The sequence below is a fragment of the Leptidea sinapis genome, chromosome 31, assembly GCF_905404315.1.
Source record: "Leptidea sinapis chromosome 31, ilLepSina1.1, whole genome shotgun sequence".
Taxonomy (NCBI): domain Eukaryota; kingdom Metazoa; phylum Arthropoda; class Insecta; order Lepidoptera; family Pieridae; genus Leptidea; species Leptidea sinapis.
Window position 1 is genome coordinate 3,685,350 of NC_066295.1, and position 288,079 is coordinate 3,973,428.

General features: G+C 35.8%; 13 protein-coding genes and 2 long non-coding RNA genes across 26 annotated transcripts; 6 read left to right on the forward strand and 9 right to left on the reverse strand.

Moving 5' to 3' along the window:
• Positions 1-3,484: 3,484 nt before the first annotated feature.
• Positions 3,485-83,697, reverse strand: LOC126974032 (uncharacterized). 3 transcript variants are annotated; one of them, XM_050821404.1, is made up of 10 exons: positions 83,524-83,697; positions 76,997-77,072; positions 73,438-73,496; positions 63,526-63,687; positions 56,929-57,072; positions 55,063-55,128; positions 53,545-53,656; positions 52,457-52,520; positions 7,315-7,398; positions 3,485-4,763 (listed from the first exon to the last, which is right to left on the reverse strand). In XM_050821404.1, the coding sequence occupies exons 3-10, from the start codon at positions 73,476-73,478 to the stop codon at positions 4,324-4,326; spliced, it is 1,113 nt and encodes a 370-aa protein (XP_050677361.1). In that variant the 5' UTR covers positions 73,479-73,496; positions 76,997-77,072; positions 83,524-83,697; the 3' UTR covers positions 3,485-4,323. The 3 variants fall into 3 exon arrangements, 1 of the variants encoding a protein (XP_050677361.1); XR_007731464.1 differs by lacking the exons at positions 52,457-52,520; positions 53,545-53,656; positions 55,063-55,128; ... (3 more) ...; positions 76,997-77,072; positions 83,524-83,697 and adding exons at positions 12,595-12,706; positions 13,860-13,922; positions 16,628-16,826 and having other exon boundaries at positions 4,699-4,763; positions 7,315-7,462; XR_007731463.1 differs by lacking the exons at positions 3,485-4,763; positions 7,315-7,398; positions 55,063-55,128; ... (3 more) ...; positions 76,997-77,072; positions 83,524-83,697 and adding an exon at positions 47,899-49,546 and having other exon boundaries at positions 52,373-52,520; positions 53,545-53,625.
• A 2,086-nt stretch (positions 83,698-85,783) lies between these two features.
• On the reverse strand, positions 85,784-88,119 carry LOC126974042 (uncharacterized). The gene is made up of 2 exons (XR_007731467.1): positions 86,664-88,119; positions 85,784-86,549 (listed from the first exon to the last, which is right to left on the reverse strand). It is a non-coding gene; the product is annotated as an uncharacterized LOC126974042 (long non-coding RNA).
• An 8,910-nt stretch (positions 88,120-97,029) lies between these two features.
• LOC126974037 (protein unc-119 homolog) lies at positions 97,030-110,330 on the reverse strand. Its single transcript, XM_050821409.1, has 4 exons — positions 109,804-110,330; positions 109,279-109,451; positions 103,283-103,410; positions 97,030-97,294 (listed from the first exon to the last, which is right to left on the reverse strand). Exons 1-3 carry the CDS (start codon positions 110,151-110,153, stop codon positions 103,292-103,294), a joined length of 642 nt encoding a protein of 213 aa, XP_050677366.1. The 5' UTR covers positions 110,154-110,330; the 3' UTR covers positions 97,030-97,294; positions 103,283-103,291.
• Positions 110,331-111,894: 1,564 nt separating this feature from the next.
• On the forward strand, positions 111,895-123,589 carry LOC126974033 (N-acetylglucosaminyl-phosphatidylinositol de-N-acetylase). Of its 2 annotated transcripts, none has more exons than XM_050821405.1 (5): positions 111,895-112,346; positions 112,778-112,887; positions 114,350-114,530; positions 117,594-117,687; positions 118,819-123,589. In XM_050821405.1, exons 1-5 carry the CDS (start codon positions 112,040-112,042, stop codon positions 118,991-118,993), a joined length of 867 nt encoding a protein of 288 aa, XP_050677362.1. In that variant the 5' UTR covers positions 111,895-112,039; the 3' UTR covers positions 118,994-123,589. The 2 variants fall into 2 exon arrangements, with proteins under 2 accessions (XP_050677362.1, XP_050677363.1); XM_050821406.1 differs by having other exon boundaries at positions 111,895-112,052.
• Positions 123,590-124,576: 987 nt separating this feature from the next.
• On the reverse strand, positions 124,577-159,097 carry LOC126974035 (phosphatidylinositol transfer protein alpha isoform). Its single transcript, XM_050821408.1, has 8 exons — positions 158,914-159,097; positions 158,634-158,664; positions 152,303-152,414; positions 147,665-147,816; positions 141,857-141,934; positions 128,572-128,802; positions 126,781-126,839; positions 124,577-125,499 (listed from the first exon to the last, which is right to left on the reverse strand). The coding sequence occupies exons 1-8, from the start codon at positions 158,928-158,930 to the stop codon at positions 125,361-125,363; spliced, it is 819 nt and encodes a 272-aa protein (XP_050677365.1). The 5' UTR covers positions 158,931-159,097; the 3' UTR covers positions 124,577-125,360.
• A 10,688-nt stretch (positions 159,098-169,785) lies between these two features.
• On the forward strand, positions 169,786-170,610 carry LOC126974039 (ATP synthase subunit C lysine N-methyltransferase). The gene has a single exon (XM_050821411.1). It carries the CDS (start codon positions 169,955-169,957, stop codon positions 170,546-170,548), a length of 594 nt encoding a protein of 197 aa, XP_050677368.1. The 5' UTR covers positions 169,786-169,954; the 3' UTR covers positions 170,549-170,610.
• On the reverse strand, positions 170,552-173,505 carry LOC126974034 (probable 18S rRNA (guanine-N(7))-methyltransferase). Its single transcript, XM_050821407.1, has 6 exons — positions 173,338-173,505; positions 173,233-173,270; positions 172,972-173,150; positions 172,311-172,504; positions 171,531-171,720; positions 170,552-170,794 (listed from the first exon to the last, which is right to left on the reverse strand). The coding sequence occupies exons 1-6, from the start codon at positions 173,374-173,376 to the stop codon at positions 170,601-170,603; spliced, it is 834 nt and encodes a 277-aa protein (XP_050677364.1). The 5' UTR covers positions 173,377-173,505; the 3' UTR covers positions 170,552-170,600.
• LOC126974025 (DNA replication ATP-dependent helicase/nuclease DNA2) lies at positions 173,497-202,184 on the forward strand. Of its 2 annotated transcripts, XM_050821392.1 has the most exons (23): positions 173,515-174,083; positions 174,149-174,590; positions 174,790-174,881; positions 175,120-175,256; positions 176,645-176,855; positions 177,875-178,096; positions 178,756-178,888; positions 179,421-179,580; positions 182,117-182,232; positions 183,468-183,588; positions 185,969-186,157; positions 187,609-187,703; positions 188,320-188,452; positions 189,598-189,732; positions 190,860-191,026; positions 192,572-192,677; positions 194,216-194,351; positions 195,318-195,407; positions 196,773-196,876; positions 197,994-198,177; positions 198,826-198,996; positions 199,690-199,869; positions 200,523-202,184. In XM_050821392.1, the coding sequence occupies exons 1-23, from the start codon at positions 173,952-173,954 to the stop codon at positions 200,721-200,723; spliced, it is 3,657 nt and encodes a 1,218-aa protein (XP_050677349.1). In that variant the 5' UTR covers positions 173,515-173,951; the 3' UTR covers positions 200,724-202,184. The 2 variants fall into 2 exon arrangements, with proteins under 2 accessions (XP_050677350.1, XP_050677349.1); XM_050821393.1 differs by lacking the exons at positions 178,756-178,888; positions 182,117-182,232; positions 183,468-183,588; ... (11 more) ...; positions 199,690-199,869; positions 200,523-202,184 and having other exon boundaries at positions 173,497-174,083; positions 179,421-179,574.
• A 4,372-nt stretch (positions 202,185-206,556) lies between these two features.
• Positions 206,557-231,144, forward strand: LOC126974029 (gephyrin). The gene is made up of 10 exons (XM_050821397.1): positions 206,557-206,779; positions 207,480-208,239; positions 208,719-208,879; positions 211,940-212,081; positions 220,357-220,436; positions 220,882-220,988; positions 222,514-222,673; positions 224,976-225,087; positions 227,582-227,787; positions 228,476-231,144. The coding sequence occupies exons 2-10, from the start codon at positions 207,489-207,491 to the stop codon at positions 228,614-228,616; spliced, it is 1,860 nt and encodes a 619-aa protein (XP_050677354.1). The 5' UTR covers positions 206,557-206,779; positions 207,480-207,488; the 3' UTR covers positions 228,617-231,144.
• LOC126974038 (transmembrane emp24 domain-containing protein 2) lies at positions 231,132-241,328 on the reverse strand. Its single transcript, XM_050821410.1, has 4 exons — positions 241,058-241,328; positions 240,792-240,973; positions 240,387-240,536; positions 231,132-231,553 (listed from the first exon to the last, which is right to left on the reverse strand). The coding sequence occupies exons 1-4, from the start codon at positions 241,197-241,199 to the stop codon at positions 231,404-231,406; spliced, it is 624 nt and encodes a 207-aa protein (XP_050677367.1). The 5' UTR covers positions 241,200-241,328; the 3' UTR covers positions 231,132-231,403.
• A 6,260-nt stretch (positions 241,329-247,588) lies between these two features.
• On the reverse strand, positions 247,589-262,640 carry LOC126973974 (subtilisin-like protease 2). Of its 6 annotated transcripts, XM_050821317.1 has the most exons (13): positions 262,488-262,640; positions 262,231-262,418; positions 261,626-262,160; positions 260,511-260,595; positions 260,351-260,422; positions 259,313-260,264; positions 252,652-252,728; positions 252,488-252,582; positions 252,003-252,139; positions 250,917-250,957; positions 249,877-250,571; positions 249,504-249,778; positions 247,589-247,813 (listed from the first exon to the last, which is right to left on the reverse strand). In XM_050821317.1, the coding sequence occupies exons 1-13, from the start codon at positions 262,510-262,512 to the stop codon at positions 247,670-247,672; spliced, it is 3,321 nt and encodes a 1,106-aa protein (XP_050677274.1). In that variant the 5' UTR covers positions 262,513-262,640; the 3' UTR covers positions 247,589-247,669. The 6 variants fall into 6 exon arrangements, with proteins under 6 accessions (XP_050677274.1, XP_050677278.1, XP_050677275.1 ...); XM_050821320.1 differs by lacking the exons at positions 247,589-247,813; positions 249,504-249,778; positions 250,917-250,957 and adding an exon at positions 250,685-250,724 and having other exon boundaries at positions 250,438-250,571; XM_050821319.1 differs by lacking the exons at positions 247,589-247,813; positions 249,504-249,778; positions 250,917-250,957 and adding an exon at positions 250,653-250,724 and having other exon boundaries at positions 250,447-250,571.
• Positions 262,641-265,077: 2,437 nt separating this feature from the next.
• Positions 265,078-268,754, forward strand: LOC126974239 (uncharacterized). Its single transcript, XR_007731494.1, has 2 exons — positions 265,078-265,193; positions 268,657-268,754. It is a non-coding gene; the product is annotated as an uncharacterized LOC126974239 (long non-coding RNA).
• A 5,205-nt stretch (positions 268,755-273,959) lies between these two features.
• LOC126974240 (uncharacterized) lies at positions 273,960-277,466 on the forward strand. Its single transcript, XM_050821697.1, has 2 exons — positions 273,960-274,252; positions 275,946-277,466. The coding sequence occupies exons 1-2, from the start codon at positions 273,960-273,962 to the stop codon at positions 276,862-276,864; spliced, it is 1,212 nt and encodes a 403-aa protein (XP_050677654.1). The 3' UTR covers positions 276,865-277,466.
• LOC126974241 (uncharacterized) lies at positions 274,247-278,401 on the reverse strand. Its single transcript, XM_050821698.1, has 2 exons — positions 277,967-278,401; positions 274,247-275,909 (listed from the first exon to the last, which is right to left on the reverse strand). The coding sequence occupies exons 1-2, from the start codon at positions 278,142-278,144 to the stop codon at positions 275,314-275,316; spliced, it is 774 nt and encodes a 257-aa protein (XP_050677655.1). The 5' UTR covers positions 278,145-278,401; the 3' UTR covers positions 274,247-275,313.
• A 1,392-nt stretch (positions 278,402-279,793) lies between these two features.
• On the reverse strand, positions 279,794-285,721 carry LOC126974002 (myosin regulatory light chain sqh). 3 transcript variants are annotated; one of them, XM_050821359.1, is made up of 4 exons: positions 285,538-285,721; positions 284,940-285,144; positions 283,249-283,387; positions 279,794-280,786 (listed from the first exon to the last, which is right to left on the reverse strand). In XM_050821359.1, the coding sequence occupies exons 2-4, from the start codon at positions 285,127-285,129 to the stop codon at positions 280,591-280,593; spliced, it is 525 nt and encodes a 174-aa protein (XP_050677316.1). In that variant the 5' UTR covers positions 285,130-285,144; positions 285,538-285,721; the 3' UTR covers positions 279,794-280,590. The 3 variants fall into 3 exon arrangements, with proteins under 3 accessions (XP_050677316.1, XP_050677317.1, XP_050677318.1); XM_050821360.1 differs by having other exon boundaries at positions 285,653-285,702; XM_050821361.1 differs by lacking the exon at positions 285,538-285,721 and adding an exon at positions 285,414-285,432.
• Positions 285,722-288,079: the final 2,358 nt, after the last annotated feature.

Sequence of the window (288,079 nt, forward strand, 5' to 3'; positions counted from 1 at the left end):
CAGTATATATTATATCAACGTAAGTGTACCATTATTAGTGGAAAATGTTTCTAAGTAATTGACATGTTGTTTGTATTACTGTTTTATTTTACCTATAAATTAAGAGAAAAATATTTGCTTGCTTGATAGGCAAAGCTTCCATTTTGAGGTTATTATAATTTAGCAAAAACATTTGTAATTGGGCAAAACGGGTGGTAAGTACCTACCTGGATCTTTTTTTACGGTAGGTATGATAGGTAAACAACTATAAACGGAAATCTGAACGAGCGTCCTGGAATGAAGCTACTATGCAACTGGTAATGAAAGAAGCTAAGACTACTTCGGTTTCTGCAACCGCAAAAAAGTATGGCCTTATGCTGTATAGCGTTTACCTTACAGCGATATATAAAAAAGGGTCTTCGGAGAAGAAGCTTGGAAGATATCCGCCGAATGATGTACTTTCCGTATCGTAATTAGCTCAACGATAGTCTTCGTCCTGTAATCATTTAACGACACACACCCATCACAGGAACGCGAACATAAGCTTATAATGCCTACTACTCGGCTAAGTCGAGTTAGCAAGTCTTTTGTGGGGCGATCTATATGCTTTTACAACAGGATCCCAGAACATGTTCAAAACAAAAGTACCTATTACCTTATTCAAAAGAATTGTTAAAAAAGGTTTGTGTGGTAAAGGTTACTATCACATAAATTACTTTCTTAATTATACCAGAGATTGGAAATGGAGCGACCGCCCTCAGGCTATTAAATGATTAGTTTAAATGTACAATGTTACATTGTAAATGTTACTTTAATTGTAAAACATATTTTTGATGAAAAAAAAGCCCGCTGAGTTTATTGCGCCCATTCTTCTCAGCCCTGAGGCATTCATTTTGGAATGGGTGGTAATTTTTTGACTTTGAATAAGTGATATCACATCCTATTTTGAATAAAAATATTTGAATTTGAAACAAATTACAAACCTCCAATACACTACACACAAATACTCACACACCTATACACACATAATCTCAAACACATAGATATATATCACCGCACTCGCCGGCGAGTTCGAAGTCTCTTCCAATTTTTCCAACGTCCATTTGTACTAACAGATATATTAGGTCGTTGTTGATCTTTCTATCCAGCCTAGTGAGCAGCCGGTCCAAGCTTCGAGTCTCCTTCCGAGACGCCCCGCACCAGTGAGCTACATTTTTGGCCTCCAAGGCCCGGCTTCGCTGAAAAAGCCTTTAGGGCTATCAGCACTGAGGAGGTTTTTAGTCGGTAATAAAAGTCACCGAGCCCGACATATGGGCCCCGTTTCGGGGTCTAAATACGTAAATGTGTTTTTCTCCTCTCCAAACAAAAAATCCTGTGAATCCTCTGGTGATACCTACAACAGAATGTCGGGGGCGATGATCACTTAACATATAAACGAAGTAAAAATTATGAATGCTGTGGTATCTTATAAGTGAATTAACTCTTATTCATATTATTATTATATTTTACGTTACGTTACCCGTACGAAATTTTGTCCTTGTCTTTCATAAAAAAATACCATACTTATTATAGTTATAATTATCTACTATCGTCTGTATTTATACCAAAATTAGTGGTTAAAAAAGTGGTTTGCACTTTGCCCTAGTCTTACCTGTTATGCCCAAAGTAAGTACCCAAGTAATAAATATTTGATTAACAACTTACTAGGTAGGTACCATAAGTGATATTTATTTTCAAAATTTCCATGAATATAAATCACGCTATCTTATATATTACAACGTTTTATTAAGTCATGAAATGAAATCAATCAATGAAATTTGCGCGGGCCATGGCTTATTTTCCTTTAAGATAAATTCTGTCTGATTTGCCTGCATTATTGACCTTCATTTATTTCTCAAATTATTGGTGGCTGTCTAGCTCCTTATATTCATCAAGATGAATTTTCTTCATATTTGAGCTATTTAATATTATTTGAGAGTAATGTTCAATTCATATTAATAGTATCGGAATTGTAATATCGGAACTCACTGAAATTCCGATATTGTGATTCATGCCCTAATACCATCCCATACCTTATGCTGATGATGATGATGGTGTAAGTAGACAATTAGTTCCCAAAGTGGTTCAGATGGTGCGAATGGTAGGTGACAAGCATTAAATTTACCTTACAATGCTTCCGGCCGCGTCGTTGCAATCAGATTAAACAGCTTACTCTACAGAACTTTCCCTAGATATGTAAACGCAAAATTACGCAACGCCTGAGCGCAACATCTTAGGATCTAACCTTTCGTCTACGAGATTACGAAATTAGAGTAGCTAATATGACGGTGCACTAGACCAGAGATGGCGTTTCGATGCGAAAGCCATAAATAGTACAGTGCGTTCATAGTTATTCTACTTCTTAGCTAACCTAAGCGCTATGTTGCCATCAATGACGTTCATCATTAGACAATTCACGTTATACAAAAGCAAAGAAATATGGCATATGCAACAAATAACACCATAATAAATCTATATATTGCTGCATTTACTCCAGTTGCTTAAAATATTATGTTGAATTTAGAACCCTTTGGACAGTCACATCAGTGGAGTAGCAGTAAGGTATTTTTTTAAACCCTAACAAGAAGAGGGTTGGTATAAGTTTCACGTTTGTCAGCCTGTTTTCAGATCAAGATCCAGGTAGGGGGTCCAGGGGAGAATCGACGGGTATCTACGTCGGTGTGACAAAAAATGGAGGTTCACTATTGTATTGGGGTCTACGAAAATTTATCTGCTTTCGATAGTGAAGAACTAAGTGTTTGTTTGACTTCACCTATGTAGGCAGATAATATTTTAAGAAGCTCAGAATTTTAACTATCACTTTTTTGATTTGCCAGTTTTCTTTTTTTTTACATCCACTGACAGGCCACAGCACAATCAAGTAGGTAATAAAAACCAACCAATTTTTAATTTATTTTCGAAAACTATTAATTCGTGGTTTGAACTCCGTCGCAAAGAAAATTTCGCTAGTTAGCTCTATTCTTCACATTTTTAATCGAGTTTTGTGAATATGGTAGAAATGTAGCTGCAGTAACGCTACACCGGAACTTGCGTAATTTTGAAAATGGACTATGAGAAAAAAAAAATTTGGGATATATTTGTGAGTTTAGTCATCCTGGCGTCAATATTATAAAAATGTCATGACAGTATCCTAAGTATTGTAATATTGTAGTTAGTATTTTGATACTGAGTGTGTGCGCATGCTTGTGTATTTCTCCGTTCTTGCGTGCGAACGACTGGTAATCGCGGTCGAACTGCTAATACTGCTATATTCGACGACGAGTGACGACCCTTTCAAGTTTCAAGCCTTCCACTAGAGCGACAGATATGATCGTATAGCGACAGGCATAGGTAAATAAGACGAATAGATAGATTACAAGGAAAAAGGGTAATTGTGGCGCGAACTCTGAATAAAATGCCAGTATTATATAAACAATGAATATAATAATAAAAATAAAGACAAAAGTATTAGGCAAAATCTTTATTGTTCATTGTAATTTAATTAAGTAAATACTAAAAAATATAATTAAAGTATTAGACATTTAAAATCGTAAATAATTAGGAAAAACGAATATTTATTTTTAATAAAATTAATCATTTCTCAGATTGACCTTGCCAAACTAAAATATTTTGGGCCCTCAAAAGCCCTTTTTTACATTTAGGGTTAATGTAACGCCATTATTGAAGATAATGTGTGATTGATATAAATTAACAATTATTGAATGCGTTAGATTCTGTGCCCGGATGGATGTCGAATGTTTAGCTACAATAAGCTTCGATTAATAATATTATTAAATCTTAACAACATAAATATGATTTTTATTGAACAAGATAAGTTAAACTTAACTATTTAAAATTCTAGTTTGTGAAGAAAATAACCATTTTAGCACTTAACTATAAATATTTTAAAATAGAAAAATAATATTTAAACATGAGAAAGGAACATATAAAAAATAATGAAAAATAAAAATCCACAAGAAAGTTTTGAGTTTAGGTAATTTGAGGTAGTACAATACATTACTACTATTGTCTATGTCACTTAACTAGCGTTTTACTATTTCATAGTAAAACATATATTTACCTGTAAATAGGTATATTCCGATCAGTACAACGAAGTTATAAGTAGCCGTCTTTTCGGATTTGGCTTTGCATGAAAATAATATTCCAATTAAAAATTATAATGGAAGTGATTATCAGATCATATTTTATTAATAGTAGGAGCTATACCTAACTGCAAGGCTTATAAGAAGCAAAGAAGAAAATAATTGGATATTTAAGAACTTTCAATGTCTTCGTTATAAGACGTTATGTCTTAACATTAACGAAGGCGCGATATAATGAAACTCTGTAATTCAAAATATCATTCGTTGTAAATGTTTTCGCGTAATCTAAACATATTGAAACAGTTTTGTTTTCAACACACAACTTGGAAAAAGATTCTTTGTCAGATGGGCAAACACCTTTGAAGTTATATCTTCTGTTAGGTTCCTCTTTATTATAAATATCTACTTCGTAAGTCCATTTAGAAGCGCTTACTTCTGTACCAATCATCTGAGGTACAATATCAATTTTATTTTTTGGAATGTCAATCTTAATATTTAAAAGAAACTTAAAAGGTCCGACCACAACTAGGGACATAATCATACAATTTACTCCAACGTGTAAGGTCTCCTCTCTGTTAACTCCAGTCTTCCGATATTCTGGGTGGACGAGGTCGAAATGCTTAACCATAGAATTAACATTTCCTGAAATAACAAAACATAAGTAACATCCATCGCTATCAACGTGTATCGAATATGTTTTCGAAATGATTCATCTTTATATTTAACATTATTACTAGCAAATTAGAAATTTAATTTCAAAAGAACACGTAAGTAGTTGGATAGGGTGTTAAACTGATGGGCAAACAGAAGCTTATTTAAAGATATCGCACTCTGAAAACAAAACTGGCGTTATATAAAAACAGGAGTTTTTCAGTATGGCCATTTAAAAGTTTTAATCTAATACTGTGATCACTATTGAATGCAAATAACTGGAATAAAACACGGTACTTAGTTTTACCTAACATTTAACTATCTGACTTTTAGTTAATTATGGAAAATATGCGAGTAATTAAGGTAGTTATTTAAAAAAAACAGTTTTAAAAAAAATATCCGTATATTGCCACTTTTGATTTTTGTATTTGTTTCCGTTTTAGATTAAACACCCAAGTTATAGCTTATCTTATGGTAATAGGTAAAAGAAACATGACACATTCAACTTAAAGCAATAATGTCGGTTCTTCGTCTGAAGCTGTTGGGTAGAGAAAGTCAAAAAGGAAAATCCACTCGGTGCGGTTTTCTACGGTATAAAACATATTATATCTTTCAAAAGAATAACCACATACAACGGACCGAACAGGAAGCCAAAATTCCAAAGTGACAGCTGGAACCACCAGTTCCATGGCATCTTCTCACAGCAGTAACTGAATCTTATATAACACACTAATCTCTTTGGGCACACACAGTCTTTTCATGTGAGTGAGTAGCCATAAAGGAACAAACGCGATACTAAGATGGAAAGTACATGGATATAATATCCGAATTATATCCCATAGTATGGCGGTACTAACTGCGCTGAAGAGCAATACAAACAACTGAGCGATAATTTATTAAAGTAGGCGTAACTTTGCGGAAATCCATAATTATATAATTAATGATTTGAGTTTTCTTTAGTGTTAATTCCGCCAATATATTTCTTTAAATAAGTGCTATTCCCGCCTCATGTTGCCACCCCGTATAACATAAACTAGCAGCCTTCCGCTGCTATGTTCACAGATTAATGTCAGTCCCACTGTCCCGTGACAATTTCGCGAAAGAACTTAATACAATATACCAAATTGCGGTTTCCAACGGCTATACAAAATAGTCAGTGACCAAATTAATTAAAAATAGACAAATACATTTAATTAATTCAGAACTTTATCCCGTCCCACCACAATCAAATACCAAATATGTGGGTAGTTTGACATAATATATTGGTCCAATATCAGATAAAATAGCTAAAATATTTAGGAAAAATAATATTAATATGTGCTTCCGAACCAATCACAATGTCAATCGAATATTATGTAATGGCAAGGATCGATTAAATTATTCCGAAAAATCCGGCGTTTATAAACTAAGTTGTGACACTTGTAACGGGGTATATATAGGTCAAAAAGATCTTAATTTCGAAATTAGATTAAAGGAACATATTACCACATTTAGGAATAATCATCCCAAAAAATTACCCTTCGCGAAACATTTCATTGATACCGGTCACTCACTCGGAAACAATAATAATTTTAATATTTAACATACATGTGAAAAAGGATTTCGTTTGAATGTGTTAGAGCAATTAGAAATAATAAAACACAAAAACAACATGTTTACATTGTTGAATGAACAAACAAATTTAGTCCCTTCACCTTTGTTACGTACCTCTTCCGGGGGTAATACGTCACAACAGCCGACCAATCACAGCGCGTCATTTCATGGGACGAGGGTATAAAACAGCAGTTTCCGGCTCATTTGATTCAGTCTCGTGCCAGTTTTTGGCAAGACAACATGTCCTGAGGATGCCTCGTGTAGAGGCGAAACACGTGTCGAATTGTTTAAAGACATATATTGGCGGAATTAACACTAAAGAAAACTCAAATCATTTGTATAACTCAGCGATTATAGGTATACTATACGAGTGTCATTAAAACCAGGAACGAGTTGCCTTGGTAACTCTGCAATATATCAAGAGAAACAGCAGTTTTTTGGGGACTGATAGAGCGGATGAACTTACAAAGCGGGGATCAGTGATCCAAGTTGTTGTTATGCCAAATGCGTTCATGGATACGCTCTTTAACCAACAACCGGTGGATAAATGTCTCAAGCTGTAGACAGTTAAAAGCAGCGATTCCTGCACAATCGCCCAAACTGACAATTCGACTTAACAGCCTAAACAGACACGATATCCGAATCAAGGTGGGCACCAAACGGAACCACATCACTACATAAGGATCTTTTCACAATCAGCCCTAAGTGCGGGGAATTCTGGTTGAGGACTAATAATCAGGAAAATAAGTCGTCCTGGAATGTGAACGAGTGGCCAATCAAGGGGCAAAAACCTTAGTAAATACGAGGTCGCTCCTAGAAGTCTGTGAACACCCCAAGAGTGTTCTCAACTTCTGGGAGGAGATAGGCTGGTTGAAGTAGCTGGAGAACATTCTTATGATAAAATAAACGTTACTCTATTTTCTGTCCTATATAAAAATATTAAACTTACCTTTCCAAATACAACTACCACCAACAGCTAGAGATGGACAACATTGTTCTCTAAAGCAACACTCCTTTAAATGGTTGTTGTAACCTTCATTTATTTTGTTAGATCTGAATGTGCAGCCCTCTTTCTGGTTAGGGCATCTATGTAAGCCCTGCAATCATTATAATAAACCATTAACCATCTACATGGCACATAGATTGTAAATACCAAGTTGCAAGATTTAACAGTTCTATAGATAACTAGGTATATTTAAATTTTTTCGATTTTATTTAGGTGTAATTTATGTTCTAGTTCACAAAATATATATAAGTTTGCCAAATGCCAAAACAAAAGATAAAGGATAGACACAATGTATACCTAGTCTTGCCATAAATACTGAAACAAAGAATAAAAAAAAATGGCTGTCACTCCTTCATAGCTAATACTGAACGTAGTGTTTAAATTCTCTTTGCCTAATACCCCAAACCATCACTGACGTCGGATAGTGCCCACGTTGCATTCTGTTGATTGTTGCTAATTGGAAAGCTTCCTTAGGCCAGTTATCAATAGAAGCCTATTGATCTATTGAGCTGGCCTCTTCGTTTAAAGGACTATATTGCAGCCAATGGACACCACTTCGAATAAGTTTTTATATTTTAAATTGTTTCATATTTATGTATAAAACTAACACAATGTAAAGGTAATAAATGTTATTTGCAATAGATTTTTTTTGTCTTAGTATTTATGGCAACACTAGGTATGTTGCAATGAATGCTGAAATGTCAATAATGAAGGGATATAATTTGTAAAATAAATGAGAATTCGGAAAAGTATGTGTCGTGTCTTTGCTCGGTGACATTATTTTTTTCAGTTCCCAGTGATCTCAGACGAGATGGTAAATGAGAACGGCAGCTGGTGTACCGCCCTATTAAAAGAATGTTTTGGGTTTATATTTTCCCAACTTTAGTATTTCGCAACTGGCTCTTTCTTCAGTTTTTCAAATATTTTTTTAAAGTAGGGGTAAGAAAGTAATTAAATAAAACTCAATTTACAAAGAGAAACGGAACGCCATTATTTAAATTATTTTACAACCTTTTTCGGGGATGCCCATCGATTGTTTTAAATCTTGAATGCCAAAAAAAGAACAACTGTCATGTCAAAGTGAAAATCAGGGTATTTGAATTTCACATTTACAAAAACGTGAAACTCTATTTACTAGCTGTTTTATGTCGTGTACTGTGTGTTTTTTTAAACATTGGCTTATTTATTACTACATCTTTTCCCAACGACGTTGAGTTGAATTTGTGCTCCTTCATCCAAAAAACTGTACAGTTTGCGAAAGGCCGCTTATAACGTTGTTTTGATTTTGCGAAAAGGACGCTGTGTTGTGTTAATACGTCTTATTTTGTGTTGTGATTGTGGAGTCTAATCTGAACTATTGCAGCAAAAATGCCGATCGCGCGTGTGGCAGATAGCAAGTGGCCACAAAAAAATTCAATTGTTGCAGATGGTACTCTTGGGGACCCTGATCTTCCGTCAGAGCAAAAACCAGCCATTACAATCGCAGACGCAACATACTTATACACTCAGAAGAGTTCCAATTATTTGCTTCAAACTATGGCCGACTTGATTCTTTTTGCTTGTGGTATCAAATAAAGCAGGCGCGTTCATATGTCGGTGAACATTTCAGGTTTCACGGTATTTACACATTAGAAGTGAGCCGTGACCAAATACCTGGATTGCAGGGAATAAATCCAATGCTGCTTCGGGAAAATATAAAGTCTCGCCACTCTTCAGGAAAAACATACTTTGTTTTTATTGTCACTGAAGTAGGTAATCGCAAACACATCTTTGTCCTTTTTATTGACTTCTCGCGCGCATTTGACACTCTAAATCATGAATGCTTGATTTTGAAACTTGGAAACTCTGGAATCAGGGGCCCGACCCTAAATTGGTGTGAGGATTATCTCAAAAATAGGTCATTTTATGTTAAAATAGAAGATGCCAAGAGTGATGTTCTATCAGTTACTGAAGGAACAGCACAGGGATCAGTGCTCGGCCCAATACACTTTATCGCGTATGTCAATGATATAAATAATATACTGAAGCATTGTACATCATATCAATACGCTGATGACATTTGTCTTGTAATCGCTGATAGAAACATTGAACAAGCACTTGAGAACCTTCAGTTTGACTTCGACCGCCTTAACAAATGGTGCCACGACAATAGGCTTGTCCTCAATGCCGATAAAACGAAATTGATGCATATTCGATCACCATATCTTAAAAGTAATTATGACACAATCAAGAAGCTTAAGGCGCATTGCCATATGTGTTTTCATCAAAAGCTGCAAATATGTAGCTGTTCCACTATTGAAACTGTTGAAAATCATATGTACTTGGGTTTAGTTATCGATTGTTGTTTTAACTGGCTCCCCCATATCAATTTAATTTTAATAAAGGGTAAAATACCATATAAAATATTATTATTATTATATAACTCACTAGCCGATTCCATTATAAGTTATGGTATTACCAGCTATGGCAGAACATTTAAGACCTACCTAGATAAAATACAAAACATGCAAATTAGGATACTTAAAGAAATAGTCTCCCCAGTAGTAAAAGAGCAACATAAAGCGAATGAATATAACGATCTCTTCAGGCACTGTAAAATCTTACCAATACACACAAAATTTAATTATTCAATCATGAAATTCAAAGTAAAATTTGCCATAAAATAACCACTAGGAAAACCACAAATAATCACTTAAAAACATTAAAGTCCAATAACATTTATGGTTCGCGCACAACACAATATTTGGTTCCTCGGCTATTAAATGATATTGATCCATCTGTAAAAATTAGCATCACCAGAAAAAATTTTAGAGATAAGTTAAAATTAAAATTTTTGAACATCCTGTAGCTTACATTCTAAGTGGGACAAACATCGGGTTCTTTGTCACCGCCCACAGGCCGAGCGAATAGACATATCGCTGTGCGTGTGCGACGGAATAGCGCGATCGAAAGATAGCGGTGTCCTGTTTTCGCATAGAGATATGAATCAGCGATGACCGGTTGAATGCGAACCTGATCTAATGATGCTTTGTTTGTAAACCTTGTGTATGTACTTACTTAAGTTTTTTTTTCTGTTCTTATTTTAATTATCATTACGAACTCAACTCATGTTAGCAATCCGGACAAATCTTTGTGATTTTTGGTTTGCTGTTTTATTTATATAAATTTGTAACGTTTTAAAAAAATATATTTAAAAAAAAATCGTGGCAGAGATGCAATAATAAGTTATTATTGCAACTGCATTGTAGGGCTGAGAACTGTGGGGTGTTGCTCTTATGTGATGAGTATCATCTGGTACCTGGGCTATGGCTCGCCATGAGGGAGTGACGCGACCAGCTAACTTCTTGGATGAAGTTATTTTAAGAGTGTAGTTGATTGAAAACGCGCCGCTATCCATACGTTTCTATACTACATGTAGATACGATATGTCTCAATAAAGACCATTTAATGAAAAATTGTTTTTGTTATTCAAAATATGCAAGTAGTATATTATGTAGTAGTAGTAGACTGCCTGGTGGGAGTTCTAAAGTATCCTAGAACATGAGAAATTTGTGGTTTTACACGAAGAAAACCGCTGTTGCTAGTTGAGCAGTGGGTAGCATTTAACGGACTTCAAAAAAGGTTTTTTTTTATGGAATAGGAGGACAAACGAGCGTACGGGTCACCTGGTGTTAAGTGATCACCGCCGCCCACATTCTCTTGCAACACCAGAAGAATCACAAGAGCGTTGCTGGCTTTTAAAGAAGGTGTACGCGCGTTTTTTGAAGGTACCCATGTCGTATCGTCCCGGAAACATCGCACAAGGAAGCTTCTCAATTCGACGCGTATATATATATTTTGGTTCAGTTATGTTTCTTGCTTTTTTATCTGACCGTTTATTTATACATATACATATGTATGTACGTGTGTATATTAGAATGGTTTTGTTTCAATTATTTGTGTAGGTATTGATCTCTAAAAGTCAAGCAAACGGGGTCGTATAACCCCAAAACTTCTTAAAAAAACAAACTTAACTTATGACTCCCAACTTTATAAAAAAAAAAGAAAATTAATACCACATATTCTTATAAAATGATCTATTAAATGTAAATATTTGTTTCACCACGACCTTTTTTTGGTGTACGAGACTTCCACTAAAACCTGCCATTCGCCTTTATTGATATTATACCTAAGTTATCAATTATAAGCAGAAGTTAATTGATTCAGATCTCGTAATATAAAAATAAAAGATAAACATATGTTTTCATTTTTTTTTAAATTAAATAACTTATTATTGTATTTAGGTAGGTAGATCAAAATGTTATAACAGCCAACCATCACACGCACTTCAAACGCCATTTTGGCGGTAGTGGATTATAATAAATAATGTATGCTTAGAATATACGACTGTACTATGACGAATATTATAAATACGTGTCATTCATATTTACGAAAGGATTACGCTTATCTCTAACCAATGTCGTTGCTTTTCAAATAATTCAATTACGTACCCGAAAATTTTGCATTTATTAAAAACTATTATTAGCTTTCTCAGAATAGCTTCCTTCAAGGCCGGCAACGCTCCTGTGATTCCTCTGGTGTTGCAAGAGAATGTGGGCGGCGGTGATCACTTAACACCAGGTGACCCGTACGCTCGATTGTCCTCCTTTTCCATAAAAAAAGAATAATTACAAATAAAAATTATCGACGTGGGCGTTATTCTATTGGAAGAAAGTTAATTATAAACTATTTGTCTTTTATTTAAATCACACGAATAAAAAGTGTATTATGTGTAAGAGCTGATTCGATTGCACCGTTGCACGGGACCTACGGAATGTTTTATTTATTAACATTTAATATTCAATTCAAATTCAATGTAGGATATTTGTATCACTTATTGAAAGTAAAAAAAGAAACAGAAACTACCACCTATTCGAAGTTTTGTCTAGTTAGACAACTTACTTATAAAATACAACTGTATTTTATACGTTTTCCGGTATCCTACTGTAAACGCATACCTATACTTCGCTCAACAAAAGAATAATTACTAACTCGCCCAGGCGAGTAGTAGGCATAATAAGTTTGTATTAATATTATTATTACTATTAGAAGCATATTTTGTGAGCCAATTTTTTGTATTATTTCTCTTAATTATTAGATCTAGAAAGTAATAAATAGGTAGCGTAATAAATTCTGCAGCACATGAATTGTATTAATATCGGTTGCATTGCAAAAAAAACTAACCAATCTCAATTTCTTCTCGTCATTTGAAAAAGCCGTTGTCGTTCTATTTTTTTCATTGTAACATTTCTTTCCAAGCACTTGCACATCACGTCTCCTTGCATTAGAACCGTATCTGAAAAAGTTATACAAAAGAAAAGAATATACAGAATGACAAATGAAATAGTAGATTGTTAACCGAGGGTCGAAAGAATTAATTCCCGAGGTATTTAGATTTATTCCCGGCTATAGTCCGAGTAGGAATTGAATCTTTTACCCGTGTTAAACACTTTACTTTTCATTACGATTATGAGGAACATAAAACTAGAAGTACCTATTTAAAATAAATTGTCAAATTAGGACAATTTATGTCGACTTTTTAAATTTTAAATATGGAACTCACCGCATAATTGATGCGGCTTATTCCTCTCAAAGAAGTTTGCGCTAAGTTCACACTGGCTGTGTAGAAAGTCACATACCGCAGCATTTTTTTTTAATTAGTTGTTTGCATGAGATTTTGGCGAGACAACACGTCCTGAGGATGCCTCGTGTAGAGGCGAAACACGTGTCGAATTGTTTAAAGACAAATATTGGCGAAATTAACACTAAAGAAAACTCAAATCATATTTTGTATGTTTTTATCTTACCAATTTTTTAAAGTTTACCTTAACTGATTTGCTGTACAAATTGATGAACATTGTTATGAATACGTAGCTGGATACCAGGTCAAGGATTGAACTGCATTCAGGATCACAATATTATATCCGGTGACTTCGCTGACCATGGCACAAGACCATACAATTCAATCAGATTTTTCGTAATGGTTTCTAAAGTCAGTATCTCCTTGAAGGCACTATTAATATTACTGTTTTAAGCTACTTAATAATTTTATTTTAGAATTTTAAGTAACTTTCTTTAACTATATACATTTATACATGACAGTGTAATGTAACACGTGGTTAGCAGTACGGGCACAATTACTTTTAACTTATTATTAATACTATTATATTATAAGTATCTATTGGGAACGCTGTTTGTTGACCCTAATACATAATAAAGAAAAAAAATAATATAACAGCGTTCACCGAAAAGCTGCCAGCGATTGGTTTTCCAGTAGCCCTATTAAGGCGCGAAGATAGTACTTAGTACATTTTCCACACCACTGAACCCCACGGGCCAAGTGTCTCGGCAACAAATGGCACAAACATGTAAGACACACTGTGACCTATTTGCGACGCTACTAGATAGAGGAGCTATATTTTATTATACTTTAAAGAGGAAAATCTTACCGTGTGCTCGCTTCTGGTCTTTTTCTTTCGGACTCCATAGACTGCGCTGTTGGTTGCGACATTCTACGAAAAATAATATAAACGAAGATTAGTGGAATTAATGTATCCTTAAATAAACAAACTATGGAAACGTAAAAGGAGCAGAAAGAACTTCCTTAAGGGCCGGCAACGCTCCTGTTATTCCTCTGGTTTTTTGCAAGAGCATGTGGGCGGCGGTAACCACTTAACACCGCGTTGTCGCTCGTTCGTCCTACTTTTAAATAAAATACAGAAAAAGATTTCAAAACGACGCCGCTTATCACTATTTCTCACTAATGCTATCTACAAACTTATACACGTGGCAGTACTGAGTGCAAAAAACAGGAAAACAATTACACCATTAAGTGAAATGTGGGTTCTCCTTGCATCATCTATCGCATAATTATATCACGGGGAGTGCTTATGCATCGTCTACCCCATACAGTGGCGTGCATTGGTTTTCTAGCACTGTAGATCTAACTCGTCGCAGCGTTAGCAACTTGAAATGGACTGACTATCGTACCAGGGGAGTAAAAATTATCGTACATGGATCGAAATTATCGTATTTTTTTGGATAATGTCTATTATAGATAAATAAATCATGTAAATTGTAATATTGATATGCATGCAAGTACTTCTTTCTTCACTTAATTTGAATAATTCCGTTTGTCAGAGCGAATACAGACATATAATCGTAATAATATAACGAAATAACTGCCAACTTTTCTACACGAAAATATACGATACATATGAAGTGTGAACATAATCGAAATATCGAACTTATATTCTCTTGTTCGCATTGGTAGATGCTATACTAACCAATAAGAAAGCGTGTACAGCAGGCGCTGGATAAAGTTACAGTATCGGCAGTGGTGAAACTTAGTAGAGCGGATCGTAAGGACCAATAGGAATAGAGAACTTGTATTTCCCGGTATTTTCCCAAGATTTTATTGGACAAAATAAAATCATGCTACTGCGATTTAGACTATCAACGCATGAGTGAAATAATATAAATTCTCAAATTTTGCATCATGATAGAAATTATCGTACAATCTGCGTACGATAATAATATGCTATCGTACATCGTACGTAGGCACAAAATTATCGTATGTGTACGATAATTATCGTACGGTTCCGAACGCTGTCTCGTCGTAGAACCACGCTCTAGACCGACAGCACTAGGTTTTGAAATCTACATACTACAATCTACATAGGTACATCAACATAGTTGTTTGTGTTTCGCATGTAGTTTCCGTACCATAATATGGTCAACCTAATATTTTAGTTTGTGTCATTCGAGGAACAAGTATACCTTAAACTGTTTTCTTATTTTATTTCAATAGCCTAAGCATGCGTGTTTATTTAACAAAAATTTCATTTTTACCGCCATCTAGCAGTAAACACCCATACTGCAATAATTTACTGTCATAAATTTCACGCGTTTATGATAATATTTATACCTTTAATTATTATTGACAACTCTAAGTAAAGTAATATTTTTTTCGAAACGTTTGTGGCTTCGAAAAAGAACTTTAAACCCAAATCACAGAGGACCTTTGTATAAAGACTCAAATTATATTTTTTTTTGTACTTATGACCTCAAAATAGCACAGCGCTGTCGGCTTCATACATATTATAATTTTAATCTATCCTTTAGCTTTTCTAGATAATATTATTATACCTACTTATGGCTTAAAGGTCTCGTTACCAGGCCATAAAATCCAAAAAAAAATTATACCTACTTGTTTTATATATAATATATATTCACTCTTACCACTTCTTATGCCACAATAACATTAGTTATGGGCCGGTCGAACAGTAATTTTTCACCAACACAAATATCTCAAAAATGCATGAACATTACTTGTAAAAGTATAAGTAGATGATCTATTAAAAGAAACAATTTTTATTTTATTTATTATTGAAACCAGCTGTACCTATAACATAGCCGGCACACTAATTTAATTTCTCTATTACTTAGGTATATCTTTAAAACTCAATACCTATTTTAAACAGAAATCACACAACAACTTTTTATCACAGTTAAAACTTAACACGGGTCACGAATGACGGAATGAACTATAATAAAAATAAAATACTATTTATTAATCAATGAATATACCTATTTACTCTAATGATACTCATGAAGACAAAAAACCGAAATAGCCATAAACTCCTAATATCGAGGGAGTGAAACAGATGTCGGGTAATCGGTTTATCTCGCTACAAATCTAGCCGCCCATATATTGCTGAATATCGTTCAACTATGACCAATACTTTTCTAAATAAGATCTAAAAAATATTATGAAATAATCGTTGCGTCGTATAGGCATTGTTGGGACTGCCTACCGCACGAATGTAGTATGTAGGTATCTAGCGTAAGGAAATATTGAATGAGTCGGTGTTCACTAGAAGTTTGGATATAGAATAACGGAAGCAAGTTAAACTTAATCAACTTTATTATTAAATGTGTTATTTTTATTGTATATTGAGTAACTGTATTTATTTATTTTATTTAATACTTTCATAACGAGGTAGGCAGTGCCTAAGGCATATATGGAATGCACGCCCCTGACCCCATAATTATATCATGGGGAGTGCTTATGCATCCTTTAACGTATAATTATATCACGGGGTGTGCTCCTGCATCCTCTACCGCAAAATTTTATCACGGGGAGTAATTTGTAACTTAAATTCACACGTCTCGAGAAAAATCTATTTATACAATCGTAATAATGTGTATTACGTACCCAGCTATTGTTATTACAGATTATCCTACCAAAAAACACAAAATTTTCACACTTTAAACTCACTCACTGGATTATCGTCAACAACAATAATAGGCTACAGTCTAAGACTACGGTCAAGCCAAAAATCATGAAACAGAATGCTGGATTGAACTTGGCAGTTGGCAGCGTCGGACCGGAAGATAATTTATCGCGTCAGAACGACGGTAGCGCCCCCGTTTGAGTGGCCAGTGGCAAGGGCAACTTATACATGACGCGATGTACTGTGTAGTGATTACCGACTAAGGCCTATCACAGAGGACTCACGACACACTTTTTGTGCTATCGAGTCTGCGGCACACAAAATGTTTGCATTGCGCGCAAAATGTCTTTGGCAGAAATTTCACAGACTCAGCGCATACGACGTACATTTTCCGTTTTGTCGGCAGAACTGTAGGGATTGCTGATTGCGGTGTATTATTTCGTACTTGAGATACAAAAAAAGAAGAAGAAATAGCGAATTTTGGGTTATCGTATTCTTTCAGAAAGATTATTAAAGGGACTGTTTCATATTAAACATTCAATTATAAAACTAGGTATATCCAAATAAGTTTTTAAAATATTATAAAATGTCTGGTTGCTACATTTAACGAGCTGCTAATTATTTTTAAATCTAGTTTAAAATGCTTAAGTATAGAGCATTGGGAAATTTCACTTTATCATGAAATATATAATAAATATGGAATAAAAATAAATTTTACCATTAAGAGTACATTTATTATAGTATGTTCCATATTTCTTGTAAAATTAATTTTGTACTTACATTATAAATGCAAACAAAAATTCGATTACTTATAAATTGATCTTTTAGACCTTAGATTTTTTGTGAATCGATACGTCAGCTAACGATTTGAATTGATTAAAAAAAATCGATCTTTTTCGGAAAGAATCGCCATCCCTAATAGAGTGAGCGTCGTCTGCGTTTGCGCGTTTAGACCAAGGCCGACGCCTTCAAAATTGGTAAAATATGAAACAAAATTACAGTAGGATGAAACCCATTAGAAAAGGAGAGGAATATGTTAAAAATGAAAGGAATAATAAGTTACGGTCGTTCCGAGTTTGGGAAGTGGGAGGGGGTAAAAAATGTTTTTTCTTGAATTCCGGCAAAACTACAAGCCCCATGGAAAAAAGTTACATGGCAAAGTTGTAGGTAATAAAAAGATCTACAACTTTTGTACTTACAATTTTTCCACATAACCTCAAAATTTAGGTGAAAAATTCAAGTAAGTAACCAAGTTTTTGGTTACTTACTTGAATTTAGTTATCTTTTAAAAAAAATCTACGAAATTTGGTGAAAACTAACCTCATTATGTCCCAAATACACTGTAATTTATTTGATTTAAAATATTTATTTTTTCGCCTTATTTTCACTTAATATCAAAAAAGCACCCTAATTTTCAATCGAAAATTGTCGCGGCAAAATATCATCTTTTTTCAAATGTCTGAAGGCTTTTTGTTCGTTGAAATCTCTACGTTCTGATGGTGTACATAAAATTTACATTACTATTAAATGTTCTCAGAAAATGCAAAAAATTTAAATAATCTCATATTTGAAATTTTTTTTTTAATCAAAAAATTGTGATGAATTAAATTATAAGGCTACTGGTAATTTTTCTAAAGGCAGTGCAGTCAGTCTGCTCACGTCCATGTAACATGTGCCTTTATACCTAACAATTGCACTGTGCAACAATGTATTTGCTACTACATCCAATGAATAGGTATATTATGTATGAGAACACATCCACCCGACCACACCCAATCATTATAAAAAAAAAACTATATACATACACGGACTATTAAAAAAAGAAGGACTCCGCGCCGTGATATTTAGCAAGTGAAGCACCTTTATGCTAGTGTGTGTGCGGTTACGGGGTATACCAGTTACACAAACCTCAAAGTTACCTAAATTTTGAGGTTATGTGAAAAAATTGTAAATACAAAAGTTATAGATCTTTTTATTACCCACAACTTTTCCATTTAACTTTTTTCCATAGGACTTGTAGTTTTTCGGAAATCAAGATAAACAATTTTTTTTCCCATTTGAAACTCACCCCCTCCCACTTCCCGAACTCGGAACAACCGTAATTTATTTTTCCATTAATTTTTATCATATTCCGCTCCTTTTCTAATGGGTTTCATCCTACTGTAATGTTTTTTGGTTTCAAAAATTATCGACCCTGGTCTAGTGTAGACGCGAACGTTTTTGGCGCACTTTTTATAGAGCGCGGTGTGGCGCGGTCTGTCAGATCTAGTAGCATATTTTGAGTGTCCGGATTTTACGCGTCGTATGCGTTACTGCTTATAATTCTATAGGTCTTATTATCACAAACTAAAAAGTGTGTCTCGGATAGTCTGTCGTCTGTGATAGACCTTATGGTGTTTCTTGATATAAACAATAGATTGATATATGAGCACTTGGTATTGATTGTTATGGAGATTCAGCAATGATGAACGTGAGTCGGTATTCAGAGCCGGATGTACATTCTGCAAACTGTAATAATATACCACATACGTATATAATTAAGTTTTAAGTCCGAAAGTAAGACTCCAACTGTGCTATTTATAAACGCGGAGTAAAGTTGTTCCAAATTTAAACCTTTGTCACTACAGAATTACATTTACAATTTACACAAGACAGGGAGAAGTAATTCTAAACTTTGAGTAACTTTACACTGCGTTTGTTATTATGACAGCAAGGGTATTTTCGTTACGTCACTGGCGGCACAAAAAACTGAGTCAAGCTCACAGTTCCTTAAACCATTATTTATTAAACAATTGTCAGGCCCTTAGTATATACTAAACTAAGCATAAAATATCATATAATATCAAACTAAGCATAGCCTAAATATATATTTAGGCTATGCTTAGTTTGACGCTGCGTCGATTATAAATATATATAATATACAGGGTGTCCCAAAGTTATGGGACATGAAGGAAAAGTACCTTAAATATCGAAGATAGGCTACTTTACTGAAAGAAGACTTTATGTTATTTTTAAAAGTTAGTAATTCTGCATTCAAAGATTTTCTAAAAATTACTTGCCTCGTCTGGGAATCGAACCGACTTAAATGTAAAAAAAGAAAACACCCCTACTTTACTATGATGCCAATCGAAAGAATGGCCAAAAACTAATAACTCTTCTTGAGTAAAATAGTATTTTAAAAGAAAGTAGTCAATTAAGTGGATATTTTTTTGTAAATTAATTAATTAAATGCTCAACATGTATCTCTCTTGTCTTACGCAAATCGCCAATGTTTTAATGAGTCCGCTGCCTGTTGATTTTCTTATCATTTTATGGTGAATACTCGATATGATATGGCACAATTCTGTTTGTAACTCGCCCACGTTCTCGTATCGCTTTTTGTATAGTATTTCTTTCACATATCCCCAAAAGAAGATATCTAATGGTGTAAGGTCCGGGGATCTGGCCGGCCATCTAATCGGTCCATTCGTACCAATCCAAGTAGGAAAACATTCATTTTACGTTGTTCCTTTCTTTTAAAATACTATGATACTTAAGAAGAGTTATTAGTTATTGGCCATTCTTTCGATTGGCATCATAAAAGTAGGCGTTTTTTTTTTACATTTAAGTCGGTTCGATTCCCAGACGAGGCAAGTAATTTTTAGAAAATCTTTGAATGCAGAATTACTACCTTTTAAAAATAACATAAAGTCTTCTTTCAGTAAAATAGCCTATCTTCAATATTTAAGGTACTTTCCCTTCATGTCCCATAACTTTGGGACATTCTGTATATACAACGTGAATCAAAAAGGGTATAACATCGCTTCAATGCTAAGTTATATAAGTCATATGCAATAGTATTGTGATGTTTCAATTTGAATAAATAAAATAAATAAGAATAAAAAAAGCCCCTACAAAATAAAAATATTATTTTTCAATTTCTTTTCTCAGACAACCCTAACTTTTAAAAAGACCGCCGTTTAATATGGGCGGAGCCGTTGTTTGTAAACAAAATTAGGTAACCTACCTATCGACTTAAACATTGAGTATTCGATAATAATAGTACATACCAATCTTGCTGCGCAGCTTTTTAACACTCCTTGAGTTTCACAATAAATACACAGAAAACACCACATCACGTCATGTTGATTATGTTTTAGGTAGTTAGGTACCTAAGTAGATACCTAGTTATTTCATCACTAGTACATTCAAAACAGCCCAGGTACATCACACATGATACAGTTATAAGGAGGTACGTAGGTTTTGCAGCAACACCACTAGAGGTAAGGTTCAATGTTCCTTCCTTCCCTTTCAATACATAATTCGGCCCGGCGAACTACTAATCTGGTACCGATGGTGGTACAATTCGCGAGCTGCGACCAGATTGTTATTTGTCACCGCACCAACACACAATATCATGTCGTAATATTCATTGTTCCCATAATCTGCCATGATTATCATAACTAACAAACATGAATGTCGGAACATAACTAAAGTATAATAATTTTTAAATAAAATGTCCATTGAATATGGTATTATGAATTATGATTAAGGGGTATGCACACTCACCGAAATAACACGTACCTTTTATTTTTTATGGAAAGGGAAGACAAACGAACGTACGGGTCACCTGTTGTTAAGTGATCACCGCCGCTCACATTCTCTTGCAACACCAGAGGAATCACAGGAGCGTTGCCGGCCTTTAATTAAGGTTTATTTAATTAAGGAAGTTCATTCATAAGAAAGCTCTTTGAAAACTGCACTGTGGAGGACCGAATTCGGCGGCAGAAATCAGGTGAAACAGCTCTTCGGAACACTCCCCATGATAAATGCGGTAGAAGACACACAATTAGGCGATGTCTCTACGCAACGCCAAGTGATCCAGTCGTTCACAGAGCACTGGGTCCCCGACAATTCGAGCTGCTCTGCGTTGCGCGCGGTCAAATTGATCGAGCTTATACTGGGGTGCGCCAGACCAGAGATGATAGCCAATTTAGCTTTGGTCTCCAGATGGCCTCGAAATTGGCAATCACTCAAGATTTCGAGACCCAGTATTCCGATACTAGGCGAGGATGTAAAGGAAGTGTTGTCAAAGAGCGGTGATACGACAAATGGGGTTTTATTAGTGGTATACGCGCAAACTTGAGTCTTCTGGGAGTTAAATTGGACAAGGTTCATATTTACCCACATAATAGGGGCAAGCCTCCACATTTCTAAACTCTGGGCTGCTACTCAGAAATTTCTTACTAAAAACCCAACGCTTTGCAAATGCCCGGCCCGGGAATGAAATACCTACCTATCTATTATTAAAACATTTTTGACTTAAGTTATCCGTGAAGAACAATTTCTTAATAGGAGCCTATTAGAATTATCTTTATTGGATAATACATTTTTTGTGTTAAGAAGGGACAAGACGAGCTGGACATTCAGCGAATGGGAATTGATACGCCCTGCCCATTACAATGCAGTGCCGATCAAGGAATAAGAAAAACCCAAAAACGCGTGTGGAACTACAATTGCGCTCGTCACCTTGAGACATCAATAATTCAAATAATCCTACATTCAAGTGCTTAGGTAATAACTTATCAAATATGAGAACTCTTTTAATTTCCAACACATCAAAAGAATCTTGAATTAAAAATGGTCCGGTGTGTAGGTTCCTTTACAATCGGCAATCCCTTTGATTTTACAAACACATAAACATTCTCCAATCACAGAGCAGTAAATATTTGAATCATGATATTCACATTCACACAATTCAAAGAGTAAAAATGCCGATAGGCCGAACCTTTTAACCTAAAAATATGCATACAGAGTTTCATAATTGGATTAGAATTACGTATCTTTATTGGTAATTAAAGTAAATACAAATTTAGAATGATTTTCAATGTCAGCTAAAGAAAATGCACAAACAAAATAACTTCGTCTTCATGGCAAAATGAGATTATAATTTTCCTCACAGGTGCTATGAGCAGGATTATTTTTATTCATTTTACTATTATCTGATATTATGTCACATCTACGTTATTCATCTGTTTTAGGTCAAATAGAGTTCAGAAAAACAGCTGATAAGGGTTGCGGGATGCATAGTTTTTGTGAAAACTGTGGACTTTAAATATTGTATTCAAATATAACGCTAATTCATTTCTGACTTCACATAGTCATTAGAGATGACCTAAGGAATGTCGGGTTCAAAGCATAGTATACCCTTTTTGATTCACGTTGTATATATACTAGCTGACTCGACAGACGTTGTTCTGTACATAATAAATAAAATACTGATTTTTTATGAATTTGTCAAAATTATTTCATAACAACAAGAATTATATCGTATAACATGCTTCCTGTTGTTATAATGAAATTGTATCACAGCAGAACTGTCAAACCGTGCGTCAATAAATTCTCTCACAGAAAATATGTCCATACAAAACAAATATTGTAATTACAAATAATGATGGGTCTCAAATCGAAATAAAAATTTTTCCTATTTCTCAAGTTGGACTAAACTACATTCGATGAAGTAATCCCCATTAAAATCCGTTCATTAATTTAAGAGTCCATCGCGGACAAACAACGTGTCACATAATTTACATATATTAAGATATATATATATATATCTTATACCAAATAAATCTTCAAGCTGGTGACAAGTACAACGATCGGGATATGGGAGAATGGGAAGGTACTAGGTGGTTTTCATTGTTTAGGGTTTCAGGTATAAGTGTCAGAGTATATCCAATAAGCATTAGGTGTAGTTCCATGTCATCACATTTTCATAGGTCACTCATCTATCTCCAGCGCCTCTACCAGAATGTAGGTACAACGAAACTCCAGTGCAGTTCTTCGAAAAATAAATAAGCGTTTGTTCACGCTGTCAAGTGCTTAATTGAGATCTATACTTACTTAGTTCTAAAGAACACTACACTAAAATAAGTGTTCTCGTAATTTTAGCGTTTCAATTGGCGCCAACTTCAAAATTGTGAAGAAAGTTTTGAGTAATTTATTAAAATTTAAACACAATGTTTAAAAATATAGGTTATTTAATTGGTTGAAGTGGTTTATTTTTACTGAAAATGTTTTGCAATCCTGATGAAACGTTATTAGGTATTTTGAAAAATCTTTTTAAATGTTTTTTATTTATTATTCCCATTAAATAATAATAATTATAAGTAATTGGTACTCACTTGGGATTATAACAAATACTTGGAGTGATGATTGCTGCCGGTGGCATGGAAGACATAATGCATTGAAGGTCTCTGTTGCATATGCGAATGATGTTGTTGAGGTGGGAGGTGTGGGTATGTGTTGCTTGGGCAGTTGGGTTATTGGTCATCTCCAATCTTAAGCAGAAGAAGAATTAATTGTGAAAATCGGCACCAAAACTCATACAAGAGCTATCCATGCATCCAACCGATTTAACAGGTGACCCAAGATCTGGTACGTACCTCTGTCAAAGGATAAGTTTGGCTATAAACGTAGGTAACGTTGCCAACTTCATGGGCACCTTACCTGCCGATAGCGTTCCTAATGATATTTTCTATTCGTAATTAATTAATTTTGGTAGATTATTAAAGTTTTATTTAATTATTTTTTATATTAATAGCGTTATTAAGTCATTGTGAAAATATTTTTATTAAATTTAACACTCCATAGAATAGAATCACAATATCAACCGTCAATCGATATTGATACTGGATTTCAATATGTCAATCTTTATTGCTAAATCCATATTAAGAGCGGCCAACCCGTCATATTTTTCATAGAAACGTTGGTACGTAATTATGGCATTTTATTAAAAAGGTATATTGTGCATTGAATCGAGGTTTCTATAGAAGTATAGGCATTATAAGCTAAACTTAAATTATAAAATTATTTATTAGAATAGGGACATTTTTATGGAGTGAAAAGAAAGGGAAATGCCTACAATTCGTTTCTGGAACTCTCCGGCCGCTGCACGTTACGCTCGGTACGTGCGTTGTTTTAACCGTTTTAACATAACATAACCTAACCTTTAGTGTAACCTAAAGTTGATAGAGCTTTGGTCCACGATTATAGTGCTACTAATCTTATTATATGGTAGTACACAGTTTTCAAGAAACAACAATTCTGGGTATAGCCATTTTAGTCAAAAATCGTTATTGATGAAGCCGTTAAGCCTGCCCCAGACTATTTTTTACGTTTCATTTTACAGTTTTTCATTTATAATTGACAGTTATTAGCAAGTTTTTAGCCACCGACCGCCATGCCAGCGCAAATGTACTTTTTTATTTACGTTTTTTACCCGTTATAGGTTAGATTTTTTTTTCGTTATTTTCTTGAAAACGGTGCGTCAACTTGTAATAAGAGTGGTATCATTTTAATCGTGAACTAAAGCTCTATCAACTACAATATTTTTTATCTCCTAATTCGTGCTACGGTATACTAAGTCCAACCCTGAATAAGAGTCTGAAAGAGAAGAAAAATCTATGGTCGGCGTGCGTTTATTGCAGGGATTCGGATCAAATAGTTGTCCGGAACGGTCCCCACGTTGAGTGATCAGGACGCTCATACAGTAGTGGATCGCCGATTAGTCAACTGTTTGTTTTTCACACGGTACACCGAGAACATTCACATTATGGCGTCATCAATACAAGCTATTTTAGGTAATGTAATCTGATCCGGGTTTCGGGTCCTAATAATTGTACATTGAAATTAAAGTGCTGACTAGAACAAAAGCTTACTGTAATGAACAAACTTCTTCCATTGCTTACAGTATGACTCCGTTTATATATCAAGAACCTAATGTAACATTAGAGCAATAGGGTTTGACGATTTAAAAAAAAATGGTGAACACAATATGTATCTAATGATCCACTAGATGTCCAAATAAGGATACGTGAAGTATTGAGCAAAACTAAGGACACCTTAGAGATGGTTATTATTGAAGAATTATTATTTAATGTTTAATCACGTTTCATTGAAAATTCAATAGCAGTCCCACTTGTGAGTAATTTATCCTAATCACGATAATAAAATCTATGGTTTAATATGGGAATGCTCGACGTTTCACACTGCTAACTTTTGTAATATACATAGATTTATTCTAATATCACTATAGTGTACCCGTGAAACTATAATGTCACTGAAACCAGAAATTGTATGAAATGAAAACGGTTGACTATCTATCACTAGTGAAATTGTAATATCACAATATAACAGAAATAAGATTTTCTGTTCGTGTTACAGTAAAAATTCAATTTTTAAAGTTCTAGAACAAGTCTGTTCATTCAGCAGATTCCGAATGTAAAATGTGACCACATGCTTAATTCGAAATTCCTTGTTCGAAATTCTATCCATTTTAGAAATTGGATTAAACTAGTTAAACTTTTCTTTTGTTTAGTGTTTGGTAATGGTTGTCTTATCATTATCGTTAATGGTAATGGTGTCATAAATTGACACTAATAATAATGCCTACCTCTGTTTCATCGCATTTTACCTCAAACTGACCTCAGGTGAAGTTTTTTACTTTTAAATTTTTGATCCAAATGTTCTTCATATTTTTTTTTCAAAGACAATCCTTTGCGACTATACTTCTTCCTTGAACTCTTTAAAAATTTTGCTCTGGCTACAATAAAACATGTAAATAAGTAAGTAAAAAGTCGATAACATTTGGTATCAAGGAAAAGGTTTTACAAAAGGACGATAGCTAAATAAGATGTAGTTTAACAACTTACTACTTAGGCACTTATTATCACCGACACGACTCAGGGATCTTCAAGCATAGAGCATACTTCTAACTTAAAGGCCAGTAACGCCAAAACAGTTTTATAAAGAATGTTTGTGTGTTTGCCTGTATATATCCGGACTAAACGCAAAAATTACAGAATAGATTTAATTAAATTTTTGTACATATACTAACAAGAGGTCTGGGTAACAGGGTGAAGTTGATAGATTTCATTTCATCTCTCTAGATGCAGACATAATATTTTGCTGTAACATAAGGTCCAGGCGAACGACGTCGCGGGCTGCAGTTTACCTAATGATAATTTTGTTTCAACATGCCTATTAATTAATTATCAATTATTTTCAAATAAGTATGTAAGCCAAATATTGAATTTATTGTAAATTCTATTATTTTATATTATTTATTTTATTAGGAAAATAAACAATATTACTTCACATAAATAGGTAATAAAAATTACAACATCTATTTACTATTGGCAGCACACCACAGTTTTCACATAAAAGATTATATAGCTAGGTGTTTATGTTAATAGGTTATTTAATAGATTGGTGGCTTTTTAATTAAAATATATAAATAAAAGTCACAGAAGTTTGTGTGCATTATAGATTTGATGTTAGCGAAGCTACGAACAAAAAATACCGATCGAAGATTTGTTCGTAGATGCAATGCTAGTATTTGTTTTATGAAATTAAGGGACGGGACGAACAGGACGTTCAGCTGATGGTAATTGATACGCCTTGCCTATTACAATGCAGTGCCGTTCAGGATTCATGAAGAACCAAAAAATTCTGAGCGGCACTTCAATTGCGCTCCTCACCTCAGACATAACATGTTAAATCTCATTTGTCCAGTAATTTCACAATTACTGTTTCACGACAGAAAATGGCGCCGGTGTGGTATGTATGTAGTATGGTAGTGTTCTACTTAATTGAGGCTGCGCGGCCCTGTACCCTGCGCAGACTTACCAATCAGCTGTCGATGATGATTTTGAATTTCGAGTATCCATCGATATTGTTTGTATTTAGCTGAAAAAAAAATTATGAAAAAGTGGATCCAAATATCCAATATTTGCAACAAGTTATAATTCACTTATAAAATAAATTACAGTTATTAAAAAAAACACTCGTTTTAGTTCTTTAAAGTTTTGTTTGTCGTCCCAAAATAGCATAGCACCAAAGGCACATAAAATTAAAAACTCGATGTATTCTTAAATATTTTCTTTGTGCCGATAATTTTACTAGACCACAACAACAGTGCTGAGGCAGATCGCAAACATCTACGACGTCGCATAATATCGTAGAAATATCCAATACGATGCCATATCCCGGTGAATCTTAATATTATATTATGACACCAACGTTATGCAGTGCCGCTCAGGATTCTTGAAAATCTGAGCGGCACTACAATTATTGCGCTCGTCATCTGGTCTGTAATTTCACTAGCTACGGCGCCCTTCAGACCGAAAAATAATGCTTACACATTTCTGCTTCACGGCAGAAAAAGGTGCCGTTGTGATGCCCATAATATAGCCGGCATCTTGTGCAAAGGAGCCTCCCACTGTTGGATCATGTTCAGTCGTAGTAAATACCACACAACAAGACCATCCGTGATGGCACTGTTTGACCGCATTGACGTATAAACAGCACTCGCGAATGGCGACTTAGGTATCTGGCAATGCACCTTCAACTACTTGCATACTCCCAACTTAAAGCCCGGAACCGTATCCATAAAGGACGCCTTTTTTTATGGAATAGGTGGACAAACGAGCGTATGGGTCACCTGGTGTTAAGTGATCACCGCCGCCCACATTACCTTGCAACACCAGAGGAATCACAAGAGCGTTGCCGGCCTTTAAGGAAGGTGTACGCGCGTTTTGAAGGTACCCATGTCGTATCGTACCGGAAACACCGCACAAGGAAGCTCATTCCACAGCTTTCTAGTACGTGGAAGAAAGCTCCTTGAAAACCGCACTGTGGAGGACCGCCACACATCCAGAAAGTGGGGATAACTTGTGGCGTGTCGTGCGAAGGTGGAATTCGGCGGCAGGAATCAGGCTAAACAGCTCTTCGGAACATTCACGTGATAAATGCGGTAGAAGACACACAATGAAGCGATGTCTCTACGCAACGCCAAGTGATCTAGCCGTTCACAGAGCACTGGGTCCCCGACAATTCGAGCTGCTCTGCCTTGCACGTGGTCAAATGGATCGAGCTGATACTGGGGTGTGCCAGACCTGAGATGACAGCAATACTCTATGTGTGGCCGGACCTGAGCTTTGTAGATCGCTAGAATGTGGGCTGGCTTAAAGTATTGCCGTGCTCTATTGATGACGCCCAGCTTCTTCGAAGCAAATTTGGCTTTGCCCTCCAGATGGCCACGGAATTGGCAATCGCTCGAGATTTCGAGACCCAGTATTCCGATACTAGGCGAGCCTTTAAGGGAAGTGTTGTCGAACCACTAAAAATGAGGTTTCTTAGTGGTAAACGCGCAAACTTGAGTCTGAAATCTGAATATCCATTCCGCGACCTTCTCGAGAGAGGACGCGATAGAAGACACAATTTTCTCCCGGCGTGTATACGGCATCACCAGTGCTGTCGTCTGCATTGCAATGTATGTGGGAGGTGTCCAACATATCATTGATATGCAGAAGAAACAGCGTGTAAGATAGCACACAGCCTTGGGGCACTCTAGCGTTCACGAGCTTGGGATTCGAGCAAAAACCGTCGACAACGACTTGTATGCTGCGCCCAGTGAGGAAGCTGGAAGTCCACTTGCATAAGCTCTCGGGATGCCCAAATGTTGGAAGTTTTGAGAGGAGCGCCTTGTGCCATACACGATCAAAGGCCTTCGCTATATCCAGGCTAACTGCCAGGCCTTCCCCCTTTCTTTCAATAGCCCCCGCCCATCTATGTATTAGGTAAACCTGAAGATCACCTGCCGACCATGAACCATGGTGAAAGCCATATTGTCGGTCGTTGATCAACTGGTGACCCTCTAGGTATACCAAAAGCTGGCGGCTAATTATGCTCTCCATGATTTTGGAGAGCAGGGAGGTAATAGCAATAGGCCTGTAGTTTGCCGGATCCGAACTGTCTTCTTTTTTTGGATCGGATGGACAAGGGCTGACTTCCATGAGTCAGGGACTACACCTTTGGTTGAAGTCACCAAGAGCAACTTTCGATAACGACCAAAACTTGCGTGTTCCGGTTGGGTAACTGGAAAGCTGCTCGCCGATTTTGACGACATGCTTTGACTTCGCACGGGCGATTTGCCGCTTAAAAAATCTGGAGGCACGGTTATATTTCCTCTTAAGAACTTTGTAGTTCGGATCATTTGTGCCCAGCGCCGCAACCCAAGTTTCTTTACGCCTGTTTTTTGCACTCAGATGCTGCTTTAACTGACGCATCGAACCAGGGCTGTGATCTGCCACCGATCGGTACTACAGAGCTTGATATAAAAATATCCATGCCCTGCAGTGTCACATCGGCTACTGCAACGGCGCAGGCACTAGGATCATCCGAAGGGAAACAAACCTTGCCCCAAGGGTAGGATGCAAAAAAGGAACGCATCCTATCCCAATCTGTTGACTTGTAGTGCCAAACGCAGCGGGTCGCTGGTGGTCTGCGACGTTGGCGTCGGATGGGCGCTACACTCCTGACCAGGCAATGGTCGGACGTTCCGAGAGGAGCGTCGACAGAGACCGGGACGTGTAGTCAGTAAAAAATCTAATAAGGACGGCATGTGGCTATCCACATCCGGGAGCCGCGTTGGCGACTCAACTAATTGGGGCAGACCATACGCCAATGCAAAATTATTCACAGATCGCCCTGCGTAGTCTGTGGTACGTGATCCAAGCCATTCAAATTCAAATATTTTTATTCAAAATAGGATGTGAAATCACTTATTGAAAGTCAAAAAAACTACCACCCATTCGGCATTGTGCCGGTTAAAATCACCCAAGACTACGATTTCAGCGGCGGGGATCTGTGCAAGCACGTCGTCAATTGCCGCTGTCCTCTAAATCTACGCGGAGCCAGAGAGTAGACATTTCCCTACCCTCAAAATGTGACGGTGACAACAGATGTCCTCCCTAACGTATACACATACCCCGGCATGAGGCAAAAAATTGTGCTCAATTTTGTACCCGGGGTACGTTAAATATGACGTATCGCTAGGTCAAGATATCTTCGTCTCCGTAAGGAAACAAAAGGCCGGCTGCGCCGTCTCAAGGTGGTGGTGGACGGCGTTTAAGTTGGAGTAAATTCCCCTGATGTTACAAAAGTCCACATTAAGCATGGAAAGGGGTGCCGTGTTGTTGCTGCCCTGTTTGTCCTGTGACATACGCGGTACTGTGCCCTCCCCAGAATACGAGGGGCAGCCCGAGCGCGAATGCTCGGGAAGGGATTTTCCGGCTCTACTAGAGCCGGTACCCTCTTGAGGTAAATCTCTTTTAATACCACTCTCATATTTGGGGGGAATGGCCTCCGGTCCTTGACACTAACCTATGCGAAACATAGCGGGCACAAGGCCGCTACTTCACGCCGGTATTCTGTGTGAGTGTGGTAAGTAACCGGGACGAGTCTGGCCCGATTGTGCTGACGTCAAAAGACGGTAACGTGACTCTCCCACTTTCAATAAGCCCGTAGTCGCCTCTTACGACACCCTTGGGCCTGGGACTACCCTATTCTTTTTACGCCCCGGGGAAGCACAGGGCCTTATAATATTTAACATCATTGACTCACATGAATCCTCGTCGGAAGTTCTTGATTACCTATACGCAGGTACCCAAGTAGTAGGTTTTCTCGATGGAAAGTTTTCAAGTCGATACTTACGTAAAACAGCTTGCAACATAATTATTACAAGAACTCATTACATTACACCCTCAAACCTAACAAGATCGAAGAAACGCTCAAAAGAGCAATGATATTATTTATTTATCTCTTCACCCTTATGCCACACGATCAAAAATTAGTAGTCCTTAACTTTAGTACTTAACATTATAAGTTTATTTCTGTTCCTGGTGCTAGCTTTGTGGTTATGACTTCTTCTTCGTCGGATTGCTCTTGACAGAGCAGTCGTGGTCACGACGAACGACGAACGATTCTGCATACATTTGTTTAATTTTTTTTTATCATTTGTATATTTTTATGCTAAGTATAAGTTTTTAACTATTATTTTTTTACGTCTAAGTCTTTTTTAATTGTATTATTCTGTGTGGTTTGCGTTTGTTATTATTAAAGTTTTCATTCATTCATTCATACATTCTACACCAGTTATCCCTGGCTGTTGCTTCTCTGGCACATGTGTTGAGGGGAGTATTGGTTAGGGCTTTGCTCTGGTCTGTCCAGCGCGTAGGGGAGCGTCCTCTTGACCTACTGCCGTTGACCCTTCCCTGAACAACAAGTCTCTCTATGGCATGCTCTCCACGTCGCGTGATATGTCCGAAGTATCTGAGGATACGGGCTCTGACTATAGTTGACAGCCTTTCTTTCACCTTGAGCTCTTCAAGTATCGAGACATTTGTGCAGCGTTATGTCCAAGATACTTGTAGCATTCGTCTCCAACACCACATTTCTAGTGTGTCAATCCTTTGTCTCTCTCGTTCTTTGACTGTCCATGTTTCGGCACCATATAGTAGTATGGGAAACACTAGAGATCTTACTAATTGAACTTTAGTAGCTTTGGTCCCGCCATATCCTCGTCAACTTCTGCATTGCAGATCTGGTAATAGCAATTCGCCTTCTAATTTCAACAACCATCATTTTTGTTTTCTACCGGTTTATTTCAAGACCATACTGGGGGCTGGTATGCGTGGGTCGGACGTGACATTATCCACCTTGACTGAAGCGGAACCATGTTCATAAAGGGCTCTGAGGATTTGCACCAAGTGCTTCGGCACTCCCATCTCTATGCGGGTCTTCAATAGTTGTGGCCCATTTAACAGAATAAAATGCCTTTTGTAAATCAACGAAGCATATGAAAGTTGGTCTGTTGAATTCCTTTGCTTTCTCTATTATTTGACTCACAATTAGGACTCAAAGTCAAATTGGAGTTGTCATCTGACATTTAACAGAGTAGACGTATATCGATAGCTCCTGTATTTAAAACTTTAAATCAACGAACTTACTGCTATAATTACATTAAAAGTGTTAAGTGCTCAAAGTTAACCATTTAAATAGTGTGGTGATCAGTGTTTTTTGATCAAAGTATCTTGAAAAAGTACTAAAATCAGTGTAAAAACTTCACGGTCCAGTGACGAATTTGGTAGCATTAATAAATAAATGTGGGTACCTATAAAATAATCTGCTAATGCTGTCACGCAATATCGCTCAAAACTTTATACGCCTCTATTAATTCGTCGCTATACTAATACGTTCCGCGGCCGGTTGGTAACTACAACGACTAGCTCAACGCGGAACCTGGTTCGAATCTCTCCGCGCGTTGCACATTTTTTTTCTTTTTTTTCAATTTATATTTCTTTGGAAATAATTGTGAACGAAATTTGCAATGGTTGCAACTTGTGAAGCGTGCCAAGCACACATTAGTGTGACGATGAAACGCATAAAATGTATCAATTGTAACCACATATACCACTCTGAATGTGTACAATTTACTGGCGACTCAACATCCGCACGAACGCAGTGGAAGTGCCCTAAATGCGTGGCAAATGAGCGAAAAGGTGGAGATAACAGTAACACACCAGTACGAGTAGAAAAAATAAACATAACTGCGCGAACTGTAGCCGCCAATTCCGACATCTCAGTGTCTGTATGCGATGTCCCTGCAGCCTCGATAGATAAGGATGCAAACCTAATAATTAATCGTTTGGAAAACATTCTAGACGCCAAGCTGCAGTCGATTAAATATGAAATTGTTGAAGAATTAAAAGCTACTATCTTCACCGAATTAAAAAATGAAATAGCTTCGTTATCTTCCCAAATGTCTCAGTTGCAGACTTCCTATAGTCAACTTCAGGACGAAAACGACCATCTTAAGAGTGACGTACGTACACTGCAGGAACGTATCAGCGTGTCGGAGGATCAACTATTGGAACTGCGTTCACAGTTTTGTAGACAGCAGCAACAGGCGAGAATGAATAACCTGGAAATTGTAGGGTTGCCACAAACCAGTAGTGAATCGCCTGTCGACTTAGTACTGAAAATTGCTGAATACGCTGGCGTGGTGCTTAACCGTGGGGATATTGACTTTGCACATCGCGTCCAGCCTCAGAAAGCCATAGCTGGTAGACCTAAACCCATTGTAGCCAAGCTAGCGGACCGTCTTTACAAAGATAAAATACTCTCTGGCCTGAAAAACAAAAAGGGCATCTGCACCAGAGATATAGGCATCGGTGGAACTGAGAAAAAATTTTTCGTAAACGAGCACCTAACCCCTGAAAACAAACAGTTATTAAAAACAACTAAAAATTTAGCAAAGGAGAAAGCGTACAAGTTTGTTTGGGTTAGGAATTGTCACATTTTTTTAAGAAAAAACGAAGAATCGCCGGCCCTTTACATTCGTCTCGAAAAGGATTTAGCCAAGATAAAGTGACTCTGTGCGTTAAAATATTTTTGAGTTATCTTTTTACAGTTAATTTGGTTATTTGTATTTTCTTGTTGCTCAAGATTACTAGCGTTTTTTGTAAAATTCCACAACATAATAAACTCCTACTTAATCACACTCAATACACTAACACTTACATTCATAAATTAACACATACACACTTTATTATCTCTTACACAAAATATATTTCATTTTTAACTCGCACCCAACTTCACAAATCAGACATTAAACAATATTGTTACCACACCCATTCTACTTTTAAAAGAAACATCAAAATTATTCCGTTTCGAACATCAAGCAAATGTTACCTTAAGTATCCGTACAATTTAGCTTATCTTAACTTACTTACATTACTGTCCATATTATACATATATAATTTTTCTATATTTCGGTACTTATTGCACACGCAAGGGCGCTAATACAATAGAATTACTATACCAAAATGTGCGTGGCTTACGCACTAAAACAAATGAATTTAGACAAAACATACTTAACCACGATTATGACATAATTTTAATAACAGAATCATGGCTGACTAACGGTATCTATGATAGTGAGATCTGTGACAATAGATATGACATTTTACGTTGTGACCGAAACCAGGGAACATCTACTAAAAAAATGAGAGGGGGAGTCCTACTATGTGCTTCCTTAGAAGCACATAGTAGGACTGCATGTCCAACATCAACGCGAGTGGGCCTGTCCTGGCGTCGAATCCTTGTGGGCAACTATACCAGCTGAAACTCTCAAAATTTCGGGGAACCGCAACATCCATATCGGATTAGTATATGCACCACCTGACTCACAGTTACCTATAAGACTCGAATCAATCTATTCTCGACTCGCAGAAGTTTTGGCAACCCATCCCAATGACTATTTCATTTTATGTGGCGATTTTAACTTACCAAATGTCACGTGGACTGACTCCGGACCTACACTGTAAAAACGTGGCCCAGTGGAATTGCAAAATGCTTTTGTAAATATTTTAGATATTTGTAACCTCTCTGGTTTGAAACAACAAAACACTATCTCGAACAGTAAGCGAAACACCTTAGATCTATTATTTAGCAACATTGACTTTGAAGTTCACCACTGCCTTACTCCCCTCGTTACAGAAGATGTATATCATCCATGTCTAGAATTTAATCTCTCGAACTCACTAATTCGTAATATTCGTCAGAAACCCGTCAATAGGCCCAATTTCTATAATGGGGACTACATCAAAATTAATGAATACTTATCACAAATCAATTGGCACGAATTACTAGTAGCTGATTCAATTAATGAAACAATTAAACTTTTTTATTCCATTCTAAACGAAACAATAAATAAATTTATACCAGTTAAAGTTAAACATAAAACTAATTTCCCTGGGTGGTATTCTAAGTCTCTAATTCATATAGTGCAAGAGAAGCTTGAAAAGCATAGACAATGGAAAAAAGATAAAAATCCTCGTGATTACGACGATTCCCTACGAGCAGCACGGATTTATGAAGAACCGTTCTACCGTTACAAATTTAGCTGTTTTTACGGATTACGTAGTACAGAGCATGGACGAGAAATATCAAGTAGATGTGATCTACACGGATTTCGAAAAAGCATTTGACCGAGTAGATCACGTAATTCTACTGCAAAAACTAAGCGTGCTAGGCGTAAATGGGAGCTTACTTCGGTGGTTTACATTAAGAACCGTATGCAAGCAGTTGTGACGGGTAGTGCTAGAAGTAACTTTGTAATAATACCCTCAGGAGTACCACAGGGGTCCATCCTAGGTCCGCTTTTATATAACGCTTACCTATTTGATATTGGAAGTTGCTTCCACCTTGCACAGTATTTAATGTTCGCTGACGACACAAAAATATTTGTCAAAATACGTTCACTTGACGATTGTCATAAACTACAACATGACCTAAATGCATTGACAGAATACTACGCAAGGAACAGAATTATAGTTAATGTTAAAAAGTGCCATCATATTATTCTGACTCGTAAAAAAAATATAATTGAATTGAACTTCAAAATTAATGGCACATGTATACCCAGAGTGACTGCGGTTAGAGACCTAGGTATCCAAATCGATGCTAAGTTTTCAATGAATGAGCACGTTGATAATGTAGCAAATAGAGCTTTCAAACAACTAGGTTTCATAAAACGAGTGACCCGTTCCTTCAGTAATCTGGAATGTATAAAGGCACTTTACTTTGCGTACGTCCGGAGTATTCTTGAATACGCATGTAATGTCTGGACACCCCAATATATTATACATATCGAAAGGCTTGAAACCATACAGAAACAGTTTATTAAATACTTCACTTTTAAAGATTTTAAAGAATTCAACAGTTATGAGGAAGCGTGTTCTCACTATGGTATCGACACACTGGAACAAAGAAGGAATCAAAGTGACATGTTACTTCTGCAAGCAATTTTGAGTGGCTCCATCGACTGTCCTAGCCTACTGTCAGCCTTTTCATTAAACGCTCAATCTTTAAGATCGCGTCACACGCGCCTTTTACATGTTCCCAAACCTAATACAAATTATGCCCAAAATTCCATAATTCCGCGTCTGTCACGAATTTATAATAAACAGTACGCTGAGTTTGACGTATTTCACTTATCAAAAATTAAGTTAAAAACAGAAATAATAAAACATCATCGTAAAAAATAATAATAATAGGTAACGCAACACACACAAACACACACCACACACGCACACACACACACACAGACACGCGCGCGCTATTGTATTCTTTTATTTGTTAGTATATATAGTACATTTTTAAGTCTATTCTGTTAATATATGATTTCTTTTTATAATTTAAAAATTATGTAATCCTTAGTGGCTTTATGTAAAACCTAGGTTAATTTTGTAAAAATAATTGTTGTGTACGCTGTTGATTACTTTAATAAATAAATAAATAAATTAGGATCTGTTCTCGTGTACCTTTGCCCTTTACGAAACCGGCCTGTTCTGGTGCTATTTCCTTCAGAATATAAGCCTTCAGTCTTTCGTTTACTATATGGAGTAAAATTTTGCTGGCATGTGGTATGAGCGCTATAAGACGATAGTTATTGCAATTCGTTGTAGACCCCTTTTTGTGTAATGGTATGAAAACAGAGTGCGTCCATTCCTTCGGCCACATCCCGCTCATCCAAATTTTGATACATATAGTGTGAAACATATCTACTCCGAAATCTCCACAACATCTGATTGTCTCTATTGGAATACAGTCATTTCCAACTGCCTTCCCTCCTTTTAGATGGTTGATTGCAGCTTTAACTTCTTCTCTAAGAATAAGAGGTTCCAAGTCCTGATCTTCCGGTTCAGTGGAGATATAGCTGCGCGAATCAGGGTCAAAGAAGAGCGACTGGCAGTAATTCTTCCAGACTTCCAGAGTATTTTCCAGTTCAGTCACAACCTTTCCCTCCGAGTTTTCGATGGTCCGTGTTTTAGAACTAAACTTTTTTGTAATTTCACGAATCTTCTTGTGAAGGTCTTTGGTTTCATGCTTTTCGCCGTGGATTTGTATTTCGGTACATATATTTTGAAGAAACCTATTTTTATCACGACGACAAGCCGCTTGAATTCGGCAACTTAGGCGGTTCTGCTGCGTAATGTCAGCCCCAGTAACTTTTAAAACAAGTCTTTTTTCGACAAGCGCGAGAGTCTCATCCGTCATCCAACGTTGGCGTTTTGTCGTCACGTCCTTCGGTCGGTCAGTAGATTTTTGGAATCTATTATAATCGATTTGGCTTGAGACCAGACCTCATCTACTGTACACTGATCAGGGTTCTGGTTTACCCAGTTGTGTTTCTGTTCCTCTACACTTTTGGAGAATTTTTCGCGGTCCACGACACTTATGCGAGCGCATTTCTCAGTGCATCTCGCGGCCTTTACTTCTGCCTCCAGCAACTGGTGATCTGTACCACAATCTGCGCCCGGCCTAGTTACGGTGTTTTTAACGGATGATTTCCATCTTCACCTGATCAGTATATAGTCGATTTAATTTTATTATTGAATTTATCTGGTGAAATCCACGTGTAAAGTCTTCTGTGATGGTGTTTAAACATACTGTTTGTAATGGTAAGACCATTATCTGCCGCGAATTGTATAAACCTTGCGCCACGCTCATTTCGTTGACCAAGGGCATATCTTCCTATCACCGTTGTCGTTGCTCCTATTTTTGCGTTAAAGTCACCTGACACTATCAGTAATTCCCTATTAGAAGTCTTATTGATCGCGATTCCTAAGGTGCGGTAGAAATTTTCGACCTCGTCATCCTCTGCGGCACAAGTAGGTGCATATACTTGTATGATGTTTAGATTCACCGGATTAGATCTTATTTTAATCGATATGATTCTGTCGCTATAAGACTTATATCCCATTACGCAGTTGCTGATGTTTTTCGGTAGTACGATTGCTACTCCATTTATACTTTTTGTGTCATGACCAGAATAATATACGATGTTTTGTGTAGTTTCAAAATGCCCATTTCCCTTCAGATGTGTTTCACTTAGGCCACAGATATCGATGCTATACCGTGTGAGTTCCTGTTCTGTAATGTCCAGCTTGCCCGGTTTCAACCTTCAACTTCAGTATCCCACGTACATTCCAGTTCCCGATCTTAATGCCTCTTCTAATTTTAATGGCTGGTTTTCCAGTAGTTTTCCGGACGCAGTGCAGCGCCGGGTGCTATTCAGATCGCATGGCTTCCTGATTAGTCTCTTGGTTGTCTATTCATATTCATAAGTTACTATCATGGGAAAATAGTGCAGTGGATTCCCCTTGCCTTCTGCACCAGTCATTTCAGAAGTTATTTAGTCTTCAAGGCCGCTGTAGCCTGTTCCAACCGGTTTCCCAGTGCGATGTTGGAGGTTTGGGTATTGAAATGATTATAGTCTGACTGCAATAATAAGCCCCTTTATTATGCTATGCAGATCTTTTATACTAGTTGGAGAGATGAGTGTGTGTATAGGTGTATAAAGGTGTTACACACACAACACTAGTCAGGTGTATGGTTATACCGCCATTGACTCGGTCGCCATATCCTCGTCTGTTGACTAGCAGGGAGCACCACGGAGCGGTAACACGCCATACGGCACGCCACTCCGCCGCCATACGGCATGTGCAGGTGAGGTTGACAATTGGGTCGCATAAGGTGTTAGTTCCGTTCTCCCCTTGTGGTTATGACAGTTTCTAGAAAATTCACTTATGTGCCTATGAACATACATTACATTATCAAGAATATATTGAGAAGCAACAGTCAAGATATTAATCTCTTTGAAATTTGCTCTGTATGATTCTTTAGAACCTAGGTTATAAATAGCGCAAATAGCAGTCTTCTGCAGCACAAATATTGTATTAATATCGGAAACGTTGCCCCATAGCATTATACCATAGGATATAATAGCTACTATAACGGCCATTCCCAATATACTATCTACAGATAGAGATAAATTACAACCTTCTACTGTCAGTAATTAGCTGTCAATAATCTGAAGCTGTCCCGATATACCCGATAAGTCATTCTTATCGCCTTATATAGGGACGCGTGAATTGAAAATGCCATACTTATACCATAGCTATACGTCCTCCCATTGACAGACAACGTATACGGATAAGGTGAGTTACCGTCGATATGTTTATTGGGACGAAAAAGTCTCGATAGTTACGATTGTTATCTCAAGATAGACCGAATATTGGGAGCGGCCGTAAGTCGCGCCGTATCTATGCCAGTTAATTGTCTAATCTTGAGTAAAAGCAAATAAATAAATATGAATGAATGAATAAGTCTGTTCGCCAATCCTTGAATATGGGGGCCCATTGTAATTTGGAATCCAGAGTAATGCCAAGAAATTTAGCAGAATCCACCGGTTTTATCACGTTATCTCCGTTTAACAAAACACTTGCATCAACATTTTTGACAACTGGTACGGTAAATTTTATATATTTCGTTTTCTTTCTATATAACAATAGGTTATTAGCGCTAAACCAGTATAAAGCAAGGATTTCTCAGTTGAATTTTGATATGATTTTTTATATGAAAGCTGGTGCATAAAAGTCTTTAATTTGCTATACGGGGGTATGTGATCGTCAAATTTACGAATAACTCAATATCGCGCCAACCGATTTCGATAATTATTTTTTATTGGAAAGGATATACTTCAAAGGAAGTTTGGTGAGAATTTGGTTCGGTTCTGATTATGGGATCCATGACAAAGTACGGTAAGTAACGGAACTCTTCAAGTCTTGGGAGCAAAATAACGATACTAGGCCAAATCTTTTGTACTATCCGGATATTTGGGTCACCTGCCGTAGCGTCGTTATGGTCAAGTATGTTGTAGTCAAATATGATGATCAATGGAACTCCTTAACGACTTGACGATGACAACGACTGCATTGAAAAATTTAGTATACCTAGACAAATTTAGACAAATTATTAGTTAGTATAGTTCAGATTCACTTAAAATCTAAAAATAAAAATAAAATAACAATAAAACAACCGACTTCAAAAACACTATTCCAAAACAAAATATATAATATGCACTAAAAAGTATGAAAATAATTGCGTATTTTTATATAATCTAAATTCGGTGTCAGCAAAGGTAGGCTTGACACTATGTGTGTCCTACGTGGGCGAATCAACGCGAACGCGAAGCGGCGCGGCGCGGCGCGAAAACAACAAACATTCGAAACCTATTGAAGTGGCCTACGTGACCAAACGCACGTGGGGTGCGGTGCGGAGCGGCGCGAAATGAAGCGAACGCGATCAGTTGGCTTGATATTTTCGCGCGAAGTGGACGCGTCGGCCATATTTTGTTTAAGCAAAAATTAAGTAGTAATGTCGGAAGTAGAACATCTTATTATTGCTATCCAAGAACGTCCTACATTATGGGACAAAAGGAATAAAAGTTACCACAACCGTTTATTATCGCACCGCGAATGGGAGGCTGTGGCTAAAATAATTGGGACTACAAGTAAGTACAACATATTTCTTTATTATTATTACATTCTTAGCAAAGGATGTTGCTCAAAATACAGCTTAAAGTTTTCTCTTGCCTGTGCGGCTGCTCGTGATGTAGCATTGTATCTTCTTTGAGAATTATGTCTTTGTGTTTGTGACATATTTTGATATGTTTTTCGGAAAGACATTAACTCATTCTCATTTATTGATTCAAGATCCCTTATAATATTGTGTAGTAAACATATGGCTTTGACGATATGAACTGCATTTGTAACATTCGTTTCGATAGATTTATGTAGAATTCTGAATTTAGAAGTTATTGAACCAAAAGAACATTCCACCACCATTCTGGCTCGAGATAAGCGATAATTATAATTATCTTTGGCGTCCCCTTTAACCGTTGATTTTTCTGGAAAAGGTCGCAATAGGTATTTCTTTAGAGGAAACGCCGCATCTCCAAGGAGCACATACGGAGCTATGATATTAGAGCCCGGTAATACTTGTTCTTTAGGTATTTTTAGTCTTCCTTGTTCTATTGCTATTCGAAAGGGGCATTCCTCAAAAACACCGGCATCGTTGTCTTTTCCATAGGAACCCACATTTATCATTACAAACTTATAATTTGCGTCAGTGACTGCTAACAACCCAATCGAAAAAAAGGATTTGTAATTATAATACATGGAACCACTCTTTTTTGGTTTTATTATGCGAATGTGCTTTCCGTCAATACATCCAATGCAATTAGGAAACTGCCATCTGTCCCAAAAACATTGCGCTATGTTTTTAAAGCTATCTTCTGAAGGTTCGGGCAGGTGTTTCCTAACTAATTGAATCCATATAGCTTTGTAAACTTGTGGTACGATTGTAGAAATAGCAGATTTTGAAATTCTGAACGAGAAAGCGAGTTGCCGAAATTGTATACCTGTGGCCAAATACCTGAAATAATGCAAAATATTAAGTTATAATTCCTATTCTTTTTTCAGGTGAAATGACTAAGAAAAAATGGAAAAATTTGAGAGACACGTTTAGTAAAGAATTAAAAAAAATTCCTAAGCCACGTTCTGGGACTGACGCCGATAATGAGCCGAAGTATACAGGCACATGGCCACATTTTGAGGCCATGTCTTTTTTAAAAGTAGTTCTGTTCCCCGACAAACAGAAGGGAATATTATATCACAAGACGCCGAAAGCAATTCAGTCGATCTGTCAGTGTATTCAGACGCGGCTAGTCCAGAAGAGATATTCAACGTGAACGCATCTGACAATGACAACACCCAGCTCCCTGAATCTGCGTCTATTTTAGAAGAAATACCACAGAACATGTCAATAGATTACAGCCTTCGACAAGATCATCCACCTTCGCCCTCGTTGCCAGGTCCTTCGCCTTCATCCTCGTTGCCAGCTATCACAAGGCAAACACGCAAAAGAAAAGATATAAGTCTCGAAGCATTTCTCGATATTGAGAGAGAAAAAATGAAAATACTTCGCGAAGATCAACCAGATAATACTGACGACGACCTTCTTTGGTTCAAATCAATATTACCTTACATGAAACAGTTGCCATCACTCAACAAATTACATTTTAGAACGCAGATGCAGGAGCTTCTTCTAATGGAGCTGTCAAAGATAAATCCAGTGCTCAACAACATGGCTATTACACATCTTTGTGAAAGTATTGCAATTATGTACATACTTACTAATTAAACTTAATTAATATTATATATAATCTCTAACATTTATTTCATAGTTTTCTTACCTCAAAGTCACCATAAGTCGTTCTTATACAGAAATAGGTTCCTGAAAATTTGTTGTAGTAAATTGCAGAACAGGTTTAATGGCTTGTACAATATAGTCAAACGTTGTAGGTAACATTCGACAATATTCCTTGAACAACAGGGGTTGAGTTCGTAAATCCTGGTACAAATTATGAAATTCCCCATGAGTATGCCTTTCTAAGTACACAGTATTAGTTCCACTTCTCTGCTTTATACACTTCTTCAATATCTCATATTTAAGATATGAATTTTCCAACAACATTAGCTTCCGTCCGTCCATGGCAAATGCTTAATGCTAACTGAACTGAACGGCGGCGGAGGGCGCGGAGGGGACGGTTCGCGCGCACGTAGGACAGAGTAGCCGCATCGCTCCGCACCGCATTAAATTCGCATCGGATCGTTTCGCAATCGCGTTCGCGTTGATTCGCCCACGTAGGACACCGCGATAGTCATAGGTGAGATGTGCTTGAGACGCACGCGCAACGTGAGTAGGCGAGAGCGGGGCCGCGGCGGAAGGACACCGATCTCAAAAATAAAAAATAATCGTTACTAGAATTAGATAAATTAATTAGATTGTATAAAAACATTTTTGTTAAAATTATTTTTCGTATAAAAACATTGAGGAATTAGCTACTGAAATAGCAATTCAGTTTAACATGGACTCATGTTCTGTTGAAAATGAGTTAGTGGAGATTAGGACTGCCAGATATACATCTCAAAACCTCAGCATCTTATTTTAACCATTTAATATGAAATGTTTTTTCGACTGTAGCATTAAATCTAAGGGGTTTTGATGTTTTATATTATTTTTAGTGGTGTCTCCGCATTCTACTTCACATCCGAGTCAATTATTGTACAGGTTTGTTTTAACACAGTGTAAAGTAGAAATAATAATGGTCCAAGTACACTGCGCTGAGGTACCCAGGGTATCTAATCCTAGTTTTTTATAAAATTTTAAAATTCACAAAAATAAATTTTAATCAAGTTAAAATTTCACTTAATAATCCTAAATTTAATTTATTTAAATTAATTGTTTATTTTAACTAATAAAATTTATTTTAATTTTTGTATAACCGCAACGGCTTTAGTTTCATTCCATCATCAGTGTCGGATTAACCACGTAGCAAGAGTAGCACTGGTACGGGCCCCCGCATATTTAAACCTACTCATCTATATCTGAGCGAATTTTTTTTGAGTAAAACTACTGCTATATTGAATTTAATTCATGTGACAAAAACGGTGAAACATTACAACTTTTTCTACTAAGACAATCCACATCAGACACTCGGTAACTCACTATTGCCAATATTGGGCCAGGGCTCGTTGAAAGAATTTGCTACGGGCCCCACGCCAGCTTAATCCGGCACTGTCCATCTTGATTCATATTTTACTATATAATATATACTATATTTAACCCTACGTCAGTCTTTTGAATCTAGACACAATTTTGAAGTGTACCATGTCAGTAGGGATGCAATATCTGTATTTCTTGGTTTGATGTGTGCTCCAAATGCACGTAAAACGTATATCGTATTCATTTTATAGACGTTAAGACATGTGTAAAATGTCAGGGAGATTAATTACTAAGTAGCTTTAATTATTATTTCATATCTAAAAATTGAGACTGAAGTTAGGCTTAGTTACATTTGACAGAAATTTTGATGTTTGCTAAATCCTATGTAATGCCCATTGTGATTTTAAATGTTATTGTATTTTACATCTCTCATATTCGGTAAGTAGGTCCTTATTACCCCCAAATGGGGCTTGTAGGTGACCAATTAGGCCCTAGGGGGGGGTAAGTAATAAAAAAAAACTCTTCACTCTTCCAAAAAGTTCGCGTACACCTAACCATCATACTGGCAATAGACATCATGCTTCGCTATTCAGCCTTGTCTTCGTATGAGTATAATAGTCATCAATTTTAAATATCGAACGGCGAAGCTCAATTTCGTTCTTGAAAAAAATAATTACAAAATTTATATTAATAATTATATTATTTATATATATAATTATATTATATTTATAATTTGAAAATAGGTGGGAATAGAAAACTTTTACTTTAAATATTGTTTGTTTTTGGGATTTTTTTATAATTACGTACTAACTAGGAAAAAAACACGTCTGTAAAGCTAGAAAGGTCAAGCCGGCAGAATCACTCGTTTTATATCTCAAAATGTAGTGCTCATTTAGTGCTGATAACAGATATTTTTTATATATTATTTTTCAAAAATACTTTGCTGTACAGGCAGCACTAAGTCAACAATAAATAGTGATGTCTTTTAATTCCATAAGTTTCCGTTTTAAAGTCTTCTTCTAGCTCTCACGACTGGTGGCGTCGTTATATTAGCAGTATTTGCTTTGAAAAAAAAAGTAAAAGGAATTTATTTTTCAAAAATCCTTTGCTCTACTGGCAACACTAATTGAGCACTAGATGCTGACGTCTTTTAAATCTATTAGTTTCCGATTAGAGTCTTCTCCTCGCTCTTGAGACTGCTGGAGCCATTATACTAGCAGTAGTTGATTTGAAAAAAAAAAAATTTTTTTTAAATATTTTGCTGTACTGGCAGCACTAATTGAGCACTAAATGGTGACGTCATTTAATTCCATAAGTTTCCGTTTTCGACACTTTTTCTTGCTCTTGAGACTGCTGGAGTCGTTATACTAGCAGTAATTGCTTTGAAAAAAAAAAATAATAAATATTTTTTTCAAAACTCCTTTCCTGTCGTTGTAGACAGCACTACTTCAGCATTAAATAGTGACGTCTTTCAATTCCATTAGTTTCCGTTCTATAGTTTTCTTCTCACTCTTAAGACTGCTGGCGTCGCTATATTAGCAGTAGTTGCTTTGAAAAAAAATAAAAAAATTTAACACACACACACACACAGCGGTTGCATCGAGGGTTTTCTGTGACATTATAACGTTGAGATCTGACCAAAACTCGATATTTGCAATACAGAATAATACCCATAACTTTTAGATTATTGAACTTCGATTTTTTTAGCGGGCAATTGAATAATGACTTTTCTAAAGAAAAATCTGGGTTTACCGGTAGCATTAATTGAGCACTAATTAGTAACTCTTTTCATTTTCACCAATACCGATTTTAAAGTCATCTTTCAGCTCTATGATTGCTCGTATCGTTATATCAGCAGTTATCTATACTTAAAAACTGATTTTTTTTTTTTTTGGAAATATCTGTTTGCTTGTACAGGCAGCACTAACTGAGCACCAAATTATTAGCTGATGTGCCTCTCGCTCCAACTGTATCATAACACGGTCACGAATGGTACACTGCTAGCACAATGAAAAATTAGCAGTGTTCTCATTTTTAGTCCCCCTATCACAGCACCAAATATCTGTTATCAGCACTAAATGAGCACTTAATTTTGAGATATAAAACGAGTGATTCTGCCGACTTGACCTTTCTAGTCACGAATGGTACACTGCTAGCTTAATGAAAAGTTAGCAGTGTTCTCATTTTTAGTCCCCCTATCACAGCACCAAATATCTGTTATCAGCACTAAATTTTGAGATACAAAACGAGTGATTCTGCCGACTTTACCTTTCTAGCTTTACAGACGTGAAAAAAACATGTGTTCTGCAAGTGATGAAGATATATGCTGCACTCCCGATTCAATGAAAATGGAAGCTGAAGCAGCAATTAACAATATTTTATTATTGTAATGCCAGTTTTTTTCTACTTAACTACAATCGAGATGTAAAGCGGAGTAGTTAGCTCGGGTGTAAGCATCAATTGCACCCAGGCTTGATCAATAGGCGCACGAGCGCAGCGAGATATCTCGGGCTGCAATTGACGCCTTACAGCCCTTGGCTACTATTATTACCTGTTATGTTGTAACTTAGGCAAGAGTAGGTAGAAAAAGTGATTGATTTATTTTTCAATTTGAAATAATTTTATTATAAAATTGATCTCTAAATATGGTACAAAAATGGTTTTTTTGTTTAGTATTTTGTTTGACGCTACAAATGTCATTTTTTAGGTATTCAAAATAAATAAGTTGATTGTGTTCATCATTCACTTTCAAAGGCCATCAATTCACTTTCAAAAAAGAAATCCTGACTTGTAATAAAACAAGTACAGATTATACGACTTAACGTTATGGGGGACGTTGCTCCCCGACGTGTGTAGATGTGTGACTAGAAATAACGTATGGTGTTAAGGGTTAAAATAAACTACCTGAAGTTAGTCGTTTTATGTTATAGCTCAAACACATTATCGCATTTGGTAAGGCAGAACAATCTCGTCGGTCTGGTGAGCACCTCACATGACGCAACGCCGGTCCGTACCACGAACCGTCAAGTGCGATTAGTATACCATGCATTGGAAAATATATGCCTCAGACCCGAGAAGTACAGGCACAAGATACACTGCGGGATTCATATTTCAAAAAAAAATCGTTTGAGTAGATACTTATTATTTATAAATTAAATAGCCTGAGGGTAGTCACATAAGTCCCAAGGAGTGATATCATTAAGAAATACATTTATGTTATTGTAATCTTTGTAATTTTTTGTTTTACCGGTAATAAAAGGAACCTCCATAGACTAGAATATTATATTATTTATATTTGAACAAAAACACCATACAGCAATGTAAATAATTAATTTATTAAATTACCCCATCGGTGGTCATCTACATAACTATACTTGAGGGTTGTAAATTTCATAGTACTCCAATTACTCTAAAAATATAAAAAACCTGCTCTGAAAAAATACCTGCATGCGTCTTTATAGCATTTTAATTCTAAGTCATATTCCCAACTCCTTCTTAATTCCACAGTCCTTTAACCTTTGTAAAATATAAGGCGAAATGATACGACTTGGATACCTTAAGAAAAACGCGCACATTTTTCTAAAAGGCCGGCTACGCACCTGTGATTGCTCCGCTGTTGCAAAAGAATGTGGACGGAGGTGATCACCTAACATCAACTGGAGACCCGTACATTCGTTATCGTGAAGACGATGCCTCTGAATAAACTAGGGAATCTTCAATATAGATTAAAGCGAGATAATACCTACTTTAAGTGAGCGTACGCAGGTCCGGCCACACGTCATCATCATCTCTGGCACCCCAGTTTCAATTTAAACTCAGCCCGAAATTATAAAAATGTCATAAGAAAATCTTTTAAGTACTTAATAACTACGCCAAATATTATAGATAGTAGACAATAAACATGCGAGTATGTTTTATTTGCATGAAATATAGGGCATAATAAAAAAGACAACGGTTTACGCTAAATCTTTATTTGGTGTAATATAGAGGTACTATCTAAATAATAAACAATATAATTGAACTGAATCCCAAATAATTAATAGATTAATTTTTAAGAGATATACATAAGTAGTTACAACAATAAATCATTATTATTAAAATAACTAAAACAGTAAAGTAATAGGTACATGTGTTATACCATACTAGCTGATGACCTCGACGTCGTCTGCGTGGACGCTATAAAGAAATATTCTATGCCCGCATCTAGCCTATATGTTTCTCGACATTTTGTGAACATTCATGGAAAATTTGAATTATATCTAGCTATCTAAATAGCTGTATATTAAAGAACTTAGAACAAAAATAATTACATTACCTTCGCAATTTGATAAAAACATTAAACAAAGAAACTAAAATACTAAACATTTTGTGTTGTAGTAATAAGAAAACTTAGAAATTACTTGCTGAAGATTGCTTTTTACGTAAAAAAATACGAAGACAATATTTTAAATACAAGAATTATGTTATAAATGACAGTATAAAATTGATTGACTATTACATAAAAACTGGCAAGGAATTGTAAAAAGAAAAAGGAAAATTATCAAGATTATTTATTCGTACTTTAGTTGGTTAATATATATGAAGTTTTTTTTAATTTGCCGCCTTTTGTTAGGTTCAGCTTTCGTTAGCCAGACTACTCGTATATCCACAATATATATTTAATAACATAATTGCAATATAAAAAATGTCAATGTTGGAATTTTGTCTAGTTCAATTTATTTTTCTTCTATTGGTTATTTATAGTTACCTACTGTTTAAGTATTTTTAGTTAAGATATTTAAAGGTAGGTAGTTAAAAGAGTTTTATATAGTGGAAAAATATAAGTATAAGGGAAAAACAAATATTATTTTAGTAATATTACATAATTAATGTAGGTACATTAATGTAAAATGTAGGCCCCATTAACCCCAAGACATTTTGATCTGATTTTATAACGCCATTTTCTAAAACGTGATCTTCAGAAATTCGCTCAAGCAAATCGTAGTCTCTCACTACTGGTAAGATATTAATTATTAAAATTAAACATAATTTATTCATGTTAGGAGCTTCAAACAGCAAATATTTAGTTTAACGTTAAAAAGAATTACTTAAATTATTAGAATAATTGGATACTGAAGAATTTCAAAGTCTGTGCTTCAAAATTACAATAAATGTAGGTCGTTATGCAAATGTCTTGTTGTTAAAGGCGCGATATAATGAAACTTTGTAATTAATAATATCATTCGTTGTAAAGGTTTTCGCGTAATCTAAACATATTGAAACAGTTTTGTTTTCAACACACAACTTGGAAAAAGATTCTTTGTCAGATGGGCAAACACCTTTGAAGTTATATCTTCTGTTAGGTTCCTCTTTATTATAAATATCTACTTCGTAAGTCCATTTAGAAGCGCTTACTTCTGTACCAATCATCTGAGGTACAATATCAATTTTATTTTTTGGAATGTCAATCTTAATATTTAAAAGAAAATTAAAAGGTCCGACCACAACTAGGGACATAATCATACAATTTACTCCAACGTGTAAGGTCTCCTCTCTGTTAACTCCAGTCTTCCGATATTCTGGGTGAACTAGGTCGAAATGTTGTACGATTGTTTTTACAGTTCCTGAAACAGCAAAACGAATCTAGCATTGTTTAAATGATCGAATAATGATAAATCGAATACATATATGCATTAAAAAAGCATTTCAGACAGACGAAAAACTTCAATACTATAGTTAAAATAAAATGATGGACGAATCAAAATAGAGATAAAGCCTCTGGACATGACAGCATAACATTGAAATGTTGCTTTTCTGTAAATATTGATTCGTTTTTTTATAATAGTAGATTTTACAACGAGTGCACAAAATGAACCATTTCCATCCGAGACTTTCGGCTCGGGCTGATAGTAATGTCGAGGATAAAATGTTTTGTGGACGAGTTATAAACTCTGCTTTTCATTTCGATTGCGAGGAAATAAAACAGTAGTATAACATGGAAATTCTTCACAATTTTAGCAAATTTGAAGAAATTAATAAACGCACGAAAAAACAAGAAATGTTTCCCGCCGTTTTTTTTTTAATCTTACGACATTGATATTAAGGCTTGGGCTCCAGACCTATACAACACACTATTAAATTTATATATATATATATATATATATATATATATATATATAATTAATTAAATAACCTACCGGATTTTAATTTAAATTTTGATATCTTTTACACATGAGGCAAATAAATTAAAGTAAATATAATATAATAACAAATACTATCTCTGAACTTTTTATTGTGTTTGGCAGTATGGCTCATTTTCTTTGCCTTAATATAGATACGTTTATGAGTAGATAAATTAATGCTAATGGTTAATGAACTTGTGCATAAAAATCGATTTTGTGCAGCCTATATCGTGCACAAAAAAGCAATTTCAGAGCATGAGAAGTGAAAAAACTATTTAAAATTATTATATGCACAGAATACATAACCCATATATATAAAAACGGCTAACGGGACTAACTAGCAATTACAATTTTTTTCCCTATAAAGAGGTAAGCTAGAGAGACCCATTGTTCCCGAAGCCTTTCAACGCTTCGAAGGAACCTTCAGGAAAGTAGACACAGAAGATTTTAGACTTAAATTTTTAGTCGCCTAATTGCGATGTGCAGATGATATAATTTTGATAGAAGACTACATTACATCAAAATAAAATCGTACAAGTCCTAGCTGATAAAAGAAGTTGGACTCTAAGCTATTTTTTTAATGGAAAAGGAGGAATGAACGAGCGTACGGGTCACCTGGTGTTAAGTGATCACCGCTGCCCACATTCTGTTGCAACACTATAATTCCTATAGTGTTGCAATAGTAGCATTGGCCTTTAAGGTGTACGCGCCACAGCTTTGTTGTCCGTGAACAAAGTTCTTTGGAAATAGCACTGTGGAGGAACGCCACATATCCAGATGGTGGGGATGATATCCGAATTGGTGGCGTATCGTGTGAAGGTGGAATTCAGTGGCAGTAATCAGGTGAAACAGCTCCTCAGAACACTCCACATGATAAATGCGATAGAACGTATACGTTCCTACGCAACGCAAGGGTGAGATAATTACTCCATATATGGCCGGACCTGCTCTTTGTAGAGTGCTAGAATGTGGGTCGATTAGAAGTATTGCCGTGCTCTATTTATGACGCCTAGCTAATTCGAAGCCAATTTGGCTTTGCCCACCAGATGACCTCGCAATTGCCAACGCTCACTTTTGAGACCCAGTATTCCTATACTAGGCAAGGCTTTAAGGGCATTGTTTACGATGAGCAGTGATACGACAATTGTTTTTTTTTGTGGTAAACGTGCAAACTTGAGTCTTTTGAAGGTTATATTGGAAAAAGCTCAATTTAACCCATTCCGCGACCTTCTCAAGAGGGGTCTCGATAGACAAGACACAAGCACTGGTCGACGATTTCCCGGGAGAGCCCTGCATGGCCCGTGTATACGGCATCACCAGTACTGCCGTCTGCATAGCAATATATGTTGAAGGTGGCCAGCATATCATTGTTATACAGAAGAAACAGTGTAGGAGATAGCACCCAGCCTTGGGGGACTCCAGCGTTCACGGGCTTCGGGCTCTAGCAATAACGGTCGACAACGACCTGAATGCTGTGCCCAGTGAGGTAGCTGGAGGTCCACTTGAATAAACTCTCGGGAAGCCCAAATGATGGAAGTTTTGAGAGAAGCGCCTTGTGACATGCATGATCAAAGGCCTTCGGTATATCCAGACTAACTGCCAGGCCTTCTCCCTTGCTTTCGATAGCGGCCGCCCATCTATGTGTTAGGTATACCAGAACATCGCCTGCCGACCGATCATGGCGAAAGCCGTACTGTCGGTCGTTGATCAACTTGTGACTGTGTAGTTAGTTATACGAAGAGCTGGCGGTTAATTATGCTCTCCATGATTTTGTAGAGCAGGGAGGAAATAGCTTTAGGCCTGTAGTTTGGCGGATCCGAACTGTCTCCTTTATTTAGATCGAATTTACAATTACCCCTTTTTACGCCCCAGGCAGGGCAAAACACGAATGCTAACTAAACGTAAATGACTATTAATTTGAAAGAAATAGACACATTGTTGGATGAAAATAAAAAGGCCTTTGTTTCAACAAATTCCCCTTAGCTTGAATCCGAAAGAAGTAAATACCTGCAGATAACCATTGATATAAATTAGCCAAATGTCTACGTACAATGGAAAGAACTAGGATGGGAAAATGAGATTATATCTCAATTTTGGCGAGCCCTATCATAGGGCAATTCAGTATTTTAGCTTTTCAAGAATCCTAAGGTGCACTGCATGGTAGTGGGGAAACCGTATCGCTTATCATTAGGTCAACGCATTGCTGTGCTGGTCACTTCTTATCATAAAAAAATGTTACCCAATTTTCTGTCCTAATATTAAACTTACCTTTTCAAATACAACTACCACCAACAGCTAGAGATGGACAACATTGTTCTCTAAAGCAACACTGCTTTAAATGGTTGTTGTAACCTTCATTTTTATCGTGAAATCTTAATTTGCAGCCCTCTTCCTGGTTAGGACATCTATGTAAGCCCTGCAAAAATCAAGTTACAAGATTTGATGGCATACGAAAACTTTTCCAGCAAATTATAATGCTACTCTTAGTATTAAATCCACCCACATACAAAAAATAATTAATTTAGATTTAGAATCTGCAAGTCCAGGTAAGCTGCCAGCCATCTTTTAATTTTTTTTTTATTATTATTTTTAATATCTTGCAATCTGCCTGGTCACTTGGAATTTAGCTAGAGGTTATACAGTTCTAATTAGTTTTGTAATGGTATCCAGTCCAGTGACCAATCCATTTTATTTTTAACGACAATATGTTATATAATATTGAGGTCTTGAGGGGCTTTTCCGTAGACTGTTGAAAGAACTTTTATTCATCAGATTGCAGGCGAGTGCATTTGGGTGGGCTTTAGTACATTTTGATTAAGACTTGAGTATATTAAGTATCTCCTGTTTATCCAAATGTTGTGGGTTTTGTAAATTCCGCTAAGATTTGTTTTCAATCAATTCGAGACGTGTTTCACCTTTACGCGAGGCATCCTCAGGATATGTTGACTCGCCAAATAATGGCACGATACTCTAGTACGGGACTGGCATTCTCGTGCCAGTATTTGGCGAGTAATACATCTTTCTGAGTTGTATGCCACGTTATTTACTGTCGCCTGATACTCGGCTTGGCTTGGCGATCTCTCCCATGGTTTTGTGGACGTCAACGATCCTCAACTAAAGGCATTGTCTTGAAACGAGCCTTTACTTCACATATACACAAAAAGGATACAAAAACAAAATTGTAAGTTGCCGTGCTATTTCTGATGAATGTGTCCAAAAATTGCGGTTAATAATTTCCACACAGCTGTACCTTGTCTTAAAACAATATTTAGGCCCCATCAGCCCTTTTTTTTTGAAACAATACGTCTACTTAAACAAAACTGTACTACAGCTGCAGTAAAGCTTTTGACACCGTGATTATTGAACAACTTAAAAAGGTAGAAATGTGAAACGGTTTATTGCAATGGTTAACTAGCTGAGAGTTTTAACAAAAAACCTACCAATTCTCCTTTGTTTCTGTCCTTTGAAAAAGCCCTTGCTGTTCTATTATTTTTATTGTAACAATTCTTTCCATTTATTTGTACATCACGTTTACTAACGTCAGAACCGTATCTGAAAAAAGGTTATTCAAAAATTATAAAATATATTTAAATTTAAATATATTTAAGTTTTCTTTTTAATATCTTTAGAAGATTTCATCCTCGGTCCTCGTTCGCCTAGCATAATTAAAAAGAAATCACTGTATACCTAGTCTTACCATAAATACTGAAACAAAGAATAAAAAAAAAACTATTGCAAATAACATTTATTACTTTAACAGTGTGTTAGTTTAAAACATAAATATAAAACAATTTAAAATATAAAAAGCTTATTCGAAGTGGTCTCAGAATACAGTCCTCTAAACGTTGAGGCCAGTTATCAATAGAAGCACGCACTTTCCATGGGAAAATTCTTCACTGCCAATCGGACGGATTGTTTTAGTTTTACTCCAAATTATCATGGCGTTTAGAGCAAGCCGTACTATCTAAAACTGACCATAGATCATAATCCAGCGGATTAAGATCGGGACTAGACGACGGCCAGTCTTCAGCTCTGATGAAGTCCGAAGTGTTCGAAGCTTCACTACCTTGTCAAGAATGTTATCTTGATAAACTTGTGCCGATGTTTTGATACCTTTTTCACAAAAGTATGGCTCAGTCACTCCTTCATAGCTAATACCCCACCAAATCAACACTGAAATCGGATAGTGCCCACGTTGCACTGTGTCGACTAAAAGGGAAGCTCCTAAGAGCTTTGAGCATAGTTGTTTCGATTTTACCACCCTATTCTGTTTTTAATAATCAGTTAAGAAATAACCAGTAGACGCCTCTTATAGGCTGCAAGTCCCAAGTCATCTTTTAAAATACGCGACATGGTTTTCGGTGCTATCTTCAGGAAGGATTTCTTCGAATTATTTCCTTTACTGCTTTGACCACCTTTTTCGTATGAACACTACGTTGGCGGTCAAATCTTTTTCTGTCAAAAACAGAGCAGGTCTCATTGTACCTATCAATAGCCCGGTCCACATACCTACATTTTACTAATACAAAGAGTATAGAGAGTTTTAAAAATTGCAATTGGCTTCATCACACCTTTATGTAATGCAATCACAGCGATTCGGTTCTCTTTATCACCCTACTCCATTGTAATACCGCAAAATATTTTTCAATGTATTGGCGCCAAAATGAGATATAATTCAATGAACAATCATATTATAAAAAAGACAGATTCCAAATTCATATGCAATATTTTATTTTTTATTTTTAATTGCAACAATATTTATGGCCAGACTAAGTATATTAAAATATTTTTGTACGACAAAAATTTAAGATAAATATGTGAAGTTGGTACAAATTCAACAGCTGAATACTTAATTTTATTAAGTTTTTTAGGCCGAAAGCTTAATAATAAGTATTTAGAACGGTACCAAATACTAGTTTATTCGCTCTTTACCGATACCTTAAAAAGGAAAAACTTACGGTTTTCTAGTTTCTGGTAAACTGTTTCCTTCCAATACCATAGGTGGCGCTGTTGGTTGCGACATCCTAAAGAAAAAAACAAACAAAATAAGAAGCTTTTTAATGATCTACAACACATCATCGGATGTGTTAATAAATCAGTATTTTCTTGCTGTTCGCAGGGAGAGTATGGAAACTTATTTAAAACCGATTCAACAGAGAAAAAATTCACGTAAGTATTATTTTATGGCGCCAATAATCGCCCTTTCTTACCTCTCACCCAAATTCTATTGCCGCAGTACTGAGGGCAAAAAAATCAGTACTTAATTAATGACACAAAATGTTTAGGTCTACCGAAGTGCGGAATTTCTGGCCAAATATTTTATTACAAGTGTGACGAATTTGACATAAGCTGTCATACAAAGATAATATGTTGATATCCGCTTATACCAAAAACATATGGAAAAGATGTCTAAGTGTTAAAGACAAAACATTAACAAATTTAATTTAATTCAGGGAACTCAACATTTAAATTTTTTATGTGCCCAATAGTAAATTTACTCAATTATTTTATGCAAATAAAAATATTATATTTCAGTATATTATGTTTCTCTCACTATAGTTTACCTTAACAGGTACTGACAGACTGAAGAATGTAAAACTTAAGACTAAAAAATACCTTACCGCTACTTCACTGATGTCACTGCTCAAATCGGGTTCGAAAATAACTTAAGTAAACTAATAACGCCGTATCTGTCAGTTAACTAATTCATTTTTGACATTTGGCGCGGTAAATTTAATATATTTAGTTTTATGACTATTTAACAATAAGTTATTGGCACTAAACCAGTACACGATGTCAGGTAGAGCATTGTTTACTTCGACATATAAAACTTGGCTTCTTTTCGTCCTCTAGTAAAGCCAAACTGTTTTATAATATAGAGTAATTTTTAAGTGTTAAATTGTGTCAGAAGGGGGATCCCTAAGGTAAAATAGGCCACTTACCTGGCGCGAGCTTACAAAAATGATTCGCGCGCGCCGAATAACATTAAACATGTAATAAATTGTGAGAAAAATATGCACCTACATATACAATATCAGATATTCTCTAGAGAACCAGATTTACACATTATTCCGGTATTCATTTATGTAAGTACCATTTAAAATTTATTACACTTAACGGTACCCTAGAAATGTCGCCGAAGCAATGCTTGCCTAGAGCGCACTCCATACATTATATAGATTACCGATTCATATAATTATTATCATATTTCGTTTTAACCATTCTAGTAAGATAAATTATTATCACAGAGTAGGGATTTATATTTACATATTAACGTTACAACAATAAAAGCGCCCCCTATTAGAGCGGACAGATAAGTGACACGGTGTGGTGAGTATAGACAATAGTGGATTAGTATTTTATTGTAATATCAGTATTGTATTTTTGTACTTATTCGTAATTTAAACATTATTTTAATGTGAGTTAAATTTAAAGATTAACAGCTTAGATCATTTCTACGTCTAGATAGAAAAAGCAGTGCTGCTGTGAAAAAGTCGAAAAAAATTGAGTTTAGAACCAAAGTCTATTTTGAGAAAGACACGCACACTAACACAAAGTGTCATACAACTAGCGAGTAACACTCTAAAATAATATTCCAAAACGTACACTAAAATAATATTTCTGGCCTGTTTTTATCGGTTGTCTAACAGCAAGAGATTTATCTATCTAACATCTAGATGTGTAAATTATATAAGGTATACTATTTTTTTAAACTTGAGCTTTTTATTTGTTTTATTTAAAATAGGTATTTAATAAAGTAGTTTCTCTTATATCTTCTTAATCTGTTTGTTTCTAAATAAATAAATAAGCCATGAAATGCTTACCAATGAGCAGTTGTATTGTCCGGGGTATACAACGGCCTCGTGTTAACTAGTGGTGGTTGGAATTGAGTGTTTTGTTGATGCAACACTGATGGATATTGGCCGTGGTACACAGGAGGCATATGAGCCGCTTGCACATTCTGGGAACTGGTAACACACGATGTATTATAATTACAGGCACACGAGATATTAAAGTCTCAACTCCGAAAGTTCCACTCAAGCCAAGCTGTAGTATGCAATCATTATACGAGTATATACAAAACCACTGGAACGACGAATTAACACACCTCGTAAGTGTTAAGTACACTTACGGGGTGTGTTCAAAACATAAATAAGGTCACATTTCCATAATATAGGGCTCTTGGTTTTTGTCGTGAATACGTCTATAAATTTGCTTTAATAGTAGGAGGCTAATCTGGAAGTAACAGTAACCAAATCGGGGGATGTAGTTTGGTGTTGTAGCAACATTTATATTTATATTTTGTTAGGACTGCTAAAAATTGTTAAATCAAAAAAGATGCTTAAATCTATACAAATTATTAGATGTATAACTTATTATAGGAGTCACATCATTTTCCAAAAAAATTAAGGATAAATTAAAAAATTGCAATATTCAAATAATAAAAAAATACTTAATATTTAACAAAAGCTATGAATATAGGTATTAAAATAATACACATCGCTATTAATAATGCATAGTTATTACAATTTATAATTTAAGACCTTAACAATCTTTTAAGAGGCAGGAATGCCTAAGTAAAAATTTAAATTTAGTTTAGTATGAAATGTGCAGTCATTTTACATAACAATACAGGTTCGCGATGACCTAAATGACCTGTCTGACTTTTTGCCTCAGGTGGAAATGATGTCCGTCACACACAATTGATTTAATAATAATATGAATGATGCTATGCTGGGCTATATTTTTGTAATCTTTTACTTTCTCGTCGGCGCGGGAACCCGGTCACTTGTATGAGATTTTTAAATTTTATGATACACATTGCTTTACCGGCAATATAAGGTATCAACTTGACAAATTTTACTAAATTAGGTGCATAAGTTGCTGTGCATAAGTTGCTATATAAGAAACTATAGTACTTTATTTTTCCAGGATGAAAGGTATCCAAGATGCTGACCGGAAATATAATTATAAAAAGCCAAATTTTATTCAATAATGCAAAGTTATTGTTTACTAAGCAATATAAGTTACTTTACTAATTAATTATTCCACGGGAACTCCTTAATGTTCTGGGATGAAAAGTATTTGAAGTGTTGACTGGCAACATAAGATATCAACATACCAAATTTTTCTTAAATAATGTGCATAAGTTGATGTGTACTAACTACACTATATAAGTAAGTAGAGGTTTTCAACTATCCCACGGGAACTCTTTAATTTTCCGGGATGAAAAGTATCTAAGGTGTTGAACGGCAATATAAGGTATCAACATGCCTAATTTTATTAAATTATTAGTTAATTAATATTAATAATTCCTTTATTTCAGGCTACAAGGCCCATAAAATAAATACCTTATAGTCTAACATACATATGATATATAACTTAAATCTACGTCACATTTTCGCAGCGATGTGAGGCGCGGGTTCGGTAGCTTCCGGCGGTCGGCGACGTCCGCGTTACTTGCGGAACACGACCCTCGTCGGCCACAGCTGCACGTCCAGGAAGGTCGATATATGTTCCGTCGGGACGCGAACAACAAATAGTTGAAGACTGCGTGACGCGTCACCAACTTTTCGACCCCCAACCGGAACCTTGTCTTCTCCACCAAGTACTGAACAATGTCGGAGGCCTTGGTGGTGTGGTGAAAGCGAGAGACGTAGATATACGTCGCTGGGATTACGGGACGCAGGAGCTGGTTCTGACCTATCGGTGCTGTGCCACATTGGTTGTAACTAGGAGATCTCCTCTTCTTCCGCTCCACCTTAATGAAGCCATCCTTGTCGGTCAGACCCTTCGACACAGTTCTACAAGCGGGTTCGTTGCGGGCGTGCCCACTTCCACTTTCTGTCCTCTGCACTGTCCGCTTTCTGGGTTGCTGGCGGATGGCAGCAGCATAGTCACGTTGAGGTGTTGACGTTACGACAGCAGGCGACACCTCCGAGAGGGGAGGAGGTGAGGGACGGGCGGCAAGTACATTACCGCTTACACGTGCAGGCACAGCGGCCGGTGTCGAGTCGAATTTCGCTGATTCAAAACTCGCTGGCGATGCAAGCCCCACGTCGTGTCTTACAACAGTATTGTTGCGCAAAGTTGCAACTTCAGCTTGCAGGTCCCTGATGGTTTTCTGAGATGCCTCTAATTTCAACACTACTTCTGCCAGGCCTGCCTTGAGGTTTGTGATGTCCTTCAGCAACCTGGTGACGTCGACATGGTAGAAGGTGACGGGCGGTTAAATTATTTGCATACGTTGTTGTGTAGTACGCTATTTAAGTAACTAGAGGTTTTTAACTGTCCCACAGGAACTCTTTAATTTTCCGGGATGAAATCTAAGATGTTGACCGGGGGTGTAAAGTATCATCATGCAAAATTTCAATTCAATCGGTCCAATAGTTTCAGAGATTAGCCCGTACAAACAGACAGAGAAATAAGGAATTCCAAAAAAATCGGGACTTGTTCTTACATCCCCGTGACTCGGTTTTGATAATTTTTTTTCTTTGTACAGAAATTTGATCTTACAGATTTTTATAAGATATAGATGGCATATCGAGGAGCTTCCTGCGGGTTTCTAAGCTTGTCATATTAAAATATTTCGTTTTATCATTAGTATTTTTCACATAGTTTGTGTAGTTTGCATGCATATGCAAGGTGCATCAGATGTCTTTTTTGAATGCGTTTTATCCTTAACAGGTGAGTATTATAATTAGGTGACCACACTACATTACAATATTCTAGGAAACTTCTGACGTACGTTTAATTTTTTTTATTTTTGTACCTGCTTTGAACACATGCAGTTTCGATTTAAGAAAACCCAAAATTTTTGACGCTTTGGTTTTTATAGTTTATGACCTCATTTTCAATTTACGTAATAAAGGTTAGTTTGCTATCAAAAATATACGCCAAGATCTCTGAATTCAGATAATTCGTTTGGAGCTTAATTTGATAATGAGATTGAATAAGGTTTCGGTTATGGATGAATACATCAAAATCGAAAGTCATGTTATTAATATAACACCAATTTGCAACAGCATTTAAATCATCTTGAAGTAATGTTCTGTCTGTAAGGATTCTAATAGTTTTATCTAACGTTAGATAAAAAGATGAAAAGAGAGAGCAAAAAAGTTGCAGAAATTTTGCTAGAAATTTCTGCAACAATCTTCACAGAGACTTTCATTGGTATCACATTCATTAAATTCTCTAAGCCAATTTATTTTGTCTAACTCCGCAATGATCACTTTATAATCTGCATTGTAATAGTTATGTCTTACTGTTTCGTTATTAATTTTGAGTGACTTATTTCCAACCAAACTTAATGATATATCTATAGGTTTATGTAAACGATCAATACTGACGAATTCATTTGTGGCTTCTAATACATTAGTATTTGTTATATTAGTTAAAACTAAATCCTAAACTTTATTTCTGATGTTGGATACATTATAATATTGATTAAGATTGTTAAGGGCGATAAAATAAAATCAATGAGCAACTTTCTAAATAGGAGAATTATTTGTAAACTGTAGGTGAGTAGTAATCTATATTAATATTTGACCATTCAATACAAATCATATTTAAATCACCTATTAGGCAAATATTGTCAATACTATCAGAAACCCTGTTAAATTATCTAGAAAGTGCTCCAGGATATTGACAAGGAGGGGGAAGATATACGGCACAAAAAGTTGCAAAAATTATTTCAACTTTGATTATCTTCACAGAGACTTAATGGCAGTCAATCGAGCTGAATTTAATTTGTTTGAAACTGTAATGAGTACCCCTCCTCCTTCTTTATTTGCATGGAAACCCGGTCTTTCACGATCGTGATGTGAAGGGAATACATCAATAATTGCACCCGGTTGAGGGACCCCCATTTTGAGGTATTTTCGCTTGTGTTTGGTTTTCCGCTAAGGATTTCTTATGACGTGAAGAACCTACTATGTGTGTTTATGTTTCAATCGTCACCTGTCACAAGTTCTAGGTTTCTTGCAAAAATAGATAATACTCACTTTGGCATAGAAGACATTGGCATTGAAGTGCTCTGTTGCATATGCGAATGGTATTGTTGAGGTGGGAGGTGTGGGTATTCGGTATGTGTTGCTTGGGTAGATGGGTTGTTGGTCATCTCCAATCTAAAACAGAAGAAAGTAATTAAAATTTAATTAAATAAATTAATAGTTATTTTTTTTATTACACTCACTCACACATTAATTCCACTATCCAATTTCTAGTGTGAGTCGATCTTGCAATTCAGTATGTAAATCTTAATTGACAAATCCATATACCTACATTTTAGTGTGTGTAAGTATTACCTTTATGCACATATGCACACACTCATCTCTCCAACTAGTATTTAAGAGCCCTTACAGATCATATTAAACTTATCATTTAATACCCGAACCTCCAACATTGCAATATTATAGAAAATGCTTATCTGTCACATTCATAGAAATATCAAGCTAATAAACTAATACGTAATTTCATATCTTATATCAACACCTGCCGGTCTAGATTTATGCTATATACCTGGATAATTATGTTATTTTGCATCTCCAAACGTAAACAATAGAATTATTTGTAACATTAGATATTAATTATTTATAGTCATAGTTCCACTCGTTTATTACGGGACAAGCAGAATTGGGCCCGCGCTAATGTTGGCCTGTGTTTCGTTCGATCTGTAAGCTATCCAGAGGCCTAAAAGCGATAAATTACAGCACCGCTTTCAAATAAACTGGTCCAGGACAGTAATTGACTATGAAGGTAAATGTCGCACTATAGGAAGGCAGATACTGACTGGCTCCTTGAGCAGATCCCCAGCGCAGAGATCTTGATTCTTGGCAATTTGGCGAACGCCCACCACGCCGAAGAAAGACTCGGCTCACGTACTACAGATCATGCGGGGAGATCTATTTATCTAGATGTGAAGTCGTGATATATATCTATAAGCGATTATATATCACGACTTCGCTTTAGTATATGATCTGTTACTACTCCAATCCCAGACGTGGAAGATAACACAACTTGACCGGATGTTTGGTCAACAACGAAATGCCTGACAGCCTTTCGTTGTTGACCAAACATCCGGAGTTCAGACTGGTTTTCGTTGAACCTCTTTTGGTGTTTTCGGACCACTGATACGGCCCCTGTACCCTGTAAGGTAGTCGCCGCATGTGGCCCTAAGAGTTTTGGGCCTTCCATGGACCTCATTTCTGGAGTTCAAACAGTCATTAAACACCTGCCTGCTCTGGTGCACCACCATCACACGGTTAAGACGGTTTAAAGGTAGCCAAATTTGCCCAAATCGTGCTGCAGATATTAATTAGCGCCTGCCTGCTCCTGAATAAGCGCCGGTTCTTAATTGTCTTTTCCGGCTCTCTTAGTTATCAGACCAGTTAGTTTATCAGTCCGAAAAATATGGAAGTCAGTACCTAAGTAACGTACCTTAAGTGTACGCTCGGCTCCAACCAACGATAGTGCGGCCGATTACCATTGACTCCCTTTATCTCTAAATTTAGACGGGGTATGCATCGTACACCAGCCGTGCTATGCTATGCAAAGTTTCGGAAGAGGTACCGGCAAAATATACTCCAGTTCAACCCTAATAAGACACAGGTTTGTGTTAACTTACGTAAACTACTTAGAGCAAAGTCGCACTTCCAGATTCCCGAACCGATATGACGTATGGACTTTCAAGCTTAGTGAGCTTAAATCACTTGGCAATATTACTTGTAAACCTCCCGGCACACTAAGAATCCCCACCCCAGTAACCAACCTATCCAAACAGTAAGCGCGATACTAAAACCCAACCCAATTGCAGTACGTTATACATTATCGATATAATTGATTTGCAAAATGACACTTTTTCACGTTCCGATAGCGAAATCACAAATGAAGCAGAATATATTTGATAGAATAATTTTAAATGTTTTCAATTGAATCGTTAACCTGATTTTTTTTAAACATACAAAAATATATTGAAAATGCTTCAAAATATTGTACCTCTATAAATAATGTGTCCAAAACTAAAAACCACATGTGAGTACATACTCTTTCCTTACCACTTCCTATCTCGCCTTAGGCCGTTTTCACATTGATTCAAAAGCTCACATAAATATAAAACGCTTAGTAATGCTTGTCATCCTCTGAGTCATATATTTTTAAATGGACCTAACGATCCGGCAACAAGTCAGATGGGCCTAATATTTTGGTTTGGAGTTCTTATTAACTATTAATGTTTCGTTACACGTAGGGAAATAAATAAAATTATTTTACATGTTGATAAAATATTCGCTTAATACCTTAATAATTTATACTGTACTCATCATTCTTAAGAGGTTTTTCATGATTTATTTGCTCCAATTAATAGGCTCAAATGAAAAACAAAACATTTTTCTGCTTAAAATTTGACGCGACGACATACCCACCTCTGCTGATGTACGCTAGACATCGCATTTTGATCAGAACTGAGCGTAGATGTAGTTTTTTCATCTTTCCTTTTTTGTTCCAAAAGTTCTTCGCATTTTTTTTCAAACATAATCCTTTGCGACTTTATTTCTAATTTCAACTCGTTGACAATTTCGCTCTCGCTGCAACAACACATACAAGTAAATGAGTAAAATGTCTAACTTATTTGCTATCAATGAAAAGTTCATAAGCGGTACTGTCATATTGGCCCTTAAGAGGGTTTTTCATTTGCATTAGGCACGTGTGTGCATGCGGATACGCTGCACTTCTTATGTGTGTGCGTTATAATATAAAAAAAATAAAGTTAGTTAACATTGCGCGTCAGGTTTGAGCGCTCGCCATAACAGCTTGTTTTATTTCACATCCCATAAAGGCCTAAACTCCAAAGTTAAAACCAGAATATATGATTAATGACGAACACATTCCACTGAAACAACACCAAAATGATTGTATACCGACGATTGCAACTGACGACAGTATTAATGTAAAGCCTTTACTCGTAGTGGCAGAGAGGTAAAAAAACCAGTTAGATTTGGTTCATGCTTAGAATAGAATTTAGAATAGAATAATGTTTATAATTTGGTATGTATTTTTTCGTGAATAGCTTTGTATGTGTACGTTTACCTTTAATTTGTTAATGATTAAGTAGTATAAAAATTAAGCAATCGTATTAGTGAGTAGTTCATTTAATGTATTAGGTATTTCGAAATTGCAGAGTGCACTAAAATTTGTAGGTTATAAAATATTATTGAAGATGACATTTTAATAATTAAGTTTATTTTACATTTGTTCATTAAACGGTTACGGTTGTGTTGAAGTATTATAACTAATTATGGGTTCTTATCATAGTAACCGAGAACAACGAAATAGCTTGCACTTTCGCAAAGTGTTATCAATGAAAATATTGGAGAAAAGTTGAACCTTATGGGAATTATACTGGTAATTATTGCAGTAATATTTGGACTGCTCATAATATTTTTGTTAAAAAGTCAGAGTAAGAAAAAAATACGAAGTTCGTTCAGGAAGGAAGCGACAGCAGCTATTTGTTCCGCGCCTTCTGTAGTCAAGGTGCATACAGTGCCGGGGCAATCACCAATTTCTAGTCCGCAGGGAGCGCATAACGTTTCAATTGTGCAATTCTGTGTAATTCGAATAACAATCTTAATGAATGTCATGCATCAGCATTACCTACTCATGTTACACATTGTAATCAATGCTCGTGATTCTTGAAATGTAATTTTATTATTAAGTATAGTTCGTTTTTGAAAGTAAATGTAACTCGTCTATAGTAATATAATAAATTATGTATTTTTCTTTCAGTATAAGGGGAGGGCTGATGTAGGTACACATTCTCATTGATAATTTACTATGTTTGCATTATATACGTGTGTGCATGCGGATACGCTGCACTTCTTATATGTGTGCGTATTGCAAGGATGCCCGGTTAATTTTTATGATTAATAAAGTTAGTCAACAATTAACATTGCGCGCCGGGTTTGAGCGCTCGCCATAATAGCTTGTTTTATTTCACAATTCCATAAAGGCCTAACCTCCAAAATATTATAGAATCTCCATGACATGCGCGAAGTTTTTGTATCGCAATGTTTTCTTTACTTTTACAATTTATGAGTTCATTTTTGCACAAATTTTAGGAAAAAATTGTGCAAAAAAGCTGATATTTAGAGGGTTCTACTGAAGTTGCTTTTTTGTATTTTCTGTATTTTGAAGGTTTCACTTCACTTCTTCACGCGCATAAGGGTAAATTTTTTAAGGATGAAACGTAAGAAAGATCGAGAGACAGAGTTAGATAGAGCGAACGTCGCATCACGCACAGTGGAGTGAGAGAGCTAATGAGAAAGATTGAGAGAGAGTAAGGGGGATCGAGAAAAAACACACGCTATTGATTGATGTATGCGCTTAGTAGTTATATATTAGAACTTTAGATGGCAATTTTGTCGCTTTACGTCTTGTGCAGTTAACGAAATTCTACTACCATAGGGGTGACTTTTTACGATAATTTTAATTGGTCAATTAGTCAGTTTTAATATTGAAGTAAACAAATGTACCTCAATTAAGAAAGTAGATTATAATTAAGATTAAATTAAGAAATGATTAAAAATGCATCAAATAAAATAAAAATGACTTGGAAAGTTATTAACTGGGAATGTGGAAGAGCGAAAGACTTCAAATTTGAATATAATCTAATAATAAACAATCCTAAAATCTATTCAGAGCTCCTTCTCTAGCTTCTGCTTTTATGAAATATTTTTCTGACATTCCAGTTTCTATCACAAGCACTCTTGTCTTTTCCACCAGTGTTGCCGAGTCACTTCTTTTGGAAAATGTTAAAGAATGTAAACAAAATTTCAAATTCAGTGTTGTTAGTCCAGCAGAAATAATTAAAACTATCAGATCTTTAGAAATGAAAAAAAACTGCTGATTTATGGGGCACATCTGTAAAAATAATAAGTTCAGTAATTGACGTCATAACACCATATCTAACACTAGTTTTTAATACGAGTAGCTGTATTGAGCATGGCGAGTTTCCTGGCCCTCTGAAATATAGTAAAATTACACTAACATTTACTTCGGGTCTCACTTCTGACCCGAATAACTATCGGCCTGATTTGGTGTTGCCGACCCTTAGTAATATTTTTGAAAAAAATATTTTAAGGCAAATGCTTACTCACTTTAACACTTATAAGTTAGTATAATAATAAAAATATAGTAATAAACCAATTTGGCTTTGAATGCACTTGGTATCTTCTGTGATTTATCTAAGGCTTTTAATGTTCAACATTCAACGCTGGCCTGACCAGCTATGTCACTATGGTATAAGAGGATCTGCGCTCGAACTTCTGATCTTATATTTAAATAATAACAAGGCTCTATTCTTGGACCCTTACTCTTCCTAATTTATATAAATGATCTACCTAACCTTGTAGAAAAAAACACAACGTGGTATTGTTTGCGGATGACACTTCGCTCATATTCAAAGTAAAAAGAATCCAAGTCTTATATGACGAAGTAAACAATGCTCTATCTGACATAGTGTACGGGTTTTAGTGCCAATAACTTATAGTTACTCATGAAATGTCAAAAATGTAGATGCGAATATTTTATTAAACGAAGAGGTGGTAAAACCAGTGGAATCTACTATATTACTTGGCATTACTCTTGATTCCAAATTGAAGGATTGGCGGATAGGCTTAGTTCTGCAGCATATGCGGTTAAAAAAATTTTACAGTTAACTGACATAGTACGGCGCGACTAGTATACTTTAGTTATTTTCATAGTACCTCTTATGTCCTATGGTATATTGTTATGGGGCACTGCGGCCGATATTGATACCATCGTTGTGCTTCAGAAGAGGGCTTTTCGCACAATTGATAACCTAGGTCGTAAGGAATCATTAAGAGAAAAATTTAAAGAAATAAACATTTGAACTGTTGCTTCTCAATATTTTCTTGATAATGTTCTATATGTTCATAAGCACATTGAGGAATTTCCTAGAAACTGTGACATTCATAATGTTAACACGAGGAATTATCATAAACTTGTTATGCCTACTACTCGGTTAAGTCGAGTTAGTAAGTTTTTTATTGGGCGATGTATATGCTTCTACAATATGATCCCAGAAAATGTACAGTACAAATGTGTTGCGAAATTTAATAGAATTGTTAAAAAACGTTTGTGTGGGAAAGGTTACTATAGCATAAACGATTTACTTAAGGACACCACAGATTGGGAACGAAGCGAACACCCTCAGGCTCTTTAATTATAAATGTTTATTATACGATATCACATTATTATCCATATTTTTATATAAAAAAAAGCCCGCTGAGTTTCTTGCACCCGTTCTTCTCAGGTCTGAGGCAGTCTATTTTCAATGGGTGGTAGTTTTTGACGTTCAATGATTAAAAATATTTGAATTTAACGGGAATGCGTCGAATTACCAATAACACTGTACATTAAGTCTATGATATAAACTAATTCAGAAAATATACTCTTTTGAACTATTATGTGGCATTATAAAGTTACATTAGAGGTTGTGAATTATATTATATTTTATTGGTAAGTATCGCTAAATCGGTATTAAGACACGCGCGTAGTATTGTACGTTTCAAGATTTAAGTTTTTTAATGTGCATAAGAAAAAATACCGATTGGAAAAATATAAGTACGAGATATGAGATATTTGTTTTTTTTTATGGAATAGGAGGACAAACGAGCGTACGGGTCACCTGGTGTTAAGTGATCACCGCCGCCCACAATCTCCTGCAACACCAGAGGAATCACAGGAGCGTTGCCGGCCTTTAAGGAAGGTGTACGCGCTTTTCTTAAAGGTACCCATGTCGTATCGTCCCGGAAACACCGCACAAGGAAGCTCATTCCACAGCTTCGTAGTGCGAGGAAGAAAGCTCCTTGAAAACCGCACTGTGGAGGACCACCACACATCCAGATGGTGGGGATGATATCGTAACTTAGAAGACACAAGTTTATCCCGGCACTGGTCGACAATTTCCCGAGAGAGACCTGCATGGCCCGTGTATACGGCATCACCAGTGCTGTCGTCCGCATAGCAATGTATGTTGGAGGTGTCCAACATATCATTGATATGCAGAAGAAACAGCGTAGTAGATAGCACACAGCCTTGGGGCACTCCAGCATTCACGGGCTTCGGGTTCGAGCAATATCCGTCGACAACGACCTGTATGCTGCGCCCAGTGAGGAAGCTGGAGGTCCACTTGCACAAGCTCTCGGGAAGCCCAAATGATGGAAGTTTTGAGAAGAGCGCCTTGTGCCATACACGATCAAAGGCTTTCGCTATATCCAGGCTAACTGCCAGGCCTTCCCCTTGCTTTCAATAGCCGCCACCCATCTATGTGTTAGGTATACCAGAAGATCACCTGCTGACCGACCATGGCGAAAGCCGTACTGTCGGTCTTTGATCAACTGATGACCCTCTAGGTATACCAAGAGCTGGCGGTTGATTATGCACTCCATGATTTTGGAGAGCAGGGAGGTAAAAGCAATAGGCCTGTAGTTTGCCGGATCCGAACTATCTCATTTTTTTGGGATCGGATGGACAAGGGCTGCCTTCCATGAGTCAGGGACAACGCCTTTTGAATAGGAGTGCCGGAATAAACGCGTTAGCACCGGCGTCAACTCAGGGGCACACGTTCTAAGCACGATTGGAGAAGTGCCATCCGGCCCACTCGAATTCCTGACGTCCAATGAAAACAGAGCTCGCCTAACAGTTTTCAGTCTGAACTGTACTTCAGGTATAGAGCTCTGACACCGTGCGATGGTCGGCGGTGTTTTTCCGTTGTCGTCAAGAGTCGAGTTGGAGGCAAAAAGAGCACACAGGAGATCGGCTTTCTCTTTTGCCGTATGGGCCAGGGTGTCATTCCTCATGTGCAACGGCGGCAAGGACGGCTGGTTGAAGTTACCAAGAGCAGCTTTCGACAACGACCAGAACTTGACGATCACCTGACGACGTGCTTAGATTTCACACGGGCGATTTGCCGCTTAAAAAATCTGGAGGCACGGTTATATTTCCTCTTAAGAACTTTGCAGTTCGGATCCTTTGTGTACATGCCCTGTAGTATCACATCGGCTACTGCAACGGCGCAGGCACTAGGTTCATCCGAAGGGAAACAAAATTGCCCCAAGGGTAGGATGCAAAAAAGGAACGCAAACTCTCTTTAAATCTGCTGACTTGTAGTGCCAAACGCGGCGGGTCGCTGGTGGTCTGTGACGTTCGCGTCGGATAGGCACTACACTCCTGACCAGGCAAGGGTCGGACGTTCCGAGAGGGGCGTCGACAAAGACCTGGTAACCATCGGTATGTGTAGTCAGCAGAAGATCTAATAAGGACGGCATGTGGCTATCCACATCCGGGAGCCGCGTTGGCGACTCAACCAATTGGGACAGACCATACGTCAATGCAAAATTATGCACAGATCGCCCTGCGTAGTCTGTGGTACGTGACCGAAGCCATTCGGCATTGTGCCCGTTGAAATCACCCACGACTACGATTTGAGCGGAGGGGATTGTGCAAGCACGTCGTCAATTGCCGCTTGAACGCAGCCCATGAGAGGATCGGTTTCTGCGTTACCACTATAGGATCTGTAGACACACGCATAGATGCGGACGCGGTCCTCTAAATCTACGCGGAGCCAGAGAGTAGACAGGTCCCTACCCTCAAAATTGCCGAGACGGCGACAGCAGATATCCTCCCTAACGTACACACATACCCCGGCATGAGGCAAAAATTGTGCTCAATTTTGTACCCGGGGTACGTTAAATATGACGTATCGCTAGGTCGAGATATCTGCGTCTCTGTAAGGAAACACAAGGCCGGCTGCGCCGTCTCAAGGTGGTGTGGTGGACGGCGTTTAAATTGGAGTGAATTCCCCTGATATTGCAAAAGACCACATTGAGCGTGGGGCGGGGTGCCGTGGAGTTATTGCCTCGTTGGTCCTCGGTCATGCGCGGTTCGGTACCCACCCCAGAATACGAAGGGCAGCCCGAGCGAGAGTGCTCGGGGAGAGATTCTCCGGATCTGGTAGAGCCGATACCCTCCTGGTGTAATTTCTTTTTTCGGACCTCCTTTTTTGGCCTCCAGTCCGCGACACTAACCTATGCGAAATATAGCCGCACTAGGCCACTACTTCACGCCGGTATTCTGTGCGAGTGTGGTAATTAACCCGCACGAGTCTGGCCCGATTGTGCTGCCGTCGTAAGACGGCAGCGTGACTCTCCCACTTCTTAAAAACGATGCGGGGCTCATGAAGCCAGAACCTGAGAATTGAACAAAGACAGACAAGATTTATGAACTTTAGGTCACTTGGTCACGTCGTTGGCTCAGTGGAAAAGTGCTCGCACGTAATGCGAGAGGTCACGGGTTCGAGACCCGTCCCATCGTTCATTAATTTTTTATTTAAAATGTTATATTTTGGAATTAAACCACGAAAATTAATTAATTTTAAATTTATATTATGTAATTATAAATTTAAATATAATTAATTAAAAACAAATTTAAATAATTTTAGTTTATTTGTACAGCGATAGTACACGATTCACGGTGACAGCCAAGAGAGAGAGTTGCCAGCCAAATACAAAAATACCAATATATGACATATATTTTATTTGTATAATAAATCTCAGAAGTGTCAGTATCTTTAAAAATAAAAAAAATTGTTTGAAAATAGTTCCCTTGTACTTAATTTCAAATGCAAATTAAAAAACCCGTATCACCGCAGTGAGATTGGTGTCAATTAAAACAGGGAAAAACTCACCGATATCGTCACGACATGGGTGTCGGTGACGATGCAGTATGAAGCCGCGTAAGATAATGTATGAAACTAGCGCTCACTCGATATCGTTCCGTTACATGCGTGTGCTTATAATAAAGCGTTTTATTAAAATAAAGTATGTACTTAGTGAAGTAGCGGGGAGTATGCCATAACTTTTTTTTTTATGGAATAGGAGGACAAACGAGCGTACGGGTCACCTGGTGTTAAGTGATCACCGCCGCCCACATTCTCTTGCAACACCAGAGGAATCACAAGAGCGTTGCCGGCCTTTAAGGAAGGTGTACGCGCTTTTTTTGAAGGTACCCATGTCGTATTGTCCCACCACCGCATAAGGAAGCTCATTCCATAGCTTTGTAGTACGAGGGAGAATGCTCCTTGAAAACCGCACTGTGGAGGTCACACCGCCACACATCCAGATGGTGGGGATGAAATCCTAACTTGTGGCGTGTCGTGCGAAGGTGGAATTCGGCGGCAGGAATCAGGTTAAACAGCTCTTCGTAACACTCCCCGTGATAAATGCGGTAGAAGACACACAATGAAGCGACGTCTCTACGCAACGCCAAGAGATCCAGCCGTTCACAGAGCACTGAGTCCCCGACAATTCGTACAAGACAAACATATAAAACAAGCTGACCCGACAGAAGTCGTTCTGTTCAAAATAAAAATAAACTCTTGCGGGTGGAGTTTATTCCTACATAATTTCAAGTTTACGTCTTATAGTTCCCGAGATATATCGTCATGAGTCAATATCGTCTAAGAGCTAGCAACGTTTTTGAGAGAGAATTTCAGGTAGGCCAGTTTTTAGATATCCTATATCTGTCACTCTTCCGGACGTCACATAGACTATCTGGCTGGCGGTAGTGGTTGCGTTCATCAGTGCGCATCCTACCTGCACAGGTAAAATTTCGATTTTTTAAATCATTTTAAGAAGTTTTTCTTTTTTTTAATATTTTTATTGAACTTTCTACAACGTAAATCTAATATTGCCAGACATTTTTATTGCTGTTTAAACTGTTCCAGACGCTAATTTCGATATAAAATTTTTTTTTTTTTCAAAATAATTCAGTATTCAACAAATGTTATTCATACCGGGTTGAAAATAATAAAGTTATTAAAACTGTTGAAGACTCACTGTCTTGCGAAGAACACGAAGAGGCGTCAATCATGTACACGAAATTCTAGGGAATTCTTTATCGAAAGCTTTACCGTGCTTTCATGCACTCACTGGATGCGACCACACACCAGCTCTTTTCCGGAAAGGTAAACTTCGACCTTTTAAACTGTTAGAGCAATCAGAAGAGTATCAATTAGCCTGTCAAAATATTATAACAGATGATGAAGAATTGCTGAATGAGACATTTAAGATCTTAGAAAAGTTAATTTGTCATATTTACGGAGCTCGTGATTCTTGGAACGTCAACGAAGTTCGGTTCAATCTGTTTTCAAACACTTATCGGTCTAAAAAATCAGATGATAATTTTGAAAAAAAAATTCATAACTTTGATCCATCAAGCCTACCACCATGCAAAAGTGAATTGTATCAGCATTTACTGCGAGTTCGTTACGTTACAAAGTTTTGGGGAAATGCTCATTTAAAACACCCGACATCTCTATCACCTCAAGCTTCCGGCTGGACCATAAATGACGATAAATATGATTTCGTCTGGTTTGTTGGAGAGCAATTGCCATCATTAGTTGCCGACATTATTATTAAAGGTAAAAATTAGAAATAAAATACTAATAAATTTCTTTGCCGAAAGATTATTAAATTTTTCATTCTTTTATGACAATGAAAATGACAGCAGTGATGAAATGACTATGATTATCAAGATGCCTCCGTTTTTTGTGATACAATTATCAATTAAAAAATATAATTTTTATCTTAATTTTGTTCAAAAATAAATAATTATTTTGATACTACATTAATCCACACATTTATTCAATAATTTTTAATTCTTTCTCTGTAATTTATTCGACAACTATTTTTAGACCAAGCAAAATGATACCACATCACTTTCCACTTATAAATCGGTCTGGCTGAAGGTTTAACAGCCGAATTATTGTTTGGCAAATTAATTTTAAGTTTTTAGATACTTAAATAATATTAAATAAAAATTCAGCCATACTGAATTATTTTGAAATATTTTTTTTTAAATTCGAAATTAGCTGTCTGGAACAGTTTAAAAAGCAATAAAAATGTCTGGCAATAAAAAAAAGAAAAACTTCTTAAAATGATTTAAAAAATCCATATTTTACCTGTGCAGGTAGGATGCGCACTGATGAACGCAACCACTACCGCCAGCCAGATAGTCCATATGACGTCCGGAAGAGTGACAGAGATAGGATATCTAAAAACTGGCCTGCCTGAAATGCTTGTTTTCCTGGCGTTGCTAGCTCTCGTACTAATACGTGGAAATAGGTGGAAATCACTTATATCTTATATATAAAATTCTCGTGTCGCGATGTTTGTTACCAAATTCCTCTGAAAGGGCTGAACCGAACTGAATGTGTACGAAATTTTGTGTGCAAAACAAGATCAGTAGGTACTTACAGATACGCCGACGATTGTGGTTTTGAATTTTCGGCACCCATCTTTTTGTCGTAAGTTATCTGAAAAACAATTGATGATAATATGAACTAAAATTATGGAATGCAATAAATAATAAGTTATTTCATAATAAACAAATTATAGTTTAGAAAACTAAAGAAAAAAATATATTATTCAGCTTGCTATCAAATAGTTATTACACTACAACATTGTCTTCCGTTTTAGTCTAGAAACAGCATCCGAAATACTTTTTATTACTAAAAGGCTTCATTTACTCTTATATTTTGTATCGATTGTTTTTATTATCCCAGTTAGGATATTATGTTCAGTGTTATCATCATCAGCCGGAAGACGTCCACTGCTGGACAAAGGCTTATTAATATTAAGGCTTATAATATATTAATATTTAATTATGGGCGGTGTATTAGTACTATTTTGAGTTTCAATTTAAAATATTGTATTGACCAGAAACTGCATTGTCGATAATTGATTGATACATGTGTAAATTTTCAAGTACATAAATCTGAAGTTATTATGCAAATTACGTAGAAAAATTTCGTTACATAGATAGATTTGATAAATACATAAATTTAGATCAAGCTCATATTATTATTTTATGATTGAAAAAACTGAGACTGAAATCAATCCAATTGATTCACTTTAAAATATTTTTAATTTGGCTTTTTAAGTAAATATCTCCGGAAACTTTGGAATAAAAAGTAATATTTGAATACGATAAGACTCTACGCTACTATCAGGTACTGGGTCCAGGTTACTCCCGCTTCTTTTTCAATTAGTTCTCGCGACATTGTTATTCAGACATTGATAATAGTCGCAGTTAGAGGAATGTTTTGTGCAATCGATTATGTATTTGTGCTGATTATAAAGCCACTATTGCGTGAAGACGTGGAAATTATAGTGAGTACGGTGGTGCTTGCGGCCGAGAGCCTCTTCCGTCTAGTGTTCGAAGGGGCATCAACCGCCAGTCAACTATGGCCCACGGATGACGCTAAATCCAGAGCCAAATTAATGTTTGCCTTCCATTTATTATCACTTATATGGGATATATTATGTATTGGTATGAGATATAATATGATGATTTTAGATTTACAAAATTAATAAGTGTGTTGAGAGGCTGTAGACTACGAATCTACATGTGACTCAATTACTGGAGACGAACCAGAAATTGACAGAAACAGGTTTTGATAACAACGAAAAAATTAGTAGCTTTAATTCTGCGGGATTACCCGATAATTATTCGTCAATGTCCACTGATAATGGCAATTTAGCACTACGGCATTAGCATCACTAGTCCCGACGGACACCATCAAATCGAACAAACAGTGTGACCAGATTTGAATTAACAAAATATTTACTGTAACATATGGTGAAAACTTATCAAAGTCTACTAACCTGGATTCTACTAAAAGTGTACTATAAAATTAATTAGGTTATCAATCAATTTAACAACAAGAATTTTGCCACAATCACTTAGGTATTGTCGGTGTTATTGTCAATCACCTCAAATACAGAAGAAAGCCTAAGTATCCGATGCAAAATCTATTTTAAAGTCGAATCGAAATAAGTTGTAAGACATTTTTAGGTGCTGCACACCTGTGAGTTATAAAAGTAATAAAATTGAATAAAAGTCCTTGTCCGGATGGAGTCACAAACGAAGCTATTAGAATAGGAACACTATAATAACTCATCTAACTCGACTTTTCAACTTAATATTAACCACAGAAATATACCCTTGCAGTAGACCACTTCAGAAATACTATTGTTATACAAAAAAGGAGACCATCTTAATATAAAAAAACTATAGATCCATCCGTCTAATGCCCAGTATTTATAAACTGTTTGCATCAATAATATTAAGCCGTATCACAGAACGCATCGATGCCACACGAACCAAAGAACAGCAGTCTGTTCTTCCTATCCGGTTTCTCAATAATGGATCATATACATTTGGTCGAACAAATAATTGAAAATTACAAAGAATATAATAAAACCCTTTACATAGCCTTTGTGGACTTTAGCAAAGCTTACGACAGCATTAGCCACGCAGCCATCTGGAATACTTTAAATAAACTCAAGGCTACATCTTTATTTACTCAAAATACATAAAAAGAATAAAAATATATATATGAACAGCGTTTTCAAAGTTAAATTAGAAAATAAAGGAAAAGACATCAGGATTGAAAGAGGAGTAAGACAAGGAGACTTCCTTTCTCCTAAATTATTCATAGCCGAATTAGAATTACCATAACTACCATTATTCACCCTTACTAACAACACAAACTGGGCGAATAATGGTATTAAGATCAACAAAGATTTCTTAAGTTATCTTAGATTTGCCGACGATAAACGATAATATTACTATATTATAGTAATCTTTAATGAGAACCCAACACAACTAGAAGCGATGCTTAGTCAGTTATATGAATCAAGTTTACCAAAAAAGTACAACACTTATTTAGAACATGTCATCGCGGAATGGAAAGAAGTATGCTAAAATTAAGGAGAATTAATAAGGTACACAGCCAGAAGATAAGAAAGAAAACAAAACTAACAGATGCCTTAAATCAAGCATTAAAACTAAAGTGGCAATGGGCTGGACCCACTTCCCGACCAAGAGACGCTAGGTGAACCATTCAGAGCAAAACGTGGAAGGAACCTGTAGGAAAACGAAACGTGGGCAGACCGCATAAAAGGTGAACCGATGACACTATAGAGGTTGGCGGAACTAACTGGCTCGAAAAAGGGAAAGGAATGGAGGTGGCCTTTTCTCAACTGGGATCTTTGGAAATTTTAACGAAAAATGAACTCAACTAACATTATATTATATCAACTAGCATAAAAAGTTAAAACAAAAGAATAATGTTTAAATAAAAAATCAAATGGGTAATTAATAAAATTATTTATTATTATTTTATCTACGTTTTGTTGCAATAATTACAGGCTTTAGCATACGCTTTATTACTTTTAGAGTTATTTAACCATTTTTGAATAAGCGATCTTGCACCCACAACACTGTAAAAAATAGAATTAGGGAGAGGTTTGACATCTCCTTTCGAAACGATACCACCAATATACCAAAAAATTCTAATTTAAATTCAACACAAATATACTGATAAAGATATTCAGCTATTTCGGTCAACGGATTAGCCCAGCTAGCCAACGCGGATTAGCTGCCAGTATTCTTGGTACGCTATCACGTAATGATAGTTTTAATTTTATGTAGTCATAGTATTGTAAATAATTTTGATTGCTTATTAAAAATAAGATTTGCATTGTTTGAATACAAAAGTTTTTAATATACTGATATTTTTCTTCCTACTAACAATTGTTACAATTTCCTCAAAATCTACCGAATAAGTATAAACCTTCGTCACGCTGGCGATAAATCAACAGTGCTGCTTTTGGTACGTTTAATTTTCAAGGCAAATATCAGTAGAGCCAGCATTTGTCAGCATAAGAAAAATGACAAGTCAATGAGAAAAAGTCGCGGCAGTCGCATTGGTAATCGTCAAAATCGAAAGTAACAACTGCAGTCTTATACCTCCTGAAATTCCAGGTCCAAGTGCGTTTAAATGTCTGTTTTCTCTGGCTTTTACTCCACTTGTCAATATAGGTACCTTAATGGAAAAATAAGATTAATCTTAATTATAGATATAAAAATAGAGCGTCCGTATGTTTTAATAATTTATGGTCAACTTAATTAAATTACCACTGCAGTCCATTTTATTTTGTTTTGTGAGCAACGAATACTTAAACAATATTGAATATTATATTGTTTATAGTAACAAATACGAAATGAATGAATATTCAAATTACAAGAAAATAAATTTGAAGTTAAAAAAAATAATTTGTAACAATGATATTTAAAAGTATAGATAGGTTACCTAGACAACAGTCGATGTTTATAAATGAATAAGGACTAACAAACACATGAATAATTAACAATGCAATAGCACAGTACATTACGAGTACACGTCAAAGAAGGATGGTACCTAAATACAATTATCGCTAGCGAAAAAGAATGAATGAATGAAAACTTTATTAATAACAAACACAAACCACACAGAATAATACAACTAAAAAAGACTTAAGAGGTAAAAAAATAATAATTAAAAACTTATACTTAGCATAAAAATATACAAATGATAAAAAAATGAAACAAATGTATGCATAATATTATAGTGAATATCTTAATTTAAAAGTACTGTGTAGCAGTTATTGTTATCAAAAGGAACTGACTCATCGTCATGCTGCATTGGAATAATACCAACACAGCGCTGATTTTCAGCAGCCCCCAGGTGACCCATTGAGTAACTACTATTGTTAAAAAATAAATTTAGTTTTATTGAAGGTTCCATAATATTATTTTTAAAGATGATAATTTGAAATTAGCTTCTACTTGTTCAGAATATTACATAAATATACATACATACATAAATATTAAAATAATAGCAATTTTAGAAATATTTGCAGAAACAAACTAAAACTTCGATGCCATTATGTATTATTAATAAGATAAATCTTATAATGTAGGACTTATGCACATAATTTGTAAGCAGATACTTAATAATTCAAATAGACGTAAGGATGAGATTTTTCACTTTTTTCTGGAAAGTTCCAACAGTCTTCAGATTGCGAAACGGTGGTGGTATATCATTCCAGCACTTGGTAGCACTGTACCTAAAACTTCCTCTAAAAGAGGCGGAATGATGGAGTGGGACTGATAGGACATTGAATGCGAACCTTGTTTCAAAATTTAACTGGCTGCGCTGACCTAGCCATTCCAATTTACTATACAAATATTTTGGCGTTTTTGTCTTAATAATACCAAAAAGAAGCGTGGCTAAATGAAGTCGTCTACGAGCATCCATATTCAAAATATTTGCTTCTTTGAGGTATGGAGAAATGTGTTGTCGGGCCGGTATGTCCCAGCAAAAACGAGCACATGCATTTTGTACTCTTTGTATTGACTTTCTTGTTCTGCCAAGCAGCCTCGGACGATACACTGTATCGGTATAGTTAAACTTGGACAGAACAAGAGCCTCACAAAGACGTATGCGCAATTCTGTGGTTATAAATGGTCTAATTTGGTAAAAAACTTTTAATCTATAGAAACTGTTGGAAATGACTTTATTTATATGCTTCTCAAATCTTAAGGATTCATCCATTATCAACCCAAGATTGCGAACTTCTTGTACGCGTTCGATATCCTTATCATTAATGAGTAGTCTTACATTGAATTTATTAATTAACTCTAAGCCGTTACAATTGCCGAAGATCATAAATTTTGTTTTATTCGGGTTTAAAATCAGTGAGTTTTTTTCAGACCACATGAATATTTCATGAAGATCAGCATTTATAATATCTATTGCCTGTTGGGCTTCGTGTGGCGAAAAAGAAAAATATAGCTGTATATCATCAGCGTAGATTTGATAATTGCAGTGTTTTATTTTTTTAATTATATCTGCAATATATATAATAAAAATAAGGGGCCCTAAAATAGAGCCCTGAGGAACTCCCCTCGTTATAGTGTCACGTTCTGAAAATTTTGTGTTACCCTGCTCATCTATCACTGAGACCGTCTGTGTTCTATTAGTGAGATAGCTTTCAAACCACTTAATACTATTTTCACTAAAACCATAGTACGCTAGCTTGGAAAGTAGGAGATTTATATTTAAAGTTTCAAAAGCACGTGAAAAATCAAGAAGTATTAAAATTGTTACTTTTTTTCCTCTTGCGCTGCCAAAATATTATCTACTACGTCAATGAGGGCCGTAGTTGTGCTTCGCTGTTTTCTGAAACCGGATTGGTGATCCGGTAGTATATTTTGAGTTTCTAAGTAGCTCATCAATTGCTTATGCACAATTTTTTCTGTAATTTTTGAAGGACAGGGAAGTATACTAATTGGTCTTAGGTCGGAAAAATTGCGTGGTAGGTCATTTTTTGGCAGAGGACGAATCAATGCATGCCGCCAAAGGTCGGGAAAAGTATTAGTTTTGAAAGAAGTGTTAATAATGTGTGTTAGTATGGTTAAAGTCTGTGATAGCGTGAGGAGCAGCATGACTAGGGAAATGTCATCAATACCAATAGCGTTCGACTTGAGCTCTTTTATAGCCATAAGAGTAGAATTTTCGTCAACAGTCATAAATTCAAAAGTAGAGTTACCGAAACGGTGAAACTCAAAATACGTAAGGGTTGATAATGTTACTAGATTAGTTCCAGGGATATTCAAAAAGTGAGAATTAATTTTATTTGGATCATTTAAGTGGGGCGGTAATGGGTTATGTTCTTTTGATTTTATGCGAATATTATGTTTTATGTGTTTCCACATTTTTTGAGGATTATTAATATTAGAGTTAATGTAGGTATTGAAATACACTTGCTTTTCCCTATGCAAAGCCTGAGGAACATACCGTTTTAATTCTTTATAGAATTGTATATGTGACTCAAGTTTTGTTTGTTTTGCTAATTTTTGTGCATCATCACGACGTTTCATTATTAATTTAATGTTATAAGTAATCCATGGATATTGGGTTTCTTTAATATGTATAATTTTTTTGGCGCGTAAAAATCGAACAAATTTATAATATAATATGTCAGCAAAGATACAATTTCATTTACATTAGTTAATAATAATAAATTTTTCCAGATAATATTGTTCAGCGAATAAATGAAATTAATTGAATCAATATCTTTAATAGGTCTGCATACAATATGTTTAGGTTGTGTTTTATTTTTTGGTATATTTAATGTACACGTTATAAATGCGTGACTACTAAGTTACTCTTTGTAGTCTACCACTATACTCTCTAAACTAAGCGTTTTATTTGTACAAACTAAATCTAGAAGGGATTCTGAATGTGACGTAAAATGTGTTGGTTGCGTTACATGTTGCACTAAACCAAACGCTGTTATAGAGTTTCAAACTTTTTATAACTTAAACTGGTTTTGTTTAAGCCATCGATATTAAAATCGCCTAATATAATTAAATGCTCACACCATACAAATGAGCCAACAGCTTCTGTGAGTGTATTTAGAAATAAATCGACATCCAACCATGGTGGCCGATATGCTGTACCTACGACACATATTTTTCCCAGCAATTTATGTTTGACCCACATTTGTTCTACTATACATGTTTGAGGCGGTAACAAAACCTGTACTCCTATATTTTTCTTATAAAAAATCCAACTCCTCCCCTGCGCGAGCGAACGGCAGGCGGGCGCGGAACATGAAGCAGTCTGTAGCCAGCTGGTGCTGGCGCGCGACCCTCCACCCCCGCGCGCAGCCACGTCTCGTTTATGGCCAATAAATCCACACCGTGTCGCTGCACTGCTACAAGAAACTCGTCATGTTTCGATCCTAACGAGCCAGGGTTAAGAAGTCCAATTTTTATTTTATTACTAAATAACATTTTTCGAAAGGTTATTTTGCAAGTAGGATTGGAATATGAAGTCATATTTAAATATGGTGATGTTGCAGTATAAAGAAATAAAAATATATAAAATAATGCAATAATAATAATATGCACATTTTCTTTTTGCAACATAACAATATGTTCTATTGCTATTTATAAAATAATAATAATATAAAATATTATTTGCTGCAAATATTAGAGATACATTAAATCCACCACACAGTACTTTTAAAAATAACACCAAATGTGATCTAAGCAGATGTACAACTATGCTGTCGCCTACGTGATATATGCAAATAATTGTTGACACGCAGAAATAAAAAAAGAAATTAAAATGAGGCCGACAGTATATACGAAATAATAAACAAATAAAACAATAACTAAAAACAGCGATAAAATCAAAAAATAATACAATATCTCTATTTATCTTTTGCAATGAGCAGTATTTAGCAAAACTATCTAAAATTTTATAACACAATATATAGAAATATCTTAAAAAATGTCTTATTAAACTTACAAGGTTATTGAAGTAATGAGTAAGGATATATTTTTTACCAAAATAATATAGTACGTATAAATATGTTAGAAAGTTGTAGTTACTAGTATTTAAGAACAAAACAGAACAGTTATTCAAGATAGAAGTTGAAACATATAGCTCCAACGAAATTAGAGAGCAAAAACCTTTGTTAGGTCCTCCTCAGAACCAATGGTATAAGTTTTTGATGTGCTGTCCCTTCTGGCATGGATGCGCCCGTCCCGTGTCCAGACAAAGCGCCAATTTTTCTCACGGACCAATTTCTCTCTCACTAAATGAAACAATCTACGATTTGAGTATGTTAAAACATTTAACATACTCAAACCATTTATTTATTAACGTTTACGTAAAACCGTCGTGGTTGATCGCCTATTGTCGTTCCCGAGGTGTCAGCCCCGCGACGAACTCGGGCTGCGTGTAGCATTTCGTTTCTGAGATTGCGCCGCGCTAGACGGACTACAATGGGCCGCGGAATAAAAAAGAGATGAATCTAACCACGGACGAGTAAAATAAGAAGTGCTCCGTGTCACCTTACATAACAGTGAGGCACCAAAACAAGCCGGTAAACGTGTAAATACATAGTCCCACGCATACACTTACACTAATACAAGCCGATCGGCGGCCATTATGAGATTTGCCATCGTCTGTGACAGATCAGTTTAGGTCGCAATAAAATATTTTAAAAATGCCGTCGTGCAAGTATTTGTGGATATATGATTATTTAAGGGAAAAATATGTGTATCTGGTATACCCCGTAACCACACACACACTAGCATAAAGGTGCTTCACCGGCTTCCAAAAGGAGGAGGTTATCAATTCGATCGGTTTTTTTTTATGTATGTACACCGATTACTCTGAGATTTATGGTCCGATTTACGTAATTCTTGTTTTGTTTGATGCGAAATAGATGCCATTTGGTCCCATAAAAATTTTACGTAGTTTGGCCCAGTAGTTTTCATTTTATGAACATTTATATGAAAATTTTTCTCTACCTGGATGACATAATTGTTTTCTGTGTACGGCTTTTTTTTGGAGTTTTCATTCAAGTTGATTATAATATATTATTATTAACTGACACTAAAACGTAAAAAATTAAAAATTAAACTAACTACGTTTAAAAAACCGACTTCAAAAAACTGAAAAGTATCAAATAACTAAAAATTTAATTTAATACACGTCTTATGCAAACCTTTACCTTTAATTTTAATAAAATACTATATTATATATAATATTTGTATGTGCTGCATATTGATAGCTTTGAAGTCGATGCCAAACCAAATGTAATAAAGGTATCTTAACACTCGCCACGCGTGACTTTGAGCGGGATAGCTTCGTCTAGAAAAAAACAACCGAAGCGGACAGACACGCAAGGCCAGACAACCTAAATAAATACAGTAAGTCAGCTGTTTATAATATTAAGATTTATTTTGTTTGGGGCTTGGCACTGGCTTAAAACCTATCAATAGGTAGCATATATATATATAATAGTATTTTATTAAAATTAAAAGTAAAGGTTTGCATAAGACGTGTATTAAATTAAATTTTTAGTTATTTGATACTTTTCAGTTTTTGAAGTCGGTTTTTATAAACGTAGTTTATTTTTTTTACTAGCCGGTGAATCTAATTTGCTAATTGCTTTGCTGTTTGAATAGAAACAATACAGAATAATTCATCAGATATGAGTTTTTACACCGTGATTTATGCCTAAAATACGATTCACTTATGAGTTCATGTAGTAAAAGTTATAAAGTAGTAAAATTGCATGGAAATTAGGTAAATAAAGTGTCATTGAATTTATAAAAAAAAAAATTGATTATATATTACCTATAGCCACGTTGATGATATCAATTATTTAGACTTAAACTTAATAATAAAAAACATACAGACATAACAAAACAAACCGAAATGTATTTACAATAAGGGTTCCATTTTAACATTTTACTAACGACGGATACCAAAAAGTTTTAAGATTAAAGTTTGCTCGTCTGGACACGTTGTTATTTTTATTCTAAACATCCAAATATTTGAGGTATGATTATTGTGTTAGAACCCCTCCATAAAAAAATAAATAAACTGTAAATATAATTAAAAACATACGTATGTGCAACGTACCTACCTAATAACTTTGATGACAAACTTTCGGTTAGTTCGTTAGATGAAATAAATTACCACTGCGTCCGCTCTTCTCATCTATACAACAATACTGAATAAATACACTTAAATTTGATGTACATACTACATTCAACAAGAAGTTAAAACACAACTTAAATGGAATTCGAATGGATATTGCCGATTACGTACTTTTACAAAGTGTTTTTACGATTACCTATTAAATTCTTTCATGTAACTAATTGTTTTGCTTAGATTTTATACTCTAAGTTGTTTTGCCTTAATGTTTATGGTTTTTCCCATACCATAGACATAATAGACGACCATAGATAGCTAATAGACCAATAATTAGGTATTTTGTGTGCTCTATACTTAGCATAGACCAAGTATATACTTAGGCTATAAAATAGTTTAAAAAGTACCTTTTTTATTTTTGAAGTTATACTTCTTTAGGCGCATTATAAAAAATGGTGAGTGAAATTTTGAGATGCGCGCGCATCACTGTAACACAAAAGTAACAGGGTGAAGTTGTTTCAGGGGTGGGACAGACGCCCTAAAGTGAAGTTTTCAGAAGACTATAGTGCCATCTGTTAGTTGGCTCGAAAATGAAAGCTTTGTCAGCTGTCACTCGCTTTGAAACCTTTCAACTTTTCTATAGACCTTGAAAAAAGGGCGGGAAACTTAAGATCGGTCGCACGTAATTTTAATAATTTTTCATTTTATTTTTAAATTTCATGTAAATATTTAGATATTTTGATCAGATAAGTTGTAGTTTGTATATATTTTAGTAGTTAGTTTTTATTAAAGTGTTAATTTGTGTAAATTTCATCCTATTGGTAAGTCTTCTTTTCTTCACTTTTCTATAATATGATGGACCCCCCGGATGATCCTGGGGGGACAGCCCCTGATATAGGTCATGTAGTGACAATTTCTAATAATGACGAAGGTAGCACTATGGATACAGATGGTTCTGTGTCTCAGACATCTAGTGGCCGTAAAAGTGTCAGCTCGACCCAGAATATGCAGACACTGTAATAAAAGACGACGAAAACACCGTGGTGATAAGAAAGATATTAAGGAAAGTGATTGCAAATGTGTAGACATTACTGACAAACAAATTCTTTCCAAAGTCGATTCCTGCAATAACTCTTCTATAGTAGTAGAGACAATACAAAAAAATAACACAGACACTCCACAACAGCCACAGCCCCCTGTTGCAAGGCTGTTATATAACTCATTAGATGCTGCTCCTTTTGTTGTACACATTCAGAAACAGTATTCATCTCCCGATGATAATGTTACTTTACATCCAGTTACATTTGGTCGTTTTCTCAAAAGAAATTCTATTAAAAATATTGTGAATGGAAGTTTAAAAAGGATAGGCCGGAATAGGTTATCTATTTCTTTTTCTAAGTACCAAGATGCAAATGACTTTGTTGAAAACAAAAATTTAGAAAATGAAAAATATAAGGCTTTTATTCCATCATTTTCTGTGAGTAGAATAGGAATAGTCAGAGGAGTACCAGCTGAGTGGTCTGAAGAGGAAATAAAAGATAATGTTTCTGTTCCTATTGGCTGTGGTCCAATCATAAAAATTAGGAGAATAAAACGAAAGATGATGATTGATGGACAAAACCATCTTAAATGTACTGAGTCTGTGGTATTTACTTTTGATGGACAGTTTTTGCCTAAACGAGTATATATGTGCTACACTTCTCTTACTGTAGACTTGTATATATATATCCTACTATTCAATGCTACAATTGTTGTCGGTTTGGTCATGTGAAATCTCAATGCAGATCTAAACCAAGATATTTTAGATGTGGTCAAGGACATAGTGGTGATAACTGCTCTGTTCAAGATGATTTTATATCTTGTTGTTTATGTAAAGGTTCCCATATTGCAACTGATAAAAAATGTTTAGAATATGAAAGACAAAGAGCTATAAAGGAATCAATGGCTAAAAACTGTATTTCCTATTCAGAAGCTTCAAAGATACATCCAGCTGTCTCTCGAATTTCATATGCAGATACATTACTCTCATCACCTAACATCACTCCTAATACTTTTCCAACCCAGCATCAACATTCAACACCTAAAGCTATAAACAATACTTCATATAAAAAAACTGTTTTTGTTAAACCAAAGCCTCCACCTACACTTAGCAAAGGATATGACAAATCTGCTCACCAAGAAATTTTAAGGGATCTTAATATTCCCCAACCCTCTTATGGATGTGCATTAATTAACAAAGAAAATGAAAATCCTTTGGAATCCTCAGTAATTGATTTAATTATTTCTCTTATAAAATCTCTTAGTCAATCGAATGAATTTTCACCGTCCAACGCTGCCTTATTAGTTTCTGCAATTACTCAAATTTATAAACCAAATAATGGACAAAGTTCTTCAATGGAATTGTCAAAGCATCACTCCTAAAAAAAGTGATCTTATTTATTTATTAAATAAATATAAACCTTATATCTGTGCTCTTCAAGAGACATGGTTGAAACCAGGATCTTTATTTAAGATTCGTGGTTATTCATGTCTCAGAGAAGATCGTGTGGATGGGCATGGCGGAGTAGCCATGCTTGTGAAACACCCTCTTTCCTTTTCTCTCTTCTCTATTCCTTCTCACAGTAATGATTTTTCTATTATTGCTGCTTTAGTTGAAAATATCTGTTATGTATCTATTTATATACCTCATCCTTCTTCTGCAATCTTAAATGAAATTAAAGATATTATTTCCATTCTTCCGAAGCCTTTTATGATCCTTGGTGATTTTAACTGTCGCCATGAATCCTGGGGTTACTTATCTTCTAATAGTTATGGTAACACATTAATAGATATATTTGATTCAGTGAATTTGTGTATATTAAATGATGGTCGTCCTACACGACGTTCTCATCCTGACGAGGGCCCAAGTGCTCCAGATTTAACAGTCACTACACCTAATCTTGCTTCTTCTTTGTCCTGGGATCCATTACGATCTACTTTTGGTAGTGATCACTTCCCACTATTATTATCATTTCCAACCTGCAATAATAACAATAAAGTATTACATAATACTTATTCTCCTCGTTTAAAATATAAGCTTAATGATGTTGATTGGGATTTATATAAAGATCTAATAAAAAACAAAATTATTACACTTCCAAAAATTCATCCAGGTACAGAATCTCAGTGTGCAGATTCTTTAGCAAGAATCTTTATTGAGGTTGCCAATGAGATATTTCCAAGTAAAAATAGCTCTTTGGGTTTTATTCCTTCTCCTCCTTGGTGGGATAACGAATGTACTGAGGCAGTAAAGAGAAGAAAATATGCTGAAATTACATACTGTCAATGTTCCACTGATGAGAATTTTGAAATTCTTACAAAGAGTATGTCAGAAACTTCAAAATTTCTAAAGAAAAAGAAATTTGATGGCTGGAAAAATTTCTGCTATTCAATATCACCTGATGTCAAACCATCTCTTGTATGGCAAAATATAAGAAGGTTTAGATCTGCATACAAAGATTCATCTCCAAAATCAATCCCTTTTCATTTAGTTAATAGCTTTTTAGATAAATTGGCTCCACCTTTCGTTCCTGAAGACTTAATAATTGGTTACCCTGTAATAAATATAAATAATGATAACTGTTTTGGTTTAAACAGTATATTTTCTCTCACTGAACTAAAAGGTGTATTGTCTCATGTTAAGGATTCTGCTCCTGGACTGGACGGTATTCCGTATTCCTTTATCTCTCATTTAGATGATGATGCTTTATTTTATTATTTATCTCTTATAAATTCCATAGTGACATCTGGTAACATACCCTCCACGTGGAAACGTCAAGAAATAATTCCCGTACTGAAACCTAATAGGTGTTCTTCAGACCATTCTGCCTATCGCCCAATCGCACTTTCTTCTGTTTTGATGAAAATTACAGAACATCTTATAAAAAATCGTTTAGAATGGTTTGTTGAGCATAACGGTCTATTATGTGAATCCCAATTCGGTTTCAGACGTGGGAAAAGTACTATTGATAGCTTAAGTATATTCATTTCTGATATTCAATTATCATTTTCAAATAATAAATCAGTAATAGCTGCGTTCTTAGATATAAATTGTGCCTATGATAATGTCGTAATAAGTATTTTAAAGAGTAAGCTTTTACAACTTAATATACCTCTGCTATTAACAAATTTTATCATAAACATGCTTTCCGAAAGATACATAATCCTGAAACTAGATGACAGGAAGTCAATTACTCGACTTGTTTCAAAGGGCCTCCCCCAGGGATCAGTACTTAGCCCAATATTGTATAATATTTATACACACGATTTAAAATCATCACTTAATAGTGTAAATGTTCTTCAGTATGCTGATGATCTATTAATTTACTGTCGTGATATTTCTATTGAAAAAGCTAGTTCTTCTATAACACAACCGCTGATAAATTTAAAAACTTGGTTGGACTTAAATGGCCTTGATCTATCACCTGAAAAAAGTACAATAGTTTTATTCACGAGATCAAGAACTCCTCCTCCTATTTCTATATTTTATGAGGGTTATCAGATTCCAGTTAAAGATAATGTTAAGTTTTTGGGAATTGTCTTAGATTCGAAACTAACTGGCATCCCACATTGTGATTACCTAAATGCTAAATGTGAGCGTACTCTTAATATTTTAAGATGTCTGTCAGGTGTTTGGTGGGGTGCGCACCCTTTTTGCATGAAATTGTTATATAATGCTCTTATAAGAAGTATATTAGATTATGGTACATTCTTGCTGGAGCCTGGTAGTGTTAAGGCATTTAAAAAACTAGATCTCATACAGTCCAAAGCTTTACGAGTAGTTTCTGGTGCTATGCGGTCAAGTCCTATCAATGCTCTTCAAGTAGAATGTGGTGATCCTCCACTACATCTACGTCGTCAATATTTAGCAGACAAATTTATATTCCGATCTTTTCAGTTTCTTAACCACTCTCTTTATAACAAACTTCAGAAACTTTCTCATTATATAGATTCATCTGCATATTGGTCAAATAAAAAACCACCTTGTCTAATCAATAGTTTTAAGAAAATTATCAACATAAAAGCTCCTATTCATCGATCCATTAATTATCCTCTTTTCAGTACTAGCTTTGAAGCATTAATGTTGCTTCCAGAAATTAATTTTAACTCAGATTTAAATAAGCACGATATTAGTACAAATTTTTCGTTTAATCTTCTTAAAAATACTGTTTGGGTTGATTACCATCATATTTACACAGACGCGTCTAAACATTCCTCCTCGGATCCCGTTGGTGTAGGTGTCTATCACGCTCAATTTAAAATATCACAGAAAATTAAACTACCTCCGGAAACATCGGTGTTTACTGGGGAATGTTATGGTATTTTTAAGGCTATTGAATATATTATTCTATTTAAACTTCCAAAAACAATAATTTTCTCTGATTCAAAAAGTGCCTTACAGTCTCTCAATAGGTTCCCATTTAAATCAAAAAACATTTCTTCTGTTGTCATAGAATTAAGAAATCTATTAAATAAATGCAATCACTTTGGTCTTTCTGTGTTGTTTGTATGGATCCCCAGCCATAGCGACATTCCTGGTAATATAAAAGCAGACCAACTAGCTAATGAAGCCGTGGTCGATGGCGACATTTTCCCTTATAAAGTTTTTTGCCAGGATCTAGGTGCTCTTCCTATAGTTCACCTTCATGATTGTTGGAATAGACTTTGGACTGAAACTGGTCAATCAAAAGGCAGGAAATATTTTAACCTTCAGCCACTTATTTCATTTAAACCATGGTTTTTCCGTGCCAAATGCAATAAGTTAGTATGTTCTTCTATCATAAGAATGCGTTTGGGTCATGTTTGCACTCCTGTTCATCTTAACAGATTAGGCATTGAATCTACTGACATGTGTGAATGTGAATCCGATAAATGTGATCTAGATCACATTTTCTTTTCATGTTCTCTATACGACCGCTCCTCATTCCTGAATGATCTAATATCTCTTAATGTTCCTTTTCCTACCTGTATATCCTCTCTAATTATGTATCCATGTAAATTTTATAAAATATTGTCATCTTTCATTCTTCAGAATCATATCAAAGTTTAAATATTTGTAATGTTGTGTAAGTAGCAAGTATATATGTATATTTATGAAATTTTTAATATCCGTTTCAATCCTCTTTCTACTTATCTGATCCTTTCCCGTGTTCCGTATCCTTTTTTAACTTAGTTTCCCAATCTTTTAATTTACGTTATTGGCAAAAAGTAAACGCTATTACCAAAAGAAGAAAAAAAAAACTTTTCTATATTTGTGTCACTGCCCACTGATCACAAAATGGCGGCTTGTAGCCGATTATTATATTATATATTATATTATCATTATTTATTATTTATATTATACTATTATTTTATTATTATTTACGCTAGGTTTGCGCATGTATGTAGCTCTCGTGTTCCATTTTGCATATTTACACTACTAAATCTATCAGTCATCATTCAAAATTGCAATACCTACATTAGTAGAGTTAGTTATTTAATTGCGTCACAACAAAAATGAGTTTTATAATTTCGAGCTTAAATATAGTTATTTTCGGGGCCAATGTCCAGAAGGCGCTAGTTTTCAAGAAGACAGCTCATAATGCCTAGAGAGGGCTCTCTTTTCCCTATATATTATTATACTCTGAGTTGGTTCCTAAAATTTTCTGATGTTTGCGACATTCGTTATTTTTTTGTGGTTTCTTCGTCCATTATTAGGATAGGCAAAGGGTTCAAGCCCGTACAGCCGTATTCGTTATTTAATAATTTATCGTCAAAGCCATTGTTGCAAGATTTTTACAATATTGTTCTTTCTACAAATGTAGAATACCACGAGGAATAAATAATTTTAATGATTTTTGCCTTGTTAGGCCAAAGAAGTATAACTTCTTGCATGCATACATAAGTACACACACACTTTTTGAAGTGAAACTTCTTCAGAATCGTTGTGATTTCAAACCGGATGCAACGGAAAAAACGACAAGTAAGAGACACAAATACAAAAATGTGTAAGATGAAGCCGGCAAAGAATGAAACAGAAATACGCATACTATTGAAGTGAAAACTTCTTTATCATCGTTGTGATTTGAAAGTCGATGAAACGAAAAAGCGACAGTAAAAAGAGCAGTCATATCAATTCATAATATTTAACATGGGAGATAATGAGATAGGAAGCATAATACAATATTTTGGTACCAGGCGATCATAGTTAAAGAAGAGATTGTCTTAAGTATGGCGCGAGTATACCTCAATATATTCTGACTCCAAGCGCACGACGTATTACTACATAGACACCAGGAGAACATATTATTATATATATTAGTGGTGGTAGGAATGTCCTTCATAGCGGTTGAAATCATGTGTCATCCTAGCAACACGTACCAGGAATTCATATGCAGTTTAGAGGTTCATGCACCATGCAGGTTTCACTTCTGACATGTGTACTTTGAACGCACGCAATGTTTTTTTTATTTATTTATTTAGTCACGGGATGTCCACAGGCCAGTTTATTTTCCTCTATGCCAGAGTAGCAAACCGTACAGTTTTAATTTATAGAACAATTTTTTTGTAAATCTTTCCACTGTTTAGTTTCGGAATCTTAATTGACAGTTTCATGTTTTCCTTTGCAATATGCGTTGCATAAATAAACATCACTTATTTAAATATAATCATTTATTTCGGATTCATCCATACATGAGATTACATCTATATTTATAAGTACAATTTGCAAACTAACAAAATAGTGTTAGTAATAAGTAATAACTTATGAATTCACATATTTAGAAAAATAAATAAAATAAAATAACAGGTTGGTCCGGCTGGACTTCTCGATGATGACGGTAAATTACTATCTATACGACTGCGTGCAGCCGTATCCAACGAGCTCGAATCGGGGAGTCCCACCGGTCCGACAGCGTGCGCAGTATGCTGTTGGGACTGTCACGCATGCGGCATTGCGCATAATGGCCGCAAAGCCATCTGTGTGAGCTGCCGCGAACATAGCGGAGGCGCTGCAGTGGCGCGGCAGTCCCATCAGCACCCGGAACGCGTTATTGTATTTTAGATCAAAAGTCATGTAAGTATACATACAAACCTTAAGTCAACATTAATTACAGCATCATCGTTTTACAAATTATTTTAATTACAATCCATGTAAAGTGGATAAACGAACGTCGGACGTCAAAATAAACTTTCTCATTATTTTTTTTTCTCGGTAACGCTGACGATATAACCTCATCTCATTAAAGTTAACATTTCATTCTCTACCTAGATTTAAAAAAAAATCTTCATAATTATATTATTTTAACAAGTGAGATTTTATTATATGTTTTACAAAGAATGATATAGAGTTAAGTAAATTGATATTATTCATTAGAAAAGAAACAATTACACTTTTTACAGGTCATTATCAGGTTCTTGATTTTCTCGTTTATTCTTATGTATTGATGAAAGAATAAAATGTTCCTGGGATTCCGCCATTTCAAATAACTGATTATTATTTTCATTTTATATTCTATTTATAATTCAATAACACTTCATCCAGATTTAAAAATTTTCACTCATTTAATAAAATAATTGAAAGTAAGATATTGATCGTTAGATTATTAATTACCACAAATCAATATGACGCTTGATTTGCCTGTCCCTAATAATAGACGGAAGAAAGCAAAAACCGGATGGTACAGAAATGTAACGTCATCTTGCCGAAACGAACTTCCGTTGCATTGTCGTTTTACTTCAAAGAGTACATTAAAAAATCCACAAGATAGTCCGTAACTACCATAGATATATTATCCCACTAACGTTACCTAACTACCAACTTTTTCAGTTCTCTCTGCCACTGTGATGCAACTTCCCCGGGGCGTAAAAGAATAGGGGAGTCCCAGGCCCATGGGTGTCGTAAGATGCGACTAAGGGCTTTTTTGAAGTGGGAGGGTCTGCTGCCGTCTTATGACGTCAGCACAATCGGGCCAGACTCGTCCGGGTTACTTACCACACTCACGCAGAATACCGGCGTAAAGTATGTTTCGCATAGTTAGTGTCGAGGACCGGAGCCCCCCCCCCCCCCCCCCCCAACCCGAATATGACAGCGGATCCAAAAAATATATTACCCCAGGCGGGTATCGGCTCTACCAGAGTCGAAGAATCTCTCCCCGAGCACTCTCGCTAGGGCTGTCTGTCGTATTCTGGGGAGGGCACAGAACCGCACATGACCGAGGGAATTCACTCCTATTTAAACGCCGTCCACCACCACCTTGAGACGGCGCAGCCGGCCTTGTGTTTCCTTACGGAGACGCAAATATCTCGACCTAGCGATACGTCATATTTAACGTACCCCGGGTACAAAATTGAGCACAATTTTTTACCTCATGCCGGGGTATGTGTGTACGTAAGGGAGGATATCTGCTGTCACCGTCTCGGCAATTTGCGGCGTTATTAGGCGTGTGTCTACAGGTTCCATAGTGGTAACGCAGAAACCGATGATCTCATGGGCTGCGTTCAAGCGGCAATTGACGACGTGCTGCACAGATCCCCTCCGCTGAAATCGTAGTCTTGGGTGATTTCAACGGGCACAATGCCGAATGGCTTGAATCCCGTACCACAGACTACGCAGGGCGATCTTTGCATAATTTTGCAATGGCGTATGGTCTGTCCCAATTGGATGAGTCGCCAACGAGGCTCCCAGATGTGGATAGCCACATGCCGTCCTTATTAGATCTTCTACTGACTACACCTTCCCACGGTTACCAGGTATTTGTCGACGCCCCTCTCGGAACGTCCGACCGTTGCCTGGTCAGGAGTGTAGTGCCTATCCGACGCTAACGTCGCAGACCACCAGTGACCCGCCGCGTTTGGCACTACAAGTCAGCAGATTGGTATAGGATGCGTTCCGTTTTTCGCGTCCTACCCAAGGGTAAAAGATCCGAAGAAAGGGAGAAAGTATCCGATCCGGATGATCCTAGTACCTGCGCCGTTGCAGTAGCTGATGTGATGCTACAGGGCATGAATATTTTTATACATGCGGCACTGGGCTCAAAAGATCCGAACTGCAAAGTTCTTAAGAGGAAATATAACCGTGCCTCCAGATTTTGTAAGCGGCAAATCGCCCGTACAAAATTGAAGCACCTCGTCAAAATCGGCGAGCAGCTTCCCAGTTACCCGACCGAAACACGCAAGTTCTGGTCGTTGTCGAAAGCTGCTCTTAGTAACTTCAACCAGCCGTCCCTGCCGCCGTTGCACATGAAAAATGACACCCTGGCCCATACGGCAAAAGAGAAAGGCGATCTCGTGTGCGCCACAACTACAACAGAATAACACCGCCGACCATCCCGCGGTGTCAGAGCTCTATGCCTAAACTACAGTTCAGACAGTAAACTATTAGGCGAGCTCTGTTTTCGTTGGACACCAGCAAGTCGAGCGGGCTGGATGGCATTTCTCCAATCGTGCTTATAACGTGTACCCCTGAGTTGGCGCCGGTGCAATCGCGTTTATTCTGGCACTCTTATTCAAAAGGCGTAGTCCCTGGCTACTCATTCAAGTCAGCCCTTGTCCATCCGATCCAAAAAAAAGGAGACAGTTCGGATCGGTCAAACTACAGACCTATTGCTATTACCTCCCTGCTCTCCAAAATCATGGAGAGCATAATCAACCGCCAGCTCTTGGTATACCTAGAGGGTCACCAGATGATCAACGACCGACAGTACGGCTTTCGCCATGGTCGGTCGGCAGGTGATCTTCTGGTATACCTAACACATAGATGGGCGGCGGCTATTGAAAGCAAGGGTGAAGGCCTGGCAGTTAGCCTGGATATAACGAAGGCCTTTGATCGTGTAGGGCACAAGGCGCTCCTCTCAAAACTTCCATCATTTTGGCTTCCCGAGAGCTTGTGCAAGTGGATCTCCAGCTTCTTTACTGGGCGCAGTACACAGGTCGTTGTCGACGGATATTGCTCGAACCTGAAGCCCGTGAATGCTGGAGTGCCCCAAGGCTATGTGTATATCTCCCACGCTGTTTCTTCTGCATATCAATGATATATTGGACACCTCCAACATAAATTGCTATGTAGACGACAGCACTGGTGATGCCGTATACACGGGCCATGCAGGTCTCTCTCGGAAAATCGTCGACCAGTGCCGGGAGAAACTTGTGTCTTCTATCGAGTCGTCTCTTGAGAAGGTCGCGGAATGGGGTAAATTGAACCTTATCCAATTTAACCCCCAGAAGACTCAAGTTTGCGCGTTTACCACAAAAAAAAACCTCATTTTATTCACCGCTCTTCGACAACACTTCCCTTAAAGCCTCGCCTAGTATCGGAATACTAGGTCTCGAAATCTCGAGCGATTGCAAATTTCGTGGCTATCTGGAGGGCAAAGCCAAATTGGCTTCGAAGAGACTGGGCGCCATTAATAGAGCATGGCAATATTTCAAGCCGGCCCACATTCTAGCGCTCTACAAACCGCAGGTCCGGCCACACATGGAGTATTGCTGTCATCTCTGGTCTGGCGCACCCCAGTATCAGCTCGATTCATTTGATCGCGTGCAACGTAGAGCAGCTCGAATTGTCAGGGACCCCAGTGCTCTGTGAACGGCTGGATCACTTGCGTTGCGTAGAGATATCGCTTCATTGTGTGTCTTCTACCGCTTTTATGGTAGGGAGTGTTCCCAAGAGCTGTTTAACCTGATTCCTGCCGCCGAATTCCACCTTCGCACAACACGCCACAAGTAAGAATATCATCCCCACCATCTGGATGTGTGGCGGTCCTCCACAGTGCTGTTTTCAAGCAGCTTTCTTTCACGTATCTACTACAAAGCTGTGGAATGAACTTCCTTGTGCGGTGTTTCCAGGACGATACGCGCAACCCTTCACCAAGCGCGTACACCTTCCTTAAAGGCCGGCAACGCTCCTGTGATTCATCTGGTGTTGCATTCTCTCAAGACTCGTACACTCGTTTGTCCTCCTATTCCATAAAAAAAACGCTGAAATAGCTGTGCCCGCTCAGTCGTCAGCGTTAATCTAAACATAGAATCAAAGAGTATATCTATATACTATACAATATTATAAAGCTGCAGTGTTTGTTTGTTTGTTTGTTTGTTTGAACGCGCTAATCTCTGGTACTACTGGTCCGATTTGAATGATTGTTTCAGTGTTGGGTAGTCCATTTATCGAGGAAGGCTTATAGGCTATGTTTTTTTTTTCAAAATTAGGGATCCGTAATAAAATTCCTATTTTGTAACACAAGGTGTAAAATCGAAAACCTATTTTTGCGTGCGCTGCAAAAACTATTGACAATAGAACAAAATGATGTACAATATATATATAGGCAATATTTTATTACTTATAAAACTATCGCGTGAATTATACTTTATATGGCAAAACAACGTTTGCCGGGTCAGCTAGTAATAATATATAGGGAATAGAACTAGCGTATGCACGACCTGAGAGCTCGATAATGCATATGACAATGTTTGATTTCTCAATGTGTGTGTTATTTAGTTCAAAATGCTGATCAAAGAGGATGTAAATACGACGTATTAGGAGGCGGGTCTGCCTGAGTAAAAATTGAGATTTGACTTAAGTTTGAAAAAGTAATTAGTATTGTAATACTTCGTCGCCATAGGTCAATTAAGTTTGAAATCGAACATGCTTAAAATGTAGTGGATTTCGGCTATCTCCGTTTTTTATAAGATTATCGGTCAGGTTCAACTATCCAAATCAAACTATCCAAAACTAGAAGTTATACAAATAGTTAGTCACGGGGCAATATTTCATTTCAATAAACCAAGTTATAGTCTATGCAAAAAAAGAACCGACATAAGATTTGAGGTCGCAGCTTCCATTTATTACCACATTTGTAATGTTGACAACACAATAGTACGACTATGACATCTTGATACCTACTTGTAAATTATTTTAGAATACAATGTTTTCATATTCCATCTCAATAAATATTTATTCAGTGATGAAAGTGATAATGAAATGTATGAGGTTGGTGTCTTTGAGTCTGAAGCATCAGTTTATAATTATTATCGTCGTGTGTATACTCGGAATAAACTACTTCAGTAAAGCTGTCACCTGTCAATCACTGCACGTTTCATACTATCGCTTCTACGATTGTTTCATTGCAGCTGTTTTCAAGGAATTTCTGCCACGTACAACCACCGAGTTTCCTTGCGCGGTGTTGCCACGGCGCTGTGAAATGTCTACATCAAAAAAACACTATTCTAAAACTGGCAACGCTCCTGTGATTCCTCTGGTGTTGTAGGAGAATGTAGACGGCGGAGATCACTTAACATACCTGATGTTCGCTCGTTTGTCCTTAGAGCGTTTATCAAGGAACTTATTCATCATAACTTCCTATAGAACCGGGAACGCTCCTGTTATATCTCTGGTGTTGCATTGATCACCGATCGCATTGACATTTGAAATCAAGCGCGTTTCATAATTCCCAGATAGACAAAGGGAGAAAATTAAACAACCAACTTGAACACATAGGTTTTATTTTTTTTAAAGCATTGCTTGTGCAACAAGCCATTGGACGGCATCCAAATGAGTAGTTATATCTCTCTACTCAAGTTTAAAGCCAATTCGAATTTTCTTTCTTACATATTATTTTAAAGTGCCGTCACTGCATTCATTAAATTTTAATATTAAAATTATACCAATACAATACTTTTATAATATCAGCCATTTTGTAGTTGAGTATACTATACTGTATGCTTATAGTTCCAATCTATTTTGCTAACACCTGCGGCCAAATCAAAAGGTGGTAGGTAAATATTAAAATAAAGTAAACATGTTTAGAGATATATACAAACCTACCAATTACTACATAAAAACACAATGTTTATCCTTGGTACGAGACATACTTTATACTAAGTTGATTCTATAGTATTTTTTTTTGCCGTGAGTCGATTTAAATAAAATGAAATTTTATACACTCATTGGGACAGGCTAGCTGCCCAAACTACATTGCGCTTGGCTACAGGTGCGTACCTCGTACCACAAAAACGTGAAGCCCGTTATAAATATTGCGATAATTTAAAAAAATTTCAAGGTTTCACCAAAATATTATTTTTTGTAAATTTGATTTGAACTAGCCGTACAACAATTAACTTCTCTTTATCGCCCCAATAAATCAGAAAACACAATGAATGTTTGTTTCAAAATTACAGTTTCCAAGTGCTATCATTGCTTTTAAAAAACAGTATTAATGGCTAGATCTAGGATTTACTAGATTTTTTTGGTGTTTATAATATTAGGAGTAAAGAAATACAATTTATGGAAAGATTAGGGTGACATAAGTTATTTTTTTTTCACATTTATATCAAGGTTAATATTTTTATGATTTGACGTATTTTTTTAGAAACAAAATATATATATCGACGGTTATGTTCAATAATTATTTTTCATCTGATATTTTAATATTCGTTAGCGAGACAAATATTGCTAATATTTTTAAATGACATACTTAAACTAGAAGATACCAACATAGATTAAGTAGTTTGACATTGACAGAAAGTAAACAATACTATTGTTTCATTGAATATGATTAATTTGCAAATTTATTTTATGTTGCAACTACCAATTTTATTTGGAACAAGTGCATTATATGTCACTTACGCCACTGTTTGTTGCTTGTTGTTTTTGTATAAGTTGTTGCCCTATGTGTTTTTAATTTATAAACAGCCGTGCCTAACCAAAACACAATTTATTATACTACACAGGCACATTATCTCTGGACTTCGCTGGATCGTGATGACCTCTGCCGCCCCTTTCACCCCCTCGCGCTCGTCCTGTTGCGTCAGTACAGTTTGCAGTTTCATGTCGTGATATTTTCATGCTCACGTGCTTTGTTTTTAAAGTTTTCATTGTTACGTTTTAACTTTTTTAGTTCTCTAAACGACAATTCTAATAATATATATAATAGAAATATAAATAGTTGTTGTACTTAACCCAGATTCTTTCATTGATTTTTCATCATTATAATAATATCCAAATGTTTTAAGTTTTCTTAAGTGTTAATTCCGCCAATATTTGTCTATAAACAATTCGACACGTGTTTCGCCTCTGCACGATTCATCCTCAGGACATGTTGACTCGCCAAAATCTGGCAGGAGACATTTCAGTCTGTTTAAAGACAAATAGCGGAATTCACACTTAAGAAAACTTACAACTACTAAATTTTATTATAATAATAATAATCAACATCACAACACAACACCTTTACATCAATCTATAATACAGATAAAATAAATCGTAGTAATTATTGATAATAACATCTCAGTGATTCTTGTCTTGCACACCGTAACAAAGCGACCATGTGACGTCATCGACGTTCGAACCAGAGACAATGTAACTGAGTAACACATACCTAGCGATACCTAAAACATTTCAGTTTTAATTTATTTAAATACGTAAGAAATGCAAGTTCCGGTAAATATATTGTATTTCTTATTCACATTTCCTACTCATCTAAATTTGATTAAGTAGGTAACTATGTATTATTCAATGTCAAGACAAGCTAATAATTTGTATTATATTTTCATAATTCCTGTATTAGTAATAGTTTTTATTTCGTACATTCGATTACCTATATTACAAGTTCTTTACGAAAAATATTGAGTATGACAAAATTAAATTTCTTATTAAGTATTAGTAGTATTTAAAATTTGTTGCAAATAATGAGATTAACTCCCTGTAAAATATCACATCTAGACTACAAAAAACAAAATTCCAAACTTAATACCTATTAACAGCACCTAATAACTAATGACTAGATTATTATATCAGCCATAGAAATATAAATAAGTAGGTAATAGAAACGTCATAAATGCTGTATCCTTACGGGACGACTGTCATCTGTGTATCATAATATATATGTGCTACGTTATATGTATAACTGGTGCTAATAAAAAAAAACGAATCTAAAATGGCGACCACTAAGGGCTATATTTCACGGGGACACCATAGCGGCGCAACCATTCGCGCCACCGTGGTGTCCGTAAGCTACCTAACTAGACACCACACAAACGCAAGAGTCAGTACCACACTGATACGGTATCAAACTGGACTTCGAGATATGTCGTATGTAAGTAGGAAAAGAAAGTTAAAAAAAAAAGAAAGAGTGGTGGGTTGATCCTTATTTAATCTTAGCATTTCGTTTTTAAATCTCTATCGGAGTTAACCTATACTGGTCGACTTTGATTTTCGATAGTAAACCTTTTTGTATCAAAATTATCTATCGTATGCAATTTACGAAGGCAATTAAAAAGAAAAACACAGCAGTGCACTCGTGTTGCACGCAATGGGGTGGGAGCGTCACTGACGGACGAGTGAGTGGGACACCATGAAGCTCTTTAGTAATAAGTGGTGGCGCGACCAGTAACATTCTATGCAAATTGGTTGCGCAACCAAACGGACGCCGTTTGAGTAACTCTCGATAGAGCTGTATACATTTTGTTAGTAGCGGCGACTGGTTGCGCAACCTGGTGTCTCGGTGAAATATAGCCCTAATGACTCGCTCCCACTCGCACATAAAATATCACCTATCTGCCATTCCTCTTTCGCTGTCACTTAGACCTGTTTTGCCGCAATTTTAGATTCGATTTATATTAGCATAAGTAATAGTGTTACACTGTCCAATATTGCTCATTTGGGTAAAAAAACCCTCCAACTAATATTCTGGAGTCAGCAGTATGTGGCTACACAATGGTATTATCCTTAGTCTGGCGCTTCTCTCTTAATGGTCGCCATACCACCTAAATTACGGAAGAGCTATAATTGCCGGCTTAGGTTGAGAGAAGAACAACAATAACGCGCGGGGTGCACGGGTCGAATATTTGTTCAAGTAAGTTTAAGTTAAAATGTCTGTAAATTATTTTTTTAAAACACACGAAATGATGTGCAAAATCACGGCAAGATTAATTAAGATTGTCACACATATTTTATTAAAAAAGTAATGAAAAAATGTGTTATGTGGAAGAGTTATTGCAGTTACTGCATTACACCATATTTAAGCGTTGTAACGTCAGCTGTTCACTGCGTACTCGCCTTTAGACCTTTGTCTATATGTCTATGGTATGTGACTACATGATAACATTAGAGGCGACACGTCCAGGCGTATTATATTTTATGTCACTTGTTACCTGTACTTAGTTATATTTCTATGTTACCAATAGCCAACACAAATATTTGCAAAGTGGGATATTAAATACCTAACCACGAATTATCAACCGGTGTAAAAACGGCTATATAAATTATTCCTGATGAGGAACTCCGCATGACACTAACTTTAACACCGTACAAGCATCATTTAACAACTACATAATTGCCATCCCTAGTTCGGATCTTCAAGAAATTCACTTGTTCCAGCAAATTGAATGACTTTCCACGTGCGGTGATATCATAGGTCGATACGACATGAGTACTGAATATTTTTTAAAACTAAGGCCGGATACGCTCCGGACATTTATGTTTTATTGTAATATGCAATTGTTTAATTCTCACTCACAACATTGATTTATTTGATGTAAGTTGTGGTCAAAGGTAAAATTTACAATTTTTATTGAAATTTTGACATTCATAAGTGACATTAATTGACATTAATCATTGACTTACAATAATCAACTTTACCAACTCCCAATCAATATATACGTATACATTAATTTATGCAGACAACATTAAAACATTCATTGAAATTAGCACTTTATGTCGTGCCAGTAAGGTACAAAGAACACACACGACGCAAGAACGTTTCGATTTAGCAATTGAAATGTATTTATTTATTACTAAAAACGTCATGTTAGTTACACAATTTTGTTAATATAACGGGGCACTTACCTGAAATACGACACTCCATTCTTTTTATGTTTGGATATGCTCTTATTTGGACAGACATTGCATGGCGTTGTATTCAAAGCGCGGTCGAAACAGTACTGAATGAAAGCTCTGCCTAATGCAGAGTTTTGCTTCAGACAATTTTTGAGCGTCATTGTCAGTATAGTTGTTTATTGTACGTCAATGACCTTATTAAAAAAATTACGATTGTCTTTTACTGCATTTTCCATTTGTTAATAGTTTTTGTAGTCTCATAACGTTTCACAAATTGTACAACAAACACACCCAGACTAAGCTGAAAGCTGTTACGAGTTTGGCGGGGCGGCCAGGGCGGCACCCTATCTATTCCCATAACTTCAGACTAACGATCTGAATATGAGTTGCCAGTATCTTATTTCGACAAACAGTAATAGAACTAATGAAATTTTGACTGAGCGTGTATAACTAATAATAATAACAATAATAAACAACCACTATAAGATGACAAATTTAAAATTATAACAGGAACATTGTTGTGGCGCCCTCTATTAAATCTTTTATAAACGTAGTTAATAAGTCCACAATGTTAAATACATCTTGTACGATGGTAAAGAATGCTTCATGTTCGAATCCAACACATACTTGACATCCTTTTTGTGACATGAGACTACATTGGGAATAATATCCGGTCATAAGACTGTATTGACAGATATTCCCGTCACTGACGACGTGATATTTACAAAAGTGGATTTGAATCCCACCTGTGACAAATATCTTTTCACTTCGGCAAACTTAAGAGAAAAATTCAAATAAACTAGAGGCAAGATATAACCCCATAGATCAAGACTTTGTAGTGGATAGTCTCAAGGCTAATAGCAGAAATTATCTTAACTTACTTTACAGTACATAAGCATTACAATTATTACACAAATATAAATTAGAATATTAATAAAAAGTGTATACAGAGTGAATATCAAACCAAAGTGTATCAAAATACAATAGTACCTACAAATTGTGGATATAATTATGGTTGAACACACTTTACTAAGTTTAAATTACACATAAACACAATATTAACACTTACAAATAATTATTATAGTATCGCAATAGTAGTGGAATGTATCTTTCCGGGTATACAGGTAGGGTTGCCAACAGTTATCAGATGAAATAGAGTATATCTGATTTGAAAACAGGTAAATAAAGAGACTCCCAAAAAAGAGTGTCATATTTATATTTACTTTTTAAAAGGATGCCATACTTCTCAACACAACTTGTGACATGACATTGACATTAGGGACACATAGCTTGGAATTGGGGAAACAAACATATTAACAGTAAATAGTCCACTTTTTTGGTTGATGTTGAATGAGGTTTGTATAATATTATATGACTGGCAGTAGAAGTAAACATGAACAGTAGAGTAGTATAGTAAACATTGTGTAAAAAATTACATCTACCTGATATTGAGTACTAAACTCTATTTTAGAGTACGGCTGGCAACCCTATATACAGGGTACACATGACTATTATTTTTATTTCAGAAAAAGTGACAAGACAAGCAAAGTGTCCACCTCACAATATGTGAAACACTCTGCCCATTACAATGCAGTGTCACTCGAGATTCTTGAGTGTACCTAAATTTCTGAGTATACCCACTTTACCTTGCCTTGCAACCCTTTACCTTGTTGCAAACTATTCATGAGTTGCACATATAAAAAATACATGCATTCTGCTTAATTTGTTTCTCATATAAACTTGGTGCAATATCATTTCATTTTAAGCTAGTACACAATAATCGTGAATAAAAAGAAAAAATTCTCGCAGACACAAAAAAAAATAACAGAAGTAATTTAGCTATTTACCCCCTTTAGAAAGATTTTTTTAATATTTGATTTTCAACCTTCTGAGGGAACATTACCTTCTTAATTTAGTTGTTTATTCCACCATTATAAGCATAATCAGCTTTGTTGTGCATAACAAGCCTATTGTCCACGAAATAAAAACTGTCTGAACAGGTTTCAAATGGGGCTGCAATCATTTCCTCAACTGAAATAAAACAATATTTATTTTATTTAAAATAAAAAATCTAGGATTTTTTAAAATTATTTGATTGCCTTTAGTACTTTCGCATATAAATATTAAAGGATAAATTATGAAACATCTTTTATGTTATTATATAAAAAAAAAATAACAAACTGCTTAAATTTGAAAAACCGACATCTCAAGTCAATTTCCTAAAATGCAATTATTGGGGTTCCAGTTAATATTATAAATGTGAAACTTTATATGTCTGGATGTATGTTTGAACTTCTTTAACGCAAAATCTACTGAATAGATTTTGATGAAACTTTATAATAATATAGCTTACACACCAGAATAACATATAGGCTATAATTTATAAAACTATAGTGTGAATTATACAAAATATAAAAGAAGTGTGATTGTTACTAATGAATACAGAGCGCCATCTCTTATCAACTAGCAAGCAAAAGATCAATACAATTTCATTTATATGGCAAAACAACGTTTGCCGGGTCAGCTAGTAGCACTATGAATTACACCTAGCACTATAAATTACACCAAAAATCACGCAATTGTCGCGAGCGCAAAATCTGCACAACCGATCCTGAAGCAGGTAATTTGTAATTTTCTAAAGCAATAATGCTAATTACCGCGATTGGCAGCATCGGCCAAGACAGCGGTGCGATAACCCCCGCCTTATTCATTTGAGCCGCCGCTCAGCTGATGCTAGCTTTACGCCATTGGACCGAGATGCGGGCGATGACCTTAGTTTACTGGTAGAATAAATAAGTCAGGGGTTCTCAAGAGTTTTGAATACATTTACTATGAAATGTTCTTTTTACTATAGCATTGAATTTAAGGGGTAGTGATTTTATTTTTAGTGGTATCTCCATATTCTACTTACTGCGTTGCCCTGTACTTTTCCCGGGGCGGGGAGAATCCCTCCCCGAGCATTCGCGCTCGGGCTGCCCCTCGTATTCTGGGGAGGGCACAGTACCGCGCATGACCGAGGACAAACGAGGCAGTAGCACCACGGCACCCCGCTCCACGCTTAACGTAGACTTTTGTAACAACAGGGGAATTCACTCCAACTTAAACGCTGTCCACCACCACCTTGAGACGGCGCAGCCGGCTTTGTGTTTTCTTACGGAGACGCAGATATCTCGACCTAGCGATACGTCATATTTAACGTACCCCGGGTACAAAATTGAGCACAATTTTTTGCCTCATGCCGGGGTATGTGTGTACGTTAGGGAGGATATCTGCTGTCGCCGTCTCGGACATTTTGAGGGTAGGGACCTGTCCACTCTCTGGCTCCGCGTAGATTTAGAGGACCACGTCCGCATGGTCTACAGGTCCCATAGTGGTAACACAGAAACCGATCATCTCATGGGCTGCGTTCAAGCGGCAATTGACGACGTGCTTGCACAGATCCCCTCCGCTGAAATCGTAGTCTTGGGTGATTTCAACGGGCACAATGCCGAATGGCTTGGATCACGTACCACTACGCAGGGCGATCTGTGCATAATTTTGCATTGGCTTATGGTCTGTCCCAATTGGTTGAGTCGCCAACGCGGCTCCCGGATGTGGATAACCACATGCCGTCCTTATTAGATCTTCTGCTGACTACACATCCCGATGGTTACCAGGTCTTTGTCGACGCCCCTCTCGGAACGTCCAACCATTGCCTGGTCAGGAGTGTAGTGCCTATCCGACGCCAACGTCGCAGACCACCAGCGACCCGCCGCGTATGGCACTACAAGTCAGCAGATTGGGATAGGATGCGTTCCTTTTTTGCATCCTACCCTTGGGGCAGGGTTTGTTTCCCTTCGGATGATCCTAGTGCCTGCGCCGTTGCAGTAGCCGATGTGATAGGTACTACAGGGTATGGATATTTTTATACCAAACTCTGTAGTACCCATCGGTGGCAGATCACAGCTCTGGTTCGATGCGTCAGTTAAAGCAGCATCTGACTGCAAAAAACAGGCGTATCGAGCTTGGGTTGCGGCGCTGGGCTAAAAGGATCCGAACTGCATAGTTCTTAAGAGGAAATAAAACCGTGCCTCCAGATTTTTTAAGCGGCGAATCGCCCGTGCAAAATCAAAACACGTCGTCAAAATCGGCGAGCAGCTTTCCAGTTACCCGATCGGAACACGCAAGTTCTGGTCGTTGTCGAAAGCTGCTCTTGGTAACTTCAGCCAGCCGTCCATGCCGCCGTTGCACATGAGGAATGACACCCTGGCCCATACGGCAAAAGAGAAAGCCGATCTCTTGTGCACTCTTTTCGCCTCCAACTCGACTCTTGACGACAACGTAAAAACACCGACGACCATCCCGCAGTGTCAGAGCTCTATGCCTGAAGTACAGTTCAGACAGAAAACTGTTAGGCGAGCTCTGTTTTCATTGGACGTCAGGAAGTCGAGCGGGCCGGATGGCATTTCTCCAATCGTGCTTAGAACGTGTGCCCCTGAGTTGACGCCGGTGCTAACGCGTTTATACCGGCACTCTTATTCTAAAGGCGTAGTCCCTGACTCATGGAAGTCTGTCCTTGTCCATCCGATCCAAAAAAAAGGAGACAGTTCGGATCCGTCAAACTACAGGCCTATTGCTATTACCTCCCTGCTCTCCAAAATCATGGAGAGCATAATTAGCCGTCAGCTCTTGGTACCTAGAGGGTCACCAGTTGATCAACGACCGACAATACGGGTTTCGCCATGGTCGGTCGGCAGGTGATCTTCTGGTATACCTAACACATAGATGGGCTGCGGCTATTGAAAGCAAGGGGGAAGACCTGGCAGTTAGCCTGGATATAGCAAAGGCCTTTGATCGTGTATGGCACAAGGCGCTCTCTCCAAATCTCCATCTCTCCAAACTTCCATCATTTGGGCTTCCCGAGAGCTTGTGCAAGTGGACCTCCAGCTTCCTCACTGGGCGCAGCATACAGGTCGTTGTCGACGGATATTGCTCGAACCCGAAGCCCGTGAATGCTGGAGTTCCCCAAGGCTGTGTGCTGTCTTCCACGCTGTTTCTTCTGCATATCAATGATATGTTGGACACCTCCAACATTCATTGCTATGCGGATGACAGCACTGGTGATGCCGTATACACGGGCCATGCAGGTCTCTCTCGGGAAATCGTCGACCAGTGCCGGGAGAAACTTGTGTCTTCTATCGAGTCCTCTCTTGAGAAGGTCACGGAATGGGGAAAATTGAACCTTGTCCAATTTCTTAAATAAATTATTAAATTCCCCCAGAAGACTCAAGCTTGCGCGTTTACCACTAAAAAAACCCCATTTGTCGACAACACTTCCCTCAAAGCCTCGCCTAGTATCGGAATACTGGGTCTCGAAATCTCGAGCGATTGCCAATTTCGTGGTCATCTGGAAGGCAAAGCCAAATTGGCTTCAAAGAAACTGGGCGTCATTAATAGAGCACGGCAATACTTCAAGCCGGCCCAAATACTAGCGCTCTACAAAGCGCAGGTCCGGCCACACATGGAGTATTGCTGTCATCTCTGGTCTGGCGCACCCCATTATGAGCTCGATCCATTTGACCGCGTGCAACGCAGAGCAGCTCGAATTGTCGGGGTCCCAGTGCTCTGTGAACGGCTGGATCACTTGGCGTTGCGTAGAGACGTCGCTTCATTGTGTGTCTTCTACCGCATTTATCACGGCGAGTGTTCCGAAGAGCTGTTTAACCTGATTCCTGCCGCCGAATTCCACCTTCGCACGACACGCCACAAGTTAGGATATCATCCTCACCATCTGGATGTGTGGTGGTCCTCCACAGTGCGGTTTTCAAGGAGCTTTCTTCCACGTACTACAAAGCTGTGGAATGAGCTTCCTTGTGCGGTGTTTCCGGGACGATACGACATGGGTACCTTCAAAAAAAGCGCGTACACCTTCCTTAAAGGCCGGCAACGCTCCTGTGATTCCTCTGGTGTTGCAAGAGATTGTGGGCGGCGGTGATCACTTATCAACAGGTGACCCGTACGCTCGTTTGTCCTCCTATTCCATAAAAAGAAAAAAATCCGTGTCAATTATCATACAGGTTTTTTTTAACACAGTGTATATCTCTCTCCAGCAGTAATGGTCCAGAGCAACCTAGGTCCAATGTGAGCCCAGTGTATGATGTATTTCATCGTCACATCTTTTTGAGAGCTATGGTCTGAGCCATTTATCTTCTCTTGGGTAACAGAGATGTTATTAACTGTGCTTCACATTGTAGAGTAGCATATGACATGTCAATCACCATTTTTGATGATAGATAGAAACATAGTTATGGATTCTTCCTTAATTTAATGACCTCCTTTCCATTGCCCACTGACATACTGTAAGTTTTTCTCTGTGTTGGTGTTGGGCAAGATTATTAAAGATTGCTTGTGTGACATTCCAATACATATTATACATCTGTAGCTGTACAATTTACTTGAGCTTATTAGCATCTAAAAGAATAAAATTTTTACTTTTCATCACTGTTAATATTTATGGATGATACAGGATTCAAATCTACACATCCAGAAGTAATGATACAAAACTTGATACATTATTTGTGCTTTTTAGCATCCTTGTAAGAATTTTTCTCTAATTGTGGATTCTCTATAGAATGTACATTACAGTTGAGCTGTTACCACTGGCTCAACACCAATAACTCCATTAATAAATGGGTTACACTAAAAGTTCTTAAAAAAAAACCTGAAGGATGCATTAAATTTCTAATGCCTTATATTAAACATTTGAGAAGAAATAAAAGTTGCAAGGTGATAAAGTGGTTTAGGAAATTGACTTGATATTTATTTCTACCTGCTACTATTTTACTCTTTCAACATCAAAGCATTCTTTAAAGGGATTTCACTTGATTATTTCTGAGATTTTATTACTGTTAAATTTTATGGACAATAAGGGATTAAAAAGAGGTGCAGGGATAATACCCCTACCACTTTTACCCTCCCAGCAATAGCTAAGCAAATTGAGCAATAGCTAGATTTGAACTGAAAGGCAACTTTAACTTAGTACCATTATAAATAATTAAACTAACTAAAATAATTGACCAAAAAAAAATATGTGTGTATATATGCAAGTCACACACTGTAGAAGTGAAACTTCTGAAAAGTTCCTGATTAAAAATACTCAATGAAAAGTATTGAAAAAATAAAGAATTGCCTCATATAAACAGTATATTTATAAATACATAAAAGAAGAATTAGGATTATTGAAAATAATAACAATTTTATAGTTTTCAATGAATATTTTTAATCAAGGGTAGGCTACAAGTGATTGAGATGGATATCTAACTTGTGGTACTCAAACTTTCTATTCACAGTTAACAAGTCAATACAACCCATGCATTTTAAATGGTGACATAGAGATCTCGCCACTAAACCAGCTATATATCCAACTATTAGCTATATCAATTCACAAGCTTGGTTATGATCTAGTAAACGAGACGTAATGCCTCCATTTTCTTCTGAGTTATCTATAATATAACCAACACTTTTATTCTCATTTGCATCATCATTCCATGAAGATGGAGCAGTTCGCTCTATCTCTTTTGTTCCCTATTCTCGCTCCATGGCTATGTTCACCCTTTCTCAATCACTGTTGATCGGTCTCAATCACTCTCTCCCTCTTCTTTGGCATAAAAGCTGCACATCTTTGTAATGCAAATATTATTAATATTGTGTTTCATCCTTTAAAATTTTACCCTTATGTTCCTAAAGAAGTTTCACTTCAAAAAAATGCTTTAGGTGGTATTATTAGTTTGAAAATTAAAAAGATTTACTACTTACTTACTTCAGTCTTTTACATAGAAAGATTTAGCATAGAACCACTCTTAGCATTGTTATTGTGAATTCAATATTCTACAATATTTACTAAAAATTGATATACATTACCTAGATCAGGTGGCAGTGTTGGAAATTCATAAATATGTTCACACGTATTACGAGAAAATGGTATACAAAATCCAAACTCAAAGTCAAAGGTCTTCAATAATGTGTCCCTGAAGAAATGCTTTTCAATCATCCTAAAATGATTGACTGGCCTTGAGCCAACAGTAAATTCCACACTGTAAATATATCAATGATCATTTTACTATAATAATAATATAATAAGGGAACATATTGTATTAAGCCAGGGAAGTATGATGACCAATGAAACTCTATAATATTTGACTACTTATTTTAGTGACAAGCCTGATTTTAGGTATATAAGTAAAACAGATAAAGGTATTTTCTGCAACTCAACTTCTATTGTGCATGTATTGTGAAAACACCCTAGGTTCAAACCCTTTGCAATCTGGTCATTACTTCACATATAACCTTTGAATTTCTCTGCAGGCGAGTATAGGTTTCCTCACTGTTTTACTTCACCTGATTTTATTAAAAGAGTTGACAATTAAAATTATCTTATAAACTTACGTAGCACCGACAGTATGTAGTTTTAAGAACTGAGGAGTAAATTGGTACCGCACAAATCTACCAGCATTTGGATCAAGTGGTTCCTCAGAACCGTCGTCAGCGCCATCATTCTCTACTCCAAAATCCGTAGGAGGTTTCGCAATTTCAAATAATATGGTTCCTGTTTCCAAGTCCCGAATTTTGAATCTCGTGAAATCAATATCGTATACGTTTGCCTCTGGACTACATAAATATGATTCTGTAATATTTTCTAACTTTAGAACTTCTTCTGGTGTAATATCACACATAGCCCCGGATCTGTTTGTTTCATGAAGCGATATTGATTCGCATTTCTTTCCTACCAAACTCATTTTACAATTATAGATAAAATCGAGCTTTTAATTTCGGACTTTATATCAAATATTATATATTACACGTTTAGCATTCGTACTATGTATCCAGTTATGTACTATGTATTTGCTATGTAAGAATTAAAAATTGTCACGGCGTAATTAATACAAAATGTTTTTCTTTTGTTGTGGTTTCAATAAAAATAATCGATTAGGTACCTATGTCAAAGAGATTTTTTTTCTGTTCGTCCATCTGGACAGGCATGTCAAAGAGAAGAGGATGTAAATACTACGTAAATATTACTTTATTCTTATTCGCTCAAATGGCCAAGGCAAAGCCATGCAGCCATTGTCGAAGTTATATTTTTTTATAAGGTAATTCATAATCAGTATTCTGTGCTCAAAGGTTCTTTGTCCTCGCCTTATCTTATCCCGTTACGCGGGATCGGCTTTTGTTATCATGCGGCGCCATGTAGATCTTGTTTTCGTCACTGAGGCCAAGGCGTTTTATGTCCCTTTGGACATTCGTCATCCAGGTAGTTTGGGGTCTTGCCCTACCCCTCTTTCTTGCAGCCATTTCCATGGCTGCAAGGCACTTTCTCACCGCATAATCGTCGGGCCTACGCATTACGTGTCCGTACCATCTGAGCCTAGTTTCTGATATTTTGTCGGTTATGGGTGCAACTTACTGGTACAGTAAGGCTGGTCGTACTGCGTTTTATAGACCTTGCCTTTAGTTTTTACTGGCATTTTAGCGTCACATAGCACCCCTGTGAGAGTATGCCACTTCATCCATCTAGATGTCGTTCTCTGTGTAACGTCCGCTTGTATAGAGCCATCCTCGGAGAGAACGGATCCTAGATAATTAAAAGTTTTAGCTCTAGGGAGGGCCGTGCCACTTAGCTTGATGCCGGGGTCAAGTGAGTGGTTGGGATTGAAATTACAAAACAAATATTCTGTTTTTGTTCTACTAATGCGCAAGCCATTTTGTTCCAACGCCTCTCTCCATCTTCCTAAGTCTTCTTGTAGCTCTCGCACACTGTCAGATATTAGTACTACGTCGTCAGCATACGAAAGATTCCATGGAGTTGGTTTTTGGATTTTTGCTGTCAGATAGTTCATGACAACATTAAATAGCAGAGGGCTTAGTGCACTACGCAGTAGTGCATGGAAGTTGGCGTCCATCACTACATCGCATGTAGTGATGGACGCCAACTTCTATATCGAAGCTGTTGGATAGACCGGCTGAGCTTCTGACGCAGGTTTGGACGTTGTTGTACATATCTTTAATGATACGTATGTAGCATTCAGGCAAACTGTGCGCTCTGAGCGCCTGCCATATCAATGTCCTTGGGACTCGGTCAAAGGCTTTTTCTAGGTCTATAAATACCATCCACAAATTTTGTCCCTTTCCTTTAGCATTTTCCATAATCAGTCTAACAGCATGAATTGCGTCCATGGTTCCTTTTCCGGTTGTGAAACCAAACTGGTTTCCCGTTAGCGAGATGATAGATCGTTCCCAAATTTTCAAGGTGTGTGATGTAAGTTTTATTCCACGAAAGCTTCCGCACTCTCTAATGTCTCCCTTATTTTTGTAGAAGGGAACAAGTATGCTTTTTCTCTATGCATCTGGAATTTCCTCAGGTGTAAGGATATTATCTGTGCTCCTTTGAGCACAAGAAACTTTAAGGTTGGCAGGACTTGTGTTCACTGTCCAAACTCCAAAGCCGTATCTAAAAAAAAAAACTATAAACTAGTTTAGACTCGAGTTGCATTTTGTATTTTATATTTTTGTAAATAATAAATATTTCTTCTACGTTTCGAACTTTCTACGTCAAATTGTATTAAAATTGTAAAAATATTTATTAGACAAATTTGTAAATATGATCTTTTTATCCTAAACAATTATGCTAAATAAAGGTCCATTTGAATTTGTATCAAGTTTTTATTCGGTTTTCCTATCAGAAACTCTTTTATATATTAAAAAAATCCTGTCATATACATGTTTATGGATATTAGGTTACTTGTGTCTGTGTTGCTTAGTTTACCGCAAATATGCAAGACGATTACCGACAAGAATACGCGGTTCTCTAGGTGCTAAAAGAGTGCTTGTCGTTATAGCTCATCCAGATGACGAGTGTATGTTTTTTGGACCTACAATCTTCAGGTTATGTGAGCAGGGCACGGAAGTGTACTTATTGTGCTTATCAAACGGTGTGTTTACTAAATTAGGTGGCAACACTTCTAATCTACCTAAAGAATCGAAAATTTAATACAGCTTCTGCTATACACGACATAAAATCAAGACTACCAAGGCTATTGGCCCTTGGTAATATATACCATGAGTCACTTGACTCTCCAAGTACATGTTTAGCATTCACATAAGTAAATAACCATGGTTCTAAAAATGTGGAATATCCAATAAGTATAGTCCAGGTTAATGTCCTTGGATGTTACAAAATACTCAAAAGTTGATTTAAAAATATCTAATGCAAGGTATTGCACAATACTTGCTATAAAAATCCCAGAATATTAACTTTAACCACTTGTATTCTGCTAGACAACAAGTATATTGATATATGAAGTAAAGTTTTATGAAAAGATTGGATCCTCTTATTGTGGTGAATAATACAAATAATTTCTAGGTAATTATGATGGTAAAGGCCGTGAGCGAAGCCAAGAGCTTTGGGATGCATGCAGAGAGCTTAGAGTGCCAGACAGTAACATATATCTTATCAATGATACTAGACTACAGGTGATCTATACATATATTTACTATTTAAAATCATTGAACTTTTTGTTGAAATGAATTTATATACATACATCATAATATAATAAATCACAGCTGTCTCTTTGGACTCCTCCATTGGACCAGACTACTGACATACTTGCATATCTTCTTCCACTATCATCAAACATTTCATACATGCTCTCTTGGATTTGGTATGCTTGACATGGCTTTTTTTTAATGCATCCTCAACCTGATTGTGAAATTTATGCATAGTTTGACTTTTCCCAATACTTAATGCCAGATTGCCTTTGTTTGTTTTTTAGTTTGACTGGGCCCTTTATACACTTAGCCTCCGGATTAGTTCACTGAAGTTTTTTTTATGATGATACGGAATGAGACTAGCAGGATGTACAGCTGATTGTAATTGATACACACTGCCCAATACAATGCAGTGTTGCTTAGGATTCTTGAAAAATACAGAAATTCTAATTGGCACTACAATTGCCCTTGTGACATAAGACCTTAAGTCTCCTTTGTCCAGTAAATTCAGCCCTACAGACCGAAACACAATAATCCTTACACATAATTGCTTCACGGTGGAATTAGGTGCTATTGTGGCACCTGTAATCTAGCCGGCATCCTGTGCAAAGGAGCCTCCCACTATGTAGTTTGTTTTCCATTCCAACCAGCCCAGGCTGTCCCAGAAGGCTAACCATACAATGCCCAAATCAATACATGGCAGTGCAGTGTAGTGCAGGGTAGCAGTGATTCCAGACCATATACTACAGTCTCAGATCTGGCTGGTTTGTCTGTAGCATCATTACCCAGTGAATAGCTATATCACTGGGTGAGGGTGCATTACAGGGATACTCTGTGTCAGCAATGGATTGGAATGTATTGTGACATTCTAGTACAGGACTAGGACAGAGGTGTAGATATGTTATTTTGCAGAGCTTGAGTTTGAAACACAGACTTCTACTGCAGTGTCCAACATTAAATGGTTACCATACATATAGAAGATGGATTCTTCTTATTTGGGGCTGCGCAGACCAGCTAAAGTATAGTATTATATCAAGTAGGTTAAACAATTGTGTTATTATGATTTAAAATATGGACTGAGAGTTTCAGTACATCTTCAGCTCTTCTCCCCATGTCAAAGCCCCTTTAATTAAAACTGATTATAATAAAAACTGATATTGCTTTGTGATATTACCAAGTTTTTTTGTGTTATGTTAGTGTCACTTCCTTTGTTAAATAAATATATTTCTATTCTTTGTTAACTCAAGAGCCAAACCATACTGGTCAATTAAATTGGTGGTGTTTATTTGTTGTAATGGGCCAAAGTTATTTATTGTTTTCTCAAATCAAAATAAAATAAGCTTTCCACTCTATATTTAGATAAAAACAGTTCAAGTTTGAATTATTATTAATTGATAGCACACTTGAAAATAAATATTATATTAATAATTTTGTTTCCATATTTCAGGATAGCCCTAAAGTGCAATGGCCCATACCTGTCATTGCGCAACTCATTCAACACCACATAGAGTCTCTGGATGTAGATACTTTGGTGACATTTGACCGAGGTGGTGTTTCATCTCACCCTAATCATTCAGCTGTGTTCTACGCAGTTGCATACATGTTTGTTGAAAACATGATGCCTACAAGTAAGTAAGAAAAGTGAGTAAATTTAATGTTGTTGCTTAGATTAGAAATCATTTTATTAATAATGCCATGTTGTGTTACATGGGACATATCCATATTGGGCCCGGTACACTCAGAGAGTATCACTCTCTTCACTTGTAACTGACGCGAAATAGCGACTTAGCAGTTGGGCCTCCGGATAGCGAACCATAGCCATATGACAGATAGACATATCTGATCTGGTACTCAACTTTGCTTTAGCATGTTTTTCGGTTTTAGCAATTTTTATTGACTCTCCTTTGGAGTTGTGCTAATCATGTGTTTAACACGGCTTCGTTTATGCGTTGCCGCCGTGTTTGGCATTGTTCATCAGCAGAGTGAGATGCAGTCCTTTTTGCATCATATACATGAAAGCAAATTTTCCTTTTGCTGGATGATCCTGATGCTGCTGCTAAGTCTGTTGCTGATGTGTTACTGCTGGCTTTGGAACCGTCTTCATTCCGTTCTCTTCAGTGCCTATTGGTGGCAGGTGTCAACAATAGTTTTACCGCTTCTGATAAATGGCCTCTCGCGGAAAATAGGTTTTGTTATCATCCAGTATTTATGTATGTAATGACCAGCTAAGTTATTAAAATTAACTCCAGGTCCCCCAAAAGAGTTATTACTATTGTTAGGTCGTAGCACTTTGGAAGAACAGACGAGAGAATTGCGCGCTATGCTTCGAGCATTCGTGTGTCCTGGTCACTAATCCAAGGCTGTCTTGCACTCTCGCTGGCTTATGACTCGAAAAAGAAAGCAAATCAACGCATCTATTTGGTACATCGCTTATTTTTAGGTGCGACTCGTACATTTAGAATTTAATATTCCGGTATAGCGCCCGGCTTAAAGCAATTTTCACCTGAACGTTCATAAATCAGATGGGCCTGATTGCATTCTCCCAATCGTGCTGCGAGCGGACATGTGCTCATGAATTGGCACCGGTCCTTACTGGTCTTCACCGACTCTCCTAACCACAGGTGTCGTCCCATAATTATGAAAATTGAGTCTAGTCCACGCTATCCATAAGAAAAGTGTGAGCTCGCAGCTTTCATATAACCGCCCCATTGTCAACTGCCAGCTTTGGGATGCCTACAGGAATACCAGCTAAACAGCGATTGAAAGTAGGGTTTCCGTCAAAGTTGCTGATCTTGTGTATTCAACTCATACATGGGCGGAAGCGGTTGAGGTGAAGAAAGAGGCATCAGCGGTTAGTTTAGACATAGCGAAAGCCTTCAATCGAGTGTGGCACAAAGTACTTATAGCGAAGCTGCCTTTCTATAAGCATGTAAATGGGTCACTAGGTTTTTGGCTGTTCTGCATCAAAGTAGCTATCGACGATACATGCATTTAAAACCAATTATCCCTGGTGCCCCGCAAGGCTGCGTGGATAGCATGCTTACACTGTTTCTTCTGTATATTAATGATATTGCTACAATATTCGATCATGTATACAACAGCACGATCTTGCGTGCATTAATCTCCAATCGGCTTGATTCTTTGGCGTTAGAGATGCGGATCTCTCTGCATCTACTACCGAATATATCACAGGGATTTCTCAGAGGAATTGGTTGATACCACCAGCCGAATTTACAACTAATAGCTTTTTGCAAGAACCTATTAGAACCTGAACCTGAAGATACCTCGTAGCTTGGAGCACACTCACCTTAAAGACTGCCAACGCATCTCCTGACCTCTGGTATTGCGGATGCGCATGGGCTATTGCTCTTTCACTTCTCATCACGGTTGTACTCATCTCTTTCCACCTATTATATAAAAAATGATTTAAATGTACATTGAAATGCGCATTTTGTAGTAATATTGCCAGATATAATAGCCCACTCTTGTTAAGTATTATTTTCTGCACACCATCTTTTCAGTAAGGATAAAAGTTAGTCCGTGTCATTAACGGGCATAAAAATATTAGATATTTAAGTATGAATGACCTTTTTTTACTGAAATACTAAACATTTTTTGTAAGGTAAAATATATTTATTTAATCGAAGTATTTACCCCTTTTATGTATAAATAACTATACATTTCTGCAGTCTCACGGGATGGTGATGTTACCTTTGCGGCAGAACTCTGGGGACCGGGAATTAATCAACTCTACGATGGCATTTTGTATTCCTTTTTGAGATGAAAATTTATTATGTAGAAATTGTCCAAATCGCGGAATAATAGACCCTGTCCCGGTCCTGTAGGGAAAATCTGTTGAGCAAGTTATTGATGTATCACTGCTAGTTTCGACATCATTGTTTGAAGTTCTGTACAATAGATATCTCCTGTTACTGCTTAAATAAAGCTGTAGCGAATTAAACTCTGAAGTGACCACCAAACAGCTAGGTACCATCATTGTTCTTTGAAGATTCGCTTTCGGCGATGTTCGTTTGCGATTATTGTTTTTCATTCCACAGCTTACACCAAAATCAATCAAATCATTTCTGTGCCGTTTCAACATGCTAAGGCAAGCTTCAACGCGTGATTCTCGTAGATCATCATTGCTCAAGGTTTTATATTTTACCGATTTCATTCAAATTAGTCAATGTTGTAGTTGGTATGCGATCATCAAATGTCTCGCTAAATCCTTGGTAGTTTGATGCGGATCGGCTTCTTCGTTCAATTCATAATTATTTAAGTACTTACCTAGTGGCTGGTCTTCCTCGGGTTCATTCTTTAAGTCGAAGTTTCATCTACGGAGGCGATTAAACGAAAACCGCACCATGCCTTCATTAGCCGTATCCTCTCCAAAAACAGCATTGATATATCAAGTTGTTTCTGCTGCTCCAAATCCACGTCGGAACTCGTGTCCAAAAACTACTCTAATTTTCCCTACTACTCTAAGCCTCCCAAAATCTTAATACACTTAAATAAAGTTCATTAGTCTGTTGCTGATTCTTTGCTAGTGAGTGTACTTACATTATGTATCTCTTAAGAAACTAGTGCACCTAAATGATGTGTCCCTTTAGAAATTAGTGTAGGTAACCTAATTATGTGTTTATGTGACTTGTGGAAATCTTAATGAAATAAACAGTTATTATTTTTTACAGAGTGCAAATTATATACTCTGGATTCGGTGAACATATTAAGAAAATACTTTGGATTTTTGGATTTACCCCTCAGCTTTTTATTATCTTCTAAAAGGCAAGTATTTTGTATCTACCTCAGCATTGGGTACATTTATTGTTAGGCTTCGCCTACTACACCGGTGGCATCTCCACTCCATCGCGCAATTAGAATAGTGAAGATTAAAAAATCGAATGTGTTATAAGGAATCCACATTTTTATTTATATTTAAATTATTAAAAAAGCTGAATTATCAGTTACATTTTTGAACAAAGTAAACAATGTTTATAATATCCCACGTTATTGTTTGCGTGTGCGAAGCATTTGAATGAATAAATAACACGTAATATGTTCAATTATATTGTTAATGTGACCATAATTTTAGATAAAATTTTTGTTAAGTGTATTTTTTTTATGAAAATATGGGACGAGACGAGCAGGACAGCTGATGGTAATTGATACGCCCTATCCAAAAGTGGTGAGGGGCACTACAATTGCGCTCGTCACCATGAAACATAAGATGTTTAGTCTCATTTGCCCAGTAATTTGACTAGCTACGGCGCCCTTCAGACCGAACCATAGTAATGTTTACACATTATTGCTTCACGGCAGAAATAGGCGCTGTTGTGTTACCCATAATCTAGCCGGCTTCCTGTGCAAAGGACCCTCCCCCCTGTAGTTATAAGCATTTTCTGTGTGAAAAATATGACATCAGTACCTTTAAATATATATATATATATATTATGGTACCTCGAAGGGTGGTATTGTGTGTGTGTTGGTATTGCAAAAATATCGCTTAATACGTAAGTTCCATAAAAATTATATTTGTGAAAGGTTCTTTGTTCCAATTGGAATATAAAAGGAGAAAACTTTCAAAGGATGGCCAAAGAAGTTGTACTTGGAAGAAAGTTTCGTTAGTATTAATTTGTTAACTTAGTAAAACTTAAGCATTGTATTTTTTTTAATTCAGTATCATTGCTTCATACAAATGCAATTAATCAGGCAATACATTTCTATAGCTTCCCCACTTCTGAAGATACATTTTTGGATGTTGAATAATTCTTGTACTTTAGAGTTACATACCGTTCAATAGAACAAAACTATTTTACGGTCCCTTAGGATGAACGTATGATATTTTATACGCAAGCGGAACGATATTATGGCCTTTGCACAACTGAATTGTAATTCATGACATTATTTTTAATGCAGGTATTTCCTAAGATGGACAGAAAGCCGGCGCATTGTGCGAGCAATGAAACGACACAAAAGTCAGATGGTCTGGTTCAGGCATTTATATGTGATGTTCTCCAGATATATCGTGATCAACACATTGAGAAAAGTTAGTCTTGCTGATATTGAACTTGAATTGGAAGTTGATGATTAGAAGTAGAAACCAGGGACATACTTGGACACTAAAAAAATAGGGATTAACCCGTTGCTATCCTGAATTATATTTAAAATTATTGTTTGTATATTTCTAGTTCCATAGACAAAATTGATTAATGACCCACCAATTCTTTTAAAATCATAAAAAGTTAGGTTTATGTTTGCACGAATAAGATTGTATAATTATTGTTGTACTGTCAGTGTTTAAAATAAAATGATAACAGCTACTGAGAAATGTATGTTCAATCGAATTTCGACCTACTTGTTTATTATGACTGTAGGAAGACTAATTCTGTGTTAAAATTTAATTTGTCTGATAGATGTTTCGGACGGATTTTGTTTTAGACGTTTTTCTTAAAAGTGCTTACGTCACGTCACACTTACGTCACTAAGACTAGTTTGTGACACGAAGCACGAGAATTACAAACGAAATTACAATTAAATTAACTAGTCAAATATCCCACTGTAAGTATGCAACCTGGGAAAAGGTGTCTCAGCCAAGCTATTAAACAATTCAATAATACTATTTATTTATTTACTTAATAATGTAAGAATTTCGAAAAAAAATCTTGTTCTTTTTGGAGAGTTAAATTAAAATTATTTATTTCTTTATTCCATGATTGATTCAGGCATTCCTCCTAATATAGAATATCAATCCTTATTCCTGTTACCTGTAGGTGCTCCGTCCTACAATTAAGTTACGCTGTTATTTTAGTTTGACAGCTGTCATAAATATAGTACAAACCAAGAGTATTTGTAAAGAAACAAATTATATTTTACTGTAGATATTCCTACTTGTATATTATTTTGAATGTTTTTCTACTAGTGCGGCAGTGATAAAATAAAAATCACTCAATGTTTCCGAAAATTGGTTATTATTAAGATGTAAATGTTATTTATTTATTGTAATAAATTATATAAACAAAATTTCATAGAAATCTTTTATATAATATGACAAAACGTATAATATTGTTCTATATTTACTTTATGGAAATAATATACCTTTTGAATGTATACTTCTTTTGGCGCGTTAAGGAAAAAATATCAGAGTGAATTATTATGATGCGCGTAAACCCACACCCTGACCATAGTTGGCACAACAAATGGACGAGTATTAAATATATTTCAATATGTTAAATTAAATATATTTTTTTTTCTAATTGTATTAAAATAAAATTAAACTATGCAGTATAATAATATTTTCATTAATTGTATTTACTGATATCTTCCTTATTACAATATTGTTCTCTCTACAAACGTAAAAAAACTTGAGAAATATATATTTTTTTTTTATTTATTTTGTTATGCCAAAGAAGTGTAACTGTTTGCGTGCATACATATCTAAGTACACACACAAACTTTTTTTATTCCCTGGCTGAATGTTAGTTGTTGCAAGTACAATTAGCTTTTGTAACAGTATATTCGCATTGTCAGCAAATCGGCTGTAAAATTGAAGGAAAATAAAGCTATGCATAAGTCCACATAGAAAAAAAATCAATAATTTTTATGCAAATCCAACTCACCAATACTATCAACTTATTTTATTAATTTTCCTTCTAAAATTATACCAAATATTCTCATACCCTAGACAAAACACTATTATTAAACGACGCGCGGCGGACGTTATATTGACATCTACGTGGAGTCGGCAAGCAGACATCAGTAGGTATGCACTCAGTACTTCTGATTCATAATTTTGGCACGTATGGCTACCATGTCACTTGGATGACGCCGGCGCCCTCTCCCTATCTCAACGCAGGGATTATACAACTTTACTTACAAGTGAAAAGGTAAAGTTACATTATGGTCGCGTTGTTATCTCACTCGAGTTATTTCGGGTCCTCTAATGACGAATTTGGCTATAAAAACTAATATTACTACCGAGGCGAGTGAAAGAGAAATGATGAGATGCCATCAGTTCGCTGTTGGTCTTTTTACGTAGACAAAGCCTTACTCACAGGATCTTAAGTTTACAATATACTCAATAACAGTTATTTACAGTATAAACTAATATTGTTTTAATTTCATCTCACTCTTTTTAAAAAAGAAATAGTATTATGAATAAGAAACACGTCACTTTAAATTATTTATTTGATTGGCCTTCAGAATACTAATATATTAATACATTTTACAACAAATGTCATTTAAGTACTTACTATTTTTAAGTACATTTAGATATTTTCCACAAATTGACAAACGTACTTCGCATATTTTCACTATAGCCTAAATAATACAGAAATTTGATTTAATTTCTCTCAAAAAATTATGAAGGTGCTCGATGTCATTGATTATAACTACTCTATAATAATACATAAGGAACCTACAAAGTTTCACCATTAATGGCGAATATATTTTTATTTTAATGAACAGTATAAAGCAAACTAAAGAAAACTCAAAGGAAAAAAGAGTAAAAATTTATTGGTAACTGCAACAATTATAATAATTTACAACAAAATATCTACTTGTTATTTACTATCCCCACAAAGAATTTTGCTAAAGCAAGTTGTACTTTTCAAACAACAATTATCTACCTAGGTACTTTATATTATATTTGCATTGTTTATATTTAAATCCTTGAATAGTGAATATTAATAGAGGATTGAATCTATTATCAATAAAAGACTACTTTTAAATATATATATCACGCTATTTATTGTAAAAATTAGTACAACTTATAAAACACATAACAAAAGCTGCAGTAATCAAGCAAATGAATAAAGTCAGAGCTCTCGCGCGAACTTGTGTGAGTCTTAAATAACTTATATTGAATAGAACCATTATGTTATCAATGTAAACAAGTACAACTATCACAGCCCAAAGAGCTCTGAAAAACTATTAAATAAAATAAATAGTCACAGAAATAAAGTAAAAAATAAAATAAAAGCAATGATATACAATACAGGGAATATTATTTATAGCAATGATTCTAATTTTACATGACACAGGAATGCCAAAACTGAATAACATTAAAAGAGAGCCATCAGGACACAAAATTGCAAAATATTAATAAATACTATTTCCACAATACAACCGGAATCTGGAATGTCAGACATATTATATCAAAATACTGATTTGTTAGAACATCAATCTTAAACAATTATAAATACATTCATCCGACATCGGTGTGGCTGTTTAATACCGAACCGTAGACCCCATACCTTAACCACCTTCAACCAATTACTATATCTACATTTTAAGTCGGATAACACTAATTGTTGCCTGACATATGACAATTCTGCCAGATATTATTGTAACAAGTTAAAAAAAATGTGTGATGTGCGAAGAATAATATCTCTATAAATGGGGTAGATAGTGATAACTCTGTAATGAAACATCAATCTATCATTGAACTTCTGGAAACAATGAAATGTTCAGACCAATTAGTGAAAGATGCATTGTCTCCAGACCATCAACAGTAATATGGACTTTTTAAATAATTATTTTGTGTTTTGCTAGATTTTATATTTCGGTAACATTGTAGAAAAACAAAGAGCCACAAATCTACATATTTGTATTCAGTATTTTATTTTCATATATTTTCCGGGAGCTCTCCATTTACCCCAAATTATGCAACAACAAAATAATTTTCATCAATTTCTGCTAATTTACTATATTATTTTAAACAGCGTAACATTAAATCTAAATGCGGAATCTCACAAAATATTTATGGTATAGTATGATCCCTGAGCAGAAATAATTTCAGATAACTAACCCTACCTCCCTATTGCTTGCACGCTTACCTCTCAGATACAAGTATATATACTCTAGATTGTGGGTAATTCTCGGCTATCTTAGAAAGAACAAAATGCTGATTACCAATGGGATTATTTTAATTAAACTGTAAACTGACATATGTCACTTTGCCAATGTCAAAACATCCATAATGACAGTTAGCTCTTCAGTTAGATGTCTGACTTATTGTCTGCTCTGAAACCACACTTTAATATCTATTAATTTTCTAAAACGTTAGTCAAATATTAAGTTAGGTAACGCACTACCATTCAACCACTGACTACAACATTACTTATTCAAATAGTACATAATATTATCTATAACACAATCAAATTAATTAGCTATTTATATTATTGTTACTTGCCCATGAATCAACAGAGGTACTGGTCAAATCACATTGTTACACAAAACAAGTTCTTCTTAATTTATTTGGAGTCAGTAGTTTTGTAGTATTTGCCATAATAAAGTGACTGCCAGCAGTCACTATAACAATTATAGTACCTAGGATGATGCTTGGGCAGTTTGTGTGTGGGAGACCTGAGCAGAATGTTAATCTTTTTAGATTTTAACTCAAAATATATAAAAATGTAATTTTTCTTGCATGTGTATTTGTCACTATACTCCTCTGCTAATTTTTGTGTGGGTTTAATTAGGTCCTGGACTGGTTCAGAATTGAAATTGAACCAGGCAAGTCGCTTTTCCTTTAATTTTGTGAATCACTCATCCTAACCAATTTGAATTGCACAACATACCATATTTATAACATTTCATGTACCATCATCAATAGTTTTATATTTAAGCAACATTTAGAAGTTAGTTGGGTCTGCTAATTATAAGATAAATAAAAAAAATCATTTGTAAACTGCTGAGTTTTAGTATTTTGTCAATTCTAGTTGATAAATAAATATGTTTTACTTTTGTTATATAGCAACATAATGTATGTTATATAACTAATAAATCATTAGCTCAAAGTCCACCACACATATTACTCAATTTAATGACCGCTTCACTGAGTCTTTTGCATTCAATACTTTATTTAATGAGACCATTCACGGTTCAATTGAATGCATATCATGATGTTTGACATCAAGTTCTACGACCCAACTCAAACAACATCTTTGTATTCCAAAACATTAGCCATTTAATTTATAGAACATCCACATCAGTATTAATTATGTTGAATGTTAATAAACACTTATTTAAGTCATTCCATTTTAGTTTAGTTTTTGATTTGAAAAATTAAAGGACCGTGAATAGTCAACATAATATTATATCATGGATCTTAGACTTCACAGTAATTTTCATTCATTTATACACAGCCGAGATACACGGTATTTCAATTTTTTGAAAGTGTCTCATCATGCAACCAGATGATGAAATTGTGTCTTTGAGGGATAATTCGAGTGAGTCTCATTCTATGTATTAATAAATTTACTCTCCTGTATTAAACAAGGCTGTCACCGTATATTATTTGCATTGCAGTTTTTATAGATCAAACTTATTATTTTGTTAAACGATAAAACTCTATTCTTCCTACAGTGACTTCTGTGGAGGATACACGACAATTTAGTCAATATCGCATAAAAGTAAACCACCAAGCTTATGCGTTTTGTAATTTTGAAATAAAATTGAATAACAAAATTTTATGAACGATGCCGGACTCGAACACATGACCTCCGGCGTTTCGTGCCGGTGCTTTAACAAACTGAGCTAACCGTTCGAGTGACATATCGTCATTAAATCTTGCATGCTTTGTTCAACTCTCATGTTGTGGCTTCATCTACAGGATCCACTTTACAGTTAAACCCCACTCCTAGAAGTGAGAGTATAACTTTAAAAACATAACAAATTGTTTTCTAATTTAATTTTATTATTGATCGGTTAAATTTAGATTAAGATTGAGCCAAGTTTTATTCTCTCCAAGTTATATACTCGATAAATTTCTATTTTATTCTCTTTACTGTGGCTTCTGTGGAAGGGGCACCACAAGTCAGCCAATGTCATGTTTAAAATTTAGCTTAGTTACTAATCTTAGATTATGCATTTGATCGGTGTTAACATATTTACCAGCGTTGAAGGTCCAAGATTGAACAAGTTTTATTAATTCAGAATGTTTAGTAAGTATGACAGCATGCTCTATGTCAATTATGAGATGACAGTGTGTTAATTCTCATTGCAATTTACAGAAAAGACTCGTAAATGTCTGCAGATACACTTCGAGCTCACATCGTGTTGACAACTATCGAAATGTATGGACATCAGCGTATTTACATGATGGTGTTTCTGACGCAGCGTTAATGCTATGAAGGTCGCGTCACAGAATAAAATTATTACATAACCCGAGTCATGATTTATTTGGACGCTTACAACAGCCTGAGCGAGTTTTATAACTTGCAGTAGATCAACAACTGTCAAGAGTTACGACTGAGATAAGTTTAACATTGACTTAGTCTACAAACTTTTCAATACTACGAAACTAGATACATCTTTGACACAACTCCCAAAGCACTTTAAATACTAAAAAAGATGTTATTGCCAATTATTCTTGGACAATATCGCTGTATGTTGCGTCTCTCGGGTGTATATGCGAATGGCGGTATATATATATGTATATGTCGGTGCTGTCTCTCCGTCTACTCGTTGTCGGCCCTCATGCCCCGCACCTCTCCCTCGCGGCGCAACTTCTCCAGTTCTTCCTTGGTGCGATCCTCGATGGCGCGGATGTCTGCCATCGTCATACCGTACCAGTCGTCCATCGAACAGAACACTTGTCTGAAAATATACAGCGATATGACCATAATATCCAATATGGCGAGACGAGCATGTGTTCTTTGTAACGACGAACGAAAGGTTTCTTACAAGATATAACACAATGTACCATCAACTAATTAATTCATGGCCCACTTTGCTGATAATTCTTATAAAATCATAAAAACAGGTTTATATTTACACGAAAATGAATGTATGACAATGTCAGTGTTTATAATAAAATGATAACAGTTACTCAGGAAATGTATGTTCAAACGTATTCGATCTACTTGTTTATTATGACTGTAGGAAGATGAACGTAAGGTGAATCACGACTCAAATTTGTCTATAGGACATTTGTCGGAATAATAAATGAGGGAATCGCATTTTTTTTATAGGGGTCAAGTGGAATAAAAGTTAGAAGCCTAAATTTAAATCTATCCAGTAGGTAGTTTTGTCGTGATGATAAAGTGAAAAACTCTAACATTGTAGTTATAAAGATAACATTGTAACTCGTCTTGTTCAAATACTGCTCATATAATACATATTTGCCGTGTAACGGAAGCGTAAAGAAGGAATTACAGAGTTGGCTAGGTCTTGTACACAACTTCAAAAAAAATACAAGGAATACCGCAAAACACAATGAAAAAAAAAATCACGAATAGTTATGTGGTTATCTGTATGAGACATACAGGAATTTTCAAATGGAGGCCCCATGATTATACAGGCAGCTGGTGTCATGGTAACCAATGACAAATAAGAACCCATTCCAGAGATCCAAGAAAAAGAGGAATATCCTAGATGGATCGGTGGAATCCACAAAATTAAATCAAAAAGATAAATAGTTGTTTAGCATCATAAAATGTCAATGTCAAAAGTAGCCGCCATTTTGCGTAATTAATGAGTATTGCTATTTATTTTGAAATGATCAGGTTTCTTGCCAATAAACATAGTAAAGTTAATTGAAATAGCAAATACAGTAAGTATGGTTCTATATTTATGTCATCATATTTTTGTGTGGTTTACAAGACCTAGCCTAGACTGTAGGGCCACAGAAATGTCTCATTACGCGAGAAGGCGCGCGAATTTATAAAAATTCTCGCGTTCGCTTTGAGGGACAGTTGATGTTTGACCCACAGGCACCGACAGTAGCTACATGCGTTCTCGAGAATCTGCAAGGATTCCCTGGAAGTCGCGGGATGAAAATAGCTTCTATTAAGTTTCGCGGCAATATAAATTCTGCCAAGTTGATTGATATGCTGCCGTGCTTACTTTACCTTAGTAATATTTCCAAAACAAGCTTACCTATGGAATATGGTAAAGAGCCGTCGTTCTGACTTGTGAATAACATTCTCGACTTTACTCTGAAAACGAAACAATAATATTATTTTCATACATTAAAACTGATAAAGGTAACATAATTGATGTAATAAATTGTTACGACACACGAAATGATGACAATATCATTCAAGTTTTTGTTAATCGTTAAATAAATACGAATATTATCTGATTACAGCACATTTAATCCAGTTGGTTATCATTTTCAGGATAATTTAGATTTTTCATACATTCCTTATCGCTCACTGAATCAATAAAACATAACGCGTGTTTAACTACCGCATTTTACCATAAATAAAATAATGTACCTACAAGAAATTTCATTTTTTTTATGGAAAAGAAGAACAAATGAGTTACACTTAATGTTAAGTGATCACCGCCGCCCACATTCTCTTACAACACCAGTTGGGCTTGCCATAATGTCACTATAATATGCGTGCATAAACAAACTCCCAAATAGACAAAAATTCTAAACACAAGCTTTGGTCTTTCTATAAGTCAATAAATTGTTAATTTGAAAAAAAGAAAAGCGTGTGCGTGTAATCTTAACGCGCGATTGAAGTAAAACTTAATTATAATTAACTTTAGGAATAATGACGTACGGTATTTTACTATGGGGTCATGCTGCTGACATTGATATAGTGTTTGCTCTGCAAAAGAGAGCTGTTCGTGCTATATATCAGCTTGGTTATAGACAGACAGACTCAATGAAATAAATATTATGACTGTTCATTGTCAGTACATTTATGAAAATTTAATATACGTTCACAAATATTGTCACCTTTTTGCTCTTAATAGTGAATTTAATAAGGGATTGCTTGTAACTAATTCTAGTAGGTAGGCTTCATAAGATACATAATAGCTTTAAGGGTAAATGTATACACTTCTATAATTAAGTCCCAGCCACCGTTCGGGCATTATCTATAAATAAATTTAAATGTTTTATAAAAAAATGGCTCTGTCGTAAATCCTTTTACTCCACAGCTGAATATCTAAATGATCGGACAGCCTGGGACTAGATTGTGATTATTTTATAGCGATAGAAATGACTGTACAATATTGTATATTTTTATTGAAAAGAGCACAAAAAAAAGAATGCTGGGAGAGTTTCTTGCGTCGCTTCTTCACTCTCAGAGCGGAATTTATTTCCGAAGCGGTAGTAGTATCTAGTATATTAGAAATGACATTAAAAAGCATTCTAAAGTAATCAATTTTGATAAAATAAATGTCTTTTATGCCCTTAATTAACAGATACATATATATACTTTTTTTGCTTATCTGAAAGCTCATAGACAAAATATGTTATTTTCGTTTGCCCTTGTTTGTCCCACCTATTCTAGGACATATTAAATATAGACAGATATAACTATAAATAATAACAAATTGTTTATTCTAATATATACATATATTTCTAATTAGTATCAGCTCGATTTATTAGACCGCGTACGACGCAGAGCAGTTCCAACTGTCGAGGGCCCAGTGCTCTGTGCGTTGTGCCCAGGGCTGGATCACTTGGCATTGCCTAGAGACGTCGCTTGCTTCATTGCGTGTCTTCTACCGTACTTATCACGGGGAGTGTTTCGAAGAGCTGTGTCCCCTGATTCCTGACGCCGAATTACATCTTCGCACGAAATGCCACAAATTGCCTTATCATTCCCACCATCTGGATGTATATCGCCATGGGTACCTTCAAAAAAAGAGCGTACACCGTCCTTAAAGGCCGGCAACGCTCCTGTGTTTGTCCCGCTAATCTCTCACCTGCAGCCCGAACCACTTGAACTCGGCCGTGACCAGCTTGTAGCACGTCATGACGGGCGTGACGTCCTTCTTCCAGGCGGGGCCGACGAGCGGTCCGCGGCCCGTCTTGGCGGACTTGAACTTGGTCGGGTCCGTCTCGGGCTTGTAGTCGGCCGACGACATCGGGTCGTTCGCGATGTCGATGTGCACCACCTCGCGGGTCTTCAGCTTCTCCGCGGGTAACTCGTGTACCTGCAATGAACACAATTGTTTATTGTTAATGTTACATGATTATAACCGGTTCAAAATATTTATTGTAATCACCATTTGTTTCCTAAGCGGTGGAAGTACTGTAACTGACATCAAAAAGAATTCTACAGGAATCAATTTTGAGAAAAAAATGCTGCTGTGAAAAAAAAAGATTGCTGTTTTATTGTAATAGGTACTTGGAATAATTGACATAGAACTTTCATGGTTTGAGATTGATGAGTGAAACTTTTTTCACATGGTACCTATGTAGTTCTTCTTTGTAAAATGTGCAACATTCGATTATCGACTTTCAGTTGCTTTTTTTATTCAGCTTAAACAAGAAAGATGGATACTTCGAAAATTCGAGTGATTTTAATACGAGTTCCGACAACTAAGGCGCAGAAACGACTCGCAATATCAATAAGCTAATCCGAGTTAAACTACCCAGGAATTAGCGGCATGGTTAAACGGTACCTTATCAACAATATAGTCAATATTGTTATTGTATTTGCATCAAATCAATAAAATAAAAAATATGAAATAAAATGGGTGCCTCGTAATATGACTGATCTGCAGAAAGAAACGAATGTTGAAACTCGTGTTGCCTTTGTTGAATCGATACAGAAATGAAGAAATATTGGACCCAATTGTTACATGTGATGTAAAGTGGATTCTTTACGATAACCGTAAGCGAAAAATGCAATGGCTGACCTCAGGCCAAAAACCGCAACAGTGTCCTAAGACAAAGTTTACCAATAAAAAGGTAATGGTAACTGTTTGGTGGTCTCATCATGGTGTTATTCACTTTAGCTTTCTCCGATCTGGTCAAGCAATAACGGCAGATGTCTACTGTGCCGAACTCCGAACAATAAAAACAAAATTAGCAGTGATGCAGGCCCGACTCATGAATCGATCTCCACTTTTATTGCTCCTTGATAACGCGAGACGCGCAGATATGCTTACAAAAGCTTAAAGATGAACTTCAGGACCGCTTTCAATATTTAGGAGGTAACAAATATTACTGTTTGTCTAATTTACTGGACCCCAGATTCAGAATGAGATATTTAAATCAAGAGGAATGCAAACTGATCGCATGCCATTCATTCACTGGAGGACACTGACAGTGAGCTAAGCCGAACGTACTTCGCGTCGTCGTTGCGGCGATTGTTTTTGCATAGAGCGAATACGATACAATGATAACTGGGTTGTCAATCGAAGAAACATTTACATTCATAGAACTTTATCACAACTACCCAGAAATATGGAATCCTAAACATAAATAACAAGATAAAAATAGGGTAAGTATATTATATATAGGTGCTCAGATATTTAGCGTTACTATGAGATATAAGTGTATAATCCCTCACCAATATTATTAAATAATGAAATCCAATAAATGATTACGGACGATCGTGTGGATGCTTACACGATGATCAACGATTAACTTGCCGATGATGGACGATCATCGCCGATAGTGGAGGCGAGGCATTAAACGAGTACACGGTCCATCTCTAGTTATAACTAGCAAGTAGTTTTTTTTAATACGTATAAATATTGAGAGCTCATTTGCACTGTATGATTTTGAGCTAACCTCAGCTTTTACGAGATACGAGGGGCGGTCAAAAAGTTCGCGGAATGGCGGGGTTGGCGGGGGTGAGGTCGCTCCTCCAGGTAGCCGCTACTTGAGTAACTCATAATTACTATATATGCCAATTTCTAGCCTAATTGGGTCATTAGCTTTCGAGTTACAAACGAGTGAACAAGTAAATCGGGAACAAACTAGCCACTATGGAGAAAATTGAACATCGCGCCGTCGTAAAGTTCCTCACCAAACAAGGAAAAACGCCTCAAACTATTTTGCAAGAGATGTTAGCTGTTTACGGAGACTCTGCTCCTGGTAAAACCATGATTTACAAATGGCACGGCCTTTTCAAGCAAGGAAGGGAGTCAATTGAAGATGATCCTCGACCTGGACGGCCCATTGAGGCCACTACGCCGGAAATCATTGAAAAAGTTGAAAAACTTGTATTGGAAGACGGAAGGTTGAAGAAGAAACAACTTGCAGCATCAGTTGGAGTATCAGAAACCACAATTTTAAATATTCTTCATCAACATCTTGGCATGAGTAAAGTGTGTTCAAGGTGGGTCCCGAGAATGCTCACGCCGCTGCAAAAACGTGAGCGCGTCAACTGTTCCCGCGAGTATTTGGACCGCTGTGGAGAAGTTAGGGAAGAAATTATGGCCCGAATTGTAACCGGTGATGAAACTTGGGTTCACCACTATGAGCCTGAGTCAAAGCAGGAGTCGATGCAGTGGCACAAAAAAGGCACACCACCCCCAAAAAAATTTAAAGTGTCGCAATCGGCCGGAAAGATCATGGCGACTATTTTTTGGGATACTGAAGGTATTCTTTTGATCGATTATAAAGAACGTGGTGTTTCTATAACGGGAGAGTACTACGCTTCCCTATTGGACCGATTAAAAGAAGCTATTAAAGAAAAAAGAAGAGGAAAACTGACAAAAGGTGTACTCCTTTTGCACGACAACGCGCCCGTTCACACGAGTCATGTTGCGACGGCTGCCATTCATCGATGCGGTTTTGAACAACTACGCCATCCACCCTACAGTCCAGACCTGGCCCCTAGCGATTTTTATTTATTCCCAAAGATGAAGAAAGAGCTGCGTGGAAAAAAATTTAGAGACGATGATGAAGTCAAGTCGGCGATTTCGGCGTATTTTGACGCCCAAGACAAAACCTATTTTTTCGACGGTATTAATAAGTTATATGCCAGATCCCAAAAATGTATTCGTGTTAAGGGGGAATATATTGAAAAGGAAAAATAACATAATGTATCATTTCATCTTTTTTCCCAGTCATTCCGCGAACTTTTTGACCTCCCCTCGTATAACCTCGTATAAGCTGAGATACACAAATTGCCGAAGTGTCTAGACCTAACAGACGAGGTTACTAACAGGTGGGATGTTGATTCAACAATAAGGCTGAGAGCTATATATACTTAGTCTTTGCTCAGACTTTACTTACGTAAAACTCAGTTGAGAGTAAGCTTAGCATAATCTCTGATTTCGTTACTATTGTCATTTGACAGTTGAAATCACACTCGGCAGAAAAAAATCCAGTTTTTGTAAATCATTATTTTAATCGACCATCAAAGAGTTTACTGTAGATACTGATTAGATTTTTTTTTCTTTTACGAAACCATCTTTCATGATACTTTCTTGATCTGTCGTGACCTGGCTACCGTTTTGCTGAGTAAACAAATAGGGAAAACTTTGAAGTAAATTTAATTATAATTTTATAATTAAATATGCAGTAAAATATTTGATTATAAGAGAAACGTGACACAACTTGAATCAGATAATATTCGATGTAAAATTATTGTACACTTTTGTATTTGTAGTATCAACAATTTAAAACGCGTTCAAAATGTAGAACAAGGACGGAAAGATGCGTAAGTTGACAAAAGAACATCGTGAATCAATGTCATCGAAAGATATTAACCCGGAAGAACTGAAATAATAAAGAATTCTTGGTTAATCGAGAAAGCTTCTCAATACATTTTTGATAATGTTTTGTATGTTCATAAGCACATTGAGGAATTTTCTAGAAACTGTGACATTCATAATGTTAACACGAGGAACAAACATAAACTTGTTATGCCTACTACTCGGTTGGGTCGAGTTAGTAAGTCTTTTGTTGGGCGATGTATATGCTTCTACAATATGATCCCAGAAAATGTACAAAACTAATGTGTTACGAAATTTAAAAGAATTGTTAAAAAACGTTTGTGTGGGAAAGGTTATTATAGCATAAACGATTTTCTTAATGACACGACGGACTGGGATTAAAGCGAACACCCTCAGGCTCTTTAATTATTAATGTTTATTGTACGATATTACATTGTAATCCATATTTTATATAAAAAAAAGCCCGCTGAGTTTCTTGCGCCCATTCTTCTCAGGTCTGAGGCAGTCTCTTTTGAATGGGTGGTAGATTTTGATGTTCAATAAGTGATTATAAATCCTATTTTGAATAAAAATATTTGAATTTGAAATTTGAATTTGAATGAAAAATCTTTACTGAGTATAATTATCTAGTCTATCACAATATATAGTATATTGAAAAAGAATCTGAATTGAGCTGTAATATTCCTACCATAGTTTTGTTTAGACACGGGCTTATTTTTGAATAGGACTTCTTCACGCCTTCGGTGCACTTCATTTTGTAAGTATAGAAAGTAACTGAGCTGTCACGCTGGGCCATATAACGCTGTAAAATCCGGGTAAAGTCGGTTCGACTAGAATAATGGAGCGCGAATAGTCACAGCAAAATTTACTAACTTACTTAATCATGCATAGCATACAGTTAATATTATGACATACATTTACAAATATAGAACAAAAAAAATTGTCACACACCGTTTTTTTCTGGGAAGACCTTTCCAAGAACCCGTTTAGGCGAAAACTTGGGATATTTGTCAATCGGGTCGAACACGACTACCCCACAACCACAGAATAATGTCACTGGTCACAATTTGAAACTGGCGCCATTTTAGTAGACACCTATTGAGGCAGGTTTTGCCTTTGCAATTACACACCTTCAATCTATATTAACATTTATTTTAACCGGCACTAAATGATAATAATAATAATTTGACACTGTTTTACACAAATTATCTTGCCCCAGTTTAGGTTGCAATAATTGTCACCACGGGTGCAAGGATGATAGCAATCGATATATTTGACACAATATACTTAAACGTACATATAGATATCCATAATCATAATATAATATGTTGGAACCCAACGGCATTCAACCTGGAACCTGTAGCTTAGTAGCCAGGTCACTTACTACTTCTGAATAGGTCGACAATAATATGCAATAACAATATAGGTATTGGCTTGGTGTTCAATTAGTAAATATTCAAATGCATATCATGCATTCACAAAAACTAAATAACAATATATGTTCAGAAATGGACTTATTGGTTTGAACGAGATCTAGCAAGTAGTTTTTTTTAATACGTATAAATATTGAGAGCTCATTTGCACTGTATGATTTTGAGGTAACCTCAGCTTTTACGAGATATAACCTCGTATAAGCTGAGATACACAAATTGCCGAAGTGTCTAGACCTAACAGACGAGGTTACTAATGGGGATGTTGATTCAAGAATAAGGCTGATAGCTATATATACTTAGTCTTTGCTCAGACTTTACTTACGTAAAACTCAGTTGAGAGTAAGCTTAGCATAAGCTCTGATTTCGTTACTATTGTCATTTGACAGCTGAAATCATACTGAGTTTAAGCTAAGACAGCCCAATGTAAAAGTCAAGTTCGCGTTTCATCCCACTCAGCCAAGTTTTACGTAAGTAAAGTCAATGCAAAGACTAAGTATCTATAGCTCTCAGCCTAATTGTTCAGAATAGTCGTTTGTGTAAACGTCTATAAAGCAAAGAGCGTGGACCATTATCTCAAGAGAATTAGTTTAAGGGCGAGATACAGAGGGTAGCTGTATTGTCTGTCGCCCTAACCACCGGCCGAATTTGTATTCATAATATTATTGTTTTTATAAATATGCGATATGTATAAATGTAAACTATACAATCAAGTTGTAATAAAGAGTATTATAATAGTAATATATAGTTATACATCAAGTTGTTTATTACAGAATAAGGTTTATAGTTCATTCTTTGTAAATGTAGGTTCAAGTTTAGGCTCTGGCAATGTTCTTGATAATAACATGGAATTATTTTTAATTATTCCATTTGTCATTGTCTCACCTCTCCACTGCTGCGCGGATTCTCACTTCCTTAATACGTACGATAACAATAGCGAGTAAGTATTATTTTTTGAAACACAACATTGGATTCATAAAAAATATGATTGTATTTCATTACGAGTAACAAATACGTACATAAACAAACAATTTTCCGAATCAAAGTACAAGATATGAAGCTATGTAGGTACTCCTAAAATTCTTTTCTTTAATTTCTTTTTTTTATTTGCAGCTATTATGGAACTCACCCTTCTTCAATGCTTACTAGATGATACACACTGTCCAAATTTCAGCTGTTTAAGTACAGCAGTTTACAAGCCGCTGTCATACAGACAAACGTATGGAAGCCTTTCAAGACGTGTTTGTTTCACAATTCGAATACATACATACATACATTCAATCACGCTTGTCTCTCAGAGGGTTTGACAAATACTTCGGACTTCCATTTACAACAAACCTAACCATAGATATAGAACATATTAGCGCATAGACGACCCTCAGCACGATAATGTTTTAACAATTTTGATTTGTTTGTTTGAATAATGATTTCGAATTTAAATGATTTCAATTTGAAACATCGAAATTCTTATGAAAGCTAGGGTTGTTGTAATTAGCTTGTAAAGAGATTTAATTCAATTGTTTGGTCAATAGGAGAACACAAAAAAAGGATTAAGCAATTATGCATTGCACTAAATTTCGTTGATTTAAATTAAAATTTTCACAAAAAATGTCAAGGCTCTCAATTTATCAAGTGATATTATAAATATTTAAATATAAATAATGTTGAACTTTAGAAAATAAATGCTTATTATTACGCAGAAGGTGTGAAAATAAAATAAAATATTTATAAGACCAGTGCTGAAGCCTTTTAAAATAATAAAAAGTGAAAAAAAAAGGAGTAGGGTGAATTTTTACACCATCAAAAAGTAGAGATTTCAACAAACAAAAAGCCCACCGACTTTTTTGAAAAAGCTGATATTTTGACATAAGAATTTTCGGCAGAGAATAAGGGTTCTTTTTCGATATTAAGTCAAAATAAGGTGAAAATATTAATATTTGAAATAAAAAAAAATACAGTTTATTTGGGATATAAAAAGGTAACTTTCCACCAAATTACGTGGATTTTTTTTTTGTAAAAGATAAAAATAAAATACCAACAATTTGTTTATTTGAATTTTTCACATAAATTTTGGGGTTATGTGAAAATAGTGTAAAAAATTGTACATCGTTTAATTATATCTTTGCTGTTTGACTTTTTATCCATAAGACTTGTAGTTTTGCCGGAAATCGAGATAAACCGTTTTTTACCCTTAAACACCCTCCTTTTTCCACTTCCCGACCTCAGATCGCCCGTAAAATTATCGACCCTGGTCTATATATTTTGAAAATAATAAATTAAAACGTGATTTCATCACACACAAACTGCAACGAAGCACTCATTTAGTAATACAGAGTAGATTTTATAGTTATCTAAGATACTTGTGAACACTTTCGGCAAATGAGTGTCAATATAGTCCAATTATGAATTTTGGCAAATCGGAACATAATTGGTTTGTCAGCCGATTGTTTGACCTATTGAACTTCTGGGTTAAGTGCTTCATTATATTGTCAATTTAGTATCTACTTGTATGTTATTAGGACTACCCAATTTCAATTATACTTGTACTTTCATTTCGAATTCAAATATTTTTATTCATTATTATGAAAATGATTTCACTTAATGAAAGTAAAAAACTACCACACCCATTCGAGTGATGTATGCCTCAGACCTGAGAAGAACGAGCGCATGAAACTCAGCTGGCTTCTTTTTTCATAAAAATATATTTTTACAATGTAATATCCTAATTAAATTTATATAGCCTGGCGGTCGCTCCAATTGCAACTTCTTTAAAAACTTTAGGTAAAATAAAGAAAAACAATCACGCTCAAAAATTGTATGAAGCAAAACTATAAGGCAGAGTTTTCTTTCAGTTGTGTTTCGAGCACGCTTTGAATACAACGCCACGCAATCACAAAGTTTTCAGTGAAAAACTGTCCAAATAACATATCCAAGCTTAAAAAGGATGGAGTACGGTATTTCAAGTAAGCGCGAATGTAAAGGGGACATTAACAAATTTGTGTAAGTAACTAACGTGACGAATTATATAATATTAAGAATTACATTTCAATAGCTAAATCAAAATGTTCTTGCCTCGTATTCGCGTCCACGCGTGTTTCTAGCGCGTGACGTAGTGTTACTACTTCTAATAAGCGTATACAATAGACTTTGAACAGTACTGCAACGTAATAAGGTGTTCATTTGAATGAATGTATAAGAAGTATATGTAAAGTTACTGTATACGTCTATACAAAGCCGCTCGGACATTTTTTGACGAACTTTTAACAGGCAATTGAGAGTCTAGTTTTTTATAGTCCGTCAATGAACATAATTATTATTTATGCTTTCCATTGCTCCTTTGTCATTTTTTTTTTAATTTTGTATACTTACATTTTTCTTTATACAACAACACATTAAGAATTTATATATAAAAATTTATATATGCGTAGCAAGGCCGAAATTCGCTTATAATTATGAGAATGTTTAAACAAACGATTGTGCTGTGCATTTTAAAAATATTTACAAACTTATTCAAGCCTGCGCACGGTATTAATTTTATAATGACCTCTATATTGTTTGGACTTCCTCGAGAGTTCAAACATCAATATTTTTATAAGAGTCCGAGTATTATATTCGTAGCATTTTCCTTGATTAACGCGAGTGTTGCATATTTTACGACGTTTTTAGGGGGTCTAGAATACCCCCTGAAAACGTGATTTGGGAAGGTCCCGAAACGTCAGGTTAATTAAAATTATAATAAAAATGTAACTTTTATGCAAAATCTAATGTAAAAACACACTAACAATTACACGCGTTTTAATCATTGAAAAAGTGTTTCATTTAAATATTAAATTTCTTAAAGACATGGTTATCTTTGTGTTAAGTGCAATACAATAATCTCCCATACGATGCACCGTAGAACACTGGAGAACGTTACATGGATACAAATATATCACCCCCGACGCGACGCTGCCAGCACTGCATAAAGAGCTTTCATTTGCCTCAATATATACGTACTTATTAGGGGTCTGAGTATAAAATCTTCGTACCTACAGTAAAATTCAAACATATTTTTTGTAAGGCAAAATATCTATTTTGTTTAATCGAAGTATTTACCATCTCTATAAATCCAAATGTTTTGAGTTTTCTTGAGTGTTAATTCCGTCAACATTCGTCTACAAACAATTCGACAGGTGTTTCGCCTCTACACGAGGCATCCTCAGGAGATGTTAACTCGCCAAACTCTGGCAAGAGACTCTCTATCTCTAACTAAGGAATCTCTATACTTGGCTGCAATAACGTCTGTGATTCCTGTGGTACCTGCTACAGGAGAATGTGGGCGGCGATGGTCACCTTAAGATTAGGTACGCTTGTTTGACCTCCTACTCCATAAAAAAAAAGTATGAAAATCTCCCAAAATGTTCATAATATTTGACGTCTGCTTAAAATGGTCTCGAAAAGAACATAATTATTATATAATGCATTCATTTTTAGCATAATCTCATAAATAATTCCAAACTAATCACAAATTAAAGGCGATATGATTTTTTATCAGTAAATCGTAGACAAGGTCGTCGAGGTTTGTATTTAGACGTGATAATAGCGTTTGCGTTTATGTCAGTGCCTTACGACATCGTAACGTTCACGGAAAACACTTTTATTTTGAAGCTGCCCGAACGCCATGCTTCGCTGATTTTTGTGTTTTTAACTCAGAGTTTTAACTGACCGCCGAGAAACGAAGAAACTATAGTAGAATCGTTTATCAAAAAGATGACACACAAAACATAGCTGTTCATTTTTTTATTATCTTACATATCACAGATTTACTACATAATCTGAGACGAAAGCTGTAATGACGGACCACCACTTGCCACGGTTCTGTCATACTCTTACTACTCTAATAAAACGTAATTTTTTTCCCTCAAGAAACAGTGTCATGTTGCGGGTAAACTGGATTAAATTAAGAAGAAAAACATGTCCACACTTTAGATCATTTATACATCTAGCTAGATAGACTATGACAGCTGTGAAAACGTCGAAAAAAATTGAGTTGAATTAAGTTTAGAGTTAACCTCTATTTTGAGCAATTCACGCACGAGACTCTATCTATACGTATTTATTATCTAAGGTAAGGTATACACTACTACATTTTTCTTAATGAATCCAAGTATCTCGCGATGATGAAGGGGGTCGAAAAATCGCTTAAAAATTAGCGAATAACCCTAATATGTGAAATATTATTTTGCTTGATCTTATTCATTCAAGCTCTTATTCTTACACTTTTGGCCTGTCCTCTTTCAGTGTCCAATTCTGATCGTGGAGTCAACGTGTACGTCCACCATTCTAAAACACCATATTTCAACCCATATTCGCACTATCGTCGGCTCCACACCATCATACAACAATCCAACGTGCCTTCAGTCTGCCCAACTAAAGATCGATCCAAAACCTTATTCATTATAGAGGACATTGAAGTGATTACTGCTTTTGGGCTATATATCTTTTGAGTGTGTGAGTAAAATAAAGAAGACAACGATAGAAACGAAACACACAAAGGAATTGGAGACAATGAAGAACTTAGTTTGGTCAGTTTCAAAGAGTTTTACTATTTATTCCCTTGCACAGATTCTGCAAACTTAAAAGTAAAACGTCCTTCAACTTTTATTTAACTAAATATGCCAAATAAATAAATATTGACCTTTGAATTACATTTCGCCAAGAGGGACTGCCTATCCTGCTATAAACGTAGGGTCGCCGCTGCCTGAAGCTTAAAGAGGAATCCCTTAAATTGTACTTCAAATTTAAACGGAAGACGGAACCTGTATCCGTAACCCTCTAGAAGTACAAGCTGTTCTGCTGCAGAAGTAGATGTGGTAGCATGTTCTGCCCCGGACGAATACTCGTCCTCTCAGGTTTCCTCCCTGAATATTACAAGTTAAGGTCTCGCTGGGTCAATGTGTTCAGATTCGTAGCGAGGCCACTAAACAATCAAATTAAATCAAAATCCTGCTGGAGTGAGAGGCCATAGATAGCGTGGGAGCGGAATGCATATTATAAGTCTTTATACTTAAAAGGCATAAATACCATTTATTTTCTTAAAATTATTCCTTTAAAATTATTTTTGATTGAGGAAGAAGACTTAACACCATTGAATACTCTAAGGATTCAACATCTCTTGCCTAGAGGATTAACTGATTTAAACACAGAATAACTATAGCAGAACAGTGGAAAACCTAATCTCTAAAAATTCGCCTCGATTTCCACACCACCAGGAGAATTTTAAACAAAGTACATTCTAAGGATATTTTTATTTAAACAAAGTGGAGGTATCGATAAGAATATTATGCAAGAGTGTTCCGGCCTTGAACTTATAAATGTTATTGAGTGCACCCTGCGTAAGACTGTTGACTTAGTCTTAGTCTCGTTTGACCCTAATTGAATTCGTTTGACTTATGTCTGATATATATTTTCTTTCTCTTTTCAGGTGTGTGTGGATAAATAATGCAAAGAGAAAAATATAATTGTTTAAACTTTATACACTCGTGTTTAATAGAAATTCTTATATTTTATATGAAACCCTAAATGTAAAAAATGTGTGAAAAAAATTTACAATATTTTATAAACTTGGCTATAATATTATAATATGAAAATATATAATATAATTCAATTAATTTTAATGCAACAGTATTAAGGCGACACTAAATGCCAGCGACCTTGAGCGATATCAGTTCACGGCTGCCGGCCCGCCATCTATGTAAAAATGCCAATATTTTCAAAATTCTTGGGTGGAAATCAGTTTATATGCTTACAATCCTCGCAATTAACTACTAATCTGAATAAATGAACCTACACAAGAAAGTACAAGCTATAAGAATAACTTTTCTGAGAGAAGTACCAAAAAAATGCGTCACGCCATGCCAAAAAACTTGTTTAATTTCAAAGAAAAGTGGTTGTTCAAAAAGGCTCGGCAGTGTTAGCTAAGCAAGCATTAGCAACCTACAAATAAGACTTAAGGATATGTGTAACAGGATTAAGTAGTGTTCATAGCTTGAAATGCTATACTTTCACCACAAAACTTGTCTAGAAACACCATGTTTGCGTGTTTTCTGCTTACTCTTCGCCTTAAATAACGCTGAACGGCAACTTATGATGTCAAACATATAAAACTATACTTTATTTTAAATACATAATATTATTACTAAAAAAATTTTCGACGTGTACATATTATAAAATATGTTGAATGAAAAAAACCTATTAAAACTTATAATAAATATTATAAAGCATAGTATGTAAGTAACGCATCGTTAATAACAAGGTTGATAGTTAACGTAAAAAAGACGTAAATCTTATTATTATACAGTTCTTGTTCATAATATTATGTTCTTCTTCATATTATTATGTATAACCTAGGTAAGGATTATATCTTATGAAAGTCATGTTATATTTCAACAATAATGTATAGGCATTTCACAAATAAATAAAAAAGGCAAACATTTTTAACTGACTTCAAAAAGGAGGAGGATCTCAATTCGATTGGTACTTTTTTATGTAGGTAGGTACATCGATAACACTGAGAATTATGATCCCATTAACATGACACAACTTAATACCTACCAATAGGTATCACATATAAAATATCTAGTATTTTATTAATATTAAAGGTTTGTATAAGAGGTGTATTAAATTAAATCTTTATTTATTTATTTTTACTTTTCAGTTTCTGAAATTGGTTTTTTTAAACGTAGTTTTGTTCTTATGTTTAAATGATTATGTATTAGCACAGAACACCAATGGGTACGCAAGGTTGCTTTAATACTGTATATTCCTAATACTTAGCCACAGCCCACAGTGAAACGCGGCTTGAGTTTATTAATAGTTAATTAACTTACAGGCCCTGTATTTCCTCGTGCATAAGTAATTACAGTAATCCTTGAGGAAGACAAATTAAAAAATTAAATGATACATAGCGGCCGCCTGCGGATTCACTTGCATTTCTTTACCAATCGGAATGTTTTTTTGCGCTAATTTATTTTCTAAATACATAATAGCAGCCGTTTAAATAATAATAAAAAATATGTAAAAGAACCTTAGTGGAACAAAAGACACATAATAAAACGTATTCTTGGTAAATAGCACCTATAGATAAATAAAGGTATACTCACATTATACTGGTCGCCGGCGTCTGGCACGTGCAACGACTCTATGCAGATCACGAAATTGTCCTTCATGTAACCGGGGTTCTGGGAGCAATAATAAAACATGCGTTATTGACAAAACAACAGACCTCTTCGCATCTCTTGTCCCCATCTCTTCACCACTTCCCATCACACCTGATCGTGAGCCTCGTGCCCGTTTGCCCATCATATTTAAAAAAAGATTGAAATCTTATTATAACGAGTATAAATATTTTTATGAGAGATACAGAAGTTCGTTTGTCAGTGATTATTTTGAGTTGGATTAGTGACATTAACGGCATATCCTCTTAGATGTAAGACAGCGCTATAGCAACAAATACTAAAACCAAAATGTTAATAACAATATGGTTCGAAGTGTTTTTTTTTTATGGAATAGGAGGACAAACGAGCGTACGGGTCACCAGGTGTTAAGTGATCACCGCCGCCCACATTCTCTTGCAACACCAGAGGAATCACAAGAGCGTTGCCGGCCTTTAAGGAAGGTGTACGCGCTTTTTTTAAAGGTACCCATGTCGTATTGTCCCGGAAACACCGCACAAGGAAGCACATTCCATAGCTTTGTAGTACGAGGCAGAAAGCTCCTTGAAAACCGCACTGTGGAGGACCGCCACACATCCAGATGGTGGGGATGAAATCCTAACTTGTGGCGTGTCGTGCGAAGGTGGAATTCGGCGGCAGGAATCAGGTTAAACAGCTCTTCGGAACACTCCCCGTGATAAATGCGGTAGAAGACACACAATGATGCGACGTCTCTACGCAACGCCAAGAGCCGTTCCAGCCGTTCACAGAGCACTGAGTCCCCGACAATTCGAGCTGCTCTACGTTGCACGCGGTCAAATGGATCGAGCAGATACTGGGGTGCGCCAGACCAGAGATGACAGCAATACTCCATGTGTGGCCGGACCTGCGCTTTGTAGAGCGCTAGGGCCGGCTTGAAGTATTGCCGTGCTCTATTGATGCCGCCCAGCTTCTTCGAAGCCAATTTGGCTTTGCCCTCCAGATGGCCACGGAATTGGCAATCGCTCGAGATTTCGAGACCCAGTATTCCGATACTAGGCGCGGCTTTAAGAGAAGTGTTCTCGAAGAGCGGTGATACGACAAATGGGGTTTTTTTAGTGGTAAACGCGCAAACTTGAGTCTTCTGGGGGTTAAATTGGATAAGGTTCAATTTACCCCATTCCGCGACCTTCTCGAGAGAGGACTCGATAGAAGACACAAGTTTCTCCCGGCACTGGTCGACGATTTCCCAAGAGAGACCTGCATGGCCCGTGTATACGGCATCACCAGTGCTGTCGTCCGCATAGCAATGTATGTTGGAGTTGTCCAACATATCATTGATATGCAGATAAAAAAACCGTAGGAGATAGCACACAGCCTTGGGGCACTCCAGCATTCACGGGCTTCGGGTTCGAGCAATATCCGTCGACAACGACCTGTATGCTACGCCCAGTGAGGAAGCTGGAGGTCCACTTGCACAAGCTCTCGGGAAGCCCAAATGATGGAAGTTTTGAGAGGAGCGCCTTGTGCCATACACGATCAAAGGCCTTCGCTATATCCAGGCTAACTGCCAGGCCTTCCCCCTTGCTTTCAATAGCCGCCTTAGGAGTGTTATCGTGTACGATGGTATGGAACCCTTCGTGCGCGGGTCCGGCTCGCAACGAATACGGAAAGCTTTGAGTAGAAGAAATCATTTGAATATTTTCATCATGTTTCATATATTTATTGGCGAGTTTGCTATCGCAAGTATTTATAGTATATGGCAAGCTCAGTTGACCGCGATCTTTGAAGAGTGTTCACACGATCGACACAATGCATTTAATACTGGATAGTTGAGAATAATGCTACGAAAGAAGATAAATGCCAGTGCATGGATATCAAATGATATAAAGTTCAGAGGAGACCGTGGTGATTTGAATTTTTTTGAAGATGGGAGAAGGAGGAAGATGGCGGCACAGCATGTACTTAGCTCACGCGCAATATTATTGCGTATAGTAAGCCAATAATATATCGTACAGTGAAATGTGAACGGGTCCATAATAATTATGTATGGTGCGCGCTATTGTTGCGCTATCAATCTCTATCTATATGCTAATATGTCATTTTATTTGTAGTATATAGTATTGTAGTTACATATTATATATGTATAAATTAAATATAGTAACATAATATATACAGTACCCATTCCCATTTATATTCATTTAAGTATACATTCTTAAAAAGATTAAGTATAAATATATATTAGAACACTATAGCAACCTATATAAATTCAAATATTACATACAAATTTATTACAATGGGAAGACTACAATAATTATTGCTAATAAAGATTTTCTATTTCTATTATATTTTTGCCTACCTACTTCCTGCCTTTTGCCTTTTGCATTTTCGCCTACCTGCTTTAAGCTTACCCCTTATGGAATGACATGTTGTGACTATTTACTAATTTTCATCACTATTTGTGTCTGTATGTCGGGGCTGTGTAATAAACGAATACTTCTTATAACAAATTGTGATAAAAAAAAATATGAACAACGTTATACAGTTGTATTAATATGAATTTATAATTCTATTAATTTACTTTTTATAATTACATACTTCATCTTTAAAACGCGGTTTAAGTTCAAGGAGAACCACTAAGCAAATGATACTTATGTAAGACATAGTGGAATATAATAACAATATATGTTTTATCTTTTACAGTGTTTTACACATTGAACATTTTTAAATAAAAGAACATACCAATCGTGGGGCTCACTGAATAGTCAATAATTACTGCGCCAAAACTTATTTTTATATTAAGAGCGAAAGAGAGATTTTAGAAGAAGAGAGAGTTTTATTATTATAATAGCAATAACCAGGTGTACCTAAAGAATCATAAATGATCCATGTACATACAGCTTGGAAGATGACAGCTCCTTAGATAATTTATACGTCAAAAAATCGACAAAATAGCGGTGAACAGTAAGCTTCTATTTTCAGCAATACGCGCACTATAAACCACAGTGATTGACGTACCACGTGTGTAAGACACTCGCGATAGTACGTTCGAGATACCTAGTACGTAAGGAGCTAGCTGTCATGCACACTAAAGTAATAAACCAGGCCTGTTGTCATGCGTTGCCTAACAGCAAGAGGCTCCATTTAGACGTATAAACTATCTAAGGACAGCTCCTCAGAGCCACAACATTCGAGGACATGAGATTTATCAGCTGTTGTAGCAGTAAAAACTAATGGTTGGAATATTTCACAGGGAATAAGAAAGAAAAGTTCAGAAGTTTAAGTTGAAAGGTTTCAAACTTTAATCAAATCGATTTTTGTCGCTTCGATTATGTTGAAAGTCACTTCATATGGTTCTAACCGCAAATGGTCTAGCAGTTGATTAAAATCGATCCACATAACATTTGTGTGATAAAATAATAAAAGAAAAGTATTACGAGATGATACATCGTAACATAAGTTCTGTATTCCAATTCCAGGCGCCTCAATAATGTGATCAAGTGTCTCTTAAGAAGAAAGTAACTAAACTGACTGTAGTGTATTGACATCTAGTCTGAACTGAGTATGTCTTAACAATCATTGTCATGACATCGACAGTGACATTAACCGTGTGACGTTGAGTGCTATATAAGGAATGTACAGTACAGCGGAAGGTACAGTTCTAATCGGCTATAGGTTGCGTGCGGACGTCCCCGGGTATAGTGTTACATAGTAAAGATTAGTTGTTTCACTCGTGAGAACGTATGGAGACCCCGCCGCCTTATCGAATACGGACATAAGTTTTCTTCTATAGTAATGCCAACGAGACAAGATAAAGAATGTAAACAAAGTTTTAAGGCTTCAAAACATTTTTATTTGAATAAATTACATATATACAAATAATTGATTCCCGATTCTAATCGCTGTCGTCTGTATTATACAAAAATGATTCACTGGAAGAGTCCGAATCAGCCGTATTTATGACAATATAACTCGGTAACGGTGTGTTTGTTTACATTCTTCATGTCGTCTCGTTGGACTTAGTATAGACTGTAGGCAGTAGCTGCCGAAAAACAGAGATGCACTTATACTGTTGTTGTCCAGTTTGAATAATTAACCGGTAAATATTTTTTCGGTTTCCAAATCTTGAGTTACGACTAAGATCAGATCAGATCAAATCATATCATTTGTGTTACTCAAACTGCGGCGACTATTTCACCAGCGATGGGGTCGTTTGCAAAATATTATATCTCGATACAAAAAACGGCAGGCAGTGTGCAAGCATCTTTTATAAGGGACCGTAGCTGGTCACAATTATAATTTTAAACAATGCTGATCCCCACTGCATTGCAGTAGGTACGTTCTATCACTAAGCATCGAGGCCCTAGTGGATCATAATATAACTTCTTATCAAAACAATAAAAACACTGTCAAACACCAATCAAGTCAAATACCTAGAGATGGATACTATAATAATTATTGTGTTAACGAACGAATTTATACAAATGAAACATCACAGGACGCTTTAACTTTAACTTTCCCAGCATAATCTTAATAATATTTCTTTAAACGTTAGTTGAGCTTTGTCCAAGTCTTTCTACTATGAGTTACGTAACTGATAAAAACGGACATTAACAGCGATGAAACAATTGTACAAACTAGTAATATGACTAACTCGGTGCCTCGGTCTCCGCGACCGACATTAGGAAAGGATCGGGTTTCTTAGCAGTCACGGATGCTTGGAAGGCTTATTGTGCCCATAAAGACTTTACCCGGAGAGATTTTGAAATTAAATCCATTAATGTGTATGTCCGTCCGCGGTGCATCTAGATCATATGGACACGTAAAGTAAAAATGTACAGGATCTTGTTTGTTTGTTTGCTGATGCAAGTTTTTTGTATGCAGTAGTTTGGTTATGACTTATGAGGATGAATGAAATAAGATTGTCTGTGCTAATTTATAGAGTGAGCGTAAATGAAAGTGGAAGGAGCTAAAGTAGTAATACACAGTCTTGGAACCTGTCTACAATAAAACGAATAATAACGGTTATAATTGGTCTGTATTTGTTATTTCGTTCGGAGTGTAAACGTAAAAGTAGTTTTAATAGCCCTTACTAACCAGTTAATACGTAACTACCAAAAGGTGCACAAGGCCGTACGCTCGTAGAAGTGAGGGGCAATGCTAACTCCGCGTTGTTGTTAAACATAGATCGGGTAAATTTATTTTCTTAAAAACATTAAACTGTCAAATTATGACCCGCCGATGCACCTTACCAGAGAACAGGTAAACACCTAACAAAGGCGTAAAAAACCGTTCTGTTAATTCAACAAAACTTTGGTTGGAAAGGTTCAACTACGCTCCGGTACTTCATATCGGAGAAGTACTGAAAGAAGACCGGGACAAGTTTAGATTACTAAGAAAATAAAATTTGGGTGAACGTTTCCTGACGTATACCCCATACGTCCATAATGTCGGCCTCTCAAAGACAAGTATGATTGTATGTATGTTGCAAGAATTGTATCAGTGACGGACTCTTTTGCACAGGATGCCGGCTAGATTATGGGTTCCACAACGGCCTATTTCTGCCGCGAAGCAGTAATCATTGTGTTTCGGTCGGAAGGGCACCGTAGCTAGGGAAATTACTGGGAAAATGAGACTTAGAAGCATCTTATGTGTCAAGGTGACAAGCAATTGTGCCACTCAGAATTTTTGGGTTTCAGAATGGTTTCAAAAGGCTTTCAAGAATCCTGAGCGGCACTGCATTAGTCATAAAAAAAGAATGAAATTATTATTACACACCGTTAGCACAGTCCGGCAGTAAGGGTACGCGTTCCATGCCTCTTCGTGTACTTCAAGTGATCCCTTCGGCGCCAGGAGCCGTATGAAAGCAGGCACTTTGGATGCCAAGTGGTAGATCTTGTATGTGTACTGTCCGGATGAATATTTACCACCTGCGTTCAAACAAACGACTTACAACATTTTGATACAGTAAAAAATATATAAAAAAAATCATGTCATTCGTAATCAGCATCTTTACTACGATATAAGTTTGTAGTCTGTCCTAAATTATTATTTTTAGTGTAATTTTCAGATAAATAAACGTTATACAACTCACTGACACAAATTCTAGTAATTTTTGAAATTATTGTTTGTCTGGCTGCCTTTATGTCAGCATGTCCTTTTGTAACTCAAAAACAGCTAGAATAATCTTGATGAAAATTTGTATCACGTCACCTCCTTATAAATATATGATGACTATTTTCTGCCCGCATTTTCGTCCCTGCATATATAGTAATCACACACATCTACGAGAATTTAATCTAATTCCTAATAGTATCCCAATTCAAATGTGTCCAGTGAGCGATGTTACGCAACGCCCATAAAAAGCACAAGAACAGCCTCTTTCCACCGCAGGTGTATTTTATGTAATTCTAATAATTTGCATGCGCACATTCCTGTAAATTTATATCATGACATTAAAGATCAAAACTGCTGTAAAAGTCAGTCTAGAAAAGATCAAACAAAGCAATGTTGCGTTTTTCAAAAATAGGCTGAGGTAGATCGAAGTCCACGCTGATGCAGTAGCGGGCACATCTAGTTAATAAATAAACTGTATAAGTGGGGACCGCAGGTGAACCTTGAGGGACACAAGACGTAAAAAAGGGCAAACGAGTCATACACATGCAATGAAACTATTTGAGGTCTCTGTTTGAGATAATATGATTCAAGCCAACATAAAAGAAATCTATGTTAACCATACTCTTCGCAAGTTTTTTTGGGCTAGATGGTTCACCTTATCAAAAGCGTTAGAAAAAGCATAATAATATGCTAACCTCGAATCTAATATTACGAATTTAACTGTTCTACATCGTCCTCGTGGGTGTTTTTATCGAGCGCGTAAGAATAACCGTTTCACTATATGACCTGCCGATTGTTCGATATGCATTACTCATATCGACGTTGATAGCTACGTCATCTTAATATCGGCCAACACAACAAGCCTTGAATAGTCGTTACTAAGGTAAATTTCATTTCAAATATTTGCATATGAATTTGAGAATCATTTGTCTTTTAAAACTAAGAACCACGACTATTTCCTTCGGAGATCTACTCATTATATACCATTACCAAGCGCGGTTCTGAGGTCGTGGTCGCTGTAGACATGCCCCCGCCCCCATCCCATACATGTGGGTCAATCGACTTAGTATAGACGAAATTCAAATTTAAATAATTGATGGCAAGTCACATTAAAATGATAATCCGGTACAATTCTAGGGTAGCTATAATATTTGACGGCCTGCAAGAGCACAAGGGATTCGTGCTAATAATTTTTTAATATATTATTATATATTATTATTCAACCAACAGCACAAGAAAAGTAAACTATTTACAAAACTATTACGCAATGGCCGACTGCCAATTACAGGTTCACTGTATTTAACGTAAATACAAAATTTATTCACACTATTTAATGTACAAAATTTATTGCTCTAATTACACTATAATACCTATAAAGATTTTATGTTGTGTGTGTGTGTGTGTGTGTGTGTGTCTTAAGTAATTATCAACTATAATAACACTGCAGTGTCGGCTCTTCGATCGACACTAAGCGGACTTTTATCAGGGAACGCGAAGGAGCCGTGAATGTGGAGCCGGTATAACAAAAATAGGAAAAGTCCAGTTTGTGTTTGTCGACTCTTCCTTCTTTAGTGCATTCGTTGCGTGGGAAATTAACCTACTACATATAACATACTACGACATGTTCTAGATAAATATTTTAAAAGACATGAAAAAAATTATTAGAGATAGATAACAAGCAAAGGAATGGCGGTAATCAGAAATGAATTAGGTACATAAGTAATATTTTATAATTTACATTAATTTCAAAAGGTTTGCTCATTCCGGTCTCTTTTTCGTATTAGTAAGGTGTATACGCTTATGGTATTTGTTGGTTTTAGTTTATCACGTGTGTGTGGCTTAGTTTATCCTTCTTACGGTAATATCTGCAGGGAACAGATAACAAGAGTGCGCTGCCCGCACCTACCCAAACACGATACCAATACTTGTGTAAACTTGTTACTGGTACATGACGTCATCGCCATATCGCGCGATGTTGCTAATGCCACTAAATTCTTGCAGCGTAAACAACGGCCGTACTTACCTACTGTTAACTCAATTTAACGATATAACCTTAGTACTAATCAAATAAAAAATGAATAATAACTTATTGCTAAGCATATTAGCAGCTGAAATAACTGAAGTGTACTTAAATACGGAAATCGTTCGATCGAAACAGTAGGTACAGTCTGCAGTGGCCAAGAAGAACACGTTTTGTTTTGAATGTGGGTTACAGAGCAATAATATTCATCTCTAAGTGGTGGTGCGGTGAAACGATATTGTCACTTCTGTGGGCAAATGATATGTGTGAATAATTGAAAACAGTTTGAACCATTTTTGTATGGAATTACCTCTTAGGTTAACTATTGATGCCATACCAAATCGAGCACACACAAGGCAGCAGTTGCATTGGTACTTCGCATTAGTTCGTGGATATTGTTTAGAGCTCAAATACCATTTAGATAGAAATTTATTGTCTGTATGTTATTTTTATTTTACTAAGCGTGTATTTTGTATGTTTGGATTTGTGATCGAAATAACAATACGATAATTTTCATCAAGATCGGTCAAACTATTCTTAAGAAGCACATAATATATAAAGACGGGCAATAATTAAAAAAAAAATGAAATCGTGTATCACCAAACTAATATTAATCACATATAATAGCAAAAGTTAAATTACAATAAATTAACGTTACATTATTTTTAATTTAATTACGAATTACTATTAACACGAAACTATTCTACTAACTATCGCATAAATGAAACATATTAATTAGATATAAAACTATCGGAGATATCAACTTGTCTCAATCCAACTGTCATATTTTGTATGTGACTCAATTACATTCTATACATATAGACAAATCACGTCGCATATAAAAACAAAGCCGAAATTAGGAACATGCCACAAATAACACCATAATAACTTCGACTGCTATATCTATACATTGCCGCATTTACAGCAGTTGCATAAAGTATTCTTGGTCAATAAGCAGCAATGTAAAACATTTCTTCAGTTCAGGTTTGATTCGGACAGTGACAGTTGACACACGACTAAGGAGAAAAGTGTGCTTACATTGTTTGAAAGCACACTTTTGCCGTTCCGCTATCAGACTGCGAATGATATGTCCATATATGTGTATAGAACGTAATTGAAGTGAGTAAAAAAAATATATCCGCCACGATAACTAATCCTACATTTACGATCTAAGTTGTCAGAGATTACCATTCTCAATACAGGCACTGCAAGTTGTGCAGTTATCGGAATCCGCCGTGTCAAATGCTTTAGAAGTGGCCGCGAAATCACTCTTTTTGCCAACTAGAAAATTAATAATAGTTACGTCGTACTTTATGAAGGTGGCGAGCAGGTAGGGTTGCCTACCGTACTCTAAAATAGAGTATCGTACTCAATTTCATATAAGTATATGTATAATTTATAACACAAATAGAGTACGTTATAATATTACAAAAATTGACTTATTGCAAATGCTAGCCATGCCCATAACACAAAAAGACTTTCTATGTACTAAACAAAATATACTGATTAGTAGTGAAAGGCAATTAAAATTCGTACGTTTATGAACGTAGACACAATCAATTAATTAGTTCAAGTAAATATTTTGTACAATTTCAATGAATTATACTGCTTTTTTGTTAATCTGTCCTCTCTATTTACCCTCTCTGAAATCAGACATACCTACTCTAAATCTTTCGATTAAATTGGCAACCCTACGTATGGGTCACCTTATGTTACATAATCACCGCCGCCCACGCTCTCTGATAACACCAGAGGAGACAGGAGCATTAACGGACGGAAGGTAGGCTCGTAAAAATCACGCAAGGTTGATAATTTTTTTCCTAACCAAAGGTTTTGTTCACCTCACTCACCAGCTCCCACGTCCCTTGCAACAAGATAAATTGTGAATTCGAAAAATTTGTATATGTAATATGCTATGAATCTTTAAATTAATAATTATGGCAGGGCATCCAATCACCGCACATAAATGTGTCCTGTTGTCAAAGTTAAAACTCGACATATCATTGACGTAGGTAAGTGTTAAGTGTTCAAGTCTTATTGAGCCAGTAATTTTCGAATTAGTAAGTCGAATGCGCTGGCAAATACAAGTTGATCAACTTCACACAAATATAATATTTGAATTCCGGCGAAAAACACATGGCTACGTCTCCTGAATGAGGAACGTCTCAGGAACTTATGCCTCTCAGCCAGAATTTATTTATTAGAAATTATTTATTATCACATAAATAAAAAGCATAATACCGATTTTTGCAGTTGTTATATAAATCTATATTACTCACCTAGTAAAGGATAATCTTTGAAGGGTTCATTCTTGACTACTTCTATACCCTCGCCGCCACCGGTCTCGTTTTTGGACACCTCAGCGACGCAGTACAACTGGGCCACTTGATACTGTTGGAAAATAGTGATATTGTCTATAATGCCCACAAAACAATTAGATGAAAACAATAACAAATGTCTGTTCAAGTGCGTTAACTATCTCTAATTTAAGAGATTCAGATCGCCGATAACGGAGGAGATTGCAATCCCGAGAAAAAGAATTTAAATTGAAATTTGTCATGATTTTTTTTCATAAATGTTTTCAATTATTGTAAATGATATTAAACATTTTTATTTATTGGTAATTTTAAAATATTGTACAACTGTGTACAAAGGTAAAGACATAAGCAGTATTTTTGCAAAACCTGTGCATGAAGAATGAGATTTGTAGTAGGTTATAAAAGGGCACCAGCTTAACCCTTCAAAACTTCTGTTTGAAATCTAGCCATGTTCAAAAATTAGCTCTGCCTATGAATATACAAAATTACTTCCCCATACTACCCACACATACATACATATACTTGCGATTTTGTGAATACAGAAAAATATATGAAAGACATATAAAAGTTTTTGATACATCATGGAAGCAGAATAAATGGAAATTATAGTTGAATATCAGGAAGCTTAGATTATTTATACGTCTAGATAGATTGTGACAGCTGTGAAAACTACGAAAAAAAATTGACGTTGACAGATTTTGAGCAATGTACTCACACTAACACAAACTGACACACAAATCGCGAGAGTAAGACGTAGTCTGTCACGCACACTAAAGTATATTATATAAGCCTAGCCTGTTTTCATCGGTTGTCTAGGCTTTATCCAGACGTATGAGTCAGGAAGCTTAGTGATAGTTGGCAACCATTCCTCTGAAGATAAAAGTTGGCAGCAAGACTGACGCTGTCTTGTAAGTCAGGAAAGATATTTTCACCAATCGTATCTGCTCGCAAATGCTTTGTTTTAATTGTTTCAGTAGAGGAAACTTTTTCTACTCGAAGAATGAACCCCGAGGAAGACCAGCCAATTAGGTAAATAAGAATGGTGAATTGAACACGATAGCAGAAGCCGATTCGCATAAAACTTTGGTAGTTTTGGACTTAGCGGCAGGGTTTGATGTTAACACCTAATTAACAATATTGACCCATTTGCCTTAAATTTGTAAATTAAAACAGCTTGAAAAGTGGGTGTTCCATACTTTAACGGACCTGCAGATACAAAGTTATAATTTAACTGACCTACGAAGTACGCGTTGAAGCTTATTGAACCGGCACACAAATGAAAGGATATATCTTCATCGTTATTGGTTCATGATAATGCAGGACCACAATACGGTAATAGAACTTATAATTAACCTGCGATAGGGTCAGTATGGAAAAGGTAATTTAACTCGGACAGCAACTAGTCTCGACGCCGCACGGCGTGGTACCTACTTAATAGTATTGTCTTCCCAAGATTGCTCAGCGGCTGTGTAAATCGTGTGTATGTGTGTGTGCGTCGAATCGGCCGCTTTAGTATAAAATACTGTTCTATTACTGTATTACTCGAAAAACCGTTAATACCGTCGATAGTTCAAACTCTACATTTAGGCTACATTTAGAAACCAGAAAAAGAGTTTTTTTTGTTGAGTTGTTTGTTGTTTGTGATTTTTTTTAGTATAAAACGGCAATTTAAATATAATTATAGCCCCTAATGTGGCGACAAGGCCTTATAGGATTGGGCACACCCAAAATTGACCCAAAACAAATGATAGAGTTAGCTTCTGGCGCAGGGGTTGCCAAAAAAACGCCATATATTAGCCGCCGACCCATTATGTGATATGACTATGGTGCATGCAACGAAGCTACAATTGTTTTTGAAAGTAGTAAAGCTACTCTGCGCATGAAGATGATCAATTTCCAAGAAAACACAAACATGCGGAAGTTTCCAGTGAAGAGTTCTGGATAATATTTGTGAGTGGTAATAAATATTCAGAAATACTAAAATTACCTTTGAAACTTCTTACTTTATTTGGGTCAACATAATATTATATTTGTGAAGAAGCGTTTTCTAAGATGAACCTCATTGAGAGGATTTAATGTAAATAGCTTGCACAAATTTCACTCCAAACTTCAGACAGATGTTGTTTACGTAATTACATTTATTTAATAAATATTTCTTTGTATAAAATGTTGTGCGGACCGCAATGGTCATTTCATTTCTTAAAACAGACCCCGGGCGAAATTTCAATTGGTTATTATAATATGGTGCTGGACTAAGGCCCAAAGATCTCCATAACGACCTATTCCCGATTATTATATAATTTTTCCTTACTTATGTAGAAATTATGTTATTTTTCAGTAAAAAAAACTGACTGCATATTTAATACCAATCAAAGGAAAAATGTTGTAGATTTTTTTCCAAAACGGTTTAGCGGATCTCTTTATACATATTCTGCCGTGAAGCAGTAATGTGTAAGCATTATTGTGTTGCGGTCTGAAGGGCGCCAATGTTAGTGAAATAACTGGGCAAATGAGACTTAACATCGTATGTCTCAAGGAGACGAGCGCAATTATTGCCGCTCAGAATTGTTAGGTTTTTCAAGAATCCTGAGCAGCACTGCATTGTAATAGGCAGGGCTTATCAATCACTATCAGCTAACCGTCTTGCTTGTCCCGTCCCTTTCATAAAAAAATTTCTATAAAACACACACATACACAACTATTTTATTATTAAATTAACATTGATGTGTTGCTATGTGCGATACACACACTACATTAATCACGCAAGTAAAGTCTTTCAAATTAAATGTTAAAGTCCACGCTGACGAAGGAGCGGGCACAGCATACACATACATATTATAATCGTAGACGTGTCGTCTCTGTACACTAAAAGTTATAAAAAAAAAACTAATATTAGGTAACGAACGTGTCCTTTTGTAACTGAGACCAAAAACGTAGTATTAGAAATTTTTGTCCGAAAATAATATCAAAAATGGCCAATCTTAATGAGGTCCCCATTCCGATCAAATACAATAAAAAATTACAATAAAAATAAGCTTTTTGGTCAGTTGACTTTGAACACGTGCAAAAATTATAATACACCCAGTTGAACGTCGCCATACTGGTTCTCGAGGTATCCTTGACCCAGTGCTCAGTAGCGGCCGCGCTGCATCAACCAAGACCTCGCACTCAACTCGACTTTGAAGTTTGAACAGAGGACCAGCCACTTGGCAACCGTCCGTCTAGTACGGCCACGTTCGTTAGAGATAATTATTACAATTTTGGTATCAGCCTAACTGCTTATTGACCATTGTGTAACAATACCTACGAACAATAAGTATATGACTGCATTGCATTTTTAAGTTAAAAAATACTTCAAAAATTCAAAATAAATATTTATTAAATTTCTAGATCGAGCATTATTTATTCTAGAAGCTGGTATTTTTAATAAAAATATTATATTATATTTTTTTTTCAAAAAGCCTAATGTCTAGGATTCATGGTTTAGAACTGGGTGATAAGACACAAATCCAATGAAAAATTAATTGAATTTTCGAATTTAGAACTCTGTGAACCCATCTGCCATTTATTTCTATAAATTGGCGGCAATTTTAAAAATGCGCGCGTTAATATTAACTTATATGCGCTCTGTCATATATTATGACGATCTTATGTTACGACGAACTTCCATTATAATTTCGTGAAGAACCCTTATCAAGTGTTACTGTTTACAACTGGTTCAGGGAGTTTAAGCATAGTGGCCAAAATCTTACTGGCTTATGTTAGGGATGTGTCGCAATGGAAATAGGTGACGATAGCATCATAATAGAGGCTGATAAGAGAGTGACCTACCAACAGATTTGTTGAAGCATTTGACATTGATCATCATGTCAAGTGCAAAAATCCTAAATGTGCATTTAATCAAAGTACCTACTAGGAGGACAACAATAATTTCCACAAAGACAAAAAAGCAGTGGCGTATATTGCCTAAATGATAGAGAAGTGAAACAGAGGTGCTTTGAATACTGTATGTGTCATTGTCACACATGATGGAGGTGGGCCCACTGTTTTTCTTGGTGATTCGTGCACAATGTGACGGCTTCTGTTTTCCACCATTGAACTCCTCAATCGGATCCATTTTGCTTGCAAGTCTGTTTGGTTAGTACAACCAGACCAGCTACTTCTAGAAGTTCAGAGCTAGCTCCTATTTTTTCCAGTTGGTTGGCCTCTCCTGGATACATAACTGAGTGACTGTTCTGTTCAACCGACTACATTCAACTGTTGTTACAATGATTGTGAAAAGAGCAGTTAAGGTTTTAGCAAGTTATTACTTCATGCAATGTTAATTTTCTAAGAGCTTTCAGTGTGGTTCATATATTATTTCGCCATTCCTTGTTCTTAAAAATACTAAAAGATTACTTTTGGTATACCTATAAAAGTTTGAGGGGTTTCACAATTACTCATGGGTTCCATTTTTTATGCAAGAGAGCACAAATGTGTGTAAGGGTCACCTGATGTAAGGTGATCATCGTGAGGCACACATTTTCTTGCAAAACCAGAGGAATAACAAGAGTGTTGCCGGCCCTTTAGAATAATGTGCGACTTTTTTTTAACTACACTTATTGTATTATTATTGAAACACTGCACAAGGAAGCTCATTCCACAGGTTGGTTGTATGTGAAGAAAGTTCTTGAACACTGCAGTGTGGAGGAACGCCACACAACCAGATGGTGGGGATGATAACTTAATTTGTAATGTGTCATGCGAAGATGGAATTTGGCGGCAATCAGGTCAATCACTCATCGGAACACTCTCCTTGATAGATAAGGTCAAAGACACACAATGAAGTGACAACATCTATGCAACATCGAGATTCCGAGACCCAGTATTCCAATACGAGACGAAGCTTTTAGGGAAGTGTTGTGGAAGAGTGGTGATATGACAAATGGGGTTTTTTAATGGGATGCAAACTTGAGTATTCTGAGGATTAAATTAGACAAGGTTCATTTTACCCCATTCTGCGATCTTGAGAGAGGACTTGATTGAAAAGACAAGTTTCTTCCGGCACTGGTCTAATACATCATAAGATCTGAATTTCTTAAATGTAAAATATCTGAATTTCATGATTTAAAGTCATTACTTGATGTAGTTTAAGTAATAACCATTGTTTTTTTTGCCCATCATGCAAGTTTAAGTCTTAAAGATGTCTTCCATCACAGCTGTTAATAACTTAGTAATTAATATAATATTATTCTAACATACACCTGTATGAATTGGTATCTGATTTACAAGGTATTTTTGTGGTAATATGGAATCATTAGTTGAATCGTTTCTACTTGTGTTACAATACATTACTTTTTTATTTTAGAAGCTTTGAATTAAAATTTGATTTATGTAAATTGTATGCAAAATTTAAAGTTTGAGCAATGCACAGTAGAAGTGATGAGAAGAATGTAATACGACTCCAACTCCTACAGCTCTTATTAAATTAACAAAAAAAGTTGGGCTGAATAGAATACTTAAGAGATTTTGAGTATGCTGTCAGTTTTTTTATACGCTTTATATTAGCTTCACCTTGGGATGTAGAAGTAATAATATCTTAAAAAGCACCCCACGCTTTTTTTACAATAAAATATATTTTTTCACACTATTTTCAATTTAAATTTATTTTCTATTTTTTAGTCGAATTTTATATAAGCCTGCTTTTAATTTTTTTTTTAACTATTATTTATTTTATTATATACAGAAAAATAACAGATTTGTAATAAATAAGTTATTTAAAAAGTAAGACTAAATTTATGGACATCATGTGTGTATTATAATAGGTATAATATTATATTATTCATAATGATAGGTATATTAATCAATGTTAGAATAGCTATTTTAAATTGCACAAAATTTGTTTATGATTTGCTGTTTTACATATTATTATTATTTTACATACATATATATTTACACATCATATTTGAATTATCGTTTTTAAATATTATGGTAACTAATATAATATATATATAAAAAAGTTACACTGTCTTTAATTAAAAAATAGTGTAAAGTTACTCCTACTTTAATTTTTTTTCTCCCTGTCATATAATTCTGTATTGACAAAGGTAAGATAAAAACAAAAAGTTTTAAGCTTTGAATAACTTTACCTCAATATATTTTCAGAAAACATATAATTAAAGAACACAAAGCTTTCAACTCAAGAAATTAGACAATGGAAATGAAATTTAGTAATCCAATTCATAAACAAATGTAGGTACACAATAACACATTCAATTTTTTTTATGCAAAAAGTGTATAATAATTCACTTACCTCTTCTACAGTTAATGGAAGAGTAACACGGCTGAAAAATAATCAAGACATTAGCTTATGAAATATATTATTAGTATTGAAATAATGAATTTATTTGCGTTCTGAATGTTTATATTTACTTATCTTCTATATTTATGTTTCAGAACTAATTTTATTATATAAACAAATATTTCATTGAAAGCCTCATCATCGTTTAAAATATCGCCTTGCAACAAATAAAATATGTACAATGTATAAAAATCGATTTATTTTCTGTACACTGCTTAACCTTAGTACTTACTATTCCTTGATAAGCATCTTGATATTTTTTCACTTATAAGCACATTAGAATAAAAGTCCGAAAATATACTAAACTTATCACAGTAATAATATTGAGCGATGGCCTAATAAATGATATAATATGTGAGATTTCAGAAATTCATAAATCTTTGGCCAACTAATGACTGAAAATGACAATGCGCATGCTTCAAATAAGCTTCAATTTAAAGCGGATATTACGTCAACAGTTAAGATGCGTTCAATTTTCTTGTTTCTGTCAATGCCCTTTTTGTATGTCTTTTTAATCTAAGAAATACAATTATCAAAATTATTCAATATATTAAGAATATAAAGTGACTTGTTTTGTTTCAAAATAAATATTTTAAAACATTTATATATTAGCATTTAGACGAATGCCTACTCAGTATACGTCTAACATCCAACTTATAGGTTTGTTAGAACGAAAGGGAAAACCATAAGCTTTCCTTAGTGTTGCTGGGATCATCACATTATAATATACTTAGTCTTTGACATAAACATCTCTCAGCCATCAGTCATCGTCCACTCATATTCATAGTACCGAACCCATTGATGTCAGTCTTTTTCCAACCCTACAAGAAGTTACATCTCGTTACTGTTAGCTACAGGTTGACTGCTATTGCCTCTATTAAAGGCATAAAAGGCAGTTATTTTCTCAAAATTGATTCCTTTACAATTCTTTTTGATGTCATTTTAATTATATACTGATTAAAATTTCATGTTGAACACATTCAAATTCCTTGGATAAGTCATAGAAGATTCCAACAGCATCCTGAGAAATTTCCCAGGCTTCAAAAATTTGCTGAATAAGCTCAACACCAGCATCTGTTGTTGAGTGATCCCCCGAGAAACCAAATAAGAATGAAAAAACCTTTTCAAATATTTTACTTAGCGTCGCTAGAATCAGGAAACACATTACTGTCAACACATATGTTAAATTGTGTGAGTGAATTATTTGAACTGAAACCATTAAGATCGTCAATCTTTTTCAATTCTACTGATTGAAAGGCTTCCATTTCATCATTTTCATTAGCATGAGTGAATTTGAACAACCAATAGTCCTCGAATTGTCTCACAGGTAATGCGCGGGTTTTCTTATTTAACCGCTTAACAGTAGTAAAATAATGTTATTTTCGTTGACGATAGTTGAAGGCCGCTCTTCAAGAAACTCGTCATGTAAAGAAACCTGATCTCTCTCAAATTCAGCAAACCATCGCCTCACGGTGCTCAAGCAAGGTACTTCTCTCATAAAAACATTTTGAAGACGAGTGGCACAGTCTTGTGGAGAGAGAGAACTTTTGAAATCATTAAATATCATCTTACTTAATTCCATTTTCGTTGCGCACGTAGAACTTTAAACATTTGATGTGTGATAAAAAAAAACGCAGTTGACGCCGGTGCTAACGCGTTTATTCCGACACTCTTAGGCGTAGTCCCTTACTCATGGAAGCCCTTGCCCATCCGATCCAAAAAAAAAGGAGACAGTTCGGATCCGGACACCTACAGGCCTATTGGTATTACCTCCCTACTCTCCAAAATCATGGAGAGCATAATTAACCACCAGCTCTTGATGTACTTAGAGGGTCACCAGTTGATCAACGACCGGCAGTACGGCTTTCGCTATAGTCGGTCGACAGGCGATCTTCTGGTATACCAAACACATAGATGGGCGATCGCTATTGAAAGCAAGGGGGAAGCCCTGATATCCTGGCAGTTGGTCTGGATATAGCGAAGGCGTTTGATCGTGTATGGCACAAGGCGCTCCTATCAAAATTTCCATCATTTGGGCTTCCCGAGAGCTTATAAAAGTGGACCTCCAGCTTCCTCACTAGGTGCAGTATACGGGTCGTTGTCGACGGTTATTGCTCGAACCCGAAGCCCGTGAACGCTGGAGTGCCCCAAGACTATTTGCTATCTCCCATGCTGTTTCTTCTGCTTATCAATGATATGTTGGACACCTCCAACATATATTGCTATGTAGACGACAGCACTGTATACACGGAACATGCAGGTGTCTCTCGAGAAATCGTCGACCAGTGCCGGAAGAATTTTGTGTCTTCTATCGAGTCCTCTCTTGAGAAGGTCGCGGAATGGGGTAAATTGAACCTTGTCTAATTTTACCCCCAGAAGACTCAAGTATGCGCGTTTACCACTAAAAAAAACCCCCATTTGCCGTATCACCGCACTTCGACAACACTTCCCTTAAAGCCTCGCCTTGTATCGGAATACTGGGTCTCGAAATCTCGAGCGATTGCCAATTCCGTGGCCATCTGGATGGCAAAGCTAAATTGGCTTCGAAGAAGCTAGGAGTCTGATAGAGCACGGCAATACTTCAAGCCGCGCCCACATTCTAGCGCTCTACAAAGCGCAGGTCCAGCCACACATGCAGTATTGCTGTCATCTCTGGTCTGGCGCACCCCAGTATCAGCTCGAGTCATTTGACTGCGTACAACGCAGAGCAGCTCGAATTGTCGGGGACCTAGTGGTCTGTGAACGGCTGGATCACTTGGCGTTGCGTAGAGACTTCGCTTCATTGTGCGTCTTCTACCGCATTCATCACAGGGAGTGTTCCGAAGAGCTGTTTAAATGATTCTTGCGGCTGAATTCCACTTTCGCACGACATGTCACAAGTTAGGATATCATCCCCACCATCTGAATGTGTGGCGGTGCTCCACAGTAGTTTTCAAGGATTCTCTTTCTTTCACGTACTACAAAGCTGTGGAATGAACTTCCCTGTGCAGTGTTTCCGAGACGATACGGCATGGGTACCTTCAAAAAAAGCGCGCACACCTTTTTTTTATGAGAGGGGGCAAACGGGTAAGAGGCTCACAGGATGGGGAGAGGTGAGGCAACCGCCCATAGACACCCGCAACAACAGGTGTGTCAAGAAATGCGTTGCCAGCCTTTAAGGTGGGAGTATGCTTTTTTCTTGAAGGTCCCTAAGTCGTATCTGTTTGGGAAGACTGCTGCCGGTAGTTGATTTCACAAAGTGTTGTGGAATGCCAGACGTCTACGTGATGAGGATGGTACTTTGCACATAATGTCCGGTGGTGAAATTCGGCCACTGGAATCAACCCGAACAGCTCCTCTGAGCACTCACCGTGATAAATGCGGTAGAATATAAAGGCCGGCATCGCTCCTGTGATTCCTCTGGTGTTGCAAGAGAATGTGGGCGGAGGTGATAACTTTACACCAGGTGACCCGTACGCTCGTTTGTCCTCCTATTCCATAAAAAAAAATGATTTCCCGCCAATTGTTTTTTTTATTACTAAGAAGGTTGCAACGTTTTAAAAAAATATAACATTCGAAATTCAAATAGTTCCGATTACCTAGAAGTGCAAAACTTTTAGTGTATAAATTAATGTATAAAGAGTTCAAATTCACTCATGTTTATAAAAATGATGTAATGGAAGCTTTTCAATCAATAGAATTGAAAAAGGTTGCTGATCTTGATGGCTTTTCAGTTAAAATAATTCACACCTTAGCTGATTATATTGCTGACAGTAATGTGTTTCCTGATTTGATGAAGCAGAGTAAAATCAATCCATTATTTAGTAACTGGTAGTTCTTCTGACCCCACAAATTTTAGACTTATATCTATTCTAAGGACGCTACGTAAAATATTTGAAGAGGTTATTTTAGAATAGACAGACGCTGGTATTGAGCTTATTCAGCAAATTTTTGAAGCCTGGACATATTCTCAGGATGCCGTTGGAATCTTCTGTGACTTATCCAAGGCATTTGAATGTGTTCAACAATTCAAGTGTGTGGGGTCCTCATATTTTTAATTGGCGAACTAAATTAAATGAGAAAACGAATTAAAAAAATTCGGCAACTTACGGATGAAAAAACGCGAGGCTAGTCAACTTCAGCTATTTTCATAGTCTGATGGCATGTGACATCTTACTTTGGGGACATGCTGCTGATATTAAGACTATTTTCACACTGCAAAAACGAGGCATTCGTGCCATGCCAACTATAAGTTAGGACCAAGAGTGTCATTAAGAAATAAATTTAAGGAAATAAATATTTTAACTGTAACATCGCAATACATATATGAAAACCTTGTTTATGTAGAAAAAATATATATTTGTTTACGAAAAATAGGGACACTCATAATGTTAATACTAGAAATAGGGATAAGCTTGCTGGTTATGTGGACTTCATAAAGACACAAATTTATTCAAGGGTCTTTGAACGTTACTTTATCTGTATATTTTTTTACAATAAGGTCCCTGTTGACATACAGAACTTACTTTTCAACGAATATAAATCAGTTCTGAAGGAAAAGTTGTAAACAAAAGCGTATTATAAAATATCAGAATATCTGGATATAAATAACCTTGAGACTGAGCTCCTAGGGTGTTACATGTTTGCCTCAGATTAATAAGTGTAATTATAGTTAAATATTTCAAATGGATAAGAAAGCCTAAAGAGTTTGAGCTTTTTATTTAAAATTTAAAAAATGTCAAATTGTAAGAAAATGTGTTATATGAGATAGAGCAGAGTATCAGCAGTAGACTATGAGCAAATCAGTGCATTCACCATTATTTAATATAAGAAAACAATTTTATAAATTAATTACAACTTTTTATAAGCATGACAACGTAATAACTGCTTTGTAGTCATAGTAACCAAAAGTCACTAATTTCTTCATCTATGAGTAAGACCTCTATGATACTCCCCCTCACGATGACCTTCAGGTCTGAGTGACGCCTATCATCTTTAGAAGCTTTAACAATCGTGGTAATGCCTTTGTAAAAAGGTCTGCCTCCATATGCTCTGTGTTCTTGTAACGGATGGTCACTAATTTCTTCTGGACACAATCCCGTATAAAATGTTCCTTTATGCTGATTGTTTCGATCTCTTACCAGTCATTTGATTGTTTGCTAACATCTGTGCAGCCAAATTATCATTATAGATCGTAACAGTTTGTTGGAAAACTCCAATATCTTCCAACAAATATTTCAAGTGTAAAGCTTCCTTCGTTGCTTCTGTCATCGCCATATATTCGGCTTCTGCTGTTGACAAAGCCACTGTTCTTTGTTTCTTTGATGCATAACTGATAAGGTCACCACCATACTTAAAAATATAACCGGTATATGAACAACGGTCAACGGTACATGCCGCCCAGTCAGCGTCAGCCATGCATGTTAGTGCCATTCCTGATTGTTTATATCTGATGGTTACATTCTTCGTTCCTTTTAAATAACGAATCACCCTTTTTGCAGCTTGCCAATGTGTATTATCAAAACATGTATTATATTGGCTCAAATAACTAACAGCAAACATTATATCTGGTCTTGTGGCTACAGCGAAGTACATTAGAGATCTAATTAACATTTGGTATGGTATATTCTCCATCTCTGTGAGTCCATTACCCTTCTCCAGTTTTAGACCAGACTCCATGGGCGTTGACACTGGCTTACATTCAGCCATGTTGAACTTATTTATTAAATTTTCAATATAATTCTCCTGTGACAATGTTATTTCTCCCCCTACATGGGTGAATTGTATGCCCAGGCAATGATGGAGTGAACCCATATCTCGTAACTCAAAAACTTTTTGCAGTTTTGTTTTGACTTCTCGTAACAACATTTCTGATTTATATGCTAGTATTAAGTCATCCACATAAATGTTTGCAAACAGCTTTTCTCCTCCTTTTTCTAATATATACAAGCAAGGATCCGCTGAAGAATTCTTAAATCCGATTTCCAACAATTTCTCATGTAACTTTAAGAACCATTGTCTTCCTGCTTGTTTCAAACCATATATGGCATTGTTTAGTTGACATATCCCATTATTTTTATATCTATTTATATCTAAAAGCATTTCTTTTGCTTTTTTTAATCAACTCTATGTCTTTTCCATGTGTAATTATGTATTTTAAATATTTATCCAGATTTTTCAGCTACTTCATATAAATTTGTTCATCTAAATCGCCGTTTAAAAATGCAGTACACACGTCTAGTTGGGATAACTTAAATTTATTTTCAATTGCATGTGCAATAAGTACTCTAAGAGTACTCATTTTTGCAACAGGTGCAAATGTTTCAGTGTAATCATTTCCTTCTTTCTGATTAAACCCACGCGCCACAAGTCGTGCTTTTCGTCTATCTATTTCTCCCATTGCATTATATTTATATTTTAAAATCATTTTACTATCAATCAAATTTTTGCTTTCGTTCCTGTGTACAATTTTCATAGTATTATTTTTAAGATGAGATTCAATCTCGCTTATTATTGCATCTTCCCATTCATCCATGTTCTCGTCTATTTCACAGAGGAATGATTGTTCAGCATCCATCTCATAATCTTGATGCCATGCTGGTGGTTTTCTCTGTCTTTTATCAGTAGAACTAGTCGGATCTATTTCATCTGTTTCTGTATTTGCGTCAAGAAATATTTCATCATTGTCCAATTCCTGGTCAGTTTCATCAATTTCATGTTCTTTCAAATCTTTATTATCTTCTACATTTTCTTTTTCAAGAGAAAATATAATTTCTATTTCCTTTTTATTAACTACATCTTGTTTTTGTTCTCCTTTGATCTCGTTTTCATTCATCTCTTTGATCATTTTGTCCAGTATTTTGACATCTCTGCTAATCATTACCTGGTCTGTTTTTGGGTTGAAAATCCGGTATGCGTTGTGATTTCCCGAATATCCTACAAAAATTCCAGGTGTCGCCCTGGCTTCAAATTTCCATTTTTCTTTCCATTTTTATGTACAAACGCCTTAGTTCCGAATATGTGAAAATGTCTTACAGACGGAACTCTCTTTACCCATTTTCCAAATGGAGTCGCGTTATCAATACTTGTGCAAGGACTACGGTTTGCCATGTAGTTAGCTGTATTAATAGCTTCAGCCCAAAAAACTTCTTTCATATTGGCGTCTATCAACATACATCTAGCTTTATCAAGCAATGTCCTATTTTTTCTTTCTGCTAAGCCATTCTGTTCTGGCGTGTATGGTGCGGAAAGTCTCCTTTTGATGCCATTCTCCTTCAAATATTTGTCAAAATTATTGTTAATATATTCTGTCCCATTGTCACTTTGTAAGCATACTATCTTCTTTTTGGTAAATCTTTCAGCCTCATTTTTGAATTCCTTAAATTTTGATAGAGTTTCATCCTTAGTTTTCATTGTATATACTCTTGTATATCTTGAATAATCATCTGTAAATGTGATGAAGTATTTGGAACCCCCTTTCGATGGCTGCCTCATGGGACCACATACATCAGTATGCACAATTTCTAATCTTTCATTTGTACGTTGCTCATTTTTAGGTGCATTAAACGGTAGTTTTGTTGCTTTGCCTTTAGCACAGACTTCACAGTCTTTAACTGTGTCACTTTTATTGAATTCTAAGCCTTCCATAATTTTCTTATCAAGTGCTATTCTCATTTGTCCTTCATTTAGATGTGCTAACTTTCTATGCCATTGCTGCATTTTGCTTGCTTCGCAGTAATTAGCTTTCTCTTCTATGTTTTCTTTAACGTAGTACAAACCGTCTGAATGTCTCTCTGCTTTTAACAGAATTTTATTGTTTCGCATCACGATAGCATTTTTTTGTTTAAATAAAACTGTTCCACCTTTGTCTGTTATTTTTCCAACTGACATTAGATTTGTAGTCAGCGATGGTACGTACAAGGCTTCAGTTAGTTTCAGATTTGGTATTTTATAGGTGTAAAGTTTTGCTGGACCTCGTCCTTCGATTTGTGCAAGACAGTTTTCTGATGCTAACCTTAACGTTTTGTTATCAGCTTTGTCCATATTAATGAATCTTTTCAATTCATGACTCATATGTGACGTACATCCGCTGTCAAGACACCATTTCTTAATTTTTTCTTTATTATCAGACGTATTTAGGCATGTTTCTTCTAAGCAACATAGACTTGCATTATTTTTATTAACTCGGTCCACTTTTGACCAGCATTCATGAGCTTTGTGTCCTTTCTTTTTGCATTTAAAACATTTAACAATAAAGTTTATATTTTTGCCACGTTGTCTACTATACAGCGCGTCTTGTTCAGAGTTTTGTTCACTTGTACTAGCTATATTTTTTCTTGCCTCAGCTTCTTCAATTATCTTTATTTTCAAGTTGCCTGGATCTGGTAGATCATCCCTGGATTCTATTGCAATTCTAAAATTTTCAAAAGATTCAGGTAAGCTGTAAAGCATCATAATACTAAGAAGATCTTTATTAATTGGTATGTCCATATCTGCTAGTTTATCGACGATATCCATAAATTTATTCAAGTGATTGACAATATTATCACCATCTTTCATCTTCTTCAATATCAACTCTTTTAATAGGCTTGCTTTTCTTGCAGGACCTTTGCTATAATATATGCTTTCTAGTGTATCCAAGACATCTTTACTGGTTTGACAATTTTTAACTTGTCTTAATTCGCCCGGTGATATTATGAGAAATAGCTCGGCTAATGCTAACTCATCTTTTTCCATATAGTCATTCAATGCATCACCTTCTCGCGTTGGTCTCTTAATTTTATTCGAAACATAGCTCCAAACGCCAAGTTTTAATAGTACGGCTTTTGCATGGATCCTCCATGTATCGTAGTTTTCTCTTTTCAATTGTTCTATGTGCACGTGATTACTCATTTTTCTCTTTTATTCCCGTTTCTGGGCCCATAACCTGTTATATGAGATAGAGCAGAGTATCAGCAGTAGACTATGAGCAAATCAGTGCATTCACCATTATTTAATATAAGAAAACAATTTTATAAATCAATTACAACTTTTTATAAGCATGACAACGTAATAACTGCTTTGTAGTCATAGTAACCAAAAGTCACTAATTTCTTCTTCTATGTGTAAGACCTCTATGATAAAAGGCATTTTAGTGAGTATCGCTATAGTACTATATAGATGAACATTATCTTAAATATGGTCGAGGGACGCGATGGCTGGTCCATGCGCCATGCTCGTGAACGGGCGCTGCTTGTGGTGTCTGGATGATCCTCTCACCGGGAAATCTGATTAATGTTTATTTATTTTTTTAATTTAAAGTGACTATATATATAGATATATTTTTTATAATAACTAATAAAATGCTCGCATTATGCCTTTATTTTATTTACGGTATGTGTGGATTGATGTATCTACTGTATGTCTCTACGTCTCTGTGTCTCTACGCAACGCCAAATGACCGCGTAGTTCACAGAGCACTGTAAATCAATGATATCATTGATTGATAGAAGAATCATTATAGGAGATAGCACATATATAACCTTGGGGTACTCAGCGTTCACGTATTTCGGACTTGATTAATATCGATTGACAACGACCTGCATGCTTCGCCCAGTGAAGCTGGTAGTCCACTTACACATAATAATGGGAGTTTCTAAAGAAGACCCTATTGCCAAATACGATTGAATGCCTTTGCCAGATCTGTCAATGTCTCAGACTGAATCAAACATGTCGCAGACCTAAATGTAAACGCAGTGTGTTTTATACTTGTTGGCAGCACAGTGTGAACGAAAGATTGTTTCAGACAATTGCAATACATGTTTAGATCAAATAATTATGTTTTGAAAAGTGTTCTACAAGTTTATTATAAAACAATTATTCAATTTGTTTCTTGGTGTAAACGATGGGTTGGTAAGGTAATCCCAACCCGTTTCGTATGTAGTATTTACATTCTTATTGTTTACCATCTTCATCTGTCATCAAAGTATATCTATACTCTCACGGTTCCCAACTTAGGGGATACACCCATCAAATTTAGGGGGAAAAAATGTGGAATGGGATTTTTATAACTTCAAAGAAATTCTTTTTATTTCAAATTAAGCAAAATAAAGGTGTAATAGGATAGGCCCAGGGATAATATAATCTAGCTTATCATATTCATTTTTATACATACCGCTTTAACGACATCTAGTGCGATTGCTTGATCCTAAGAGTGCAGAGTTGAATAAAAAGCGTTTATGATTTTTAAAATATCAGAATCTGAAGATAATTTGTTATTTGAAGTTTTAAATAAAGAATTTAAAAAAAAAAATGTTGCTGAAGGAAATTATTTATTGATTGTATAAAATTTAATGTTCGTTTAATTATATTTTATTATTTTTTATGTATTATTTATTTAAAAATATTTAATTATTTATTTTATAAATAATAACAATTTTCTAGAGGGAATCTGTAGAAGTTGTGGTGATTTTAGGGGTTTTTGATTGGGACTCTAAAGGCTGATTTACACGTATCAAGTTGACTAAAAATTTACTAAATTTTAACTTAATTTTATGTGACTTAATCCGTTTAAACAGTGAATTTAGTAAGAAGTTGCAAGTAAACAAGGTAGAATAGAATTTTGTCTATTTTTCGGTTAAGTTGGTGGGCGTGGTTAATCACTTGACACGTTTGGACAGGCAAAATTTTGTTAAATTTAAGTGAAAAGCATAAGCTGGCGGAGTGATTGCAACGTAGTTCCTACTTAATTTATAAATAAAAATCTTTCGAAAATGTCGAAGTGGACGGAAGACACGACAATAAAGTTCATTGAAGAATACATAAAGGACGATTGTTTATGGAATATTAAAAGCTTAAATTACAGAAATAAGCAAGCAAAACAACATCGTCTTGCCGCTATAGCGTCAGCCATGGCGATTGCAAATTTTGGTGTTAAAGAAGTTGAAGCAGAAATAAAGAGTATTAGATCAACATAATACATATCTTGAGCGAATAAATGAGTTCAACTAGTTATTTAGTATTTTTACGTGTAAACGGTTACTTAAAATTAAGTCGCTTGAAATTTAGTTAAGACTTGGCAACTTAATACGTGTAAATCAGCCATAAGGAGATAAATTTTTGAGAGTTGGTAGCACTGTATAGTGTCTATTTTATTATATAAAATATTTACTAAATTCGTTAGTAGAAGTGTTCTGTGTAAATTAGATAACCAACAAAAATGTTATTGACTTTTAACGAATAATAATCTAAACTCAGTTTTTAATCACAATTTACCATTATGTTCATAATGGTTGAAGATTAGCACAGATTCTACAATGGATTTAAAGCTACTTGAGAATTCTACTTCAAAATCAAGCACGACATTGTCTTACGTAGGAAAGAGTTTAATATATACTACAGGTGGCCTAGCTCTTGGTGTTAGCGTAGTATGTTTGCCCTTTATTTCGCCTGCTTTTCGGAAAATTTGCCTACCCTATGTTCCAGCTACAACTGAACAGTTAATAAATGTCTCTAAGGCATTGAAGGGTCATACTGGAAAATTAATAGACATTGGTTCAGGAGATGGTAGAATAGTCTTTTCAGCCTCCAGACTTGGATTTAAAGCAGACGGGGTTGAATTAAATAGAGTGCTTGTCTATTATTCCCGTATAGTAGCTCTAATTAATAATCAGTATAAAAATACAAGATTTTACAAGTGCAACTTATGGACTTTTGATTTAAAACCTTACAATAACATTGTAATATTTGGTGTGGACCAGATGATGCCTGACTTTGAAAAAAAAGTGATTCAAGAAGTAGATAATGGAACTGTAGTGGTTGCATGTAGATTTCCATTACCAAATATGGTGCCAAAAGAAATAATTGGACAAGGTGTTGATACTGTTTGGAAGTATGTAGTCAATCGATAAAGATTTATGTAATTAATATTCAATAATATAAAGTAGCTAAATACAAATAATTCTAAAAACGACCACTTCTTTTCCTTCCAGTATATTTGGTATCTGGCCTTGTTTCTTTTCCCTGTTTCCTCCTTCTTTCTTTCTTTTCTAACAGCCATGCTTTTGTATTTTTTAAAGGTTTTCCTCTTGCTCTTTTAGATGCCTCCCTTCTAGCATACATGACTTGTAAATTACTCTCTTCCCCACTTTCTGTTCCTGTAGGAAAAAATTAAAAAATAAAACCGGCAAGGATATAAAATAGAAACAGCCTTTATTTGCTGATGAATAAACTATACACTAAAAAGAACAAGCTGGGCAAGTATGTTGGGAGTGTGGCAAATGGAAGTATGATATCTCTGCCTACTCCTTACATGATTGTATGACATGGACCTACATCCATTCGTAAAAGGGCTTTGACACAGGGAGAAGGCCTCATAAGAAACTCCTAGCCCATCATTTAAAACCTACAATTTATGTGGGCTGCACAGAACCAGTCATGTATGTATGTACTAAAAGTATTACATGTCAGCTCTGGATATTATCTAACTATTATGGGTCACCAACTTAAATATAATCATCAATGAGGCCATCCCCTTATTCTCCTTCATTTCTAGGTGCTATAGATGACATTTTTAATCCAGTACAGCAATTTAAAAAAGACAACTTTATTATTGTGTCTTCATGAGGTATAAAACTTCTTTATAAAATTATGGGTTATTTAAGGTAAAATTAACAAATACTTTATACTGTGTATTTGTGATATTAATCTTATTGATAATGATGTTGATAAAACAGCATTTACATGTGAAGTTAAGTTTTTGTTAAGACCATATTTTTTGAAACATCTATTAAATCGATTAAATCACCAATCAATGATTAAGTCACAAACTCAAATTAGCATGTGTAACATACAGAATAATTATACGATAACATAATAATAATATTTTTTTACCTAAGGCTTTTGGTAGAGGTGCTGATCCACCAGTCATCAAAACTAAAAAGAACTTTTTTGCTTTAGCTGAATTAGGATAATCTATAACTACACCTCCATAGAAGCCAGCTTTCATAGCTTGGGATGTTAAAAGTTCCATCTGGCTTTCATTTTCCGGATAGAATTGAAAAACGGCTCTGGCAGATCTAGACTAGAATAAAAAAATATGAAAGTGAGAATATCTAAAATTTAATGAGATAATTTGTTAGGTAAGTTTAACTAAACCTTAGCATAAAAAGAAGTGACATCAAGTATCTACTTGTACTGTAGTATTACAATATGCAAAATGCTTTTTTTCATCATTATGGGAACACTGCACAGAATGATGAGAGCAGTTAATAGGTTTGGAAAGAGTTGATCAATAAAATAATCGGAAAATATTACTTAAACAGTTTCACATGGCAATGTTGATTTTTGAAACTCAAAATTGTGACATACTTCACTCATTAAGTAGATAGATAATATAAGATATTATACAAATTGAATCTATGTATATATTTAAGGATTATTCAGGGTTTTGAACTTATATCTTTAGGTATAGGTTCCAAATACCAGCCCTCCAGAAGTGAAAATCACTTAAAAATAACAAATTTTAGATATTAGTTCACAGTTGCCTAGTATATTTACAAGCTATGGTGCCTTTCAAACATAAGAACAAAGATACAGAAGTAGTACTAACCTAACCAGCATTCTATGCAAAGGAGCCTCCTACTCATAAAATAAGTAATTACTTGTTCTCACCAAAGAAGCATATAATGAGCTGAAGAACTGGTATAATCTCTTTACAGGCTTATGAGATTTCTTATCTGCATTAAATAGCCACTGTACTGCTGAGACTGACACAGCACCATCAAAACTTCCAGCTCTAAATGGTACTCCCTGTCCCATATCAGCTAATACTAAGTCTCCTTCTATTTCCCTTTCAAGTGCCACATCTGTGAAAGTTTGTTGAAATTTTATTCTAAAAATAATTACCTTCATTAGCAATTTTAGGTTTTAATACATTATTTTAAAAAGTATGTATTACAATAAATATTTCTATATTTTATTTATAAAATAATGAGTCAGATACAATATACATAATATCAATACCATTCTTGAGATGAAAATGTTGATAAAAATCATGGTGAGTATAAAAAATATGAAAATAATTGTTACAGAACATTAGATTTTTATTTCAATAGATTTTAGCAACAATGTTTTTATAAGGAAGAGGAAAATAAAGGAGTGCGTAGGTGATCTAATGATAAGTGCAACAACAAAGAAAGCATATGAGTGTTGCTGCCCTAGAAATTGTATGGTGTGTATATAACAATCATATAAGCATTCAAAAGTTCCTAATTAAGTATAGGTAATACACAATTAATTGCAGTTATAACCTTATACATTTTATAAAGCAAACCTAACATAGCTTCAGAAATATCTATTCCCATCCACATATGACCATTTTCTTCTAAAACAGCTCCAGACAATCCAGAACCACATCCAATATCTAGCAGGAGGCAGGATGTTTCTTCAGGAAGGAGGAGCAATTCAATGCATCTTTCAGTCATTTGTGCCTGAATATCTATTATGCGGGAGCTAAAAATATAAGTTGAAATGAATTTAAGTTAAATGAATTTAATTTCTTATCATCCCCACGAAAGGCTCAAGCAGGACTTACTTTTGTGTATACTTTCTTGCTTCTTCTTCATTGTAAAACTGAAAAATATTATAAATTACTTCAGGTTTAAATATATTTTGAACAGATTTTCATACAATATATTACCAGTTCGGGAGGTGCTTGGTGTTCAGGTCTTTTAGACATTTTAAAAATGTATTTAAGTAAAATCTTTCAAATAAATTTTATAACTTGTTGTTGAGTATTAATTTTTGTAGCAACAAAACAACGGACAACCTCCAAAATATAAAAACGTAAACACATGTTTGTGACAGTGAAAACTCTGTAGTCTGTACCAAAGAATATATTTTTTACTCTCACATTCTAAATACCACAGAGTACTTATAGTTAACTTGAATGGCTGTACGACGTACAAAGACATGCTAGTTTTATTTCTACGCTAGTTTCCCTTGTCCATATGTATGTATGATCAGTGACGACAAAGAAGTGGAAAACTTGTGAATGGAGCCAATCACAATGACAGTATAGTGTTCTGTGATGACAGTTGACACTTACAATCATTGATAACGCGGGAAATATGTTAAGAAATTCACGTCTTACAAATTCAGTGAAAATGTTCAAAAATTAAAATTTTAAATTACTTTTTAGTTTTTTTAACAAAGCGAATACATGAACGTATTGCAATGGATAGGATAAATTAATTTTATGCTTTAATCAAAAATAAAATAGGAATATTTACTTATTTTTTAAATAAACTATCAATGCATGAATATACTGGCACTGTTTATTTACCATATTTATTTTTTGTAAAGTGTACATTTAATTATAGAGTAATCTTTATAGGGCTTCAACCTAATTTATATGAAATGCCGAAAGGGCTAAGCTTAAAAAAGGTAAGTCTAAACTATTTATTTTCGATTAATTTTCTAATACTAGCTCAACGTTTGTTTATCTTTAGGCTCAGCCAAAAATTGCAAGCACGCAGAAGCCCATAACTCAGTTTTTTAAAGCTGCAACATGTGAAGGATCACATAACACAAAAATTAATATTGGAAAACGTAAAGAAATATCTCCCGTCAAAGTAGACTCTATTTCCAATATTCGAAAGGAAAATTCAGAAGTAAGTCTTAAAAAAATAAAGAAAAATGATTATCTGTCTGCTGAAGATAATAATTTTGAAGCAAATAAACTGGAAGACAAAAATGAGAGTGAGGCACTTGACCCATCCAATATTAAAGTTAATGGCACTCAAAGAAGATCACCATTAACTTCTATAAATCATGAATTAATAAAAAACAATGGTCCTGACTTTTCTTCGTTTAAAATGAGTAAATCATGTATTCAAGAATCTGAAGCACAAAGAGAAAAAATTAAGACACCTGAAAAATGTATAAATTATGGTAAGAAGTATTTTAAAGAAAATATAAAACAACTTGATGGAAGTTTTCCAGGATAATTTTTGTCAGTCAAATTGTTTAGATAAAACACATTTTTATTGGTTTGATATTGGCCTATTATTATTCAAAATAGGATTTTAAATTGTTTATTGAATGTCAAAAACTACCTATTCATCTACTCTATAATCAAAAATTATTTCAGGTACAGCAACTGAATCTCCATCTAAAATATTAAATAGTTTCCAAGATGATGAATTGTTTACAGATGAATGGGACTTTGAAGGAGTTGAAGAGGTGGGTGCTAATTTATTCATTTGAAATGTTAGTGTGATATCTTCTAAACTAATTTCTAAAGACTTACTCTGCCTGATAGTGGTGTTATCTTATTTAAGTCACCAGTCTCCTAATTCATTCGGTGAAGTATGTTGATCAGGCATATGAAGCTGCTGCTGAGGCCCATTACATTGTCCTAGACCTGATATTATTGAGATTTAACTGTTTATATTGATTTTGCAGTTTTTTGTTTTTGTAGGATATTAAGGAGGACTTGGATCTCACCATAATACAGCGCTGTGAAGTATTACAAGTGACACATCAACCCTCAAGAATGGAAATTAAGTTGAAAAATAATAAGAAGGAGAAAGGCACTTGCTTAATTGAAGGTGTTTGGTGAGACATTATTTTTATTTGTTCACTATCCATTGTTAATGTTACCTATATTCTTTTATTGAAATATAACATAACTATTTGACACAATAGTTAATGGAATTTAACTTATAACCTAATGTCAAAGTTACTTTTCCACTGTCTTTTAAAATTACAATGCAGAGTCATGTCAGATTATAGGTCATCATTTTTAAAGATACCCATGCAAGAAACACAATGCATGGAAGATTATTTCATAGCTTGATTGGCTGTGGAAGAAAGTTCTTTATAAATTGTTTTTCAGAGGAATTCCTCTCCACACATCCAATTAATGGTGTTCACAAATTTTCAGTTGTTGTGTGTGGTGTGATCTTGTAATGCACTTTGTAGAGTGTTAAAATGGTTATATTATAGTTATTAATGTCTCCATTTTCTATTTGCTTATTTGCCTTCCTGATGACTGTCATTGCCAATAGTTTCAATATTTGAAGACTCAGTATAAGACCCCTACTAGCCAAGACATTAAGAGGAGTGTTGCCAAAGATCAGCAGACAACAAGTGCCATTTTATCGGTTTTTATAGCACTTTAGGTATATAAGTGTTACCTGTATGTAACTATTAATGTCACAGAATCTTTCAACATCATTTCCACGTTTTTTAAGACATCTTATTTGCTTCAATATCTGCACACATATATCGATGACCTATGATAATTCAGTTGCTTAACTCCGAATTACCTGAACACACTATTACATGATTTTCGGATCTCGTCAATTTGTCTTCTGTTTGAGTGATACAGCAAGGTCCTAGCCTAACTAAACTTAGTTGTATTGTACTTGCTGTATAAGGCTTCATAACTAGTTATGTATGAAGCCTTCTACATCAGAATAACTTTGCTATGCAATTATGTATTTTGTATTATCTAATTTTTTGTCAAATTCTAATTATTGTTATTTCTTTAGTTTCCAGATCCGTGATTAATACCCTGACTTACTTGAAAACAGGCATAACTGTAATTTTGATCTCTTGTTTTTATATTCACTTTATACAAGCTTTGCCAGTATGTTACGGAATCTTAAAAAGTGATGGTCACCCACTTCAAGACATAAAATGATCTACTTGCAAATTTGCATGTTGCAAAAGACTATGACAATACACACTTTGGTGTTGTATCCTTACTAAGATCACCAGGATATTTAAAGAAATATAGACACAAAACAAAACTTGCATCTTCTAGGAGTTAAACTGGGCATAACTTGTTTTACCCCATCCATCAACCTGCTGAATAGTAGCTATTGGCATAACAAATTTGATGCCTCAGTCTTATATGGATTAAAATTTTATTATCATAGCTACTATGTTGATTGTGTTAAAATCCATCAAATTTTTAATAGTTTAACATGTATTTAAAGGATGAATACACCACTTCAGGAGGGTGAGATTGTCAGTATATTGGCCAGTAGAAATGCATCTGGTAGTTTTGTGATTAACAATACAAGTGGGCTTTTATCTCTGAGGCCTGACCATTTGATATCAACAACCAGTGTAGTGGCTGGAGTATTCTGCAAGAGAAAAGCTGTGTTACAGGAGCGATGGCGAGGGATAGATTCTGCTAACACTGCAGTGAGTACTCCAATAAAAAAGATTTAATATAATATGGTAGAGGAGGACAAACGGACGTAAGTGTTAACTAATGTTAATGTTAGGGGATGTCCATTAATTATGTAAGCCACTTATGAGAATTTCTCGACCCCCTCTCCCCTTGGTTTTGTAGGTATGTTTACAGCCAAAACATATTGAATTATAGAGAAAATAAAACACACACCCAACTTGTTCTATTACTTTTATTGAAGATTAGGAGAAACTAGTTTGTGAATATTATTTTACCGTCATTTAAAATCACAATTATAAAAGTAAATAATAAATATTATACAAAAATTAAGAAAATATTTATTTTAATCCAATCCATGGAGACTCGTGCACGGCCGCAAGAGTTACTACTGTAATCTACATATCCAAGTGATTTCCAATAAATGTCTGTCTGTCGACACAGCTGGTTGATAGTGCTTAAACAATCGAGTGCTACTTGGCTGCTCTACAGGGTTCGGACGAATACCACAAACACTATTGTGTCAGATTTGGCCATATTTTATAAATAATTCTTCGCGCAATTTTACACCGTTTTCTGCTAGATCCCCCCAAGATTGTGAAATATTGCTTCCCTCCCCCCTAGAACAGCTTACGTAATTAATGGATGCCCCTTATATTAATACAACACCGACGCTACCGGCCTTTGAGGATGGTGTACGCGCTTTTTATTGTAGTATTGTCCTGCAGACACCGCGCGAGGAAACGTATTCCGTATTTTGGTTGTATGTGGCATAAAGTTGTACATTAGAGGAAGTTTCAACTTCCTCTACCATATCTACACTTCATTTTACTATTTCTGTGTTGACAGAGTTTTGTAATGAGTTTTATTTACAGTTCGACATATTTGTCCATAATAAGCTTCATTTCTTAACCAGGTAATCTGTAAAGCATTTGGATAACAAAAAATGTTACTTTGTGCAAAAACTAAGTAATTACAAGCTTTAATAATTTATAAATGATTGATTATCATTAATGAATATCGTATTTTACAGATGACGGTTGGTATCCTCATACATGAGCTAGTCCAAAAAGCTCTGACATCAGACATACTTGACGTAAAAGAGTTACGCACACAATGTGATGACATTATAAAAGACTCGATACAAATGTTGTATGATTGTGGCATTACTGAATCTGAGGCAAGAGCGAATATGGATGTATATGTTCCACCGCTGGCAGATTTTATGCAGACCTATAAAAAACCTAGTTTAAAGGTGAGATTTTTAAAAATATTAGTTATATAATTTAACTTTCTTTTATACAAAAGAGGGACATACAAGCACAGATCAAAATATGGATCACTTGATGTATGTGATCACCACAGCATAAACTCTATTGTAACACAAGAGGAATCAGAATAGCGTTGCCGACCTTATAAAGCCTAGAATAAACACACATATAAAAGTGAATACCCAAAACATTGGTACATAGCGTGCGACTGTTAAACCGGTTGGTCAGTGGCAAAAGTCAAACGAATACAAGCCTCTGAATATTATATTAGCTGTCTATAGACACAGTAGAACGTAGATTGTAGGAAAAGGATTGGAGTATAAAAAGAAATATAAAATTCGGACAGGACTAGGTTAACAGGGTAGCATTATCACAGAAATAAAACAGGATTCTGGGAAGTAAGCACAAGATACAAGCATATCACCAATATAGAGGTACCATACCATAGATCAAATATCAAACAGACTTTTTGGACTGATAAATATTTATTTTACTTCTTACGTGCCTCATACATATTTAAATTGGTATTAATTTGGTTGAAAAAATTGTGTTAATAATTTAGTTATTCAATTAATTTGGTATTGGATAAGTCATGTGAAAGAATGAAACTAAAAAAATATTTAATATTATTATTTCTATTTAGCCCAGTCAGAAAGCAAAGTGGAATGGGCATATTGACAAAGTACTGGATATAGAAGAAAACATTTGCTGTCCAAAATTAGGTCTAAAAGGAAAAATTGATGCCACATTACAAGTTACTATACACGAGAAAGGAGGTAAAACAATAAAATTAAAAGCCTTTAATTCCAATCACAAATGAAATAAATCATGGTTTGCTTTTTTAAAATTAAAGATAAATTTAGACAAATAAAATTTGAAAAACAAAATTTTATGAACGATGCGGGACTAGAACCCACAATCTACGGCGTTCCGTGCCGGTGCTCTAACCAACTGAGCCAACCGTTCGAGTACTGCCTCGTTATAAAATTCTGTTTGCTTTGTACAACTCTCAGGTTGTGGCTTCATCTACAGGATCTACTTTACATTTCATAAAATTTTGTTTTTCAAATTTTATTTGTGTATTAATCCTAGAAGTGAGGGTTATCACTTTAAAAAACATAACATATTGTAAAGATAAATTTTTTTGGCGTTCAGTTTGTTGGTTCAATTTGCTTGTGTGTTGACCTCCACTAAACATTTCTTATTTTCTTTATCTTTCACTGTTAGGTTCTGTTTTGGTTTATCTTCCACCTTTCCGATTCTTTCCATTTTGATTTTGAATAATTTATGATTTTATATCAAATTCAGGCAAAAGTAGTGAAGTAGTAGCACTTGAGTTGAAGAGTGGCAGAGCTTCAGGGTCGGCTGAGCATCGCGGGCAGCTCATACTGTATGGAATGATGATGAGTCTGCAGAGGAACGAGGATCCATCGATGGCCTCACAAAGAGGATTACTGCTTTATTTGAAGTATGTTAATAAAAAACTTTCATTTTTATTTATATCTAAAATAAAATATTTTATTCATTTATAGGTCAAAAATTAACGCTAATAAATGTCAAATTTATTAATACATTTTACCATTTATTACCACTTTGAAAAGGTTGAGCTTTAACGAGAAGAAGTGGCAGTCAACATATGGCCACTCTTTTAAATAAATATTTACAACTTAAGCATTTTACGAAATGTAGAAGTTAACAAATTATATAAAACCTCAAAAGAGTTATGGAGTACAGTAGGTAGGTAGGGTACATTATTCAATACAAACTGTAAGTAACTATAGGCATTATGTGAACATTGATAATTAGAAAAGATATTTTCATAAAAAAAAAGATTATCTTTTTTTTATGAAAATACGACGAGACGAGCAGGACTTTCAGCCGATGGTAATTGATACGCCCTGCCCGTTACATTGCAATGCCGCTCAAAAGTATTGAAATATCCAAAAATTCTGAGCGGTACTACAACTGCGCTCGTCACCTTGAGACATAAGATGTCAAGTCTCATTTGCCCAGTAATTTCCCTTTAGACCGAAAACACAGTAATGCTTACAAATTACTGCTTCACGGCACGTGCGTAGTGGTACGCATAATCTAGCCGGCATCCGGTGCAAAGGAGCCTCCCACTGGTGGTTCTAAATATAACCATTAGAAAGTCATTTATGTTATTGTTTTCTCTAAACATTTTATTACAATTCTTTTGGATTTCGTAGGACATTTGTTTTGACATATTCTCGTTGTAAAATACAACGATTTTTTTTTAATAGTTGGCATTATAACTTTATGTTTGTTCCTTTTATTAATATTATTTATCTACACCCATGTTTTAAACCCTCTATTAAAGATTCTGAAACAGTTAGCTTATTACCAACATTAAAACGCCCAATGTTCTAATAACCATTACATCATCCTAACGAGTGTTGTAATGTTGTACTGAATTTCATAACAACACTCTTTAGTTTTTTTTTTCGATCCCTTCATGCGTAAAAAGTTTCAACAAACAGCCACATTCTTATTGCTCGATGCGTGGTATCTGTATGAACTTCAAAAAAAGAACATTTTCGTTTACGTGCGTTCCACACTACCAGAACGTGGCGCGCCTTAAAAAAAAGTAGGTTATTCGAAACCCCGCTATTTTTCTTGAAAAAAATTAGCGATTCAAGTTTTGACAGCACACTGCCGGATATTTTAAACGGTGCAAAAGACTATTCAAGTGACTTTAATTATTGCACTATACAATGTACGAGGGCGGCAATGAAAATTTCGGGAATCAAGGAAGTGACACAACATTACTATTTAAAAATGTATTTATTGCTTTTCGAAGTATTCTCCGCGAAATTTGACACGCTTTTCCATACGATAGAACCAATAATTGAAGCAAACATTCCATTCGGAAGTTGGGGTCTCCAAAATGGCCGTTTTGTAGGCGTCCGCAGCTTCTTCAGGTGATGAAAATCTCTGATCACGCAATTTATTCTTTATTTTAGGTAAAGTATAGAAATCATTAGGGCTTAGGTCGGGGCTGTACGGCGGATGGTCTAATAATTCTATGTTTTCTTGCTCTAAAAACTCTTTTGTTCTGTGCGCGGTGTGAGAACTCGCATTGTCGTGATGGAGGATGATGCGGCGGTGGCAGTTCTTTTTACGGAGTTCAGAAACGACCTGTGGCAAACAAATGCTAGCACACCATTCTGCATTAACCGTTCTTTGTCCCTCAAGAGGAATAGTCGCAACATGGCCGGTTTTGGAGACAAACGTGGCCACAATTTTTCTTGCAACACTTCGTGAACGAACAATTTTTGTTGGCTTTAACTCATTTTCGAACACCCAAACTCGTGACTGGTTTTTTGTTTCGGGTTCGTACGCGTATATCCAGGATTCGTCACCTGATACGATGTTGTACAGCATTTGAGGATCCTGCGTGGAATCTTTCGAGAGTTCTGACGCACCAAGTAACGCGAGCCGCTTTTTGCTATCGGGAAAACAACTTTTTTGGTTTTGGATGGGGCTTCATCACCAAATGCAGAAATCATCCGATGAACACACTGTTTTTGTGTTAAACCACTTCGAAAGTCATAATAAATCATCGCTCTAGAATTTTCTCGAGTCAATTCCATTTTCTCAACGACTAAACAAGTTCGAAAAGACCTTGTGACAAGACCGAGAATCTTTTTTTAAATAAATAAATGGTATTCGATTTTTAAAACCAAGGAGTTTTCAATTAAAAAGATTTTAATATGACAGGAACTGAAATATTCCATTCCCGATACTTTTAGTGCAGCCCTCGTAAATTAATACTAAAATAAATAATTATTTTATTAATACTTAGTTTATTTATATATAATCAATAATGGATGATATAAGGTTACTACTAGGACTGGCTGTTTTAATGTTAATAGTAAGGTAACTGTTTCAGAATCTTTAAGAGGATAAACCCACAACAGTTGCTTAAATAACTTAAAAAATGACACTAATTTAATTTAGATAAACTTTGTTATCTGTGCTAGAGACCAAATTGATCTCAGAGAAGTGAAATGCGGGTACCCTGAGCGACGGGACTTGGTAATGCTACGCAACGAGCTGGTCCAACATCTGGCTGCCGGGCCTCGCGATACTAACTCAGGTAAAGCTATTGTTCTATTGAACACTGGGTGCGATCTCCGTGTACCCTTGGCGTTCTTTTTGCCATCACACATGGCGCCGCAGCTACTAAAAACCGAATATCAATAGAATTTCATTTTATTGATGATCAGAAAATTCTTATGAGAAATAAATATACCTCCAAAATGTTATGGGGGGGGGGGGGGGGGGGGGAGTTTATGGTTCCAATAATAAAAATGACTTCTGTAAGATTAAATGAATATGTAGTGCCGGTCATATACAGTGATGTAGCGTGGCTGAGGAGTGTTGAATAACCAACTAACTATTGTTCAATGCTACTCAACAATGATACTTAGAAATTAAGGATAGCTTAGGTAAATCGTCCTCTTTTATAGTATTAAAGTAAGTGTGCAAGATATATATCATTATGTTAAAATTAATTAAATTTAAAATAAATAAAAAATACTAAAATTGCAGAAAACAATTAATTCGAGCTCTAAAGCTTATATACGATAATTTTTTTTTTTTACTGTGTATGAAATATTTGATATTTAAAAGACTTAACGTTAAACACGATTCATATATTGTATGCAGCACCATACAAACTTCTCTGGTAGTAATATAAAGTTGAAGGTAGTGTATATTTTTAGTAATACACTGAACAGACTGGTTGTCTGTCGTACGCGCTTGTCTTTTTATAATTTGACTTTGGAGATGACGCATCATTTTTTTTTTAAATCTGGAGGTTGAGACAAACCTATCAAGATTTATAAATTGGCTTAAAGGCGGGATTCCTGCACCAGAATTGTTTTTAGCACAAACATTTGTAAACGAACATGTTCATTTCGAGAGCGCTTCCTTCAATCGTTAAGATAGACTGGCAGTTGAGTCACAAAAACTGTAGCCAACTGCTGAGATGATATGCATCATGTTTTTTATTTATATTCTTAAAATCGATATGACACGTGTACCATAATGCTGAAATTGTTTCAATCGCATTTATGAATTTTATAGTTTTAGAATTGGTCCAATCCATTATGAAATACGAAAAGTAATCAATTAAATTGTGGATTGGCACCTTAAAACGGTTACAACCGTTGGCTTAAGAGCTTTGGAAGCGTTACTTCAAGAGGCGCTCGCTGGTTCAAATCCCACATCATCCGTTAGTTTTGGAACAAATAAAGACAATAATTTATTTAAATCAACATCAATACCGAAAATGAAAGAGTGCTTTTAAATCTGTGCCTTTCGTTACAGAGGAACTAGTAGATATAGAGGACAGTTCGAAGCTTATCCAACAAACGTTGCCAGAACCAGTACATCACGAAGGTGCTTGCTCCAAATGTCCATATTTGACTATATGCTCCATACACTTGTGGTGAGATATATTTTTTAAACCTTTGAAAATATGTTATTAAGTTAGGCTTCTGCACCCAAACTGTTAATAACGAATTACTTCTCCCTGTAACGTAGTTACGAAAATAAGATAAACATGAACGGCCTTACAAATAAACTTGGTATTAAGTTATAACTAAGCATAAACAAAGAATATGCAAAATGTTTACAATATCATTGACAACACTGTCAATACAATGATAATTCTGAAGTTTTCTAAATGACAAGCTGCCTTGCAAATTAACGCGGGAAACGTTATATGTCCGAATCAACCAATCATAAGCGAAATGTCTATTTGTAAACATTTTGCATTTTCTTGGTTTATGATTAGTGAAAGGCCAAAAAAGGTTTAAATTTGGAATAACTATAACTAACACAGCAAGGGTATTATCAACGGGTACTGTATTACTAAGAGACTCCACTTTTCACCTATCCATCCATCTTGTTCTCTGTCAGCGGTCTGTGTCTAATATACCCATAGCCTTTGTGATCGCTGTAATTGTGAGATTGTGTATTAGTAATGCTGTTATAACATTTAAAAAATCCAAGACCTACTCCAAAATGGTTCAAACAAAGTATTTAAACAAGACGCAATGTTTTAAAAAGTGGCATCGAGTTATATATGCATATACATTGCTTATTTAGTTGTCCAAATGTTGTGATTTTTATTGAGTTTAAAATCCGCTAATTTTTGTCATTAATCAATTCTTCGACACGTGTTTCGCCACGACACGAGGCATCCTCAGGAGATGTTAACACGCCAAATTCTGGCACGCGTCTCGTGTTTATTTATATATAATTATGGATTTCCGCAAAATACCACATATTTCAATGAAATTTTATTATTTAGGTGATCAACAAAAAGTTTAGGGCTTAGCAATACATTTTGTAAAACTGAATGAAATAGCTTGTCACTTTTAGAACAACAATTAAGTCAAAGTAGCCCAGAAACACAAAAATGCTTGCAAACTACTTCTTGACCGTAGAAAAAGTTGCCGTTGTGGTACCTGGTACTCATATAGCATCCTGTGTCAAGGAGCTGTAAGTTACCAAAGTAAAATCGCGTACGCGTACGAAATATTATATAGTGCAACAAGTGAGACTAGTGTCGTGGGTAATGGACATCGTCGCACGACTTGCACACACTATTTTCTATTACAAATGCGACGCGACGATTTATGTATTATTTCCGACTCCATATTCGTTTTTAAAGTTTTGTAACTTAAACTATAATTTTATTTATTGTCTAAATTAAACTGTTAGACGCGTCAACCTCAATTCAGTTTTGATATTTCGAAATTTGCGTGTGCCAAGTATAATTTGCGTGCGACAAGTAAACTTTCCGCCCTCAATGCACGCACGTAATTTTAAAATGGGCAAAGGGCTCATTATAAACCGCACCAGCGAGCGCCAAGATACTATTTTTCCCGTTTAAGTAATACAAAATATTTACCGATATTGTATGTTGCTATCATATGAGACTATTGCGTTATGAATTATATCCTTTTCATTAGCATAGACTTAGCCTCGATAAAGTTGCCCTCTTTTTCTATTCTAAAATATAATAATAGGTAATAATATGCTAGTCATAACCAAAACGTGTGCAACTTGAAAATTTAAGAGAGTCTAAGCAAGAACCATTTGTAAACGTGAGTGCGAGAATTAAAGAAAGCTGAAGAAATAGAATAAGATTTACGAGACTCGATTTGATCTGACTGTGACTTTCAAGGTGTGGCTGTTCCAATCAGTCAAACACCTTGATCTGATCAGAACTGACGCGCGACCATTTAGTTACACATCGTAAGGGTTTTTTTTTTATAGAAAAGGAGGACAAGCGAGCGTACGGGTCACCTGATTTTAAGTAATCACCGCCTCCAACATTATCTTGCAACACCAGAGAAATCACAGGAGCGTTGCCGGCGTTTAAGGTGTACGCGCTTTTTTTGAAGGTACCCATGTCGTATCGTCCCGGAAACCACAGAAAGAAGTGCGTCCACAGCTATGTAGTACGTGAAAGAAAGCTCCTTGAAAACCGCTCTGTGGAGGACCGCAACATATCCAAATGCTGGGGATAATATCCTAATTTGTGTCGTGCGAAGATGGAATTCGGTGGCAGGAATCAGGTGAAACAGCTCTTCGGAACACTCCCCGTGATAAATGCGGTAGAAGACACACAATGAAGCGATGTCTTTACGTAACGGCAAGATATCCAGCCGTTAACAGAGCACTGGGTCCCCGAGTATATATATTTTATTATTTTTAAGATGATGATACTACAGCAGATATACATACATACTGGCTCGTATTTTTTATATTGTGTAGGTATTATTTTATATGGTAGTTATCATTCACACCCATTCCAGGCACACAAATGACGTCACAGTATCACAGTCCCACCCGCTCGCTAAACTACGCGAGTTGGCTCTTGGCCAGGTGACGTCACAACACATTGACTACTTCCTGCACTGGACTAGTCTTATCAAGTTAGAGGAGAGGAGGAATATGTCTGCGTCTCCTTTACATGCGCTATGGACAGACAGCGTTGAAACAAGGTGTATTATCAAGTCTTACCTTGAGGCTTTTTTATTTATTTTTATTTTGGCATCAAATAGTCTTAAAATTATAATAATATTATATTATTACTATAGAGAAGACTTATAGTACCGAAAATTACAATGTTAAAATACATACCTGATGCTAAAAATTAATCAATAGTCACAAATGAACCCTTTATTAGTTCAAACTTTGGAATGAATTTCCTATAATGGTGTCTCGGTAGCTGGTAATACTCTTCTGTCTGCTGTGTTTCTAGACAACATAACAGGCAATCATTATTAGTAGGTACAAGCTCATTTGTTCTATTCCTTAAAATTTGTTACCGAAAATGACTATAGTGGCATTCCAATTGACATGATTCCGGTGATTTGTGCCCTAATACTTTAATAAATAAGCAAAACATCTTCTTATATATAAAATTATCGTGCCCGAGTGTTTGTTACCATACTCCTCCGAAACGGCTGAACCGATTTGTATGAAATTTTGTATGCATATCGGGTAAGTCTGAGAATCGGCCAACATCTATTTTTCATACCCTTAAATGATAAGGGCGACCCATTACTAAATATATTTTTTTGACATTTTTTTTATTTTATATATAAATACATACAAATTTTCGCCCTTCTACAACCATTTTGGTATCGCGATTTTTATATTAATCTGTTCCATCCAGAAATCCGCAATAGGGTTGTAAGATGTCAATCGAATACAATAATTGTAATACGATATATTTGGTAGGTCTGAGAATCGGGTGCATATATTTTTGACCCTGATTCGAAAGTATTGGAGTAGGTGGAGGTTTAGCGGAGAGCCTCAACACATTCGAGTAGGGAAAACTCACTTTCTATCGAGTGATACATTGTCCTTTGTGAGGAAAATTAAAATAAATTATTTTATTTTCGGGGAATAAGCTGCAAATATCAGTTTAATATGTTGCATTTAAAAAAAGACTCACATAGTTTGTATATAAATATTGTAAATGGCCCGTATCCTACAGAGGTTTGTATTCAAAATAGTTTTATAGTTCTTATGCTGCGGCCACATTGTCGGGATAGGGTGAAACTGCGAGATGACAAATCTCACAATCAGTCATATTTAAATCATGTCATATCATCATAATCGCTAAGGCACATAAAACTAGAACAGACAATCACCCTAACATACTAGCAAAAGCCCTAATGAATAAAAGAACGAAAGTATCAAGAAGACTGAAACGCAAAATACCTCAAGATCTACTAACTAGCCAACCAGATGCTTAATTATGGAAATTGGGTTTGGCATAGGCCATTCTCCAAGCAAGCCAATATATATACCAGTAGGATACACATATTATTGAATGTCCCAGCGAAGGAGACAGATTATAATAAAATGAATACAAAAAAATATATATATATTAAAGTTATAGGTATACTTGTTTTTTAATGCATTGCGTACACATTTTTTTAAGATCTAAACGTGGAACATGCGCTGCAAATTTGAAGATAAAATCAGTTGTACCACTGGGAGACAGATATTCACATATCTTTGAACGACCGTCCGGTGGTAAGTAATGTGTATATAATTATAATTTCTGATGCAATGTGGAAAAAAGGATATTAAGTTGTAGGATATATTTTCATTATCATGGTTCCGGATTGTGGCTACACAATACCTTTAGTAAGAAAGGACAATCCCCAAGGCAAATAATCCAATGATGTACCAATTTTTATATCTAGAATGTTCTAGCTGTCATATTAAAAAGTTTCACACTGAAACCTTCCACCAAAGAGGTAATATGAAAACTGCAATTTCATACAAAACCCCTAATAATTACCAAAACCAGATTTTTGATGAAATTTGGAAAATAGGATATTAAAGTCATATTTATACTTTCATCATCCTTGTTCTCGAATGTGGCTATAGAATCCCTTAAGTAAGAAGGGACAATCCCCAAAAGTGAAATAATCCAATATTGTTCCATTTTCTAGAATGTTCTAGCTGTCATATGAAAAAGTTTCACTCTGAAATCTCACACCAAAGTGGTTATACATATAATACAAAGTTGCCAGTACGGCAATTTCATACAAAATTATCATGATAATAGTGTTAATAACAACAGTTTATTACCAGTAATAGTTAATAAGGCAGCAATATTATTGTAGAACAATATTTATTTTAGATTTGTGCGAATATTCTCTTAAAAGCCCTCAAGCAGGCGAGTTCTCCATTGTAAGTTTGGATGAAAGACCTTGGATAGCGGCCGGTGTAATTACCTTAGCCGATCATAAGGAGATTCATATTCTTCTCGAAAGGTATTTATAATATAATCTTCATTACTTATTAAATATTTTTATTTATGTGCCCATAAATAGATTTAGGAGATTTTAAACTTCTTTTAGTGATTACCGCCGTCTACATTCTCCCGCAACACCAAAGGAACCACAGAAGCGTTGCCCGCTATTTACTGTTGTATTGGCTTTTACATTGTTCAGTATATAAAAGAAAATCACTGAGTTTCCCATTGCATTAACGTCCATGCAAAAAGAAACCAATTCATTCCCTTTACAAAACGATTGTCTTTTTACATTAGTTCGAATAAGACATTCGTCGGCTTAGACTGACATTCACACCGTAATTCCTCATAATATATATTTCACAGTTTGAATAAAATTGTTTTTGTTTTCAAACTAACTCCTGACTCGCCCTGTAACCTACCCGTGGCGTATCTTCTTTGACACACTGCACAAGAAAAATCCTTAATTAAGTTGATTATATGTACAAGAAAGTTCCTCAAAAACTGCACTGCAATGGATGAGGATGACAATATTTTGTTGTATTTCGTATCACTAACCTCGCCTTGATGTTTTCATTTCTGGTGTACAGTTTTAAACATACGCCGTTTTTTATTTTTTACAACAACAATAAATTTACATTGACTTGCTATTTTAAAGTGATATAAATTATGTAACAAAATAAATTTATAAGCTAAAGTTATAAACGATGCGAGACTTGACATCACTGTAAAATAACAAATTGTTTAGATTTTAAAGAGCGACATCAGGCATAAAAGGCATTTATTTTCTCAAAATTGATTCCTTTAGAATGTCATTTCTAATATACTAGATACTGCTACCGCTTCATAAACAAATGGCGCTCTGAGAGAGAAGAAGCGGCGCAAGAAACTCAAGATCAAAGATCTCAAGTCAATTTCTTAATATGCAATTATAGGGGTTGAGCAGGCTATCCACAGTAGTAGATCCTGATGAGCCACAACATGAGAGTTGAAAATACCAAGATTTACTATCGATCTCTCGAACGGTCGGCTTAGTTGATAAGAGCGCTCGGACGGAACTTGAGAGGCGCGCGTTTGAGTCCGGCATATGTATTTATCATTCATAAATTCTGAGTTAAAAATTTGTATAAATTTACAATAGTAAGAAGATTGTATATTCTTCAGGGACGTCAGCCAACGGCATGACAAGAGCACTCGGTACCACATCGACACGTACGAGTCGTACGCCACTAGCGTACAGAACCTGACCAACCTGGGCGTACTGATGGAGGACAGCGACCGCGCCGCACGCTTGAGAAAGTATACTACATTCGATATTACTGAAGTACAACTTCTTTTGGAACACCACACACACATTTTTTCGTAGGTTGGTAGTAGGTTAGGCTGATCCGTCATGCTCTGAGGTGAAGAGAAAGAAATAGTCAGTTTTTTCTGTAGTGTCAGTCAAACTCTGAATTCTATTTTAAATATATAATATTAATACTTTACAAATGATTTGTAACGTCGAGAGAGGGAATAATCGTAACAATGCAGTGCCGCTCTGAATTTTTGAAAATAAAAACAAAATTCTGAATGGCCAATGACGTTCTATACATATCTATATATGGACATATCATTCACAGTCCAGCAAATGTGTGCTTAAAGACAATGTACGCACACTTTTCTTCTTACTCGTGTGTCAACTGTCATTGTCAGAATCGGGTTAAATTCAACATACGTAGCCTGAACTGAGTACATGTTTTACAATTGCTACTTATCGACCAAGAATATTTAAACAACTGGAGTAAATGCGACAATGCATAGATATAGTTGTCGGAGCGTATTATCGTGTAATTTGTGGCATGTTCCATATTTCGGCTTTGTTTTTATACGACGTGTTCTGTCTGTATATTTAGAAGGCCATTGTGAACGGCACTAGGATTGTGCTTGTCACTTTGAGACATACAAAGACGTTTAGTATCCGTAGCCGAGTAACTTCATTACCGACGGCGTTGTTGTAATCACCTAGCCGACATTTTGTGTAAAGAAATCTCCAATTTCATACAAGCTCTCTCATACTCCACTCCACTACTAATTGAATTTCATCAATTTTGTCAGACCATCTTGTATAATCCTCTTTCTTTCATGCAGATGTTCTTATTTAAGAAGGGTTTGACGAGCAGGACGTTCAGCTGATGATAATTGATCGCCTTGCCCATTAGAATGCAGTGCCGATCAGAATTCTTGAAAAACGCAATAATTATGACCGGCACTACAACTGCGCTCGTCACCTTGAGACATAAGATGTTAATTCTCATTTGCCCAGTTATTTCACTAGCTACGGCGCCCTTCAGAGCGAAAAACAATAATAATAATAATAAAATATTAATTCATGGCATCACTGTACATTCCATTCAGATTTTAATTATGTCTTTATCTTGTTACAGATTAATCATAGACAAGGAAGCGCCATCTTTTACGGAGAAGTTGCCCCGCGAGGTTGGAAGGTTGGGTTCCAAACTGATGAGGAGCCTGAACATAGAGCAGCAGCGGGCCGTGTTGCGAGCCTTGGCCGCTAACGACTATGCATTGCTGCAGGGGCTGCCGGGAACTGGTGTGTGATGTCCTTTATTATTAACACGTCTGATTTACTTGTATATGGACAAGATAACTATAACAATAATTAACTACAAACCTTTCGTGAGACCTAATTAACTTTATTTATTTAAAACGGCTAAATTCGAACCATTCGGATGTCCCTCATCAGGGTGAGTATTGTGTATTCGCGATTACGCCCCGTCTCATACTGTGGATTTGTGCTCGTAGTGCGCGGCTGGACAGGGCGGGGGCCGGTGATGACGAGCACGGTATCACTGACACTGTGTCACTATTGGTGTTCACGGGTGCACAAATGTATTCATAATGTCCACCATGTAACTATCGGCATTCTTGGTCTTCATGAAATGTTTCAAAAAAGTAAACATTTCGCAAGTAAGGGATAGAAAAATCAATAGATTAAATATAATTTTAATGAGAAATAAATTATATTAACAAATTTTGACCAATCAAGTAAATATCACGTAGCCATAGGAACTGAAAGTTTCTGGAGCGGCCATTTGTTATACAATTATTTAATAAACAATATCAGTATTTGAGAGTGGTGCCCTACCTTTGTATACAAAATTTTAGTTTGTGTGATTTTCATTTGTTTCTACATTGTAACATCGTTTTGCTAATTGTGTAGCGGCAGGTCAATGAATACTTTTTATGACTTCAGTTGGAATATTTTGGTGATGAAGCTCCATCGCCTAGATCTATGTATTCCTGTTTCAGCGATTTCAGACGTGGAAGTTATCATCTCGGTGACTGTTTTCGTTAGGTTCCATACCATACAACAAGTGACTGAAACACAAAAATTGCATGTTAACAATTAGTATTATATGTACGAGACAAGTGCAAACGATTTGCAATATACACCTGAATGTTGAAAGCTTTGAAGTCGATGAATATAGCATGGTTTAACGGATGACCAGTAACGATAGCGTGTAGAGGGCCGTGAAATGATAAAAAATAGCGGATGACAGTCATTGGCTGTATATGTGAAGTTGCGAGGTATCATCCTTAATAAGATTTCAGAATCTTACAATTTAAATTCAAAAAAATCTTATTCACTGTTAAACTTTATAAGTTATTTAGTGCAAGTCATAATGATATACAAAAGTTACAATAATATTCAAATGAGTATAACAATATTCATTAACAAATTTAGAACATTAATTCCAACTATCTTTATCATTCAAATAATCTTTCATACTATAATAGGCCTTAGATGTTAATTTTTTTTTTTACGATACATTTAAATTTTTAATAGGTAATATTTTAATATCATTGGGGAGCTTATTACAAAATATAACACAATCCACTTTAAAAGATTTAGCAATTTTACGGTGCCTAGTAGATGGAATTGCGAGTTTATATTTGTTTCGAGTTACAACATTATGTACATCACTATTCTTTTTAAATTGGCTAATATGTTTATGAGCATATAGGAGGTTCTCGTATATATACTGGCAGTGTACTGTCATAATATTAATTTCAATTTATCTTTAATTTTAATTTACAGTATGACCTAAACATAAATAAATAATGTTTGTTCTAGGTAAAACACAAACGATAAGCGTGCTGATACAAATGTTGGTCGCTCTCAAACAACGTGTTCTAGTGACCGCACACACGCACTCTGCGGTCGACAATGTATTGAGCAGGTGACTCTACACTTTGATGCTAATGTTTAACATATTTAATCCGTTTAAATGAAACACTTTTAAAGGATTAAAACGCGTGTAATTGTTACATTTTTATTTTAGTTAAACCGATGTTTCAAGAGCTTTCCAGATCTCGTTTTCAGGGGGGTGTCTTACATTACATTACAATTACTGTTACACTGTAAAAACACAGTTACAATTACACGCGTTTTAATCTTTTAAAAATGTTTTATTTACATGTGTAACACTCGCGTTAATCAAAGGTAATATTTAATCCTTGTCTTTCTCAAACTCCTCCAATGTTATTTGTTTAAATACAGTTGTAATTATTGCTTGCGAAAGTACAAGACATACATATTCGGCCATGGTAATGACAGTGATACCCGTTTGCGTGGCTCGGACTTGGCTTGGGTTCCAACCAGTCGCAAAAGCGATTAATTGAGCGGATAATTAAATTGTTGTAATTTTTTTTTTTTTTTATGATAATAAGGGACGAGACAAGCAGGACGTTCAGCTGATGCTAATTGACACGCCGTGCAATTAGCTTCAGCTGAACAATGCAGTGCCGCTCAGGATTCTTGAAAAACTCAAAAATTCTGAGCGGCACTACAATTGCGCTCGTCACCTTGAGACATAAGATGTTCAGTCTCATTTGCCCAGTAATTTCACTAGCTACGGCGCCCTTCAGACCGAAACACAGTAATGCTTACACATTACTGCTTCACGGCAGAAATAGGATTATTTGTTATTATCTATTAAAATATAGATTGGTTATCTGTCTATGTATCGAATATAGGTTATGTGTTGTCTGTGGTTCGAATGAGAATTATGATTTCGTAAGTTCTAATTAGGGAGTAAATTAATTAATAAGTTATTTATTATTATATATAGATAAATATTAAAAGTATTGTATTGTGTGATAAAAAACATGAACAGCTGAGGGTGCTTATTAATGTTAAATTAACCTCAGATAACAAAAGAGACTATCAGTAAGTGAAATTAAATTTCTTAAATCATTACTGTGATCTTTCTTTCGCCGGATCTACATGTAAAGAACATCGCCGATACAAAGCTTTGGAACGTAAGAGAAGAGAAAGAGAAAAAGAGAATGATGTGTGTGTTGCCTGGCGAGTGAAAGAGAAGTGAGGCCTTCATCTGGCTAATGTTCTTATTTGTTGGATGCGATTACTAATTGAGACAGTAATCACGACCATCATGCTCACGAAGCATAGAATTTAAAATCTAAAGGTTAATGCATCCAATATACGATAATTTATATTTAAACAGTTAATACTTTATTACTTTTCATGAAATAATTTATATTATTTAAACACAACTCATATATTCGATGCAGCACCTTGTAAACTAATTTTGTATGTATTCTTGTATGTTCTACTTTTTTTAAAGTAGAGATCATAAGAAGAACGCATACATACATCATACGCTTAGTTTAAGCCTAATTGAATAAAGTTTATTTGACTTCCGTCCTTTGTATGTAGACGCATCTTCAAGGTCTTATAATGTTCAGTGTATCACAGGTTACCAGGTTCATTGCGAGTGATGCGGCTGGGATCTTCTGCGCGCATCTCAAAAGGTGTGCAATGTCGGAGCGAGGCGACCCTCGTAGATGGCTGCACCACCAGTGAACAGCTGGCAGCTCTCTATGACTCCATGGTAGGTGGCCTTGTTACCCGCCCCTTGTCGACGGTAGAAGCAACGGCTTTGATCACTTAACACCAGGTCACCCGTACGCTCGTTTGTCCTCCTTTTCTATAAAAAAAATGGCTTTAAAAGTGTAGGCGCTTACGCCTATAACAAAAATCCACTTCGTTGCCGATTCTTCGGTTCTGAGCAACCAGTAAATAACGTTCAGAGTGTTTTTGTAAATTCTGATGAAATAAACAATCATCATTTTTTTATGGACAAGCGAGTGTACGGGTCATCTGACGTTAAGTTATCACTGTTGCTCACATTTTCCTGCAATAGCAGAGGAATCACAAGAGCGTTGCCGGCCTTTTAGAAAAGTGTACGTATTTTTTTTAAGGTACCTATATCACATTGTCTTAGAAACACCGCACAAGGAAGCTCATTCCACAGCTTTGTAGTACGAGGAAGAAAGCTCCTTGAAAACCGCACTGTAGAGAACCGCCACACATCCAGATGGTGGGGATGATATCCTAACATGTTAGTTAGTACTTATAATAGTAGGAGATTATAATTTGAACTTTATCACGTGGACTCCAGATTCGAAAAATAGTTTCTTGAATCCTTCTTATTGTCATTGTGCTTTAGGCTATAAGTTAATAGACTTCATTTCTTGTAATGATTTGCATCAGTTGAATGGTGTGGTAAATAGTCGCCACAGTCAGCTGATGTCACGTATGCCACAGCTTGGTCGTACGTGACATCAGCTCTTCGGAACACTCCCCGTAATAAATGCGGTACAAGAATTAAACAAATATAATAAAATAGTCTTAATCTACATAAATTATAGGTAAGCACAACATTACCATACTAAATATATGTGATATTTTTTTATCTAAAATCTACAGTTTTTGGAGGGCAATATAAATTTATTTATTATAATTAAGAGAATTTGAAAAAAAAACGGAGTACAAGTCACGCTTGAATATTTTTCAGGAAGTAGTGGGCGTTACCTGCCTGGGTGCCACGCACGCAATGCTCGCACGGACCGTATTCGATATGTGCATTGTTGATGAAGCGACCCAAGTGAGTACTTAGTACAGTGACATACGTGTGGTATGGTATACAGCCGTATTATACACACACACACACACACACTCACGCCTTGTTCCCGTCGGGGTAGGCAGAGACAACAGAACGTCACTTGCTTCTATCCTTACAAAGCTCACGCGCTTCCTCTACATTCATTACTCTTTTCATACATGCTCGCCGGTTGCGGGTGCTTCGGACCTCTCCTTTTCTCAAAACGACCCCAATCTGGTCGACGAATGTTCTACGAGGTCTCCCGCGACCGACTTGCCCACACACACTTGCCTTATATATTTGATGCGTCATTTTTTCTTCACTCATTCGCTCCACGTGTCCAAACCATTTCAGCATTCCTTTTTCAGTCCTTGTCACAACATCCTCTTTCAAACCACAGCGCGCTCGTATTACCGCATTCGGAATTCTATCAGTCAGTCTTACCCCACACATACTACGCAGTGATTGCATCTCAACTGCGTTAATTCTGCTTTTATGCTTCTGCCATACCAAACTCTCACTTTCATATATTAACGTGGCGACAAGCACTCCATTATATACAGCCAATCGCGCTTCTATTGGCACAGTCTGACCGTTTATAAAGGCATGCAGCGCTCCATTCACACAATTTCCCGCAGTCACTCTCCTTTTTTATCACCTTCATATCTTCCGTCTCTTGACGTATTATATGAAAGTAAGTAATTAATTACAAACAAACAACATTACATGTGTACAACTGCATATTACGTAAATCCATCCCTCTCACAAAAACGCAAGCACTGTGTTACAAATCGTCTGCCATCAATCCGCAAATATATCCTAAGCAGGGTTGGCTTCGAGAGGAGCGTTGAGAGCAGAGAGAGACCCGGACACACAATACGTGCGCCGGACTCGCGAACAATAAATGTCCGGTGCGAAGATATACAAACTATATACAATCTATATCGATTCTGATCTGATAATCGAGTCATATTATGTTCATTCATGATGGTCTCATAGAAAAAAATATATGGGGCTAGCATCTTGTTGGCACGAGTAATAACCATCGTATTAATATAAGCTCCTAAAAATAACCCTTCCACTTCTACAGGTTTGTTAATATCTCAAGATCATATAATCTGGTTTTAGTGACAAAAGCTACTTATTGTTATCAGATTGTCATCAACTTATTTTAAGTCATATGAAAAAATTTAATATCACGTATCGATTTCATGATCATGATTAAAACATAAAAAACGTTCTTTGAGGAATACTTGCTTTGTACTTCAATCGCTACAATGGCCGATTTGACAAACATCAATTTAATGTCGACACCGAAACTGTGCTAGCATGCTGCAAATAAATATTATCTTTCCTTAATTTGTGTAGGTGCTACAATGCACCGTGCTGCGGCCGCTGTTCGCTGCTAGGCGATTTCTGCTAGTCGGAGACCCGGACCAGTTGCCTCCTGTTGTGAGGAACAGGGATGCGCGGTATGCTCTCTTTACCAATTTACAATGTATTTTACGGCATTCCTAAATCTGCACTGCAATCCCAATTAATAAATTCACTTTCGCTTATCTGTCAGAGTTATACACGACGGTAAAAATACTAATATGTCAGTCCATATATCGTATATTGAAACGCCAATACCAGGTAATGAATTAAATAATAATCTGCGATAACCTGAATGAAGATATCGGCTGTAAGTAAACACTGAAATAGAAATAATAAACTGTAGGCTGATATTTAAATATACATGACAGTGAGCGTGGTATGAATGGGACACGTCAATAACAGATACTGATAACAGTGCCAGGTTGACCATAAAATTGTAGTGGCAATTTAATTCGTGACCTCTATAACATTCTGCACTTCCCACACAAAACTCAATTCAAGGAAGTCTAAAAGCTTGCAAAGGCCATGCCATTTTGAATCTGTCTCTGAGAGATGTCTTCACCCAGAGCTCTACCGGTATCTAACAGTCAGTAAGTCAGTACCACACAGATACAAATCATGCCGATACTCAAGTTGTACCAAGAATATATTCGTTCAGTAATGAGTCTTATTAATCCCGCTCGGCCACACCAACCATACCACAGTACCACCAATACCGTAACACACACACATCTAACGCCACTATCTATCTATCCTTTTCCTTCTTCTATCACGCTCTCTTTCTTCCCTACTTCACCGCTCCATTTGCAAGGATGGAATCAGTCCTTCGCCGATGCCTTCACGGAACTCGCTCCTCAACTCGGAAATTAACGTGCCGAAAAACAAATTAGGCAGAGGAAGAAAACTCTTGAACCAGTGGGACTACAAAAAAGGACCGGATTAAGTGTCGTTAGAGGTGCTTATTGCTGTATTGTTCAGCCGACACCGGTCTTCACAATCTGTACGGTATTATTATGATTGTTTCTCTCCAGATAAAAAAGTTTCACACAGCAATATAAGACTGTATATTTGTATTAATTATTACACATTCCATTATCGCCTCCGTATAAACGGGCTCGAATATAAAGACCGAAATGGCACAATTATGTAATTTGTATAACTCGTATCTATGAAATAGGCGCTACTTATAGTTCTCTAAAAATAATGTACCAGGCGGCTAGGAATGGAGGAGAGCCTGTTCCACCGACTGATGGCCGTGAGCGCCACGTGCACACTGCGGCTACAATACAGGATGAACCAGGCGCTCGTGGACGTCGCCAATACGGTCGCCTACAACGACAGGCTCAAGTGCGCCAACAAGGAAGTCGCTGATGCTAGTATCAAAATTGATCAACAGGTAACTACGATTAGGCTTAAAGGCCAGCAACACTTGTAAATCTTTGGCCGGCGGTGATCACGCATATAGGCTCAATAAATACTGTTCAGCCATTTTGATTTTTAGCTTTTCAAATTCTTTATAGAAAATATAAAAATTGTGTGCAAAAGTTCGATACTTCAATTAGTTTCCGAGATATGGAATTACAAATGCGCACGGTGGTCTCTACGTGTGACGTCATAGGTCAATAAACTCTGCGAAGGCATTTTGTATTGCTTCTTTTGTACATTTACCTTGGACGAAAATGATAGTGTCATAGTCGCCTATGATGACGTCATGCCGCAGAAATCAAAGATAATGCGCTTTATAACGACCCAAACTTAAAGCGACGCGGTGATATTGAGCCGTAACATCGCTGTATTTTATATTTTCGTTAATTGAATGTCTGTTTAATCCAAATATTAATGCTGGGTCGTTTATAGTTTAGAATCCTTTTATAATATGGTTTTTACTAAATTTATATGATTCACCTTCTTGCTGATAAATCCACCCAGAAGATACTCAAATAAAATATCATAAGCAGTCGAAAAAACCGAATAAATTACTACTGCCGAAATATAAACTCTGATTAACTACTTTACTATATGTATCATTTTTATTTGATTATAGAAAATTTCGTCGTTGTACAAAGAAACGTGGATACTTACTGCATCAAGTTCATCACCTGAGGACGCCGCCTTGTTCATCGACGTACGACCCACCACTGATGGTGACAACAAATCACTCACAAATGTTGATGAAGCTTGCGTTGTTTACGCCCTGATCTCTATGTTCCTTGAGGTAAAGGCTATATTCTTATAAATCTAAATAGGAAGATATGAAGGTACTGGAGGTGATACACCCGCGTTTAACTTGTTGCCTCAAAGGCGACTTATAGAACACTGAGTAAAATACAATACAATGCATAAACTTGGACAGGAGACAACCGAGAACCGTCACGGGGTTCCTCTCCGGCCATTGCAAGCTGATTGCCTAGCCAAACTAGCCAGATGAGGTCTCAGTGATTCAAACCTGTGTAGATTCTGCTGTGAAGTCCCGATAACATTCCACCCTTACTAATCATCAGGTGCGCCGATAAGCTCTTCAAGGAAGATCAACCACATCGAATTTCTTTGCCCTGAAGCACTGTCAAAGTATATGTACTTTGCCTTCCCAAGTAGATGTCATATACACTGACTTTAAGAAAGCATTTGATAGAATTGACCATTCTATTCTTCTAGACAAATTACTACAAATAGGGATTCGAGGCAACTTTTATCGATGGTTTTCAGCTTATATTGCCAATAGATGTCAAGTTGTTGTTCTAAATGGTTTTAAATCTGCTACTATGTCTATTCCTTCAGGAGTCCCACACGGATCCATTCTGGGCCCCCTCTTATTTAATATTCTCGTAAATGACAAAACCTTATGAAGTAAAACTAGAGTAAGGTAGAAAAGAAAAAGAGCTGGTAAGAAAATTTTTATCCTTAACAGGGTGGTTTTCACGCATCGGAGATAGGTGTAATAGCGCCGTACAGAGAGCAAGTGGCGATGCTGAGCAGAGCTCTGGCTCCGTTCCTCGTGGAGGTCAGCACGGTGGACCAGTTTCAAGGCCGGGACAAATCCTTGATAGTGTACTCATGTACCAAGCGGGACCTCAACGAGAAGCCCAAGGTATTTTAAGGTGAACTAGCTGACAGACGCTGTTCTGTCAATAGGAAAATAAATGATGGAAGTATTTGGGAATAATGTAGTCTAGAGCCATCGGAAATATGAAATCAAAGTTAATGAGTTAAAATTAAAACAATAACGTATTTCTGCATAATTTTATAATATGAAGTTATAAAATTATAAGTATTAATATTGTATTTGCGGAAACAGCTTTTATCTACCCATGCTTTAGATCCTATATTAAAGATTCTAAAACAGTTAGCTTATTGCCAACTTTAAAACACCCAATGTCTTAATAACCATTACATCATCCAAACGAGTGTTGTAATGAAATTGAATACAACATTATATCATCCGTTATCATAATAACACTCCTTTGGATGGTATTATGGTTACTAGGCTTTTTTAATGTTAGCAGTAAGCTAACTGTTTCAGAATCTTTTATAGAGGATTCATATTATGGGAGTAGATAAAGTCTTGTATGCAACTGTTGATAATTAGGTATTAAAACATTCATGTGATACTATTATCACATATAAACCCACATTTTTGTTTTAATACGTCTTATTACACAACGTTTTTAACTGAATTTCGACACGATTATGGTTTGGAACGTTTTTCTGGAATTATGTCCAATTGTAATTTGGTATTTTCAGGAAGGCGAGGTGCTCAACGACCAGCGACGAATGGCGGTAAGCGTAACGCGAGCGAAGCACAAGTTTATAGCGATCGGGGACCCGCGGGCTCTCCGTAGATACGCGCCGCTCGTGCGACTAATCGACGCTTGTAAACACGTAGCTTTAAACCAAAATGACCTCAAAGTTGTTGTACAGAAATATAAATATTGCGTGCACTGATTCTTAGACTGATGAAATTAAGTCATATAGTCATAAGTGTTGTCATCTTAGATAATAATTTTTACGTCTAGATAGAGCCTCTTGCTGTTGGATAACCAATTTAAACACACAGGCCAGGTTTATAACTTTAGTGTGCGTGTCAAGGTATGTCTTACACTCGCGATTTGTATGTCATTTTGTGTTAGTGTAAGTGCGTTGCTCAAAATAGAGGTTAACTGTCCACCTCAATTTTTTGCAATGTTTTCACAGCTTCCACAGTCTATCTAGACGTAAAAATGACCTAAGGTAATGTTTCTGGTACTGAAAGAGTATTTACATAGGCTACGGTGGTTACATATCAAAAAATTATACACATACCCTCATTTGTGCCCTCAGTTCATTCAAAAAGTATTATCATTTCGACCACAATTTATAATTATTCTGCATGACCACTAATTATTGTGTAACGCACAATTCTATTTGAAGTATATTTTATAGTGATTTTATTTGTGTGCGGAAAATCTAAATAATAAATTGTAACTGCGCAACAACTTGATACGAATTACGAACAGAAAATCTAGAGGGACGTAACTAATTAAGTGGCAGAATTCTTAGCATACTCACATATTCTAATTAGGTATATCACGTTTAAACGTATCAAATATGAATTTATTTCAGAGAGAGTACAACGCATGCGCAATATCTATCACCAATCCTGTTGTATTGTTAGGCAGATAAATATTTGTAGTGTGAATACCTCTTCAATCTATCTATATATATATATAATATAATGAAAATGGTCTTTGTTTGAGGCTCAATCACGCCTAAACCACTGTTCGTATCGACATGAAACTACCACCATTCGATGCGAAATTTATCATAGACGGTTTATGGCTACTTATTTTTTCAATTGTATTTGTAATAAGACGAATAAAATTTAATTTATTTCCTTTTATAATTCGCCCAGCGAAGCGAGCTAGTTAAAATATAAGGTAAAATGTCTACTGAATCTTGTCTGAATTTGTACTGTAATAGTGACAATATTTATGTAGAAATAATATCATGATAGTTTATATTGATTAGGTAATTATAAGCACGGTGAAATATCTCAAAGGCTTTATTTTTATTTGTAAAATAACTGCCATAACCAGGTGCCTTTTCTATAAGACTCTTGGGATGAGATCTACAAAGCATACTTAGACTTTGCTAACTTTGCTCACGTAAAACTTAGCCGAGTGTGATAAAATGCGAATTTGACTTTTTAGGTTGGGAAGTCTTAGCTGCTCAGCATAATTTCAGCTTTCAAATGACTATATAAAAGAAATCAAAGATTATGCTTAGCTTACATTAAGCTAAGTTGAACGTGAGTCAAGGCTGAGCAAACTCTAAGTATGCTCTATAGATCTCAGCTTTAGTTGTGTTCGATTTATTTATCTCGAAGTAATATTTGAAAATTGTGAATTATTATATCGTTTCTAATAATACTTCTTTCATTTGATACCTTACAGTTTTGAATTAAGAAACCCTTAAGTATCATGTTAAGTTACACAAAACACGAAGAGAGTATGTATTATGGAAATGGTGTAAAAGAACTATTGACCCAATGTCATGTCTGCGGCCATATTACACAACCTTAGGTAATTTATACTTCTAGATAGAGCCTATTGCTGCTATACAACTGATAAAAATAGGCCAGCTTTATTACTTTAGTGTGTCTCACAAGCTATGTCTTACACTCGCGATTTGTATGTCACTGTGTGCCTTGCTCAAAATGGAGATTAATTGTAAACCTCAATTGTTTTCGACTTTTTCACAGCTGCCACAGTCTACCTAGACATATACTTAAACTGGCCATAAATACTGTTACAATTAAAAATAAACAAAATATTACATTTGAATATGGTATCTGTCATTTTTATATGATTGTTTATCGAGTTTTCTCATTTTGGCGCCAATAAATTGTACGTACAATATTAAAATGGAGTGTGGTGATAAAGAAAATTAAATCGCTATGATTGCCTTACACAAAGTAGGTATGGCGCCAAATGCATTTTTTTAAAATCTCCATACGCTTGGTATTAGTAAAATGTTTGTGTACTAGGCTATTAATAGGTACAATGAGACCTCCTCTGTTTATGACAGAAAAAGATCTGGCCGTTCAAGTAGTGTTCGTACGTAAAAGGTGATCAAAGCAGTAAGTCAAAGAATTCGAAGAAATGCTGTTCGAAAGCAAAAGATCTCGGGTGACGAATATAGCACCTAGAGCCATGTCGCGTATTTTGAAGGATGACTTAGGACTTGCATCTTATAAAAGACGTACAGAGGGCTTACCAACAACTTTTAATAAGCGATGCAGTTCAGTTTAGTTACCTAAACTGAATCGATAAAATTCGTACCATGAAGTGCCTTTTACTGTATGGCGTTTGGATCGCTTATGAAGAATTAGCGAAAATTAAATTTGTCTGTGGTCCGCGGTGTGAGAAAGAGATGACGCTCTACGTTGCGTTTCGAAACCTAAAATGATATGATTTGAAATGATGATTTTAGCGGTTTTTTTGCATAGAATATACTCGAAATACATATTAAAATTGCGCATTATAGCGTCGAATTATAAACCATTAAGCCCTTTTTTGTACTTATTAAATAATAGTAATATAAATAAATGCAGTTCTTTGAATTACAAATTAATTGTTTGCTTAGGTGTTTTTGTTAAAATAACGAGTAACTCTTCGTTGTATGCGGTCAAATGGAAGAAGCTGGTACTAGGGGTCTAGGGAGCACCCGCCCTGAGGTGAGAACAGTACTCCATGTAAGGCCGAATTTGCGCCTTATATAGTTGCAGGCGGTGGCTAATAGTGAAGTACTGTCTCGCCTTACTGAGTACACCAAGCTTTAGATAGGATAGTTTGGCCTTCTCTTCAAAGTTATCACTCCTCTAACTGCCACAGTTAAGAGGAGTGATCTCGAATCGAAGGGATACGGCAAAGGGAGACACAAACTTGTGTTTTCTTGGGGTTGAATTGGACTAAATTTTGTCGGACCCATTCCGAGACTTTGAAAGCATTTATCCTTGGACAGCCTTGGCGAGCGACCATAACGCACAAGTTCCCGAGGGAAGGCGTGCAAGTCCCTCACTAATTCTGCCAATGTGCTTCGACTTCACGTCAGAAATAACTCTTTTGACCTGGAGACATGATTTTAGTGTTCTAGTTTAAGTTCGCTGGCATTCACATACTTAGATAGCACCGCATTGACCCAAGCCATCTAGCGTAAAACGGATCTGCTTCCACGGGTAGGATGCAAAAAATACCACATTTCATCCCACTCTGTTGACCTATGGCATAAAAGGAACTGCGCTCGATCTTCTAACTTCATATCTAAACAATAGAATTCAGAAGGTCGACGTGAATGGCAGGAGATCTCCTGGGAATCCTCTCAGTATGGGGTCTTTTCTTGGACCGTTCCTCTTCTTTATCTATATAAATGATCTTCCTAATCTTACAGAGAAAGAACATAAGGTAGTATTGCTTGCGGACGACACTTCACTGATTTTCAAAGTGAAGAAACCAAGCTATGTATGACGAAGTGTACGTATTCTATCTGACATCGTGTACTGGCTTAGAGCTAATAACCTATTGTTAAATAGCAAGAAAACGAAATATATAAATTTTACCGTACCAAATGTTAAAAATGTAGATGCAAGTGCAAGCCAGTTGCGTCACATCATATTAGCGTAGGCGAAGTCGTGAACAGATCTCTCTGCTTGATTGGTGGTACGTGAGCTTAGCCATGCGTTAAAATCAACAAGAAACACGATCTTTGCCGTGGGTATCTGATCCAAGACTAATGATTATTGATTCAGACCAATTTTTGTAAAGACGACATTAAAATCCAAATTATTTGTTGGAAACAATGATGTTCCTATGGCTCAGTATCTACAGTCAAAAAAGTCAGTAATAAAGGTAACAATACAACCGCAAACATTGTATCAAGATGCTTTACTGAAAAATTTAAAATAATGGATCCATTTAAATCTAAGTTATCTTTTACTCAGTATAATATATACAAAGTTGTATTTGCATAGTTATTAATTTATGCTAAACATGCTGAGTACACACCCTCGTGGAGTTGCAGCCTATCTTGTATTTAGCTGATAGTTTATTTTTTTTTTATTATGTATTTGTTGTAATTCTGTTGTGTGTACCTATTAAATAAATAAAATAAATAAATAAAGTGCAAATATTAAACAACCCTTGTTAAATTTTTAAAAGAACAGTCTGTGATATTTGGTTCCATAATGAAAATTTGGTTCGAAGTCATTACAAATTTTAATATCTTAAACACTAATTTTTATCAAGATATTCAAACCATTGCTAACCTAGAGTCATGTCCACTGCCAAAAACGCAATATCATCTGCATACGTAGCAACGGTAACATCACATGACGTTGGCAGATCTGATAATTAGATATTGCACATCACTGGTCCAAGCACGAGCTTTGGGGCACACCAGCTTTAATAGGGTGATAAAAGTAAAGGGAGTAATTATGTACACTCTGCTCTGTATGATCTGCAAACTTAATATTGTAAAGTATTGTTCATCTTACCTACTTATTATAAAATGCAGCTTATCATGCATTAAGGCAAGGTTTGTACCGTACATTAAACTATAAATTTAACTATATATTCTTTATATTAAAGAAATAATTTATAAATACCATCATGAGAACACCAAAAAGTCCTTACTTAAGGTGCCACCATATAGAACGAAATGACTGATAAGACTAATATGAAAATAATATAATATAAGACCCTCTGACTAATTTCCTCCGCTGTATTGACTAAGAAATTCAAAGAGATTTTATTAATTTGAACGGATTAAGATATATTGTTTCTAAAAAGCAGACAACGCTCTTGTTATTCATCTTGTTTTGCAAGAGAATGTGGGCGGCGGTGATCACTTACATCCTGGTGACCCGTACGACCGTTTGTCCTCCTTTTCCATAAAAAAATTAAACGAAACTGACTGAATTAAAAAAACGAAAAATCTCAACCTTCCTACAATCAATTGAAAGATAACAATAGAGATTTTATAACCATGATAAATAGATTGCGTTTTCGGTCACAAAATTGCACTGTCATCATACCTTTGTGATTGCAACGGATGGTGTAGTCATAGCCGAGTGCCGACTATTGTTGTATCATCAGTAACAGTAGGCTATGGTGCAGTAATCAGTGTTATGTATAATATTATTGTATAGGTACCCTTATGTAGGCAATGACATTTGATTGACAGATTAGAAATCTTGCAAGCCCTTAAAGCATAGGTTCTTAACGTGGGCGATAGCCCCCCCTTGTGGGCGTTTGACACTTTCGGGGGGGCAGTAGAAGACCCAGAGAAAATTAGGGGGCATTGAGATGGCGCAGTTGGGGCGTGGGTAGATTAAAAAATATAGTCTAAAAAGGCAAAAAATACACGAAAATACTCTAGAAAAAAACATATTCTCAAAGTGAGCGGTGAGCAAAATAAGGTTGAGAAACTATGCCTTAAAGCAAGCCTCAGTAACAAGCATAGAAAAATAATACTCCTAGCATGTGGAAAAAATTTATGTAATACTATATATTATTACCACAGTTATTAACTAATAATATGACAAATATATTATTTTAAAAATACGATTCTAATATTCTAGCAATAATAAATAAAGTGAAATGAACTTTTCAGTGAAAGAAAAATAACATTATTATGAGGTCCTAGTCACCAGATCCACTACCATTGCCAGATCCTAAAATTATGTTTTATCTGACGTCTGTCATATTTATAATTTATATTTCCAAATTCTAACCAATAAGTGACTAGTGTTCACGAGAGTTTTCATTTTTCAAATTACAAACCAGTAGAGTAAAAGTGTTCTGTGCAGTTAAAGTTAATATGTGACTTCTATTAAAACGTAGAAGACGTGTGTTACATAAATAATCAAAATATACAACCGTATATCATCCGATATAATCTTTGCCAAGTACAAAAGAATAAATTACATCAATAAAAAGGGAAAGAGTATCAAAAGGTTTTAAACGGTAAATAAAATCTTAATTTTACGGGCATTTATGAATAATATTTTAATGTAGAGTAAGTTTATAAACAAAAAAAGTTTTAAGTTTTCAGAAGATAGTTTAGCTTACACTCGTGACGACGTAATTTATTAATTATTTATTAATTAAAAAACATTATAATAATTGTATTGCGTAATGTGTAGCCTAGTAGAAGACGTCCTTATAAATTTTATTAGCTCCATTAACTTCTCTCTTCGGCCCTCGGCTAATTGTTATAATAATTATTGTCCTACTTATGTAATAAATATACGGTCACGATTTCTATACAACTACTTTCTCAACATCATACTTTATTATTCTTTATTTAATGAAAAAAAAAAAATTATATACCTCGTAGTTTATAGTATAGTATAGATAACTCAATTTAAAATTGTTATTCGTTTTAAAATGTTATTTTTTCTAAAAAAAAATCATGTATGAATTCCAGTAGTGATTTAATCCTTTATCAAAATCTGTGATAATTGTGGTATTAAAAAAAGTATGACATCATTTATTAAGTTAATAGTATGTAGGTAAGTTTATAATAATTTTGGGAGAACTGATAAGAGTGATAAAACATAACCCTTACTGTTTGATCTATTAAATCTCAAGGTTAATTTTTATTTTATTTACTCACATGAGATACAAGTGTGGCAATTATTCTAAGATAGTGAATTCATTTTAGGAAAAAAATATGGTTAAAGCTGTTGTTATAATAACCGTGAGTGACACATGCTGTAAAGATCATGCCAAAGATCAATCTGGCCCAGCATTATTTCAACTTGTTAAAGAAAAATTTCCAGACGCAGATATTCATACAATTATATTACCAGATGAGAAAGACCTTATTGAAAAGAAGTTAAAATATTTTTGTGATACAAAAATAGATTTGATTCTTACTACCGGTGGTACTGGTTTAAGCAGTAGGGATGTCACTCCCGAAGCCACTAAAGCAGTTATCCAAAGGGAAATACCAGCAATTTCAACTGCAATGACTATTGAAAGCTTAAAAAAGACCCCCATGGCTATGTTATCTCGTGCAATTGCTGGGATTAGAGATAGTACACTAATTGTAAACTTTCCCGGGAGTAAGAAAGCCGTTATTGAATGTGCTGAGGTTGTGATGCCAGTGCTGTCACATGCACTGTCCCTTTTGGCAAACAATTTGAATGAAGTAAGCAGAGTACATGATACAATGAAAGCTGAACATAGATGTAGTCACAAGATGAGTAAGGTTGATGTCAGTAAAGTTGCACTGAGACACCGGGAATCCCCATATCCCATGTTGGAAATGTCAGAAGCTTTTCAGATAGTAGATGCTGTAATGTCGCAATGGAAAGAATGTGTTGAAGTCTTACCACTGGAGCAGTGTATAGGCAAGGTTGCTGCACAGGATATTCGAGCCAAGGAGCCAATGCCACCATTTCCAGCTTCTATTAAAGATGGTGAGTTAAATATGTAGTAAACAAGCAACTTATTATTACAATTAATTACTAAATGTAATGGCAATGAATGATGTTTTGTTGTTACTTTTATCCCCATTTCATAATATATGAGAGAATAGTTTTTTTATGGAAGAGAGGACAAATGAGTGTCACCTTTTAATGTTAAAGTGATCACTTCCACCCTAATTCTCTTGCAACACCAGAGGAATCACCGATCGAACAACATTGTTGCCGGTGTCGCTAAAAAGTGTAGTAAGTGTGTGTAAATTTTTATTTTCAAAGTACCCATCTGATATTTTCCTAGAGAAAATTACACTGTAGAGGAACGCCACACGTCCAGATGGTGGGGATGATATCCTAAATTGTGGTGTGTCGTGCGAAGGGGGAATTCGGCCGAAATCAGTTCAAACAGATTTTCGGGACACTCCTCGTCATAAATGCGGTAGACGAAGTAAAGCTAAGGTAAAATGTGATTGTAGGCTATGCGTGTTTAAGTTGTGATGGAGCGGGAGTACGCAAGGTTCGCAGCGCACTGACAGCGGGAGATGAGTATCCTCAGGAGAGTCCTCTCGTGGCAGGAGAGTGCGCGCGCGTCAATACTGGCGCACCGGTACCGCCCGGAGCAGATTGTGTTGTTCAGGTTATGTTATTTTTTATTAAATTATTAAAACAGAATATACTGTAAGTATACATTTTAAAATTTGACGATGTTCATGAAAAATATTGCAAGGTCAAACTTACTGAGCGTTATAAATGAACTAAAACATTATCAAAAATTATCTCACGTAAATATCAAAAATTGACAAATATTCATACAATTCACAATCTTATTTATAAATAAATAGGCAAACATAACCTCGCGCCCCCCCACCTTTGATGGCCCCGCGCTTCTCTGCCTCCGTCACTTCGCTTGATACACTTTCGTATATGATCCGTCAGTCATTTCTGAATCTGAATTTCTATATGTAAATCTTCTTTAACAAATTCAGCCAATTTAGGATTACGATTGAATCTTAGATAATTAATACTTTTATATTATGTATTAGACTGTGAAAACGTCGAAAATAATAGCGACTATTTTCACCAACGCACGCACACTAAAACAAAGTGATTAGTACGTATCGCGAGTGTGGCTAGTCATGCACAATAAAGTTGAAAACCTGGCCTGTTGTCATGCGTCGCCTAGCATGAGATTGCGTTGCCTATTATGCCTATAATTGTTTATGTGCTAATGATAAAGTTATAAAGGTTAGGTATTTTAGTGCGGATCTCATGCGTGTTGATTTATTAATCTTTTCTCTGCAATTAACAATGCTACGGCCTACGGGTCTGATGTTTATATCTCAAGTACTCAATAAGTTAAACTACAGACGAATACATAAATCAAGTCACTTGAGCCCGACTATCGTAATCTGAGCCACTTAAAGAGCCCATATTTTTTGTACCTGCTCGGGCATGGCATAAAAAGTGCTTTTTTATAAGTAGACATTGTGGACAATTTTTGTATTACAAGATGCTTTTTGATAATTGTAGGTATGTCATATTCAGCTGTAAATAATAACATAATTTATCAATTGGAATTGTGTTATTTAAAAAATATACTTAATATAGTACGAATTCACCCATAATTTGTCTTTTCTCCTATTTTACGTACCTAGATGACAGTTAATCATTTTTACTGTCAATACTACTTTTAGTATACCAATTTCAGGATAATTTAATCTAGAATCCATATATCATTAAATTTTCTTGGGCTTTCGTTCAAAATAAAGAGATATTTGAAAAACAATGCAGCTGTTTCCACCCGGCGCGGCCTCTCCTTCCAAGGTTAGACAGATGTCCGCTGAATGCGCGGGGGGCGCCACCGGTCGAGCGGATAAAAGAGGCTCTATAGTCTAATCTAGACGTATAAATTATTTATTTTTAGAATATAAAAGTTGGCCGCGTGAAACGAATCTGAAATGTAGAATATTCCACATTAGATATTTAAAATAAGTATAATATCCTCTCCGTGGAATAAACTTGTTACTTAATGCATAATAATTATGGTTTTAATTATTTATATTGCGAGTGTTACTCGACATAATGTCAAATCATTGGAACTAAGGAAAGGAAATTACCTAAAATAGCTTCTCATTATGTGAAATGAAACTAACCAGAAAATTACCAGACAAGCAAGGTTACTCGCACGACAATTTTAAATTCAATTGCAATAAACTTCAATATTATAGTTGTTTCCATTGTGCAGTGTAGTATTCTTTTACTACTAGTAAAAAAGATATTTAAATATCCAATGAGATTTTTACTAATAACTAGTACCTAGTAAAACCATGGAAAATAATGCTTATAGCAATGTGATAAAACTTAAATTACAATGTTTTCGTATTTTAAATAGTGTTATATAGAAATAAACTGACAGAGAACAATCAGTACATAATTATAAATAAATTAGCACTGAAAATTACAACAAATTAATTAAAATGTTTTGTTCTAGATGCAAAGTTATAGTCGTTCTTTACACGAGCGTATCTTTCCGATTATAAACCTGGATCAGTACCTAATTATTTTTTTAATAATTTAAAGTATATTCAAACAATCTGTTTGCAACCAGCCCATTTTCACTTACATCTTTTACATTTTATCAAATTCCGCCGAAGCGTAATTAAGTCGTACAATAACCCTATCTCTTGTCGTCACGCTAAACCAAGTACAACGTAATCTACAGCTAGTTTGTACAGGTGTAATTATTGCTCTAATATATATAATATGTCATTTCTGGATCTTGCCCCTTACTAAATGTTTGCCTAATTGTCATTATTACCAGTGGGAGGCTCTTTTGCACAGGATGCCGGCTAGATTATGGGTACCACAACGGCGGCTATTTCTGCCGTGAAGCAGTAATGTGTAAAAATTACTGTTTCGGTCTGAAGGGCGCCGTAGCTAGTGAAATTACTGGGCAAATGAGACTTAACATCTTATGTCTCAAGGTGACGAACGCAATTGTAGTGCCGCTCAGAATTTTTGGGTTTTTCAAGAATCCTGAGCGGCACTGCATTGTTATGGGTAGGGCGTATCAATTACCATCTGAGCTGAACGTCCTGCTCGTCTCGTCCCTTATTTTCATAAAAAAAAAATAACCATTCAGATGTTCTTATATATATATATATATATATATATATATATATATATATATAACATGTTCATGACAAGTTCCTTGTAAATTCGCATAAGTCACATATTTTTCGGTTAGATCTTAGCCTCGATTTCACCAACACAAACTAAACGCAGTTATAGCCTAAACGCGTATTTGTATATACATATTATTTGAGTGCGTTTAAGGGCTGTTACAGTCGTTATAGTAATAGAAACTTTAATGTAATATAACAATTTTCATTTTTAACCGACTTGTATCTTATGACCTTTTTGACAGGTATTTGATACATTCTATTGTTTATAACATCTAAACTCAGTTTACGTCAACAAGCTCAAATGGTATTGGTGAAATCGTTTTGTGATTCATCGAGATCAAGACTGACATTTTAACTCGTTTACGTAAAACTTGAGTTTATTAAACTCTGTTTGAGGTGTCATTGGTGAAATGGAAACTTACATGCTGTGGAGTTGCGATATATCGGCCATCTTGTAATTACTTTGTGCGACTGTTTACTCCTGGAGTCTATAACTATATTTATTCTTATAGGTAGAAGACACGAGACTGATCAAAGCAACAGAAGACTACCAAACAGAGTTGGAGGTTGAAGTGTTAGTGGCACCAGCAGCTCACCAGGACGTACGACCAGTCGGTTTCGATATCCCGCTCGGCACGATATTATTGGAAAAAGGTAGGTTTTTACGAGTGGTAGACAAAACGGGCAATATACTATTGTCCCCTTTTTTATACCATCCATCGGAAATAGACAAGACTCAGTCTCATTTTATCGTACCTAGGTGTATTTTACCAAGAAGTAAATACAGCGTGTGTGGTAAGAAGTCATCAACGAAATGTTTTGATTTGATTTTGGTATAAGAGGACGCCGTACTCTAAAGTGGCCATAAATCACTATCACTTACAATATATAGCACCATTTGTTTCCCAAGCGGTAGTAGTATCAATATACACTGGCCTGCAAAAGTAAGTATCACACTTTTCAAATTAAATTTTTTTCTTAACTATAGAAGGTAGAGATTTAAGATTAAAAACGTTATGTTACAAATTTTATAGGCTTTAATTCTTAGAAACTAAAATTATACATTAGTAACATTTTTAACTTAAAAAAGATAAAACAATGAAAATAGACATTTTTAGTTTAGCGTAAAAAAATTCAACTTAAATGTATTACACGTTATTTAATTTTTAATAACTGGTATTGCCTCCTCGAGCTCTGATTACAGCTTCGAGCCGGTTTGGCATACTGAACATTAGGTTTCGGAGCCGATGTTGGGGAATATTCTCCCATTCTTCTACCAGGGCCTGCTTTAGTGCCCTGAGGGTGGTCTGCGATTTCTGACTAGCCTCCTAAGCTCATCCCAGGCGTGTTCAATCGGGTTGAGATCAGGACTTCTTGATGGCCAAGCCATCACGCTGATACCGACCTCCTGAATATACTCTTGTACGATATGAGCCGTGTGTGGCCGGGCATTATCATGCATCAGCATCGATCCATCACCCATATTTGCTAAATACGGCCCTGCATACTCATTGAAAATCTCTTGAGCATATCTTTGCCCAGTGAGGGTGCCATTTTCTATGGCTACTAGCTCTGTGCGACCTTCTGAAGATATGCCAGCCCATACATGTACACTGCCTCCACCGTATTGGACTCTTTCTGAGATGCAGGCTTGAAGGTATCGCTCACCAGGTCGCCTGTAAACACTTTGCCTTCCATCAGAAGTGTAAAGGGAGAATCGAGACTCATCTGCAAACAAAATTCTTGACCATTCTTCTTCATCCCACTGCATGTGTTCACGGGCGTATCGCAGTCTCGCTACTCGATGCTGTCTCTCGAGTTTTGGGCCACTTGCTGGTCTTCGGGGTTTCAAATTTGCTTCAGCAAGTCTTCTTCTCACTGTACTGTCACTAATGTAGTCCCTCCGGGTCTGAAGTAGCTGTTGCTGGAATTCAACTGCATTTTGGTGGCAATTTCTTAACACAGTGGAAATAATATAACGATCTTCTCAGGCACTGGTTCACCTGGGTCTGCCATTACAAGGTCTCCTCAGATGGTGTCCAGTCTCTTCGTACCTTCGCTTTACCTTCTGGACCGTTCGTACCGTCACACCCACCATTCTTGCAGTGCGACGCATACTGATGCCTAGTTCCAGAAAAGCCATGATCCTAGCACATTCTTCAACTGAAAGAGGCATGATAAATAAATGTTATGTGCTTTTTAGCATAAGTTTTTAAAACAAGACCCATCGGTCTTGAAAAAAAATTAAAACAGAAAGAAAAATGTGAATGCTAAAATTGTAATTCGGAAACGTCCACTTTGAAAAAGGAATGGTTTTGTTTTTGAAGTTTTTTTTTCAGCCAATTCTTGAAAGAAGGTTACCGACTATAAAGTTTTTATGTACAAAATTAAATTCTCTTTGGGGTCCTTTTTATTTCGAAAGTATATCTTGTGAACTTAAAACGTTATCCCTATTTTAAAAGTGTGATACTTACTTTTGAAGGCCAGTGTATTAGAAATGACATCAAAAAGATCTCTAAAGGAATCAATTTTGAGAAAATAAATGCCTTTGATAAACAACTAGACTTATAATCACGATCAAAAATTGTGTGAAGGAAAACTCTGCCTACGCGTCTATTAGGCAGAGTTTTCGTTCAGTTGTGTTATGACCGCGCTGTGTACAAGTGTCGTATTTCAGGTCCCTTTAAATTTAATTATTTATCTAACTTGACGTTTTTCATTATTTTTAACCGACTTCGAAAAGGAGAAGGTTATCAAATCGATTGGTATATTTTTCTTGATTTTTCTCTAGTTTGATGCGGAATGTTTGCCATTTGGTCCCATAAAAATTTGGCATAGTTTGGCCCAGTTGTTTTCATCTTATGAATATTTTTGTTTACGTGGATCATGTTATTATATTTTGTGTACTGCTTTTTTAGGAGTTTTCATTTAGTTTGATTATATATTATTATTATTAACCCGTTTGCCGAAAAGTGGTTCCTAGGTTAATTGACAGATGTCGCTGTATCTCGCAATGACAGCTTGACAATACCTTAGGTTCTTGTAAACCTGTGTAGAGCTATGACTAGTTTTTGTATAATATAGTGGAATAGTATAATTATGGATACAACTTTGTATTTTTGTATATTAGAATAATTTATTTTGTGACGATTCAATGTGATCCTTGAGATTTTATTGAATAAAGATATTCTGATTCTGGTGTTGGGAACGAAATAGAAATATATTTATTTACTATAAGAAGTGACAAACATATTGAAACAACACTTGGTAAACGTCATGAAGCTGCATCCTACTAATATTATAAATGTGAAAGTTTGTATGTCTGGATGTATGTTTGAATTTCTTTAACGCAAAAACTACTGAATGGATTTTGATGAAACTTTACAATAATATAGCTTACACACCAGAATAACACATAGGCTATTATTTATAAAACTATCGCGTGAATTATACTTTATATGGCAAAACAACGTTTGCCGGGTCAGCTATTCAGTTCATAAATGGGCTATGACATGGGGGAGAAGAACTGATAAGAAACTTTCAGCCCATCTATTAAATCATGTTATATTATTAGCCCATTAGCTTAGCCCATTTAATGTAATATTATAAAATTTTATTTATTTATTTATTAAAGTAATCAACAGCGTACACAACAATTATTTTTACAAAATTAACCTAGGTTTTACATAAAGCCACTAAGGATTACATAAATTTTAAATTATAAAAAGAAATCATATATTAACAGAATAGACTTAAAAATGTACTATATATACTAACAAATAAAATAAAAGATTACAATAGCGCGCGCGTGTCTGTGTGTGTGTGTGCGTGTGTGGTGTGTGTGTGCGTGTGTGGTGTGTGTATGCGTGTGTGGTGTGTGTGTGTGCGTGTGTGTTTGTGTGTGTTGCGTTACCTATTATTATTATTTTTTACGATGATGTTTTATTATTTCTGTTTTTAACTTAATTTTTGATAAGTGAAATACGTCAAACTCAGCGTACTGTTTATTATAAATTCGTGACAGACGCGGAATTATGGAATTTTGGGTATAATTTGTATTAGGTTTGGGAACATGTAAAAGGCGCGTGTGACGCGATCTTAAAGATTGAGCGTTTAATGAAAAGGCTGACAGTAGACTAGGACAGTCGATGGAGCCACTCAAAATTGCTTGCAGAAGTAACATGTCACTTTGATTCCTTCTTTGTTCCAGTGTGTCGATACCATAGTGAGAACACGCTTCCTCATAACTGCTGAATTCTTTAAAATCTTTAAAAGTTAAGTATTTAATAAACTGTTTCTGTATGGTTTCAAGCCTTTCGATATGTATAATATATTGGGGTGTCCAGACATTACATGCGTATTCAAGAATACTCCGGACGTACGCAAAGTAAAGTGCCTTTATACATTCCAGATTACTGAAGGAACGGGTCACTCGTTTTATGAAACCTAGTTGTTTGAAAGCTCTATTTGCTACATTATCAACGTGCTCATTCATTGAAAACTTAGCATCGATTTGGATGCCCAGGTCTCTAACCGCAGTCACTCTGGGTATACATGTGCCATTAATTTTGAAGTTAAATTCAATTATATTTTTTTTACGAGTCAGAGTAATATGATGGCACTTTTTAACATTAACTATAATTCTGTTCCTTGCGTAGTATTCTGTCAATGCATTTAGGTCATGTTGTAGTTTATGACAATCGTCAAGTGAACGTAATTTGACAAATATTTTTGTGTCGTCAGCGAACATTAAATACTGTGCAAGGTGGAAGCAACTTCCAATATCAAATAGGTAAGCGTTATATAAGAGCGGACCTAGGATGGACCCCTGTGGTACTCCTGAGGGTATTATTACAAAGTTACTTCTAGCACTACCCGTCACAACTGCTTGCATACGGTTCTTAATGTATGAAGTAAACCACCGAAGTAAGCTCCCATTTACGCCTAGCACGCTTAGTTTTTGCAGTAGAATTACGTGATCTACTCGGTCAAATGCTTTTTCGAAATCCGTGTAGATCACATCCACTTGATATTTCTCGTCCATGCTCTGTACTACGTAATCCGTAAAAACAGCTAAATTTGTAACGGTAGAACGGTTCTTCAAAAATCCGTGCTGCTCGTAGGGAATAGATCTAGTTATAATGGGGCATATGTATCTATAGACAACTGTTTCGAATAACTTACTCATTGCGTTCAGAATCGATATGGGCCGGTAATTCTCTATTTGGGCTCTTGATCCGCTTTTATGTAACGGTACTATAAGTGCTTCTTTCCACACATCAGGGAAACTACTGAAGACGTTAATGGAGAGATTAAATATTATGGATAGCGGTAAGGCTAAATTGTTAGCACACTTATTTAAAAAAATCGGTGGGATTCCATCACTACCAGCTCCCTTATTAGTTTTTAAAGCTTTAAGCAATTTACGAACCTCATATACACTTATAGTAATTTTGCAAATGGTTTCATTATGATTCAAGTTTAGAGAACTTGGTTCATCGTACGAGTTTGCTGGTTTTACAAAGATGCTCTCAAAGTATTGACTGAATCCATTACAAACTGAAGTTTCACCTGTGTAAGTACTATTACCAAGTGTAAGCTTAGTGGGGTATCCTTGTTCGCTGTTTCTAAGGGATTTAGTATAAGAGAAGAGAAGTTTAGGATCTTTACGAATGAAGCATTGCATACGCTCAGTGTAGTTTTTGTAACACCTGCTCTGTACGAGTTTTTGGCGAGCCCTGAGCATAACAAACTCGTCGTAATCACGAGGATTTTTATCTTTTTTCCATTGTCTATGCTTTTGAAGCTTCTCTTGCACTATATGAATTAGAGACTTAGAATACCACACAGGGAAATTAGTTTTATGTTTAACTTTAACTGGTATAAATTTATTTATTGTTTCGTTTAGAATGGAATAAAAAAGTCTAATTGTTTCATTAATTGAATCAGCTACTAGTAATTCGTGCCAATTGATTTGTGATAAGTATTCATTAATTTTGGTATAGTCCCCATTATAGAAATTGGGCCTATTGACGGGTTTCTGACGAATATTACGAATTAGTGAGTTCGAGAGATTAAATTCTAGACATGGATGATATACATCTTCTGTAACGAGGGGAGTAAGGCAGTGGTGAACTTCAAAGTCAATGTTGCTAAATAATAGATCTAAGGTGTTTCGCTTACTGTTCGAGATAGTGTTTTGTTGTTTTAAGCCAGAGAGATTACAAATATCTAAAATATTTACAAAAGCATTTTGCAATTCCACTGGGCCACGTTTTTGCAGTGTAGGTCCGGAGTCAGTCCACGTGACATTTGGTAAGTTAAAATCGCCACATAAAATGAAATAGTCATTGGGATGGGTTGCCAAAACTTCTGCGAGTCGAGAATAGATTGATTCGAGTCTTATAGGTAACTGTGAGTCAGGTGGTGCATATACTAATCCGATATGGATGTTGCGGTTCCCCGAAATTTTGAGAGTTTCAGCTGGTATAGTTGCCCACAAGGATTCGACGCCAGGACAGGCCCACTCGCGTTGATGTTGGACATGCATCTTCTTAGAAGCACATAGTAGGACTCCCCCTCCCATTTTTTTAGTAGATGTTCCCTGGTTTCGGTCACAACGTAAAATGTCATATCTATTGTCACAGATCTCAGTATCATAGATACCGTTAGTCAGCCATGATTCTGTTATTAAAATTATGTCATAATCGTGGTTAAGTATGTTTTGTCTAAATTCATTTGTTTTAGTGCGTAAGCCACGCACATTTTGGTATAGTATTTCTATTGTATTAGCGCCCTTGCGTGTGCAATAAGTACCAAAATATAGAAAAATTATATATGTATAATATGGACAGTAATGTAAGTAAGTTAAGATAAGCTAAATTGTACGGATACTTAAGGTAACATTTGCTTGATGTTCGAAACGGAATAATTTTGATGTTTCTTTTAAAAGTAGAATGGATGTGGTAACAATATTGTTTAATGTCTGATTTGTGAAGTTGGGTGCGAGTTAAAAAAGAAATATATTTTGTGTAAGAGATAATAAAGTGTGTATGTGTTAATTTATGAATGTAAGTGTTAGTGTATTGAGTGTGATTAAGTAGGAGTTTATTATGTTGTGGAATTTTACAAAAAACGCTAGTAATCTTGAGCAACAAGAAAATACAAATAACCAAATTAACTGTAAAAAGATAACTCAAAAATAGTTTAACGCACAGAGTCACTTTATCTTGGCTAAATCCTTTTCGAGACGAATGTAAAGGGCCGGCGATTCTTCGTTTTTTCTTAAAAAAATGTGGCAATTCCTAACCCAAACAAACTTGTACGCTTTATCCTTTGCTAAATTTTTAGTTGTTTTTAATAACTGTTTGTTTTCAGGGGTTAGGTGCTCGTTTACGAAAAATTTTTTCTCAGTTCCACCGATGCCTATATCTCTGGTGCAAATGCCCTTTTTGTTTCTCAGGCCAGAGAGTATTTTATCTTTGTAAAGACGGTCCGCTAACTTGGCTACAATGGGTTTAGGTCTACCAGCTATGGCTTTCTGAGGCTGGACGCGATGTGCAAAGTCAATATCCCCACGGTTAAGCACCACGCCAGCGTATTCAGCAATTTTCAGTACTAAGTCGACAAGCGATTCACTACTGGTTTGTGGCAACCCTACAATTTCCAGGTTATTCATTCTCGCCTGTTGTTGCTGTCTACAAAACTGTGAACGCAGTTCCAATAGTTGATCCTCCGACACGCTGATACGTTCCTGCAGTGTACGTACGTCACTCTTAAGATGGTCATTTTCGTCCTGAAGTTGACTATAGGAAGTCTGCAACTGAGACATTTGGGAAGATAACGAAGCTATTTCATTTTTTAATTCGGTGAAGATAGTAGCTTTTAATTCTTCAACAATTTCATATTTAATCGACTGCAGCTTGGCGTCTAGAATGATTTCCAAACGATTAATTATTAGGTTTGCATCCTTATCTATCGAGGCTGCAGGGACATCGCATACAGACACTGAGATGTCGGAATTGGCGGCTACAGTTCGCGCAGTTTTGTTTATTTTTTCTACTCGTACTGGTGTGTTACTGTTATCTCCACCTTTTCGCTCATTTGCCACGCATTTAGGGCACTTCCACTGCGTTCGTGCGGATGTTGAGTCGCCAGTAAATCGTACACATTCAGAGTGGTATATGTGGTTACAATTGATACATTTTATGCGTTTCATCGTCACACTAATGTGTGCTTGGCACGCTTCACAAGTTGCAACCATTGCAAATTTCGTTCACAATTATTTCCAAAGAAATATAAATTGAAAAAAAAAAAAGGTGCAACGCGCGGCGAGATTCGAACCAGGTTCCGCGTTGAGCTAGTCGTTGTAGTATACCAACCGGCCGCGGAACGTATTACTATAGCGACGAATTAATAGAGGCGTATTAAGTTTTGAGCGATGTTGCGTGACAGCATTAGCAGATTATTTTATAGGTACCCACATTTATTTATTAATGCTACCAAATTCGTCACTGGACCGTGAAGTTTTTACACTGATTTTAGTACTTTTTCAAGATACTTTGATCAAAAAAACACTGATCACCACACTATTTAAATGGTTAACTTTGAGCACTTAACACTTTTAATGTAATTATAGCAGTAAGTTCGTTGATTTAAAATTTTAAATACAGGAGCTATCGATATACGTCTACTCTGTTAAATGTCAGATGATGAATATAATAGTATGATGATGATAGGTGGGCTAAACAGAACCAGACAAGAACCATGCGTCATTAATTAACAATTAACTTTACGCCTTCTTCCAAACAAGCTTTAATATATTATTTCTTGAATTAGTGCTCAGTGAGTCCTAGTTTGACACACCAGGCTCCCTCTATTGAGATTAAACAGATAGTCTCATGTACCATGTAGATATTTATGATTACAGGTGACGTAATAGATGCCGCGCAGATCGGCATTTTGGCTGGAGCCGGCTGTCTCGAGATTCCGGTACGACTGTGTCCAAAGGTGAGCTTATAAAACGGCACTTTTGTCCTTGGCACGTGGAACCCTCACTTCTTGGATTAATTATACAAATTAAATTTGTAAGCAAAATTTATGAACGATGCGGAATGCGAACCCGCGACCTCTCGTGTTCTGTCCGAGTGCACTTAGATGGAGCCACAACGTGAGAGTCGAACAAGACATATCAAGATTTACGATACATGCGTCACTCGAACGGTTGACTCAGCTGGTAAGAGCGCTCGGACGGAACTCGAGATTTAAATACTTTCAAAATAGATTGAAGCGGTGAACAGTTATTCAGATTTCATGAGAAGGCGACCAGTCTCTGTATTTATTTGCATAATGCCGCACAGTTATTTTGTGGTGTTGACTTAGTTTTATTCATAATGCGAAAACGTGGGAATCGCTGAAAATTTTATTTCCTTTTTAAAACTTTGTTAAATTTCAGGTAGCGATATTATCTACAGGCAATGAGCTGCAAGAACCATCAGAGGTGACACTGCACCCGTCACATATCAGGGATTCAAATAGACTTATGTTAAGGAGTTTACTCAGGTATGGCCGGTGTGTCCGGAGTGCCCGCTATTGTCTTTTATATAGACTAACTTTGTCCGCTATAATTTAGATTACGTGGCGTTCTCTAGGAAAAATGAATATAACATTTGAGAGAATAGTGTTCTCCGAAACATTCAAGAGTATTTTAGACTAACGCCCGATTTCTGCATTGAGTATTCCAGTTGAGAACAACTTAAGTATCGTTCTGTCGCATTGAAATCTTAACAACTGAATGAGACAAAACGATACTTAAGTCGTTCTCAGCTGGAATACTCAATTTAGAAATCGGGCGTTAGTATTTAAGGCTTAAATCTAAAGGATTGGCTTTAGTATTATAATATTTTTGGACCGTGAAACTATAAGGTGTTATATCATACACAAGGAACAATTTGAAAAGGTTCGGGGCGTGACTGTATAGATCGGGGGGTGTTTTCCTAAGATTCACGGGACTTGTACTGAACTACGACGGCGAGGTACTGGCGGGGGGAACTATGCGCTCACTCAATTTGGGTGCTCACAAATTTCTTGCCAGCATTTTTTTGCAGGAGGTCTCTTCTTTCTCGAAGATTTCCTTTTCTTCTAGTGAGCCTTGAATGCGTATGCTTAGCCTTGCCCATTGGCCTTATATTTATTTCAATTCCGATCGAATATTTTATAACAGCGATATCTCACCCCTGATTCCTTATTATCTCCTAAAATATTATTTGTACGTACAGTTTACAATTTAATGCTTAAAGGTTTATTCCTACGAAATACATTTTGAGCTGGTGAGGTAATCACCTGTTCCCGCGTCGATTCGATATCGAATTGCCCTTTTGTCGTGTACACAAAGGACTTGGTAATTTTTCCAAAAATATGATATTTCATATATTTTTATTTTAAGAAGATATTATGAAGAACATACGTTACACATTGAAGTGGGGTACACCGTGCATAAAGGCATGTGTAGTATATGTTTGGAATGTAAGTTGCTTTTTATAATTAACGTAATAGGTTGGATGTTACTCAGAATAAACTATAGCGTTATCCGAGACAGTCGGGTATTATTTATTTGAAGCAGCTCCCCGCAACTCATGGCGACGCTGCCATGCCATGGCGTGGTCGAGTGTCGGGTGATCGGCGATCGATTCCAGTGTGCCTCTGTGCACTGATATTGAACATTTATAATAAGTCGTGAATAAAACAGTGTACAGAAATAGAGCATATTACATTGAATACGGTATACGTGTTAATTGGAAACTTTATTTTGAGCTAAAGTGCTTTTATCCAATAACGCCCCATTCAAACTTCTTCTATAACGTGGTGTATCAATTTTGGAGGGTAGAGGTAGGGAGAAGAATATCCATGTATCTGGTTGTTAATTAAATTAGAATAATACAAAATCCTCCAGTCACCAAAAACAACCGTTAAATTAATTGTACAACTTCTTGCTACTCTAGCGCCAGTCTGGAGGTACTCTGTTCCGCTCCATAGTGTAATGACAGACGTCTCTGTCAGAGGGTACTACAGAGTATGTATGTGTCAGAGAGCACGGGTACGCGAGCGTGGACAGCGGCATCGCGCGGGACGAGCCGGGCGCTCTGGCGGCGGCCATAGCGACCGCGCTGAGCTCGGCCGACGTGCTCGTGTGTACGGGCGGCGTGTCCATGGGCGAACGAGACCTGCTCAAACCAGTGCTGCAACATGTGAGATATTGTAATATTGACTTACTATAGGTTGCTAACTACTCAAATAAAAAAATAGCACTTGCATGCGATGGGTTCCGTAACATCCTTAATCCAACATTTAACTTTTTTGCCACACTCCGTCTGTCTGCTAACTATCGTTGTTTGATAAAAATTCCTTTGACGAACGCACTAACGGACGGACAGCGTAGTCTTAGTAACTCTCTTTCTCCGTAACGAAAATTCGTAAACGAACGAAATTTAAGCGAAGTTTCGGTAGTGACCCCACTACATTTTGTTTTCGGACGAAGTTCGGAACCATAGACAATATTCGTGAACGAATGGTGAACGATTGAAATGAACATTATTTTTGTCCGATTAATTAGAAGAATTCTATTTCATGTCAGCTTTGTTAGTTGTAAGTAAATTTTTCTATTGTAAAAAATTAAAAAATAAATTTTGTTTTAATTTTTATTCATTACAAAAATTAAACTCACTAAAGATACAACTACTGTTAGAAAGGAATAAGTAAGATAAAGTTCTACCTTTATGCTTTCTAACAGTTGTACTAAAGCAGTTCATGCCCTTCGACCTGCCTGTAGAGCTTGTGGTGAAGAAATAGTTGATTAAGAGTGAACTTGCCCGCTTCTTTCAAATTGTAGTTCATCCTCAGTCAACTCGAGAATATCAATACCGGGTGGTATTAATATACATAACTTATGGAAAAAACAGCAGGCTATAATTTATTTCACTTTCCTACTTAACTCAACTCAGAAATTACAGTACCTAATATAAATTGAAGCAACGCCAGTTCCTACTACATTCTAAATGTTCTTCACGTAGACGTTCCTCTATTGAAATCAATCTTGAAACCATTTCAAGCAAAATTGTATCAAAATCTACACATCAAAAAAATCATCGAAAATCAAAAGGTAACCTTTGGCACAGTAGACATATGTATCAGTACGGAAACTAAGCCTTGTTGATAAAATACTTACCTACACGTGCGTACACTCCTTTGAAGCAATAGGGTTGTCATGTTATTTTTCTAACCGATAATTCGACTGTATATTTGGTACGATACAGTGTATAATTCAATATTATAGTCTACACGATGACTATTATGTACCTTTTTTTAAACAACATTTTATTTAATGTTTTTCTTGGAAATATCTTTTTAGGAAATATATTTTTGTTTTAAATTTTCGTTGAAATATTGACGGGAATCTTTGAAATATGTGTTTTTAAACTTTGTTATTACGATACTCAAAAGAATTGTTAAAAAACATTGGTGTGGTAAAGGTTACAATAACATAAATGACTTTCTTAACGATACCACACATTGGGAATGGAGCGACAGCCCTCAGGCTATTAAATAATAAGTTTAATTGTACAATATTACTTTGTAAACATATTTTTGATGAAAAAAAAAGCACGTTGAACTCAACGTGCTTTTTTTTCAAGAAACTTCTTGCACCCATCCTTCTCAGGTCTGAGACATTCTTTTCGAAATGGGTATGGAAATGGTAGTCTTTGACTTTCAATAAGATACATAATAGCTTTAAGGGTAAATGTATACACTTCTACAATTAAGTCCCAGCCACTGTTCAGGCATTGTCTATAAATAAATTTAAATGTTTTATAAAAAAATGGCTCTGTCGTAAATCCTATTACTCCACTGCTGAATATCTAAATGATCGGACAGCCTGGGACTAGATTGTGATTATTTTATAGCAACTGTACAATATTGTATATTTTTATTGAAAAGAGCGCAAAAAAAAATAATGCTGGGAGAGTTTCTTGCGCCGCTTCTTCTCTCTCAGAGCGCCATTTGTTTCCGAAGCGGTAGTAGTATCTAGTAGTATAAGAAATGACATCAAAAAGAATTCTAAAGGAATCAATTTTGAGAAAATAAATGCCTTTTAATAAATGATGTCACATCCTCTTTTGAATTAAAATATTTGAATTTGTTTGTTGAAGTTTCACTGCTACCACAGTCTTACGTAACTCTTCTCTGCAGTCATCCCACGAACATGTCTATTATCGTTTTCGTGAGTGTCAATTAAGAATAATTAATATCAAATGAGACTTAACATCTTATGTTTCAAGGTGACGACCGTAATTGTATTGCCATTCATAGTCTTTGGGTTTTTCAAGAATCCTGAGTGGCACTGTATTGTATTGGGCAGGGCGTATTAATCACCATCCTGCTCGTCTCGCCCCTTATTGTCATATATATATATCTAAAATAAAAATTCTATAAACCTATTCTCTATGCTTTAGGAATGTGGATTTTAAGGACTAAGAAGTTAATATTTTTTAGGATTTCGGCGCAAGCATACATTTTGGCCGAGTTCGGATGAAGCCCGGCAAACCCAGTACATTTGCAACCTGCACATACAAAGGGAGGACCAAGTACATTTTTGCTTTACCCGGTAGGATATGTACAATATAAATAAGCCTATCTTAAGGCTGGGCGCAAACGTTCGGAAAACTTAGTAGGTTTCCTGATTAGGAATTCAGAGTCGGAAACCTGAATGCTCTGATTACATAAAAAATATTCAACAAGGCGCACATTATTCTTATTATTTCCTAACGGAAAAAACCTAACGTTCGGTTCGTAAGAACGGAAAAACTGAATGACGTCGAACGCAGCTCTCGCAAACATTTCGGCTCAATCGCCGCACACGCACTGAAATTTAAATTCAAAAATTCAGATCCGCGCGAGCTTTGTAGCGAGTGGACGTCTATAGACTCGTCGTAGGTAACAAAATGTGTGGAGCTTCCATGCATATGGAATATCAATAATGCACAATAGAGATGTAACGGACTTGGCTTGGGATCTGCATCTCATGCATGTATTTTGCTTCTTAATTTTCTCTTGTATGCCATTATGAAAATTAAATGATTTGATTGATATCCTGTAATATTTGAAGAATTCTTCTGGGTGTTCTCGTAATCTTGCTCTTTTGAGATAGAATTGACTATCTGTTAATTTTCGAGTATTCAACGGGTGTTACGACGATTCCTCTTCTTCTTGTTTAGCGACAGTAAAAGTGCAATAGTAATCAATTCGTCTTCGTCGTCCATGATAACATTTGCTTTCACTAGCTTTATTCGTAGGTGCCTACTGGTCGTAAAAAATCCGCACGAAAAAACCGGACGTTTGCGCTAGTCTCATGAAATTTCGAATCTGAATTCCTGATCAGGAAACCTAATCCGGTATTCGTACGTTTGCGCCCAGCCTAAAACCATTTTTACTATGACTTTCCTTTCTAAAATATATTGTAATAAATAAATTTCTTAGAGCTACTAGAGCGACTGCACCTTTCAGAGTTGAGACTTATGACGTGTGTTGTAAAGTGGATTCTATACAATAATCGCAAGACATCGCAATGGCTGGCTCCAGTTCAAAGTCCGCATCAATTAAGCGAAACATAATTTAAACACTAGAAATAACTATAAGCTAATAGTGCCCCCTACTAGGCTCTGTAAAATAAACAATTCTTTTCTTTCTTGTTGAAAAAAATGCATGCAATTGTATTAAATTCTATAATAAATTACCAAAAAATGTGTCTGATTTATCAATAAATAAATTTAAATCTTTTAAACGCAGACTAATGTCGAAGGCTTATTACAGTATTGAAGATTACGTAAGCGATATTATAATATTATGGAATTGAATAGAATTATAGTTGTTTTTTTTTATGGATTTTATAGTTCAGCCGTGTATGGTTTTACTGGATTTCATTATTTTAAAAATATATATATGTTTAAACTTTTGTGTAATTAACATGTATCTGAATTGTATTATATAGTGATTGTCGTTGACGAGCAATATTTTGATTTTACGTCAATATAATATTTTTAACTTGACATACCCATACAAAGTGATGGTACCAGCTTCCTCAGATTTGATTAAGCAATAACAATAGATATCTTTTATATGAACCATGATGATGAAATTCGCAGTGGGACAGCTCTGACTTGTTAAGAATCGATCTTCACCATTATTTGTTCTGTGATTACGCATGCCTCATACGGCTCCAGAAACCCATTTAACTGTACGGGACTTACAACCTTTCGATAATTCTGTACTACGAGTTGGACTATTCTCAGGAACCAATACAAAATGCATTTACAGAGTTTGTGAGTCCCATATGTCCGCAGAGGTTTCTTTATATGACAATAAGGGACGAGATGAGCTGAGGATGTTCAGTTCTCTGCTAATTAAAATGCAGTGCCGCACAGGATTCTTAAAAAACACAATAATTCTAAGCGGCACTACAATTGCGCACGTCACCTTGAGAGAAGATGTTAAGTCTCATTATTATTAGCTACGGCGCCCTTCTAAACACAATAAAGCTTATATATTACTGATTCAAGGCAAAAAAACCGTTACGGTACCCATAATCTAGCCGGCATCCTGTGCAAAGGGGCTTCCCACTGGTGGCTTTTCCACAGAGTTCTACCGCAAAGGCATAAATGACTATGCTAGATTATGTATTAATATTTCAAGATGAAATTAATACAAGCGGTAATTTCATACACCAAGTGTGTATTATGGCACCTGTTCAGATTAGATAAATGAGATATTATGAGGTTATAATATGGATCTGCCGCGACGATGAGCAATGACGCCCGATCTTCTTTCACAGTAATGGAACATTTACTCTTTACATCAATTTGAGAGTTGATATAAATGCCTTTTTTACTTTTTACTTACTAATGCCTTACACTAGACTAGATGATACGTTGGTGCGTGCAGCGTTTTGTGTGTTCCATCACCGTCAATGCGTTAGTTGTTATTATTTAAGTGCAGTCCACTCAGTGTTGATTTTTTCTGTCTTGGATCTTGTTTAAAAGCTTTCCTTCGAACGAGTGCGCATTAGTGGAGTTGACAAATTACCAAAGGTATATTGTGTTTAGGCAACCCAGTCTCTGCGTACGTGTGCTGCGTCCTATTCGTGGTCCGCGCGCTTCGCCGATGTACGCGCGACACCAGCGAGTACGCTCGTATGCGGGTGCGACTGGCCGGTGACGTCACGCTCGACCCGCGCCCGGAATACGCGCGGGCGGTACTAACCTTCCCCACCACTGACCAGCTCCCGGTAGCAACTGTGCTTGGCAATCAGGTACTGATGCAACGTCATGTTGCATGCAATTACATATCTAGCACTATGCGATTGGATAATTTTCAATACAAAGATACTGAATTAACTTGAATTGTTATATGTAAAACTCTACACTGAACCAAATATAAAAATCCATCAAAATGACACTTTTTATGGACACCTCGCGCTTGACCAAAAAAAAATAACTAGATAACACAATTGGTTCCTAAGACAATTTTTAGGTATCTCTTCTGGACTAGGATTTAACATCCTCAACTGAACTGACCGTCTCAAGAATGTACTCGTCCATCTATTCTTCCGAATCTATTATACGTAAACAATCTTTATAAGTTTATGTTGAACGATATTCTGTGGTCTTATGTTAACACGAGCCTTTTAGTGTCATACAATAAGGAAATAAACGAAAAATAATTATTGTTTTTTTTTTAATGGCTTCATAACGCTGAGTTCTATCTAGCCTTTTTAGTCTAAAAATTATTATTGATGAAGCCGTCTAGTCTCTCCCAGATTATTATTATATACATTTCATTTCACTGTTTTTCATTTATGATTGACAGTTTTAAGCCTCCAGCTGCCATAACAGCGCTCATGTAGCATTTTATTTTCGTGATTTACCCGTAATAGGTTAGTTATTCTGTAATAATTTACTAAATATATTGTATTGGAATATGTTTTGTCTTTGATACAGTGCAGCAGTCGCTTGCTGAGTGTATGTGGAGCCAGTGTGCTGTTAGAGCTGCCTGCAGCCACCGACACTGTCAAGGTTCTAGCTGCAGACTCCACAGTGTCTGCACTCATAGTGGGACGAATCGATCTCACTCGGTCTTGATATTTAATAAATGTTTCGGGATATCACATGTGAAACGCTTATAAATACATAAAATCTCAATATTACTTAACAGTTACCTATGTTTTTATACTGTACTAGCTGACCCAGCAAACGTTGTATTGCCGATATTAAAATCGCGATACAAAAGTAACTGTTGATCGTAGATGGGTGAAAATTTGAAGTTGTATGTATTTTTTAATGCCACATTATAAAAAAATAAAAACAAAATTTCGTCCAAAAATTAAAAAAAAAAATTAAGGGTGAACAACCCTTATTACTTAGGGGTATGAAAAATAGATGTTGGCCGATTCTCAGACCTACTCAATACGCTCACAAAATTTCATGAGAATCGGTCAAGCCGTTTCGGAGGAGTACGGGAACGAACATTGTGACACGAGAATTTTATATATAAGATTAATATAAGCATACAGTTTATGTTCCACACTAAAACAAGATCTATGAAAAGAGGTAATTCTAAACATAAATATGAAACAAATGTAATAGCTTTATATGGATCCAATATATTTTGTAGTTTTCTTACCTCTGGCCACAGACGAGTAAAAAAAGAGGGACTCCGTTTCACCTTACATTATAGTGAAGCACCAAAACAAGCCGGTAAACGAGTAGATATACAGCCTCACGCACACACTTACACTAATACAAGCCGATCGCCGCCATTATGAGATATGGCATCGTCTGTGACAGATCAGTTTGCGTCGCAAGAAAATATTTTCAAAGTGCCGTCGTGCGTTGTGAAAGTGTAAAAACGATACTATAAAAGTATTTGTGACCATATATAATTATTTAAGGGAGAAAAAATTGTGTAACTGATATCTCCGGAACCGCACACACACTAGCATAAAGGCCCCATTGCTAATATCACGGCACGGAGTGCTTATTTTTTTACTCGTCCGTGCCTCTGGCAACATTTTTAAACAACCATTGTGACAACAACGAAACATATAAATCACGTAAGTAATTTCTATGTTTTGTTACAGTCTTTTATTAATTAATATAAATATATTAATATAATTTATATAAATACTATGTTATTTCTTAATTTCTTGTATATTACTATGTTGCAGTTACCATGATAGTTGTTGACTTAAAAACTATATTATTATACCTCATAGATAATAAAAGTTTTAAGGCTGAAATTTACACAAAAGACTATATCTTCCTGTTAATTAAGACCTTCCCCCAATGATTTATATTGACAGAACTACTTAACTTTACAATGAATAAGTAAGAACTAACATTACAATGATTACAACTAATAAACTAAAAATACACAATTCCGCATTGTGCATCGCTAAACTCTATTCCAATCCTAATTTATGTACAAAATAATTTCATTAAAGGTTTTGTTCAAAGGTTTCGTAAAAATATCGGCTATTTGTTGCTTGGTAGGTATATACATAACACAAATTTCCTTACATTCTATTTTATGTTTAATAAAGTTGTATTTTACATCCACATGCTTCATTATTTTTTGATCAGGATTACATACAGAAAATATTGTACTTTTATTGTCTTCATATATGGTAGTGGTGTTACAACTAACGTCTAACTCATTTAATAATTTCCTAATCCAACAAGCCCCTAGAGTGGCTTCATTGAGGGAGTATAACACTGCCTCAGTTGTGCTTAAAGCTACAGTGCTCTGCTTTTTGCAACGCCAAATAACACTGTTATCAAATACTTTAAATATATAACCAGTTATAGATTTCCTATCTTTATCTACAGCAAAACTAGCATCAGCATATCAAACTAGTGGTTCGGATATACAATTCTTATTATATTTTAAATTATAATTAATGGTATCTTAATATCCTTTTCAAGCATTGCACTAACCTTTCTGATGGTCTAGATTTATATCTTGCTAAATGTGAAACAGCAGCACACAAATCAGGTCTTGAACCTACTACAGCATACATTAAAGAAATAACCTAACTTAACTAACCCTTATTCCAAAGTCTGCACTCACATGAACTTTCCTGACCTTCCTTGATGATTCATATATTTATTGAACATTTATTGTTTCTTTCATTTATTCTTTTAATACAAATCATTGTTATGTTAGTTCTGTTAGTTAACAATGATTTATTGAATATAATATTGTATTGTAATGACAACACTGGCATCGGTTGTGAAGGCCTTCAGAACCTTTTCTGTATGAGGTTATACATTACATTGTTATTGTTGTTTGAGATATAAAATAAAAAGCATGTTTTATGTTCCAAGTCTTCGTATCTTTAATTATCCCCATAATCCTTAACACTTCCAATATTTAAAAGTGATCAATAAAAAAAGTGCAATCAATTAAACCTATCATTTTAGTACTGGTGGGCAAAAGGATAGGAGAAATTACCAAAGGCAACCAACACTGGAAAAAGGCTGTACTTCAAGTATAATTTGTTCTAATATTTTAATTTTATATAGTTTGATTTTAATATCCTGGAAATGTTAAAATAATAAAATTGTTGTGGAAATATTTAATTAAAATAATAAAATATTTACTTTTATAACAGACCTTTTATTTCACTTTTATAAAACTTTTCAACCATTTATAAGCCTTCATTTTTATGTGATGTATTTACAAAGAAAAATATAGTTCTTGAAATAAATTAAGTAATGTTTATACTAACACTTCTTCATACATCATATTAAGTAAATTCATGATTTATACAAAATGTTAAAGTTAACTTCAAATTTAAAATATATTAAAAGAATTTGTTACTATTGTGGTATCACTAACAGTTTATAAACACATGGATGTATGAGACATTACACAACACGCTGTACTTCAAAGAACCTCTTGAGGTAATACACCTGTCCCACTGTCATGATGAGGAGTACACAGGCCTCAAATATTGACCACATCACCACATTTGAGTTAGTGCTTTCATTTATTGCTCTATGGATACGATCTCGAACCTGAAACAATGACATGAGGTTAGGCTAGTCAGCTCTATATATTGTTATAAAGTGGAAGACTGCCCACCATTTTAGTGATATTAAGTCTAGCAATACTCTTCTTGAATAATTTTAACATAAATATATAATGTATTATATGATATATTTATTTTTTAGTTTCTGTGTGGGTTACAGTACTCAATAACTTTTATGGTTTATCAATTAATTTACACAAACAAAACATACACCTATATTGTGCCTTTCTAGGGGGAGCAGTGAAAGTGTACATATACAAAAACATGAGGGCCTATTGTTTGTCATATTCAATCTTTGAAAATGCTTAATTTTAGTACCCAACTCATCTCCGGGTTTACAGATAACCTAATTAAATTGAAATATAAGTACAAACATTAGATAAACAACAATGTTTCTTATAATAATAAATCCATGAATCTATCGGTGCACACAACATCGGCTAACCGCTAATCCATCAAAGACTGAGCTAATACTTTTCACTAACAAACGCAATTTTGGCAATCTTACATTACCTAAGTTGTTCAATACCGAGATAAGCCTTACTAAAGAAGTTAAATACCTGGGGGTCATACTGGACAGTAAGCTGCTTTGGAATAAACACATAGACCACAAGCTGGAAAAAGCATGTATAATATTTTGGCAGTGTAGAAGACTCGTAGGGAAAACCTGGGGTCTTGCTCCAAAGATATGTAAATGGCTACATACAGCAGTTATTAGACCAATTATCACCTACGGAGCAATAGCTTGGTGGCCCAGGACAGAGCTAACAACAGTACAAACCAAGCTGCAGCGATTCCAACGGCTGGCCTGCACAGCCATAACTGGTTGCATACGCACTACGCCAACATCTGCCCTAGAAACCATTCTAGGGCTCACACCGCTTGACATACATATCCAACATGAGGCGACAATGTCGGTTCTCCGCCTGAAGCTGATGGGTGTATGCAAGAATGATGACTGCCTCACAGGAAACCTCTGGAACAGAGTAAGGAAGGATTTCCCACTCTGTGAGGCACCCCGTGATAGAATACCCAAAACACACAACGTTCGAAATGGGAGCAAACCAGTCAGGTGTAAATGAACTCAGAATTTACACAGACGCCTCCAAAATGGCAGCCGGAACTGGAGCTGGCATCTTCTCACAGGAACTGAATATACACACCTCTATACCCTTAGGCATACACAGCTCCATATTCCAATGCGAATGCATAGCCATCAAGGAAGCTGCAGACGCGATACTAAGAAGGAAGATACACGGATATTATATCCGTATTCTATCCGATAGTATGGCAGTACTGACTGCGCTGAGGAGCAACACCTATAACTCAGCGCTGATATACGAGTGTCACCGATCCTTAGAACGAGCTGCCTCTAACAACTGGGTAACTCTGCAATGGATCAAAGGACATAGCGGTTCGTTGGGGAACGATGCAGCGGATGAACTTGCAAGGCGGGGGTCGGAAACGCAAGTGGCTGGCCCAGGGCCAGTCCTGCCGCTACCCTTCAGCCAAATGCCGTCATGGATACGCTCTCTCACCAACAACCTACATGGAACCCGATGGACAAATGTCTCAGGCTGCAGACAGTCGAAAGAGGCGATTCCTGCATTATCGCCCAAACTGACACGTCGACTTATTAGCCTAAACAGACATGACATCCGAATTATGGTCGGCACCCTAACAGGTCACACATCACTGAACAAACACCTATTTACAATCGGCGTTACGGACAGTCCTAAGTGCAGGAGCTGTCTAACCGAAGATGAAACGGTCACTCACGTAATCCTGGAATGTGCTGGGGTGGCCAACCAACGGGCACAAACCTTAGTAAATACAAGGTCGCTCCAGGAAGTCTGCGAACACCCCAGGAGTGTTCTGAACTTCTGGAAGGAGCTGGGCTGGTTGGAATGACTGGCCAACACTGCACGCAAAATGGACCCAATTAAGCGGTCTAATTGCGGAAACAGGAGCCCTTTACCAAATCCATGAATCTAGCATATTGTGGCACTATTCTGATATTCTTTATTCTATTGAATGAAAATTTATTTATTTACCATAGGTAAGGAAGTAACAATAACATATTGCAACAACACTTGGTAAATATTTATGAATCTACATCAGTTTGTAAAGGGGCTTTTGATATAAGGAGAAAATCTGATATGAAACTTCCAGCCCATCTTTTTGATTTTACCCATATTTGATTGTCAGTCAGTCTTATGAGGATATTGTACAGATGGGATCTCAAATTTTCACATTGAGCTGTATAGTAGTGTAACAGTGATATAGTTCCCAGTTTTCCTTAACATGAAAATCATAACACAGACAGTCTTAAAACACCTAATAGGAGAAAAATACAGCTGAATTCATTTATAGATGTACAACAACATTGCCACTTCTAGTCAGTCTTTTTTATCTTTTATGAATTTAATTTGAAATAAGAGGACAAGCTTGTTCTTATGCAACACCATAGTAGTTTGTAATAATATGGTTGAAGACAGTTATTTCACCCTTTTCTTGGCAATGTATCCCTGCAGATACATCAAAGTTTGAAAAATTGTAAGTCTATAATTTTTTGCTAAAACGAAAAATATCTATGAAGATATTTAGATGTTTTTATGCTCTTCGAACGTAAATTAATTTTCTTAAGGTAGGGAACACGGTTAAACTGTCAAACTCCTTTAATTTTCAACTGATGACGTGCTCCCGCGTAAACACGTGCACACTGCCAAACTCATAAGCGATTCATTATGCTTAAAAAAGGTTAGCTTATTTTCTGTTTTTTTAGGTAAATAAGTTGTATATGCTTTCAATTTTTTTCTCCAGGCCCTTCTGGCAAAAAGAGTAACAGAAAATCAATTTCTCAGTCTGTGGGGACCCACACTTCTCCGGGTATTGTAAACCAACCTCCACAAATACATTCTTCCCAGAAGAAACATATAAAGATCTACAGTGATGATCTGGGAAGAAATATGGGGTTGATTTTTCATAAAATAAGTAACGGGCAGTCAGTAACCAATACTTGCATGCCAGGGGCAAATTATTAAACGAATTTTAAGTGATACTCACTGCTCTAATACTTCTATTATTGTAATGATTGGGAGAAGAGATAATTTAAATAAAAAGAATCTACAAAAACTATACAGTGAATTAAATAGCTTAAAAATAGCTAATCTTATAATGTACACATTGCCATATATGCCTGATTTGCCACAGGAAAACAAAATACGATACAATTTAAACAATTTGTTAACCCTATTGTCTAATTCTCATTATTTGACATGTAATAATAATATATTATCTAATAAAATACAGATAATAGACATTAATAACATAATTAATTATAAAAAATGTAAGGTTTTGACATCTGATAGGTTACACCTATCTAATTTCTATAAAAGACAGATAGCAAAATCGCTATCATATTATTTATACTATAACACAGCCAACTATTTGGCAACCCCTGCTTCTTTTGAGCAGTTTAGTTGTAAGTCGATAAGCACTGCTTCTATTGAGCAGTGTGATAACTTTGTGGACTCCGCTTTTATTGAGCAGAGTAATAATAACCACTGCTTCTATTGAGCAGTGTACTAATTTAAGCAAAGATTTGGAATATTTTCCAAAAAATTAAACAATAAGACAATAGGGGACTCCTCTAGCAGTGTAAAAACACAATGTAATATAACAACTACTAGAATAAGTAATAATTGTAAAATTGCAAACCTGATGCACCAAAACATGCAAGGATTATTAGGTAAAGAACTTGAACTGGAGTTATTTATAAATCATAAAGATATACATATTTTATGTTTAACAGAGCACTGGCTCAGAAAATATGAGCTCATCTTTAACTTCAGTGGTCATCAGGTGGCAAGTGCGTTTAGCAGAGAAAAAGCTACACGTGGCGGCTCTCTTATTCTTGTAAGTAAATTATTTAAATTCAAAGAACGAGAAGATATTGTGGGCCTCTCTGTTGAACGTATAATTGAAACAGCCTGTGCAGAGCTCAAGTGCGCCATTGTTGTTAGTATATACAGACCCCCAGATGCAGTATATGAATTATTTGAAAGTGTATTGGAGGAGGTTTTATTAAAATTATCTGAGTCTAAGAAGTATATCATGATATGTGGTGATTTTAATATTAATTTATTAGAAAAATCCTCAACCAGTATTAGATTCAGATCTTTATTCAAATCATATGATTTAACCAATATTTTCTTAGAGCCTACTAGAGTAACTGGCACCTCCAAAAGGTGTATTGATAACATATTTACCAATTATAAACCCATTTCTCAGGCAATAATTAACAAACTGAGTTCAGACCACTTTGGTCAGTTAGCCTCTTTTAATATTGAAGTCAATAAATGTACTAAAATTAAAAAGTTTACGTTTGTTCCTGTGAATAATAGGCGAATGGAGAAATATAGAGGCAATGTGTCAGTTAAACTCTCAAATTTGGATTTATTCAAATATAATATTAATCCAAATGAAATGTATGATATGTTATTTAAAATAATTAAAACAGAGTTTGCTTCTATATTTACTTCTAAGACAGTCAAATCAGGTGGTCTCCTGTCATTTAATGATTGGGCAACAGCTGGCATTCATAGGAGCAGACAAAGGCTATATGAACTGTATAGTGAGAGATCATTGTATAATCATGATACGTCTTTTCTCGAGTATGTTAAAAAATACTCTAAATTATTTAAAAGTGTTTGTTCTATTGCAAAGTCTATGCATATCAGACAAATAATTAAAAATGCACCAAATAAAATAAAGATGACTTGGAATGTTATTAACTGGGAATCTGGAAGATTGAAAGACCGCAACATTGAATATAATCTATCAATAAACAATACAATAATTCAATCTCAGCAAGAAGTTGCTACTGCTTTTGAGAAATTTTTTTCTGAGATTCCAGTTTCTATCACAAACACTCGTCTCCTCCACCAGTGTTGCTGAGTCACTTCTTCTGGAAAATGTTATAGGATGTCAACAAAGTTTAAATTTTAGTTTTGTTAGCCCTGGAGAAATAATTAAAACTTTTAAATCTCTAGACATAAAAAAAACTGCTGATATATGGGGCATTTCTGTTAAAATAATAAGTTCAATAATTGATGTCATAGCACCATATCTTGCAATAGTATTTAATAATTGTATTAATCGTGGGGTGTTTCCTGACCTTCTGAAACATAGTAAAATTACACCAATATTTAAGTCGGGATGCTCTTCTGACCCGAACAACTATCGTCCTGTGTCGGTTTTGTCGACCATTAGTAAAATTTTTGAAAAAATAATTTTAAGCCAAATGCTTACTTACTTTAACTCTCATAAGTTACTTCATTTGAAACAATTTGGCTTTACTAGGGGACGTTCAACAACGGATGCAGGTGTTGAGCTGATCAAGAATATTTTTGATGCCTGGGAGGAATCGCAGAATGCACTTGGCATCTTCTGTGATTTATCTAGGGCTTTTGATTGTGTTCAACATTCAACGCTGGTCAGGAAGCTATACCACTATGGCATAAAAGGAACTTCGCTCGATCTTCTGACTTCATATCTAAACAATAGAATTCAGAGGGTCGACGTGAATGGCAGGAGATCTCCTGGGACTCCTCTCAGTATGGGGGTACCACAAGGGTCTATTCTTAGACCGTTCCTCTTCCTTATCTATATAAATGATCTTCCTAATCTTATAGAGAAAAAACATTAGGTAGTATTGTTTGCGGACGACACTTCACTGATTTTCAAAGTGAAAAGAAACCAAACTATGTATGACGAAGTGAACGATATTTTATCTGACATCGTGTACTGGTTTAGCGATAAAAACCTATTGTTAAATAGCAAGAAAACTAAATTCATTAAATTTACCGTACCAAATGTCAAAAATGTAAATGCAAATGTTTTGTTAAACGGAGAGGTGATAGAACCGGTGGAATCTGCTATATTTCTTGGCATAACTCTAGATTCCAAATTACAATGGGGCCCCATATTGAAGGATTGGCGAACAGACTTAGTTCTGCAGCATACGCGGTTAAAAAAATTAGACAATTAAATGACATAGATACGGCGCGACTAGTATACTTTAGTTATTTCCATAGTATTATGTTTTATGGTATATTGCTATGGGGCAACGCTGCTGATATTAATACAATATTTGTGCTGCAGAAGAGGGCTATTCGCGCTATTTATAACCTAGGTCCTAGAGAATCATTGAGAGCAAAATTCAAAGAAATTAACATCTTGACTGTTGCTTCTCAATATATTCTTGATAATGTAATGTATGTTCATAGGCACATAAGTGAATTTGCCAGAAACTGTCATAACCATAATGTTAACACCAGGAACAGACATAAACTGATGATGCCTACTACTCGGCTTAGTCGAGTTAGTAAGTCTTTTGTGGGGCGATGTATATGCTTTTACAACAAGATCCCAGAAAATGTTCAAAACAAAGGTGTTACGTTATTCAAAAGAATTTTTAAAAAACGTTTGTGTGGTAAAGGTTACTATAACATAAATGACTTTCTTAATGATACCACAGATTGGGAATGGAGCGACCGCCCTCAGGCTATTAAATAATAAGTTTAATTGTACAATGTTACTTTGTAAATGTAACTTTAATTGTAAAACATATTTTTTGATGAAAAAAAAGCCCGCTGAGTTTGTTGCGCCTATTCTTCTCAGGCCTGAGGCATTCACTTTGGAATGGGTGGTAGTTTTTTTTTTGACTTTCAATAAGAGATTTCACATCCTATTTTGAATAAAAATATTTGAATTTGAATGGGCAGAAAAATACTTGTTTTGGTTCCAGAACCCAATCAATCATCAAATGATGTGGAAAATTCGGAGTCTGATTGTGTATTTGACAATATTACATTTCAAAGCTCATCAGTTATGAATCTTCACCGGTTCCTTTGCTTCCTTCTGCGCTTCAAAATCTTCACTTACCTTCTGATGATGAATGTGACCTTGGAAAAGTGCAAACAATATTCGATTATTGGAACCATTTCCATGGACTCTTCAGCTCAAGATTCTCTTCTTTCGCCATTCCTTCGTCACCAACTGCCTACTTGAATTTTTTTCAAACCAAAAGATCTAGGATTAACCGAATAGTACCTGAAATACCTGAGCCATATCCACCAACAGTAGTAGCTTCACCATCATCATCCAACATAAAGAATATGCGTTCTAAGCAGTCAAGATTTGCTGTAAAGAGACAAGCGCCTATACAAACAAAGCAATTAAATTTCTATGGAGTAAACAAGAAATTTGAACACGAGACTGAAATACATAATAAATAGTTACCACCTACGAACAGTATTTATTATTATTATTATTAGAATATTTCCATTATCTCCTCGATGACAACCTGAATATGATAACAGAACAAAGTAATTTATATTCAACTCAAATGATGGGTCACTCTCTTAATTTATAAAGCAAGTTGGTAAAAAAATTATTGCAATTAATTTGCATGTGGGAATTGCGATTGCGTGGTGCGGAGAAGAAGCTTTTAACCGACAAAGCTCTAAAGAAAAAAAAAGGAAGAGGCTCATACTCTCAAGTCGTGTTCAATAAAAATTAAGTATGCTTTGTAAAATGGCATGAAAATAAAGTTGTCACCATTGCTGGAAAATATGTGTTGGCCTGCTGGTCTAGTGTCCTGAAATCATCGGGCTCTACAAATCGCACATGAGAGGTGTAGATCTTATGAACATTTTGCTTGCCCTCTACAGAACTTCAATAAAAATTTGTAAGTGGCACTTGCCAATATTTTCACAGATCTTGTTTGCTATGTTAGTAAATAATGGCTGAATTTAATAAATGATCATGTAATACAAGGGCTATTGAATTCTGGGAGACAATAACTATCAAACAAATCTGACAAACCTCGTACTGCAAGGCCAACTACTACGACAGATTTGATCGATATAATAATTTTCCGACATTTGGGCCCAAGGGTCAATGCAAACTTTGCATAAAAAGGCAGACCAAGGTCATGTGCAAGAAGTGCGGTATGAGACTATGCCTTCTGTCTGTCAGAAATTGTTTTTTTAATTTCCATAGCAAGCATACCTGAGGAAATCTCATTTTGTCATATTGTTTCTCAGAGAAGCTTTTGTATTTTTGTTTATTTTTATTGGTTTTTCAAGAGGAATGACATTTTCTGTTATTTTCTTTATATACTAACAACCCCAACTAATTTTTGATTAAAAATGCTATCATTTTACTTATTTTTCTAACCAAGTTATTTAACAATGAAGTCATAGGTAATCTGGCTATGTATCTTCAGAGATACATTGAAATCATAACATATTATGAAGGACTCTTGGCATTGTATCCCACAGGATACATGTGTTTTTTTTTAAAACTACTCACATCAGATTTTTTCTGTATTTTTCTAGGCATGTTTGGGACACAAAGTTTACCCCATATAAAAATTATTTTTATATTCAAAGATTTTTTTCTCTGCCAAGTATAGGGTTAAAGAAGTAAGTTCTCAAAGATGATTGTTACAACTTTTATCAAGAAATATTTAATTGTCACATGAGAATTCAAATGTATCCATAAACACAAACCATGCTTTGTATAAGGTTTTACTTATTGTTCTTCTATAAGTTTCTCCTAAGATAATTTTACTAACACAAGTGATAATAAAATTAAGTTGCTCAACTGTAAATTATTTGTGACAACACTGTTTAAACATAATATCTATATTGGACTTACTAGAATTTTTTATTGACACAGATGAACACAGAGTATTGGAAAGCAATTTCCATTATAATACATACTATATTCAATAATTTTATGAAACATACCTGCATATATTCTTGCTCATGTTTGACTGTTTTTAGTGTTGTTCCAAGTTCCTTAATCATGTCCTCAAGCTTATTGTGATTAGCTTCATCACCTGCTTCACTAGATTTTTTTGATGGCGCATCTCCCACTTCAAAATTAAACATAACGACCTGAAAGTATAATAATAGATATAATAAAATAAATAATGAATTAATACACTACACATACAGACTGGTTTATTTAATGAAATTATAAACATTTATTAAAAAATCATGTCCAATTCTAAAGAAGAGCCCAAACATGTCCACTATTTATTTTAATGGCATTGTAGTAATTCTTCATGTCAAAAGAGCCCACCCTGGTAATGAACATCACATACTGTCATCTTACCCAGTGACTATTCTATAAAAAAAATAAAACTTAACCTTAGGAGTCATAGTCGACATTTGATTACTGAAGCAGTAAGTGTATCGACCAGATGTTGGTGCTGAGAATGTATACATCCCGGACGATTCTCGTTCTCCTTTATAAATAACCGCGCCATCAGGTCCTGTTATCTTCACGTCTATATCTAAAAAGCCTCCTTCTGCTATTTCAAACGTTAAACCTGCAAAAATAAATTATACGAACAATGGCTTTTGACGGATTCAGTGATATATACTGTTTGCTTTATTATTACCACAGGACGTACCCATTTTAGTATCAGCTTCCACATTTTCAAAAAAACACTCTTCGGCGTGTGCATCTACCGTGATAGTGTAACTATTTGCGAATATTGGAAGTATAGAAAAGACGGTCAGTAAAATCACACGTAATTTGTATGATAATGACATTTTTAATATTGTTTGAACTACTCTATACCTACTAAAATAAAAAAATATGTTTTTATGTTATAAATTAATTTATTTTGATTTCTATTTATCTACAAAAATATACCTTGATAAGGCCACGTATGACGTACAACGTAATGACAATTGACAAGAATAACTTTTGAGTTTGACACATCCAAAAATCAATTATCACATTGGCTGATGGCTCTCTACGCACTACATTCATTACTACTCTAATACTGAGGTAGGTACTAATTTTAATTATGTTATTTCACAGTTCCCAGCATAGTTAAAATTATTCCACTGACTTTATTAGATTGTCAATGCAAATCATCGAGTAAGACCAAAATCTGATTGCTTGTGTCAGTGTGAAATATCTAGATGCATGCATTGTATTTGTAATTATGTAATTGTTGTGTGTCTACACCTAGCGGTAGCCCCGTAGCTGGGCAGAAATGAATGTAATGAATAATTATGTATTAGCATTAGATATTAAGTACCATCGATATGCCAAAGCAAAAAAAAAGCCGTTAAGAAAGCATGAGTACATTTAACATAAACAATATACATCAATTATACTGGTATTTGAATTATACTGTAATAGGTTTTTACTATTCTACCTAGTATTCTGATTGAAAAAAAAAACAGAAATTAAAAAGTACCCCGCTGGACGAAGGTTTCTTTAAGGAGATAGGTATAATTCATTAAAAAAGAGAGATTTTTGATCAAGTAACAAGATATTTAGATAGATCTAATGTAGCCCTAATTATCTAAGTTAGAAGTACCTGTTTTCAATAATTAAAAAGCACTCCGCTAGGCGAAGGTTGACTTAAAAAACTTAATTTTCGAAAAAAACGATGCAACAAATTATGGTTGATGTCAATATTAATGAAACAAGTCTAGAGCTAATGAAAATATGAGTCATGAGCATTCAATTTTGCCCAGCGACGGGGGCATCGCTAGGGTATAGACACACGTAAATGCTGGAAATGTATCTATACCGTTCAAAATAACTACACATATTATAAATATCTTCATGATATATTTGTTGTTGACATGAAGATATTTTGATCACTGTTGATTTCATATAGGTACTACTGATGCGAACTGGTGAGTCCAAAAATTAAACACGCCAATGCGCATTTTATGTGCAAGGGCAGAACGCAAGTCTAAGAAATCAATTGCGTAAAGATTGTAAATTACTGAATAATCGACGTCATCGCCGATCGATTGCCTTGATTATTTGCCTTTGCGTGGAATGTGGAGTTTCTCTGCATTTTCTACAGCATGGGGTGTGTTCAGGGGAGTTTTTCAGTTTAATATCAAACTTCACCAACGGATATCACGTCAAATTGTTAAATTTCACCCGCATCACGTTGATGTTAGGTATTCCACCATTACCACCACGCCTTTCATTATAAACTTCCCACCAAGCACAGTCCCTATATTGTGGACCCATCTGCCGGCTGCTTTTAGTCCGGCACAATACGATGACTCTCGAGCATACTCCCATCTCAAAGGCCAAAAACGCATTTATTGACCTCTGCTGTTGTTCATGGGTGGTTGGATTTATTACTTTTTTTTTATGAAAATAAGGGATGCTGATTGAAACCCAAAAATTCTGAGCCTCACTACAATTGCGCAGAAATAACCGCCGTTGTGGTACCCATAATCTAGCCGGCATCCTGTGCAAAGGAGCCTCCCACTGGTGAACTACTTTCCATTAGACAAGCCGCCCAGCCCGCTTATATAAAAAAATACTGATGTATATCAAGTTTTTTAAAATATTATTGGTCAATAGGCAGCAATCTAAACATTTTTTAAGTTTAAGCAGCGTATTTTGAATTGAGAACCCGATTTGGACAGTGACATCAGTGGAGTAGCAGTTAAGTTTTTTTGGCCCTGACGAAAACGATTGTTGCTATAAGTATTACGTTTGTCAGTCTGACCCTATTTTCTGATCAAGATCTGTTCAGTCGGAGGTTTTTTACGTTTTTAATAAAAAATCACACTCTTATTATAGATGCAAAAGTTTGTAGCTTTATTTATTGGTTTGTGCGTATATTTGCTACTCCTTAACCCTCTAAATGTATTTGGATCTGATAAGTTAAGGTAACCTATAATGAAAGAAACAAACACCCAAATATAATATTTTTATTTACATAAAATAATTCGTTATTAAATTGTTAAGTTCTCTGAAATAAATTTAATTTCTTAAATTTTATCTTTGAGACTTTGACATCTTTTCCATGGCATCTCTTTTGGCATTTGTAGGGTAACCGGACACCTACATATCTTTGTATGACAGCTTTTGTCAAATTATAAATGTGGCTAATTGGACTTTTGTGTGTAGTCAACACATTTGACTAAATTTACAAAATATATTGACTTTCGAAAGAGATTTCAATACTTACTATTAATGTTAAAAAAGTTTTATCATACTTTATGGGCATTAATTTTTAAGCACTTAAATCCTTTAGTAGTGATATAATATAAATCAGCCTCGAGGTAATGATTCGCGTAAATAACACTCAATCAAACTCAAAGAAAGGGTCGTGAATACTTGTCAATAATTGTACCATATTTAATGAAAAAATATTGGTTTTACTAAAATATTTACGCTTTTTGCCAACCCATCTGATATAAATAAAATTAACTTACCGGTGATAAGTCACACCATCTTTTTTTGCGTCGTTAACGTATTATTTAAGGCTCACTTAGACTTGGTGATTGACACATAGTTGACAAACGACCAAGGAGAAAAATGTGCTTGCATTGTCTTTAAGCACATGTCTTTTCATTCATGCCGTTCCACTGTCAGATTGCGAATGATATGTCCATATATGGAACGTCATTGGAAGCAACAAACAAAATATTTAGAGTGTTAATCACAACGCATTGTCACAGTAGACATATGTAACAGTATGAAAACTACCTACAAACGTTCGAAATGATACACTCACAAAACAGCGTATTTACGAAGCCCCTCTATGTTTTTAAATCCCAGCGTATTGCGTGGTATACGGCTGTCACAACTTAACTCCATCAAAACCGGATTATGAATTATTTATTATTATTAGAATTACTAGGTAGGTATTCGAATAATAATTCCGTGAGATCGATCTTAATAAATTCGTGAACAAAATTCAAGATTTTTTATGAGTGTGGTTAATGGTTTCCGAGGATTTTTTATTATATTTATTTATTTTAGACAAAAATAGTTACTTACATGTGTTTTGTCATGGTTTTCATAGGAGTTGAAACAAATACCAGCTGCAAAACATTATCAACTTATTCGTCACGGGTGTCATTTTCATGGTTTTCGAAGGTGCTGAAATAGTAGTGCTGTCTAAATGCAAATCCGCATGAAATTGACAATTTTTGCGTCATGGGTGTCGCTTTCATGGTATTTGAGGATATTGAAACTGATAGTGCTGTCAAAATGTAAATCCAAGGAGCTACATGAAATTATCAACTTTTTCATCATGGGTGTTGTTTCCATGATTATCGAGGGTTGTGAAAATTGTGTGTTCACCTTCGTCCGATTTATAAGAAATGAACACGAGATTGAACTTTTTGTTTATGCAAACCAACACCTTTGCTGATGAAAATGACTTGGAGGATATTTTGTTATCTTTTTCAGACGTTCGCAATGGCTTCATTTTAAAGTCCGCCATCTTGAATCTCGATATGGGTGCCATATTTGTAATTGACACTGCCGAAAATCTCGAAAATAAAACCCATATTGATTTTATTGAAAATGTCATGTCATATCTTGGATCTCAAAATGGGTGACATCTTTGTAATTAACACACCCGAACATCTCGACAATGATACCCATATTGATTTTATTAATTATAAACGGATAACTATACAAGAATACACTTACGCGTAGGTACATAATTAATCATGTTGTGCATTATTTTTAAGCCAATAAGCATAGTTTCAAGTTTGATTTGTAGCCCTGTGAAAGTTCCGTGGTTGGTGGTTGGTGAAATTGTGGAAGCAGTCGATGGTAAAGCACAGATACATGCCGTATGCCGACTTCAGCAGGGCTTTGGACACCGTCAATCAAGAAATTTTAATATACAAATTGCAGAAGTATGGAGTATCGGATCCCTTGTTGAGTTGGTTATTAATGGGTATGCTTCGGCATCATACATAGCGAACCTTAGGAATCCCACAGGGACCGCACCTCTTTAATGTGTTTATTAATGATATCTCTGAGTGTTTTAAGTATTCCAAAGTTTATCTTTTAGCTGACGATCTCAAGGTCTGTAAAGTTATAAAGTCACTAAACGATTCCTATCATTTGCAAGACGAACTGAATAATTTGGAAAATTGGTGCAAGCTTAACGATATGTCACTTAAATTAAGAAAATGCAAACATATTAAATTAAAAAAAAAATAAGAACGTGTTGCCTACTTCGTAGCACTTAAATGGAGTCAAGTTGAAAGAAGTCACGTGTATACGTGATCTTGGAATTCATTTTGATACCAAATTGAATTTTAACACTCATATAGATAAAATAGTACATAATGCTTCAAAATTATTAGGTTTTGTTTTGAGAGAGGCAAATAATTTTAAAGACTCAATCACTTAAAAATAATGTACAACTGTTTGATGAGAAGTCATTTAGAGTACCTAAATGTTGCTAGATTTGAGCGTCTCAAAAAAAATGGTGCGGCATTTTGCGTTTGGTCGTGGAGTTCTTAAAAAGATTAAAACATCATATGAAGAACGACTATCATATTTCCACATGAACTTCCTAGAAGAACGAAGAAATAATTTGGACTTAGTATTCCTAAAAAAAATACACCGGCGAAATTAACTGTCCCGACTTGCTCAGTAATGTTAGATTTCGTGTAACAAATGGAATTCCAAGATCATGTCAACGACAAATCTTCTTTTCATTACCAAATTGTCGCACAAACCTAAGAAATATCTGCCCATTGTCACGAATGTATACCCTGTATGATCCGTATAACAAGGATACCTTAGATATTTTTGTTTCCTCGAACTTTAACAGACAGGTTTTTAAATCTGTGCCTACTAATTTTGTTGAGTGTGTTGTTATCTTATTTAAGTAAAATTCTGTGCATGCTGTGATTTCCTGTAAGTGATAAGACAATTAGCATTAATTTAATTACATTGTATTTATTTTTGTATAAGTGTACTTGTTGTTGAAATCCTAATTAATAAATAAATAAATAAATTAGACACTGTATAGCCATCATACATATACATTACAAAAAATCTTATCCTTTTTACTTTTTTACGCTCCGCAACGCCCCATAAGGAACATCGTTCCAAAAATACAGTCAAATTGAGAACCTCCTCATTTCTTTAAAGTCAGTTAGAAAAATAACCTGACAACCCTATTGCATCAATGGAGTGTAGGTACCAACATGTGTAAGTATTTTATCAGCAAGGCCTAGTTCCCATACTGTTACGAAAGTATGTGGACGAAAGAAACATTAATTCTTTAATGCTACCCTTATATATAATATTGAATTAGATGATATTTTTTTCCTTTACATCTAAGCAAGTAAATTTATTGAATAAGGCGTTACTTTGCGGAAATCCATAACTATACAAACTATTTAAGTTTTCTTTAGTGTTAATTCCGCCAATATTTGTCTTTAAAACAATTCGACACGTGTTTCGCCTCTACACGAGGCATCCTCAGGACGTGTTGTCTCGCCAAAATCTGGCAAGAGTCTCGTGCCAGATTTGGGCGAGTTTGTATATCTAAGCAAGTATCGATAAAATTTTACCAATAGTGTCAATCCTTAGCAACAAAAACTAGGTTAAAAATAGCAAATTTTTTCGTATTTGTTTATATTTTAATTCGAATTTCTATGCATCCAGAGTATTTAAAGGCCGGCAACGCTCTTGTGATTCCTCTGGTGTTGCAAGAGAGTGTGGGCGGCGCTGATCACTTAACACCAGGTGACCCGTACGCTCGTTTGTCCTCCTATACCATAAAAAAAATCCAGACTTTTAGGTAAATAGGTATTTTTCTTATCTATTAGTGTATAAGACTTTAAGAATAATTCTAAGATATTGCATTTAACAGCTAAATATTTGAAGTCGTACTTACGAGTGAAATTTGTAATTCTAAAGATTTTATTTCTTGGATGAGTTACATCCAGATCGTATGAATCGTTGCTTGCGTTTAAAGCGTGTTTAAGTATCATAAGCCGTATAAACCTGGAATCACAGCACAAGGAAGTTCGTTCCTCAATTTAGTTTTACCAATAAATAGGTAGTATTTGTATTAAAACTGCATAAAACATTTAATTTCGTTAACTTCCAGTGTTGTATGTCTGTATTCTATTCTGTTATCGCGGGTTCTCTGAATAACTCATATTTAGAAAATAAAAATACATACGTTACCACAATATTTAATTTAAAATTCTCAAAAACTATATGCAAAAAATATAAAAACTATATCTATTATTTTAATGATTCAAATATGATCATTTCGGCGATTCGTCAAAAGGCCTCGAACAGAACTAAAGAAACTTCTTTTGATTTTATTTGCTGGCCAAATTGTGTGGTTGCTATAAAACGAGGCAGACGTATCGTATAAAGATGACGTCATATCAAATGGCTGAAAAGAAAGTTGAAGAGAATTATCAAAGTCCACCCACGTAATTATTGTATTGTATATTGTTTAAATGAGGTTATTTCAAATAAGATTGCTTTTTAAATGGATCCAGAAGTTAGGCTAGGACGATAACATAAATATGGTTTTTACTATTATTTTACAAATTCTCTCATTATCTTCTCAAACGTACTGTAGTACGTACGTAGTGCCAACTGCGCGGGCAGCCATCGGCCGGAGCTTAAAGAGCAGAGTTCATAAATCTTTATATGTCTTGTTCAACTATCAGGCTGTGGCCTCACGTTGAACGTGGCTCATCACTCGAACGTATGGCTCAGTGAAGAGCGCACCCACGGAACGCGAGAGGTCGCGGGTTCGAGTCCCGCATCGTTCATAAAATTTGTTTTAAAATTAAATTTGCGTAATACAGTTAGTAAGGTCTGTACCTACACCTTACTTCTTACACTTGTTTCTGCTGAAAAACAGCAGTCTACTTGTACACGTACAAAACAGTACAGTCTACTTGTAAAAGGAAGTAATGTAGGAAAAAGAGATTATAACATGGTATCAGTTTGTTATTTATATAATAACTTGATATGTTTATTGTCACAGGTCCAATTCAAATAGAATAAATTTATCTTTTAGTATAACTGAAACGAAACTTATAAGATTTTAATTTTTTTGTCGTTGGTAAATTATATATACAATCACATTGGACTTAAACATAAACAATTTTTTATGTTTTTTAAAGTGATAACCATCACTTCTAGGATTAATACACAAATAAACTTATTTCAAATCCAAATATTTTTATTCAAAATAGGATTCAAAATCACTTATTGAACGTCAAATTCATTCAAAAGAGACTGCCTCAGATCTGAGAAGAATGGGCGCAAGAAACTCAGCGGGTTTTTTTTTTAAATATAAAAATATGGATTACAATGTGATATCGTACATTAAACATTTATAATTAAAGAGCCTGAGGGTGTTCGCTTTATTCCCAGTCCGTGGTGTCATTAAGAACATCGTTTATGCTATAGTAACCTCTTCCACACTTACGTTTTTTAACAATTCTTTTAAATTTCATAACACATTTGTTTTGGTACATTTTCTGGGATCATATTGTAGAAGCATATACATCGCCCAAGAAAAGACTTAATAACTCGACCCAACCGAGTAGTAGACATAAATTTTTTTTAAAGTAATTTTTGTACTGCAGTAAACGCTATCTCAGTTAAACTTGATATTGGTAATAAAAATAAATATTGCATTATTTTAAAATAAACATCTTAGGTAATCCATACTAAAAACTAAAAATCGAAATCAAAAGAATTTTTTGCTGTAGTTCCGAACGTGCTATGTGTGTGACGTAATATTAGTTGCTGGCAACTTTTGCTTGTGTATTATAGCAGTAATAAATTGTCTATCAACTTTTTCAAACAGTAAAAGTAAATGTCCCAGGCCCCAGCTTTCTTCAATTCTAGCAATTATATCCTTTGTTGAATTTTCCGTTATAAATTTACCTATCTCTTAAGAATCAACTAGTTTAATTCTGGCCCTATGCCTCTTTCTGTCTGTTGAGAAATCTTTTTTATCAGTTTTAGTTTGATTTGATGAGAATAACAGTAGCACCATCAAAACAAAATTAAACCAATTGGTTCAAATTGATTTTTATAGAAAATAACAGCATACTTACTGCAAGCGATGTGTTAATATAGTAAGAGTCATAAGAAGCATCGTTCACCGATGGTGGGTGGGGTGGAAATCTTGAAATATGCCTATCATCGATCCGGTTTACATCGGACTTTGAAGTTTTCATAATTACGCATGATACTAGACGTCTCAGAAAATGCCTTTTACTTTTACATTCAGGTCCGTTAAAATTAGCACAACTTTGAGAATGTTTGGTTTTCACTGATTTCAATGATACGGTCGACGTTCCCAGATTTGGTGTAGCACAATTTCTAGCAGCTAAAATAAAAACTAGCATATTATATAAACCTTTCTTGAATATTAAAGGCAGAATACAAGTACATTATTTGCTTCCACTATTAGAAGAGTTAGTTTACCTTTAAAAATAGCTTGCATTGAATTAATTCTGGCAACCGACATCCTGCAACTAGATTCGCGATGTTTGCTTTGTAGAGATGCATAGGAAATATGCTCCATAAAGGATACACTTGCATATCTTACTTGTAACGCGTGATCGGGGAAGTCAGTATTTTTATTAAGAACGACGTCTTCTTTATTGTAGATGGTTTGTACATCATTCATAATTTCACTTTCAATTTTCTCAGATTTAGCTGAAGCTTTTTTAGAGTCCATATGAAATAATACTTCCACGTTTTTTTCTTCACCGGTACCAGTATACTGTTCTTTTGTGTCCCCTGTTTGTATTATTTTATCCATTTTTTTCGCTTTCTTGATCCTAGATTTTAATTTGATATCCGCTATTGAAATAATACAGTAATGTTTAAATGTGATTCTTCTTCTATCTTTGCTGTATTTCTTTAAAATGCTGTAATTAATAGTTCTTCGAATTTTCTCGTATTGTCTATGATTTAACATGATTTTAGCGTGATTAACTGGTTTTACTTTGTCAGTTGGAATCTGTGATTTTTTATTTGCCACATTGTTATCACCGGAAACATGTTTAGTGTTCTTGAAAATACAATCTTCTTTTTTCTTAAGTAGCATCGTGTTTATGTATTTACGTGCGAAAAATTTTGACACACTCGCACTTGTCATCACTGCCTTTGAACTCCTGCAGAATATCAAAGTTTGTAAATTTTTATATTAACCTATGACTAAAATATATAAATTGAAATTATTTATATATTACTACCTCAAGATTACATAAGGCGTATGTTACAATACCTTATTCACAATTGCACTTAGTATTGTATAATCTCCGTATCTAAAATTTACATCAATAATTTATCAGTGAACGACATGAATTATATGAACAACCGTTTACAAAAGGAAAAATCGGGAGGAGTTTGGCGAAGGACTAGGGCGTTTCGGTTATAACCAACAATAGAAACTGATGTTGTTTTACCTTAAATAATTAACTACTTAATTAAATAAAAAGAAAAAGAAAACATTTTACCATTTTTTGGTCTTCTTTAAACGCGGCCCAATATAATGGTCCTTTAATGCAAAAAAAAACATTGTAAAAAATCACAAAAAAATATAGAAACATTTTTTATTATAAAAAAAAGGGAACGGAAAGAAAACGGTCCGGGAAGCATAATGGAGCGCTCGGTGATGAAGTGATCACCGCCGCCCATTCTCCCCTGCACCACAGGAGCGACCCTGATCTTCTAAGCCACCCACTTGGTATTTAAAAGTTTATTCTATAGTTTGGATATATGTACGTGCAACAAAGTTAAGATCAAATTTAATATAAGTGTGTTTTCAATATGAGCAAGTACAAACGTAGAAACACGACTAATTTCCCAGAGCATAGAGCAGAGATTACGGCACTGAATTTGCCACGGTTCTGACAATATACTTCTCTGGATTCATGTATTCGTATAAATCTTCTGGTGCTCTTACATTCGCACTGTTTCAATACATTGACCTGACCGTGGAAAGTTTGCCAAAGTCGACCTTTCCCAACATTTGCCCTATAAGTTTGGGCAATCAATCTTCTTATTTTCATCATCACCAAACCACCCCAACATTACATTTCTACAACTGTCACTGCCTCTTTTTTCTCCACATCGCTCTGTACTACACTCTTCTAAATCTGTGACTGAAATTACATCCGCCTATACCACGCAAAGCTCTAATTTCCATCGCAGTTTTCTCTTTCTTCTGTCATTCACTACCTAAGTGTAGAAACCAACACGCCTGAGCCTACCACCAAAAGCTATGTGTCTTCTTAGAAACATTCTGGCTGCGAATAAATGAATATAAGTGCGCGTTCATCTGGTTAACCACTGAATTTTGTAAATATACAAACTCTTTCATTTTTCTACTGTCGCACCATCAATCAGTTTATTAAGTCCTACATTTCATCTTTCAAATACCATTTCACCTACTTACTTCGTTTTGTAACAACTCATGAATAATCGTAACCAACTTCTAAAGTTGTACCGATGATAATTAAATAACTTGATAAACATATGATAAATCATACAAAAAGTGTGTAATAAATAACAATTTCGCATTAAATTATAAGGAAACATACATTGCAATCCTTAGATTGACATATTTTTGTGTCATCTTTGCTCCTTGTTAGCAACCCTAGTAATTCTCTGATTTCCTTATCTCTTTCTATGGGATCTTCTAATGAGCAATTGTCTCCTGTATAATGTTTTTTAGGGTCTGCAAATATGCCGATGATTACAAATAGGTATATAACAGATCATGAAATTAAACGGAATTACTTCAAAATATTTGATACATTAAGTAAGGCGATAGTTACGACTTAATAGAATGGATACTATATTTAATAAAAATTAATGTTTAACATAATATTAAATATTAGTAATACCAACATTGATTCTATTATTATTCGTAAGATTCAGAAAATATGTAACTAAGCATTTATATTACAAGTTCACTATGTCAATATTTACTTGAAAGTTAGAAAAAGATGTGACATTTTTCCTCAAGAAGATTCAAATTGCTAAATGGGGGTGTAAAAAGTTTATGATTCCTAGAAAACCGTACCATTTGAAAGGCCAGAATGATTAGCTTCACCTATTTGTTGGTCTCTCTTTGATGTCTTTAATTTCCCTGGCGATGTAATGCTATGCATACCTCGTCTGAAAAATTCCACAATGTGTTAGAATCACAATACATAAGAAGCTAAATTTAAATTAAAAACAATGTACCTTTGTGAAATCTCAAGACTATCCCTTGCACTTAATTTTGATATTCTCCTTCCATTATTTTGATTATCTCTGGATACCTTAAAAAAAAATTGTACAGTATGGAATTCACTGCTATGCAATGACATATACCTACACTATACTATATTACTGTCAACTTAAAAAAGGAAAAAAATCGGTGCTAAAACCTAGTTAATGAATGTGTATCAATTCATATTTAATCCAATTAGTTCTAAGTAGACTTTTAAATTTAAGAAAATTTTGACGCTTTGTAGAATTGGATGACTATACGGAAGTCAATAATTCAATAAACATCCCCGAACATTGCAAAGTGACGTAACCACACATTGCAAACTATCACGAGACTGTTACGTACTCCACTTATTTGCCAACACGAGGTTTTCCCAACACTTTAGGCAAAAATCACTCAAACGTATTTATCTATAGCGGTATATATACGTTCGACGTCGGCATGGCTGAGACACTAGCCGAGCGATGCGGGTCAACGACCCCACCCCGGAAGGACCGCTTAATCTATCTATCTATATATATAAAAATGAGTTGCTGTTCGTTAGTCTCACTAAAACTCGAGAACGGCTGGACCGATGTGGCTAGTATTGGTCTTGAATTATTTGTGGAAGTCCAGGGAAGGTTTAAAAGGTGAAAAAATATGAAAGTGTTCAGAATGAAATAAAAACAACAATTTTGTTTTTCCTTTGATGTGTCCCCCGTCGTCCGATATTTGTTTTGTATGGACATATTTTCTATGAGAGAATTTATTGACGCACGGTTTGACAGTTCTACTGTAAAACTATTTCATTACAACAACAGGGAGCATATTTTACGAAATAATTCTTGATGTTATGATATATTACTGACAAATTCATAAAAAACATTATTTTATTTATTATATACAGAACAACGTCTGTCGGGTCAACTAGTATTTTATAAAAATGATTGCGCAAGAGTACGAAATGCTGTGATATGTTTATGCATTTTGAAGTGAAACTTCTGTAGGCGCATGAGGGTATTTTTTTTACAAATGAAACGGAAAATTTGAGACGTTTTTGTTCAAGGGAGAGAGCGATTGACACCGATTGAGGAAGAGTATTTCTTACTCTCGGGCTTCCCTACTAGCCTTGTATCGTGAAGGTTTAGCGCGCGGCCGGTAGTAAGTAGAACATCTTCCCTTATAGCCTTGTGCAGGTTTTTTTTTAATTCCAAGATCGCCGCCGTGCACAATTATGGGTTTCATATACGAGGTTGTGGAGGGTGCAGAGAACGATTTTGTGATCATTTTTGAAATCCAAGATGGCCGCCGCTCAAAATTGTGATTTCAGCAATATGGATATCGTGTCCGAGGTTCTCGAGGGTGGAGAGAACGATTTTGGGATCATTTTTGAAATCCAAGATGGCCGCTGCGCAAAATTATGATATCAACATTATGGGTATCGTATCCGAGGTTCTCAAAGGTGCAGAGAACGATTGTGGGATCATTTTTGAAATCCAAGATGGCCGCCGCGAAAAATTATGATAGCAACAATAAGGATATCGTATGCGAGGTTCTCGAGGGTGTCGAGGACGAATTTTGAGCGGTGGCCACCTTGGATTCCAAATATGATCCCAACATCGTTCTCTGAGATTTTTTTTCGTAATCGTGTTTTCGAAACTGCAATAATTTAGATAAAGAAATGAAGATAAACATGTCAAAAAATAGGAACCGTAGTATTTGTAGAAGTATTTTAAGAAGAATTTCAAAAGTGTTACTTTTTAGGACTATAGCGCCTTAAATTCGCCCCCGTGTATCGTTTTCGCGACAAAACGAACGGAACTGATCAGTAGGTGGTCTTACATCACGATAAAGCTGTAGTCTAGCAACACACAACCTTAGCCACTCAGCAAAAAATTAAGGAGAGGCAGAAAATAACGCATCTGCCATAATACAGTTCTGATCTTACACGATCAGAATTCCACTTGTTCCGGTCTCCTCAGAATTCTATTAGCAGTGTTAGGTCATCAAGAGAGGACTGTCAAAATTACTTGTCGCGGTTGATGAAAAGTCCCAAAACTTCTACAGCAATGGGATGCATTCACTACAGATGGCAAAAAAAGAACTAAAGTCTACGAATTAAACTGCAATAAATGGAGTAAAGCAGGGGGACGCCTTTGTCCCCTGCTGTCCAACCTATTATTTCCCGTTTGATATATGCACTATGCAGTGAACGCATATAAAATATGGAAGCATTACTGTATAATATTTGCCTACAAACCGCCGGAGTGCAAATTTTACCTACATGGCTCGTGTTCGGTAGACACTCGGTACTCGAGACATCGAATGCGACGTGACGTTTTGTGACCGTGTGATTTGAGGATATTTTTAAAGTATGGTTTTTACTATTATAGAGTAGTTTCATAAGAATAGTTTATTTAACACTTAAACATTTTAAATAATTTCACGTTGCTAAATTAGACGTTTTAAAATATAATGAAAATGATAATTATAATGAGAATTATCTTTTCTTGAAGGTCCCTAACTCTTATCGGTTCGGGAAAACAGCAGCCGGTGATTGATTTCACAAAGTGGCTGTATGAGGAAAGAAATTTTTGATTTTTGGTTGTGGAATGCCAGACGTCAACGTGATGCGGGTGGTCGGATACGTAACAAGACACTAAAATATGTCCATTTTATTTTAAATTTTATTATATTAATTCAAATTAAGGACAAACGAGCGTACGGGTCACCTGGTGTTAAGTGATCACCGCCGCCCACACTCTCCTGCAACACCAGAGGAATCACAAGAGCGTTGCCGGCCTTAAGGAAGGTGTACGCGCTTTTCTTGAAGGTACCCATGTCGTATCGTCCCGGAAACACCGCACAAGGAAGCTCATTCCACAGCTTCGTGGTACGAGGAAGAAAGCTCCTTGAAAACCGCACTGTGGAGGACCGCCACACATCCATATGGTGGGGATGATATCGTAACTTGTGGCGTGTCGTGCGAAGGTGAAATTCGGCGGCAGGAATCAGGTTGAACAGCTCTTCGGAACACTCCCCGTGATAAATGCGGTAGAAGACACACAATGAAGCGACGTCTCTACGCAACGCCAAGTGATCCAGCCGTTCACAGAGTACTGGGTCCCCGAATTCGAGCTGCTCTGCGTTGCACGCGGTCAAATGGATCGAGCTGATACTGGGGTGCGCCAGACCAGAGATGACAGCAATACTCCATGTGAGGCCGGACCTGCGCTTTGTAGAGCGCTAGAATGTGGGCCGGCTTGAAGTATTGCCGTGCTCTATTTATGACGCCTAGTTTCTTTGAAGCCAGTTTGGCTTTGCCCTCCAGATGGCCACGGAATTGGCAATTGCTCGAGATTTCGAGACCCAGTATTCCGATACTAGGCGAGGCTTTAAGGGAAGTGTTCTCGAAGAGCGGTGATACGGCAAATGGGGTTTTTTTAGTGGTAAACGCGCAAACTTGAGTCTTCTGGGGGTTAAATTGGACAAGGTTCAACTTACCCCATTCCGCGACCTTCTCGAGAGAGGACTCGATAGAAGACACAAGTTTCACCCGGCACTGGTCGACGTTTTCCCGAGAGAGACCTGCATGGCCCGTGTATACGGCATCACCAGTGCTGTCGTCTGCATAGCAATGCATGTTGGCGGTGTCCAACATATCATTGATATGCAGAAGAAACAGCGTGGGAGATAGCACACAGCCTTGGGGCACTCCAGCGTTCACGGGCTTGGGATTCGAGCAATAACCGTCGATAACGACCTGTATGCTGCGCCCAGTGAGGAAGCTGGAGGTCCACTTGCATAAGCTCTCGGGAAGCCCAAATGATGGAAGTTTTGCGAGGAGCGCCTTGTGCCATACACGATCAAAGGCCTTCGCTATATCCAGACCAACTGCCAGGCCTTCCCCCTTGCTTTCAATAGCCGCCGCCCATCTATGTGTTAGGTATACCAGAAGATCGCCAGTTGACCCACCATGGCGAAAGCCGTACTGCCGGTCGTTGATCAACTGGTGACCCTCAAGGTATACCAAGAGCTGGCGGTTAATTATGCTCTCCATAATTTTGGAGAGTAGGGAGGTAATAGCAATAGGCCTGTAGTTTGCCGGATCCGAACTGTCTCCTTTTTTTGGGATCGGATGGACAAGGGCTGACTTCCATGAATCAGGGACTACGCCTTTTGAATAAGAGTGCCGGAAAAAATGCGTTAGCACCGGCGTCAACTCAGGGGCACACGTTCTAAGCACGATTGGAGAAATGCCATCCGGCCCGATCGACTTCCTGACGTCCAACGAAAACAGAGCTCGCCTAACAGTTTTCTGTCGGAACTGTACTTCGGGCATGGAGCTCTGACACCGCGGGATGGTCGGCGGTTTTTCCGTTGTCGTCAAGAGTCGAGTTGGAGGAAAAAAGAGTGCACAGGAGATCGGCTTTCTCTTTTGCCGTATGGGCCAGGGTGTCATTCCTCATGTGCAACGGCGGCATGGACGGCTGGTTGAAGTTACCAAGAGCAGCTTTCGACAACGACCAGAACTTGCGTGTTCCGGTCGGGTAACTGGAAAGCTGCTCGCCAATTTTGACGACGTGCTTCGATTTCGCACGGGCGATTTGCCGCTTAAAAAATCTGGAGGCACGGTTATATTTCCTCTTCAGAACTTTGCAGTTCGGATCCTTTGAGCCCAGCGCCGCAACCCAAGTTCGATACGCCTGTTTTTTGCAGTCAGATGCTGCTTTAACTGACGCATCGAACCAGGGCTGTGATCTGCCACCGATCGGTACTACAGAGCTTGGTATAAAAATATCCATGCCCTGCAGTATCACATCGGCTACTGCAACGGCGCAGGCACTAGGATCATCCGAAAGGAAACAAACCCTGCCCCAAGGGTAGGATGCAAAAAAGGAACGCATCCTATCCCAATCTGCTGACTTGTAGTGCCAAACGCGGCGGGTCGCTGGTGGTCTGCGACGTTGGCGTCGGATAGGCACTACACTCCTGACCAGGCAATGGTCGGACGTTCCGAGAGGGGCGTCGACAGAGACCTGGTAACCATCGGGATGTGTAGTCAGCAGAAGATCTAATAAGGACGGCATGTGGCTATTCACATCCGGGAGCCGCGTCGGCGACTCAACCAATTGGGACAGACCATACGCCAATGCAAAATTATGCAAAGATCACCCTGCGTAGTCTGTGGTACGTGATCCAAGCCATTCGGCATTGTGCCCGTTGAAATCACCCAAGACTACGATTTCAGCGGAGGGGATCTAAGCAAGCACGTCATCAAATGCCGCTTGAACGCAGCCCATGAGGTGATCCGTTTCTGCGTTACCACTATGGGACCTGTACACACGCATAGTGCGGACACACGCATAGATGCGGACGCGGTCCTCTAAATCTACGCGGAGCCAGAGAGTAGACAGGCCCCTACCCTCAAAATTGCCGAGACGGCGACAGCAGATATCCTCCCTAACGTACACACATACCCCGGCATGAGGCATGAAATTATGCTCAATTTTGTACCCGGGGTACGTTAAATATGACGTATTGCTAGGTCGAGATATCTGCGTCTCCGTAAGGAAACACAAGGCCGGCTGCGCCGTCTCAAGGTGGTGGTGGACGGCGTTTAAGTTGGAGTGAATTCCCCGGATGTTACAAAAGTCCACATTAAGCGTGGAGCGGGGTGCCGTGGTGTTGCTGCCCTGTTTGTCCTGTGACATACGCGGTACTGTGCCCTCCCCAGAATACGAGGGGCAGCCCGAGCGCGAATGCTCGGGGAGGGATTCTCCGGCTCTACAAGAGCCGGTACCCTCCTGGGGTAATTTATTTTTTAGGACCGCTCTCATATTTTGTTGGGGGGGGGGGGAAAGGACGGGGGGGAATGGCCTCCGGTCCTCGACACTAACCTATGCGAAACATAGCGGCACTAGGCCGCTACTTCACGCCGGTATTCTGTGCGAGTGTGGTAAGTAACCCGGACGAGTCTGGCCCGATTGTGCTGACGTCATAAGACAGCAGCGTGACTCTCCCACTTTCAAAAAGCCCGTAGTCGCCTCTTACGACACCCTTGGACCTGGGACTACCCTATTCTTTTTACGCCCCGAGGCAGCACAGGGCAAATTACCTTATTTGCCTCGATGACAACTTCTTGTAGGAAGAAATTACAGAAGCGTTGCTGGCCTTTTGGAAAAGTATACGCACTTTTTTTAAAGATACCCAAGGAATACACCAATCTAGCTGATATGTTTAGTTCAAAAGCTTTTTTTTTATTTTGACTGACCCCCTTAACATAACGCATAACATCATCTAGGTATCTGACAAATATTTACAATACGCGCAAACCAATAACCGTAATCATGTTATGCCGAGAACCGATCACGTAAATTACGTTGGACGAGCGCGCATTACCGTACGATGGTCGAATCACTGAACTATTGTCCGAATTATTTTATTTTCAATACCGCGTAACTGTCAAAGCATTCCGACCAATATGACTTTTTTTTGCATAAATAGTTAAATGTATTATTACTTTATTGTGTGACTTTTTAAGCTGATAATGAACGGTAGTATGACAAGACTGCTTCCATTTTTTATGCGTTCACTGGCTATATATGTCATCTATTCAAACTAGTTTTACTTTATAAAAATATTTTAATGTACCGAAGGAGGGCTTTCCTGCAAATAAGATTTTGTTCTTTGTTTTGAATCATTTCTCTGCCATAAATGATTTTCATCTTTGCTAGGAATAAGTTTATTGGACATATAATTTTTCAAGGTTTTTCGGACTGCTAAATCAGTGTTGAATTTAGTCTGTTGGAAATACACATCGTAATGTTCATTATCGCCATCTATATTAACAGTTAATTTGGAATTATCTTTATCTGGTAGTTTACGTCTTTCTTTGCTTTTATGTTTTATTATTTCATTACTGTATTTTTCTTTTATGTGTCCGTCAATAAGGTTTCTTTTCAGGTTGTTACGTGTATTGAACGTATTCGGAACTTCTGTTTCTTTAGTTTCAGAACGTTCAACTATCATTGTGCGTAACGATGGTTGTCCTTTTTGGTTATAACGCATTCGTTGTAATTCATTGACGTTTTGTTTTACCAATCTATCTTTCCTTTTAAAATTTGGTGTGTGATTCAATGATTCTAAGCGGTTTACTATGGGTTTATTTTTTATTGTTCTATATTCAGCTTCACTCTGTACTTTAGGCCTAAATGATTTTTGATCGCTTTCTTTTTGTGCTTTCACTGGTGAAGGAGATCGCGATTTTTGGGTATAATTAGACACGTTTATTATTTTAGTTTCAAATTTTCGTTTATTTTCATCTTTATGTCTGTACTTGGTATTTATATTTTTTTGAGGTTGCATTCCCTTTTCAACCGTAACAGCTATATTATTATCATTATTTTCCTGATTTTGATATACTGATATGATTACTATAGGACTTCTACATTCTTTTAAAATATTTCCTTCACTTATGTTTTTTGTTAGAGCTGTCTCTTCACCATTATTGCATACACATTGTATTATTTTATCACACATTATTTTATCTTTTGTATTATTTTTAGAAATGCAAAAATTTACTTGGACTCCTTGAGATTCCATTCTGTAAGATTGCAACTTAAGTAGTTTCTACGTGAAGAACAATTATTTTATAATATTTTAATTTGCGTTCTTAGTACAAAACCTTACCGTACACATTTATCGCTCCCATAATTTCTCGAATATTCCGATTCAAAAGGCTGCTCTTTATATCTTTCGTATCTATAATAATTATTATTATTACAGTAAATAGAAAATGATTCAAAATCACTTTATTCTATATTATTTCATAAAGATTTAGACAACTTACGACTGTGTACTATTCTTCTGTTTATTTGTGTTTTCCATATTTTTGGAACTTCGCATTGGATTGATTTGTGTGACATTTGTTGGAACTGTAATATAACATGCTATGAATAATTAAAGGCCTTAGGACCGTAGTAAACTAGGAACCCTTACTGTAATGCCAAGTCGGCCTTATTAATCTTTAATCAGTGCTAGTGCCATGTTGCGTCCTGAGTGACACAACCGAAATAGGCCGGAAAATTACCTCTTCGCATACAAAGAAGAGCGGCTGGAATCAACAACAATTAATTGTCATCCCCGGTCAGCTTGAATCTTTGGAGTTGCGTCGGGATGTGGGTTCTATCTGCATATTCTACCGCATATATCACGGAGAGTGCTCAGAAGAGTTGTTCGGATTGATACCACCAGCCGAATAAAAGCAATCACAACACATCTCGCCGAATACGAAATTCCGCCCGCATTATGTTGACGTTTGGCATTCCACAACCACGCTTCCAACCCAACCAACGTCTTGCCTCGCACCGCTATTTTGTGGAATCAATTACCGCCTGCAGTTTTCCCGAAAAAATACAACTCAGGATACCTTCAAACATAGAGCACATTAAAAGCCTGCAACGCATCTCTTGAACACTGGTGTTGCGGATAGTCCATAGGCGGTTTCCTCGCCACTTCTCTTCACGCGAGTCTCTTGCCCGTGTGCCCCCTCTTATATAAAAAAATAATAATGTTTCTTTTCTCAACTACCAAATATTATTTATTTATTTTATTTAATTAATACGGTTTACACGAATTACATTAATTAAAGAAAAAAAATTATTAACTCAGACATTCATCTCGCTCACAGTACATTATCGGTGTATGGGTCTAGTCTCATTTTTATAAAGCTTAAGTAGTTATGTAAAGCTCTTTATTGAAATCTTATTGCATTCTACATTATTTTATAAAATTCTATGAAAGGAAGAAATACGAAACTTTACAGACTCTAAGTTAAAAATAAATTAGCTATTGTTATAGTGAAGACTGAAGTAGTGAGTTATTCGAGTGGAGTGGGTGTAGATACAAACATAATAATTTAATATATTGACGGCCAGTTCGTATGTCTGTTTACTTATTTCTTACCTGATTCGTCATTGACAGTTGCAGCACAGTTGAGCACAAATTGGTCATTTTCGTTCAAACCCAACTGTCCAAAGATGGTGACCCGACTTTTGGATGGATCAGCATGTGGTGTTCGATCTTTGCTCGTGCTCCTGTTCCTTTGAATATCACGACTACGCGTTTCGTGCTCATCGTGGCGTTCTTTCTTTCTGTTCCGTTTGAAATTTTTATCCATATTCATTGAGTCAAGTAACTGTTTATAATTTTGCTCTATGTGCATTTGTTCATGATGATTTTTTCTATAATCATTAACACTCTCTGAGAGTTTTATCGCGTAAATATTCTCTTTCCTGTTTTTTCTTCCTTTTTGAGAAATATAACAAACTTCACGGTCAATGGAGTTGTTTTCGTTAGACGCAGAGCTGCGAAAGTATTTTCTGGTGTTTATATGTTTAAATAATTTTAAATTTGGTATTACAGTAATTTTTATTAACGGTTTCAGCAGTCCTTCATATCTTATATCTTTAGTTAACGTGCAGCAAGATGGAACGAGGTCCTGTAAGATATTATTTTTAGTAAAAATTTGCAACTGAAAGCTAAAAGGTATTTTTCGTGTAATTTTGTACCTTTTCAGTGACTCGTTTTCTAATAAATGAGTCTGATGTATTTGATAAAGCTTTAAACTCATCACTTTTGTAGAAACTATCAACAACCTCTTCGGTTAGATCAAAACTTGAATAACTAGAACCAAAATTATTTATTGGCTGATTCCTATTATGGATTTTCTTGTGTGATAATCGAGCATTAACGAAATCTAAAACGTAATAAGTTAAAAAAATAAAAATGAAATACAAAAATTAAGAAATAAAATAGGATTGCTGACCAGATCTCCCGCCGTGGCGTTTCATTACAAAAATTTGTATGAAAACATAATAAGCAAAGAATGAACACTTTTAACAACAAACAATTGTTAACATTTTATAAGGCTGAAGTAAAATTATTAATAAAATAGAAAAAAAATATAAAACTAGGACACTTTAAATGTGTGACTAAAAACTGCATGACAATGTCAATCAGAAGCAATAAAAAATAAATGTATCGTATCACAAACAAAAATTTTATCATTTAAGCTAGCCACAAACGAATTGGTCTTAGGTAAATCTAGAATCTTGGTAGTAAAATTATATGCCGAAACGGAAAAAGTTAAAAGTCCAACTTAAGTAAAAGAAGTGCTATTAGAAAAAACTATCGACTGTTTTTACGCATAATCTATATCCATTGCTACATAATTTGTTACGGCTAAGAGCGAAAGTACGGCTACACCTAGTTCTAGCCGGCTAAAAGTAGTTACAGTCGGCTATATTATGTTAACTTAGATGTATATTACTATACTCTATTAGAACCAGGTTTAACCTGCATCATAGCGGCTAGAACTAGGTGCAGCCGCGGACCAGTGGTTATAGTTCGATTCTATTTATAATCGGCTAAAACTAGGTTTTCAGTGCAGTTAAGCATAGTTTCCAAGGTTTCCGAGATGGCAGAGAACGAATTCGAGATCATAGTTGAAATCCATGCGAAAAATTAGGTGTCAATGTAACAAAATGGATATGATTTAAAATTTTCTCCAGGCGAATGGATTCGGGATCATTAAAAGAAGGCCAATGCTCAAATTTATTATATACTTCATAATGATTTTAAGGAGTAAACTTCTTTCTTATTTAATTCAAAATTAAATTTTAGGGGAACGCCCTAATGGGAAGCACCAATTTTTGTAACCAAAAAAAACTTTATCATTTTAATGTTAAATTAGAATAAAACGTATAAACATTCATTGCTGGTCAAAGGGAAAGCTATATGCACATAGCTATACAATTGTTAAAATATTATAAACGTTAGCATGTATATGTATGTATATATGTAGCTAGTCTATGATGTAGGCCATTGTCGGTAACGTTATCAGCCGTTTACTATGGGGTCATGCAGCTGACATTGATATAGTGTTTGCTCTGCAAAAGAGAGCTGTTCGAGATATATATCAGCTTGGTTACAGACAGTCTCTCAAAGAAAAATTAAAAAAAAATATTATGACTGTTCATTGTAGTTCATTTGTAGTAGTTTGAAAATTTAATATACGTTCACAAAAATTGTTACCATTTTGCTCTAAATAGTGATTTTCATTTTTATATCACTAGAAATAAGGGATTGCTTGTAACTAATTCTAGTAGGCTTCAAAAGACACATATTATGTGTTTTGCTTTAAGAGTAAATGTACACACTTTTATAATAAAGTCCCAGCCACTGTTCAGGTATTATCTTTAAATAAATTTAAATGTATTAAAAAAATGGCTCTGTCGTACATCCTACTACTCGACAGTTGTATATCTAAGTGATCGGATAGCCTGGGACTAGATTATGATTATTTTATAGCAATAACGATGACAGTACAATATTGTATATTTTATTAAAAAGAGCGCAAAAAAAGAATGCGGGGAGAGTTTCTTGTGCCACTTCTTTTCTCTCAGAGCGCCATTTGTTTCCGAAGCGGTGGTAGTGTTAGAAATGACATCAAAAAAGATCTAAAGGAATCAATTTTGAGAAAATAAATAAATCTACTAATGTATCGGCGGCATATGAAATGTAAATATAAAAATAAAATATAGGTGGGCTTCCGTTTCCTCTCAAGTACATATCCGAGCGTGACGGCTTAGTTTCATTCGAAAAAAGAAGAAGAACAATTTTCACTTCAAAAAGAGTAAGTTTACCTTCTTACAGCAGAAAATAACTTCCAAAAACGATCAAAGAAGCCCGGGTTTGGGTTTCGACTTCAAAAATTTTGTCCGACTAATACGTTAGTGTCCTTCTCTACTCTGTAATGCTTTTTAATTATTGATAATCAACAGTGTTACAGTAAACGTTAGTAAACAATAATATAAAACATAATTCTTAAGGCCATTATAGATTACTCATATTGACAATATTATTTTACAATGGTTTTACAACAAGTTATATTACAGAACAACTGCAACTATGCCGGACAGACTTGGAAACAGCTATGTATTCTCACTTAGTGCCTAACGAATTACTACTTAAAATTCAATATTTTTATAATATTATAATAATTTCCAAATATTTTTGATGTCAAAGAAAAATTACTGTAGCCTGCCTTGTGTTGCCAATTTTGTGATAAAGTAGGTTACAGTTTCTACTTTATGTATGACAATCTTATAATATTAACGCTAATATTCTAAGATGACAATCTATCATAATTCTTTATTCAACTTCTATAGATTTTAGTCAATGTTTTTATAGAAATGAAGTACGCGTTTATTTAATACTTGATTAGTTTTTTTTGTTCAAAAATTCTGAGTAAATATTATATAACATGGCGCATAAGATGCTGGAAGATCGACTAATAACTCAAATGGAAATTCCTGTATCGAAAGAATCATACTTCAACACGAAATGGAAATCCAAATCAAAACAGCTGTGTGCCTACGATATGCTTTACCACCCGCCAGATTACAATCCAAAAGCCGCCCGATCAGATCGACAGGAACCTAAAATAATAAAAAGGAATATTTGGCAACAGGTACATAAGATATTTCAACACACTCACGCTTGCATATTCCTCATATCACTACATATTATAAAACAAACACTTCCGCCGCGTCTGTCTGCCTGTTCGCGATAAACTCAATAACTACTAACACCGATTTTCATTTTGTTTTCACCAATGGATAGCGTGGTACGAGTAGGCCTACACGAAGATATTTTAAGTATATTATTTGTTAAGTTTCTAAAGAAAAGTCTGCGATGGCAAATTATGTCTATCTCAGATAAAAAGGATAAATATACTATACCTATCCATTTTAATGCCTTAAAAATTGGCAATCATAAAACGGTAATGTAAAAGCTGTTTAGACAAATACAATAATATTCCTTAACAGTGTATTACAACATTATTATTAAATAATGTATTTCCGATGAGTTTAGTTCCCGAATGCTTAGGTAGGTAGGTACATCATTTTTCTTTCCGTTGACAGAACAGCGTCTGTCGGGTCAGCTAGTTGCATAATAAAATAGTTTTATATTTAATGAAACGATTACCGTAAAATGCTGCAACTTTGCCTGGATTCTGACGTTTTATGTTCGTATCTGGCGACCTTAGTTGGCGACCAATTGCGGCGTTTTTTATTTGCTCTATTTTTCTGAATTACAGTTACCATTATAAGAAATTGAATATGGTGCCCTAATAACTATTAGTTACTACCGACAACTTTGGCAACTATGTAGTTATACGGTACTTAAGCGGCTTCACACACAGATAAGCTTCTTAAGGTATAAGTGTGTGGTATTATATACATAAAAATATAGTTGTATATTCAAAGTATATTGTTAATTTTAAAAATACCTGAAATTTCTTTATTCCTTCAAGGTAAGGTACCTATAAAATTATAAAATAAATAAAATAACAGTTAATATTGCTAAATGTCAAATTATTACATTTTCACGAAAGCATAATAACATAAAATTTGATTATACTTTAAGTAACGAAATTATTCCAAAAATTACTCAAATAAGGGATTTAGGTGTGATCCATAATAGCAAACTAACCCATAATAACCACATAGATAATAACACAGAAGGCTTATAAAAATCTAGGGTTTATTCTTCGCACTTGCGAACTTTTCAATGACATCTTGTGCCTAAAAGTGCTATATTATGCTTACGTGCGAAGCATCCTTGAATTCGCAAGTCCTATCTGGAGGCCTACATATCAATGTTATATTGACCGCCTTGAAAAAATACAAAAGATATTTATAAAAAAATTGAATTTTAAATCTCAATTCATTCCTATAGACTACAAAGAAGCCTGTAATTATCATAAAATCGATACATTGGAAGATAGAAGAGATGTAATTGATATGTTACTCCTTTATGATATATTACATAATAAATTTGACTGTCCAGATATCTTAAATAAAATATCATTCCAGGTACCAACATTACGTACTAGGCATACTAATTTATTTAACATTCCCTTTGCTTCTACTAAGTATCTCAAATATTCACCTCTATTTCGAATTCCTGACATATATAATAAGAAATTTTCTTCCGTCGACATTTTCAACTTATCACGTCTGAGGTTCAAAAAACTGATATTAAACTGTTTAAATTGCAGGAGTTAATCATCAGTATATTCAAGATAAATTATTAGTCTCACATCGTAATTTAAACATTATATTCAAACACTCACATTAACTCACACCACTCACACTACTCACATTCACTCACACTACTCACACCACACAACCTACTCACCGTTTCAGTTACTCAATATGGATACGATTTCTTCTTTTCTTTCTATTTAATTTTTTCTTGCAAGTTTTTCTAATATTTTTCGTTTTTGTCTTAAACTACTTTGTCACATACTTATTGTACTGTTAATAGTATTCCTTTTAATTGGCGTATCTATTCTGTATAATTTTTAATATACTCTTTTCATTTTGTTAGCTGTAAGGAATCATAAATAAATAAAAATAAATAAATAAATAATATCGAGATTTAGACTGTATGATGACTGAAGTATTATTGTCAGTATAAATTGTAATATAAGAAAGGTTGCAATATTAATACAGGTTTAATAATAAACAAGCATGCATATTATGTTAATTTAAGAGTTAAAAAAACAAATTGATTCTATGATCACAACAGGAAAATAATATTAGTCTTCTGTGACTGTGGCTGCGGTCGCTCTAAATTGCTTATCTTTCATTAAATTATTATTATACCATTCACAACATATATTATCCACGTTCCTACTCTGATTTCAGGAAGCGAACAAAGTAATCCCATCAACAACACACTTCCAGTTAGGACGGCCTACAATCCAGATTATTGATAAACCAACAAAACAATTTGTTAGGGTAGTCGGTAAGTCTTGTGTTGCCCTTAAAAAATGAACATTAAACAACCGACTTCAAAAAAAACTATTCCAATAAATACAAAACAATATGTACAAAAAAATATTGCGTATTCTTCTACAACTTAATAATCAACTAATTTTTAGAGTTCTCATAAGTAAAATAAAACACATGGGATCCATGTTTGACTCCAGTTTAGTTTTAGGCAACATAAAGTAGTCAGTTCGTTTTGTAGAAGTAGGGCAATACATGGAGGTTCCCTAATTTTTATTAAAAATAGATTAAAATGTAAAAATAGAAGAGATATTGTTAATCTCTCTATTGTACAACTAATTGAGATAGCTTGTATAGAACTAGAGCAATTTATTATTGTGTTTACCGAAAAAACGGATTGCTTGTAACTTATTCATAAGATACATTAAGCATAATAATAGCATTAAGGGTAAATGTATACATACACTTTTATAATAGCTATAAAAGTCCCAGCCACTGTTCAGGCATTAGTCTCTGTCGTAAATTCTAATACTCCACAGCTGAATATCTAAGTAATCCGACAACCTGGGACAAGATTATGATTATTTTATAGCAATAGCAATGACAGTACAGTATCTTATATTTCATTTAAAAAAGCGCAAAAAAAGAATTCTGGGAGAGTTTCTTGAGCCTCTTCTTCTCTCTCAGAGCGCCATTTGTTTTCGAAGCGGTGGTAGTATCTAGTATATTAGAAATAACATCAAAAAGAATTCTAAAGGAATCAATTTTGATAAAATATATGCCTTTTATGCCTTTAAATAAAAAATATTAGGCAACCAAAAAATTCCATAAAATTATTACGACAATATAATGTACTTACAATTATTGTAAATTTTGGAATCGGTGTCTTGCCGCCGCGGCCCTGCGTTCGCTTCGCCCCTCGTCACGTCACACGTGCGACACAAGCACATCACACATATTATTAAAATTTATAACTATGAAGGTAGTTACAAAACTCCCGTGGCTTGTCCTTTTTGAACTCGGTTGCGTGGTGCCTCTTTGAATTTTGATCAGTTTTGCCCGTTGATTTCAATTATGCAGCGGTACTGAAATAAGTGAATCAAAGGACCATTTTAGTAAAGTTTTTTTTTGCAGGTGGAAACGACAATCCTCATATGCGTATATACAGTGTGCTCGAATGGGCAACACTTATCACCGAAGGAAAACCAAATATATGTGATTAATACAATTTATTTTTTGTTTTTTATTATTTATTCATCTTTTTGAGAGTAGATGCCAACTGTTTTGGTAGTTGTGGAAATATACATAAAAAATATTATTTATGCAGTACAATTTATACAGTACAATGCTTTTTTTTTCTAATATTTTTAATAGCTATCAAGTATCACTTTAAGTTAGGTCACTTTAAGACATGACATAAACCGGTTCTCGTCCGATCACCGAAGTGAAGCAAAGTCGCGGTCAGTACTTAGATGGGTGACCGCTTGGTCATGAATAAATACTTTACTATAACACTTTTACCCGCGTGCGTTATAACAGCAACGGACATTGATTATTGTCATATTATAGTTGCGTTACCAATTCTGGCAGTCGCAAACGATAGGTACTAACTTAGTACCTATATGTATGGGTAATTTGGAAATACGCCCGGTCCTGACGTAAAAAAGACTGCGTCCAATCTCTATCTCCACGTTATAAGGAATCGTATTTATTTGTCGTGAAACACAGAGGTTTTGAACTTGCAACTCGTTAGAGAAGGCTAAAGAAATTTTCGTTCAATGCCAATCAAAAATTTACAATCCTAGAAAAAAGAACGCACATATATGCACTCTGACTAAACTAGGTGAGCGCAAAATCAAAATTGTATCAGACTAGCTGATTCCCGCGACTTGTATGACTAAGCACGTACCTACCTAGTACTTATGAATATCTTAGTTTCTTGACACTTTATTTACTTTATAATATATGAAGATAATATTTTATGCAATATTTTTTTCTTGATAAGGGCGAAGTGTCTTAGAAATAAAACTTAGAAGACTTAATTTAACTAACTATTCAATAGTTTTTCTAAAACGCGCGTACAAATAATAACCTCTGTCATTTTATTTATATTGATATATTATATTAGGTATACGTGCTTTTTATTGAAGGTACGTACCCAAGTCGTATCTTCCTGGAAACACTTTACAAGGAAACTCGTTACATGGCTTGTTGTACGTGGAAGAACGTTTTTTTTCGAATTATTTGTTTCTCTGTCTGTTTGTACGGGCTCATCTCTGAAACTGATAGATCGATTTCATTGAAATTTTGCATGATGGTACCTTATATGCCCGGTCAACATCTTGGACACTTTTCATCCTGGTAAATTAAAAAGTTTTCGTGGGACAGTTAAAAACCCTATTGTAAACTTATATAGTTTAGTACACAACAACTTATGCACATACATGTGCAATACAGTCCTTTAAACTTTGAGTCCAGTTATCAATAGAAGCACGCATTCTTTCCATGGGAGAATTCTTCATTGCCAATCGTACGGATTGTTTTAGGGACTCGAAATTATCACTGGTGTTGTAAACAACACCAGTGATAATTTGGAGTAAACTCTAAAGAGTTTATGGTGCTTAGAGCAAAAAGCCATACTCTTTAAAACTGGTCATATATCATAATCCAGTGGATTAGGATCGGGACTAGACGACGGCCAGTCTTCAGCCTTGGTGTGTTTGTTTACAACACCAGTGATAATTTGGAGTAAACTCTAAAGAGTTTATGGTGCTTAGAGCAAAAAGCCATACTCTTTAAAACTGGTCATATATCATAATCCAGTGGATTAGGATCGGGACTAGACGACGGCCAGTCTTCAGCCTTGATGAAGTCCAAAACGTTCGTTTCCAACCAAAAATGCGTAGACCGAGCTTTATGACCCGGCGCCGAGTCTTGCTGGAAGGACCATTCTTGTTTATTGAACATGGTATTGTTAAGAAGCTTCACTACCTTGTCAAGAATGGTATCAGTCACTTCTTCATAGCTTATACCCCACCAAACTATCACTGAAGTCGGATAGTGCCCACGTTGCACTCTGTCGACTAAATGGGAAGCTTACCTAGATTTTCTCATCCGTAAACAAAATTTTTCTGTGACCTCCCTTTACCGCTTCAGTAGTACCGTATCGCTTTACCAGTGGGAGGCTTCTTTGCACAGGATTTGCCTCTGTCGACTAATTGGGAAGCTTCCTAAGAGCTTTTCATTCATCAGAGCGTCATTTTTTTGTTAAAACGTTACTCAATTGTATTTTTTTTCATCTGTAAACAAAAATTTCTGTGATCTCCCTTTGCGTACCACTTCAGTAAAAATTGTTCCGATTTTACCACCAATAGGTTGGTAACTCTTTTTTAAACTATTAGTTAAGAAATGACCAGTACGTCTCTTATAGGCTGCAAGTTCTGTCATCTCTTAAAATACGCGACATGGTTCTAGGTGCTGTCTTCATCTCCTGGGATAAAATATTTGGCTTTTGGACAGGATTTCTTAGAATTAGACCCTTAGACCTTTGATCTCTTTTTTCGTACGAACACTACGTGGACGGCCAGATCTTTTTCGGTTACAAACAGAGTATGTCTCATTGTACCTATTAATAGCCCGGTACACAAAGATTTTACTAATACCAAGCGTATGGAGAGTTTAAAAAATTGCATTTGGCTCCATACCTAGTTTGTGTAATGCAATCACAGCAATTAATATCGCAAAATATTGTACAATGTATTGGCGCCAAAATGAGAAAACTCAATGAACAATCATTCAAAAATGTAATTATTTGTTTATTTTTTTAATTGTAAAAGTATTTAAAGCCAGACTAATTATATTGCCGGTCAACAGCTTAGATACTTTACATCTCGAAAAAAAATAACGATTCGTGAGTTAGTCAAAAACTATAATAACTTATATAGCTTAGTACACAACCCCTGATGCACCTAATTATTAAATCAATAATTGTATGTGACGGACGTCATTTCCACGTCATTTAGGTCAGAAATAAATAGGTACATACATACATCGGTACATACTAAACTTAATGTTTGATAACACATAACCAAAAACATAACCTTGTGAAAATGTCAACCCTTCAACCAACAACCTTCTGACTTTCCATGTAGTATACCTACATACATACATGGTAATAAGTGTTGGCATGGTTTTCAATTTCAAATATTATTATTCAGAGTAGGATTTTAGTTCACTTACGAACGTCCAAAACTACCACCCATTCGAAAATGTATGCCTCAGACCTGAGAAGAATGCGTAAGAAACTTAGCGGGCTTCTTTCTTTCATTTACAATAAATTTCCGTTACAAAAAATAATATTTTTTAAATAGCCTGAGGGCAGTTACTTCTTTCTTATTTTTAACTTCGTTACACATTTGTTTTGTCAATTTTCTGGGATCATGTAAAAGCATATTATGCTCCTTTGTTGTGCGATGTATATACATCGTCTTATGGATATGGACGAATCATTTAATGTAGGTAAAACAATTTTGTCATGACTCAGAATCTACAGTTGTCATTTGACTATTCTGGATACGTAGAAGCTACCTCTGTTGAATGTCTTAATATTGCAATTGCTTGCTCCGAATCCTCCTCCGTCAAAATTGATGGTGAATGGCTCTAGGCGCCGCTGTTTCATTTATATGAATGCTGATGCTGATGTTGAAGACTCTGAATGATGTTGTACGGTAGAAGATGAATTTAATTCGATCTAGGTCACATCTGGAGGTAGTTCTGCAGCTCCTAAGGGCAAAGCAATTGAAGAAACATCTAGCTCTTGAAGTTCACTACTCATTTCTCTGTCTGTTACCGCGGAGCATAAAAACCTTCATCTGTAAAGATGTCGGCTCGGTCGTGGGTTTTTTACCATCCATCCATTAATGGCTAAATTATATCTAGTATTTTATTTATTATATTTAATTTTGTGAATTTGAGAACTTGAACTTCTTTGAGGTTTTCGAAGAAATAAGAAACATTTTTTTTCTATTAAACCAGGTTGATCTAGATACTCTGGTTGCTTCTGAGGTTCTTAAACATAGTTCTGAGTTTCTTGTCTTAAATCCTCTGAACCAATCAATCATTCCATGTGCAGTTTTAGGAAGAAAAAAATATTATTGCGAGAGAACGGGAGAGATTACCCTGGATAAAGTCTCCTCCCGACGGCAGGGTAATGTCTCCCACCCCATGCCAAGCTGTCCATAAGTACATTTTTATAAAAAACTATGACATTCAAGTAAAAGCTGTCTGCTGTGAATGTTACTAGGATAACTACACTAACGGTGTATATAAATGACATACTGAAGTCTATTCACAGTAAGCAGCAGAAATCAAATATCGAAAATTTAAAGATATTACAAACCGAGCATGAAATTGTCTCGTCACTTTTCACTCCTAAATGAAACTGCCGATACCAAAGGCGCCGCGGGAGTGAGATGTGAGGCGTCCAAGGAGTCTAAGAAGTGTGGTAATGTCGCAATATACAGTTCCACAAAGATTCTATGAGCAGTGGCTATTGTCTCCCACCTGCTAAACTCTCCCGGACTCCCCCTAGCCTATAAATTTTGATTCCCCTCAGAGTGTAAATATACGTTTCTGCAACATAAACGGCGGTATTTCTAACGTTAACGTATAAGTTTGATTTTTTCACAGCTTCAAATTCAACTCAAGTTTTGAATTAATTGATTAAGTTAATAGTACAAGTACTACTTAATACGTAAGTATCCATCCCTGCTCTGTGGTACTACATTGTATCAACTGTTTAATTAATAAAAAAAAATAGTAAACATCACGATTTTTAATACCAATAAAAGCAAAGTTCGCTATGACAGATGGACCAGTCATACCAAGCAGCAACCTTTAATGTACATAGACCAGAACGACCCGCCCCACGACCCACCCATAAGCCATTCGAAGATTTTTGAAGGAAAAGGCTGGCAACGCTCCTGTAATTCCTCTGGTGTTGCAAGAGAATGTGGGCGGCGGTGATCACTCAACATCAAGTGACCCGTATGCTCCTTTGTCCTCCTCTTACATAAATAAGTGGTCAAATAGTAATCTCTTCTAACCACATAAATAACAGGTTGGTACATTACAGGCCTTTCAGATTGAACGAACTTTTTTGTGTCATATTCATGTGAACTATGGACAGTTCGTCTACGCTCGCAAGAGATATGGAATCCTTCAGTTTGTTATCAAACTAAATATAGGTTAATAACAATAATAAGGGCATAAACTGCGTTAAGCGTGTGCACGCACGTGAGCACGTCGCGGGCCACGCTTCTGGTGCACGCACGTGAGCACGTTCGCGTGCTTATGCGCGGGCATCGGCGCGTGCATCCGCGTACGCAGTTTTCTCAGTACAATTTTGACGTTGGAGGTGTACAGTCGAATAAGTAATAATGGATAAATTAATGTTGTATTATTTATCAAGACGACGGCGACGACGAATTGCCAAAAAAAGACGCCAGCCAGTAAGCCCGTTCGTTGAATCTAGGTTACTGTGCGGGGAATTCGTGGTGAAGTTTGGTATATTAAGAAAAAATGAAAGGTTTTTTTTCAAATATTTTAAAGTTTCATTACAAGTCTATGATGAATTATATTCAAAACTGGAGCCCTATTTGAAGACTAACAATCTACGATTGAAATCTACGTCAATCGTATCACCAATGGAACGATTTGCAATGACATTGCGGTAAGTAAAGACATTTCGATATTAATAATCATCTTTATTCATGTAAAAAAACAGTCATTATTTAACAAAAGTTTAGAACACTCATATTTTTTGCCAATTTATGTAAGTCACATTACTGTTTAGCCACATCAAGCAAGAAAGAAGAAGAAGTTCTTATTGTTTCGGCAGTGACACCTGAATATGGCTTAAAATGTTTTTCTTGATGTGGTTCACGGACCGAAACACATAACCGCACACTTATTAATCATCATATTAATCACAGTTTCTTATATTTATTAATTATATTTTGTTATTTCTAAATTACACAGTTTTATCTTTTTCGTTTTTTTTTATCTATACCTACTTATTCACTTATTTTTTTATATACTTAATCACAACAGTCATCACAGTGTCTTGCATAAACGCTACGTTACAATTAGTCATTGATTATTCATTTGAAATACACTAATAAAATCACAGGTTCAAGTTTAAAATAAAAAAACACAATAACAGTTAAAACAGTACAATAAGTCTAAATGTCTTAATTATAATAATATACCTACCTTACAAAGTATTAATTATAATGACGCATATTGATTGCAAGTTTTTACATATGAATATTTCCCTTATTAATTATTCCCTTCTATTACTAGATCGGGTACTAATATTATTTTAAATTCTTATTTATCATCACAATCATAATCACAGTTTACTACATAAAAGATTAAATTTAAGAAGAGGACATATGAAGGAGCAATGTTATGAGTAGGTTCAAAAAAAAGGTCCATTAAGTAAAAAAGGGGTCTATTGATACACTTTTTTATTTGACCCCAAAATAGGGTTTAAGATAAAAGTGTCCGAATCGACCCCGTTTCTTTCCTTATGAACATGACACCTCAAGGCTTGTAAACTTTTGGCGAATGCCCTTGTATATCATAATAATTGCACATGAGACCAGAAAAATATAAATATAAAATTGCGCTTTTTACTAACTTAAATAGTTCTTCATGTTCTTCTCTTTCTTTTGTTCTTAATAATTAAACAGTCTTAATCAAATCTTCAAAGTCTTTCTTGTTACCTATTTATTCATTGTTCGTATCTGATCTTACATTTAAGGATTCTAAATCATTCGTTACCGTATTTTGCGTTAATGAAAGGTCATCAATGGTAATAATCATTTCTTTTTCAATATCAATTAAAGCTTGTAATACTTTCGTACGAAATAATAATTTTTTAAAGCAACTCAATTTTTTTACAGTTGGTAATAATGACTTAAAAAAATTCAAGTCTTCGTCCATATTATCTGCAGTGTTATTCTTCACGTAATTTAACAACTCTAATTCGAAATCAGTTGGCGATTCGCACTTACGTTTCTTGGAAGATCGTGTTTCTTTGGTAACGCTGGAGCTGGTGCTAGGTACATTAATCAAATCTTCTTCAATAATCGTATTATTTTGTGAAGTTCTCGGTGACGCGTTTTGCTCTACTGACTGATTAAAATTGTCTGCCGATTCTTCTCCTTGAGTATTCGAGTTTGAATCTAAAAATGACAGCATGTTATAGTAAACGTATGTTTTATTTGCCCTGGAACCGGAGCCTGATTTAAGTTTTTTTTTAGTAGACCTCACTCTTATATAAGTGTCTCTTGCAGTTTTCCATCTTTGCTGCAGCTTTTTCACTGAAACAATAACACAGGTATTTTATTTTATTACAGATATTTAGTTAGTGGACATACCTTCGTCGATATTCATCTGGCGTATCAGACAGGACTAACCACGGTCAGAAAAATAGTAACAGAAGTTTGTCAAATTATAATTGAAAGGTTAAAGGAAGAATGTATACCAAAATTTTCCCGTGCGCTATGGGTAGAGACTGAAAAAGGTTTTTTAACGCAAGCCCAGTTTCCTAACTGCATAGGTGCAATAGACGGAAAACATATACGCATTATAAGACCTCCACATAGTGGTTCCCTCTATTACAACTATAAGCATTACTATTCTATTGTACTGCTTGCAATGTGTAACGCCAACTATGAGTTTACCTATATAAACGTGGGAGTGCAGGGTAAAGAATCTGACTCCGCAATTTTCACACAAAGCCGATTGTACGAACAAATCAACAATGACTTAATAGATATTCCTCCTGCCAAAGCATTGCCCGTAATACACAATGATAAACCAACCAACATTGCTGCAACCGCAGCTTTGCCCTATATTATTGTAGGAGATGAAGCATTTGGGTTATCTAGCCATGTCATGCGGCCATATGCTCGAGCTCTCGATTTAAACTACAAAAAAAAAATATTCAATTATAGGTTAACGAGAGCGCGACGTTATATTGAGTGTACATTTGGTATCATGGCTAATAAATTTCGCATACTCCATCGTCCATTGAACGTTGGAAAAGACAAAGCAATTTGTTTTCTTAAAACAATTTGTATTTTGCATAATTTTATAAGATCAAGAAGTCAAATTAATGACTTTCATGATATTGTCATTATACCAGACCATATACGTTCAGTTCGGGGGTTAATTGGAAATACCCACAGAGATTCGTATACATTACGCGATAGCTTCGCAGATTATTTCGTTGCAGACGGACAGCTGTCATGGCAAGATCGCAGTATTTATTGAAGGCTTTTTTATAATTTATGTACATTCAATAATTGAATTTTCACGGTTTTTTACCACACATTTTTTATTAACATAGCAGGCATATTTTGACAGCAGCATAGCAGACATTTTATACCTAATGATTTTATTTGTTAAATTCATCGGATGTAACCAGTTGCGCCGCCATGACAGTCGAAAATTATAAGAAATTCAGTATTCTTACATTAAATAGGTAAAATGTTATGTAATTACGCATAAAATGAAACTTTTTTTCTTTCATTACACATCCAGTGATGTGTAGTTTGTACAGTGTCTAAAAACACAAGTAGGCATCTTTTTTACTAAAATATTATTGGTACTCAAACACATGTAGACGCGACACCGATTGGAGCGTGACTAACTGCATGGTAGGCAATTACCTTCCATTGCTCTTGCCTTTGAAAGCGGGCGTATAACTAATCTAGTTATATAAAATCATAGGATGTAACCAAATAACTTAGATTGTTGTAAACTAAAGTTGAGAGATGTCAAAGAAAAACCTACAAAACTACAAAACGCACGCTTATTTTACAAAGTTACTAGCCCAATTCTAAAACCAATATAATAAATATTTTAGTTGATAATTGTTTTATTTATTTACCTACCGATCCACTGTTTCTGCCCTAAAATGATTTTGAACCCTAAATACACCGATAGTGTGAAGTAGTGTGAAGCTCGCAGTCGTGAACATACTGGTTGTCTCGTGACGCGCAAAATGGCGGCGACCGCGTGGCCGAAAGAAAGAACTTTGGAATTTATCGAGCAATAATTATATAAAACCGTACCAATATTATGGGACATTGTTCACACGAATTTCACAATGTTCAGAAATACGCAGTATCTCTGCACTAGTTTTGAATATAAGCATGATTTTATATTTACATAGGTAAATTATTGTAAATATTCCGAGTTTTAATTTTATAGTTGGATTAATTGTTGAAAACATTTAATTGACACAAATACAATTGAAATAACTAATTATATATAACTAATTGCATAGATTATTAAAAATAAAAATTAGGCGCAAAGAATAGTTTACCTAACCTACGTTATTATAAAATAAAAAAAGAGTGTAGGTACTTACCTTGTATGTTTTTTTCTGCTTCACTCCAGTCATCAAAATTTTCAAACAGTACTTTACAAATGTCTAGCCATGCTTTTGATTTAGCGTCCCGGTCTTTAAATATTTCGCTTGATTGGTCCCATATGGCAGGACGACACTGAACTTCAACAATTACCCTTTCTGTATCAAAATTTGTCATTTTTTGTTATGGGCCGGGCACGCGCGTGCGGTCGGTTCGAGATAGCGCTGTCAACTGAACAAGCACGCGCGTGCACCCGCTAGCGGGCTTCGCGCGTGGACCCGTCCAACGTGATGCGTGATCACGTCGCGTGCATGCGTGCCCCATTGCACGGAAGTATCACGCGACGGGCTCACGAGCGTGTGCACGCGCATGGGCACGCGCGGGTCGTTTTTGTATGGACACGCGAGAGGCACGCTTAACGCAGTTTATACCCTTACGTCTTACAGAAGAAGTTAATTATAACGATGACGCATGTCCGTAATTAATGAGCTTCACTCTTATCGCACCTCTATAATTGGTTCAACCCATTATAATACATACCTATAATATGTCTACAACTCAAGAACTTTATAGCTTATAATTAAATGAAAGCGTGCCTTGAAATATTAAGTTTTTGTTATGGTTCAAAATAAACTATAGGTACCTCCACTAAAAACTTCCTACACTGATAGTAACCGAGACTATTATACAAACACAAAAACACGGAAACGCACAAATTTTTGGTTATAAACAATTTGTTGTTATTTTAATGTTTTCCTAGCTATAAGTACAGTTGTACAATTGTGTAACTGATCCTGAAATGTGGGGGCGATATCCTGATGATCTGTAATACAGTGTCAACTTACCTACTTCAGGCACCAGCTCCTCACAAATTTAATGTAACACTTATTAATGTATAACTGGATACATAAAATTCGAAACAAAACCATCAGGAAAAAAACCCTACAGGTGTCCTTGAACATGCATTAAAAATGAAATGTCAGGACAGGACATGTGGCTAGGGTAACCAAACATGGAGTGGTCCCTCAGGTAACAGATACCGAGGTAGACCCAAAATGAGGTGGAGTGATGACCTTCTTAGATTGGCATGTAAAAACTGGCTGGAGAAAGCAAAAAAATAGAGACTTGTGGAAGAAGATGGAGGAGGCATATACCCGGATGGAATCAAGTATATAATTTAAGTAACAATATTAGTTTAAGGTTTTTTAAATTAGTAAGATATTAAACCATGTAATATATACTCTTGAATAAATATTTTTTTGTGTCACTGTCCTATGTGACACAACCGAATTAGGTCGGAACACCGGGAGAAATACCACTCTCCCACTTGAAACCGACATGGAATAGCGGCTTTGCCGTTGTTTCCGGCTATCCGGGGGCCTTACCATTACTAAAGAGAGAGGTGGCTCTAGATACAATGGCAAAATAGAAAAAATAGACTACTCCATGATGGTACCAGACTATGTAGTCCTGGAGAATCCGTCCCTAGGCGTCCACAATTGGGACCTGTACCTAATAGTGGATGCCTGGGCTGCCCCGCGTATTCTGGAGGGGGCTAACATAGCAAGAGGCTCAACCGCACCACCCTCCACCGCATTCGCTGTAGACTTTTGCAACATCAGGGGCTTCGCTGAAAAGTTTTCGCAGCAGGGATAGAATTTGCGACCTTAACGTTGAAGGCGCTCAATATTTTGTTTAAATATGCTATCATTTTTATATAATATTATGTATACATCATTGTACGATCATTGGGAGGCTATGAACCCACCGGAAAAATAAATATATTATAATGAATTCATTTAATTAGAGATTTTAATAAAAAAACCTTTGAATAATATAAAATGTTTAATAGTTTTTTGTTACAATATAATATTAGATCTTTTACATGATATCATTATAAGAATACAACAATTGTTAAGAAGATACAACTAAACAATTCATAATAATTTATACCTACATGTTGTTTCATTGCATATATTAAGCACTCACTCAAAATTCAACCGTGGACACATTATAATTTCAAAATTTTGGAATTTGGAATTGATTATTCTTCATTTTTTATATGAGCATTCGCAATGAAGTCAAAACACATTATCAAACAAGCGATTATAAAAAAAACTTTTAGGTGTTACGAAAAATATTTGAATTTACGGCAGGTTATATCCTCTATTTTAATTATTTAACTATATTAGTTTTTAGACCTAAAAGTAAGGTAATAAGAATGTGACGCCATTAATTCATTTTTAAACCATAACTACACACAAAATAGAACACAACGGAATGGTCTGATTGTAATTTTAAAAAACATTTTCATTTCCTTTTCAAAATAATAGAAATTATTTTTGAAAAATATGTGTTTGTTTAACACAAATGCAAATAAAAATAATAGATTGTTTCAAGAAATGCATATTAATAAAATGCTTTAATCTTTATGAGACTACCATATACAATATTAATGGATATTTAATACAAGCAGGTATAGAATACTTATACAGTCCATAATAATAACTTATACTTATCATATTAAATGTTTGAATATGTTTTAAAATACATAGAAAGGCGGGGTGTTTGTATGCATATTTGAACCACAATAAACCCCGTCTGTCAATAATCCATATCTCGATTACTGTTCATCCTTATCCTTAGCGCCGTGCTTCAGAATACGTGTAAACTCTACATAGTCAAATAATCCATCACGGATCGGAGCTTCGCGCAGCATTTCATCAACATCATCATCTGTGAACCGATCGCCCATTGTGGTGAGTAACTCACGCAAGCGGTCCTCTTGGATCATACCAGTATTTTCTTCATCGAAACATCTGTAAAAACAGTTTTCTATTTAAAAATAGGGTTGTAAGAGAAGCGCTGGACAGAAATCGGTGGAGTATTTTTGTTGCGCCACTTTACATATATTGTAACTGAAATGCAAATCATTTCAGTTACAATATTATTATGTAAAAATATGAAGCTGTCAATTTTGATTTAAAAGAGTGGCAATGCCCCTCCCGCACGTCCTCATATCAGGGTTTAGCAGGGAGTCTGGAACGAGAACGGCGAGTCAACAGCTCATGACGAAATCCGTTTCTTCGGTGGAGGTCACGTTAAACTAATAACTCTGGGACATTTGCACGTAGACAAATAAAATTAGTAGAATTTACACTAAAAATATGTTCGTATTAATAACATTCAATTAATTTGCCTATTTATAAATCTGTCTCTCTGAAGTAGGTCCCTCATGTACGAGGATCGTGGTCAGCAGTATGGTTGCTATTATTTTATTAATGTAGATCAAGGAAATGGCACTTGAGAGTGTTCAGTCCAATTATCTTTCATTTTTATATTTACCGCCATTTCGGAAGTGGTAGAGCTATAATGAAAAGACACTTCTTTGCACAAATATCAATATAATCTCTCTTTCAATATCATTTGATAATGTCAACTCGATCGATAATGTTCAAAAGCATCAAATTTCTGCATAAGATGTAAAATAAATGTACAAAACTAGCTGACCCGACTGTTCTGTCTATAGAAAAATATGTGTTTTCTTGAATTAGTCTAAAACTGAAGCCATCGGAAAATCGAGTTAAAAAATAAAACAATAACTAATTTCTAAATGATCATTGTATCTATTAACGATTATGCCTTGCATAATTAATTTACGGCCGTTTTCAATCACGTTTCCCTAGTTATGGATACATTGCTGTCACCATTTAATGACCAGATCTTATCTATCCATAGTTATGTCTAATATAGTTATAGTCCAATGCTTTATGTCGATAGGTTATTGAAATGTAAGTGTAAAAGGATAGATTTGTCTACCTTTAGCACGTTAAACTAAGGATAGATAGGTTATTGAAAACGGCCGTTAATGTCCGGGTTTTGTAATGTCTAATCGTACTTTGGGTAACTGCAAATTTCTAAATTAGAAAATAACATTGACAATAAGAAATTAGTAGATTATTAGATGGTATTGGAATATTTATAGACTTAACAAAAGTATTCGATAGAGTTAGCCACAAAATTATTATTCTTGATATACTAAATGACACTGGTATCAGACATGTAGCTCTCAAAATCTATGAATCATACTTGACGGATCGCCAAGTAGTCGAATTCGAAGAGTAAGAAAGCAGTCAGGAACCTATACTATATGGTGTTCCTCAAGGTTCAATAATAGGACCATTGTAATTTTTATTTATATTTATTAAATTAGTAAACTAAGCAGCTCAAATAATATAATAAATATATCAAAAACCCATTATATAATCGTTGCGGCTAAAACAAAAAGATTCCAAATCATTTACCATTAAAAATTAATAACCAATTAATTAAAAGCCTTCCAGAGAAGAATGGCCGCAAGAAACTCAGAACGCCACTTTTATTTTTATAAAATTTATTCACAATATAATTCCGCAATGAAACATTTTGAAGTTCATAACACATTTGTTTTGTACATTTTCTGGGATCATGTTGTAAAAGCATTAACATCGCCCAACAAAAGATAAACTAGACTCAACTGAGTAGTTGGCATAACAAGTTTGTTTGTTTCTGATGTTAGCATTATGATTCTAGCAAATATGCAAATGTGCCTATGAACATACATAACATTACCAATATATTGAAATGCAACAGTTAAAATGTATCTTTAATTTTTAACGGTTAATGGTTAAAAAATTTATTTCTCATAAGACTTTACAAATTCACTTTTAGAGAAAACAATTTGATAACTTAATTATAAAAGTAAACGCTGGTAAGCTAAGTTTAAATATAGTAAGTAATATAATATGACTGTAATTTGTTAAGATATTGTGCGAGCGGGTGAACATAGTCTGACTCACTGTGGCCACTGGCAACCGCTGACTGACTATTGACTAATTGACTAGTGTCTTAATTAATGTTTTACTTTTCCAAAACCAGTTGCATAAAGTGTGTGCCTCAGTAACAGATTATTTCTATTTTCAGCTATATATTTTTTAATATCAATGATGCACTAACTTTTTTTTTAATTAGGTAGTTGTTTTATATGTTATGCTATATTATCTTGCAAATGTTACAACTAGACTTAGGTGTGAAGTGTTTTAATTTTATTTCATTATCTACTTGTGGAGACTCATAGCTCCCATTCTTGTTTACATTTACATTTTAACTCTGTATATAGCTGTCAGCTCTATAAATAAATCAATTACATTAAACATGAAAACTATAGCACTAACAGTCATCTTGATCAAAATTCATATTTGAGTAAAACACTTTATTAACCAACACTAATTATTATACATACCCGAATGCATTTTTGATAACATCCTCGGGATCAGTTCCCTGGAGTCGTTCACCAAAAAGTGTGAGGAACATTGTGAAATTGATTGGGCCTGGGGCTTCATTCATCATTCCTTCCAAATAATCTTCAGTTGGGTTCTTTCCTGTTATTTAAAAAAAATTAAACCAAGAATATGCTAGACATTTTGCTTATGATTATTGGTTTGTTCGGTTTTACAATGTTTTCCGGCGTTTATTTGAAAGGCTGCCTGACATTCAGAAAACTTCAGAGTTATCTTTTTATTGCCTACAATTCGATTCACTCGCCGGAGCCTGCCGCGGCACGCTACGCTCGGCTCGAAAAAAACTCCTACTGTGTGGAAGGTATACCACAAGTAACATTTTATTTAAGTGTTTTACCCGTTTTTTTCTTGAAAAGAGTGTGTTACCTTGTAATAAGAGTGGTAGCATTATAATTCTGGACTAAAGCTCTATCAACTACAATATATTGCTGCCTTCTAATTTGTGCTACAGGATACTAAGTCTACATCTTAAACATTATTAGAATGATTAAAATCGCGTGTTTTCTATGTGATAAAAATCTGCTCCAGCCTGTTTGTGTGAACAGACACTTATGCTGCAGCCACACTGTAGCAATAAGGTGCAGATTTGTGTTGATACTTCTAGACAAGCAATTTATCATGTAATGTAATTATATTTGTGTATATCCTTTATAGTTTAACAGCATGAATATTTTGTTTTAATATATAAGAAAATAAAACTTGTTTCAATCTTTAGCACTGATCGCTACCATTAAAATTAGAAAACAAATATACTCTAAGGTTGGTTTACTTTAACGTAAGATTGGCTAACTTGTGGTATAGTTTCCACAGAAACCACAGTAGGAAGAATAGAATAAAAAGTTTAGGAGTCATTTTTGTTAAGCTATGCCTAAGTTAAACTTTTAAAATAATTTTAACTGATACTATTTCACCATCACATGACTATTACATTTTGGTATTGTATTCCTAAGACTAAATGGTGTTCAACAGCTAAACATCAATAATATGGCACCTGCTGCCATTATCACATGCCATAGCCTTAAGTAGTTAACAGTATGTTATTATAAGTGATTGGATTGTGTTTGTAAACTAATTTCATATTGTGATATCACCATAGCTGCACACTGACATCAACTTAAATTGAATCTTATTAGCAGGCAACTATAGTAGCTATTTCTTTAAAAGGTGCTACTTAGTAAAACTTCTGTACTCTTTATTTTTTAGCAGAGTACATCTGATTTTAGAGAGAGTAAATGAAGAGTTAATATTAATTAAACATATTTTCTTCCAACAACTTGTCTTAATAACATTTGACTTGGCTGATTTAGGCTATGGTCAGAAAAATACACAAGTTTAATCAAAATTATTAAATGTGTGTGCCAGCAACCAGTATATTTGGTTCAGCAGCCATTTTTTATACATACTGTCATATGCCGAAATGTTAGTTTACTTAAAAAGAGTACTTTAACACACTATTTTAGTGTTTGATTATAAAGTACAACTAAATGAATCAGTACAGAGTATAATACTCTTTTTTAAAAACATCTGTACTTCATTTAATACAAAAGTATGTTAAGATACCAAAATATGCATACATCATAACTTTCTGGATAAACAGTGATGTTAAATAAATATATATATACAACATACATACCTAGAGATGCAAGCATATCATGGAGGTCATCTTTGTCAACAAATCCATCACGATTCTGGTCTATCATATTAAATGCCTCTTTGAACTCTGCAATTTGGGCCTGATCAAACATAGCAAATACATTAGAAGTGGCTCTTTGGGCGCGCTTCTTGTTTGTACCACGACGACCAGCTGTTTTACGTGAAGACATGTTGATAGAACTATTCTGCAATTTATAAATCAACTATATATTTCTGGCAATAATTAAACTAAAATAAGCACATGTGTAAAAAAACTTCACAGCTCTTGTGTAAATATACAAATATAGCTAGAAATTATCGAAATACGTCGCTACAATATGTCGAGTTGTTCGACGGTAATGAGTCATGCTTGTTACTGGTATCGTATGTGGGGCATGTGTCACAATAATTCAAGTACTGTTTCCATAAAGGGTAATGAATTTTTATTCAGCCTTATACCTAAAGAAGGTTGTACCTAATGCAAGAGATCTGCTGTTATATTATTATTGTTTATACGCGCTTCAAAACTCTGAAATATGTATATATATATTATATAGTAGTTAGTCGATTCATAGTAGAATGAACATAGTTTTACTTACAATTTTACTAATTCACTGAGCGACGAGCGTGCAAACCACAGCTAAATATCACTAACAAAGAATATAATATTATCACTAACGAACATTAATTTGAATCACCTCTAGAGTTCAATACCTTTTGTATATTGGAGTTCGTTCGCCGTTCGTGTAATAGGCAAAGAATATAATATTTACTCTAACGACTGCAGAGCAAAGAGAATTTAACCACTACGTTCAATCAAGAGGTGGCCAGCCAATAGCCAATTAAAAAGTCAATAATTGTCAAATAGAACTACAGTCCGTTTACAGTTATTTTACCTCTGACAGAAGTCATTATTTGTTTTCTTTATGTTGGTGTTCCTGTCGAGTCGTTCTGTGAAGTTCCTAGCGTTTTTCTTTCATATTTGTGATATTTCATCTTATCAGGGGCGGAGGAGAGGCATTGTTTTGACATCACGCACACCAAGACGTGTAACAATGTCTCTCATCTATTTTGCTCCTCTATCCCAAGGAGTAATCTGGCAAATGGTCATGGGTGGAGTACAAGTTGCAAAGATACTCATGGCAAGTCTACTTAGTTCCCTTCCCGTGGTTGCCGCCTGTTATTGATCTGGTTCTCTATGAAACAGATATAACAAAAACTGAGTGGACGCACTTGACCCTTCTCTCCACAACAATCTCTTCCGTTTCCAATCATTTTTCCCATCCCTCCTCTCAGCCGATCTCAAGGCCAGCGGCTCCCCCAGTTTTTGTAGGTTGGGGCTGGGAGACTATCAACGACCTACCTGCGTTTTTGGCCTACGCAGTCGATCGCCGTAAGCTGGGACGAAGGAATCCTGGAGGATTGAGCTGTAGATGAGCAACACGCCCTCTTTGGTCTGGACTTCAAGCTCCTGATGTCACACCTAAACCACCAACTCGCTGTACCGACATCCTTTGTGGTAGTCTTAGTGTACCGAATGGGCACTCCCTATTGCGGGCTCCGGGGAGGGTGGGAAACCACGAAGGATGTATTTTCAAACCTTAACATGGATAATTTAAAGGTCTCAAAACAAAAAACACACCCGAGGGGCAACCCGAGGGAAAACCTAAAGGAAAAGCCGCACTGGCCATCCCTTCAACATCTAAAGCAACAGCTGCTACTTCCGCTATGGAGGTGGCGCAAACAGGGTCCCTGGAATCCTCCCAAACACACAACATAAGTAACTTCGAGCTCAAATGGGCCCAGGTGAACGCGCCAAAAAACAGGGCTGCTAAAACCACTCCCAAAGTGGCTCAGCGGCCTAGTGGCTTGGCGAGTGAACCCGGGCTCTCGCGAAAACACAAAAAGTTACTCAAAAAGAAGAAGAAAAGGCGAGCAAAAAGTGAGTCCCAAACTCAATCACTCACCTCTCCCACAAAAACACAAACCGACAGACGGACTGAAACACCAGGACCGTCCACAACAAAAGCAATTTTCCGTAAGACTGTGCTGGAAACCAAGGCGACTGGCCAGTCCGAGAAGGAAAGTGGACAGGACAAAGGCAAAACAAAGAGGCAAGAGGACGAGACCCTGTTTCCTCGAGGCGAGCCCAAGAAGCCTAGACTGACTCCAGCGCAAGACACGAGATCGACGACTTATGCCGAGGCAGCATCTGCAGACAAACTCAAGGCTGAGCTCGTCATCACATCGGCAACGGGCTATATCACTAAAGAGACGGCTGCCATAGTTGAAAAACACCTGGACGATGCATTCATCTCTTCAGATTCATCGCGACAGCCAGAAGACAAATAATGACCGTTGAGGGCCCCATCTTCATGTGGAGGCCGACCTCCTATGACGGCTCGCTTCGCCTCTACTGTGAAAATCAGGAGGCGGTGGAGTGGACCGTCGGGGTATGTTCGGAGCTGGATCTGCCAGGGGTGGGCAAACACACGGTCATAGATGCAAAAGATATACCGAAGATGGTACGCTGCGGCATCCGTCTACCACACGAACACGATGGGGACCAAGTGCTCATTGGTATGTGCCTTAGACTGGGGAACCCATGGGCACAAGTGGAGCGATGGCGTGTCCACACCATTATACCGCAGGGTAAGGCGACATTTGTGGTGGTGAGTATCCCCAACGATATCGTGCAAACTGTACTGGAGAGGAAGCGCCGCCTCGGCTATCGGCTGGGTGCGGTGTACCTAAAATTCCAGGATGCCAAGGGGAGGTTCGTGGATACCCCTATGCATTCTCCGAACGAGTCAGGGGGGATGCGGGTCGCGGCAGCTGCCGCAAAAGCTGTAGCCCCACCGTCCCCAAACAAGGAGACCTCACAGGCTGGGTCGAGTCGAGCCGTCGAAGCATCATGCGACGATGAGCTCCTTGACCTGACCAAACTTGGGCTGGGGGAGGAAGAGGATCCCAATGGAGCCCCTTTCCCCCAATAAGCAAATACTGATTTTACAATGCAACCTCCATCATAGCATTACTGCGACGGCTCAACTTCGAAGATGGTTGGGGGTTGCATCTACTACACCAGCCATTGCACTGATCCAAGAGCCGTGGATTAGGGGCGGCAACGTATGCGGACTC

Excerpts from the sequence above, each read along its gene's own strand:
- LOC126974039 (XM_050821411.1), top strand. The coding sequence starts at position 169,955 with ATGGATTTAAAGCTACTTGAGAATTCTACTTCAAAATCAAGCACGACA.
- LOC126974035 (XM_050821408.1), bottom strand. Across the intron at positions 152,415-158,633 it reads TTCCATTAACTGTAGAAGAG|TATCAAGTGGCCCAGTTGTA; the intron begins GTAAGTGAATTA and ends ATTTTCCAACAG. Across the intron at positions 128,803-141,856 it reads ACGCCGGCGACCAGTATAAT|GTACACGAGTTACCCGCGGA; the intron begins GTGAGTATACCT and ends TGTTCATTGCAG.
- LOC126974002 (XM_050821359.1), bottom strand. The coding sequence starts at position 285,129 with ATGTCTTCACGTAAAACAGCTGGTCGTCGTGGTACAAACAAGAAGCGC. Across the intron at positions 283,388-284,939 it reads TGATATGCTTGCATCTCTAG|GAAAGAACCCAACTGAAGAT; the intron begins GTATGTATGTTG and ends TTTAAATAACAG. Across the intron at positions 280,787-283,248 it reads GTTATCAAAAATGCATTCGG|ATGTTTCGATGAAGAAAATA; the intron begins GTATGTATAATA and ends CTGTTTTTACAG.
- LOC126974029 (XM_050821397.1), top strand. The coding sequence starts at position 207,489 with ATGGTTAAAGCTGTTGTTATAATAACCGTGAGTGACACATGCTGTAAA. Across the intron at positions 212,082-220,356 it reads CACGATATTATTGGAAAAAG|GTGACGTAATAGATGCCGCG; the intron begins GTAGGTTTTTAC and ends TTATGATTACAG. Across the intron at positions 220,989-222,513 it reads ATGTTAAGGAGTTTACTCAG|AGAGCACGGGTACGCGAGCG; the intron begins GTATGGCCGGTG and ends TGTATGTGTCAG.
- LOC126974241 (XM_050821698.1), bottom strand. The coding sequence starts at position 278,144 with ATGACAAATTTTGATACAGAAAGGGTAATTGTTGAAGTTCAGTGTCGT. Across the intron at positions 275,910-277,966 it reads AGCAGAAAAAAACATACAAG|TGAAAAAGCTGCAGCAAAGA; the intron begins GTAAGTACCTAC and ends TTATTGTTTCAG.
- LOC126974037 (XM_050821409.1), bottom strand. The coding sequence starts at position 110,153 with ATGAGTTTGGTAGGAAAGAAATGCGAATCAATATCGCTTCATGAAACA. Across the intron at positions 109,452-109,803 it reads CTACATACTGTCGGTGCTAC|TGTGGAATTTACTGTTGGCT; the intron begins GTAAGTTTATAA and ends ATATATTTACAG. Across the intron at positions 103,411-109,278 it reads AACACTGCCACCTGATCTAG|TTGAGGAAATGATTGCAGCC; the intron begins GTAATGTATATC and ends GTTTTATTTCAG.
- LOC126974240 (XM_050821697.1), top strand. The coding sequence starts at position 273,960 with ATGGATAAATTAATGTTGTATTATTTATCAAGACGACGGCGACGACGA. Across the intron at positions 274,253-275,945 it reads CGATTTGCAATGACATTGCG|ATATTTAGTTAGTGGACATA; the intron begins GTAAGTAAAGAC and ends ATTTTATTACAG.
- LOC126974038 (XM_050821410.1), bottom strand. The coding sequence starts at position 241,199 with ATGTCATTATCATACAAATTACGTGTGATTTTACTGACCGTCTTTTCT. Across the intron at positions 240,537-240,791 it reads TGTCGACTATGACTCCTAAG|GTCGTTATGTTTAATTTTGA; the intron begins GTTAAGTTTTAT and ends TTATACTTTCAG. Across the intron at positions 231,554-240,386 it reads ATGAGCAAGAATATATGCAG|GTTCGAGATCGTATCCATAG; the intron begins GTATGTTTCATA and ends TCATTGTTTCAG.
- LOC126974033 (XM_050821405.1), top strand. The coding sequence starts at position 112,040 with ATGCTAAATAAAGGTCCATTTGAATTTGTATCAAGTTTTTATTCGGTT. Across the intron at positions 114,531-117,593 it reads TGAAAACATGATGCCTACAA|AGTGCAAATTATATACTCTG; the intron begins GTAAGTAAGAAA and ends TATTTTTTACAG. Across the intron at positions 117,688-118,818 it reads TTTTTATTATCTTCTAAAAG|GTATTTCCTAAGATGGACAG; the intron begins GCAAGTATTTTG and ends TTTTTAATGCAG.
- LOC126973974 (XM_050821317.1), bottom strand. The coding sequence starts at position 262,512 with ATGAAACGCCACGGCGGGAGATCTG. Across the intron at positions 260,265-260,350 it reads GGGAGCGATAAATGTGTACG|AATGGAATCTCAAGGAGTCC; the intron begins GTAAGGTTTTGT and ends GCAATCTTACAG. Across the intron at positions 252,729-259,312 it reads TGCAGGAAAGCCCTCCTTCG|GTATCCAGAGATAATCAAAA; the intron begins GTACATTAAAAT and ends TTTTTTTTTAAG.
- LOC126974034 (XM_050821407.1), bottom strand. The coding sequence starts at position 173,376 with ATGTCTAAAAGACCTGAACACCAAGCACCTCCCGAACTG. Across the intron at positions 173,271-173,337 it reads ACCAAGCACCTCCCGAACTG|TTTTACAATGAAGAAGAAGC; the intron begins GTAATATATTGT and ends AATATTTTTCAG. Across the intron at positions 172,505-172,971 it reads TATTTCTGAAGCTATGTTAG|ATGTGGCACTTGAAAGGGAA; the intron begins GTTTGCTTTATA and ends AAACTTTCACAG.
- LOC126974025 (XM_050821392.1), top strand. The coding sequence starts at position 173,952 with ATGCATGAATATACTGGCACTGTTTATTTACCATATTTATTTTTTGTA. Across the intron at positions 195,408-196,772 it reads TTGTTGATGAAGCGACCCAA|GTGCTACAATGCACCGTGCT; the intron begins GTGAGTACTTAG and ends TAATTTGTGTAG. Across the intron at positions 199,870-200,522 it reads ACCTCAACGAGAAGCCCAAG|GAAGGCGAGGTGCTCAACGA; the intron begins GTATTTTAAGGT and ends TGGTATTTTCAG.
- LOC126974032 (XM_050821404.1), bottom strand. The coding sequence starts at position 73,478 with ATGGGTGCCGAAAATTCAAAACCACAATCGTCGGCGTATCT. Across the intron at positions 55,129-56,928 it reads GACAATACAACTGCTCATTG|GATGTCGCAACCAACAGCGC; the intron begins GTAAGCATTTCA and ends TTTTTTCTTTAG. Across the intron at positions 4,764-7,314 it reads TGGTAGTTGTATTTGGAAAG|GAAATGTTAATTCTATGGTT; the intron begins GTAAGTTTAATA and ends TTGTTATTTCAG.